Raw genomic sequence first — 288,358 nt, forward strand, 5'->3', positions numbered from 1 at the left:
TATATATATATATATATATATATATATATATATATATATATATATATATATATATATATATATATATATATATATATGTCGTGTAAAAAGAATAATCAAATTAAATATATCAATAAATACAAATTAATTTATTAATATTTAGGACTTTATATATCTAACTTGAATACATGGAATGGAATATCATTTATTGTAAATTAGTTCAACAAATTTTGTACATAAAGTTTACCTTAAATTTAACACAGCCACGTCATATAGCCCAGAGGGATAAAGCAATATAGATCACTAACAATAATCCTGTCACAGACACCCTCAAGAACAACATTAGCTACATGTTATTGATAGGAACACTATTAGAAACTCAACCAACAGCATGTCAAACAATTACAGAATTTGAGAAGTTGTTACCAAATTGATCAAAAGAGCCCAGTATCCTTGTGAGCTTTCTACTATCTCTTAGCAATATAAGAAGTTTCTCTGCAACAACAATTAATGTAAAGTTCACAACCAATTGACAGGAAAAATTAGACACAAATAAAAGTTGAATATTAATTTCTATGACAAATAATACATGACAACTAGTTACTACTACTTACCCTTCAGCGTTTTCCTTCATCTCTGAGCTATGCTATATCTACACTTATTTTCCTACACTTGTATATTACACCGTATATTTTAACACAGATAGATACTTGTGCACAGAAATTAAGATAGAATAAATTAATAAAAAATGAATTGTATACCTTGTATGTAGAAAATTACGGTGTTGGTGTAAGCTAGGGGTGTATGTTTACTCAATCAATAAATGTTGCAATAATGAGAAGGGGTTGTTGGACTAGAAATTTGAAGGTTTTGTTGGACTTAACCTGCATCGCCTCATTTCTATCCAAGTTGTATTGTGTCACAGAATATGAATCAAATAACTGTACCCCGAAGGATCCTGCCACAGAAGACTTCGGGGTACAATTACTTGATTCATATTCTGTGGAACATAATCGGCAGGGGCACATTGTGTTCTATCCTTTACCAGTCCATCCAATGTTTGAAGCTCAACCTACAATAGAAAAACGTGATTATTACTAACTACATATAGAAAATCTTGAATCATGTAAAAGTTGATGAAACAGATATCCCTTGTAGGTCTCATTATCAATAACATCTTCTACTTACTTGATACATGTCTTCAATACTCTAAATCACTGATAAAAACCTAACAAAAGCGCTTTATAAAAGTTTAATAGCTCAGATTGTCATTTAAAATGATTAGTTTGTCATTTATAAAAGTTTAATAGCTCAGTTTATTTTATGATTGTCATCTATGGCTAGTTAAAAGTAGAATGTTAATTTCCAGATACATTATATTGAAAAAAAATTAGAATGTGAAAGCTAAAAGAGTTCAAAAGTTCCCTAGAAATGAATGTTCTCAACACGTTCCACATTGGAACTCGTAATAGTGGCTAATAAAACAAAAAGTCCTATGCTTTATGTCCAGAAAAGATCATGTAAAAAGCGATCAATCCTGGAGGCCCTTTAAATCAATTCATACTAAATTAAAAAGTGTATAAAACTATAGATAATACATCTATAGATGTAAATACTAACTTCACGGATCTAATGAAACTTTTATTCCAAAAACAAATTACTTGAGTTTTTTTTTTCTGCATAAAAACCTAACAAACTTTGTCTTCAATACTCTAAATCACACTAATAAATATAATCCCTTGTAGGTCTCATTATCAATAACATCTTCTACTTACTTGATACATGTCTTCAATACTCTAAATCACTGATAAAAACCTAACAAACTTTGTCTTCAATACTCTAAATCACACTGATAAAACCTAAATCACTGATAAATTAAAAAAGCCCCAATAATATTAACTATAACCCTAAATAAAATTTTGTATTTTTGAAAGCAAACAATGAAAAAAAGGAAAATTTCCGGCACAAAACCCTAACCTGAACAGAGAAGAGACGGTTGAAGGGTGGCGATGGAGTGAGGAAGGCGGCGGCGGAGTCGGTTGAAGGCTGGAGAGGGAGTGAGGACGGCGGAGCAACGAAAGGAAGAAGAAGGTTCGCGTTGGATCTGAAACAAAACGCGTGTGTTTGTAAAATATATAATTTTTTAAATGGGCTACCAGAGCGCTTTTCAAAAGCGCTTTAATAACACCCCCTACCAGAGCGCTTTTATCCCAAAAGCGCTTTCGTAGCACCCACCCTATAAGAGCGCTTTTAAAAGCGCTTTCATAACCCCCCTACCAGAGCGCTTTTTAAAAGCGCTCTCATACCCCCCCCTACCAGAGCGCTTTTTGAAAGCGCTCTCATAACCCCCCCTACCAGAGCGCTTTTTTTGCATCATTTTCCCTTGTTTATTAATTTTGTTTTTAGCGAGCCCTACGAGAGCGCTTTTGCTAAAAGCGCTTTAGTAGCTGCGCTGCTACAGCTTAAATTTGGCGTAGTGGTTTATGCATATTTTCAATAGTGACTTTCTTGTATGTGGGATATACATAACTTATTGTACATCACATGCATATCTTCTTAAAAGCAATATAATATTAAGTAGTACATCGTTAATGATTTTGATAAATCTGTAGATTATAACTAAAATGGCAGCGGCAAATGGAGAAAGACGTATTTGGATTGGTCAAATGCTGATATGAGGCCTCTCTAACTCACTCAACTTATTTATTATTGAATACAGTTTGAGTGGATCAAATTGCTTCAATAATGGGTCACACCAAGTAAAAAATAAGAACTCTATAATAAGTCATGTGATGTTCGGCCTGTATGAGTGCGTTAACAAATTTATGTTGGAGATTGTGTTGCTAGAATTGCATATTACCTGATCTTGAAACTAGATTCTAGTTTTCTCCTTTTAAGAGTCTTTCTCAATACTCAAGGCTATAAGTGGCTGTTTTATATTCAATTTTGACAATATCGTGTTAACTATTTGTGCTAGCAAATATTACTTTGGTTTATCTCTGCAGTATAATGAATGGGATTCTGGAAGGACACCTATATACCATTGCTATGTTGCTGCAAATGGGAGCTTGAGGTTCAAGGTTTGTACGTCTTTCTCCTCCTTTGGATTTGTCTACTGTGAAATTTGTCTTTGTGATTATAACTCTTTTTCTGTTCAATGGATTTGATGCTGTGAAGCTTTCAATTTGTATGAAATTAATAATAATATTAACAATAACAATAATCAAATAAATAATAATAATAATGATTGTATTAAAATTATTGTTCTGAATCAATAAATTTAATTCAGATTTTTATATGATTGATATTTTTCTTTCTTATTCAACTGCCTATTTCAATACCAAATGTGGTTTATTTTATTGCCTCTTTGTTTGAATTATTCAGGGCCCTATTTTGCAACATACACGAACACACCTGCAGACGTCTCTAGGCGATGACAATGTTTTGCTTGTAAAATTCGCTGATCCTCAGACTGCAAAGAAGTCAAAAACCAGTGTTCAAGAAGCTGCCAATCTTCCGGAAGTTTGGAAAAGAAGGGATCCATGTTGGGCTTCGTTTGTATCGATTTTTTTGTAATCCTGTTACTTTCAAGTTTTAAATTGATTTTTTTAGCAATCCCGTTAATTGCTTTTAAATTGATTTTTTTAGCAATCACTTTATTTTTTTCCAGCTAACTCTGTATATCAGTCAATGGTAAAATGTGGAAAAGCCAATTGAAACTTCTTTTTATTTTGAGTGAAGCATTTGTGATTATAAACATGTTTGGCTCTTTGATGCTAATCCATGTTTACACAACTGTACAGGTGCTTCTGCTTCTAAATTATTTTAGATCTTATTTTAATTATTTTAATTATTTTACTTTTATTTTTTCAAATCATGAATGATTGATGGAGATTTTCAGTCATTAGAAGATGAAGTGACTCGAAGATGAAGCGACGTAAATGTAGAGAGATATAGTTGTTTAAGTTAAAATTAATGTTGGTAAAAAAAAAAATTTAAATTAATGTTGATACTCATTTTAAGATGTTATTTTCATTATGATATACTTTGAAGATGTTATTTTTAGTTAATTATGTTTGAAGATGTTATTTTTATATATGAATAAGTTTTTTAATTTAAGATCATAAAAATATTTTTATGTAAAAATGATTATTAAGTCTACTCATAATAATTTTTTTCATCTATTTTATCAAATAAGTTAAACTTATATTTTATTATTAGAGAGCGCTTAAAGTGAAAAGCGCTGTCTGAAGTAGAGAAAAGAGCTGCCTAAAGGGAGGAATAGACAGCGCTTTTAAGAAAGCGCTGTCTAAAGTGATGTCTAAAAGATGACCAAAAGCGCTGTCTAAAGTGATGTCTAAAAGATGACCAAAAGCGCTGTATAATGTAAAAGCGCTGCTAAAGAGGTACTGACAAAAGCGGTGTCTAAAATAGACATATAGCAGCGCTTTTAAAGTCAAAAAGCTGCCTAAAAGGGACATATAGTAGCGCTTTTGATTTAATCCAAAGCGCTGCCTTTACTTATACCAGCACTGGCTTAGGCAGCGCTGCTAAAAGCCAAAAAAAGCGCTGTTTATGTGCTTGTTTGGCATAGTATATATTTTATTAATGTGTTTCCTGATTTCTCTCAGGCTACTATTTCGGAAACTATATATTGTGTGTTGTATGATTTGTGCTAAATTATCTCGGTTTGCAGCTTATGAGAACACCCAGTTGATGTGGAAATTAGGATAACTTGGTTAACCCTAATTTATGTGTGGAAGGCCCATGGCCCAAGTCCTGCTGCCTGCTGACTATAAAACGACTGCAAACCCTACTTTCAGAGATAGAGTTTTTGGGCGTGAAGATCATTATACTCTCTGTGTTTCCACCGTGTGTGGTGTTATTGTTACTTGTGATCCAAACAAGCATCACGTAGATGATTGCTTTGGAGTAGTGTATCTTTGAGATGTTTGTGAATTGTCACTCTAAGCTTTTAAGCACGAGTGTGTGTCTCTTGATTGAAGCTTTTAAGCAGATCAAGGGGTGTTTTTGAAGTGTGTCTTCTCTCTGAATTTGTTTAATGTGTGTTTGTAATCATTGCTATGATTGAGGGGGGAGTGAGTGGAAATACTCAGGTCTAGGAATAGGTTGGAATAACATTGGGTAGGTTTTAAGTGAGGAGTTGTAAACAGGGGAGTTTAACTCTGAATTAATTCTGCTTATATTGGATTCCCTCCCTGGCTTGGTAGCCCCCAGAGTAGGTTGTTTGAATCGAAATGGGTAAACAATTATGTGTGTTCTTTATTGTTTTTATGTGTTTCTGTTTTAACATTTTATGCTGTGTAATTGTGGATGTCATAACATCCAGTACGAATCAAGCGTGAGTTACTAGAATTTTCAATTGGCATCAGAGCAGGCACCCTGCCTGTTTACATCTGGGTGAGATCTAGGGACAACAAAATCCTAGTACTATGAACAAGAATGAAGAAGAAACTGCACAACACATCACAATACTAACGAATGTTTGTGAATCTGATGATGATTCCAGTGAGGATGAACTGACCTTTGATGAGCTTGCAACCTCCTACAAAGAGTTATATGTCAAGAGTACTGAAGTGTGTAAACAAGTGGAGAAGGAAAAGAAGCTCATAAAGGAATTGGAAACTGAAAAGAAATAATATCTTGCAACGATAGACTCACTCAATGGTGAAATTAGCATGTTGAACTCCAAGCTTGATCAAATGTCAAAATCTGTCAGAATGTTGAATTCTGGAACTGACATCCTAGAAGAAATCCTGCAAGTTGGGCAGAGATTAGGAGACATGTCTGGAATAGGACTTGTGGGCAAATCAGAATCCATCTTAGGACTCAAGAGGCCAAAACCTAAAGTCCACATGGCAGTTCGGATGTCAAGACCAATGTCACAACATCATGAAAACAGGAGGATAAACCATACTAGAGGGAAATTTAATAAATGGAGATGTCACTACTATGGAAAATTTGGTCTCATAAAACCTTTTTGCTTTAGACTGTATGGTTATCCTAATCAGACACTTCAAAAAGGACCTAAGCAGAATACCTTAGTCAAGAAACAACAATGGGTGGCTAAAGGTACTGCCTTAATGGCTCACACTCCCCTGCGGGTGTCATCTAAAGAAGACTGGTACTTTGATAGTGGCTTCTCAAAACACATGACTGGTACAAGGAATCTATTGGTAGATGTCACTCCTCATTCCTCTAACTATGTGACGTTTGGTGATAGAGAAAAAGGAGAAATCCAAGGGATTGGAACACTGGAATATCCTGAAGGTCCTAATCTAAACAATGTTCTTCTGGTAAAAGGACTGACTGTAAATCTAATCAGCATCAGTCAACTATGTGATGAAGGATTCTATGTCAGGTTCACTAAAGAATAGTGTATTGTTACTAATAAAGAAAATGAAGAAATCATGAAGGGAGTCAGATCTGAGAATAACTGTTACCTATGGGAGCCTAAAAACTCCAAGTTTCCCTCTACTTGTCCCATGGCCAAAGAAAAAATTGAGGGTAAGCATCAAGAAAGAACTATCAAGTTAGAGTTTCCTGTTCCCACAACAAAGAACCAGATAGAAGAAGTGGATGAGTCTGATGATGAGTCTTATATTGATGAAATCACCAGCGATAAACTTGATGCTGGATACTCTGAGGTGTGTCTACTAAATAAAGAACTGAGCAAAATACTGACAATGTATAAAAATGCTTATGCCCTGTTACAAGAAGAAAGAGTAAGTCTCATGATAAACATTGTTGATCTGGAGAGAAAACTGCGAGACACAAAGAAGAGAAAGAAGTTCGATCAAGAGCCTTAACACCCGGGAAAACACACCCCTGTCTCAGCCAAGAGATGCTATCAATGTGGTAAATTAGGTCACTTGAGGTTCTCATGTCCTGAAACTCATACACCTACCAAAATAAAGATCTCTCAACAGAAAAATCTAGCAAAAGGAAAGTCACCTCAGCGGAAGTTATGTGTAGACGCTAAACACTCAAGCTGTGACAAAAATGAGGAAAAGGCTATAAAGAAAACAGGAAGCTCTAGGGGAAGGAAACCTAGACCAGATGAGAGTCACAAAAAGGACAAGCGCATTCCTGCTACAAGCAATAACACGACAATAATGTGGGATGATGTAGAAGAAGGTGAGACTGCTACCTCAGTAGAATATGAAAATGTCAAAACAAATGTCTTAACATCAAAATATGTTGAGAACTCAATTATGCGCATTAAGACATACAAAGCCTCTAGAATTGATGAATGCTCACCAGTAAATATCCAAAATGCTCTCCACATGGAGATTATTATTCGGAACCAAATTCCAGAAGCCGTCAGAAGTTCAAGGAAATCATTTACAACTTCTTGTTGTCATACCCCAAAATTTTCCCACCACATTTTTATACTCAAGCTCATTTGAATATCAAAGGCTCAAGACTTGACTGAATGCACACCCTCCTAATCGGAGGCTTCTGAACTAGGGTTTTGGATTTCTTGGTGAAAAGGGATGAATCAGGACCCCCAATGGACTTCATATGACTTCTTATGTTTCAAACTATATCTATGACAAAATTCAAGCTTCAATTCACATGATTGCTCAGTCAAAAGCTCAGAAGGACAATAGTCGACTAATTTGACCTAAAAGTCAACTGTGGTCAAAGTACAGTCAAAATTCTTGATTTTTGGTCAGCATCCTTATTTTGAAGTATCATTCATCATTTGATCAAGGGTTGATCATGATTCATCAAGGAAAGTTCAAAAATCAACAAAACTAAAAGTTTCTAAATTAGGGTTTTTGACCTAAAAGTCAACTGAACTTTGACCAGCCATAACTTTCACATGGAACATCAGAAATTCTCCATACAAAGCCTATATTTAAGGAAATTGAATTCTCTACAACTTTGTCTCTCTAATGCCAAGGCCAAAAATGCATCATTTGAAAGATATGAGCCAATACATTACACGTCCTTCTAGAAGCTCGCAAAAAGCTGTTTTTGTCAGGAGCCATATCTTCAAGATAAAATCTCCAAATGCAAAAAAGTTTCCAAAGTGGCTTGTAGAGGACATCTTGGGCTTTCCAAAAAGTCCTAGATCACTTCCATATGAAAAAAATTGAACGAGTTAGGGCTTTCACAAGTTGGGCGATTTTGAGTAAATGCACAAAAGGCAAAGTGGAGAATTTTGAATTTTTAACCAAATGGGCCTAAATCTTTGGCTCCAAACACGATCCATAGCCTACCCACGACCCACATGACTAATCTCTTGTTTTTATCATTATTATTTATTTTATTTTGGATTTTATTCTCTTAAAATTCAATTTAAATCAAGTAAATGATGAGAAAAATAAAAGATTACATTTGGCTTACTTCTAAAACATATCTTGGGGATATATTCAAATAAAATCTCATGCAAAATCATTCAAAGGAGATTGGAGAGAGATTGCCCAAAAATAGAAAGAATATATGATTTTTTCAATCAAATTTCATTCTTCTCAATCGCATGATTTAATTCCTAAACTATTGACCTAATTGATCCCTATATATTCACATTACATTCAGCAAGAGGGGAGGACGAAAAAGAGGTGAAAGACACTAGGGTTTCAAAGTACAAAAATATCAAAGAAAGGTGGGATTTTTGTGCTCTTGATTCAAGGACTTTCAAGGACAAATAATCGTGCCAGGTTCTCCCCAAGGTAGTATAAAGCAAGCACAAGCTATGGATAAGGTCTCGTGATGTGTGGAACATTGGTATCACGTTCATACCATCCCATACATATTTGAATTTCGTTTTTTATGATCTCACATGTTTAACTCGAATCTAATCATATATTTAAGTTTCTTGTGTGATTTAGAACAAATCTGGGTTGTTGGAATGAAACCATAGCGCATAGAGCGAAGTTTGCCATGGTTAGGGCAAACTCAAGACTCTCGTCGGGTTCACCCCTACATGCAGTTTCAGGCCAAACTAACGCCGTATTCGTGATCAGAAGGAGATTTTAAGTTGAGATGGATGGTCTTTATTCATGTTTTGTTCGTATTTTTTGGTGTTTCATGGTTGCAGGTTCGTTACAAGAATTCGTAGCCAAAAGCGCAACAAAATTCGCAACAAAATCCGAAGCTGAATCCGCAGGTAAGAGGGAGAAGACGATGAACAGTAGCATTGAAATCTTTGACCACGCGTGGGATGCTGCTGTTCGCCAGTCAAAAAGTCCAATGCTGCTCTCTGCTCTGATTGGCCAATCAATGTTTCCTGGGGCCCATGTGCAGTTTTGTTTGAAAATTCCAAAACGTAGAGATTATGATACTACATGCCTTTTTCACAACCATAGGATATGGTCCTGAGCTCGAGCCTGGAAAGTGCATGTTTTGCATATTTTCTATTTTTTCTTGTTTTTCAACTCACTAACACCTTTTCTCTTTAACATTAATTAATTTAGGGTAATAATTTTATTTAGGTAAATGGATTAATATATTTAGCTTAATAACTTAGAAAATTAAGGTTAGTAATTTAATTGATTTAGTTTTATTTTTAAATTTTATTTAGTTATCAATTTTTTATGGTAATTAGTTAAATTAGGTTTAATAATAATTAGTAATAATTTTAGTTAATAATTTAATTTAGGAATAATTTAGTTAATTAGGATAATTAGTTTAATTTAATTAAGTAATTTAGGTTTTAATTAATTAATTAACTAGGTCAATTAGTTTATACTTTAGATTTAATTTTAAGTTTAATTATAATTATAATTAGGTTTTTAGGTTTAGCCTTTAATTAGAATCTATGGAAACCATTAGGTAGGTGTTGTCCATTAACTGTAGGTTTTTACCCTTGGGTTTGTCATCAGGTTTTTAACCTTTAATTTTTGCCTTGTCATTCTAATACCTCGATTACTATCAAACATTGAATTTCTCCATTACTGCGAATTTCTCTTCTCACCTCATATTCTGTGATTGTCGTATGCTTATTCTCAGCCTTGGGGTAAAACTTGTTTATTTATTTAAAATTTTGTCTTTATTTAATTTTTTGCCTTTAATTTTAATTATTTATTTTTAAAATTTCGCTTTTATTATTTATTTTTAAATTCTAGAAAATGTGTATAGGTCGTAATAAGTTTTCTTGTAATAGTAATTAGGGTTTACTTTCTTGCCTTTATTTTTCTGCCCTACAGGTGTTTATTGTAATAGCGTAGGACCTTTAATTTCTGTTTATTTTTCTGCTGTGGTTAGTTATCCTAGGGAGTGCAAGCCTTGCTAAAATTAACCTAGTATCACTCTAATTACAAGATAAAATATCTGAATATTGATCACCTGATTGTGCCACACACACCTTTAGGGTAACCTCTTTTGTCGCTTGTTGCCTTTAATTTCTAAAATAGTCAAGTCCCTCGAATACGAGGATACCTAACGCAAATGTTGCCCTCCGCTCATAAATCATCATAAGATCATATGTCCCTTTGAAGTTGCCTTAACAGTAAATGATCTTGTCCCTCGGAGTTGCCTCGGTAAATGGTGATTGTCCCAATTGCTAAGGTATCCTCGCCTGTTGCCTAAAAAAGATTAATGACTATTATATCCTTCCCTAAAGACTACCTACCTCTACATGATAGGGACAGTTTTATGGATAACGATGTTTCTCGATGACCCTTTACATCCAATAAAAGGACTTCCTACCCTTCTATGGTATGGATAGCCCTTTCAAACTGAAAAGCTTAAAGAACATAAATCGTAAAATTAGGGTAGTTGCTACTAATTGCTTGCTCTGATTTAAATTCAAAAATCTTTTATCACACTATCTTTTCAAATACTTTCAAAAACAAGGGTACGCTTATTTACAAGCTAAAGTCCTTAACAAAAGTTTTTACTATTCACACTGTAACACCCGTATAATTTTAATATTAATTTAATTTGGAATATTGAATTAATAATTAGAATTATTAAGGATTTTGTGAAAATAATGGTTTATGGTATTTGGGCCATGTGAGAAATAGTAAAAGAGGGGGTGTGATATAGGAAGGCCCTTTACTAATTTTATTATTATTTTCATAAAATAATTGGAATTGGGAAGAAAGGAAGAACATGAAAGATAGAAGAGTTGGAACACGAAGAACGTGAAAGAAGAACAAAGAGGAAGAGACCAAAGATCAAGAATTTGGCTAAGGTAAGGGGGACTCTTCCAATTATCATCTCTTATTGTGATTATAGATGAATAGTGTGTGAATAGTTGTATTGTTGAGTCAATTCTGTTTGTATATCAGAGTTAGGTTTTGGGTTCTAAGAATTGGTTTAGATTTTAGGATTTTGGTGTGTAGATTGATATGTGATGATAGATTAATCTGTATTGAATGAATCTTGTGAATGAAAACGTAGAATTGGACTGTTTTAGACTCAAAATTGTGAACAGGTATGAGTAGAATCGAGTGAGAATTGGACTGTTACGAAACTGCAGAATTCTGGGTATTTTTCTGGTTTTTCGCGTATGGAACAGTGTCATACGCGTATGGAATGAGGTCATACGCGTTTGAGGGACATTCCCCAAGGGCTATACGCGTATGATACGAAGCTGCCCTGTCCCAAACACCATGCACTGGTGAATTGCGTATGAGGAGCGTATGAGGATGCTCACACGCGTATGCGAATTTTTAAAGAGGAAATTGATTCTGGTGATACGCGTATGGTAAGGCTGATACGCAAATGAGGTTGTTTTTAGGCCATTTTGACTCTGATGAAATGCGTATGGTACGCGTATGAGGGATGGTGATACGCGTATGGACGCGTATGGGCTTGATGATACGCGTATGGCTTCTGTATGTGAAAATTTCTGTTTTGTGATATTTCTAGAAGGTTCTATGATGCGTAACTTTCGGTCTGTAGGCCTAACTTGTGTGCTGTTTGAGACTGTGTAAACCTTGTAATGTGATTTTGTGGTTTACTGATGATTGATTATATTGAATGATGTTAATGTATATATGAACATGCTTAATAATGATGATGATGATGAAATGAGTATAGATGATGCTACTCATAGAGTGGAGATGATGAAAGTATGTTATATATATGTTTGCATGCATTCATAAGCATTGAGGAGGGCTGGATCCTAGATGATGAGAGGATTCAGTGAATGGCAGGATTCCCATTGTGTGGAATTTGTGCTGGCAGGGCCGTATCTGGATGATGATAGATCGGTCGGTGGGTGATTCCCATTGATGATGTTGGTACCACATGCATAGAGTCAGTTGCATTCATTTGCATGGATTTGATAACATGACTATATGTATACTCTTGTATTATTTTGATGGTATGTGTGTGTGTATGCTGATGGACGATCTGGATATAGATGAGTTGGGTGAATAATATAACTGTTGATGTACTGTTATTTATAATGCAATAATATTTGTTAATTGCGAATGAGACTCACCCTTACACTACATTTTTTCAGATTGAGGATAGCGGCTTCGACTCGGTGAGGATTAGCTCATGAGTCAATGTGTCGGTTAGCGTCGGGTCATGCTCTGATAGGTGTAACACTGGGGAACGTTGTTTTTAGTTTATGACATTAACTCTGTTTTGTTTATCTTATTTGAGGATTAAAGCATGGATGATGTAATGCTAGTTTGATGACTTGTTCCGCTGTGTAAACATGAGATAGTTTATTTATGAGTTATGTTAGTATGTTTCTTCAGTGAATGCATGACTTTTGACTGATGTTATTTATTTTTATATTGAATTGTGACGCCCTGGTGCATGTTACTCTGATTTAATTTGATTTAAGTGTCGCGGGGGTTTAGAAGGGTGTTACAATAGTGGTATCAGAGCATAGTCGGTCGTTGTGACCAGAGTCTTAGTGTTAGTCTTTCTGTGTATGCGACTAATACGAGTTATTTGTCGATACTTTTGTTTCTGACTGGATTGTTTGTGATTAAGTAGAGCAATGGCTGGAAGAGGTGGAAGAAATGATGATGCTATTGCTGAAGCTCTGGGCATGATTGCTGGTGTGCTTGGAGGAGGAGCTGTAGGAACAGGGATTGGTGCTGATAGGCAACTGGGGAATTTCCAGAGGAACAATCCTCCATTGTTCAAAGGCACGCACGACCCTGAGGGTGCTCAAAAATGGCTCAAAAATGGCTCAGAAACGCGATTCGACTGAAAAAGTCAACTGTACAAGATCACCATTGACTTTTGGGGAATTTTGGTCAACCATGACTTTTGAAGTTTTGAATCATCAATATATGATATATGAAGTCATTTGATCAAGAAAAATCAAGAAAATCAATCAAGAATCAAAAAGTCAAAAGTTTGACTTTCCATACTTAGAAAAATTCTAAGTGTTTTTCAATGGTTTTTTCCAAACTTTGAAAGGGAATTTCTCAAAATTTCACCTACAAACTGAAAAAAACTTCCAACATGAAAGTTGTAGATTTTGATCCAATAAACAACTTTGACACATATAATTTTTTTCCATAAGATCAACCATTTAAGAGATATGGAGCTTCAAAGTTGGTACTTTTTGAAAACTTCACTTAAAACTTCATTTTTCTCAAAGTTCATGGATCTTTTTCACCCATTTCCTTAAAGGTCTTGAAGAAACTTTCAACTAGGGTTTTGAAGTATGCAACATGAGCTTTCCAAAATGTCCAAGAGCATGAAAAAATATGGAGTGTAGCTATGGTTTTGAATTATGCATTTAGTGATCATTTTCACTTGAATTTTCACCATTTTTCACTAAGTTTCAAGACTACATTGCCTATAATCCAAGTAATGATGCAAAGAGGCAATAATTGAAGATATTTTCTCTGATTTGAGATCAGAATGGAAGAGGATAAGAAGCTTGAGTTTTAACCATGGTTTGGTCACTTTAACCATTTTGCATTAAATGTAAAAGATTCCTTTTTATCTCTTAAGCCAAATCATCAAACTTTGATCAAGTTGCAAAGCTCTGCATTCAGAACTCTTGGCCTATAAATAGAGGTCCAAACTTCATTGCAAATCACACCAAAACCTCACAATTATAGGTTTTCTCTCTTCTTTCTTGAATTACAAGTCATGTGTTTCAAAGTGAGGTAGAAAACTCAACCTCCAAACCTTGCAAGTTCTGAACAAAGTGATGCTTCCCACAACTTCTAAATGTCATATATGATGTGTCTGAATCACTCATACACCCCAAAACACCTGAAAACTCAAAATCATCATCTCACCTCCAAATATGCATAACATGAGACTTATCATGCCAATTTTTGTTCAGGCTCAATTCTGTCCAAACTACCACTTCTAACATCATCCATATATCACATATGAACTATCCAATCCATCACATATAGCCAATAACCTCAGAATCATCAAATTCGATTCACTCTTGAAGCTTATGCAGATCGGGTACCATGGCCATGCCCAGATGAATTCAGATGGTTCCAAGCATCCAGACACCTTCCATAAGGTTCATTGAAGCTATCCAGATCATCAAACAACTTCTGTAACACCTCCAAGCAAGAATTCGATTCTCAGTTGTGCCGTTTTTAAGGTAAGTGCTCATGAACTTCAAATTCATACTTCCTCGCATCATAAATGAAATGTGAGCATACCATCTTGTTTCTGCACCTATGAGGATCATTAACCCTCAATCAATTGCATCATAACTTGCACATACACGATTTCACATTGAATTTCAGTTCTAGGGTTCTTCATGTTCATGCGAAAATTGACCCCTTTAGAGCAAAAATAAATGAATTCTGAGATCACCATCATGTTCCTTGTGAAAAACCGAGTGAGATAGACCCTTTGCTTGATCAAAACAACACAGTTTTAGAGATTTTCAAATTTCAGTTGGAGGGTTGTTCTTGGCGCGTTTTTGGTTCAAAGGATTTCTGGAAATTGATTTAAAATATAATTAATTCAACGCGTGTATATTACAAGCCACAAGCGTGGCTCAGTTGGCTTTTGTTTTGAGTAGTGACCTTAGGGTCACGAGTTCAAGTCCCTATGGGACCAAACCCTTCTTTTTTATCACTATTTCTCTTCATTTTCTTCACAACTTCAACCATTAATTTAACCAATCAAATTAACTCATTTTTTATTCATTTTTTACACACTTATTATTTTATATATGTATTTTATGAATATCAAAAAAAAATCACAAAAATATATTTGTTTAATACATTTTTAATTAAGTTTAAAATAACATATTTTAAGTGTTTTTTAATACTTTTAAATATTGTTTTTCACTTGATTTCTCAAACTTAATCACTTGTAAATATTTTTTGAGCAAACCCTAATCATCTAAGTGTCAATTGAAGACAATCTTTTTGTTTATCTTGATTAAATTAACTTCTTTCAAAATTCAAATCGTTTTAAATAAGCGATCGCGATTCTTTTCAAAAACGATAAACCATTTTCTTTTGATTTTCAAAGAAAACTATTGATTAAATCTTTTTAATTGATCAATTGATTTTCAAAACGATGTGGGGCCTCTCGAATATTAGAGAGTATAAGACCCACTCCTTTTTCCTTTTATACAGTTTTTCTTTGTATAGAAAACTCTTTCAAAACAATACTTTTCAAACTGTTTTCAAAACAACAAACGACGCGTCTGTAAATAAAACGATCAACCATGTTTTGTAAATATACCATGGGCCTCCACGTAGGTATAAGCCCCAAGCCCTTTTGTACATACCCACTCCAGTACATGAAATTAGGTATTTCATTGTAAGCCTTTTGTACATATCTCGATCAGTTTGATTTTTTTTAACTTTGAAATACAAACCAAAAAATGAAGGTTTCTTTAAATCTTCCCAAAAAATACCATGGGCCTCCATGTAGGTATAAGTCCCAAGCCCCTTTGTAAATACCTGTTTACATAGCTTTGAATAAACTCAAGTGGACTTCTCCCCGAGTGTGAGTCCCGAGCCCTGTGTATACAAATGGATCATGCTTACAGGTATATTTCCTTCATAAACTCCATTATATACACACACTGTATAACTGTTCATATTTGTTCATGTACTTGTGCATATTTGTTCGTACTTGTTCATACTTGTGATTGTGTTATATATGCTTGTTCAACTTAGTACAACACTAGGTTCCCCATAGCCTCCTATTGGGCTTCGTGCAAAGAATCTCCACTAGTTTAGGTTAGGACATAGAGTATGGTTTCCCGGTGAAATCGCTCTAAGAGCTCAGACCAACTATACCATGCCTCCCCTTGGGCTTTGTACAAACGAGTGACCCTCCCATAGCCTCCTCTTGGGCTTACAATGCAAGGACCCTCGATAGTCCCTCCCATAGCCTCCTCTTGGGCTTACAATGCAAGGACCCTCGGATAGCCTCCTCTTGGGCTTCGTACAAGGACCCACGGGCTTCTTATAAGCATCCCCCAATATCCAAATCAAATACCCTAGGAGATTAGACATTTTTCATCTCTATGCTAGGAGTATCTCTTATATATCATCACAAACAATCAATCAATCAAACTTTTTGCCACAAGGCTGGCTAATCAATCAAACTGTTTTACCACCGTACTGGATGATTAATCAAAGTTTTTGTCACAAGGCTGACTTCATTGAAACTTTTGCCACAAGGCTGGCTGATTAATCAAAGTTTTTGTCACAAGGCTGACTTCATTGAAACTTTTGCCACAAGGCTGGTTAAACAAAAACATCTTTATCATTCTAAGCACCCTAAGTGGCATGGCCCCGGGCTTATAATGAAAAGATTTTCAAACAAAAAACAAACAGATGTATGTGATGATATAGATTAGATACATCTAGCATTTAGACGACATTTGTCTATTTTCCTTTGCTTCCACTAGCATAAGTGGGAACTACGATTGCTCTGACTTTCTCAACATCCCTTTGAGAATACGTAGGCACAAGGTCGATCCTTGGCGAGCAAAACAAAACAAAAAAAACCATTCAAACCTTAGCACCCGTAGACCCCGAGCTACAGATGCTCTGATTCCCTCTAAGGGATATGTATGCAGAGGATCGCGATGATCTTTGCGAGCATAATCAAACAAACACCTTAGGTCCCACCTATTTCACAAAAACCTCTCAACAACATGGAATGAAAAACAAAGCGAAGAAACCTATAGAGTACTATAGATACGTTGGGTGCTAATACCTTCCCTTCGTATAACCAACCCTCTTACCCAAAGATCTCTCCCCCCACTTTTTAGGTTATTGCAGCTTTTTTCCTTTTCCTCCTTTGGAAACAATAAAAAGTTTGGTCGATACAAAAGAAAAATCATTTTTTTGAGCACTCGAGCCCAAAGAAGGCATCAGGTGTCTCATCCCACAAAAAAGAGGAACAAAACGATTTTTTGCCCGCGACAGAAAAATGGCGACTTCACTGGGGACCATCTTTTTATTGTTTCCAAAGAAAGGGTTATTTCTATTTGTTTTGTTTTTATTTTATTCTTGTTACATGTGTGGTTCTTTGGTTCTGTTACTTATGTGGTTCTGTTACAAATGATACATTATGGACAAATCCTAACCCGGATTAAGTACACATAAGAAATTAGGTGGAGGGTATAGTCATGTGCAGGCGCACGTGAGAATCCTTCCGCTCAGTGGAGGTTCCTTGTTTGTAATATATGTTTAGCGAGTTAATTGCGAAGACATTGTTGCTTTCATTGAACTGTAGAAGCTGAGAGACTGTAGAACCCCAACCCATCCTGGCCTTATTAGGTTGTGGTGCAGAAACTATTCAGGTGAAGACTTGGATTAGTTGTCATGCGGAGAACCACACTCAGACGAGTTTTTCTTGAGAATATTGCTGGCTCATGAGTTTAATTGTGGAAAGCCGGTAATATCCGAAAGAAAAATGTAGACTCTGACGTATCAGTAGAACATGTTTTGCAGGTGATTAACTAGAACTATCCCATATTTGGTTCTCTGACCTCATGCTCGTGACGCTGGACCTTTGAACCTGTGTGTACCATGTTTGTGTTACCATGTTTGTGTTGCCATGTTTACAGTACCATGTTTGCGTTACCATGTTCGCTTTACCATGTTTGAATATGTGGCATCCATGCATCCATGCATTCATACATCCATAAAAAATAAAAAAAATCTTTTTCCATAAAAACATGATTTTTTCCAAACAATTAGAGAATTTTCTTTGCAAACATTATAGGATTAGGTTATGGAGTGGGTAAAAAGGCATACCAAGAGGTACGGTTTCAAAGAGCCTAATGTGGAAAGACTGAAAGAGTTAGCGTCTTTTGTACAAGATCCTTCTGATTTTAGGAAAAGCCATGGAAAGCTTTTGCCTATCTTGAACACTCATGTTGATGAAGGACTTCTCAAAACTCTGGTTCAGTTTTATGATCCCGTCTACCGGTGTTTTACCTTTCCAGACTATCAGTTGGTACCAACCTTGGAAGAATATGCCAATCTTTTGGGTATTCCTGTGTCTGACAAAATACCTTTCAATGGTTTGGAAGCCATTCCTAAGTCACCAGTCATTGCAACAGGTATCCACTTGAAGAAATCTGAAATAGAGAGTAATTGGACTACCAAAGGAAACCTTCCAGGTTTGCCTTCACAGTTTCTAATAAAGAGAGCCTTTGATTTCATCGAGACTGGTAGCATGATAGCTTTTGAAGCTGTACTAGCCTTGCTCATTTATGGGTTGGTTCTGTTTCCCAATATCGACGACTTTGTTGATATCAATGCCATAAAGGTCTTTTTGAATGGAAATCCCGTTCCGACTCTGCTTGGTGACATGTATTTCTCTGTCCATCATAGGAATCACCAAGGTGGTGGAATTATTGTATGTTGTGCACCTCTGTTGTTTAAATGGATTGTTTCACACTTACCTAAGTCTCCCATTTTCACGGAAAACCGGGAAGGTTTACGTTGGTCTCAAAGACTTATGTCTCTTACTAATAATGATATTCAGTGGTATACCTTGGCTCGCTGCGGTACAGAAACCATTGAAAGTTGTGGAGAATTCGCCAACGTACCCCTCATTGGTACACGAGGAGGAATTAACTACAATCCGATCCTAGCCCGACGACAACTCGGGTATGAAAATTCAACAAAACCCATTGGCCCTACAGTGGAAAGCTACTTCTATCAGGAAGGAAATGATCCTCAAGGGTTGAAGACAAAAATGGTGAAAGCCTGGTACGACATCCGATGGAAAGAAAAAGGTGAGATAAAGAACTGTATTGCTACGAACGCCTATACCTGTTGGGTGAAGAAAAGAGCAAGGGAGTTTCAAATGCCTTATGATTATGAAAAACCCCTGTTCCCTGTGGTACCTCAACGACCCAACATTCCTGCTATGGAGGAATACCAAGACACTCTGACCAAGATGAGGATAGAAAAAGACGCTTGGGAAGAAAAGTTTCGAAAAACTGATGTGGAAAACAGAAAGTTGAAGAAACAAGTGAAAGAACATGAAGAAACTCTCTATTATCAGGATGGATGGCTCATGAACAAAGATGAGAAGATCCGTCGGAAAGATGCCGCAATCAGAAGATACATCAAAGAAAGCAAGAAAAAGCTTGAAGGCTCAACAAGCAACGCTCCGATACCTGACAATTGGAAGAATGTGGTTGACAAGCTGAGAGCTGAAAAGGCCGAATTGAAAGCTCACTATGGGAAAGAAATCATGAAGCTCAAGCTGCACAATGCATTTGGTTCTTCGTCTGATGAAGATGTTTAGGATTTGTTTAGATTTTCATGTATCATTTGATTCTGTAAGGAGCTACGCTCCGATGTTGTAACATTTCCCATTATTTCAATAAAAGAATTGTTTGTGTTCAAATATTTGCAAGGAAATAATCTTTAAAATGTTTGGAAAAATCATAAAATTTCTTTTTGCATACATCATTCTGCATATCGAGTCTGTTGTATAGAGTCTCATCTTTTGGATCTTTCTCCAATAGATCGTCAAGCTGTCGCGTCTCAAAGTTTCTCGACCGCGCTCGCAATCAGATCACAGATACAATACTCGTTCAAATAGAAGAAGAGTAATGGAACACTCTGAACAAGAGAATATTGAGCTCCGTGGTACAGTGACCACCCTTCAGGAAAAGTTGGAAAATCTCACTACTCTTGTTGACTCTTTGATGGCCGCACAGAATCAGCCGCCGCCACCCAACAGCCAAGCAACAGTGACATCTGAGGTCATTACTCCAGTTTCTACGGTTGCATTCAGCATTCCATCTTTCTCCATGCCAGAAGGTTGGGGCACGCCTTTTAGCTTTGGTACAGGTTTCCGCCATAATTTCTCTGGGGTTCAAACAACTACAACTGAAGCGCCTGCTGCACAAGGTTCAGCATTTATTCCACATTCAGGGGTAACTTTTTCCCAAATCACTATGGCACTTTCTCAACCCACTATGACAGTTCCGACCCCTACGGTTCACACTGTTCCTTATGATGGCAATGAGATTTATCATGATCAAGGTGATAGCACAAATCAGCGTAATCTTGTGGGAGATCTCCAAGAGCAGTTTAACAAGATGCAGTTGGAAGTCAAAGCTATCCGTGGGAAAGATTTGTTTGGAAAGAATGCCCAGGAACTATGTTTGGTTCCCAGTGTACAGATACCTGCTAAGTTCAAGGTCCCTGACTTTGAGAAGTACAAAGGAAGTTCTTGTCCACAAAGCCATCTTGTGATGTATGCCAGAAAGATGTCTACTTATGCAGATAATCATCAGTTGCTTATCCATTACTTTCAAGACAGTTTGACTGGTGCCGCACTGAAGTGGTACACAGGCTTGGATAACACTAATATTCGGACTTTCAATGACCTAGGCGAGGCCTTTGTCCGACAATACAAGTATAACTCGGATATGGCTCCAGACAGAGATCAGCTTCGATCCATGGCTCAGAAAGATCATGAAGCTTTCAAAGAGTATGCCCAACGATGGAGAGAAACTGCTGCTCAGATTAATCCACCGTTAAAAGAGAAAGAGATGACAAAGATCTTCTTGAATACTCTCAGTCCGTTTTATTATGAACGCATGATTGCTAGTGCTCCAAGTGATTTCACCGAAATGGTAAACATGGGGATGCGTCTAGAAGAAGGAGTCCGAACCGGACGTCTGACTAAAGAAGGTGGATCTTCAAGCGGAACCAAAAAGTTCGGAAGTGGTTTCCAAAAGAAGAAAGAACAAAGTGTTGACATGGTGTCCCAAGGGAAGCCAAGAGGAAACGTCAGTCGTCAACGACAGGTTGCTGCTATCACACCAGTCGTTAATTCAGCACCAAATCCGGGATTTACCCCGCAGTTTCAACAACAACAGCCTCGACAACAGGCTCAACAACTTAACAACAATCAGAATCGTGTGCAAAGAGCTCCACAGTTTGATCCGATTCCAATGACCTATACAGAATTGTACCCTGCTTTGATTGAAAAAGGTCTCGTTCAAACTAGAGCACCACCACCAGTACCTGAGAGACTCCCATGGTGGTACAAAGCTGAGGTCTCATGCCCTTATCATCAAGGAGCACCTGGCCATGATCTTGAGCATTGCATAGCTTTGAAATATGAAGTTCAGAGGTTGGTTAAATCTAATCTTCTCTCTTTCAGAAATTTGAATCCTAATGTGCAAGCAAATCCGCTGCCCAATCATGGAGGGCATGTTGTAAACATGGTATATGGATGTCCTGGCCAATACCGAGTCTATAATATCAACTTCTCAAGAGCAGATTTGGTACAAATGCACGCTACTCTTTGTCGGGGGCCGAATTTTCGCCAGCATCAATACGGTTCCTGTAGAATATGTTGTGTGGATCCTCACGGGTGTTCGATTGTGAGAAGAGATCTCCAAGTTTTGCTAGATAATGGTACTATTGAGATCTACAGAAATAGGGATGAAAATGAAGTTAACATGATAGGATGTTATCCGCATGAGCTTTTAGTCTCAGATATCAACTCGGAAATGCCTACAGTTAACGTCATCGTTCCTCATTTCAACATGCCTGAGCGCATGGAAGTTACCTACAACAAGCCGAAGGTTCCTGTTGCTCCTTTGATCATTTGTCTACCTGGACCTGTTCCTTATGACTCTGACAAGGAAGTTCCATACAACTACAATGCAACAATGATAAAGGATGGACAAGAAGTTCCTTTACCAACTCTTTCATCTGTCGTGAACATTGCTGATGTAAGTCGTGTAACAAGAAGTGGACGTGTGTATACTCCACTACCTCCGAAGCAGCCTGTTGCTCCTACAACCGGACAAAATCCTGTCAATATTCCAGTGGGAAATCCTGTGGAAACTCCTGTCAGTAATACAAACACTGATATTGGTCAATCCAGTGGAACCAATATGAATCCTGACTTTGATGAAATTTTGAAGCTTATCAAAAGAAGTGAATACAAGATTGTGGATCAGCTTATGCAGACTCCTTCAAAAATCTCAATACTTTCATTGCTGTTGAATTCAGAAGCCCACAGGGAAGCCCTGATGAAGGTTTTAGATCAAGCTTTTGTAGACCATGATGTGACTGTTGATCACTTTGATGGGATAATAGCCAACATAACTGCTTGCAACAATTTAAGCTTCTGTGATGAAGAACTCCCCGAGGAGGGCAGAAATCACAATCTTGCTTTGCACATTTCTATGAACTGTCAGTCAGACTCTTTGTCCAATGTGTTGGTAGACACCGGATCTTCCTTGAATGTGATGCCAAAGACGACTCTTGCTCGCTTGTCATACCAAGGAATGCCTATGAAGTTCAGTGGTGTAGTTGTCAAAGCATTTGATGGATCGCGAAAATCTGTTATCGGTGAAGTCAACCTTCCCATGACAATTGGTCCACATACATTCCAAATCATCTTCCAGGTCATGGACATTCAAGCTGCTTATAGCTGTCTGTTAGGACGACCATGGATCCATGAAGCAGGGGCAGTAACTTCTACGCTCCATCAAAAGTTAAAATTTGTAACAAATGGAAAATTGGTAACAATAAGTGGAGAACAAGCCTTGATGGTGAGCCATTTATCCAATTTCTCTTTCATCAGTGCTGATGATGTGGAAGGAACTCCGTTCCAAGGTCTCTCTTTAGAAGACGAATCTTCCAAGAAGAAAGCATCGATCTCTTCTTACAAAGAGGCAGTAAAAGTAGTGAAAGATGGAACTACCACTGGCTGGGGGCAAGTTGTGATCCCGACCAAGAATGAAACCAGAGCAGGACTCGGATGTTCACCAACATTCTCAAACTGCACCAAGAAGGATGAAACCCTTCGTCCGATCAAAGAAACATTCATTAGTGGAGGATTCCTTAACCCAATTCCTCAAGAGGTTAATGTCCTTATTGAAGAATGCATAGAAGAAGGTCTCTCCGATACTGAAGAAGAATGGAAATGTTATCTCAATGACTCGGGATACATATCTCAGGAAGAACCATATCCTCCGTCACAGAAATCCAAAGGCAAAGAAACTGAGCCTGTTCCTGCAGAAATATGGGACACTTTGGGACAACCAAGTGGAAAATTTGATTACATGGTGAAATATACTGCACCTGAAAGTTACAAGATTGCGATTGAGGATATCCAACCAACTGGATGGGGAGATTCCTTCGAATATAACAGTCAACCAGAAAAGGCTTATCAGCCCTGTCAATTTTCTCAGCAGCCTGAAATTACTGAAGATTTCAGCTTCAATGCATCTGCCAAGATTAACAATCCTGAAGATGGTTATTATCACATAAATGCCATTTTTGAAGATGAAGGGGAAGATGATCCCGCAGCTGACTCAGAAAGTGTCGCTGACAATGAGTCTCTTCATCCTGAAGACTGGGAAATACATCCTGAAAATTCTGAAGATTGTGACTCATCATATGCTCTTCAAGAAATAGAAGAAGACCGTTTCAACTCTACAAAGAACAAGGTTGACAAACCAGGACCTTCAAATCCTGCTCGACCAGCGGTCAATGTCAAAACTGAAGATAATTCTGGGGAGAATTTTCCTGAATACATAATACACAGAGGAGTTCGTTGCTACTGGAAGGCTGTCGACGTTCCGAATGTTGTTCGCCGCTCAAAGTAATCACCTCGTTGTTATTTTGACCTCCTGCCTTGCCCAAAGCAGAGAGATGTTTTATAGGGCTTTGCTTTTAAATGTTCCGCCCAAATAACTTTGTGTATAGGGCTTTGTTTTAAAAGTTTCCCTCTTTGTCCTGCCCAAGACAAATGAGTTTGTGTTTAGGGCTTTGTTTCAAAGATGAATCATAAATAAAGTGTCATTTTGAATTCCCTACATTATATGTTTTATTTTTGCTTTTTCTGGAAATGGTAATCCTAAAAAACCAAAATAAAAATAAAAAAAAAAACTTTTCAAAAAAAATCTGCATACACTCCTGCATTCATAAATTTTCTGAAATAGATATAAATCACATGTGCAGATTTACTATTGATAAACCCATTGAATGCAATAACCCTATGCCCTCTCCCAACTTTGAGCTTCCTGTGTTCGAAGCCGAAGAAGAGGAAGAAGAGGAGATTCCGGACGAGATCTCTCGATTACTTAAGCACGAGGAAAGAGCCATTCTGCCTCACAAAGAGCCTTTAGAAAAGATCAACTTGGGTTCTGAAGAAGACAAAAAAGAAGTGACCATTGGATCGCTGCTTGATGCTGATATCAAGAGTAAGTTGACAGACCTTCTCAAAGAATATGTTGACGTGTTTGCCTGGTCCTACCAAGACATGCCTGGGTTGGATACCAATATTGTTCAGCATTACTTACCATTGAAGCCAGAATGTCCGCCAGTCAAGCAGAAATTGCGAAGGACTCACCCTGATATGGCTAACAAGATCAAAGTGGAAGTTCAAAAGCAGCTCGACGCAGGTTTTCTTGTCACCTCTGAGTATCCTCAATGGTTGGCTAACATAGTGCCAGTTCCGAAGAAAGATGGTAAAGTTAGAATGTGTGTTGACTACCGTGATTTGAACAAGGATAGTCCAAAAGATGACTTTCCATTACCGCATATCGACATGCTGGTTGATAACACTGCTAAGTTCAACGTCTTTTCCTTCATGGACGGGTTCTCCGGTTATAATCAGATCAAGATGGCTCCTGAAGACATGGAGAAGACATCTTTCATCACCCCATGGGGTACCGTTTGCTACAAAGTGATGCCGTTTGGATTAAAGAATGCAGGCGCAACTTACCAAAGGGCAATGACTACTCTCTTTCATGACATGATGCATAAAGAAATTGAAGTTTATGTGGACGACATGATAGCCAAGTCCAGCACAGAAGAAGAACATATTGAATACCTTTTGAAGTTGTTTCAACGACTAAGGAAATATCAGCTTCGCTTGAATCCTAACAAATGTACTTTTGGGGTTAGATCTGGAAAACTCTTGGGGTTCATTGTCAGCCAAAGAGGAATTGAAGTAGATCCCGACAAAGTCAGAGCTATTCAAGAGATGCCTGCACCAAAAACTGAAAAGCAAGTTAGAGGATTTCTCGGACGATTGAACTATATCTCCAGATTTATCTCTCAAATGACTGCTACATGTGGGCCAATTTTCAAGCTTCTCCGCAAAGATCAAGGGGTTGTATGGACTGAAGATTGCCAGAAAGCGTTTGACAGTATCAAGGAATACCTGTTAGAACCACCGATATTGATTCCTCCAGTTGAAGGAAGACCGTTAATCATGTACCTTACTGTGTTGGAAGAATCCATGGGTTGTATGCTTGGACAACAAGATGAAACCGGTAAGAAGGAGCATGCCATCTATTACCTGAGTAAGAAATTCACAGACTGTGAGTCTCGTTACTCCATGCTCGAAAAAACATGTTGTGCTTTGGCTTGGGCTTCAAAACGTCTTCGCCAGTACATGATCAACAATACTACTTGGTTAATCTCCAAAATGGATCCGATCAAGTACGTCTTTGAAAAGCCTGCCTTAACAGGAAGGATTGCCCGATGGCAAATGCTGTTATCCGAATATGACATTGAATACCGTGCTCAAAAAGCCGTCAAAGGAAGCATTCTCGCCGATCATTTGGCGCATCAACCAATTAATGAATATCAATCCATCAAGTTGGACTTTCCCGACGAAGATGTCTTGTACTTGAAGATGAAAGATTGTGACGAACCGTTACCTGAAGAAGGTCCTGATCCTGGATCAAGATGGGGCCTAATTTTTGATGGAGCAGTAAACGCTTTTGGCAATGGAATTGGGGCAATCATCATCACTCCCAAGGGTACTCATATCCCGTTCTCCGCCAGATTGCTATTTGATTGCACCAACAACATCGCAGAATATGAAGCTTGTATCATGGGTCTCGAAGAAGCCATTGACTTAAGGATCGAGATCCTCGACATATATGGAGATTCAGCCCTCGTGATCAACCAAATCAAAGACAAGTGGGAAACTTACCACCCTGGCTTGATTCCTTACAGAGATTATGCAAGACGTCTTTTGACTTTCTTCAACAAGGTTGAATTGCATCATATACCTCGAGATCAGAATCGAATGGCAGATGCCTTGGCTACTCTATCTTCCATGTTCAAAGTCAGTCACTGGAATGATGTGCCTAAAGTCAGAATTACGCGCCTTGAAAGGCCCGCCTATGTGTTTGCAACTGAAGCAGTCATCGATGATAAACCGTGGTTCCACGACATCAAACGCTTCCTTCAAACTCAAGAGTACCCACTTGGGGCATCAAACAAAGATAAGAAAACTCTAAGGAGGCTTTCTGGCAGTTTCTTCCTGAACGGAGATGTGCTATACAAAAGAAATTTCGACATGGTTTTGCTCAGATGCGTGGACAGACACGAAGCAGACATGTTAATGCATGAAGTGCATGAAGGGTCCTTTGGAACTCATTCAAATGGGCATGCAATGTCCAAGAAGATCTTAAGAGCTGGATACTATTGGTTGACAATGGAATCTGACTGTTACAAACACGTGAAGAGATGTCACAAGTGCCAGATCTATGCAGATAAGATCCATGTGCCACCGACTCTACTCAACGTTCTCTCATCTCCATGGCCTTTTTCCATGTGGGGTATCGACATGATTGGAATGATCGAACCGAAAGCTTCAAACGGTCATTGTTTCATCTTAGTAGCAATTGATTACTTCACCAAATGGGTCGAAGCAGCATCTTACGCCAATGTTACAAGACAAGTGGTTGTGAGGTTTATCAAGAATAACACCATTTGCCGATATGGTGTTCCTAGCAAGATCATTACTGACAATGGTTCAAACTTGAACAACAAGATGATGAAAGAATTGTGTGAGGAATTCAAGATTGAGCATCATAACTCTTCTCCTTACAGACCAAAAATGAATGGCGCCGTCGAAGCCGCCAACAAGAACATTAAGAAGATCGTCCAGAAAATGGTCGTCACTTACAAAGACTGGCATGAAATGCTGCCATTTGCTTTACATGGGTACCGTACTTCAGTGCGTACTTCAACAGGGGCAACTCCCTTTTCTCTAGTGTACGGCATGGAAGCTGTGCTCCCCGTAGAAGTTGAAATCCCATCAATGAGAGTCCTCATGGAAACTAAGTTATCAGAGGCTGAATGGTGTCAAAACAGATACGATCAGTTGAACTTAATCGAAGAAAAACGTATGACTGCTCTATGCCATGGACAGTTATACCAAGCAAGGATGAAACAGGCTTTCAACAAAAAGGTTCGACCTCGTGAATTTCGAGAAGGCGACCTCGTGCTTAAAAAGATCTTGTCTTTTCAACCAGATTCTAGGGGCAAATGGTCTCCTAATTATGAAGGCCCGTATGTTGTCAAAAGAACATTTTCTGGCGGCGCCATGACTCTTGCAACCATGGATGGTGATGAACTCCCACATCCTGTGAATGCTGATGCAGTCAAGAAATACTTTGTCTAAAAAATACAAAAGAACAACTCGGTAAGTCGAAAACCCGCAAAGGGCGACTTAGGCAAAAATGAGCGTCTCGGTGGACTGAAAACCCGAAAGGGCGGTCCAGGCAAAAATTAGAGACAATAAACAGAAAAAAAATTCATCCTGGTAGATTGAAAACCTGAAAGGGCAATCTAGGCAAAAATTAAGGATTAATGACAAAGTAACTGCATCAGTCCATACTTCGTCACCTGAAAAGTCTGTACTTCATCGAAGAATCTACGAACAAACCATCGCCAATCTGAAGCGACAAACACAGTTGGAACTCAAAGTTGTTGGGGGGAATAGTGGTTATTGCTTTCAATGTAGCCTTTTCCGCATAATTACCATTTCCAACTTTTGTAAATACTCTATGGAATCACGCCTTTAGCTGATTACCATCCTATTAAATAAATTTGAGCCCTGTGCCCATTTGTTTGCAATCTCTAATTTCTTTTAGCTTGCAAAATGACGCTTTAATTGTGTTATTCACTTTTGAAAAAAAGAGAAAAAAAGTTTTAAATGAATTTACTTCACTTTTTCAAAATAAAAGCGAAATTTTCCTTTGAGTTGTGAACAACGGAAGGAACATCAGCAGTCGTCTCCATAGGATGAACAAAAGGGTTCTCCCTGAAAATTGTTGAAACAACGGTATTCTGGTCCCAGTAAAGAATTCTTGAAGCAATTACCCCTCGAGGTAAAAAAAAAGCTCTTCTATCCCCAGTGAAGAAGGTCTTTTATCCCCAGTGACGAAGATTTTCCATATCCAGTGAAGAAGTTCTTCCATCTCAATAAGAAAAAATGCTCATCTTCCCCAGAGAAGTTGAAAGCATGCAGCATATTCATCACATGTGTTATCTACACCGTGTTGAAAAATATTTGCCAAGTATCTGGTTGTATTGCGGCGTTGGTCCATCTCCAGTATATACTTCTCTGTCTGTCAGTATTGTTAGTATGCATGCGACATTCATGACATTCATCATTCATACATATTTGCATCATTTATGCATTCTTGCATTTTTCAAATGTTTGTTTTGAAAACACTTGTTTAGGATATATCTATCCTCAAAAAAGAAAAGAAAGAAGAAAGAAGAAAAAAGAAGAAAGAAAAGAAAGCAGATATGGGCGTGTCATCTCTCCAATTAGGTTGTCACCCATAAGCAGAAAAAAAAACATTTTCTTTCTCCAGTTCCCCACTGAGATCATTCCTCGTGGAAGAAGGTTGCTTTAGTTTCTCCTCTCAAAACAAAGGAGAAAATACCCAGTTGAGTTCATTCCTCATGGGTACAAAGTCTTGTTTGACTGTCTCTTTCCAATTCATTCTTGGTTAGAACTTTGTCTTTACCAGAGATTCAAATTCCGATAGAGTCGTAAAAAACAGACAATAAGCAATAGCCTCATCATCCGAGCAGCTTATGTCTCTTCCAAAAGACTTTTCCTCTTAATCAATCATGAAGACCATTTGACAATCAGGGCCTTATTACTATTCACAAGGCTGAATAACCAGTAATTTCCCTAGCAAAGTCTCCAAAATCATTTTATCACTCGGCTGATAATTAATCATGCCTTCGAAACCACTATCACGAGGCTGGTAGTCGGTAACCTTTTGTTCTGGTTATATTATTAAACATGTCTATCACCATGCTGATAGTCGGTAATATTAACCAAACCTTTGAAACTCTTTTTTTTACCTTGTCAAGTCTATCACAACGCTGGTAGTCGGTAATACAGTTTCATATCTTTCACCTTCGCATTATTAAACAGGTCTATCCCCATGCTGATAGTCGATAATGTCGATAGGTAAGCTTTTCTTACAAAGCTATCATTCTCCGGTGAAGCATACACTTGCTTTCCCGAAAAGACAAAACGGATTCTCTTCCTAAAACGGATTGAGACATCCTTCCCAATCTCTTGTCCCCAGTGGAGTCAGTTCTTGATATCCCCTCGGTAAAGATATCCTTACATCATTCGCAATTTTGGTATCTTAGGTCCAAAATTTGCGTCTTCTGATATTTAAGTCTCTTCCACCCTATCAAAACGAAGATTTTCAATCTTCATGTCTCAGGTTGAAGAAACTTAAATAGGGGCATCTGTCATACCCCAATTTTTGACCTAAGATACCACCTCATATCATTTGCATATGCATCATTTGCATCTCTAACAAATTGCATAGCTTGTGTTTGTTACTTGTGTTCAGCAGGGTTTAATCAAGAAATCACTCATCAGTACAAGTACCAATCAATTAGGGTTTTGTTCTCCCTTCATCTCAAATGAATCATCTTCATCAATAATCAACATTTGGTCCTCAGAGATTCATTTCAACAAGCTCAACAGCTTTGAGTCGACTGAATTAGGGTTTTGACTGAAGACAACACACTCCTGACTTTTGCTCAGAATTTGACATAATGACTTGGGACATGATATCAAGACCTCAAGAGCATCATTTTGACCTAATCCATTGGCTCATAACATCTCCTACACAAAGATTGATCAGACAAATCCTCAGATCAGGGTTTTGAATTATCAGGGACCAAAATCAGGGATCACATTTGGGAAACCCTAAAAACCCCCAGGGAGTCAATCAAAGGTTTCAATCATCTTCAAATAATCCCTATGACAACATCCAATGGAAATTACATCTCAATTCAAGATCCACAGTCATCAATTTCATCTGGTCGACAATTAGGGTTTTTGACCTGATTCACTGAATAACTGACTTTTTAATCAGGACATGGTGTCACAACTCAAACCATGGCTCAATATCCTCTAATGCTTCAATATGATTCATTCATACCATTCATTTGGTGAGGGTAGCCTGTTTCATTTGAAATCTCCAAAAACGCGATTCGACTGAAAAAGTCAACTGTACAAGATCACCATTGACTTTTGGGGAATTTTGGTCAACCATGACTTTTGAAGTTTTGAATCATCAATATATGATATATGAAGTCATTTGATCAAGAAAAATCAAGAAAATCAATCAAGAATCAAAAAGTCAAAAGTTTGACTTTCCATACTTAGAAAAATTCTAAGTGTTTTTCAATGGTTTTTTCCAAACTTTGAAAGGGAATTTCTCAAAATTTCACCTACAAACTGAAAAAAACTTCCAACATGAAAGTTGTAGATTTTGATCCAATAAACAACTTTGACACATATAATTTTTTTCCATAAGATCAACCATTTAAGAGATATGGAGCTTCAAAGTTGGTACTTTTTGAAAACTTCACTTAAAACTTCATTTTTCTCAAAGTTCATGGATCTTTTTCACCCATTTCCTTAAAGGTCTTGAAGAAACTTTCAACTAGGGTTTTGAAGTATGCAACATGAGCTTTCCAAAATGTCCAAGAGCATGAAAAAATATGGAGTGTAGCTATGGTTTTGAATTATGCATTTAGTGATCATTTTCACTTGAATTTTCACCATTTTTCACTAAGTTTCAAGACTACATTGCCTATAATCCAAGTAATGATGCAAAGAGGCAATAATTGAAGATATTTTCTCTGATTTGAGATCAGAATGGAAGAGGATAAGAAGCTTGAGTTTTAACCATGGTTTGGTCACTTTAACCATTTTGCATTAAATGTAAAAGATTCCTTTTTATCTCTTAAGCCAAATCATCAAACTTTGATCAAGTTGCAAAGCTCTGCATTCAGAACTCTTGGCCTATAAATAGAGGTCCAAACTTCATTGCAAATCACACTAAAACCTCACAATTATAGGTTTTCTCTCTTCTTTCTTGAATTACAAGTCATGTGTTTCAAAGTGAGGTAGAAAACTCAACCTCCAAACCTTGCAAGTTCTGAACAAAGTGATGCTTCCCACAACTTCTAAATGTCATATATGATGTGTCTGAATCACTCATACACCCCAAAACACCTGAAAACTCAAAATCATCATCTCACCTCCAAATATGCATAACATGAGACTTATCATGCCAATTTTTGTTCAGGCTCAATTCTGTCCAAACTACCACTTCTAACATCATCCATATATCACATATGAACTATCCAATCCATCACATATAGCCAATAACCTCAGAATCATCAAATTCGATTCACTCTTGAAGCTTATGCAGATCGGGTACCATGGCCATGCCCAGATGAATTCAGATGGTTCCAAGCATCCAGACACCTTCCATAAGGTTCATTGAAGCTATCCAGATCATCAAACAACTTCTGTAACACCTCCAAGCAAGAATTCGATTCTCAGTTGTGCCGTTTTTAAGGTAAGTGCTCATGAACTTCAAATTCATACTTCCTCGCATCATAAATGAAATGTGAGCATACCATCTTGTTTCTGCACCTATGAGGATCATTAACCCTCAATCAATTGCATCATAACTTGCACATACACGATTTCACATTGAATTTCAGTTCTAGGGTTCTTCATGTTCATGCGAAAATTGACCCCTTTAGAGCAAAAATAAATGAATTCTGAGATCACCATCATGTTCCTTGTGAAAAACCGAGTGAGATAGACCCTTTGCTTGATCAAAACAACACAGTTTTAGAGATTTTCAAATTTCAGTTGGAGGGTTGTTCTTGGCGCGTTTTTGGTTCAAAGGATTTCTGGAAATTGATTTAAAATATAATTAATTCAACGCGTGTATATTACAAGCCACAAGCGTGGCTCAGTTGGCTTTTGTTTTGAGTAGTGACCTTAGGGTCACGAGTTCAAGTCCCTATGGGACCAAACCCTTCTTTTTTATCACTATTTCTCTTCATTTTCTTCACAACTTCAACCATTAATTTAACCAATCAAATTAACTCATTTTTTATTCATTTTTTACACACTTATTATTTTATATATGTATTTTATGAATATCAAAAAAAAATCACAAAAATATATTTGTTTAATACATTTTTAATTAAGTTTAAAATAACATATTTTAAGTGTTTTTTAATACTTTTAAATATTGTTTTTCACTTGATTTCTCAAACTTAATCACTTGTAAATATTTTTTGAGCAAACCCTAATCATCTAAGTGTCAATTGAAGACAATCTTTTTGTTTATCTTGATTAAATTAACTTCTTTCAAAATTCAAATCGTTTTAAATAAGCGATCGCGATTCTTTTCAAAAACGATAAACCATTTTCTTTTGATTTTCAAAGAAAACTATTGATTAAATCTTTTTAATTGATCAATTGATTTTCAAAACGATGTGGGGCCTCTCGAATATTAGAGAGTATAAGACCCACTCCTTTTTCCTTTTATACAGTTTTTCTTTGTATAGAAAACTCTTTCAAAACAATACTTTTCAAACTGTTTTCAAAACAACAAACGACGCGTCTGTAAATAAAACGATCAACCATGTTTTGTAAATATACCATGGGCCTCCACGTAGGTATAAGCCCCAAGCCCTTTTGTACATACCCACTCCAGTACATGAAATTAGGTATTTCATTGTACGCCTTTTGTACATATCTCGATCAGTTTGATTTTTTTTAACTTTGAAATACAAACCAAAAAATGAAGGTTTCTTTAAATCTTCCCAAAAAATACCATGGGCCTCCATGTAGGTATAAGTCCCAAGCCCCTTTGTAAATACCTGTTTACATAGCTTTGAATAAACTCAAGTGGACTTCTCCCCGAGTGTGAGTCCCGAGCCCTGTGTATACAAATGGATCATGCTTACAGGTATATTTCCTTCATAAACTCCATTATATACACACACTGTATAACTGTTCATATTTGTTCATGTACTTGTGCATATTTGTTCGTACTTGTTCATACTTGTGATTGTGTTATATATGCTTGTTCAACTTAGTACAACACTAGGTTCCCCATAGCCTCCTATTGGGCTTCGTGCAAAGAATCTCCACTAGTTTAGGTTAGGACATAGAGTATGGTTTCCCGGTGAAATCGCTCTAAGAGCTCAGACCAACTATACCATGCCTCCCCTTGGGCTTTGTACAAACGAGTGACCCTCCCATAGCCTCCTCTTGGGCTTACAATGCAAGGACCCTCGATAGTCCCTCCCATAGCCTCCTCTTGGGCTTACAATGCAAGGACCCTCGGATAGCCTCCTCTTGGGCTTCGTACAAGGACCCACGGGCTTCTTATAAGCATCCCCCAATATCCAAATCAAATACCCTAGGAGATTAGACATTTTTCATCTCTATGCTAGGAGTATCTCTTATATATCATCACAAACAATCAATCAATCAAACTTTTTGCCACAAGGCTGGCTAATCAATCAAACTGTTTTACCACCGTACTGGATGATTAATCAAAGTTTTTGTCACAAGGCTGACTTCATTGAAACTTTTGCCACAAGGCTGGCTGATTAATCAAAGTTTTTGTCACAAGGCTGACTTCATTGAAACTTTTGCCACAAGGCTGGTTAAAAAAAAACATCTTTATCATTCTAAGCACCCTAAGTGGCATGGCCCCGGGCTTATAATGAAAAGATTTTCAAACAAAAAACAAACAGATGTATGTGATGATATAGATTAGATACATCTAGCATTTAGACGACATTTGTCTATTTTCCTTTGCTTCCACTAGCATAAGTGGGAACTACGATTGCTCTGACTTTCTCAACATCCCTTTGAGAATACGTAGGCACAAGGTCGATCCTTGGCGAGCAAAACAAAACAAAAAAAACCATTCAAACCTTAGCACCCGTAGACCCCGAGCTACAGATGCTCTGATTCCCTCTAAGGGATATGTATGCAGAGGATCGCGATGATCTTTGCGAGCATAATCAAACAAACACCTTAGGTCCCACCTATTTCACAAAAACCTCTCAACAACATGGAATGAAAAACAAAGCGAAGAAACCTATAGAGTACTATAGATACGTTGGGTGCTAATACCTTCCCTTCGTATAACCAACCCTCTTACCCAAAGATCTCTCCCCCCACTTTTTAGGTTATTGCAGCTTTTTTCCTTTTCCTCCTTTGGAAACAATAAAAAGTTTGGTCGATACAAAAGAAAAATCATTTTTTTGAGCACTCGAGCCCAAAGAAGGCATCAGGTGTCTCATCCCACAAAAAAGAGGAACAAAACGATTTTTCGCCCGCGACATTTACCTACAACAACAGTTATCATTCGAGTATCGGTATGGCTCCGTTTGAGGCTTTATATGGTAGGAGATGTAGGACGCCGTTATGTTGGTACGAATCATGGTAGGAGATGTAGGACGCCGTTATGTTGGTATAATTTTAATATTAATTTAATTTGGAATATTGAATTAATAATTAGAATTATTAAGGATTTTGTGAAAATAATGGTTTATGGTATTTGGGCCATGTGAGAAATAGTAAAAGAGGGGGTGTGATATAGGAAGGCCCTTTACTAATTTTATTATTATTTTCATAAAATAATTGGAATTGGGAAGAAAGGAAGAACGTGAAAGATAGAAGAGTTGGAACACGAAGAACGTGAAAGAAGAACAAAGAGGAAGAGACCAAAGATCAAGAATTTGGCTAAGGTAAGGGGGGACTCTTCCAATTATCATCTCTTATTGTGATTATAGATGAATAGTGTGTGAATAGTTGTATTGTTGAGTCAATTCTGTTTGTATATCAGAGTTAGGTTTTGGGTTCTAAGAATTGGTTTAGATTTTAGGATTTTGGTGTGTAGATTGATATGTGATGATAGATTAATCTGTATTGAATGAATCTTGTGAATGAAAACGTAGAATTGGACTGTTTTAGACTCAAAATCGTGAACTGGTATGAGTAGAATCGAGTGAGAATTGGACTGTTACGAAACTGCAGAATTCTGGGTATTTTTCTGGTTTTTCGCGTATGGAACAGTGTCATACGCGTATGGAATGAGGTCATACGCGTATGAGGGACATTCCCCAAGGGCTATACGCGTATGATACGAAGCTGCCCTGTCCCAAACACCATGCACTTGTGAATTGCGTATGAGGAGCGTATGAGGATGCTCACACGCGTATGCGAATTTTTAAAGAGGAAATTGATTCTGGTGATACGCGTATGGTAAGGCTGATACGCAAATGAGGTTGTTTTTAGGCCATTTTGACTCTGATGAAATGCGTATGGTACGCGTATGAGGGATGGTGATACGCGTATGGACGCGTATGGGCTTGATGATACGCGTATGGCTTTTGTATGTGAAAATTTCGGTTTTGTGATATTTCTAGAAGGTTCTATGATGCGTAACTTTCGGTCTGTAGGCCTGTCTTGTGTGCTGTTTGAGACTGTGTAAACCTTGTAATGTGATTTTGTGGTTTACTGATGATTGATTATATTGAATGATGTTAATGTATATATGAACATGCTTAATAATGATGATGATGATGATGAAATGAGTATAGATGATGCTACTCATAGAGTGGAGATGATGAAAGTATGTTATATATATGTTTGCATGCATTCATAAGCATTGAGGAGGGCTGGATCCAAGATGATGAGAGGATTCAGTGAATGGCAGGAATCCCATTGTGTGGAATATGTGCTGGCAGGGCCGTATCTGGATGATGATAGATCGGTCGGTGGGTGATTCCCATTGATGATGTTGGTACCACATGCATAGAGTCAGTTGCATTCATTTGCATGGATTTGATAACATGACTATATGTATACTCTTGTATTATTTTGATGGTATGTGTGTGTGTATGCTGATGGACGATCTGGATATAGATGAGTTGGGTGAATAATATAACTGTTGATGTACTGTTATTTATAATGCAATAATATTTGTTAATTGCGAATGAGACTCACCCTTACACTACATTTTTTCAGATTGAGGATAGCGGCTTCGACTCGGTGAGGATTAGCTCATGAGTCAATGTGTCGGTTAGCGTCGGGTCATGCTCTGATAGGTGTAACACTGGGGAACGCTGTTTTTAGTTTATGACATTAACTCTGTTTTGTTTATCTTATTTGAGGATTAAAGCATGGATGATGTAATGCTAGTTTGATGACTTGTTCCGCTGTGTAAACATGAGATAGTTTATTTATGAGTTATGTTAGTATGTTTCTTTAGTGAATGCATGACTTTTGACTGATGTTATTTATTTTTATATTGAATTGTGACGCCCTGGTGCATGTTACTCTGATTTAATTTGATTTAAGTGCCGCGGGGGTTTAGAAGGGTGTTACAATAGTGGTATCAGAGCATAGTCAGTCGTTGTGACCAGAGTCTTAGTGTTAGTCTTTCTGTGTATGCGACTAATACGAGTTATTTGTCGATACTTTTGTTTCTGACTGGATTGTTTGTGATTAAGCAGAGCAATGGCTGGAAGAGGTGGAAGAAATGATGATGCTATTGCTGAAGCTCTGGGCATGATTGCTGGTGTGCTTGGAGGAGGAGCTGTAGGAATAGGGATTGGTGCTGATAGGCAACTGGGGAATTTCCAGAGGAACAATCCTCCATTGTTCAAAGGCACGCACGACCCTAAGGTGCTCAAAAATGGCTCAAAGAGATCGAGAGAATTTTCAGAGTTATCGATTATGCTGAGAATCTCAAGGTGAGGTATGGCACACACATGTTGTCTGAAGAGGCTGATGAGTGGTGGATGTCGACTAGAACTGAACTAGATGCAGATGGTGTAGAGATCACTTGGGCTATATTCAAGAGGGAATTTCTGAGAAGGTATTTCCCTGAAGATGTTAGGGGCAGAAAGGAAGTGGAATTCCTGGAACTGGTCCAAGGTAATATGACGGTACCAGAATATGCTGCAAAGTTTGTGGAACTGGCGAAGTACTATGTGCACTACAACAATGATGAAGCCAGTGAGTTCTCAAAATGTTTCAAGTTTGAGAATGGCCTTCGTGATGAGATCAAGCAGGGCATTAGGTACCAGAGGATTCAGAGGTTTGTTGACCTGGTGGATTGTAGCAGGATTTTCGAAGAAGATAACATCAAGCTGAAGTCATCTCACTCTCGCGAGTTGGTTGACAGGAAGGGTAAGAAACATATAGATAGAGGTAAGCCATATGGTCGAGTTAAACTTGTTGATTGGAAGAAACCCAGTGGGGGAGAATCCAGTGCTCGTATCAGATGTTATAATTGTGGTGAAATGGGACATCGTAGGAATGAGTGCAAGCTTGATCAAGTGGGTCATATTGTTGCTGACTGCAAGAAGAGGGTTGTGACTTGTTACAACTGTGGTGAAGAAGGTCACATCAGTCCGAATTGTACCAAGCCAAAGAAGAACCAATTGGGAAGAAAGGTTTTTGCTTTGACCGGGTCAGAGACTACTCTAGAAGACAGATTGATTAAAGGTACGTGTTTCATTCATGGCACACCTTTAGTTGCGATTATTGATACTGGAGCAACTCACTCTTTTATTTCTTTGGATTGTGCTAAGAGGTTAAATCTTGAGATATCTGACATAAATGGAAGTATGGTTATTGACACTCCTGCGTCGGGTTCAGTAACTACTTCGTCTGCATGCTTGAATTGTTCGGTTGACATTTTTGGTAGAGAATTCGGGATGGACTTAGTGTGCCTTCCGTTGAAACAACTCGATGTAATCCTGGGAATGAACTGGTTGGAATTCAACCGTGTTCATATCAACTATTTTGCAAAGACGGTAATTTTTCCTGGAAATGACAGCTAGGCAGGTGAATGAAGCTGTTGGAGATGGTGCAACGGTGTTTATGATGTTCGCATTGATGAAAATGAAAGAAAAAGTGGCGAGTGGCGAGTTACCTGTGGTATGTGAATTTCCAGAAGTTTTTCCAGAAGATGTGAATAAATTGCCACCAAAAAGAGAAGTAGAGTTTTCTATTGATTTGGTTCCGGGAACTAGTCCAGTGTCGATGGCACCGTATCGTATGTCACCGTCTGAGTTGGCTGAACTGAAGAAGCAGTTAGAAGAATTGCTTGAGAAGAAATTCATTCGTCCTAGTGTTTCACCGTGGGGTGCGCCTGTGTTGCTGGTAAAGAAGAAAGAGGGTTCAATGAGGCTGTGTGTGGATTACAGACAATTGAACAAGGTTACTATCAAGAATCGGTATCCATTGCCGAGGATTGATGATTTGATGGATCAGTTGGTTGGAGCGCGTGTGTTTAGCAAAATTGATCTGAGGTCTGGGTATCATCAGATACGTGTGAAAGATGACGATATTCAGAAGATTGCTTTTAGAACAAGGTATGGACATTACGAGTATTCTATAATGCCGTTTGGAGTTACTAATGCACCTGGTGTTTTTATGGAGTATATGAACAGGATCTTTCATCCTTATCTCGATAAGTTCGTGGTGGTGTTTATAGATGATATCCTAATATACTCTAAGGATGAGGAAGAACATGCTGAACATCTCAGGACGGTATTGGAACTGTTAAAAGAGAAGCAACTTTTTGCCACACTGTCGAAGTGTGAATTCTGGTTAGAGGAAGTCAGTTTTCTTGGGCATGTGATTTCTAAGAATGGTATTGCTGTTGATCCTACAAAGATAGAAGCTGTGTCTCAGTGGGAAGCTCCGAAGTCAGTGTCAGAGATTCGTAGTTTTCTTGGTCTTGCAGGTTACTACAGAAAGTTCATTGAAGGATTTTCAAAGTTAGCGTTGCCGTTAACTAAACTAACCAGGAAGGGACAAGCTTTTATTTGGGATGCAATGTGTGAAGAAGGATTCCAAGAGCTGAAGAGCAGGTTGACTAGTGCTCCTAATCTTGATTTTACCGAATCCGACGGAATCATTTGTGGTTTATTGTGATGCATCATTGATGGGTTTAGGTGGTGTATTGATGCAGAATCAACAAGTAGTCGCTTATGCGTCGAGACAACTCAAAGTGCATGAAAGGAATTATCCGATTCATGATTTAGAGTTAGCAGCTGTAGTTTTTGTTTTGAAGTTGTGGCGACACTATTTGTATGGTTCGAGATTTGAGGTGTTCAGTGATCATAAGAGTCTGAAGTACCTCTTTGATCAGAAAGAGCTGAATATGAGGCAGAGGAGGTGGTTAGAATTCCTGAAAGATTATGATTTTGGTTTGAACTACCATCCGGGTAAGGCAAACGTGGTTGCTGATGCATTGAGTAGGAAGACTTTGCATATGTCTATGCTAATGGTGATGGAATTGGATTTGATTGAACAATTCAGAGACTTGAGTTTAGTGTGTGAAGGTACTCCTACTAGTGTCAAATTGGGTATGTTAATGCTGACAAGTGGTATTCTTGAAGAGATCAGAGAAGGTCAGAAAGTTGATGTTGAATTGATTGATAAGTTGACTTTGATTAATCAAGGCAAGAGTGGTGAATTCAGAATTGACGAGAATGGTATACTGAGGTTTGGTGACCGAGTTTGTGTTCTTGATATTGCTGAACTCCGAAAACGTATTTTGGAGGAAGGACACTGTAGTGGGTTGAGTATTCATCCTGGTGCTACTAAGATGTATCATGATTTGAAAAAGCTGTTTTGGTGGCCTGGAATGAAGAAAGAAATTGCTGAGTTTGTGTATTCTTGTTTGACGTGCCAGAAGTCAAAAATTGAGCATCAGAAGCCATCTGGGTTTATTCAACCGATGTTTATTCCTGAGTGGAAGTGGGATAGCATATCAATGGATTTTGTGTCGGGTTTGCCGAGAACTGTCAGGAATTGTGAAGCTATCTGGGTCGTGGTAGATAGGTTGACGAAGTCTGCACATTTTATACCGGTGAGAATAGATTATCCAATGGAAAAGGTGGCTCAATTGTATATTGAGAAGATAGTTTGCCTACATGGTATTCCTTCAAGTATCGTGTTAGACAGAGATCCGAGGTTTACGTCTAAGTTCTGGGAAGGTTTGCAGAAAGCTTTGGGTACTAAGTTGAAACTGAGTTCTGCTTATCATCCGCAGACTGATGGACAGACTGAGCGGACGATTCAGTCGTTAGAGGATTTGTTGAGGGCTTGTGCGTTGGAAAAAGGAGGTGCTTGGGATAGTTATCTACCTTTGATTGAGTTTACCTACAACAACAGTTATCATTCGAGTATCGGTATGGCTCCGTTTGAGGCTTTATATGGTAGGAGATGTAGGACGCCGTTATGTTGGTACGAATCATGGTAGGAGATGTAGGACGCCGTTATGTTGGTACGAATCATGGTAGGAGATGTAGGACGCCGTTATGTTGGTATAATTTTAATATTAATTTAATTTGGAATATTGAATTAATAATTAGAATTATTAAGGATTTTGTGAAAATAATGGTTTATGGTATTTGGGCCATGTGAGAAATAGTAAAAGAGGGGGTGTGATATAGGAAGGCCCTTTACTAATTTTATTATTATTTTCATAAAATAATTGGAATTGGGAAGAAAGGAAGAACGTGAAAGATAGAAGAGTTGGAACACGAAGAACGTGAAAGAAGAACAAAGAGGAAGAGACCAAAGATCAAGAATTTGGCTAAGGTAAGGGGGGACTCTTCCAATTATCATCTCTTATTGTGATTATAGATGAATAGTGTGTGAATAGTTGTATTGTCGAGTCAATTCTGTTTGTATATCAGAGTTAGGTTTTGGGTTCTAAGAATTGGTTTAGATTTTAGGATTTTGGTGTGTAGATTGATATGTGATGATAGATTAATCTGTATTGAATGAATCTTGTGAATGAAAACGTAGAATTGGACTGTTTTAGACTCAAAATCGTGAACTGGTATGAGTAGAATCGAGTGAGAATTGGACTGTTACGAAACTGCAGAATTCTGGGTATTTTTCTGGTTTTTCGCGTATGGAACAGTGTCATACGCGTATGGAATGAGGTCATACGCGTATGAGGGACATTCCCCAAGGGCTATACGCGTATGATACGCAGCTGCCCTGTCCCAAACACCATGCACTGGTGAATTGCGTATGAGGAGCGTATGAGGATGCTCATACGCGTCTGGGAATTTTTAAAGAGGAAATTGATTCTGGTGATACGCGTATGGTAAGGCTGATACGCGTATGAGGTTGTTATTAGGCCATTTTGACTCTGATGAAATGCGTATGGTACGCGTATGAGGGATGGTGATATGCGTATGGATGCGTATGGGCTTGATGATACGCGTATGGCTTCTGTATGTGAAAATTTCTGTTTTGTGATTTTTCTGGAAGGTTCTATGATGCGTAACTTTCGGTCTGTAGGCCTGTCTTGTGTGCTATTTGAGACTGCGTAAACCTTGTAATGTGATTTTGTGGTTTACTGATGAATGATTATATTGAATGATGTTAATGTATATATGAACATGCTTAATAATGATGATTATGATGATGAAATGAGTATAGATGATGCTACTCATAGAGTGGAGATGATGAAAGTATGTTATATATATGTTTGCATGCATTCATAAGCATTGAGGAGGGCTGGATCCTAGATGATGAGAGGATTTAGTGAATGGCTGAATTCCCATTGTGTGGAATTTGTGCTGCAGGGCCGTATCTGGATGATGATAGATCGGTCGGTGGGTGATTCCCATTGATGATGTTGGTACCACATGCATAGAGTCAGTTGCATTCATTTGCATGGATTTGATAACATGACTATATGTATACTCTTGTATTGTTTTGATGGTATGTGTGTGTATGCTGATGGACGATCTGGATATAGATGAGTTGGGTGAATAATATAACTGTTGATGTACTGTTATTTATAATGCAATAATATTTGTTAATTGCGAATGAGACTCACCCTTACACTACATTTTTTCTGATTGAGGATAGCGGCTTCGACTCGGTGAGGATTAGCTCATGAGTCAATGTGTCGGTTAGCGTCGGGTCATGCTCTGATAGGTGTAACACTGGGGAACGCTGTTTTTAGTTTATGACATTAACTCTGTTTTGTTTATCTTATTTGAGGATTAAAGCATGGATGATGTAATGCTAGTTTGATGACTTGTTCCGCTGTGTAAACATGAGATAGTTTATTTATGAGTTATGTTAGTATGTTTCTTCAGTGAATGCATGACTTTTGACTGATGTTATTTATTTTTATATTGAATTGTGATGCCCTGGTGCATGTTACTCTGATTTAATTTGATTTAAGTGCCGCGGGGGTTTAGAAGGGTGTTACACACACTACATTTCAAACATTTTGAAAACAAAGTGAGCTAAGAAATTAAGAGCTCATGGATAAACATGGATACAGAGGGTGCTTACACCTTCCCTTTGTATAACCTACCCCCGGAACTCAAAATCTTCTTAAAAGGTCTTTTCATGTTCCTTTAGCCTTTCCTAAATGGATAAAATAAAAGTCGGTGGACACTCTTGCTATCCACAACATTTCAAAAAGTCAGTTCTCCCACCGAGTTACAGAATAGGCGACTCTGCTGGGGATTTTTATAAAAAGAGGGGTTACCTTGAAGTTTAGGATCACTTAAATCTTTTCAATTGTTTGTTTGTTTGCTTTATTTTAAAGGTTGATTTGGAATTAAATGAAGGATGAATCCTATACCCGGATTCAAGTACACTTGAGATAGGAGCGGCATAGTCATGGAGACCTCCCTTGTGCATGCTTGGGATTGGTCAATATGAGAGTTCGCGCTTGAGTTAGGCCTCCACTGGTTATTATGTACCTCTTTTTCATGAGAGAGGTTTACGTATGTACCTTTGGGTGCGTCGGAGCTCAAGGACCTTTAGTCACCTTTAACCCATCTTGATTTTTAGGAACGTAGTGGGAGGGTTATTCTTGATGCATGTCAAGTTATGGTCACGACCCGATACTACAGCTCAAATAGGTTTCTTCTTAAAGTATCATTGCGTGGTATGCATGTACCATGTTGGAGGGTGCTTTAGAGGGGCTGACAATTCTGAGTAACTGGTAGAACCCTGTTGCTGAAATCTCTTTATCCATAGAAGTACCTTTGGGGAAGGGTAGTTACCTGGTCAGACTCCATGCAAGCTTTTAAATCTAAGGACAGTTGTGTGACTTGCTTGTGTGTGCTACTAACCCTTTGATTTCCTTGCAGGATTTGTTTGTAGGACTTACTCGTCCTTGTTACTTTATGCTTTACCTAATGCATTACATATGCATGACGTCATGACATTTTAACTAACCCTTTCAAGGATCTTAGGAAGTTAGGACGCACAATTGCAGGTGCCATTATCAAGGACTTAATCCATATCAAGGGGCAAAAGGATTTACCTTCCTCTGGGCATTTGTCTTCCAAATCAGAGACACTGTACCTATCAAGGGGCAAGAGGATTTATTTTCCTCTAGCCACATACCATCAAACTCAGGAACAGGTATCCCGAATTAGAGGCGATGACCCACTGGATATGGTGAGCTTGATTCTCGAAGAAGGACGTTCAAAAATGAAAGTTCTTCAGCAAAGCTACAATCTAATGTCGCAAACTAAATTTCCTAAAGATCCTTGAAAACATTGCATCTTCATTCAAAACATCGCATAACAGGTTTCATATGACGGGTTTCTCATCCTTCCTCGCTGTTTATTTCAGCATCATGAATCTCGAGCAATCAGTCAAAGACCTTCAGGCTCAGAATACCCAAGTCCAAGCCTTGATTCGGAATTTGTCCAAGGGGCAAGACGAGATGAAAACTCTTCTGACCAAGAAGGAGAAAAAGCCTAGAAGATCTGTGGGTGTCCTTAACATGGGAAGAAGATTCCGAGGACCACTCAAGAAAGCTGAAGAAGTCAAGGTTTCCGAAGAGGACGACAATGAACAAGACGATGATACTGAGGCGAAAAGCAACCACGATTCTGTCAAGCCCTCTGAGGAAGAGGAGGACTACTACTATGAGGACGAACATCCTGATGATAAATACCAGCTGCTGGAAGAACGTATGAAAGCCATGGAAATTCAGAAGGTACCTGGGCTGGATTTTGAAGAACTAGGACTCATCTCAGGGGTTGTCATTCCCCCAAAATTCAAGACTCCGACCTTTGCTAAGTATGATGGAGTCTCGTGCCCTAAAATGCACTTGAAGTCCTATGTGAGGAAGATTCAGCCTCACACTGCTGACAAGAAGCTCTGGATCCACTTCTTTTAGGAAAATCTGACTGGAACACAACTGGAATGGTACTATCAACTGGAGGGTGCCAATATTCATACTTGGGAAGATTTGGCAACTGCTTTCTACAAGCAATACCAATACAATACTGACCTCGCGCCAACCCACATGCAACTTCAAAGTATGTCTATGGGCCCTAAAGAAAGCTTCAAAGAGTACGCTCAGAAATGGAGGGACCTGGCTGGCAGAGTGCAACCTCTTTTAGCTGACAGAGAGTTGGTCGACATGTTTATGAGTACACTGACTGGTCCTTTCTATATTCATTTGTTGGGGAGTTCATCATCTGGTTTCATTGATCTGATACTAACTGGAGAACGCGTAGAAAGCGGAATCCGAAGTGGTAAGATTCAAGTGGCTACTTCATTTAGTGCTACAAAAAAGCCGTATAATGGGAAGAATAAAGTCAATGCGGTGTACAACCAGAAAAGTCGTAATGAACACAACCTATCTGTTGGGGCAGTTCCACAACAACGACACAAGCCAGATGCACCTAAGCGACAATTCACCAAAATTAATATGTCATTAGATCAGGCGCTGCAATATCTGTTGAAGGCAGGAATGATTAATGTGAGGGATCCTCCTCAACACATCAACACTTCCTCTACTAAGCACAATCCAAACGTTTGATGTGCCTACCATTCCAATAGTCCTGGGCACGACACTAATAGATGATGGGCACTGAAGATTAAGATCCAAGACAGGATCGATGCTGGTGAAATTGAGTTCGACCCTCCTGCAACTCCTAACGTGATCACTGCTCCCATGCCTAATCACAACAAGATTACTTATGTTGTGGATGGCTAGAAGGATGGACTTTCAGATCATTAGTTTTACTTTCATGTGCAATTTCTATTTTGTTTGTTTAAATATTCGACTTATGATAGACATTATCTGTTTTAATAATCATCATTAGTGCATTGCATATGTTTGTCTTCGATAATTTATTTTTCTATCACTCATTTAAATTGTGACTTTACTCTGTTTATGTTTTGTGATATTCAACTCCTGCTAAGCTGTTAGCCTTTTAAGGGAGGATGACGAAAATGATACCGCAACCTCATATAGTATGCTTTTGAACAGACTATGCTGACGATGTACATGTATTGTTTCAATTCCTAAACAGTGGTGATATAAGGATGTTAATCCCTCGTCAACCCCTTTGAGCCTAAGAAGTGGAAGTTTTCTTTCTCGTACAGATTAAAACCTTGATCATAACCAAGGGCAGGGTAGTACTCAGTTAACTCGATTATACTAGCTGTTGTTTGCACAAGAAATGATGGGTACCTGTAACCATTAAGTAAGGCAGTCAACATCTATCAAAAAGATAAAAATGTTAAGTCAAAACCTATGAAGGAGACTCACCATAAACTGAAACATCCCGCTGACTGTAATCTCAAAATAAACAGTTCAGGCAAAAGTTAGGGATAACAAAGTCAAAAAAGAGGTCACTACAAATCCTCGACAAAAGAAAAAATTACAAAAGGATGATTGTCTGCCCAAATAAACTGCCAGTGCTTTAACAATCATCAAATGTCAATGTTACGACTTCAAAGCTTTGCTAGAACTTAAACGTAAAGTTAACTGAGCATAGGATCGAAGAACATCACGGAGATTGGGATGGGTATAAATAAACTTCAAGCCATTATCCTTTGTTTCTTAAACCGTGAACTAAGCCACGTTACAACCCTTGAAAGTCCTAACTGAAGCATGGTTAGCTCGAAAGCATATTGGCACCCAAAGGGTATCCTGACTCCTTAAGGTTTACCATAAATACTGAGTTGATATCACATTCTTATAAATATCACGCTTTTACACCTTTTGTTTTAATGTTTTTCAAAAAAAAAATTTAAGACAGACTTATGCATTGCATCTCATGAATTCATTATTAAACATATTCTGCTACATAATTTCAAGTGTTAGCATTAGGAAGAATCTGCACAGGGTACGACTAATGACTGAACATCATCTCGACAGACGAAATCACTTCAGCAACATTTACTACGCCTGAATCAATGAATACAAGGGGCAGGACATGCTTCGTCCAATCAATCTGGGGCAATCAGATCAAGATTCAAAGAATCTCTCAAGAACGCCGAACAATCAGGGGCATGCACCCAAGTGGATCTGAAGCTACCTCTCGATCAGTCAGGGGCATCATCCTCAGTTTATGATTACTAGGGGCAGGTCACCCATAGTATATATTTCAGAAGGTCCTCACAAGGCGAATCTCTCCAGAGTCCCTACTGGCAGGGGCAAAGCTATGCAAGGCCTATTTAACACGTCGACCAATAATAATTGAGGAGTCCCAATCAATACAAGTCCAGGAATGACAGTTACTATAACCACTGGGGCAATGGTCAAGGCATCCACGTCCTCCCAAAGAGCCAGTGTCACAAGATCATATCCCCACAAAGTAATCTTCAAGTCTATTCATCTCTCTTATCCCCAATCTGAGTATCCTCGAGCATGGAGCAGGAGTTCCTACTAAAACGGAAGACTTGTACTCAATATTCTCCACAACAGTCAGGGATTTATTTTCCCCACCAGACAATTCTATGATTTACTCTCATCATTGACAACATGTTGCATACATACATCATTCATAATCAATCATTACATAAATACATACCATACATCATGACATTGCATGCTACTAACTTTGTTTTTCAGGTGAGTTCCTAAACGGACAAATATCATCAAACAACTTATCAACTATAACAAGCAAATTTTCTTCCCCAAAAGCAATGCAGACGAATATTTGTTCTTATAATCATTCCTAGCAAACTCCCATAACACTAGTCCCCTGGCAGTGAAACATCACATTAGTCCCCTGGCAGTGAAACATAAAATTAGTCCCCTGGCAGTGAAATATCGTATTAGTCCCCTGGAAATGATATCCACATCAGTCCCCTGGCAGTAATCAAAATCCTTCATCATGTTAGTCCCCTGGCGGTGATCAGTTGGCCCTCATCATATTAGTCCCCTAACAATGAGATGTTACATCAGTCCCCTGGCAGTAACTAAAATCTACTCCCATCATGTTAGTCCTCTGGCGATGATATACAACTACAACTTATTACATTGGTCTCCGAGCAGTATTAAGTTATGTCCCTATCATGTTAGTCCCCCGGCAATGATATCTACATCAGTCCCCTGGCAGTAATCGAAATCCTCCTCATCATGTTAGTCCCTTCGTGGTGATCAGTTGGTCCTTATAATATCAGTCCCTTGGCAATGATATCTACATCAGTCCCCTAGCAGTAATCAAAATCTTTCCAAGATCTAATTCAGTTACTACGAACGGTGCTGACACGATCAACATTCAAAGATCTAATTCTATCATCACGAACGGTGCTGACACGATCAATCTCCAAAAATAGATGGCATCTACAAGCCCATCTCCAGCAAACACCTCTAAATACATCAAACACAGTCTAATGTACGACTTATTCTTACTTTCATATTCTCAAATCTAGATGGCATCTTTAAGCCCATCCCTAATAACTTCCAGTCAAAATCCGGATGGCATCTTTAAGCCTATCTCCAAGAAAACCAGCCTCAGCAAGGGCAAACTTCTGGGTATTCTAGTGTTTAATCCTCTTCTACCTTCAGATTCCGACAGGCACACAAGCCAATCTTCATCCTCATGTTTAAGAAGATTGAACAGGGGCAGTTGTCGTACCCCAAAATTTTCCCACCACATTTTTATACTCAAGCTTATTATAATATCAAAGGCTCAAGACTTGACTGAATGCACACCCTCCTAATCGGAGGCTTCTGAACTAGGGTTTTGGATTTCTTGGTGAAAATGGATGAATCAGGACCTCCAATGGACTTCATATGACTTCTTATGTTTCAAACTATCTCTATGACAAAATTCAAGCTTCAATTCACAAGATTGCTCAGTCAAAAGCTCAGAAGGTTAACAATCGACTAATTTGACCTAAAAGTCAACTGTGGTCAAAGTACAGTCAAAATTCCTGATTTTTGGTCAACATCCTTATTTTTAAGTATCATTCATCATTTGATCAAGGGTTGATCATGATTCATCATGGAAAGTTCAGAAATCAACAAAACTCAAAGTTTCTAAATTAGGGTTTTTGACCTAAAAGTCAACTGAACTTTGACCAGCCATAACTTTCACATGGAACATCAGAAATTCTCCATCCAAAGCCTTTATTGAAGGAAATTGAATTCTCTACAACTTTGTCGCTCTAATGCCACGGCCAAAAATGCATCATTTGAAAGATATGAGCCAATACATTACAGGTCCTTCTAGAAGCTCACAAAAAGCTGTTTTTGTCAGGAGCCATATCTTTAAGAAAAAATCTCCAAATGCATAAAAGGTTCCAAAGTGGCTTGTAGAGGACATCTTGGGCTTTCCAAAAAGTCCTAGATCACTTCCATATGATAAAAATTGAACGAGTTATGGCTTGCACAAGTTTGGCGATTTTGAGAAAATGCACAAAAGGCAAAGTGGAGAATTTTGAGTTTTTAACCAAATGGGCCAAAATCTTTTGCTCCAAACATGATCCACAGCCTACCCACGACCCACGTGACTAATATCTTGTTTTTATCATTATTATTTATTTTATTTTGGATTTTATTCTCTTAAAATTCAATTTAAATCAAGTAAATGATGATAAAAATAAAAGATTACATTTGGCTTACTTCTAAAACATATCTTGGGGATATATTCAAATAAAATCTCATGCAAAATCATTCAAAGGAGATTGGAGAGAGATTGCCCAAAAGTAGAAAGAATATATGATTTTTTCAATGAAATTTCATTCTTCTCAATCACATGATTTAATTCCTAAACTATTGACCTAATTGATTCCTATATATTCACATTACATTCAGCAAGAGGGGAGGACGAAAAAGAGGTGAAAGACACCATGGTTTCAAGGTACAAAAACATCAAAGAAAGGTGAGATTTTCGTGCTCTTGATTCAAGGACTTTCAGGGACAAATAATCGTACCAGGTTCTCCCCAAGGTAGTATAAAGCAAGCACAAGCTATGGATAAGGTCTCATGATGTGTGGAACATGGGTATCACGTTCATACCATCCCATACATGTTTGAATTTTGTTTTTTATGATCTCACATGTTTAACTTGAATCTAATCATATATTTAAGTTTCTTGTGTGATTTAGAACAGATCTGGGTTGTTGGAACGAAACCATAGCGCATAGAGCGAAGTTTGCCATGGTTGGGGCAAACTCAAGACTCTCTTCGCCTACGTGCAGTTTCAGGCCAAACTAACGTCGTATTCGTGATCAGAAGGAGATTTTCAGTCGATATGGATTGTCTTTATTCCTGCTTTGTTCGTATTTTTTGGTGTTTCATGGTTGCAGGTTCGTTACAAGAATTCGTAGCCAAAAGCGCAACAAAATTCGCAACAAAATCCGAAGCTATATCCGCAGGTAAGAGGGAGAAGACGATGAACAGTAGCGTTGAAATCTTTGACCACGCGTGGGATGCTGCTGTTCGCCAGTCAAAAAGTCCAATGCTGCTCTCTGCTCTGATTGGCCAGTCAATGTTTCCTGGGACCCATGTGCAGTTTTGTTTGAAAATTCCAAAACGTAGAGATTATGATACTACATGCAACGAACGTGAATGGATGACAACAAAGTTATCTGACACAGATGGTGACGCGCCTCTTTCACAACCATAGGGTCCTGAGCTCGAGCCTGGAAAGTGCATGTTTTGCATATTTTCTATTTTTTTTGTTGTTTTTCAACTCACTAACACCTTTTCTCTTTAACATTAATTAATTTGGGGTAATAATTATATTTAGGTTAATGGACTAATATATTTAGCTTAATAACTTAGAAAATTAAGGTTAGTAATTTAATTGATTTAGTTTTATTTTTAAATTTTATTTAGTTATCAATTTTTTATGGTAATTAGTTAAATTAGGTTTAATAATAATTAGTAATAATTTTAGTTAATAATTTAATTTAGGAATAATTTAGTTAATTAGGATAATGAGTTTAATTTAATTAAGTAATTTAGGTTTTAATTAATTAATTAACTAGGTCAATTAGTTTATACTTTAGATTTAATTTTAAGTTTAATTTTAATTATAATTAGGTTTTTAGGTTTAGCCTTTAATCAGAATCTATGGAAACCATTAGGTAGGTGTTGTCCATTAATTGTAGGTTTTTACCCTTGGGTTTGTCATCAGGTTTTTAACCTTTAATTTTTGCCTTGTCATCCTAATACCTCGATTACTATCAAACATTGAATTTCTTCATTACTGCGAATTTCTCTTCTCACCTCATATTCTGTGATTGTCGTATGCTTATTCTCAGCCTTGGGGTAAAACTTGTTTATTTATTTAAAATTTTGTATTTATTTATTTTTTTCCTTTAATTTTATTTATTTATTTTTAAAATTTCGCTTTTATTATTTATTTTTAAATTCTAGAAAATGTGTATAGGTCGCAATAAGTTTTCTTGTAATAGTAATTAGGGTTTACTTTCCTGCCTTTATTTTTCTGCCCTACAGGTGTTTATTGTAATAGCGTAGGACCTTTAATTTCTGTTTATTTTTCTACTGTGGTTAGTAATCCTAGGGAGTGCAAGCCTTGCTAAAATTAACCTAGTATCACTCTAATTACAAGATAAAATATCTGAATATTGATCACCTGATTGAGCCACACACACACCTTTAGGGTAACCTCTTCTGTCGCTTGTTGCCTTTAAATTCTAAAATAGTCAAGTCCCTCGAATACGAGGATACCTAAAGCAAATGTTGCCCTTAGTTCATAAATCATCATAAGATCATATGTCCCTTCGAAGTTGCCTTAACAGTAAATGATCTTGTCCCTCGGACTTGCCTCGATAAATGGTGATTGTCCCAATTACTAAGGTATCCTCGCCTGTTGCCTAAAAAAGATTAATGACAATTATATCCTTCCCTAAAGACTACCTACCTCTACATGGTAGGGACAGTTTTATGGCGAACGATGTTTCTCAATGACCCTTTACATCCAATGAAAGGACTTCCTACCCTCCTATGGTATGGATAGCCCTTTCAAACTGAAAAGCTTAAAGAACAGAAATCTGAAAATTAGGATAGTTGCTACTAATTGCTTGCTCTGATTTAAATTCAAAAATCTTTTTTCACACTATCTTTTCAAATACTTTCAAAAACAAGGCTACGCTTATTTACAAGCTAAAGTCCTTATCAAAAGTTTTTACTATTCACACACTACATTTCAAACATTTTGAAAACAAAGTCAGCTAAGCAATTAAGAGCCCATGGATAACCATGGATATAAAGGGTGCTTACACCTTCCCTTTGTATAACCTACCCCCCGAACTCAAAATCTTTTTAAAAGGTCTTTTCCTGTTCTTTTAGCCTTTCCGAATTGGATAAAATAAAAGTCGGTGGTGACTCTTGCTGTCCTCAACATTTCAAAAAGTCAGTTCTCCCACCGAGTTACACCTGTGATACTCACAACTTTAACCTAACAAAAACTATGATAAACGCTCTTAGTGACATCCGGACTAGAGATATGAAAAGAGAAGTTTATTTGTTCAAAATGAGTACTGTAGTGAACTTGGTTTCAAGGAAGCTATCCATTGACAGTCAGTTTCATCTAAGAGAGGAGACACTAGAAATAGACCAAGCTTCAAGAATATGGATGGAAAGAGCAAAGGACTGGCAATTCAACCTGAGAACTCAAGAAAGCAAGGAGAGCATGTTCCTTCCTATCACAACTGAAGATGTGAATCTGATGACAGGTATGAGTCCTACAAATCTTTTGGGATGGTCTAAATCAAGATGGATACACCAAAGTGTATCTAATCAGAATGTCAAGCGGAATGTCATAACTATGCCATGCTACATCAAAAATTGTGTGGAGGATAAATAGATTTCTATAAAAAGGTCAACCACTGATCTAGATGTTGTTAATAAGCTGGATGTGAAGATCTTCCTGGTTCACAAAAAGATCATTTAGTTGCCATTCCTGTACAACAACTCTAGTGTGATCTCAAATTGCACTTTTCCCACAGAAACATGTTTAAAACTCACTCACTTCATTGAGATGCCTCAACAACCTCTGTTTCTCTTGTTCAAAGCAATGCCTTTTCTAAACATGCATACAGAGGTAACTAGTTCTGATAGGATCGTGAATGATGCACAGTTGAGAATGGTGCATATATTGTAAACCGAGGATCTAACCAAGAAGTCTGAAGATGATTCTAAAGATTGTGACAAGAATGTTCCTAACAATATCAATGACATTTTCACAAAAGCCCTTGAAGCAACACAGTTTGAAAACTTGCGGAGCAAGTTAGGAATCTCCATCTTTGAGGAACCATAATTCCAAAAAAAAAAATAGAGGAGAAGACAGTTGTTTGCTTTGGAAACTTTTGTGGCCAAACAGGGGGAGAAATTATGTCACCCTAGAACAACAAGTCTGTGTTTGTGTGATCAACATTTCTGATGTACTTATTTTGTGTTAATCTGTTTGTGCTGCTCTTGTGGTGTGGTTGGTTTAGCTATGTGGGCACTGTGTGCATACTGGTGGTATATGTTGTTTGAATTGTATGAGCTCTGATTATGTTTGGTTGTTTAGTTTCTGCTGCAAGTGTTTCTCTGATATGGTGTGACAGGTTGTTTTAGCCAAAAATTTGCCAAAGCGGGGATTGTAGATGTTTTTCATGTTGGCTGCATTTGTGGTAAAACATACATGGGTGTTTATTGTGGTATGCAGGCTGCATATGTGTTTAGCTAATACAGGTTCTGTTAGTGAATGTCATGACCGATGTCATGACATCCTTGTCTGACATCAGGAGCTGTTATATTTTATTAATGTGTTTCCTGATTTCTCTGAGGCTACTATTTAGGAAACTATATATTGTATGCTGTATGATTTGTGCTAAATTATCTCAGTTTGCAGCTTATGAGAACACCCGGTTGATGTGGAAATTAGGTTAACTTGGTTAACCCTAATTTATGTGTGGAAGGCCCATGGCCCAAGTCCTGCTGCCTGCTGACTATAAAATGACTGCAAACCCTACTTTCAGAGATAGAGTTTTTAGGCGTGAAGATCATTATCCTCTCTATGTTTCCACCGTTTGTGGTGTTATTGTTACTTGTGATCCAAACAATTATCACGTAGATGATTGCTTTGGAGTAGTGTATCTTTGAGGTGTTTGTTAATTGTCACTCTAAGCTTTTAAGCACGAGTGTGTGTCTCTTGATTGAAGCTTTTAAGTAGATCAAGGTGTGTTTTTGACGCGTGTCTTCTCTCTGAATTTTTTTAATGTTTGTTTGTAATCACTACTGCGATTGAGGGGGAGTGAGTGGAGATACTCAGGTCTAGGAATAGGTTGGAATTACATTGTGTAGGTTTTAAGTGAGGAGTTGTAAACGGGGGAGTTTAACTGCGAATTAATTCTGCTTATATTGGATTCTCTCCCTGGCTTGGTAGCTCCTAGAGTAGGTTGTTTGAACCGAACTGGGTAAACAATTCTGTGTGTTTTTTATTGTTTTTATATGTTTCTGTTTTAATGTTTTGTGCTGTGTAATTGTGGATGTCATAACATGCAGTACGACATCAAGCGTGAGTTACTAGAATTTTAAGAATTTATTTTCAATCTAAAATTTAACTATATATAAATTCTCATATGTTCAGTTATTAAATATTAAGAAAAAAAAGAGAATACAAAAAGTATAAGCAAAAAAGAAATTTCAAATGCACTTTTTAAAAATAAAATAATACTAACGTGAAAAAGAAACCGGACGATTATGAGAAAGGCTTACATGACTTTAGGGCGGAAAAGGCACCATGCTTCTCCCTTAATCTTTGTGAGATATTGGATCAAACTCTTGTATGGTCGAAGAGTAGCTTCTAGGTTCGACAGGATTAAGCATGAAGTCGAAGGTTGTTCACATGCTTGTGTCGAAGATGCTAGGGTTGTTAGCATGTTAAATTAGGCTTTAGTGTTCAAACCCTAATTTGTTAAGTTAGCTTGCTTATTAAGTTGGCTTGTGTAATGGGCCTTGTGGAAAAAATCACATTAGTTAGTATGTTAGGTTTTATTATAAATAGCATACTAGTCTCTCATCATTGCTAAGCTGCAAATCCTAATTTAGGGTGAGAGAGGTTATTTGTTATTCTTGTAAACTTGTAATCTTGTTTTCTAAGAGAAAGCAAAAGAATAGCAGTTATAACCAATTCTTGTGTTCTTCTTCTTATTTGTTCTTTATTCTTCCCTTGCATTATACATTGTTCTTAGCATTGAATTCACAACAAATTGGTGGGGTTAGCGTGGAGAAGATGCCTTCAACGAAGTATGAGATTGAAAAGTTCACCGGAGTGAATGATTTCGGTTTGTGGCGCTTGAAGATGAAAGCCCTACTGGTTCAGCAGGGTTGCTTGGAAGCGTTGAAGGGAGAGGCATCCATGAATGCGGAATTAACGGCAACGGAGAAGACGACTATGATCAAGAAAGCACACCATGCAATTTTGTTGAGCCTTGGTGATAAGGTTCTTCGGCAGGTATCAAAGGAGATGACGGCATCAGGGTTATGGGTAAAACTTGAAAGTTTGTACATGACCAAATCGCTGGTAAATCGACTCTACGTGAAGCAAGCTTTGTATTCATTCAAGATGATTGAAGACAAAGTGTTGGCTAAGCAGTTGGATATGTTCAACAAGCTGATTCTTGATCTTGAAAATATTGATGTGAAGATCGATGATGAAGATCAAGCGCTATTACTATTGTGCCCTTTGCCTCGATCACATGCTCACTTCAAAGAAACTCTCCTGTATGGAAGGGAGTCCCTGACGTTTGAAGAAGTTCAATCAGCCTTGTATTCTAAGGACTTGAATGAACGAAAAGAGCATTAACCTTCGTCTGTTGGTGAAGGTTTGGCCGTTAAAGGAAAATTCTTGCAAAAGGATGGTAAGTTCAACAAGTAGAAGGGCAAAAGCCAGTCGAAGTCTTATAGTGGCGAAGCATCTGGTATTCGATGCTATCATTGTAAGAAGGAGGGTCACACAAGAAAGGTGTGCCCTAAACGCTTGAAAGATCATGGAGGTAAGGATAATGGCAATGCAGCCATTGTTCAAGATAATTTTGAATCATCTGATGTTTTTGTGGTTTCAAGTAGTGACTCGAGAAGAGAGTGGATTATGGATTCAGGTTGCACTTGGAACATGACTCCAAACTAAGACTTGTTCGAGGAATTATGTGATCAAGATGGTGGATCAGTATTGATGGGAAACAAAAAGGCTTGCAAAATTGCAGGTGTTGGATCTGTGAGATTCAAGCTCCATGATGAGTCAATAAGGTTGTTGACTGAAGTCAGGTATGTTCCTGATTTAAAGAGAAATCTACTTTCTCTTGGTGAATTTGACAAGAAAGGATATGTTTTCCAAGGATAGAAAAGTATCCTAAGAGTCATGAAGGGGTCGAAGGAAATCTTGAGAGGCGTGGAGAAACAAGGCTTGTATACCCTTGAGGCTGAAGTTGTAAGTGGTTCGAAAAATGTTGCATCCACGAAACCTTTGTCGAAAAGAGAAATCTGGCACACTAGATTGGGCCATGTCAGTGAAAAAGGTCTGGTCGAATTAGGGAAACAAAATCTGCTTGGTGGAGACAAAGTCGAAAATCTAAAGATTTGTGAACCCTGTGTACTTGGAAAATCTTGCAGATTGAAGTTCAACAAAGGCAAACAAAGAACACATGGATCCCTTGATTACATCCATGCTGATCTTTGGGGGCCTGCAAGGTGTCCATCATATTCAGGAGCAAGGTATTTTCTATCCATAGTTGATGACTATTCCAGAAATTTATGGGTATTCATCCAGAAGACTAAGGATGAAACTTTTGAGAATTTCAAAAGTTGGAAGACTCTGGTCGAAAATCAGACTAGCAGGAAGGTCAAGAGGTTGAGAACCGATAATGGCCTTGAATTTTGCAATAAAGCGTTCGACAATTTTTGTGCTGATTCTGGTATTGCAAGGCACAAAACTACTGCAGGAACTCCACAGCAAAATGGTTTGGCTAAAAGGTTTAATCGAACTATTTTGGAGAGAGTCAGATGCATGTTGACTAGTGCGGGGTTAAATAAAGTGTTCTGGGCTGAGGCTGTTTCGACAGCATAATATCTGATAAATAGATGTCCTTCGACAGCGTTAGTGTCATACCCCAATTTTTGACCCTAAGATCTTACATCAATTGCATTCAATCATCAATCAAAAGCACCACTGTGAGGCTTTGTCTTTGATACTGTGATTATCTCTGAGGGGAATCATCAAGCAATTTTAGATTTTTATTTGTTTAGTGCTAACCAAAAATCAAAAAAATATGTGTTTTGTCTCTTTTGTTTATATTTTACAGGTGAAAGATCGGGCAAAAGTCAAAACAGTGCAAGAAAACAATTTTTGAAAATTTGAAGGTGGAAATCGATTTACCCCTGTGGGAAATCGATTTCCTGTGCGCAAAATTCAAAAAAATATAAGGAGGGAAGCTTGACATCATTTTGGCACCTTTTATTTGATCATTTTACCAACTTTCCACCTCATCAAAATTAACTCCTTCATTAAACCCACTTAAATATCATTTTACCATTTAAATCCCACTTTAATTACCAATTAACCACAAATTAATTACCAAACACAAAAAAACCAATTTGCCACTACTCTTGCTCCAATTCTATAATTAGAGACCTCTACTCTCTCATTTCTCAAGCTTTGAGAGCCAAAAAACCCCTTGCAATTTCTCTCCTCATCCCTACCAAATTCACCAAAGCTCTTTATTCTTTCATAAAGTTTGTGAGTCACACCTTGAACCTCACAAACTTTGAGCTAAACCACCATCCATTTCACTCTTTTTTCTTCAATTGTTGAGAGATCAAGATTTGTGTTGGTGATTGTTGAAGTGGATCTAAGTTTTGTTCAAGAATTGGTAATTTTCATCATCCTTTTCCATCTACCATAATGTGATTCTTTGTTGTTTGTGTTCAATGCATCTTTGATGCTATATTGGTCCTATTTGATGGTGATTTGATGGAAAATTCGTGCTCCAATGGATATGTGATCATAAGGTGTTTGTATGTTTGCCTAAATCAAGTTTCAAAGTTCATAATGCTGTTTTTTTGAAAACTGTGCGCAGGAAATCGATTTCCACTATGTTTTTTGCGCCAGATCTGAATTCTGCAGGCAGGAAATCGATTTCCTACAGTGGTAAATCGATTTCCAGTGAGGCAGAATGATTGTTTTTGTTATTTTTGACTTGTTTTTGGTTCTAACTCTTCTTCTACTCCATTCTTTTGATATTTTCTTTGAATCACAAACTAGAGGCCTAATTTCTCTCTAATTTCAATGGACTTAGGGCGTCGATAGGATGAGAATCCAAATCCGCAAAATTATGTGATTGAAATTATGGATGAAAGGAGCTTTTAATGTGGTTCCATCTTTTGTTTCTCTTTATTTTGATCGATGAAAGTCTTAATACTTTGAGAATTCTCATGGATTCTTAGTAAAGACTAGATCACTCACCATTTTTCTTTTCGTGCGGTATTGCTTTCGGAGAATGATCTACATATCATTCCTCTCGCATGCATTAGCACATAAAGTTTTGACCGGCCTCATTGTAGGGTGATTTCTACATAAATCACTTGGCGATCTGCTTAACATAGCGCAATATTTCGTGTCCCGAATAAAAAAGATCAAATGTGGAAGAGAATTGTATGCGGTTGATTTAAGACTTATGAAGGTTTATCGTGTAGTCGCTATGATTTTATCAAGCTTCTGATAAATGTTCATTGAATTTAAATCCGAGTACATCCTTCACTCACCATCGATCTTTATTACTAACTTTGATAACATACTTGACAAGTTTCAAGATGGTTATCTTTAACATCTAACAACTGACTTTAATTTTCGCACTTTAGTATACCGCTCTTTATATCTTTTGCCTTCAATGGCCTTTTGGACTATTGGACTATTGGTTTGCAATCTTTTGGCTCTCTTTTGGACTATTGGTTACTATCCCGAGCATTTTGGAGATTCGGACTTATGGACTTAGTAACTCTGGACCCTCATGATATTGTTACTCTGCTGTTATTCTGTCTGTCTGGCATTGGATTGTTGTCTGTTAATTCCAAGGCATTGATATAAGGATTTTACCCGAAAACAGCCGTTACTCTGCCCGATTTTCGCCAGAATTTTAATGTGCTTAATGCAAAGTGGTGCTAAGATAATAAATTCATCTGGATCCCCAAGTGATAATGTTGGTTTAGTATTTGATATTCCAAAGGAAGGGAAATCTACCTTGACTCACAATGTCAAGTGTTGGCTTCTTATTTCGGTTAGACCGTTCTTTTCCTTAGCTTTTATTTTACGCAATAGGATAGCCTCTTCATCTCCTCCCATTCTTAAATTTTCAAAATCTTCTCCCTTTTTCAAAAACTTTCTTATGTTTGCAATCTTTTCAAAACCTTTTTCTTAAAAAAATATCTTTTGCCTTCAATGGCCTTTTCCTTCAAAAGTTTAGACACTATTAATTGTCGAAACGAGTGGTTATACCCCACGATTTTGAAATTGATTGATATAATGAGATCTTTTCCGCGTGAGAGAGCTAGTGGCATACTCGTCGATTTTATCCGAGTTGGAGCCCTTCTTTCATTTGCGATGCAAAGAACTCGTTTGTTCTCATGCTCAAGATCAATGGCTGAGTATTTCTCTCCAACGACGATAAAGTGTTTATTCGTTTTAAAAATGTTTTCCCTTTAAGCGGAACTACATTAGCTCTGACTTCTCCATTGCACCGAGGAGGTATGTAGGCCCAAAGCTTAACGCTTTGCCGAGCTTATTTTAAAAATAAAACAAACCCTTTTTTAGCACACACACAACACAGATTTTCAAAACGGTTCCTGTGGAATACCACAGATATGAGGGGTGCTTAAAACCTTCCCCTCATATAATCAACACCCGAACCTGAGTTCTCTTTCTTGTTTTAAAAGCAAAACTTTGGGTTTTTCGTTCTTTTCCCTTTTCCTTTGAAAAAATAAAGCGCGGTGGCGATTTCAAATGAAATATTGATTCGAGTCAATCTTATGGCTTCGATATCAGATTTTCCCCGCTACAGAAAAATGGCGACTTCACTGGGGAACCAGTTTTTATGTGTGTTAAGCCTATTTTTGTTTATCTGTGTGCTTTATCTGTATATATTGTTGTGTGCTTTGTTTGTTTATTTTCTTTTTTTTTCTTTTTGGTGCTCGATGGTTCCTCTGTGATGAGATAAAGTTCTAACCCGGACTTTGGTGAGTAACTTGAGATAGGAGGTGGTAAGACCAATAGTTGCATGTCAGGAGCAATCCTTAACATGAGCATCATATGGTGGAACCCCAATCAGTGGAGGCCTCATGGAAGGTAGTAGAGGTTGTTACGAACCATCGTGATAACGCTATTACTTTCAATAGTGAGTGTCCGTAGAAGCTGAATGGCCTAGAACCTTTTAACCAATCTAAGCCTTTTTAGGATGTAGTGCAGAAACAAGATCAAGTACCAATTTGAGCTTGTTGTCATGCGATACTACGCTCAGACGAGGTCTTTTTAGGCATATTATTGGCGCCCATGAGCAATTGTGCGTGCCGGTAATATCCGATAGAAGATTGAAAACTCTGGGAACCTTTGTAGAACCCGATTGGCAGGTACAAAATTCCTTAGAACACACCTTGTGGGATGGGTAGACCCATGGCTCCATGCTCGTGACGTCGAACCTAAGAACCTGGACTGTGTGATTTTGTGCGATTTGCTGTGATTTTGTGTGCTCCTGATTGTGGTTGATGCATAAACCATGCATTCATGCATTCATAAAAATGACATTCACAAATGGTTTTCAAGGAACTTAGAGACTTTCTTTGTAAACATAACAGGTACCATGGATCAAAAGCGAAGCATCAAGAAGTACACTTTCAGAAATTCAAGCGCAAAGGAATTGAAAGAGCTAGCAACTTTGGTTCCTAATCTTGACAACTTCAAAAACCGTTATGGGAAATTGATCACTATCTTGAAGACCTAAGTGGAAAAAGGGATTCTTGAGACTCTTGTGCAGTTTTATGACCCAGTTTATCATTGTTTCACCTTTCCGGATTATCAACTTATGCCCACTTTGGAGGAGTATTCTTATTGGATTGGTTTGCCGGTTACGAATGATATACCGTTTAGTGGTCTTGAGAAAAAGCCTCAGGTTGATGAGATAGCAGAGCTTCTTCAGTTGAAAATATCAGATGTGAAAGCAAACATGACCAAAAAAGGAGGAATTTGGGGGTTGACTTCTAAGTTCTTGATTGGAAAGGCTTCTATGTTGGCTAGTAAAGGAAGTATGATTGCTTTTGAGACCTTTTTGGCCTTGCTCATCTATGGTTTGATACTCTTTCCCAACATTGACAATTTTGTCGATGTTAATGCTATTCGGATCTTCATGATTGGGAATCCTGTGCCTACTTTGCTTGGGGATACTTATCACCATAGGAATGATAAGAAAGGTGGACTTATCAACTGTTGCACTCCTTTGCTCTACAAGTGGTTTATTTCGCACTTACCCCAAGCTAAGAGTTTCTTGAACAATCCTGATGGTCTCTCATGGTCTCAGAAGATCATGCCTCTTACTAATGGGAATATCCATTGGTACAATCCTGCGTATGACATTGGTGAGATTATTGATCGTTGTGGAGAATTCCCTAATGTACCTCTTCTTGGTATACAAGGAGGAATTACCTACAACCCCATTCTTGCAAGGCGTCAATTTTGCTATCCCATGAAGGAGCGACCCGCTAGTATTCTCGTGTCAGGAATCTTCTATCTTAATCAAGATGGAAATTCGGATATGAGAAATCGGTTTGTGCGTGCTTGGCACCATGTTGATAGGAAGAGACATTTGGGAACGAAACAATGTGTTGCTCTCAAAGACTACACTGATTGGGTTCAAGCTAGAGCTCACACTTTCCAGATGCCTTATTTGCTCGAGGAGCCTTCTCTACTCATTACTCCACCTTTGTCTTTCACTACTCCTATTGAAAGTAATGAAGAGCATCTTGAGCTCGTGGCTAAGATGAGATTGGAAAGAGATGCTTGGGAGAAGAAGTTTCATGCTTCGGAAATTGAAAATAAAGAGTTGAAGATACATTTGAAAGAAAAAGATGAAATGCTTGATATCCAAGATGGTTGGTTGATGGAAAAGGATGATCAAATTCGTCATCAAGAAGAGTTGCTTCAACAGCATGGAGAAAAGCGAAAGAGACAGCATGAAGATTCAGTTGCATGGAAGGAAGTTGCTGATAAGCTGATGGTCGAGAATGCTCATTTGAAGGCCTTTTATGAAGATGAGTTGGAGAAGCTCCGTAGGAAGCTGCAGAGAGGAGTTGGATCTTCATCAGAAGTGTTCCCTTCTAGTTTTTAGATTTTTCATTGTTTTGTAATTTTGGATCTTTGAATCCTTTTGTAAGCTTTTCTATTATTAATGAAGAATGTTGTTATGTTTTATGTTGTTTTTGCTAAATGTTTACAATCAATGTCTTAAAGTTCCTTGAAAACCAATAAAAATAAAAATCATTTGCATTGCATTTCATGCATCATTCTGCATTTTTGGTCTTGCTTCTGAGAGTATTCCCGAGGTCTTATTCAGTGTTCTTCATACAGAATTGAATCAAGCTGTCTCACCGGTATAATACTCGAGCTAACTGCAAGAAGAAGATGGAAGGTCTTGAACAAGAGAATCGTGAGCTACCTGAAGAGGTTATTACTTTGAGATCTGGTGTGGATCGTCTCACTGCTCTGGTTGAGACATTGATGGCTGCTCAGAATCAGAATCAGAATCAGAATCAGGTTCCTCCTCCCAATGCCCAAACTCAGGGTCAGACCACTGTGATTTCTAAAATTGCTGCTACAATTGTTCCTGTTGTTCCTGTTGGTGCTACTCAGCAACGTATGCCTAATGGATATCCCTGGGGCATGCCTGAAGGTTATTTGTCTGCTCCTGAGATGACTCATCTGTTGACTCCTGTTATGGTCAACACATCTCCTATTGTTCATATTGTTCCTTTTGTCCCAGAGCCCATTTATGATGCTGCTCCAAGTGAAATTCATGACAGAATGGATGGCTTCCAAGATCAGTTTGAAGAACTGCAGAAAGAAATGAAAGCCTTGCGTGGGAAAGAACTGTTTGGAAAGAATGTGCATGATCTTTGCCTTGTTCCCAATGTGAAAGTACCTGCTAAGTTCAAATTACCTGAATTTGAGAAGTATAAAGGAAATTCCTGCCCTCAGGCACATCTGGTGATGTATGTAAGGAAGATGTCCACTCACACTGATGACCAACGTCTTTTGATCCATTATTTCCAAGACAGTTTGACTGGAGCTGCTTCTAAGTGGTATATGGGCATTGATAGCACCCATATTCGCACTTTTAATGACTTAGCTGAGGCGTTTGTGAAGCAATACAAATATAATGTGGACATGGCTCCCGATAGAGATCAATTGCGAGCTATGATGTAGAAAGAGAAAGAATCCTTCAAGGAATATGCTCAGAGATGGCGTGAGGTTGCCGCCCAAGTAATTCCTCCGATGGAAGAAAAAGAGATGACTAAGATTTTTCTGAAGACTCTTGGTCCGTTTTACTATGAGAAAATGATTGCAAGTGCTCTTGTAGACTTCACCGAAATGGTGGGTATGGGTGTCCGATTGGAAGAAGCTGTGCTAGAAGGTCGTTTGGTTCGGAATGACAATTCGTCTGGTGGTGCGAAGAAGTTTGGTTCTTCATTCCAAAAGAAGAAAGAATCAGATGCCAATGCTGTTTCTCATGGGAGGAATAGTCGATTTAGGAATCAATCTCAACAAGTGGCGTCAGTAACTCCTGTTGTGAATTCAGTGCCTTTAGCTCCTGTTAATCAACAACCAACAAGGCGGAATCCGTATCCTCGAGTTAATGTTGATCCTATTCCCATGACGTACACTGAACTGTATCCTGCTCTAATTCATAAGAAGTTGGTTCAACCAAGGTCACCACCTCCTGTTCCAAAGAAACTCCCTTGGTGGTACAAAGCTGATGCCACTTGTGCTTTTCATCAGAATGCTCCTGGACATGATTTGGAAAATTTTTGGTCCCTGAAGAATGAAGTTCAGAGATCGGTTCGTTCTGGAATGCTTTCTTTCCGTGATATTGGCCCAAATGTGCAGAACAATCCATTGCCGACTCATGAAGCGTCTGCTGTGAACATGGTGTATGGATATCTTGGGAAGACTCCTCCAGAAGTGAACGTTATTGTTGAAGATGAATCAGAGCCAGAAGTGCCAAAATTTGTGACCCATGGAAAGATGATTAAGAACTGGATCACCATTGACATTCCTGAGTGTACTCATGCTTCAAAGTAATTTGCTTTTATGTTTTTCAAGAATCCTTTCATTCTGCCCAAGATGAAAGTGAAGTTGTTGGGCTCTTTTTTCTGTTTGTTTTAAACATTAAAATCATCAATAAAAGTCATTTTGTTTCTGCATATACATGCTTTTTATCTTTTTGCTTTTTTTGGAAAGTGGTAACACAAAAAAACCTTAAAAAATTGTTTTCATTTGCCATAATCTGCACGATTACATGTTTGCATATATCTTTCCTTTTTTCTGAAATAATAATCACTTGTGCAGATTAATCAATAAAACCGTTGAAAGTAATGACCCTGCACCCTCTCCTAACTTCGAGTGTCCTGTGTATGAGACGGAAGAAGAGAGTGATGAATGTATTCCTGATGAGATTTCCCGACTGCTTGAGCACGAGGAAGACACCATTCAGCCATATAAAGAGCCGTTAGAAGTCATCAACTTGGGTTCTGAAGAAGATAAAAAGGAAGTCAAAATTGGGGCACTTCTTGGTCAAGATGTTAAGAAGAGGATGGTAGAGCTTCTTAAAGAGTATGTTGACATTTTTGCGTGGTCCTACCAAGATATGCCTGGGTTGGACACAGATATTGTAGAGCATCGTTTGCCGTTGAAACCTGAATGCCCTCCTGTCAAGCAAAAGCTGAGAAGAAGTCATCCTGATATGGCGGAAAAGATTAAGAATGAGGTCTTGAAGCAGATTGACGCAGGTTTCCATGTCACTGCTGTATATCCTCAATGGATTGACAATATTGTGCCTGTTCCGAAGAAAGACGGAAACGTTCGCATGTGCGTTGATTATAGAGATTTGAACAAAGCCAGTCCGAAAGATGATTTTCCTTTACCTCACATTGACATGTTGGTAGATAGTACGGCAAAGTTTGAGGTTTTCTCCTTCATGGATGGTTTTTCAGGATACAATCAGATTAAGATGGCACCTGAAGACATGGAAAAGACAACCTTTATTACGCCATGGGGGACATTTTGTTACAAAGTGATGCCTTTTGGGTTGAAGAATGCTGGCGCGACATATCAAAGGGCCATGAACACTCTTTTCCATGATATGATGCACAAAGAAATTGAGGTTTATGTGGATGACATGATTTCCAAATCCCAGTCAGAGGAAGGGCACATGGAGGATCTGTTAAAGTTGTTTCAACGGTTGAGAAAGTATTGTCTCCGCTTAAATCCAAACAAATGCACTTTTGGTGTCCGTTCCGGAAAATTATTGGGTTTCATTGTCAGTCAGAGAGGAATTGAAGTAGATCCTAATAAAGTCAAAGCAATTCAGGAAATGCCAGCACCAAAGACTGAGAGACAAGTGAGAGGTTTCCTCGGACGTTTGAATTATATCTCCAGGTTCATTTCCAATATGACTGCTACCTGTGAGCCAATCTTCAAGTTGTTAAAGAAAAATCAGGGATGTGTGTGGAATGAAGATTGTCAGAAAGCTTTTGACAACATCAAAGAATATCTGCTTGAACCTCCCATTCTGCTCCCTCCAGCTGAGGGAAGGCCTTTGATTATGTACCTCACAGTGCTTGAAAATTCAATGGGATGTGTGTTGGGTCAGCATGACGAGTCTGGTCGAAAAGAGTATGCAATATACTACCTTAGCAAAAAGTTTACCGAGTGCGAAACAAGATACTCGATGCTTGAGAAAACTTGCTGTGCTTTGGTGTGGGCTGCTCGCCGACTAAGACAGTATATGTTGAACCACACCACTCTATTGATTTCCAAGATGGATCCAATTAAGTATGTATTTGAGAAACCTGCATTAACTGGAAGGATCGCTCGCTGGCAAATGTTGTTATCAGAATATGATATTGAATATCGAGCTCAGAAAGCTGTGAAAGGAAGTGTGTTGGCGAAGTACCTCGCTGACCAACCAATTGATGATCGTCAATCTATCAGAATGGACTTCCCAGATGAAGATATAATGTATTTGAGAGCTCAGGATTGGGATGAACCATTGCCAGAAGAAGGACCAGATCCTGAATCCAAGTGGGGTTTAATTTTTGATGGAGCTTCTAACATTCATGGCCATGGAATTGGCGCCATTATTGTCACTCCACATGGGTCACATGTACCTTTCACTACAAGGATATGTTTTGATTGCACAAATAATATTGCTGAGTATGAAGCTTGCATCATGGGGCTTGAAGAGGCCATTAATCTGAGAATTAAGATTCTTGATGTGTATGGAGATTCTGCGCTTGTGATTAATCAGATTAAAGGAGAATGGGAAACTCGTCATCCGGGCATGATCCCTTACAAAGATTACGCCAGAAGGCTGTTGACGTTCTTTAACAAAGTTGAATTCCACCACATCCCTCGAGATGAGAATCAGATGGCTGATGCTTTAGCCACATTGTCCTCCATGTACAAAGTGAATTTTCATAATGAGGACCCTCATATTACAATCAGGCGTCTTGATAGACCTGCTCATGTATTTGCAGTTGAGGAATCAACAGATGAAAAGCCTTGGTATTTCGATATTAAACACTTCCTTCAGACTCAAGAGTACCCACTTGGGGCATCAAATAAGGATAAGAAAACTTTGAGGAGATTGGCTGGCAGTTTCTTCATCAATGCTGATGTTTTGTATAAAAGGACTTATGACATGGTTTTGCTCAGATGCGTGGATAGACACGAAGCAGACATGTTGATGCATGAAATCCATGAAGGTTCTTTTGGTACTCATGCCAATGGACATTCGATGGCTAAAAAGATGCTTAGAGCAGGTTACTATTGGCTGACAATGGAATCTGATTGCTACAAGTTTGTAAAGAAGTGTCACAAGTGTCAAGTGTATGCTGACAAGATTCATGTGCCTCCGACACTTCTCAAAGTCATCTCCTCTCCATGGCCTTTCTCCATGTGGGGTATCGATATGATTGGCATGATTGAACCCAAGGCTTCAAACGGACATCGATTCATCCTGGTAGCAATTGATTATTTTACCAAGTGGGTAGAAGCTGCTTCATATGCTAATGTGACAAAGCAAGTTGTGGTCAGATTTATCAAGAATAATATCATCTGCAGATATTGTGTACCGAGCAAGATCATTACTGATAATGGCTCGAATCTGAATAACAGCATGATGAGAGAATTGTGTGAAAGTTTCAAAATTGAACACCACAACTCTTCGCCTTATAGGCAAAAGATGAATGGAGCTGTTGAAGCAGCAAATAAGAATATTAAGAAGATTGTACAAAAGATGGTTGTTACGTACAAGGACTGGCAGGAGATGCTCCCATTTGCTTTGCATGGGTACCGTACATCTGTTTGTACTTCAACCGGGGCAACTCCCTTTTCTTTGGTTTACGGTATGGAAGCAGTGCTCCCCATTGAGGTTGAGATTCCATCACTGAGAGTTTTAATGGAAACCAAGTTATCTGAGGCTGAATGGTGTCAGAGCAGGTTTGATCAGTTGAATTTGATAGAAGAAAAGAGAATGACGGCTTTATGCCATGGTCAGTTGTACCAGAAAAGAATGAAGAAAGCTTTTGATAAGAAGGTTCGACCTCGTGTATTCAGAGAAGGCGACCTCGTGCTCAAAAGGATTTTGTCTTTCACCTCCGATTCAAGGGGCAAGTGGACTCCTAATTTTGAAGGACCATATGTTGTTAAGAAAGCCTTCTCTGGCGGTGCATTAATTCTTGCAACTATGGATGGAGAAGAGCTCCCACGTCCCGTGAATGCTGATGTAGTCAAGAAATACTTCGCCTAAAAATAATAAAAGAACAGCTCGCTAAGTTGAAAACCCGAAAGGGCGGCTTAGGCAAAAAAGAGCGTCTCGGTGGATTGAAAACCCAAAAGGGTGGTCCAGGCAAAAATTAGAGACATAAACAGAATAAAATACCCGGTGGACTGAAAACCCGAAAGGGCGGTCCAGGCAAAAGTTAGGGATTCATGGCAAGTAACTACATCAGACAAGACTTGATCATCAGCAGTCATCTGTTTATCATGAGAAGTTCAACACATTTCAACGGAAGCCTTTGCTCAGGAATTCCAAGTTGAGAGAGAGGATAGGGTCATTACATTTCAATGTACCTTTTCCACAAAATTACCACTTTCCAAACTTTGTAATAATCCATGGGGTCTTGCCATTTGCAAGCTACCATTCTATTAAAAAAGTTTGAGCCTTTACCTTTTATTGGCAATCTTATTTCTTTCATATCTCTCAAAATGTCATTTATTGTTGATAGTAATTTTTGAAACAAAAAGAAAATTGATCTCAACAAAATCTTTTTTGAAAAAATATAAAAGAAGTTTTGTTTTGATTCATGAGTGCATTACAAGGAATGGATATGTTGATATATTCATATGCAAAAGAAGAAGAATGTGTTCCATTCAATGCACCTTTGGCCTGGTTCGAATATGATGTAGAACTCAGTTATTTTTGTTCTCTCAGCTCCAATGATCCCTCAGTGTTGGGTAGCATTTATTCTAAAGCCATCAAAAGATTGTTATAGCAGTTCTTGCTCTGGTGTTCAGCTTGAGACACGCTTGATTATGCTATTCTCGTACTCCATCTCTTGAGTTAATTCTTGTGCTAAGTTTTGGCAGCATATGCATCATTAACATGCATCAAAAACAGTCATGCATTCACATTTGCTATCATGAAGTTTACTGTCAAACAGATTTCTCTTTCATTTAGAGTGTCTTAAGCAGAAAAAGCTCACTTTCCTTGAAAATCCCCACTGAATTTGTTTCTCTGTGGATAATATGTTTCAGTTGTTCTGTTCAGATGTCTACGAACAGAAGCCCAGTGAGTTTCTCCCTCACTTGGTCCAGTCTTTTGGGCAGTTTCTTTCCATTTGGTCATGGATTGAATTTTGGCTGCTGGACGATGAATATCGAGATCATGCATTTGTGTTTGCATCCTCAAATCATTAAAAAAAAAGTATTATTGATTGCTCTTCACCGTCATTGGTACAAAGGGGCATTTCTTCATATCATCAGTGGAACGATGGTATATTTTATCGTCAGTGGTACGTCGATGTATATCTCTTTTCTACCTCCAGTGGAATGTTGGTAGCTCACCTTCAGTGGAACGTTGGTGTATCTTGTATATTGTTTCATCGTCAGTGGTACGTCGATGTATTTCTCTTTTCTACCTCCAGTGGAACGTTGGTAGCTCACCTTCAGTGGAACGATGGTGTATCTTGTATATTGTTATCGTCAGTGGCACGGCGATATATCTCTTTGCTACCTCCAGTGGAACGTTGGTAGCTCACCTTCAGTGGAACGATGGTGTATCTTGTTATCTTGTTTCATCGTCAGTGGTACGTCGATGTATATTTTCTCATGTCATCAGTGGAACAATGGTATACTTTATCGTCAATGGCACGGCGATATATCTCTTTTCACCTTCAGTAGAACGTTGGTGTATCTTGGTATACTTTATCGTCAATGGCACGGCGATATATCTCTTTTCACCTTCAGTGGAACGTTGGTGTATGTTATTTTATCTTCATCGTCAGTGGTACGTCGATGTATATTTTCTCATATCATCAGTGGAACGATGGTATATTTTATCGTCAATGGCACGGCGATATATCTCTTTTCTACCTCCAGTGGAACGTTGGTAGTTCACCTTTAGTGGAACGTTGGTGTATATTATTATATCTTCATCGTCAGTGGTACGTCGATGCATTTTTATCATCAGTGGAACGATGGTGTGTTCTCTGTTAATGAGAGATGGGTATTCTGATTCTCTAATGAAAGGTGATATACTTTCTCATCCCCAGTGAAAGAGGATGCATATTTCTCATCCCCAATGAAAGAGGATGCATATCTTATGATTCCCCAGTGAAAGAGGATGCATATTTCTCATCCCCAATGAAAGAGGATGCATATCTTATGATTCCCCAGTGAAAGAGGATGCATATTTCTCACCCCCAATGAAAGAGGATGCATATCTTATGATTCCCCAGTGAAAGAGGATGCATATTTTCTCATCCCCAGTGAAAGAGGATGCCCCCTTTTCTCACCCTAGTGAAAGGTGATGCTTTAACCTCTCTGGTGCGAAATGTTTTCCCCAGTGAAGTTTCTTTTCCCAGCAAAGTTTCGTTTCTCCAACAAAGTCTTGTTTTCCCATTGGAGTTCTTCCCACAAGACATGTGCTTTCCCCAGTGGAGTTCTTTTTCTCCCTAGTGTTGTTTCATCATCATATACATTCATTAAAAATTGCATTGCATCTTAGGTTCAAAATTGCGTGTTTTATATATTTAAGTCTCTTCAATCTCCTCAAAACGAAGATTTTCAATCATCGTATTTCCGGATCAAAGAAACTTAAATAGGGGCATCTGTCATACCCCAATTTTTGACCCTAAGATCATACATCAATTGCATTCAATCATCAATCAAAAGCACCATTGTGAGGCTTTGTCTTTGATACTGTGATTATCTCTGAGGGGAATCATCAAGCACTTTTAGATTTTTATTTGTTTAGTGCTAAGCAAAAATCAAAAAAATATGTGTTTTGTCTCTTTTGTTTATATTTTACAGGTGAAAGATCGGGCAAAAGTCAAAACAGTGCAAGAAAACAATTTTTGAAAATTTGAAGGTGGAAATCGATTTACCCCTGTGGGAAATCGATTTCCTGTGCGCAAAATTCAAAAAAATATAAGGAGGGAAGCTTGACATCATTTTTGGCACCTTTTATTTGATCATTTTACCAACTTTCAACCTCATCAAAATTAACTCCTTCATTAAACCCACTTAAATATCATTTTACCATTTAAGTCCCACTTTAATTACCAATTAACCACAAATTAATTACCAAACACAAAAAGACCAATTTGCCACTACTCTTGCTCCAATTCTATAAATAGAGACCTCTACTCTCTCATTTCTCAAGCTTTGAGAGCCAAAAAACGCCTTGCAATTTCTCTCCTCATCCCTACCAAATTCACCAAAGCTCTTTATTCTTTCATAAAGTTTGTGAGTCACACCTTGAACCTCACAAACTTTGAGCTAAACCACCATCCATTTCACTCTTTTTTCTTCAATTGTTGAGAGATCAAGATTTGTGTTGGTGATTGTTGAAGTGGATCTAAGTTTTGTTCAAGAATTGGTAATTTTCATCATCCTTTTCCATCTACCATAATGTGATTCTTTGTTGTTTGTGTTCAATGCATCTTTGATACTATATTGGTCCTATTTGATGGTGATTTGATGGAAAATTCGTGCTCCAATGGATATGTGATCATAAGGTGTTTGTATGTTTGCCTAAATCAAGTTTCAAAGTTCATAATGCTGTTTTTTTGAAAACTGTGCGCAGGAAATCGATTTCCACTCTGTTTTTTGCGCCAGATCTGAATTCTGCAGGCAGGAAATCAATTTCCTACAGTGGTAAATCGATTTCCAGTGAGGCAGAATGATTGTTTTTGTTATTTTTAACTTGTTTTTGGTTCTAACTCTTCTTCTACTCCATTCTTTTGATATTTTCTTTGAATCACAAACTAGAGGCCTAATTTCTCTCTAATTTCAATGGACTTAGGGCGTCGATAGGATGAGAATCCAAATCCGCAAAATTATGTGATTGAAATTATGGATGAAAGGAGCTTTTAATGTGGTTCCATCTTTTGTTTCTCTTTATTTTGATCGATGAAAGTCTTAATACTTTGAGAATTCTCATGGATTCTTAGTAAAGACTAGATCACTCACCATTTTTCTTTTCGTGCGGTATTGCTTTCGGAGAATGATCTACATATCATTCCTCTCGCATGCATTAGCACATAAAGTTTTGACCGGCCTCGTTGTAGGGTGATTTCTACATAAATCACTTGGCGATCTACTTAACATAGTGCAATATTTCGTGTCCCGAATAAAAAAGATCAAATGTGGAAGAGAATTGTATGCGGTTGATTTAAGACTTATGAAGGTTTATCGTGTAGTCGCTATGATTTTATCAAGCTTCTGATAAATGTTCATTGAATTTAAATCCGAGTACATCCTTCACTCTTCATCGATCTTTATTACTAACTTTGATAACATACTTGACAAGTTTCAAGATGGTTATCTTTAACATCTAACAACTGACTTTAATTTTCGCACTTTAGTATACCGCTCTTTATATTTCTCGCTTTATCGCTTTATTTTATCATTTCATCATATTTACATTCCGCTATTTTCTCTTTGTCCATTTGGACATATGTTTATGTTTCCGCCATTTTCTCTTTGTCCACTTGGACCATACTTTACTTTTATGCTAAAACACTAATAAATAACAAAAATCTAAAAAACACTTAAGGCTCTATTTTGGACTATTGGTTACTATCCCGAGCATTTTGGAGATTCGGACTTATGGACTTAGTACCTCTGGACCCTCATGATATTGTTACTCTGCTGTTATTCTGTCTGTCTGGCATTGGATTGTTGTCTGTTTATGTGTGCAGGTATTTCCTTGAAAGCCCTTGATGGTTAATTCCAAGGCATTGATATAAGGATTTTACCCGAAAACAGCCGTTACTCTGCCCGATTTTCGCCAGAATTTTAATGTGCTTAATGCAAAGTGGTGCTAAGATAATAAATTCATCTGGATCCCCAAGTGATAATGTTGGTTTAGTATTTGATATTCCAAAGGAAGGGAAATCTACCTTGACTCACAATGTCAAGTGTTGGCTTCTTATTTCGGTTAGACCGTTCTTTTCCTTAGCTTTTATTTTACGCAATAGGATAGCCTCTTCATCTCCTCCCATTCTTAAATTTTCAAAATCTTCTCCCTTTTTCAAAAACTTTCTTATGTTTGCAATCTTTTCAAAACCTTTTTCTTAAAAAAATATCTTTTTCCTTCAATGGCCTTTTCCTTCAAAAGTTTAGACACTATTAATTGTCGAAACGAGTGGTTATACCCCACGATTTTGAAATTGATTGATATAATGAGATCTTTTCCGCGTGAGAGAGCTAGTGGCATACTCGTCGATTTTATCCGAGTTGGAGCCCTTCTTTCATTTGCGATGCAAAGAACTCGTTTGTTCTCATGCTCAAGATCAATGGCTGAGTATTTCTCTCCAACGACGATAAAGTGTTTATTCGTTTTAAAAATGTTTTCCCTTTAAGCGGAACTACATTAGCTCTGACTTCTCCATTGCACCAAGGAGGTATGTAGGCCCAAAGCTTAACGCTTTGCCGAGCTTATTTTAAAAATAAAACAAACCCTTTTTTAGCACACACACAACACAGATTTTCAAAAAGGTTCCTGTGGAATACCACAGATATGAGGGGTGCTTAAAACCTTCCCCTCATATAATCAACACCCGAACCTGAGTTCTCTTTCTTGTTTTAAAAACAAAACTTTGGGTTTTTCGTTCTTTTCCCTTTTCCTTTGAAAAAATAAAGCGCGGTGGCGATTTCAAATGAAATATTGATTCGAGTCAATCTTATGGCTTCGATATCAGATTTTCCCCGCTACAGTTAGATATGAAGACACCTGAAGAAGTTTGATCGGGACATCCACCAAATCTCGACAAACTAAGAGTATTTGGCTGCATAGCCTATGCTCACATTAGGCAAGACAAGGTCGAACCTAGAGCTCTGAAATGCATGTTCATGGGATACCCTGAAGGAGTCAAAGCTTATAGGCTATGGTTCCTAGAGCCAGGTCACAGGAGGTGTATCACCAGTCGAGATGTAGTTTTCAATGAAGCTAAAATGGCTTTTAACAAAACGGATGATGTTGGTCGAAGTACAAAAACATCTAACGAAGAGCTGGAACAGGTAGAGATTCCTGTTGAGGTGGAGCATGTTGATGCTGAATTGCATACCCCTGATGAAGTCAAAGAAGAAGCAGAAGATACTGAGGAAATTGAGGAAACTGTCGATGACTACCTATTATCAAGAGATAGGTCGAGAAGAGCCATCAAGCCACCTCAGAGACTTGGATATGCAGATCTTATAGCTTATGCCTTAATCTCTGCAAGTGAGGTTCTAGACGAAGAACCTGGAAACTACAAGGAAGTTATGAGGAGTCCAAATAAGACTGAATGGTTGAAGGCGATGGATGATGAGATGAAATCTCTTCTTGATAATCACACTTGGGAACTGATTAAGAAACCTGTTGGGGCAAGGTTAGTCAGTTGTAAATGGATTTTCAAAGTTAAGGAAGGAATCGAAGGAGTGACGTCGAAAAGATACAAGGCAAGGTTAGTTGCAAGGGATTTCACTCAGAAAGAAGGTGTCGACTTCAGTGATGTGTTTTCTCCTGTTGTGAAGCATAGGTCCATTCAAATGTTGCTTGCCATGGTGGCAGAGTTCGACCTTGAACTGGAACAGATGGATGTGAAGACTGCATTCTTGTATGGTGATCTAGATGAAACAATCCTGATGAGGCAACTTGAACGGTATGTCGAAAAGGGAAAGAAAGATTATGTGTGCAAGCTAAAGAGATCTTTATATGGACTGAAACAATCTCCTCGACAGTGGAATAGGAGATTCGACAAGTTCATGACATGCATAAGTTTCATTAGAATTCAGTTTGACCATTGCGTTTACTTCAGATTTCAACCTGGTAATTCATTTGTTATTTTGTTGCTTTATGTAGATGATATTCTCATAGCAAGCAACAATGTTGAAGATGTGATGAGGGTGAAGGCTAAACTCAATAAGGAGTTCGATATGAAGGATCTGGGAGCTTCTTCCAGGATTCTTGGAACTGACATTCGAAGAGATAAGAGAAGTCGAAGTTATGCTTATCTGAAGAGGCATATCTACGAAAGATTCTCGAAAAGTTTGGTATGTCGAATTCGAAGCCAGTTGTGACTCCAACAAACCCTTAATTCAAGCTGAGTATTAATCAGTATCCCAGTACTGATGTCAAAAGAGCCTATATGAATAGCATCCCATATGCTAATATAGTTGGTTCTTTGATGTATGCTATGGTCTGTACTAGACCCGGCATAGCATATGCAGTAAGTCTTGTAAGTAGGTACATGGCGAATCCTGGAAAGGCTCACTGGCAAGCATTGAAGTGGATTTTAAGGTACATAAATGGGTCTCTAAACAGAGTCCTAATTTATGGTGGAGCCTTGGGTGAAGATAGTAAAGCAGCAATTGAAGGATATGTCGACTCTGATTATGCAGGTTATATGGATTCCAGAAAATCTATTTCTGGATATGTTTTCACTATGTTTGGCACTGCAATTAGTTGGAAAGCAACACTTCAGAAGTTTGTTGCTCTATCAACCACTGAAGTGGAGTATATTGCCCTAACTGAAGCTGTGAAAGAAGCATTATGGCTTGAAGGTTTTGCGAAGGAGCTAAAATTTCAAGGTCGAGGTATCACTGGTAAATGTGATAGTCAAAGTGCAATACACCTGTCGAAGAATTCAGCCTGTCATGAGCGAACTAAGCACATTGATGTGAGGCTGCAATTCGTCAGAGGAGTAATCGAGCGTGGAGAAGTTCAAGTGCTGAAGGTTTCGACTGAGGACAATGTTGCTGATATGATCACAAAGACATTGCCAAGTTGCAAGTTTTTCCACTGTATGCAGTTGATAAAGCTGCATGAAGAAATCTAGTTTGTTCACTTGACGTTGTAGAGTTAGGTCCAAGTTGGATATTTGTGAGATATTGGATCAAACTCTAGTATGGTCGAAGGGTAGCTTCTAGGTTCGATAGGATTAAGCATGAAGTCGAAGGTTGTTCACATGCTTGTGTCGAAGATGCTAGGGTTGTTAGCATGTTAAATTAGGTTTTAGTGTTTAAACCCTAATTTGTTAAGTAAGCTTGCTTATTAAGTTGGCTTGTGTAATGGGTCTTGTGGAAAAAAACCCCATTAGTTAGTATGTTAGGTTTTATTATAAATAGCATACTAGTATCTCATCATTGCTAAGCTGCAAATTCTAATTTAGGGTGAGAGAGGTTATTTGTTATTCTTGTAAACTTGTAATCTTGTTTTCTAAGAGAAAGTAAAAGAATAGGAGTTATAACCAATTCTTATGTTCTTCTTCTTATTTGTTCTTTATTCTTCCCTTGCAATATACATTGTTCTTGGCATTGAATTCACAACAATCTTGACCATTAAATCAATTCAAGGGTATGTATTCTATTATGTATTTAAATATTATTTCACAATTTAAAGTCTTCACAATGCATCAGTGGAAGAACTTTTCACATTTTGAAGCAAAAATAGAGTAATGATGTCTTCACTTATTTACTCCCTCCGTTGTCGAAGTTGTATCGTTCGACACCGTCGACTTTCCACCTATCTTAAATCTTTTGTTTGTTGGATTCTTATTCTTATGTATGTATAAATCTACTTCTTTTACGAATAATTTAATTTATATTTTTTATTTGAACTACGTTTAATTGAAAAGTTATATTATGGGTTTGAGAAATTTTCTTAGGAAAAAATAGTTTGATGTTGCCTCTGATATTGAGATTTTTAGGTTATAAATATTTGAGCTCAATTTTAAAATTTTAAAGAAATAATATTTTCCTCTATTATGTTTTCTTATTTAATGAAGTTTATGAATTTGTATTGTTTGGTGTTGTTAAATCTTTTGACAATAATAATATTATGGGACAAAAATGAGCAATCAATGCTGGAAAATGTATAATTGGTAAATAGGTGTTTTCGTTATGTTTTCTAGAAATGTGTTGATAAATATGTGTATGAATTGCAAAAACTAGTACAAATAAATCAATTAAAATATGTTAATAACATTTTTTATTATGTTTTTGTTAGGTTCTTTCATTTCATTTGGATTGTTTGATCAAAGATGGCATCTTCAAATATTGATTGGAAGCTAATAGTTGGAATGGAATTTAACAACATAGGCGAAGCATATATCGATTTTGGCTTACTTATAGTGCACATGTTGGCTTCGGAGCTAGAAAATGTTATGCAAACAAAACAAAAAAGATTACACTATATCATCATGCAGGTTTGTTTGTTCTAAGGAAGGGCTAAGAAATATAAACAAAACAAATGTATTTGTTAGCTTTCAAAGAGCCGATACCAAAACAGATTACAAAGCAAGAATTTCAGTTAGATGTCATAATAAAAATATTGTCATTAATGAATTTGTAGAGGAGCACAACCATCCTCCTCAACCTCCAGAGACAACACACATGCTTGAATCACATAGAAAGTTTAATTGAAGTAAAGCTTATGAGATTTATATGTCGATGATTCCGAATTAAGGTAGAAGTCTACGTTTCAACTTATGAATACACATGCAGGGCATAAAGCTAATGTTGGATTTACACGAGTATATTAGAATGAATCTGAACCTTTAGATTTAAAAATAAATGGTGGAGATTATGCGTCAATCTTTTTTTCAGATTCATAATCTCCACCATTTATTTTAACATATAATGGTTCAGATTCATTCTCATGTTCTCATAAGACATGTCCTCTCTCTCTCTCCCCCTCCCTCTCTCTCTCTCTCTCTCTCTCTCTCTCTCTCTCTCTCTCTCTCTCTCTCTCTCTCTCTCTCTCTCTCTCTCTCTCTCTCTCTCTCTCTCTCTCTCTATATATATATATATATATATATATATATATATATATATATATATATATATATATATATATATATATATATATATATATATATATATATATATATATATATATATATATATATATATATATATATATAAGTGAAGGATTTTTAAAATAAGAGATAGGAGAATTAAATGCAAACTATTAAATTTAATATAGTCTTGATAAATATTTATTGTCTATACTTGCATGTGACTTCATTAATACTATTTATCAAATTTAATAATTACTATTTAGTCGTCCTATCTCTTTTTTTTTTACTATAAAGATATTCATTAATTCACCAATCGTTAGTTGGTCTAGTGGTGATTGGTGTTAGACTTGGTAGGGAGAACCACGGTTCGATCCCCTGCAACTGCGATCGGGAGGGGGCTGAAACCACTTTATGCCAGAACTGACCCCCAAACCGGACTAAACCGGCGGTGATAAACCAAAAAAAAGATATTCATTAATTCAACTTGAAAAATACATCGATCTTTACAAATTCAAGATTGCTAAAAACTGAAAAAGGGAAATCTACAAACAATCTTGCAGCTCCTAGGTTAATAGCATACAACGGCAACATGAAAGTGCCTACAAATATGACAAAATAAAAGTCACTAAAATATTCATACTTCTGGATCTGCAACATTGACGCCCAAGTCTTCCTCAAGTCTGCTATGATTTGAAGTGAATGTGTCAATCTGAACCAACAAACACTGTACTAAGACGGAAAAACAAACAAACACCGTACTAAAAAGGATCTGCAACATTGACGCCCAAGTCTTCCTCAGGTCTGCTATGATTTGAAGTGAATGTGTCAATCTGAACCAACAAACATTGTACTAAGAAGGAAAAACAAACAAACACCGTACTAAAAAGGGAAAACCAACAAACACCGTACAAGACGATGAAAACTTAAAAACACACAAAATAAGAATCAAATCTATATGGATAACCACTTATTTAAAAGGGTGATTTCTAGTCAAAATGGCCAAAAACCACCCCTAAAATGGAAGAAAATTAGTTGTTAAAACTTAGTGAAATGAAAGAGGGAGATAGTCGTCATATCTCTTATGTTAAAAGATTTGCTACTTAGTGTATATATATATATATATATATATATATATATATATATATATATATATATATATATATATATATATATATATATATATATATATATATATATATATATATATATAGGACGTATCAAATGAGAACTTTGGTTATTATAAGAATGAGAATTTTTAAATAATAACCGTACGATTTAAAATCAATGGTCAGATATGCATTTATGTGATATGTATTTAAATCAGAATCTATATATTAATTATTGTCTTTTAAAATTTGAGTGAAATCTGAGGCATTGATTTTAAATCGTACGGTTATTATTAAAAGTTCACAGTTCTCATAATAACCAAAGTTCTCATTTGATACGTCCCCTATATATATATATATATATATATATATATATATATATATATATATATATATATATATATTGTGTTGCAGCGAAAAATTGACATCTTGAGGATACATTTCATATATAAAAATTAACATCTTGAAATGCAGCTTCAGGGAACAATATCTACCAAATTGGTGTTGCATATAGTCTCCCGGATAGTGTTGTAAATAAATTATTAATTATGTTTTCACCTCAGAGATGTCTTTATATATCTAACTAATTATTTTTGTCATTCATAATTTTTTTTAAGCAAATAAGGAAGATATCATAAATCAAAAAAGAGATTACAAAGGAACACAAGAGGGGGACCAAGCCTAAACCCCAAAGTGACAAAGCCTAATTCTAGGTGTATCCGACTTGTCTAACAAGTAATCTATAGAGATATCTTCATGAACAAATGTAAATAATCTTAAAGACTTGCATTTTAAGCCAACATAAGCCAAGGAATCAGCACAAAAATTGGCTTCTCTATATATGTGTGTTACCAAGAAATCAATGTTGATCGAATAATTCCAACACACTAGCCAACGAGAACAAAGTTTCCAAGGCACCAAAGCACGATTTCTAAAAGCATTAACCACATACAAGAAATCTGTTTCCAACCAAAGTTTGTTAATGTTTCTTCTTTTAGCTTCCTCAAGAGCCAATATAGGTGCAAAAAGCTCCGCAAATTCAGGAGACTCATTGCCTAAAAAATCACAAAAACTAACAACATGATTAGCATTATGGTCACGAAACAGTCCTCCACACGCAGCCAGTCTAGGATTGCCCAACACCACTCCATCAATATTGCATTTCATCCATCCTACAATAGGAGGAGACCAAAGAACTTCCAAAGTAGCAGTTTGAGCCTTAGGTTTAATTTGGATTCCAAACTTCTTGAGCAGAGAAAAACTTGTCATGGAAGAGTTAGAGACCCGGTTTGAATTGTTGCCAACCAGCTTTGCATGAGCAGCAACAATGGTCACTGAAGATTTCCAGCAGGGAACTATGTTTTCAAACCTGTGTTTATTTCTGACAGACCAAATTTAATGGACAATGCAAGCTATGCAAGCATGAATCACAACCCGAGATTAAGGAGACCAATGCTGGTCTAAAACTCTCCAGCAGTCTTCTATACTATTAATCACCAAATTCATTTGAAGATGATTTGCAAACCACCTCCAAATATGGCCTACAAAAATGCATTCAAAGAATAGATGCAGAGTTGATTCACTACAAGAATTGCATAGACTGCATAAAGATGGGAAAGAGAAACCTCTAGCTCTAAGATTTTCATCAGTTTGTAATTTGTTATGAATCAATCTCCACACAATCATAGAATGAGCAGGTGGAGTATCTAGGTCCCAAACACATGAATTCCAGAAAGCAATGGGCCTAGGCTTGGCAATGGTGATGTAGACTTCTCTTAAGGTGAGGAGACCATCCTTAGTACTTTTCCAAATGTAAAGATCTTCTATGTCTTCATCAGGGAGAGACACTCCTTCAATCAACTTCAATAGATTGGGAAAAGAAAGCTGAATGTTTTTCTTTAAAGACCAAGAATTATTGCTCCACCAATCACTAACCTTTGTCATACATAATTAACGTGTACTCTTTTGAGATTTCCCTTTATATACTACGAAAGGCTAAAAGACAAATAAACAAAATATATAAAATATATAAAATATAAGATGAATTTTAAAAAAATATATAATGAACCTTTGATGAACTTCAATATTTTAATATGAGACCATTACTAAAAATGCATGATCCATTGAGTTAGTTAAAAACGTAAATACAATACAACATCTTAATTATAAATTAGGCAAGTAGTCGTGCTTGTGTACAGGTTTCTTGTCAATGTCAACATTCTTGTTATTTTAAGAGTGTGACAATACACAATTAAGGATAAAATATGTTTGTCCTCTCATAAATATATAAAATTTATTTTTAGTTTGAAGTTTATTTCAAATATTTGAGATTCCAATGTTTTCTATTCACACTTTTGCTTTTTTCAATTAATAGAAGCTGACGAGACATGCCACAAAGGATCTTTTTTATGACAAGGCATATTCGCATAAATGCCAATGTGGCAAGAATGTCAAAATGCCATGTCATGTGAGTAAGATCGACATCATATATGAACCTTGAAATAATAACAAATTTGTCGCTAATGCCGCAGCTAATCCGTAGCAAATTCAATCTCCAAAAAGTCAACCACAAAATTCATCAATTTTTTCATTCTTTTATAATTTTTTTCACAAACGTTTGTCACTTTATAAGAAAATCTATCATAAAAATTGGAGTATTTTTTATTTGGCATGAATTAAATATAAATTTTTATACGTCAATTTTTCATGAAACACAAACAGAGCAAACTTTGTCCTATGATTGAATTTTCAATTAACATTTTGCTGAGACTTTCCTCATAATACATAGAAAGAATTTGAAAAGCTTAATCATTTTGGAAAAGTATTAATTTACTTTGATTTTTAAAGTGAAATTACATAAATGTGTTTTTTTTTTTAAGATACAGAAATAACATTTACATGGACCTATACATCACCTTTTTATCTATATTGTTGCAAGGATTTCTATGACAAAAAATACAAAGGAATCACAAAAAATACAAAGGAATCACAAAGTTTCATAACACTCTGGAGTTACCTCAATCTATTATGATTTTTCAAGTATCAAGTGTTTAAGAGGCGAAAACAACATAAACGTAGACTTACACATCACATTTTTATCTAAAGTTATGTAGTATTCTCTAAATATCTTAATTTATTTTAATAATTTCCTATTGAAAAAAAATACACCTATATGTATTTCGGTTTAAGAAATAAATTAAATTAAGACTTGTGTGAAATTGTACGGAACTTTGCAAATCATTTTTATGCGTTATGTGAGAAGTCTCTGCAAAATATTACCTTAAAATTCATTCATAAGCAAGGGTTTGTAATGTTTCCATTTAATGGAAAACCGGCTTTTAAAAATCTCATATTTAATTCATTTTAAATAAAAAAAATTCTAACTATTATGATAGATATGGTTAGAAAGTGAAAAACATGCATGTAAAAAACATGAAAGGATGAATAAAAATGGAAGAATTGTGTTTGAATTTTTGGAGATTAAATTTGTTACGGATTAGCTACAAGTAAATTTGATACCATTTATTTATTTTTATAGTAAACAAACTCTTTCATTAGATGAAAAAAAAAAAGTCCAAATATAGACATAGATATTGTGTTTAGGACATTCCTCATTCACAATTTAACATCAACAATAATAATTAAGCCAAATGAGCTATGGACATCAAAAACCTTAGAGAAATTTAAAACCAATAAGAAGGTATCAATCCAAATCCTTAAACCAAGCAACCAAACAACATTCTTCCACAAGAGCCAGGAGAGTTTTAGAACCACAATCTTTAAGTCTATCCAGTTACGGATCATTTATTTAATTTTATATTCGATTATACAGATTCAATTAAACTCACATTTTGTAGAGGAATCCAATGATACCATTTATGATTTCAAATAAGAGGTTGATCATAGCCGCATGTCATGTCAATATCATTGCAACACTAACATTACAACATATGTGTCCAGTTAACAAAAATCTTCACTGTACGTGCCACTTTAACTTCTCTTAAGAGGAGGCGGGATCAAGAATAAGAATAACAAATATTAGGAGGACGAAATTTTGAAGGATTAAAAATAAACTTTAATAATCTTAAAATTAATAAAATACTTAATTATAAACAAATAGTATTAAGTTTAATTAACACAGTTGAAAAGAAATAACAAAAAATAGTTGAAGATGTATTTTTCGTTGAATAGCTTAACATTTATATAATACTTAAATAAAATAATCACAATCATCATGATTTAATTTTAAATATGTATACTAAATTATGTCGATTGGACTTTTTCAAATTTGAAGCGAAATTGATTTAATAGGGACCAGTTTGTAATTTTTAAAAATTTAAAGGATCAAATTGTAAATTTTAAAAATTATTAAGTACTAATTTGTAAAAAAAAAATAATTTTTGGGGTCAATTTTAAAATTTTAGAAAATATGAGGACTAATTTGCAAAATTTTAAGAAATAATAATAACAAATACATTCTATAGAGTATGAGAGGAATTTCAAATTTTTTGATTTTTGATGTCATTTTAAAATGATTAAATTTAACTTAGGTGATTTACTCCATAAATTTTCATCATTTTAACAATTCTTCATTATTTTATTCAAACAATAAATTTTGTGCAAATCATTTTAAATTTCCTCAAAACATTATATTACTTCATTAAAATATTTCATCCATACATGCTATAAAATTATTATGGGACATATTGTCTTTTAAGTCTATATTGAAAACTTAACATTAATGAAAATCTAATAAATGACTTCTTGTTATTACTAAAAGCTAAAAACTATCGCATTCAAGTTAAACAAGTCATGATACTTTTACTTATAAAACTATCTCAAAAAATTATATTTATTACATTCAAGTGAAGAAAAATATGTTGTAAATTTTAATTATATTTCAAAAGTTTTAAATAAGTTTATTTTTAGTTTTTAAAGTGATAAATATTTTAAAGAAAATTATTATTATTATTTAATTTATTTATAATTTATGACAATATTTAATTTGGTTCATAAATATTTTGACTTGACTTAGTCAAAGTCATTAAACATATTTCTCTCTCTTTCTTACATAAAGGACTCTCTTACTTTTGGATTATATATAAAAATATGAACAAATAACATGGATTGGATATATTTTTCTTTTCTTCTGGTCACATCTTCCTGCTATCTTTAAGATTACTTCTTGTTGTTCTGATGCCTCATATTCATATTAAGAATATGAGAAGAACCTGTTGAATCCTGGGGGATTTGCGCTTATGAGGCGGATAAATCCTTAAGGACAGTGTGCTTACACGCCTCAGGTTTATTTAACTGTTTATTATTTTGTAGGTTTAATACAAGAAAAGAGGATTGGAATATGTAGGTGACCAAATTCAACAACAATCTTAAGGATTTATTCTCAAGGTTGATGCTGTTAAATCTTCAGGTTCTATACTTTCAAACTCATGTTATATATTTTTTTAATGATGGCTAAAAGAGGCTTATGATTTTAAATATTTTAATGTTATTTATCAGTAATAATATTATGTGAAAATAATTTTGTTCATGTTCCAAAATTATACATTTTTATATTTTGTTCTTGCATACTTTTCTAAACATATTATAGGCATAATATTTTGTTCAGCGTAATCAAATTTTATTTTTTAGAAATAAAATAAAAATGAAATATGACTACCCTTAAATTTGGTTTGTTTGATAAATCTATTATATGATTTTTTTTTTTTGTAAAGTATTATATGATACTTTTGTTATTGAGAAAATACAATACGGAAATATTGTTAAGAGTTGATCAAAAGGAAAAGTGGTATTATTATGAATTACTTGTTTAATTTTATTTGGATGGTACCATTACCAAATATCAACATAATTATTTTTTAAAATATTGATTATATATCATAATTATATAGTCTTAATTATTAAATTAGTATTATGTTATTAAAATAAACGTTTCTTTTTACATGGTATAAAAGTAACTTAAAAACGGACCTTATAAATGTTATTATACGGTCATTAAATATATTAATACAAATTGATTATGTTTTTAAATTAAATGCCTTTCACAATTGCTGATTAATTGTAATTTTTGTGCTTAATTGAAATTGAAATTTGTTATCAAATAAAATAAATATTTATAATGATAAATATTTATTAGATTATTATGTGACCTTGAAAGTTAATATATTGTTGAATTTTTTATTTTGTCACAATTATTTAGTTGAATATAAATATGCAGTATATTCTACTAATAATTAGATAAAAAAATTTTAATTGTTATGCATTTAATTTACTTTTATAAGAATATTAATATTGAGAATATTTTTATAAAAATATGTTGTGAATATATATACCATTTTTATTAAAATTGTGTTGTAGTTGGACATTTTGGTTATTGTTTCAAAAGTTGCATCTATAAAATTTTGGACACGTTTCTATTTTGATTGAGTGGATATGAAGTACCTATTTATATGAAGTTTTTGTGCTAGGCTTATTTATGAAGAATTATTTGTGATATTGAAAATAATTTAGATGCTAATGACGATACATTTACTCAATTGATGTATTTTAGTGGTTTTGAATTTAGTATTTAATTCTTATTGATATTAGTTAAATATTTAATTAATATTATTTAATTTAAATACTTAATTGAGTTAAAAGTGTAGAATTGAGATATATTTTATTATGGCTCAAGTTTTTATGAGTATAAAATATATGTACTTTTGATTTTGTCAAAATATATTTTATTGTGGGGTATATAATATTAGGAGACTTTTTATTTGACATCTGGATGCATGTATGAATAAAGCAATGAATAAAAAAATTGAGATATTTTATTTTATTATCAAATATTATTTGATTATTTTATTGATTTATTAAATCATTTTTGAATATATGATATGAATGAGAAAAATAAATGAAACAGAAACCTGATTATTATTATTGATATATTTTTTTAAGTTTATAAGATATAATAACTAGAGAAACTTGAAATAATATTGTTCTTAATATGGGGAAAAATCCGTATTATTGAAAAATTATTTATTATTTATTGAGTAGTGTGAAAAATAATGGTATGGTGACTTTTAATCATATGATATATGGTATATTTTTTGAGTGATAATTTTAATATTTCTTATAGTGTGGATGATCCAATGTGTTACAATAATACATTGATGTAAATATATGATTCAAATGAGAATAAAATCAATGTGAAACAATTTTTCATTGTGGGGGTGTTGTTACTTGAAAAAAAAAATTCAAGCACACCTTTATAATAATATCTTAAATGTGTTTATATTTATTTTATTGAGAAATAATGATGTCGCTTATAAGTCATATAAGCAGACCTGTATACATTTAATTATGGAGATCAAGTTTAATATTAAAACTTGAGTAATATTTGAGATTTATTGACTTAGAGACGTCTTAGTCAATATTTTTAGGAAGAAAAAGTGTGGCTTCCTCATTTGAATATAAAGTAGCTACTAAACGATGAGATAATATCGTCAATTTATTTGAAGTTAGATCAAAATGATTTCAGTTGATCCTCTAACAAAATCCCTAGGAAGAAATTAATTTGTGACACATCGAGGGGAATTGGACTTAGCCAATTGAAATTAATAAGTGATGGAAACCCAACCTTTGTGATTGGAGATCCCATGAAAAAGGTTCATATGGGTAAGAACAAGTCACTTGTTAGTTCTGCTAGCACCAAAAATTATTTGATTAATTTTTGCTTGTGTCCTTTTCCTATGGTGTAGATGAGAAAGTGCTAGACACTGCATTACTGAGAGGATAAGCTTGCGTAGCTTTTAATGAATTTCATATCCTAATCGGAGGTGTATGATTTGCAGCATACACTTGATGAAATCACCTATATGAGTGTCGAGTGGGGCCGCTTGTATGAGATCTTGGCAAAATTTCTAGAGCACTCATGAAATAACCAGGCACGCGCACGGCCTATTAGCGCACCACAGCGACAACAACAAGAATTGTGGGGGTGTGATGTGAGTGATAGACCTCTAACATACGTTAAGTGATGTTGGTTCATATAGCTTGCTACACCAATCTCACTGTATGTTAAGTACTATCATTCTAGGACTAGTTCATATAGCTTGCTACACTAGTTTGATGCATGACATTCATGATGTGAATCCAGAAAAATTTATTTATTCTACTTTTAAACTTTTGAAATATGTGGGGGATTGTTGTAAATTTTAATTATATTTCAAAAGTTTTAAATAAGTTTATTTTTAGTTTTTAAAGTGATAAATATTTTAAAGAAAATTATTATTATTATTTAATTTATTTATAATTTATGACAATATTTAATTTGGTTAATAAATATTTTGACTTGACTTAGTCAAAGTCATTAAACATATTTCTCTCTCTTTCTTACATAAAGGACTCTCTTACTTTTGGATTATATATAAAAATATGAACAAATAACATGGATTGGATATATTTTTCTTTTCTTCTGGTCACATCTTCCTGCTATCTTTAAGATTACTTCTTGTTGTTCTGATGCCTCATATTCATATTAAGAATATGAGAAGAACCTGTTGAATCCTGGGGGATTTGCGCTTATGAGGCGGATAAATCCTTAAGGACAGTGTGCTTACACGCCTCAGGTTTATTTAACTGTTTATTATTTTGTAGGTTTAATACAAGAAAAGAGGATTGGAATATGTAGGTGACCAAATTCAACAACAAAATATGACTAAAAATCACATGCTTGTTTATGCTTTGATCATCTTTCTTTCTCTATTTCTTGTTCTAATCAATGCTGGTAAGAATATTTTTACACTAGATTAAAGTTTATCTTATACAAAATATTATATCACACTTTAGTAACATTCTTTTCGTCTTATTTGACAATATGAAGCTATTCCATGTGTTACGCATGATGATTGTCCAAAGGAACTTCTCTCTCAATATTATAAGTGCATAAATAAAATTTGTGTGCTCATTAGATGATGTAACAGAGCTCACATGATGTCTGCTAATAAATAATGTTTCCTTTGTCACTGTTTAAAAGTTAGTAAATAATGTTTATCGAGAATTACCATATTAGTTAGTTAAGATTCTCCACAATTATTTAAAGAAGTGGAGATATATGTTATTATTTTATTAGTGTATAAAGATTATGCATGTATACATTTTATAAATGGGGATATTACTTGGAAACTTTTGTTGTAGAAACTTGGTCACAAACCAAAGCAACTTGATGAAATATTACTGTAAGAGCAGTGCCCTTAAAGATTTATTGGCCTTATATGCATAAATTTCTTAGCATTCAACACGCTCTTTTTTATATGAATTCGAGGTAACAAAAGAATAGTAAATAATCTTTACAATATTCCAAAGATGTTAACAAAAATATATCTAACAGAAAAAGAAAAAAAAAACAAGTGAAATTCATATTAGGTTGTTTTCGTTTATGGATGGTAATTTGACCCATTTCTAATGAGTATTTGTTAAAATTACTCCAAAAAAATCCACAAAATAAATATGTGTATGAGTACAAGTAATTATCCACAAAAATAAATTGGTATGAACGAGGATACACGTATCTTAGTATTCACTTCATTCCATATCCGCAATTCATATATATATATATATATATATATATATATATATATATATATATATATATATATATATATATATATATATATATATATATATATATATATATATATATATATATATATATATATATATATATACTTTTTATTATTATATGCACTTGTATGTTTAACAATTATATTAAATACATTATCATTAAATTTATATGCATTTTAATATAAGTGTTTGTTTATTTCTTAACCAAATTAAATTTATATGAATTTTAATATAATTTTTGTTAAAAATGTAAAATGATGGTAATGTTATGAATAAATATTATTGTGGATGTCCATATGTATTCTAATCTTTCATCTTCATATTCCCTATTAAGTGGTATAATAAGGTTATGATTTTTCACCTTCCTAATGTCCTATAAATAAGGTCCACTTTGCAATGAAGATAATACTTCTTGAAGAAGATAATAGAATACCACTTTCTCTCTTACTTTCTCTAGTTCATCTCTATATTGTTTTTGTTAATTTCATAACACGTTATCTGCACGAAGCTCTACCAAACTTGAAAAAAAAAATTGAAGTCCTAACTGTTAGAGGTAATATTAGTTAATTATTTTATTGTTTTACTTTCTCATTATCCGTGTTGAATTTTGATATTATATCTTATTAAATTATCAATAATATCCGGAGGATTACAAAACAACGTGTTTGTTATATAGTTCCTGAAGAACTTAACAAATATCCATTAAAGATAGTATTAAGTTTGTTATATAGTTATTGAAAAACTTATCAAGCATCCCTGAAGGATTATAAATATTATTATTTTTATTAGTAAAAAAATTTGTGATTGAGTTCCTGAAGAACTACAAAATGTGATTGAGTTCCTGAAGAACTATAAAAAAAATTGTGATTGTAATCGAGGTCCTGAAGAACTACAAAAAAAAAAACTCTCTTAAATTAATGTTAAGATATCTCAGGAGGATTGCTTAAGGAATTATTTTTCTTAATCGATGTGAATATTTGTGACATGACTTTGAAGATTTTTTTTTAGCTTCCTAGAAGGATTATGCAAACAAGGGTTTCTTTTTATCACTACGAAGATCATTTGTGATATATAATTCTCGAAGAGTTAAAGTTTTAAAATAAGGATTTCTCACACCTTAAAATATTGTATCTATAATATTAGAAGAATTTCATCATGATATTAATGAATTCCAGAAGGATTGCATTTATACTAATAACATATCCCAGAAGGATTGCATCTGTTATGTTAAAAATTTGAAAAATGATTGCATCATCTATATTATTGAATTCTAGATGGACTGGATCAATAATAGTGAAGTATTCTAGAACGATTTCACAAAGAAATTTGTGTGTTTCGATATAAAAAAACTTGTAATATACTCATAAAATGTTTGTCATTCCAGAAGAATGACATGAGTGACTCTAACACATCCCAGAAGGATAACTATATTTTTGGATTATTGTAATTTTCTAGCATTTGACTATGTTAAAAACTTATTAAATTGGTTTGAGTATAAATTATTTCATAATTAGAATTAAAATTTTATATATTTCATCTATATATATGATGATATAATTTTAGTGATATGATTTTGATAATTATATGATAATATGTTCATATGCATGTGTATGATTAAAGTGTTAAATCATGAGATATTATTAGGATGATCAATGTTTGCGGATACATTTTTTTTCATATTATTTCTAAATATTGATATTTTAACAAGAGAATTAAAACATTGCAATCTATTAAAGAATATATCAATAGTCTAAAGTTGCTACATATTTTAAATTTGTTATAATAGTGCTTAGATTTCTCATATAAATCTTAATTATACTATTTTTTTTCTTTTTACAAGTATAGTGTATGGATGACATTTGTTAGTGTTAGACGCTGGCCTAAGGATCTAGAGGGGGGGTGAATAGATCTCACAGAGTTTTTCGGAATTATTTCGAACTAAGGCGAAAGCGGTTCTGAATCGACTTGCGTCTATTCCGGACCGTTATTGCAAGGGTCGTATATGTGACAAAACCACAAGATAATTGAGATTAACGATGAAATGATATGTTATCGAATCAATATGTTTCACTATAGAAAATCGATTAACTTCTGATTTGATAAACTTTGATTTGCAATGCAGTAATAATGAAAGAAGCAAAAACACAAACACTTGGTGATAATGATCAAATTGATGGTGATTCAATGTGTGATGAATTGTGATGTTTATACAAGTTCTTAACTCACAATTTTAACACTCGAATCGTTGATCAATTTGCAATTATAACCAAATATGAACAGAACGTAAATGAAAAGATAAAAGCGACAAGAACACGATATTTGTTTAGGCAGTTCGTCGATCATCCTCGCTACGACTACATCTGCCCCCAACTCCAAACTGAAATTGGGAAATCTTCCATTAATGTTGAAAGCAGTTTATACAAAGAAGATAACAAAGCGATAAACAATAAACCAAATTTGTCGACCCTTTGAATCTTCTTCCCCCTTAATCTTGAGCCAGATTAAGGTCTTCCAAGAGCTTCACTTTGATCCCTTTCTGCAGTGTCTTGAATTGCTCAAACACTTGTTCTTCAATCTTCACACTCAGCTGGATCCTTGATGAAGCTTCTTGATAAAAACCCCCAAAATTCACCTATCTTGGAGGACAAAACCCTCAGATTTTATTCACCAAAAACCCCACAAATCTTCACCCACTAGGAATCTTCAATTCCGTTCCATGGACGTTATCGAACTCGATCACTAACCCTCCACACAAGAATGATTATGTGTAATTGTGTTGGAGATGCTGAAGAACGAAGATGAGAAGCCTTTGTGTATCTTTCAGTTGTTGGTGTTGAGAAGCAATAATTAACCTTGGACAATATATATGAGAGCTTATCAGTTGGAGCAAAGAAAACCAGAAATTTTGGCATTTTTGATCAAATAGGTCGACCTCTTGTAGTGCTTAGGTCGACCTAACAGAGCTGCATATCCTTTGAATAACATTTGTTCCCAGTTAGGTCGACCTGTTAAAGAAGTAGGTCGACCAGAATCCACTTCAGATACGTTTTGGGGACCTTTCTTCAGTTTAGGTCGACCTAGTTGTTGTGTAGGTCGACCTAGCAGAATGATATGTAAATTTCTTCATTTTAGGTCGACCTGGGTTGGGAGTAGGTCGACCTGACTGCTATTTTTCTGAGTTCCTCTTATTTTACTTGTGTTGAGTCGACCTATATGCATAGTAGGTCGACCTGCTCTGTCATGAGTGACCAATGCTTGCTTTTCTTGAGTTCTTCTGCTTGTGCCTTGTTGCTTGTATGCTTGTTGAGTTTGCCATGAATCAAAAACATCTTTGTGAGTGTGATCTTGTATTCACATACTCCCCCTTTTTGATGATGGCAAACCGGTAGTAGAAGCTTTGGCAGTAAGTGGTAAAAGCTCCCCCGAACTTGTATACGTAAGCTTAAGTGGCTGCATACTAAGCTCCCCCGTACACTCAGCTGAGCTCCCCCGTACACTCAGCATCTATCTCCCCCTTTGACAACATCAAAAGAGATACAACGAAACAGAAGAGGAGAGTAACGAGAGAAACATAGATAAAACGCTAGCATTCATAGTATAATAGATAAAAAGTAGATAGTTATGACATGAGAACCAAACATGTTTAAAGGTACACTTTAACATACATAGTAATCCAAGAGATTAACAAAAAAAAAGGCAAAGTACGACAACATATAGCAATTGAACATAATGATAATGAAATGAAATGCAATGATATGATGATATGATGGAGAATGCATCCTAACGCCTGCCCCTTCTTCCCCTTCCTCTTTGAAATGTATGAGGACGATCTTCTTCAACTTGTTCCAACAGATCAAGCACAGAAAGATTGAGGGTATTGAAGCTTTGACTCAGATTGGCATGACGGTTCAATGCCGTTTCCTCATATTGATTCTGTCTTAAAGTGGAGTTGGATGCAAATGTCTCAAAGTCAGCTTTGTGGTCCTGAACCAAGCCATATAACGATTGATATTGGCGTTGTTGTTCGTCATAGCGGTCTTGTTGAAGCTGTTGCATTTGTTGGAATTGGAGCTGCTGTGTGTCGAAGTGCTGTTGTTGTAGGAGCTGCATATTCTCGAGCATGGATATGATGTTGGTTTGATCCGGCGGAGGTGGAGCTGTATATCCCCAAGGGATATCCTCTTGTTGTGGAGGAACATATCTCCAATTTGCATCCGTATCTTGTGCAACATCTTCCATATGGTGATCATCATCATTTGCATTGTCTTGATCAAATCCTTCTTCTTCATTACCTGCAATGTTTCTAAACTCCGTGGGATCATCATAATTGTAAATAACCTTCCCGGTTCCCTTTTGAATGAGATAGTAGGTTTTCCTAACTGGATTCCAATGGTATCCCATAAGGGTCAAGGTTGTTTGTGAGAATTCTTGAGATTGTTGCATGCTGATGTGGTGTAAGTGATCAAGCCTCATGCCGAAATGGTTAACAATTGTTTGAATTATTGATCCATAACACAGGGCGGTAGTTTTCTGTTGGACTTCATGAAACTTAGCAGCTAGAAAGTAAGGCCAATGTATACGCGTTCTGTTTTGCAGCAGATACATGAGCACAACTTCGTTCCGTTCAATTCTTGAGTACCCTCCTGCTCTTGGTCGAATGATTCTTGAGATGACCCAATTTAGGAGCCTAGGATCTCGCTTCAGGTGACCGGCTGTTATTGTTTCATTTGGTTTGTCAAAGACGGAAGGGTCTTTGAGGATAGATTTCATGTAGGCCACATGGTCATAGTTTCCCGGTACATCCCCGTCTTCCATACAGAATTCATCACCTACAATTTGGAGACCAAATATGCTAATCCAAGCCCGTTTGTCAACAACATGCGACCTAGAGCCCATTTTGAATCGGAAATTACAACCATCCCCTTTTGTAAATCCTGCATAGAAAGCCCTGACAGTATTTTCACAGTACGGAGTATCACATTGCACTAAGGGATGAATATTTTGATGTTCAATCAAATCAGCGACATCGGGGATATGCATGTTTTTGACAAGATTTGGATCATAGGTATATTGCTTAACAATTTTTCGTTTCATCTACCACTTCTCAAAATTCTCCCTACAGTCAGGATGAACAAGAGCACTTACCGGTTGAGATGATGAACTAGCAGCAACTTCCTTTCCCTTTCTTGATTTTGGAGGCATGTTTGTTGAGTAGGAGAGTGAGAAGGAAGATTTGTGACAGATTTTGTGCTTGAGGAATTAGGGTTGGCCGTACAAATGGAATGCAAATGAGCAAAAGAGGTAAAAGAGATGATTATGTATGAGGGGGTATGGGTCGGGTCGACCAACAGACCCAATTTGGGAAAATTTTATAGCAGTAGGTCGACCTAATTTAGGGCTGGGTCGACCTAACAGACAAGCCTTTAAAAAAATGCAGATTAGGTCGACCTAAAAGAAGGGTAGGTCGACGTAACTGGGCATTTTAGTTGGTATGCTGAAAAATGACTTGTGTAGGTCGACTCAGAGGCAGATTAGGTCGACCTAAATTCCCAAAAATTGTGAAAATGCTCAATATGAGATGTGTTTATGTCTAGTTACTTGCTTGTATGTTTAGAATATGATATGCTATGATTAAAATGAAACACATACATGAGCAAGAGAGATATATGTATGAAGTCACTATAAGCATGTTAATTGATAGCATATTATAGCACCAATGATATTTTTGGAAGTGAACAACAATCACATTACCGCCTTCTCAATATGTAGGTGTCACCGTTTAGTGGAAGCCTTTAGTCAATGTGGAATGATGCCTGGCTTGATAATGAACTACCTTTACAATAAGAGAAATGTTAGCTTGAGAATAACCAATATATAGATATAAAGTAAAGGAATAACTTTAAGAGAAAACAAACGTAATTAGCCCAAATTAGAGATATCGAGTATCCCTAATTCCCTACGAATGTTGAAGTATTGCTCCGTTGCTAGAGGTTTGGTGAAGATGTCAGCTAGTTGCTTCTTGCTTTCTACATGTTCAAATATAACGTCTCCTTTCTCTACATGATCTCTTAGGAAGTGATGCCTTATTTCAATATGCTTGGTTCGTGAGTGTAAGACAGGATTCTTACTCAAGTTTATGGCACTTGTGTTGTCGCACATGATAGGTATACGATCAAGCTTAATACCAAAGTCAAGAAGTTGTTGCTTGAGCCATAATATCTGCGCACAGCAGCTTCCAGCAGCTACATATTCTGCCTCAGCAGTAGATAATGCAACCGATACTTGTTTCTTGCTATGCCAACTTATCAATGAATTTGAGAATAGATGACATGTTCCACTGGTGCTCTTTCTATCGGATTTGCAGCCAGCAAAATCAGAGTCGGAGAATCCTACCAAATAACACTCATTTCCCTTCGGATACCATAGGCCATATGTAGTAGTTCCACGTAGATATCGCAGAATTCTTTTGACAGCTTTTAAGTGAGATTCCTTTGGACAAGATTGATATCTTGCACACATACACACACTAAACATGATATCTGGTCTTGAGGCAGTAAGATACAATAGTGAACCTATCATACCTCGGTAAAATTTCACATCAACCTCTTTACCTTTCTCATCTTTGTCTAGGTTAGTATTTGTTGCCATAGGTGTGTCAATCTCCTTCGCTTCACTCATTCCAAATCTTTTGAGCAGCTCTGTACAGTATTTAGTTTGACTTACAAACGTTCCATGACTGAGTTGCTTGATTTGTAGGCCAAGGAAGAAATTTAGCTCACCCATGAGACTCATCTCAAATTCACTCTGCATAAGCTTAGAAAAGTCTTTGACAAGTTTTGCATTGGTCGACCCAAATATAATATCATCTACATAAACTTGGACTAAGAGTACATCTTTATCTTTTCTTTTAATAAAGAGAGTAGTGTCAACTTTACCCCTAGAGTACCCTTGGCTAAGAAGAAATTTGCTCAAACGTTCGTACCAAGCCCGAGGGGCTTGTTTAAGACCGTATAGAGCACGTTTCAGCTTATAAACATGAGTTGGATACATGTAATTCTCAAAGCCGGGTGGCTGAGCAACATAGACTTCTTCATTTATATAGCCATTTAGAAAGGCACTTTCAACATCCATTTGGAATAGTTTGAAGTCTTTTGAACAAGCATAGGCAAGTAAGAGGCGAATAGCTTCGAGACGTGCTACAGGAGCGTATGTCTCTTCATAATCAATACCTTCCTCTTGATTGTAACCTTGGGCAACTAATCTAGCTTTGTTTCTAGTAATAACGCCGTTTTCATCAAGTTTGTTACGAAAAACCCATCTAGTGCCGATTACTTGATGATCTCCCGGATGAGGGACTAAGTTCCAAACATCATTCCGTTTAAATTGGTTTAATTCTTCTTGCATGGCCATTAGCCAGTGCTCATCAAGTAATGCGTCCTTAGCATTTTTCGGCTCAACTTGTGAAACGAAAGCAAAATGATGACAGAAGTTACTTATCTTTGAGCGTGTTGTAACGCCCTTTGATATGTCCCCTATTATGTTGTCAATTGGATGGTCTTTCACATTTGTCCAGGCCTTAGGAAGTTCTTCATTGTTTGAGATGCTCTCTTTTTCATTTACATCATGAGACTCATCTTTCTCTTTCTCAGCATCTTTCTTTACAATATTTTCATTCTCGTCTTCCTTATCTTTGACAATATCTTCAGTGGATGGACCTGCACCATTAAACGAAAGACCTACACTTCCTTTACCAAGTATGGCTCCCCGATTGTTATCTCCATAGGTGACATACCCCTTTTTCTTTGCGTGAAACTCAACGAAAAGAGTGATATGTCTCCCGTCATGTGTCTTGAACATCCGCTATCAAGGAACCACAACCTTTCGAGAATGTCAAGACACTTTTCCTGCAAAATTAATTTAGAGTGGAAGGTCCCCAATCTTCATTGGGTCCTAGGTGGTGAGTACATAAATTGTTGCACTTAGGCAACCATTGAAATACTCCTTTAGGAACTAAAATCCTCCTAAATTTGCATTTTTCAATGGTATGTCCCTCTTTGCAACAATAGTGACAAGTAATATGATGAGAGTATGCTGTTTTGCTAGTTGATACTTTTGGTACAAAAGTGTATTTACTATATAAAGGAGTATACGATCTTTTGAACTTATTTGGATCAACCGCAAAAGTCACTTTTGGTTGTAGAGCCTTATCTAACTTGGCCTTTAGATCTCTTACTTCTTTTTGCCAAATATGACATGTCTCACAACCAAACCATGATGTAGGATCTATCTCAACTTTGTCCAATATCTAGCATAGATTGTTTTAAAGCTTCCATGTCCTTTTCGGTCTTCTCAACTTTTGATTCAAGATATGAAAAAATTTTCTTATTTGAGGCCAAAAGTTTGAAAGCTTCAATTGCATCTCTATGTAGTTCTTCAAAAGCTAATTTTAATTGAGCATGAGATACCTTATCTACAAGTTCAGGTTTAAGATGACTTACACGTTTCTTTTTCTTGTGTTGATGAGCCGTAAGACATAAGTTTGCCGATTCTTCTTCATCGCTTGATGTGTCTTCACTTGAAGAATCACTTTCCCATGCTATATAAGCTTTTCTAGACTTGTTGTGACTTTTTCTTTGATTCTTGTCTTTCTCCTTCTTGAGATATGGACAATGCGGTTTGTAATGACCATCTTTGCCGCAATTGAAGCAAGTACCTTTGTATTTTCTTTTATTGTTATCATCTTGTTTGGACTTGTCGAATTGCTTCCTATGATTAATCAAGCTTTTGCCGGAGTGTTTTGCTCTATTTTTCTTTATGTACTTGTTGTATCTTCGCACGAACAGTCTCATTTCCTCATCATCCGAATCTTCCTCATCACTAGTATCACTATCCACTTGCTCTTGCTTTGAGGTCTTGGAGCTTGAAGCCTTTAGAGCTATTGACTTCTTCTCTACCTCTTTCTCCATGTTCTTATCTTTCTTTTCCCTTTTCTCATGCATGTCAAGGCATTTAAGATGTTGTTCATGTTCTTCCAGTTTACCGAAGAGAGTGGTGATATCTAAGGTATTTAGATCATTTGCTTCCTTTATTGCCGTAACCTTGGGTTGCCATTCCCTATTCAAGCATCTCAAGATTTTGTTAGTAGCAACTGCATTGGAAACAGGTCTATCAAGAGAGTTTAAACGATTTTTCAAATGAACGAATCTCTTTTGCATGTTTTCGATAGTGAGCCCCTTTAGGTCCGGACCCATCTTTCCAATAAGTGTTTCACGTAGCACGGAATTAACCAGAGCTCTTGATGCCACTTGTTAGACGCTGGCCTAAGGATCTAGAGGGGGGTGAATAGATCTCACAGAGTTTTTCGGAATTATTTCGAACTAAGGCGAAAGCGGTTCTGAATCGATCGACTTGCGTCTATTCCGGACCATTATTGCAAGGGTCGTATATGTGACAAAACCACAAGATAATTAAGATTAACGATGAAATGATATGTTATCGAATCAATATGTTTCACTATAGAAAATCGATTAACTTCTGATTTGATAAACTTTGATTTGCAATGCAGTAATAATGAAAGAAGCAAAAACACAAACACTTGGTGATAATGATCAAATTGATGGTGATTCAATGTGTGATGAATTGTGATGTTTATACAAGTTCTTAATTCACAGCTTTAACACTCGAATCGTTGATCAATTTGCAATTATAACCAAATATGAACAGAACGTAAATGAAAAGATAAAAGCGACAAGAACACGATATTTGTTTAGGCAGTTCGTCGATCGTCCTCGCTACGACTACATATGCCCCCAACTCCAAACTGAAATTGGGAAATCTTCCATTAATGTTGAAAGCAGTTTATACAAAGAAGATAACAAAGCGATAAACAATAAACCAAATTTGTCGATCCTTTGAATCTTCTTCCCCCTTAATCTTGAGCCAGATTAAGGTCTTCCAAGAGCTTCGCTTTTATCCCTTTCTGCAGCGTCTTGAATTGCTCGAACACTTGTTCTTCAATCTTCACACTCAGCTGGATCCTTGATGAAGCTTCTTGATAAAAACCCCCAAAATTCACCTATCTTGGAGGACAAAACCCTCAGATTTTATTCACCAAAAACCCCACAAATCTTCACCCACTAGGAATCTTCAATTCCGTTCGATGGACTTTATCGAACTCGATCACTAACCCTCAACACAAGAATGATTATGTGTAATTGTGTTGGAGATGATGAAGAACGAAGATGAGAAGCCTTTGTGTATCTTTCAGTTGTTGGTGTTGAGAAGCAATAATTAACCTTGGACAATATATATGAGAGCTTATCAGTTGGAGCAAAGAAAACCAGAAATTTTGGCATTTTTGATCAAATAGGTCGACCTCTTGTAGTGCTTAGGTCGACCTAACAGAGCTGCATATCCTTTGAATAACATTTGTTCCCAGTTAGGTCGACCTGTTAAAGAAGTAGGTCGACCAGAATCCACTTCAGATACGTTTTGGGGACCTTTCTTCAGTTTAGGTCGACCTAGTTGTTGTGTAGGTCGACCTAGCAGAATGATATGTAAATTTCTTCATTTTAGGTCGACCTGGGTTGGGAGTAGGTCGACCTGACTGCTACTTTTCTGAGTTCCTCTTATTTTACTTGTGTTGAGTCGACCTATATGCATAGTAGGTCGACCTGCTCTGTCATGAGTGACCAATGCTTGCTTTTCTTGAGTTCTTCTGCTTGTGCCTTGTTGCTTGTATGCTTGTTGAGTTTGCCATGAATCAAAAACATCTTTGTAAGTGTGATCTTGTATTCACAGTTAGTCCATCTTAAAGGCACACAAAAGTAAGCTCATATTTTGATAGAGTCAAGATTCGAATGAACTTTAATCCTTTATATTTCCTTTTTGTGTGTTCTCTTTATGTCTTGCCAAATATTTTTGTCATAGATAATTCACATGAATTATACTAGAGGTATTGAATATCTTTGTATTACACAAATGAATTTGGACATAAAATATATAATAGAAAAGCTACCGGCTTTTCCCTCAAGCTTGTACTACACTTATATTTGTACAATTTAAGCACATGTCATTGTAAATCAGTAGTTTACAAATTACACTTAAATGTGTTGTTGGTAAAACTGGTTGGGTCATCTCGGATATAATATGATGCGAATAATTTGTATTGAAGAACCAGAAGTTACTTCAATCCAGTAAATTTTTGTGTGTTTCTAAAGGAAAATAAAAATTTGATAAATTGTGTTTTTATGACATTAACTGTTGCATCGACTAAAATATCATGCATATGTCTCTCTACTCACAACCAGAATTTTGTGAAATTATTTTCTCAACTAATTAGACTAAGATCTTGTTTTATGGATTTTTTAGAAATTCATGTATAAGTATCACATATATTATTAAAATTGATATTGAATATCATGTAATATATGTTCATAAAAGAAAATGGACCCGAAGATCGATTCTTTAGACGTCTAAAGTTAATTATATGCTTGATACTTATGAGATCATCAATTCTAAATTATGTATTTGAAACACCCAAAGTATGATATTAATATATTTAATCGCATTGAGCCAACAGGATACTATATCTTAGTCCTCCCTAATTTATTCTAATACTTCTCATCTTAGTGAAACATTTAGGTGTGTTGTGTATATTCCAATTGCTCCAATATAATACATTAAGATGAGTCATGAAAAGAATATTGGAAAAATATAATTAATATGAATCTCAATTTTGAGGATATAATTTGAGAAAATAATTAAATACTTGATTGCAGCCCAGTAGGCTGATTATCACTTGATAAATTAATTTTTCCAATATTAGGGGGGGGGAATAAGTAGCTGAAATCATGAACAAGAAGTTCAAATGAACAGCTGAAATCATGAACAAGAAGTTCAAATGAACAATTTAAAATAAATTGTTGTCTTGATCCTCGTACAAATCAATATGAACCAAAAGTTCAAAATATTATTCATTTGCAAAGTTTATGAAATAAATTATGAGTTGATAATACTACACTCAAAATGGATTCTCCTATTGGATAATATAGTATTGCAAATGAGTTGTTGTTGCACCTGAAGCGTGGTACGAAAGTCGGTTCCAATGTTAAAAGTCCTATACTAAGAAAAAAACTAAAGATGACCCAAGTGAGGATATCAAACTGCTAAGAGCACTTTGACCTAATTTAATTTTTCAGTTCCAGAAGAACAAATCAAGTACTTGAAATATGAAATAAAGAGATCTCGATAAATTATGTCATGGATGAAATGGAATGAAACCGAAATTGATATAACCAAATAAAGTTAATATTGACAATATCATTGTATACAATATAGCACTAAAAGTGATCAATAATAAAAAGGATCATGAGTCAAAGTCTATTAAAAATTTTAGACTAAGTGACAATTGGCCAAAATAAATATATTCAATTGAAGAAGAATTAAACTCACTTTACAAGTGACTCACTTTTGGTCCTGTAGTTTGAACACCTCAAGGTGTGAAACTAATTGGATATAAACGAGTTTTTGTGAAAAAGAAAAATAAGAATGATATAAAGTTTGATTTATTGCTCAATGATTTTCACAAAGACCTATGACTGATTTTGATAAAACATATTCACCTGTAGTACATTCAATCGATTTTTGATAATTAATTAGCCTTGTAACTCATGAAGGGCTTAATTCGAACATGATGGATGTTATGACATATTATTTATATGGTTCACTTAATAGTGACATTTACATAAAACTTCCTGAAAGGTTCAATATACTGGAGGCATATAATTTTGGATCTCGAGAAAACTACTCCCTCAAATTGAACAAGTTTCTCTATGGGTTGAAACAATCTGGACGCATGTGGTATAATCACCACAGTGAATATTTACTAAAGGATGGATATACAAATAACTCAATTTGACCTTGTATATTCATAAAATGGTGTGGAAAAGTATTTGAAATAATAGTTGTCTATGTGGATGACATAATTATTATTGGAACTCCAGAAGAGCTTCCAAAAGCTATAAATTTCTTAAATAAAGAGTTTGAGATGAAGGACCTAGAAAAGACAAAATATGTCTAGGTTTGCAAATTGAGCATGTAGACAAAAGAATATTTGTACATCAATAAGGTTATATAGAAAAGTGTTGAAATGATTCTATATGAACAAATGTCACATGTTGCCTACTCCAATATGGTTGTTAGATCATTAGATGTGGAGAAGGATCTTTTTAGGCCTCGAGAAAAGGATGAAAATTGCTTGGTCCTGAAGTACCATATCTCAGTGCAATTGGAGTACTAATGCACCTTACTAACTAAACACATCATGATATATCATTTGCGGTCAATCTATAAGTAAAATATAATTATTCACCTACACAAAGAAATTGGAAAGCGGTCAAACATATACTTCGTTATCTTAGAGATGCGGGTTACTTGTCAGATTCTCACAATGGTAGATCAGAAAGAGGTTATTTGTTTACATGTGATGGTACAACCATTTCGTGGAGATCTATAAAACAAATCATGGCACCAAATTCATAATATCCTGCATAACTATTAACACTATATAAAGTCACTTCGAAGAAGACATTTTAAGCAACAACTATAAAGAATATCGTCTCACATATAAATGTATGCATGAGGGGGAGAAATACATATATTTTGCACTCTTTTTCCCTTCATCATGGTTTTGTCCCACTGGGTTTTCCTGGTAAGGTTTTTAACGAGGAAATTCATATTCAAAGAATGTTGTACTCTTTTTCCTTCACTAGAATTTGTCCCACTGAGTTTTTTTTAGTAAGGTTTTAACGAGGCATATCCTCAATGGACATCCAAGAGGGAGTGTTATGAATAAATATTATTTTGGATGTCCATATTGAAGGATAGAAAAACACTTAGAAAGGGGGGGGGGGGGGTTGAATAAGTGTGACTTCAAAAACTTGTAAGATAAAATCAATGAACACAATTATTTTTATCCTGGTTCGTTGTTAACGAAACTACTCCAGTCCACCCCCTTACAGTGATTTACCTCAAATGAGGATTTAATCCACTAATCCAACTGATTACAATTGTTATCCACTTAGAAAACTTCTAAGTTTTCTAGAGTATACAGATCACAACTTGATCACTCTAGGAAATCTTCACATAGAAACCTTCTAAGTCTTCTAGAGTCTACATATCACAACTTGATCACTCTAGGAACCTTTTATAAACAATGTAAAATAATGTTTACAAGAGTAAGATTGCTTCTAATAAAGCTGTGATCACAACAGTGATATTTCTCTTAAGTTCTAAGCTTAAAACTCACTAAATATTATAAGAGTTTGTGAGGTTGAAGATGAAGTTTGTGAGTTTTGATTTTGACAGTGTTTTAGTATTATGCACAAGTGTTCTTTTTGTTTGCTTCTGATCAGAACTTCTATTTATAGGCGCTGAGATGAAATGACCGTTGGGAGCATTTAATGCTTTGCGTGAATAGTACAGCTTTGCATTTAATGTTTCACACTTTTGTCATCTACCTCGAGCCTTGCTTTTCCTGCTTTTACTGACTTTGCCTTTTGTAGCTTCTTACGTTCCTTTTGTCAGTCAGAGATTAGACTTAATAGCCTGTCATCTTGTACTATCTTCTGGACTCAGATTTGTAGAATAACAACGTTTGAATATCAGAGTAAACAGCTTGGTGCAGAGCATCTTCTTGTCTTCTGACTTTGAAGAGCTCGAGCGTGATACCATTCAGAACTTCAAAACTTCTGCTTCTGACTTCGTTCTTCTGATGCTTTCAGTTCATGTTCTGATTCTGCTTGACCATCTTCTGATGTCTTGTCAGAGCATGTTCTGATGAAGCCATCCATAACCTTCTGAGTCAGTGCTTCTGAGCGCTGATTTGTGCATACTCTTTATGTATTTCCTGAAATGGAAAATGCAAAGGATTAGAGTACCACATTATCTTATACAAAATTCATATATAATGTTATCATCAAAACACAGAATATTGATCAGAACAAATCTTGTTCTAACACATATGTATTCTAATCTTTCATCTTCATATTCCCTATTAAGTGGTATAATAAGGTTATGATTTTTGACATTCCTAATGTCCTATAAATAAGGTCCACTTTGCAATGAAGATAATACTTCTTGAAGAAGATAATAGAATACCACGTTCTCTCTTACTTTCTCTAGTTCATCTCTATATTGTTTTTGTTAATTTCATAACAGGTAAATTATAATTGTGTGATAGTTTCTTATTAAAAATACGGATAAACGATTATGGGCGATTATGCATATGGATATTTAGCTATCCATAAGATATTAGTACAAGTATAAATATTGGTACCCACGCGAGCATAGACTCGGGTACAAAATTTTTTAAAAAAACGAATATGAAAATGGATACTATAGTACACTGCATATATCTTACCCATTGTCATCTTTATTTTCGTCTCTACTTAATCATAACAAGAGGAGAGTAATTATACTAAAAAGAGAATTATTTGTTTTACTAAGTCATGCCAATATGATAATAAAATAAATGTTATACTAAGTCAAATTGTGATTTAAATCATAAATAATAATAATAATGAAATAAATTTTTAAAAAATATTTTCTCACATTTATTACTTCAAATTAAGAGAAATGTTTAATTTAAAACTTTTGATCTGTCCCTAACATATTTCAAAAGTTCAAAAGAGTATGAAGAAAAAGATTACAAACCTTAGATGCAGGGAATGTCACAAATCTCAGCAAATTTTTTCAGAGTTGAAGAAATTTGTTGCCTTCGTAGGTCAAAATGATTATTCCATCTCCGTAGTTGAGGTTGGGATAAATCATTTTCACCAAAGTGAAAAACATCTCTTGTGGGGTGTTGCAGATGAAGTTATTTAACTTTGCTTAGACAAAGACATTTGTAGTTTTATATTTGTGAGTTTCCTCAATGTGTGCGCCCTCGTCCAAGTATGGTGTCACCTAGGCAATAACCTCGTTAGAATTAAGGGCTCAATCATGACACCAATGACATTTGTAAATCTGTTACTTCCTAAAGATTATGTGGTTAACCTCTTTTGATCATGAAGGAGCAGTTGTTGCCCTTAGAGTTACCCATACCCTAGGCCTAAGAGGTATATATATATATATATATATATATATATATATATATATATATATATATATATATATATATATCCCCAAAGGGATGGAGAGACAAATCTTTAACCATATAGATCTTACCCCCACTTAAACCCTAAGCACATCACCAAATAGCAACGTCTCTCACGTCACATGAGCAAGACCTCTAAATCTCCATAAAACACCACCGAACAGGGCCTCTAAATCTCCATAAAACATCACCGAACAGGGCCTATCATTATTGGGGGAAAGCCCTAACCAACAAATATAGTAATATATCTACTAAGGCCTATGTGTCTCCTTTCCCTTGTAGGGAGAACACACACACATGTACTTTTTTACTAGTACATTCGCGTCCACCGTGGGACTCAGGTAAAATTAACATGTGCCACACCTTTCTTATTATAATGACCATATTCACAGATACCCTCATGCATCTAGCCACCCCTAACCATGATTAACCAGAGAGGTTCATCCCTTACACCAGATGATACTAGTGGTAGTAGTGACCCAAACGCCTTGGCGGAGATTTGTGCCACCATGGACGAGTTATACCGTCAGCAAGAATCTGATTCTCTGGAGGATATGGAAGTGTTGGATCCCTAACCCCTCTTTGACGAGATATGGGAGGCGCATGTCCCAGAGAGATTCAAACCTCCTTATTTGGCCAAGTTTGATAGGTGTAGTGATCCATGCGAGCACGTCGCCTCCATCAACACACATATGGCCATCATAGGAGCGTCCAACTCCCTGAAGTTCAAGCTGGTATCTAATACTTTCAGGGTCTCCGCCTTGCGATGGTATATGGTTCTGCCCCGTGCTTCAATCGCCAACTATCAAGAGTCGGTGAAGAAGCTGGTGCATTAGTTCGCCGCCAGCCGCCACATGAAGGTGTCCAGTTTTAGCTTGCTCAACATACCACAAGGCCCATTAGAGACGTTGGCGGACTACCTTGTCCCCTTTAACGAAGCCACAATTAGGGTCGTCCCACCGAACAAGGAAATTTTTGTAGGGGCATTCCAAAATGGGCTCCGAGAGGGACACCTTAACGAGCCTCTCTCCCATAAGCTAATGCTCTTGTTAGCGAAAATGGTCATCGGAGTTGAAGGCTACATTAAAGGTGAGGAAAGTTACACCGAAAAAAAGGCGCAGGATTCTAACGAGTGTGCCCCCAATACCGACGGATTGCACCCCCTAGAGGAATGGACATTACATTTCCCCTATCAAAGACAATACTTCATTCAAAGGAGTGGCCAAGATGTCAGAGAGCTTCACACCTCTGTACACTCACCGAGGGCAATTCTAGTGTAAAGCTCTACAGTTGCACAACATCCCAACTCCCTCGGTGGTGACGATGGAAGTAATGAGCTCGGATCCTGGTAGATGATTAAAGTTTCACATAGTTAAAGGCCATAATATTAAGGACTAGTTCCAGCTGAAGAAAGAGATCGTGAAGCTTATTCAAGAAGGACACCTCAAAATCTATGTGAAGGGAGACACCTTTAGAGGATTTTAGACAAGTCTATTAATTGCATATACTCTCTTGTGATCCAAGAAAAGAGTCTCTACAAGAACCTTACACTTGTTGAAGACAATCCTATTTAGGTGAATGTTGCATAATTCAAAACTCAAGCATAAAGGTGGTTTCAATAACACCAAGAATGCTCATAGAGTATGCACATTTTCAATAGAACTAGGCACACAAAATATTTCTACTATCAGAAGCATGGCCACCTCAACATTAACAAAAATAAGTATTCATCTAAACTAGTTGATGAACCTCAAGATACTTCTCATACAAGTAACTAGATACCTATATCTCAAGTTAAGTATGAATAACTTCTCAACTTACTTCATCACATATATGTATCATCATCAGGTTTTTTCTAGTTCTACTCATGCTGATCAAGTTTCAGGTATTATATGCAATACCACTTCTCAGACCAATATATCTTTTCACACATGGATCTTTGACTCAAGAGCTAATGATCATGTTTGTTCTACCCTAGACCTATTTAAATCTTACTATAAAATCAAACCAATTAAAATAACATTTCCTAATGGTAATTGTACTATGGTTCATCATGTTGGTTACATAACTTTTTTCCCCATATTCTATCTTAACTATGTTTGTTTCACTAGCCCCTCTTTGAATATATAACCTATTAAATTGATTTTGAAATTAATAACATGAAAATTATTTTTCATTTGAAAAACATTTTACACGAATTAATGCTTTCGAGCATTTTGAAACTCACCATTCATTTCACATTCTTTAATGGTTTAAATATCTCTAAATGCTTCCAGTTGTCGTTCAACTTTCTTCTATAATTGTTCATTATGTAAAGCATCAAATTTTATGCTTTGGAGAAGGAATTAGTATAGAAGGATCTGTTTAATGAAGAACTTGTAACATTGAACGAGATTCTAACCATTAAAGAAAGAGAGATGAATAATGAGTTACATGATGCTCGAAAATCATTGATTAATGTAAGTTTTTCTTCAAATATAACATAATTGTTCATGCAATAATTTTGTAAACCAATTTGAAACGTTGTGTGTTCAATTAGGGGTTAGTGAAATAAGCAATCCATATTAGATATAATAAACTCAATTGTGTTTTACCTATCGACTAAATGACAAAATGGAGAGGATGTTGTTTTCGCCATTTAAAAATTCCAAAAAGTTAGTGTTGGGGATCAAACCCATGACAAATACACCTTTTCCATCATTGGAATTCAAACTGAGAGGTAAAGTGACAAACTTTTAATGAAACTCTTCGTTACCTTGCATATGAACCCGATGTAACCCTTCATATCTCATGTATAACGCCATTAACATAAGCTGATGTGGCACGTCACGTGGCAATGTCAGGATGGAAAGATGCTGACGTGTCATGCCACGTGGCCAAGGTCAACATCACACTTGAATCCATAAAATTTTGTAGCTAAAATGGTAGCTAATCTATAGCAAATTTATTTTAAAAATTTTGATTTTAAAAGAATACAGTATATTTATGTTGATAAACCCTAATATCTCTGTTAACAAAATGACAAATTAATTCCATTTGCATCTCTCTCAAATGTTTAAGTCGACTACTCTAAATCCCTAACCTTAAAAAAAATCACCATTACAATATTATGTATGTTATACTCCTTTGAAAAATTCATCCTACATGCCCCAACTATAATTATATAATGAGGACTTCCCCTCAAGAACAATTCCTTATACAACAAGGACAAAAACAAAAAGAACAGAGTTCATAAATCTGAACATGCGAAAAATTTCGTTGCTTCCATATGATAACCTCTTCACTAGCTGACAAATGACGATATAGGTTCTGAAAATTTAAGAAGGAAGAATTGTACAAAATAAACTTGCTACTTTGTTAGGCATGTATCATTTCACATCATCCTTAATCTTGTATAAGCAGTCTGATTTATCAAATTCCTATTATAACACACGACAAAGTGTGGTCACTAATGACTATTATGAATTAACAAATATAAAACAAATTCTAGTGAAATAGAAAAACATTGGAGGTTTACTGCTATCACTAACATTAAAGAATGAATGTAGTACTTAACTTGAAGATGTATCTGTAGAATTACACTGTGCAGAGTTTCAAAGCAATAGAGATCCTAACAAAAAATACTTGGTCAAGTACATATGAGAAACAGCTACATATGCATGAGATTATTTTGATACAACTTCTTTTGACCAATTAATTTGATAGAATTTAAATTATAATATGATGAACAGGAGGAAGAAGATGATGAAGACGAGAATGGGAAGTAATGGATGTGGTGGTGATGGTTTCATAGCTTAATGGAAGGTAACACGTGCACAAACAGAACTGAGAAGCTGAAGGGTTGAAGAGAGATAGAGAGAATGTGGGAGAAAGAGAAAGAAGTATGGAAGCAAGAGTTGGAAAAGTGAGATGTTAGAGTGAGTATAAAGATTGGTATGGAAAAGTAATACTAAATTAGAGATGGGGCACATATTTAGAAGAGAGACAGAGTGAGAATGAGAGAAGCTTTTGCAAATCTGGGACTTGGGATTATGGATTACTTCATTGCTTAGTCTGTTGCTTTTGATCCAAGACAATTCCAAACATGGTTAACAATCAATACTAGAATTTGTTTTAAGATTTATTTTTCTAAAGTTATTCTTCTAGAGTATATAGGAAGGTAAGTTAATATAATGGTTCATCCGCTTGCAAGGCATTTATATCTAAGTATACTTAATACAATTGGAGATTTCTAGTCCTAAAAATCAATATGTGCATTCAGAGTTTGTGTAATATTGTGTCAACATTTTTTACTTTTTAAATACTTTTTCTTTCTCATATGTAATGTAAAAGAGCTTGGTCTATCAAGTTTGATTAGTTCAATTGATTTTTCAATCCGTTAACTCATTTTACATTTTTAGGTTTGAAATGCTACTTGAAATCTTTTATGCAACAAAACTTTTAAATATTATAAAATGTTATTAACATGTTATTAACAAATTAAAACCATTAGTTCATATTTTTGAATACATTATTTATTTTTGAATGAATATTAGTTCATATTTTTCACTTTATAACATGTTATTAACAAATTAAATACCATTATTTAGATGAAATCCTCTATTTTATGGACATTGTTCAGAAAAATCATATTTTCTTTTATTTTTAACTAAAATAATTAAACTTTAGTTTTAATTAAAATAATTAATGCTACAAGATTTGTTTTAATATTAAAACACAGATTTGTCAAAAAATAAATTAATTAAAACACAGTTTTTTTTATAATTTGCAAATGAATATAAATTTAGGCAGTTTCTATTCTTTTATGGTAACTAATTATTTTTATATTTATTATAATTTTATATTTATATACATAAATTATAATTACCATTGATAAATAAAAATTAAGAAATAATTCTAAATTATAGTTATCATTGATAAAAGAACCTCCTATAAATATATTTTGAATAATTGTATTTTATAACTTATTTCATCTTTTACTTGAAAAAAATTAAACATGAAAAAAATATATTTTCACAAATTAATTAACTAAATGATAGTTTTTCACATCCTAATAAATTATAAAAACAATATAAACAATATGTGTTATTGGACAAAAACATGGAAAACATTTAGACATTCGAACATAAAATAATGAATTCAAATGTTTATCATATGTTTATGCTCCAAATATAAATAAATAATATGTTTTTCTTTTAAAATGATAAACCTTCTTCGTTAAATAATTGTCTTCATTTTTTTCATTCTTATTATATTTTAGAAACAAATTCCCATAACAAACCAGTATCCGTACGAACAACGCACGAGTATCCAGACTAGAATTCGTGCGAACCCACGAGTTATTACATTTTTTGTACAGTAAAAAAAAATTAAAAGTAAATATATTTTAAATAATATATGAATCCGAAAACGGATAAAACATATTTATTTATGTTACTAATATTTATTTATATAATTAAAATAATATTTTCAAATATTATGTTATTAGTTGATATTTATAAGACTTAATGATTGCATAAATATTTTTATAAATAATATCAAAAGAAATTTAATATTTACTATTAAAGAAAATAAAAAAATATATATTTAAAATAATATATGAATCCAAATACGAAAAAAATGTGTTGTTTTTTAAATATTTATGTTACTAATATTTTTAATTTAAGATATAAAATTTGAATTTTTATTTAAGATATAATGCATTAATATTTCTAATATAATCATTATTATAATTTTCTAAATATTTGCTTCCTATAAATTTTATATCAGTTCAGATTTTTTTTAATGAATAATATATTTAAATTATAAATATTTTTCAAATATTATAAAATATTTTACCCGTGCGAGGCACGGGTCTAAGTACTAGTTTATATCTAAGTATACTTAATACAATTGGATATTTCAAGTCCTAAAAATCAATATTTCTAGTCCTAAAAATCAATATGTGCATTCAGAGTTTGTGTTATATTGTGTCAACATTTTTTATTTTTAAATACCTTTTCTATCTCATATGTAATGTATAGAACTTGGTCTATCAAGTTTGATTAGTTCAATTGATTTTTCAATCCGTTAACTCATTTTACATTTTGAGGTTTGAAATGCTACTTGAAATCTTTTATGCAACAAAACTTTTAAATATTATAAAAAAACAACTTGACAGACTCAAGGAATCATGCTTCAATTTTTACATAGGTCAAGGAGTACAGATACATGATTAATAGTTCAAGCTATTGAGCATCAAGTGACTCAACAATCTATGGTAACACAAGTTTCTGCAATGGTCTCACTGTCAACTTTGTTCACAAATGGATCTATCTTGACCCAAATAATAGAGAAGACAGAGGCTAACAAAACGGACCATAGAATAACTTATAATTAATATGACACAGGCATGTAGGATGAACTTCTCAAAGGAGTATAGTATGCATAATATTGTAATGGTGGTTTGTTTTAAGGTTAGAGATTTAGAGTACTAGTCAATTTAAGAATTTGAGAGAGATGCAAATGGAATTAATTTGTCATTTTGTCAATAAAAAATATTAGGGTTTATCAACATAAATATTATGCATTCTTTTAAAACTAAAATTCTTCAAATAAATTGGCTACAGATTAGCTATCGATTAGCTACGAAATTTCATGGGTTCAAATGTGATGTTAACATTGGCCACGTGGCATGACACATCAGCATCTTATCATCCTGGCATTGCCATGTGGCGTGCCACATCAGCTTCTGGTAACGGTGTTAGACATGAGCGACAAAAGTGTGGATGAAAATTTTTATGAGGACAATTATTTGAAAGAAATTTTATTGAGGGACTAAAAACGAAGTTTGAAATATTTAGAGGGACCATAAACTTATTTAACCCTAATAATAATATTTTATGCAATTCCTCTAATTTTTTAAAATTAGTTTTAGTTACCATTTTTTTAGCTTTAATTTTTAACGTGTTTTTCTCTTACACATCTACTATTTTCATTAACTATTCAAAAATATATAATCAATTACTATTACTATTAATAATAGTTAATAACCAAAATAATTTATATTTAATTTGCCTTTTAATATATGAGACAAATAAATATATATTAACTATTATTTTTTTGAAAAAAACTCTAAAGATTTAAATTTTTAAAAATAGACATTAAAAAATCTAAAACTTTAAACTAATTATTATAATATTAAAAATTTATTGTATGAGAGGGTTTGAACCCTCAAATGTTTCGGAAGAGATAAGTTAGCTAACCATGTAAGTTAAATGGGCATTTACAAGTTAAAAATCTCCAATACAAAATTCATATTATCAGATTTTTGACAATTAGAAATTCAAAAATATCACTAATATATTTTTAAAAATATATTCTCAATTTTTTTTGAAACATTAATTAACTTTTTAATTATTATAATTTAAAAAACAATTTGACATTAGAAATTTAAAAAATTAAACTAATTATATAATAAAAAAATTGGCATTAGAAACTTCAATAGTATCACTAAATATATTTTAAAAAGTATATTCTAAAAGTGTTAATATTTTATTTGTTAGTTTAATATTTTAATAAATTTATAAATATATGATATTATTTTAATATAATTACTTTAATAAATAATATTTTATTTATAAGTTGAAGCAACTGGAAAACTCATCAAATAAACAATGAAGTCACCACCGAACATATATTTATCCTACGCAAAGGAATGAAAAATATCGAAGAAAACCAAATAAAAAAAGCAATGGTCACAGAGAAAGGGTAAGGGTGTCTGTTATGCAAGGGGAAGGTATTATCACCCCTCATGTATGTGGTACTCTAAAGGATCCATTCTTGCTAGTTTATAATCTAAAGGTGTATGTGTGTGTATCATGTAATGTGATAAGGGAAACATGCAATGAAAAAACAAGAAAGATAGCAAGAAAGTCGGACAAAAATAAGATAAGAAAAGTCTGCTCGCCAAGGTGTCTGTACCCTGTGCCTACGTACCTCCCATGTGCAATGGAGAAGTCAGAGTGCCGTAGTTCGGCTCAAAAGTTTTTGTTTCTATCTCGATTCGTGTCTCCTAGAGAAACGGAACCGAGAACCCTAAGGGAGCATGCAATGAACAAGCAACGTCACAAAGATCCTAGCAAACATCAGGCATGGAATACGAACAAGCATCGCAATCACATCATGTCATTCAAGTCAAACATGTGCGTAGTATGTCAACAGGAATCACAAGTAAGAACAGGCGAACAGGAATCGCACATACAACATACTACTCAGGTCAAACATGTGCGAAGATAAAACAATGCATACAAGTTATTCAGGTCAAACATGCGGGCACAGGTAAAGCAAAGCTAACATACATGTTATTCAGGTCAAACATGCATAGGTATCAAGCAAACAAGTAATGCATACATGTTATTCAGGTCAAACATGTGATACCAAAGAAAGCAATGCGAACATACATGTTATTCGTGTCAAACATGTAAAACCTAAGCATGTTTGACCTGAATAACATGTATGTTCGCATTGCTTTCTTTGGTATCACATGTTTGACCTGAATAGCATGTCATGTTCAGGTGACGACTTGAATAACATGTATATTCAGCTGGCGACTTCACTGAGGACTGATTGACCTGGATAACATGTATATTCAGCTGACGACTTCACTAAGGACTGATTGACATATTACTGGTCCATCTCGAGTGTCGTTCCTAGTTTTTGTTTGCTTTCTTTTCTGTGGGTATTTGAGTGTTTATTGATATCATCCTGTATATATTGTTTGCATTCATTTACATCTATGTGTTTACCGCTTTCCATATTCTGGATATCTGATGTGCTGTGCTGGCTAGTTTTCTGTTTGGCGGACGGGTGTTCTGTGAGGTAAAAGGTCCACTACTTAGACCAAGTATACACTTAGATTAGCGTGGATAGTTATTTTGGCTCTCGTGGCGCTTGGTACGTAGGGTTTGCCTAGCATACCACAACCAGGAGAGAACTCCGTGAGGCGATCGCTGTCCTGCATGGTTATTGCATTAGGCACGAGCTCTCATTGTTTATTCGAAATTCTTGGCGACCATTAGGGACATCCTGTTTGTGTCTAGGATTCATACCTGTGAGGTTTGGGATGGGATAGGAAATCTCGGCTCCTACCTACCCGAAATGCTTGGTCTAATCAGTGCCGAACCTTTAAACTTGTGCCATTATAATGACAAATTTTTAAGAATGTTCAGTTTGGTCTCGGAATCAGTTTGATTTTAGAATTAGCACAACATTGTTCAGATTCAGGGGAACCTTGATCCCATATTTGTGTATACCATAGCATCATAGCATAATCGTATCATAATACACATGTTCAATATTTTTCAAAGGAATCCCACTGGTGTTTCATCATTTCTATCTTTACTTACGTAAAACAACAATCAAAACTTGAAGATTCCTTGGAAATTATCGAACATAACATCGCATCTATTCATGCATATATGCATTCATGACAGGTAATCAGAGATGGAATTCTTGTTCTGACTTGGTTTTCTTTTCACGTGGTTTTCTCTTCATAAGTACGATTCTGACTTCCTGACTCGGTCAACAATTAAGAGTTAGCCATGGAACAACTTTGTGAGGACTTGACGGAGACGAGGAATGAAACAGAAACTAACATGGGTCAGTGTATGGAGGTTATTCAAGCCCTTTCTCTTAGACAAAAAGAGTTTAGACAGGTTCTTCAAAGGCCAGCTACAAATGCTAATCTCACCCCAAAAGAAGGTCTTATTAATCAGAATGTCTGAAATACTGTTGAGGTTCCAATTAATGTCAAGGAGACTGCACATCATGAGAACCATTCGAGAACATGAAGCCTTCAGGTTCCCGATTAATGAAACTGACAAAAGGTTCCACCTACCGGAGGAAAGGTTTAAATCCATAGAAGTTCGTGACTCCGTTGATTTAAACGTTGTTGGTTAGTGCCTGATGTCAAGATCTGCAAGGGCATTTATGCTCACTCTGTTTGGATTGGACATGCGAGTCAGAGTGGTGATTACCTCTCGTACATATTTGGAATGTTTAGAGCTCCCGGCCGAGGGATAAGCAAGACATATTCTATCTTGAGCTTGAACTATTTACTTTGCTCAAATCCCGAAAACACTTACAAGCTCTTGTGTGACTTCGCCAGAACCTTCTGCCAAGCAAAAATCAAAAGTATTATGCAAAGACACCTCTCATTCTCAAGGTTCTGCTACATATCCTGGGTCACATCCTCCCGGAGTTTCATTTTCAGTAGCCTTTGCTTTTCAACAGAGACATAAAGAATATGAGAAACAAGCTGATGTGATCCCAGTGCCCTTATGTTCAGTTGCTTCCCTGTTTGTTGGAATTTCAGTTGGTTAAGATTTGTACTTTGGGTTTTTCTCACCGCAGAAAAATCTCCTGAGTTCGATGATAATACAAGGTTCCTCCATTCATGATGGTGATTACTGCTCCAGCAGCTATATTTAGGGCTCCTGACTGAGGGATAAGCAATACGCCTTCTATCTTGAGCTTGCACCACTTGCACGGCTCGAATGCCTAAATCTGAACACTTACAACTCTTGTAAGACTTCGCTGGAGTCTTCTTATAGGATGTAATCTAAAGTGTTCTACAGGAACAGATGATAATACTAGGTGTTTTCATGATAGGGCACCTGGTCATTCGATTAAAGACTTTCAACCATACAGAGACAAGGTTCAAGACCTGATTGATGCAAAGGCTATCACATTTGCACTTGAAGGCCGGAATTGAAATTCTCCTTTGACTTAGCGGATCTTCTGAAGTAATTAGTCCATATGGAGAAAGCCTCCTCAATGTTGGCACTCTTTAGATCATCATGCATGTTCATGTTTAATCTTTCTTGCGTGTTCAAATATTGTTGTATGCAAAACTTGTTTATATTTGAACAATAATAATAATGCAATGGATATGTTTGTCTTGAAAAAATCCATTCGCTTTCGCTCTTAAATGTGTTTTTCTTTGCTTGTGATACTTAACTCTTGTTAACAAAGCACGATAACTCCGAAGGGAGAATGATGAACATAATACTCATAGTCTCAAATGGTATGCTTTTGAATAAGATCCTGTTGATGATGTACATGCATTGTTTCAAATCCCCAATCACTGGAGATATAATGGAGATAGACCTCATTAACCCCTTTGAGACATCAAAGTAGGAGTTTCTTTTCTGTTCAGAAAAAACCCTTATTTTATAACCCAGGGGCGGGGTAGTGTTCAGTTAATTCAAAACTCATCAGGAGTACGTCTCTAAGGATACAACAATGATTATCCTTCAAAAGGTTGGGGAAAGTCAAAACCACAATGGTTAACCTTCACCTATCAAAATATGATGATATCATAATGGTTATCTCACCTATCAGGAGGTCAAAAGATGACAATACCACAATGGTAATTCTTCATCAACCAAGGACTCATGCAATTACAATCACTTACAACAAATTAAAGATAATGCAAGATCACACGACTTGTTAAAAAAAACAAGAAAATACAAAAGAAAACAAAAAAAATAAATAAATAAAAGATGACAATGAAATTTCCAAGTAAGGACAACGTCGTGTGGGGGTAAATTAGAGGATTAAGAAAGTGAGCTACTGTCGTATCCAAAGAAGGCCTCAGTTGGCTCCTCGACCGTTCCCACTTCCTGTTGAGAGATGAATGCTCGTGTCAAGTTAACTGAACTTAGGATTGGAGAACATCATGAAGGGGGTGGGAACCAATAAAATTTTGAGCCTAAAAATCCCTTTTTCTAAAACCGTGAACCTGATCACGTTACAACCTTGGAAAGTTCTAACTAAAGCATGGGTTAATTCGAAAGTATACTGTAAATGAGAATATGGTAAACTGACTCCTAGGACATTTTCTAAGAACTTGAGTTGGTATCACGCCACCTTTCATAAAAAAAATTGATGTTACAACATCTTTTCAAAAGGTTTCTTTAAAATTCAAGACAAACTTGAACTTTGCATTAGAATTATATTTCTTATAATAAACATTCTTTGCATATGAACAAGTTCTTGACATCAAGAAAGTTTCCATCACGAACTTCAGATGAAAAGTTATTCCTCCTGAAGGAAAATTTGCCTTCAGAACTCCGTTGAGTTGGGAAGCAATATCTCAAAGTATGATCACCCTAAGGGGCACAAAAGCTTTTGAATACTCTGTCGAGTAAGATTTCTAGTCAATCTGGGGCAATCAGGTCGATATCCGGAGAATCTCTCAAAAGCGACAAGTAATCAGGGGTATTCACCCAAGCGTAGTCGAAACTTCTTCCAACACTAGCTAGGAAGGGGCATTGTTCCAAAGTTTATGATACTAGAGAAAGTTGGCTATGATAGCGAAAATCTCACAAGGTCGTCATGAGGCAAATCTCTTCAAAGTCCTTACAGGCTGAGGCAAAACAGTATGCAGTGGCACTTTCTCTTTTGATCAGATTAAGTTTAGGTGCGAGCTAAGCTACTTAAGAATTCGAAGACCGTCGGGAAGTCAGGATCGTTATCCTCAACTAGTCAGAAGCCTAAAGTCCAACTCTCATTGGCATCTCTCTTCAGATTTTAGAAGATTTGTAATTCTCCATCAGAGATTGCAACCAAGGGTGACTAATCAATCAGATGGTTATCCCCGGCGTTGAAGTCCAATACTTGTTGGCATCCTTAAACTCAGTGCATGTCTGAAAGTAACTTTGTACCCATTACATGTTTGGATATCCGTAAGTCCGTCACCTGTCTGGTCACTTGGAAAGCCAATGCTCGTTTGGTCCTTTTGAAGTCAATACTTGTTTGACTCCTTAAGCCCACGTCTTGGTGGCATCTCTCGAAAAGCCTATGCCTGTTGGATACTCCGGTCAATACTTATTTAGCGTTTCAATTACCAATTTGATCAAGTAAGCGCAAAAAGCTTGTTTCCCGTGGCAGGACTCGGATCTTTGTTCCCCTGTTTCTTTTGTTGTTGATTCCCTAGCACGAGGACGGATAACAACGGGTGTTACTCGAATCCCCAGTAAGTCAAGAAGTTTTTACACTGTAGTGGAGTTTAGGTGCCCCTAGCGGTGCGAGTGCATGTATTCCCCATGAAGCATGCATAATCTCCAGTGAAGTATACTTTCCCTGGTGAAATGTGCATGTGTGTCCCCGGAAGCACACAAATTTCCCCGGTGAAGTAGATGTTCCCCAGTTGGAGCGTTCCCCAGCAGAAGGCAGAGTCCTATCTTAAGGATAACGTGGTGGCTCCTAACGTGCATTTGGCACCTGTCATATAGTAATCATTTGCATTTGCATTACATCCTCCAAAACGCGTAGCATTTCCGTTCATGCGGAGCATGGCGCTAAAAAAAATCTCTCCCAAACATGCATCGAAGCATAAGCTAGTTAAGCTTGGTTCAATAGCCTGAATCATGGACGTATCCTAACAATGCATCTCTTCAGTGATGTATTATTCCTCAAAGTCAATACCTATTTTACCCCGCAAGCCCACGACTTGGTGGCATCCCTTCGGAAGATCCAATTCCTGTTTAGTATTCCGGCCAATTCCTATTTGGCATTTTCAATCTAATACTTGTTTGGAAGTTCCATCCACTCTCATCACGGAGCGCAAATTTTCTGGTTCTTTTTATTAAATCCTCTTCCATCATGAACGCTCAAATGGCTCGCGCCAATCTTGCTATCAGGTTTAAGATGATTGAATAGGGGCAGCTATTGCACCCCAAAATTTTCCCTCCTATTTCTATTAAATGGCTTACGCTTCGCATTAGGACATATGCATGTCATTCATATATCATTCATGTCATCGGCTCTGTGATCGCGGGATCAAGGTTCAACTCCTCAAGCTCTCATTGAGAACCAATCAAATCCTTGTCATGACAAAGTTCTAGCACTCCGGTGTGCTTCGCATCAAGAGTTTCCGTTGTTTCGAGACAGTTCAAAGGAAAAGTTGTTTTTATGATATATTTTCAAAATTCGTAACTCTCAACCGGAAGATGGTATGAGCTCGGATCTCACATATCCAACACTATTTCAGCATTTTCTACAACTTTTGTGTTCGGCTCGAAAGCCAATTCTTTGAGGAAGATCTTCAAAGTTGTGATTTACTTGCAGTTGGTAGTGCTGAATCGTTATTTTAAGACGATCAAAAATTTATAATTCTTGAACCATTTATTTGATTGAGCTGAAATTTTACTGGCAACTCCGTCTCAATGTTCCCGACATTTCGTATGTTTAGCCCGAAAGCTGATTTTGCACCGAAAATTACAAAAAAATTCAAGAGCGTCGAAGTTCGTTTGCGAAAAGGCGTTTAGAGAGGGCAATTTGGGAATTGCGCGTATTTGGCCGCTCTATATCATATTTCACTCTCATTTCATAAAAGGAAGCTCAGAATTTTCATTCACCACAAACAAAAATCAAAACACTCTTTCTTTTCTCTCAAGGATCCACAAACAACGGAAACTCTTGATGCGAAGCACACCGGAGTGCTAGACCTTTGTCATGACAAGGATTTGATTGGTTCTCAATGAGAGCTTGAGGAGTTGAACATTGATCCCACGATCACAGAGCCGATATGAATGATATATGAATGATATGCATATGTCCTAATGCGAAGCGTAAGCCAGTTAATAGAAATAGGAGCGCAAAAAAAATTCTCCGTTTCGTCTGAAATTTTAGTATGTAATTTTAATCAATTAACTAGTTAAATTTCGATAGTCATTTAATTTTTCATCTTTCCTTACCTCATTTAAAATATCGTTCTCTTGGTTCGATTAACAATATTGTTTTGTTCTTATCTTCATTAGCGTAACTTTAATTTGCACGAAACCAACGCCAAAATGACATGATGAACATGACCAATATATTCATCTAGTTTAATTATGATTTTGGGTAATTTTATTTTATGTAATTTTGAAATTTACATTTTTTGTGTATTTAATAATATATTTTGAATTTATTCATAAATTATCTTCAAAGAATCAACTGGAGGACGACGAGTCAAGGGAGTGAAAATTATGTGCGTGAACGCGAGTTAATTTGTGAATACATTAAAAGATATGATCTTGCTCATGAAAATTTAGAAAAATAAATGGTATATTCATATTTTTTACGATTTTTAATTTCTTGTTTTACAACCCACATTTAGGTGCAAATACATAGTTTCAAGCTTGATTGATGTTTTACTTGTTGTACAATCGCGGGAAATAAGGGTTTTTTAAGAAATAAAAAGAGAACGGGAATATTTTTGTTGTAATAAATAAATCGCAATTTCTTTTAAGTTTTTTTATTTATTATCTTTCGACTACTTTAGAAACGCGAGTGTTTTTTGCTTAGGAATTTGAGATGTCACTGGGTTTCAATAATTAAAAAATTTTATTTATGTTTAAACAAGTTTATCTTTGTTTTTTTAGTAGTGTCTTGGTTTAAAGATCACTTGAATGTTTTATGTGCAGGGTACATAAAAATGAAAGATTTGAAAGAATACATCCAATATTAAAGTAATTTTGAAAAGATATAGGTTATCAGTGCTTTGTATTTATGTACTTTTGAATTTGTATAAGAAGAATCTTTTTTAAAGCAATTGAAATTTGAAATTTCAATTGCTTTAAAAAAGATTCTTATTATATTTATGTGTAATATAGTTTTTATTGTTCATAATATATTATTAATCTATGATTATAAAAATTTTAAACATAAATTTGACGTTGAAAAAATAATTATGAGTATTCATTATCCAATCTCTTTATATTGTTTTATAAATACACAAGAATTTGCGTTGCTTAAAATATATATAAAACACGATTACTACACAAGCACTTTTGTCTTTTTAGTTTTCCTTTTTTAAATAAGTATATATTAAAGTAAATTTTTAATTTGTAAAATTTTTTTGTAAGCAAGGATTTGATTAATCAAGAGTATTAAGGGTACTCAATCTCAATTACAAAACGAGGGAAAACCTCGATCAAAAAGTAAATTACTCACCAAATGCATCTTACCGAATGAAAAACATCGGATCCTTTCTAAATTCATAAAAATTACATTTTACATAAATAATTTCACCATGGAAAGACCACTTCCACACTTGAGCCTTAAATACTCCAAACCAAATCAGAAACACTACATAGATCATTTCTAAAAATCACCGAATTCCTCTTAATCCAAAGACTCCAACACACAGCAATCCATATGTTCCTTTCTAGACCCCTCTTTACTCTCTTCAACTTGAAACCTAACCTGCCCTTGCATGAAGGAAGCTCTGCCACACTGCCGTCTCTTTGCCCAACTCGACGCGAACTCAATTTGTAAATAAAATGAAAAAGACTACTTATAACTTATCATATTAATAAATGCAAAATTATATGGTTCCAATCTTGTAATCACAAGAAATATAATGATTATACAAAATTATTTTAATAGTTTTACAAATAAAAACAACGTTCCTTAATTCTTAACTTTTGCAATATCCCTCAACTAAATCTATTAATACATACTAATTATCAAACGTAATTATGAAAAGAATTATATGCATTCAATACAATATATAAACACAACCCAAAAACAAATGAAAAAGAAATATGAGAAGTGTAGATACTAGTAGTAGTAGTGCATAAAACTTAATTTTTAAGCATATAGGCCAATTGCTTTGGAGTTTAATTAACAGCACCAACTCCTCCTCCTCCAGCACCACAATCTCCAGTTCCACCACCACCGCCCCCAGATGCTCCACCACCACCACAATCTCCAGCTCCACCTCCACCGCCCCCAGATGCTCCACCACCACCTGCACCTTCCATATCTCCACGCGCTGTTCCGCTATCAAATGCTCCAGCCCCACCTCCACGACCCATAGCTTCATCCATCATTCCTCCGTAAGATGCCACACCAACACCTGCTCCGCCCATAACTCCACCCATAACTCCAGCCATTATTCCATGGTGCAATTGATGTTGGTTATGGAGGAGGTAATAATGGGCAAAACCTCCACTTCCACCTCCACCGTCATTTCCATTTGCTGGCCGGTATCCCATTAATCGGCGCCACAAACACGGTAAGACTAAAACGGAGACAAATAGTACGATAGTTATCACGAACATCAAGAATGGTTCCATCTCTCAAATATTATGGCATATGCAAACTAATAATTCCATCATCTTAAAGCATTGCATAGTTGCTGACTTTTCGTCATATACATCTTTCTATTAATTGCCATCACATGGTGGGGTTATGTTTTACTTGTCAACACGCGGAGTAGTTTGTGTTGTAAGCCAAATAACTGAACTGAAATGAGTACACCTTCCACCCCAAAAAAACTTACGTGAGTACACATTGCCTACTGGTTTTGAAGTTTGCATATATGATCAAAATTGTCCAAGACTGTGTCTTATGTGGTTAGAATTTGATAAATTAATAGAAGGTTTCAATTCATAGGATGAGGTGAATATATTGAAAATTTAATTATGATATCATATTTTATTTTAATAGTGCTATTAGATATTGGATATTTTTATATCATACATAGGTTTTTAAGCTTAGAAATATACTCATTCAATTATACTTTCACTAATGTTCTTTTTATCATATTTTAAGTTTATCAAATATAGTTTAAATATCACTCTCGAGACTATTGTAGGTAAATAATTTTTTGTGAATTTTTAATGGTCTCTATTCAAATGCATCATCAACTAACCTGGGAATTAGTTAAAAAATTTAATCTTGATATAATTTAGAAGTTACAAATTTACAAAATATTAATATTTTAATCACTCAAGTATACCAAAAAAATCAATCATAAATAAAAAATTGAGCGAAACTTCAAGGTTAAGTTTTTTTTTATATATTAGTTGAATGTTTATTTTAAAATAAGATAAATTTTTCATTTAAGTTTATTTCAGTTACTATCATTTTATTTATGCTCAATAAAAAATAAAAAACTATCCAACTTATTTTATTTGTTAATAGATAATATGATTTAGTAATATTTAAATATTATAATTCATTTTTAAATATTCTAATTTTTCAAATCACTTGTAAGATGTAATTAAAATGATGAATAAAATGAAAGACAATAAATTAAATTTTTAAAATTTCATACCTTTTTCATTTTTTCTGTCAATTATAGTAAAGAGAAAGTAAACAAAAATAATATAGTAATTGTTCAAATCACATATATGATATAATAAGAATGGAGAATGAAAAAGATAGGAAAGGGAAAAATCTTCAAAATTACATTCTTTTCTTGTTCTTTTGAAATAAATTCAAACAATATATTAGCAGTTTCCAAATATATTTCTTTTATTAAAAAAAATTATATATGATTTTTTAATAAAATGAATGAATATATTAAAGATATTGAAAATAAAATGATAAAAATAAAAATATTAAAAATATATAATTATTATCAACATATTAGTATAATTTAACTTTACAATTAAAAATTAAATTTATTTAATTCTCTATAGTATCATCTTCTATATTTAAAAATTCTTACGTAAAATTTTATAATTTCAAATTTAGTTGATGCAATTAAAATGGTTAGAGACTAACCTACCTCTCAGAGGTCATTTGTCATCGATTTCTTGAACATTAAAGATGCAATTGAAATCTACAATATAAGAAAGTTAATTGCTCTGGAAAAACCATTTTTGCCCTTCTTTTCTCACAACTTGCCACGTGGATGCTCTTACAAAGTTTCGTTTCTATTACTTTTGTTATCTTTCTCTCTCTCTTTCACATAATCCACTTCATTCTTTTTCTCTTTTTCTCTCTCTTCCTTTTGACGATCTCTCTTTCTCTGAGTTCTCATATTTTTCTCAAATCCCTAACCCTAAATCTTCTTATTTCTTCTCCTTCTACACGTTTGCTGATTATATAGTGATGTTGATTCTGAACCGTTAATGGTTGTTGCTGAGGGTTACGGCCGTGAAAATTGATGATGATGTTGGTGACGCTGAAAGTCGCGATATAATCAGTGAGATCTTTCTTTGTTTTTTGTATTTTGAGTTCTATAATCTCTCTTCTTATCTCAATATTTTTTGAAGGGTTTGTGTAAAAAATGAGGAAGATGATAATGAAATAGGGTTTCATGAACGTTGGTGTTGTATCAGGTTTACTGAATATGAACTGCATTCTTTTTCTTTCTTCTTATTGTTTTTGGAAAATTTGTATAGATGAGGATGATGGAATGTTAGGGTTTTGGTTCTGTATTCTGCGGCTCGGTTTTATAGATGGTGAACAGTAGTCTCGTCTTTGCAAGAAGTAATTTTCAACGCCGCAACAAATGCTTCTAATGTGGTTCTGTTTTCGACGCTGTAACAAATGCTTTTCATCCGTCCGGCTACTTCGCCGCTATACTTTGAAGTGTAGTCATTATCTGCCTGTTTTCGTGCATCAACATGAACAACCAATTGTATTTGAAATGTTAGCAAGTGAATATCAAATAAATTCTGTGTGAATGTTTAGAATTTGTGCATCTATCGTGACTTATAAGTTTTGTGATTTTGGTTTTTCTGTTTTGCAGATTGAAGAATGAATGGTGTTCTTGAAGATTGTTGAGAATTGAGATGGAGATCAAGTTTGAGGAGACGGAGAAGGTGATAATTATTCTTTTCTGATTCTCTTGGTGAACCCGTTAGGAAATTATGTTAGTCATTTTCTCTATCTGCAAGTTTCTGTTGAACCGTTACTTATGGATTATCTGTGCCCCAGAAGAGCATAATTCGTGACTTTTTAATTATTACTGAAGTGTTTCAATGTATATCAGGTATGTCACATATTATCTTTGCAAGGAATCAAAATGATAATAATCGACGGCGTTGTTTCGCCTTCTCTCACTGAAACGACTTTCCTGCTGCTGCGCCTTTGCCAGATCTGTCCGCAAATGATATTCTGACCTACGAGAGGCAGATAGCAATGAGCAACAATGTTTGGTCATATTTTATCTACTTCTCGAAAATTTCATTTCCAGTTTAAAAAGTATAGATAAATAAATAAACAATCCTTTTATTACTTTTTTGGTTTTTGTTGAATTAAATATGTGAAATAAATGTTGATGATTTTGTTTTGTGTTTTGCAAGAGAGGTTGATGAACTGAGGCTGATGCAGAGAATAGTGGATGAAAAGAGGAGACAAGCATTGAGTAAGATATTGGATATCAAAGGTTGTGTTAATTGGGGATTCTATTATATGTTGATAATGATATATTACTTTCATTCAAGGATAGAGGAAATTTTTCAAGACCAATTTAGAACCAGACCACCTTTCAGCTTGGGTGAAGGAATACAAGGTAGAGTTTAGTTGTAGTTGCTGCTTTAATTCGCGGCCTTTTATAATCTCTTTCTTTTAAGTTAATGTTTATAGCTGTGTTGTCTTGGAGAATTTAATTCCTATGACATTTCATTTTCAGGATGGAAAAGTTGCTCCATTTATCAAGTCTGAACCTATCCCTGCCACTAACAACGAACCTGTTAAAGTAGTACTTGGGGAAACTCTTCAGAAAATAGTTTTCAACTATGGGAAGAATGGTATATACATTTCCATTTCTTTTTGGATTCATTCTATAAATTATGAGATAAATTGTGGTATTCATTTCAACTTTGACACTGTTACTATTACAAACTGTTGATTTTGATTTTTTTCTATACATTTAATTATTATTTTTTTACGGATACCAGATAATTTCTATTAAAAAAATATAGATTTAAAACAAATGCGTGTCCCATACCAGAACCCGTGCGAACGCACGGGTTTGTTACTAGTAACAGTATGAACATAAGATCAAGTTACTTGAGTTAGTATCATACAACATTAACTAATGAATAGTCAAGATAATAGAAAGATTAAGAAAGATAAAAAAAATTATAATACAAAATTAAAATTATACTACAAAATTATTGCTAAAAAGTGATTACAAATCAAAATCAAACATTAACCGGTAAAAAGTGATTTCAAATCAAAATTAAACATTCACTAACGAATAGTCAAGATAATATAAAGATTAATAAAGATAAAAAAAATAACAGTACAAAATTAAAAAGCTTCTAAAAAATTGCAGCTTTTATAAAGTGATTACAAATCAAAATCAAAACCAACTTCTATATTCAACATTTAGTATATATACATGATTGAATGTATATTTCTTGAAAGAGACAATCAAGAGAACAAATTTAAAAAGAGAAATGAAAAGAAAAGTTGAAATTGAAGGCTATTTTTTGAGGTATTTATAATGAATGCATAGAATTCAAAGAGAGGGTAATTGAAAAGTAAAATATTGTAACGTATCAACAATGGTGAAGGTGTGCAACTGAAATAACAGAATCCTCATAGAGGAGAATGAGAGCATTGGAGAAGAGATGAAGAATAGTATATTCAGTTACATTGAATGTAATACAAGTGTGATCAACAGTATATATACAAGTACATTATGGCCCAATGGGAGGCTGCCACCTAGATATCTATCTTATCCTAATAACCATTAAAGGAAAAGATAAATAAATATACATATATTCTAATATGCCCCCTCAAGTTGGATTGTGTAATGAGTAAAGTCCCAACTTGGTCATAAGAGAAGAGAAAACTGGTGAATGCAAGGGCTTGGTAAAAGCATCTGCTAGTTGATCAGAAGTGGATATAGGAAGCAAGTGAATGAGTTTCGAAGCAATCTTCTCTCTAACAACATGGCAATCCAACTCAATGTGCTTGCTTCTTTCATGGAAAGCAGGGTTGTGGGCAAGGTAGATGGCAGATTTGCTATCGCAATATACAGAGGCAGGTTGAGAGAAATTGATCCTGAAATCATGGAACAGAAACTGCAGCCATTGTAGCTCACATGTAAGGGATGCCAAAGCTCTATACTCTGCTTCTGTAGAAGACCTGGAGACATTGTTTTGCTTTTTGGATTTCCAGCAAAGAAGAGAAGATCCAAGGATAACGCAATAACCAGTAACAGATCTTCTAGTAAAGGAACATCTGGCCCAATCAGAATCAGCAAAAGCATAAAGTTTTAAACAACTGGAAGCTGAAAACAAAATGCCTTTAGCTAGAGAAGCCTTAAGGAATCGCAAGACTCGAGTAGCAGCTTGATAATGAGGATCAAGAGGTTTTGAGACAAACTGACTTAAATGTTGCACTGCAAAAGAGATGTCAGGTCTAGTGTTGGTTAAGTAGATTAAGCGACCAATTAACCTGCGAAACATAGTAGGATCAGAGAGAGGATCACCCTCAGTGGGGGATAGCTTGAGGTTAGGATCAAATGGAGTAGAAGAAGGTTTGGCTGCAAGAAACCCTGTGTCCTCCAAGAGTTCTAATGTATACTTCCTCTGATTCATGAAAATCCCTTTAGTGGATCTAGCAATTTCAAAACCTAAGAAAAAACGAAGCTTGCCCAGATCCTTAATTTTGAATTGCTGATCAAGTACTTGTTTGACATGTTGGATTTCAGACATAGAGTTCCCAGCAAGGACTATGTCATCAACATACACTAAGATAGCAGTAAAGAATGTCTTGTGAGTTTTCACATACAAAGAATGATCAGCATGAGATTGAGAATATCCAAGGGAAATTAAGAAAGTAGACAGTTTAGAATACCATTGGCGACTAGCTTGCTTAAGGCCATATAGGGACTTTTGTAGCTTGCATACCTTAGAAGCATCAACATTGGAAAGACCACGAGGAAGAGTCATATATACCTCTTCATGCAAATCCCCATGAAGGAAAGCATTATTGACATCTAATTGTTCAAGATGCCATCCTTTGATAGCTGCAAGAGAGAGAAGTACTCTAACTGTTGTAATCTTGGCCACTGGAGAGAATGTATCAAAGTAGTCAATGCCCTCCATTTGTGTGTAGCCTTTAGCAACCAACCTGGCCTTATATCGCTCAATGGAACCATCTGCCTTGTATTTGATTTTGTAAACCCATCTGCAACCAATTGGAACCTTTCATGCAGGAAGATCAACCACAGACCAAGTATGATTTTCTTCAAGAGCAAGAAGCTCAGCATTCATAGCCTTTTTCCAACAATCCCATTTTATGGCCTGATTAAAAGTTTTAGGTTCACTATTTGAGGATACAGAGCAACAAAAATGTTTGTAAGAAGGGGAGCAATTGCTATAGCTTAGAACAGATGATAGTGGATATAACACATTAGAAGAATGAGTGGAGGAAGTAGAATAACAATGATAATCCTTAAGGTATTGTGGAGGATTAGAGGACCTAGTAGAATGTCTAGTTGGTACAGAAGTAGAAGGAGCATCTGCAGATGTAAGGTCAGGAGAAATAAGGTCAAGAGAAGAACCATGAGAGGACTGGCCAGGAGCAGAAGAAGTATCTACAGAATGAGGAAAAGATAAAGGAGTAGGAGGAGTTGAATTATCCAGGAGATTATGAGGAGTTGAATTATCCAGAAGATTATGATTAGGCTCAGTTATAATAGATGCATTATGAGCTGGAAATGGGACAGAAGGGGTCCCATTAGGAAGAGTAGAGGAAAGAGCAGGCTGAGATGAGACAGCAATATAAGTGTCATAAGCATTGATGGACAGGTCATTTGAAGGTGACATAGTATTGGAACTAGGCTAGTGACTAGGAAAGAGAGAATTAAATTCAGTAGAAGGCTTATGAGTAGAAACATCAGAAGAAGTACAAGAAGAAGTAAAGGGAAATGTACTTTCATAGAAAACAACATTTCTTGAAATAAAAATTTCATGAGTATTGAGATCATAAAAGACATAACCTTTAGTAGCATCTTTAAAACCAATGAACACAGCTTTTCTAGCTCTAGAATCAAATTTGGTTCTATGAGCCTTAAGGGAGGTAGCATAGGCTAAGCAACCAAAGGCTTTGAGATGAATCATGGATGGTGGCTGTTGAAACAGAAGTTCATAAGGGCATTTAGATTTGAGAAGAGGGCTAGGGAGCCTATTGATGATATGGACAGCATGTTGTATGCAGAATGTCCATAAGTTCAAGGGAAGATTAGAATGAAAAGCAATTGACCTAGCAACATTGAGGATGTGTTGATGTTTTCTCTCAACCACCCCATTTTGTTGAGGGGTTTCAACACATGTCCTCTGATGAATAATGCCTTTAGAGAGTAAAAATTCAGAAAGAGCAATGAACTCAGTGCCATTGTCAGATCTCAGGCATTTGAGAGTGGTGTGAAACTGGTTTTCTATGTAAGCTATGAATTGAATAAGACTATTTTTAGTTTGGTCCTTAGTTTTCAGGAAGATAATCAAGTATGTCTAGTATAGTCATCAACAAGAGTTAGAAAGTATTTATGACCTAAAGTGGAAATAGTAGAGAAAGGACCCCATAGGTCAGCATGTAGAATGTTAAAAGGAACAGTAGAGTGAGTAGAACTACTAGGAAAAGGAAGTTTTCTCTGCTTTGCAAAGTGACAAGAGTCACAAGGTACATCAGTATTATTACAAGTAATAAAAGGAAAAGATTTTGCTATAGTTTGTAAACCTATTTTTGATATATGACCTAGTCTCAAATGCCACAAGTTGGAGGCATTTTGAGAAATAGAATTACAAGATTTATTAGCAGAAGAATTGCAAGGAGTTGAATCAAGAATGTAAAGCCCTTTGTGCAAGTTAGCTATACCAATCATTGTCTTGGATTGACTCTGCACAATATTGCAAGTATCAGTGTTAAATTGAATGGAACAATGATTGGAAACTACAAGCTTAGAAACAGAGATAAGATTGACATGAAAACTAGGAACATAAAGCACATTGTAAAGAGTAAGAGAAGGATTAAGAACAACTGTGCCAGATATGGAAGCTATAACCTGTGATCCATCAGGGAGGCTAACATGGATAGGAACTATGTTTTGGTGTGTAATGAATGAAGAGAAATCAAAAGAAAAATGGTCAGTAGCACCAGTATCTAGAATCCAAAGGTGAGGGTTCTTACCATTCAAATTAGCAGCTTGAGAAGACATGACATATGGTGAAGTGGAAACAGAGTTGACAACAGGCTTAGATTGAGATTGTTGAAGCAAGGCAAGAATGCTGTCATATTGCTCCCTAGTGAAACCAAACGAGGAAGAAGCTGAGTTCTGAGGCGAGGTACCAGATGCAACATTAGCAGTAGTAGGTGCAGATGAGGATGAGGGATTTGCTTGGGTCTTGGCTTTGTATCTATAACCTAGGGGATATCCATGCTTAGTAAAGCAAGTTTCAATGGTATGATTGGTACGACCACAGTGTGTACACATTCGATTGGTGCCTCTAGGAGCATTAGAACCCTGACTCTTCGCACGAGAACCATTAGAGCCTTGCTTAGCAGCATAGTTGTCATTAGAAGTTTGCACTTGCATAGCAGAGACTTCATCAGTAGCACCTGCAGATGAAATCACACCAGAAGCCAAGCTATCCATTTCCCGTTCTTGTTGAATTACCAAAGAAAAAGCCTTATTGATATCCGGTAAAGGATTCATCATCATAATCTGTGACTTTGAATGAGTGAACTTCTCATTCAATCCTTTGAGGAAGCGGATAACGTAATCTTGTTCCCTATACATTTTAACAGAAGAAATCGCACCGCAGGAACATGGTATAGCACAAGAACAAAATGGAATCGGACGGTAATTCTCTAATTCATCCCATAGAACTTTCAGTTGAGTAAAATAGTTCGAAACATCTAGAGTACCTTGACGGAATTTGTAAAGATCCTCTTGAATATCAGAAATGCGGAAGACGTCGCCATGTGAGAACCGAATCTGCAAATTTCGCCACACACCAGCAGCATTGTCAATCCATAGAACCGATTTTGCAATCGATTCCAAAATCGATCGTTGAATCCACGCAAGAACCATGGTGTTGCATCTAATCCATGGTGCATACATCACATCAGAAACCGGTGGCTTCGGCAGGGTTCCATCAATGAATTTCTCCTTGTTCTTGGAGATGAGAGCGATTTGCATCGATCGAGCCCATGTGTGGTAGTTTTTATCAGTGAGTGGTGGCGTAACAAGAACGAGAGCTGGATTCTCGTTCGGATGAAGATAGAAAGGATTTGCAGAGTTGGTTGTGAAATCGGCGTAGCTTTGGTTAGCCATGAAAAGGTCAAAAAAACAAGAAAGCGATCTGAGAAAAAAGAGAACGGAGAAGATCGATCAAGAAAACGAATCGGAAGAGAAGATCGAAGGAAAATAGAGGAACGATGAGAAAAGCAAAAAACAAGATCGCGTAGAAACAATGGCTACCAAAGCTCTATGAGCTCTGATACCATATCAACAATGGTGAAGGTGTGCAACTGAAATAACAGAATCCTCATAGAGGAGAATGAGAGCATTGGAGAAGAGATGGAGAATAGTATATTCAGTTACATTGAATGTAATACAAGTGTGATCAACAGTATATATACAAGTATATTATGGCCCAATGGGAGGCTGCCACCTAGATATCTATCTTATCCTAATAACCATTAAAGGAAAAGATAAATAAATATACATATATTCTAATATAACGTATATTCAATAAAAAAGATAATATTTTTTTTTGGATTAAGTTAAAATGTAGAAGGTGGAAATTTTTTATTCTCTCTTTAGAATTCTTTAATTCATTATTATTGCACTTAATAAAATTAAAAAAAGTAAAAAAATATGTTTAAAAGTCACATTTAAATTCATTATTATTAAACGTTTTTGTACAATTCATTTTTATTAAACTTTTATGAGTGTTAAATGATATATATTCTAACTGTTAAATGCTAAATTTATTCTTAAAAAAGACATGTAACTGTTGCATTAATTTTTTTACATTCTACAAAGAAATTCTCCACTTTTATAATCTTTATTGCAATCAATTAAAAGGAAGTTTAATAAAATATATAGAAATAAAAATTACATTTTTATAATCTTTATAATCTTCTAAGTGCAATAAGAATGAATTATAAAAATGGATAGTTGTTTTTAGAATATAGAACATATAGAAATAAAAGTTTAATAAATACTATTTTTAATTCAACTTTATTAGATGTAAATATTGTAACTTAATAATTCTTAATAGCAAATGTGTAACAACTTTGTTAATAATAACATGTCTGATTATTATTGTTTTTATTTATTTTTAATTAAATTTATTACATAAATCTTTAAAATACTATTTTTTATGTTATTATTTGTATGTATAATAATCCTAATTTTTCGCTAAAACTCACTCCCTAATAAGTTGACCATATTAGTTTAATAATCAGTATAAAATAATATCCCATCAATAATTTATTTATAAAATTATAATTATTTATCTATTGCAAATAGATAAGTAATTATAACTTTTATAAATAATAAAAATTTTAATCATAGTAGCTGAATGTTATATTATATTTATTTTTATTATTATAATTATAATTATTTTATTATTTATTGTTAGATGAATATTATATATTAATTTATTCTTAATATTATTATTACTTTGTTTATTATTATTATTGTTATTATTATTATTATTTTAATTATTTTACTTTTAATTATTAAGTTTATTATTATTAATATCATTATCCTTATTATTACTATTATTTTGTTTATTATTATTGTTATTATTATTGTTTATTTTATTTCTTCTTGATTATAAATTATTTAAACAAAATATTTATTAATTATAATTGATTATTAGTTGATTATATATATTTTTAGAAATAAAAGATTTTTTAATATAGAGATATCCCAATTAATAATGAATATTAAAAAATCGCTCATTTTTAAAAATAATCAATATTATTAATATTATACTATTATTATTAACTACATATTAAATTATTATTATTAATTATTAATAGTGATGTTTTAATATATATTATTATTATTATTATTATTTATTTTAATATAGGGTACCATATTAGTTTAATAATCATTATAAAATAATATCCAATCAATAATTTATTTATAAAATTATAATTATTTATATATATATATATATATATATATATATATATATATATATATATATATATATATATATATTAAAATTGTATTCAGATTTTTTTATATTTTCAGCTATTGCAAATAGATAAGTAATTATAACTTTTATAAATAATAAAAATTTTAATCATAGTAGCTGAATATTATATTATAGTATATTTATTTTTATAATTATAATTATTTTATTATTTATTATTAGATGAATATTATATCATAATTTATTATTAATATCATTAACATTATCCTTATTATTATTTTGTTTATTATTATTGTTATTATTATTGTTTATTTTATTTCATCTTGATTATAAATTATTTAAACAAAATATTTATTAATTATAATTGATTATTAGTTGACTATATATATTTTTAGAAATAAGAGATTTTCTAATATTGAGATATCCCAATTAATAATGAATATTAAAAAATTGCTCATTTTTAAAAATAATCAATATTATTATTATTATTATTATTATTATTATTATTATTATACTATTATTATTAGCTAGATATTAAATTATTATTAATAATTATTAATAGTGATGGTTTAATATATATTATTATTATTATTTATTTTAATATAGGGTTTGTACTTAGAATTGTTACAACATGATTGGTCTATATTATGTTAGAACTTCAAAATATTATTCTAAGAATGTTTATAAATAATGACAATTTTAATTAATATTAAAAATTCTATGAGGTTGACACATGCCTTTTGTTGTTATTAATTTTTTGAAACAGAAAAGAACTTTATTAAGAATAAAAACAAAAGGCATGAGCCATGCCAATCACAACTGTTATAATAGAATGCTAGCAGGATGGCATTTTAATATATCCTGTCCAGCTACATTCAGGAACAACCTCACCCAAAAATAAATACCCCACAATTAACCAACCAATACCAGTCATGACAATAAAGCATTCACACCTAAACTAGAACTCCAAATAGCCTAGAACCTGGACATCTATCAAACAGAAAAAGTTTGATGCTTATCAATACATCAATTCACTACCCGAAAAAATTTTTTGTTGTTATTATTAATAAATTTTCTTTGCTACTTAAAAAAAAAAGTTCCTTTCCACATGTCATGTATCTAGCGGAGGGTCAAACATTTTGAGAAAAAAAAATTTAAATAACTAGGTTTAATAAAAAATATACGAAAAAAACCATGTTTTCGGGGTATTTACCAAATTGTCTAGGTTTGGGACCCCAGACAAGTGGATGCGCCAAATGAAATGGCGCATTCATGTGTTGCAAGCCAAACCATTTGGCGCAAACACACAAAAATTAGGGCAAAAATTTTCTAGCCATTTCAGATGGCGCATGAGTTAGGCATCCCACACATAGGCGCCATTTCATTTGGCTCCTATGTGTTGGGTTATTTTTTTTTAAAAAAAAACCCCTTTGGGTATTTTCGCGCACCGTTTTTTATTCCGGTATTTTATTTTCGTAAAAACGTGTGAGAAATCGAGTTCGTAAAATTTTTACTAACCCTATATAATGTTTGCGTTACCGATATCGGTTTTTCACTAAAGCTCAGTTTATTGATGAAAGACCGATGAACGGTTACAAGAGGTGGTAAGCGAAACTGATACATTGGCTTAAAAAAAATACAGATTATACTAAACTTGCGACGAGGTCGAGCCACGATTAGGGCATCTTTTTCTATTGTGCCCCACCTGACGACAAATGCTGCATTTTCGTTCCATTTTGTCGTGGACGTCCATTTCGGTTCTAATCCGTGTACTATTGGGACGCCCTTTTTTCTTTCGCCGCATTGCGTCGTTGTGCCAAACTACCTCTCCATCATACTCAGGCCAGTAATCCTCCTTGGCCACCACAGGAAACGCAACACTGTAAACTCTGAGCAATGTCTGAGTCTTGTAAATCGGAGACAGTAGTGATATAGCGTCGCGGTGGGCATACGCACATGCAGCTATGACGTGCGAGCAAGGCATACGAAAAGCTTGAAACCTTCCACAGTCGCACCAATCTTCGTCAAGAAGAACCCTATATTGTTGTCTTGGCAATCCCTCATTGTGGTCAATTGTCTCGCGTACACTGAACGTGCGATTGAATCGGTCGAAAGAAGTTACTTGGTGAGTGTTTGCTTTTGCCGATTGTTGTTGCATAAATTTCATGCAACTATCACTTAATAGTTGACCAGCTTGCCTAACATCACCCCATCTCCTGCCTCTTGTTGAGAAGAGTGAAGCCATCCTAAAGTATGTGGCCTCCACCAGTGCTGTGATTGGAAGGTTACGAATGCCTTTGAAAACGCCATTCATGGATTCCACGAGATTGGTTGGTCGTCATATGGCCCCATCGCACGCCTTTGTCGTAAGCCCTTGTCCATTTCTCCCTGGAAAGATTATCTACCCAACTACCTGCCTCTGGATTTGTCATTACAATCTCACTCCGATAATGCTGGAATGTGGATTGGGTCAATGCATAACCAGCATTGACCAGGGCCTTTCTTAGATGTCTGTCCTTGATCTCCCGCATGAAGTTCTGGGCGATGTGGCGAATACAATAGACGTGTTTTGAAGGGGGGTCATGCCATCCGTTTGCTGGATTATTATAAGCACTCTCTATGGAAGCGTGCCTATCAGAGATTAAACAGATGTCAGGCTGAGGCGCAACATGTTCTCGGAGGTTCCTTAGAAAGAAACTCCAAGTCGCCGCAGTTTCACCTTCGACGATTGCAAACGCCACTGGAAATATGTTGCTGTTCCCGTCTTGTGCAACCGCCATGAGCATGGTTCCTTTGTATTTGCCGTATAACCATGTCCCATCAATTTGAAGTATGGGTTTACAGTGTGCAAACCCAAAAAAGCCGATGGAATATTCCGTTTCCTTGGACAGGGTTTCCATCCGGGGCATGCGCGGGCAGTGTCTCTAGAATAGTAACAGTGCCAGGTGCGTAACTATGTAGTGCATTTAGGTATCGGGGAAGAATTTTGTATGACTCCTCCCAGTTGCCGTAGACTGTCTCAATTGCCTTTGTTTTTGCAACCCACGCCTTTCTGTAAGATGGAGTGTAGTTGAAGGTTGTAACGATGTGTGATATTATGTTTTTAACCTTCAGAGACGGATCAGAGCTTATGAGAGGCAAGATCTCCTGACATATGAGATCGGCACTGAGTTTTGTATGATCCTGGGAATTGTTAGGGTTGACACACGTGTGTTTCTGCGTAATCGACCCTATTTTCCATGCATTACTTCTCTTCCTATAAGAAGCCAAAAGTCTGAACCCACACTCTGGATTTTTACAAGTGATTACATACCGTTCCAGGTTTGAACGATCTACGTCAAAATCAACGTTGTTCGCCATGTGCCATTTTTTTATTCTTCTCAGACAAGCCTCCTTAGAAGGAAACTTGTCTCCTTCCTTTAATTCTTCGTCAGTTTGGATGTAGGGTGTGAAGAAGATGTCAGATGATGGTTCGTCACCTTGCAGGTTCAAGTTACTCATATGTGCTGGAGGTGCGTACGCATGAGCTGGAGGCACCAACGTTTGTTGCTCGTCGTCGGATTCCTCGTTGACCATGTCGTCAAATTCAGATTCCAGATCATCTTCTTCCTCGTCTATGACGTCAACCTCGTCTTGTTCGTTGACTGTTGGGTCAATAACTTGTGACTGGACAACATTAGTTTCTTGTGTCTCAACCTGTAGAGTAACGTACAACTCGATGGAATCCAACCCAGAGTATTCGTGGGTGGTAAACATATCTTGGAGGTCTTCGTCAGTGGCAATCTCCATCTCATAAAACTTGACGGTGTTGTCTTCATTGAAATGGGGACATTAGTAAAAAACACTTGCAATAGGACCCATTGCAATCTTAGAGTATAGTCGCTGAATGAAGTACGAAAATGTTGCTCTTTTGCTTAACAACAATGGTACAACCCGAGTGTTTCTCATCACAAAACCGGCTATTTCATGAGAGTAAGTCTCACCGTTTAGATGGGCATGCACAAGGTACTGGGTAGATGAAGTCATTATGACGGGGAAAGTGTTTGGGTGTTGTAAGCTCAAGTCAGATTAGGTAAAATTGTTGGTGTGAGTTGTAATGTTTAGAAAATATTGGATGTCTTATAAATTGTGCTTCTTACATCCTTGCATTATCTCAACACATAGACACGCTGATCTATGTCCTGTACCCCAAAACGCGTCTGAAACGATTCCTGATAAGATTCCTGCAACGATTCCCCTAGGCAGAGCATGCATGCAACCCTATCTGGCAGCTAGTTCTGATAAGATTCCTGAAACGATTTACTTATATATATGTTTATTTATTTATATATATATATATATATATATATATATATATATATATATATATGTATATATATATATATATATATAAATATATATTTATGTTAATATATTTATTTATATATATATATATATATATTTATATATATATATATATATAAATATATATTTATGTTAATATATTTATTTATATATATATATCTATATATATATATATATTTATTTATTTATATATAAATATTTATATATATATATATATATATATATATATATATATATATATATTTATGTTAATATATTTATTTATATTTATTTATGTGTATATATATATATATATATATATATATATATATATATATATATATATATATATATATATATATATATATATATATATATATATATATATATCTAAATAAATTTATATATGTCTTGTACCCTAGCATGCGTCTGCAAAGACTCCTGAAACGATTCCTGAAACGATTCCTGATAAGATTCCTGCAACGATTCCCCTAGACAGAGCATGCATGCAACCCTATCTGGCAGCTAGTTCTGATAAGATTCCTGAAACGATTTACTTATATATATGTTTATTATTTATATTTTTATATAAATAAATATATATATATATTTTTATATATAAATATTTATATATATATATATATATATATATTAATGTTAATATATTTATTTATATATATATATATAATTAGTTATTTATATATAAATATTTATTTATATATATATATATATATTTATTTATTTATATATAAATATTTATTTATATATAAATATTTATTTTTATATATATATATATATATATATATATATTTATGTTAATATATTTATTTATATGTATTTATGTATATATATATATATATATATATATATATATATATATATATATATATATATATATATATATATATATATATATCTAAATAAATTTATATATGTCTTGTACCCTAGCATGCGTCTGCAAAGACTCCTGATAAGATTCCTGCAACGATTCCCCTAGACAGAGCATGCATGCAACCCTATCTGGCAGCTAGTTCTGATAAGATTCCTGAAACGATTTACTTATATATATGTTTATATATATATATATATATATATATATATATATATATATATATATAAATATATATATATATATATATATATTTATATATAAATATTTATATATATATATATATATTTTTATATATAAATATTTATATATATATATATATATATATAAATATATATTTATGTTAATATATTTATTTATATATATATATATATATATTTAGTTATTTATATATAAATATTTATTTATTTATAGTTTATTTATAGTTATTTATAGTTATTTATTTATAGTTTATTTATAGTTATTTATTTATTTATTTATTTATATAGCGTAATTGATATTCAGAAAACTACAATTAACACAACGACCACATTTATTTTAATTGAACGATCCGGTTTAGGCAACACAAAACAACCGGTATATCACAGTATTACATTGCAAGAACACTTAATCTAAACAACACTTAATCTAAACTACTACTCAAGTATCACTGCAAGAACAAGTGGATCTTCAACGCCCCGGTTAACCTCTCCACTGTGTGTCCAAAACATTAGATCCACGTCCACATCGTCTTTCACACGGTCCCAATAATACATGTAGGTGCCTTCTGGATTATTATCCGTCAACGTAATGTATGGACAACGGTAATCTATCTGCTTAACTTTTCTGGTCGGACCTTCTAGTTGACGAAACCCAGTGTTGATGGCTCTAACAATTCTCTGGAAATTCCAATGGGGGTTAAGGCAGACACGCATGTGACTACCTTCCTCAAAAAAGACGACAGCCCAAACTGAGTTCATTTTTTAGTGTTTGCAGTAAGAATGAAGAAAGAGTTGGTACTTCAACTCCACACACACACACACCTTTATTTATAGTGGGTGAAATATAGAGGAAAATAATTTTGTTAATTATTAATAACTTAAATACTAATTGGAAACTTTGTAATGTTAAAAAAACATTTCATTAATATATGCTCAGAGCATTTAATTGGACGGTACAGAAGAAACTAAAATGATAAAGAAACTGCAACATCTAGGATATTACAACGGTTAGGACAATGTCTTCTCTGTCCTCCATCATTCGAGTGCATTGAATGTCGTCCTCCATTGTCTCCCACCAACGTTGTCTTTCAAGAAAAACACCTCCCCTTGTTCTAAGTCTCTTGATAGATCTGATTTGTTTGCCTGGACTCCACTCTCCCTCCAAAAACCTAAGGAGGGTTCTCTTAAGCTGGTCCATGGATTGAATGTTCCAAAACATTACCTGCATGGGAGGTTTGACGGCAGAGAAAATAACGTATCCGTTCCTTCGACGATAGTCCGGTTGATAGTCGAAACGCCTCACAGGTGGTGGAGGCTCAGTAGTCCGGTGCGTGCTATCTGGCCTTATTCGAGATCTCATTTTGGCGATTGGGGCTTTCCGTATGCACTGAGGTAAGTTTTTAGTATACCATAATTTTTAATACACAGTTGGTGGATTATGATCTACTCCAGTCTAACTAATTCGCTATATTTACGTTGTAGATTTTGCGTGAAGAAAATGGACTTCACGCTAAACCCACGGTCAAATATCACAATGTACCGCTCGCTGATTGATCACCTAGAACCCCAACAAGTATTAACTCTAATCTTTTCATGTTTTATAAGTGTATTTTTTATAAATAATTTCCCGAGATAATGTATAACTCTTATGCATGCAGTTTATATGGAGACCGTATCTCGAATGTGAGCATGTGCCTAGAGCTCAGGATGCAGAAATTTGGACCACAAAGTGTTGCATAATCCGGTACAACATCATTGAAATGCATCATAGTGACCGGGTTATGCTACAGTTCGGAATGCGCCAACGTATACCAGACCCTCCAATTGACGTGGGACAGTGGCACCTCAAACGAGTCAATCATCAATGGACACACCAAAACTGGAAGGACTTTGCACCCGAACACCGCCAGATGTGGAAGGACCGTCGCCAATATGTCCTCAACTTCCCCGTCAGTGACCATGAGATGAAACCGACCGCCGAGTACATGAGTTGGTATCGTACAATTACATCCCCTAACCTGTTTATTGCAGCTCCGTTCTATTTAATTGATCCCCGTGCGCACAATTACATCTTACCACAACAACAACCCGAGGAGGAAGAACAACAACAACAACAACAAAAACAACAACTACGACAACAACTACGGCAACAACAACGCCTACAACAACGCCAACAACTACAGCAACAACAACAACAACAACAACAACAACAACAACTGCAGCAGCAACAACAAAATATTTTCAACACTCCGTCCCGTTCCGCACACAACTACCGACAACCAAATATGTTCCAATCACAGTCCCAGCCTTTTCAACAATCTGAAGACCACCATCATTCCGCGGGCCAATATGAGACCCATTCACAACCATTAGGATTTACAGCATTTGCAGGGTCCTCAAGGCCTTTCGGCCAAAACCTTACGCCCGGTTCTTCTAGCCTACATCTAAGTCCCGACGATGGTCCTTATGGTGAATCCTCTCACCGAGGCACCCCCTCCGGATATGCAACACCATCGAACCAATTCGGGTTTATTCAGGGTAGTTCTAGTGCTGCTGGGTGCTACGAACCTGAAGTCTTTTCCCAACCCACTCCACCACCATGACTTAACACTTTTGAGGGGATGGGTAACCGACTTTACAACAGCCTTTTTTCGGAAAATTATGGGGGAGTCGACGAATTCATAGACATCGACCCACGAGACATCCCACTTCTAGGCCCAGTGACACAGACCCTGCAAGAAGCACAAAGGGTCAGGGGTAGGAGTAGAGCTAGGGAAAGGAGTGGTGCCAATCTTTGTGGCGGGATCGTCGATCGCGGTAAACGCGTCATAACTGAAGGATAGAAAAACACTTAGAAAGGGGGGGTTTGAATAAGTGTAGCTTCAAAAACTTGACAGATAAAAATAAATTGCACAGTTATTTTTATCCTGGTTCGTTGTTAACTAAACTACTCCAGTCCACCCCCGCAGAGATGATTTACCTCAACTGAGGATTTAATCCACTAATCGCACGGATTACAATGGTTTTCCACTTAGTCAGCAACTAAGTCTTCCAGAGTCTACTGATCACACACTGATCACTCCAGGAACAACTGCTTAGATACCCTCTAAGACTTTTCTAGAGTATACTGATCCACACGATCACTCTAGTTACAATCTGCTTAGTTCACTCCTAAGACTTCCTAGAGTATTCTGATCCACACGATCACTCTAGTTCCTTACAACTTAATGTAATCAATTCTAAGAGTATTACAAATGCTTCTTGAAAGCGTTAATCACAAACTGTGATATTTCTCTTAACGTTTAAGCTTAATCTCACTAATATATTACAACAGCAATGTAGTGAGCTTTGATGAAGATGAAGATTCTGAGTTTAGATTTGAACAGCGTTTCAGCAAGTTTGATATGAGTTGTTTTGGTGCAGAATCGTTAACCTTGCTTCTCATCAGAACTTCATATTTATAGGCGTTGGAGAAGATGACCGTTGAATGCATTTAATGCTTTGCGTGTTCCGTACAGCATCGCATTTAATGTTATACGCTTTTGTCAACTACCTCGAGCCTTGTTCACGCTGTGTCTACTGACGTAGCCTTTAGTAGCTTTTAACGTTCCTTTTGTCAGTCAGCGTAGCCTGCCACTTGTACTTTCTTCTGATCTGATGTTTGTGAATACAACGTTTGAATATCATCAGAGTCAAACAGCTTGGTGCATAGCATCTTCTGATCTTCTGACCTTGAAGTGCTTCTGAGCGTGATACCATCAGAACTTCAGTGCTTCTGTTCTCTTGTTCTTCTGATGCTTCCATAGACCCATGTTCTGATTCTGCTTCGACCATCTTCTGATGTCTTGCCAGACCATGTTCTGATGTTGCATGCTGAACCCTTTGAGACAAAGCTTCTGAGCGCTGAATTATGCGTACTCTTTATATATTTCCTGAAAAGGAAATTGCATTGGATTAGAGTACCATATTATCTTAAGCAAAATTCATATTATTGTTATCATCAAAACTAAGATAATTGATCAGAACAAATCTTGTTCTAACAATCTCCCCCTTTTTGATGATGACAAAAACATATATAAATGATATGAATTTGCGATCAGAAAGAATAGACGGCAAAAGACAAATTACACAGCTATAGCATAAGCATATGAATATGTCTCCCCCTGAGATTAACAATCTCCCCCTGAGATAAATAATCTCCCCCTGAAATAAATACTCGAAGAACTTTAATAAAAGACTTCCCTGATTATTTCGGTAGAGACGATCATATAAGCTTCTGACTTTAGAGAATTCATAGCTTCTGACTTCTGCTTCCATTGGACAGCTTCAGAACTAGAATTTCCTTAGATCCCTAGAACACTCACAGCTTCTGATTCCTGCTTCCATCTAGGACAGCTTCAGAACTTGAATTTCTTTGATCTTCTGAACATTCACCGCTTCTGATTTCTGCTTCCATTCAGGACAGCTTCAGAACTTGAATTTCTTTGATCTTCAGAACATTCGCAGCTTCTGATTTCTGCTTCCATTTAGGACAGCTTCAGAACTTGAGTTTTCTGGATCTTTTAGAACATTCGCAGCTTCTGATTTCTGCTTCCCTCGGATAGCTTCAGAGCTTTGAATTTCTACCAACATCACTTCATGCTAGATTTGTATCAGAACATTGTTGAATGTACCAGAGCATCATCAGAGCATCTCTACATCCTGAAATGTTACAGAACAAAAACTAAACGACAAAAGTCAGCATGAACGAGTTAGAACATAGAATGTATATTCGAACACATTATATGTATCAGAGCCATAACATTATATGTATCAGAGCAAATAGAATTTTGTCAGAACAAATAGACAAATATGGATCAAATTCTATTATCAGTGCTTCTGATTCATTCTTCTTTCTTGCTTCTGATTTCTGAAGCTTGACAGCACTCAGCTTGCTTCAGTTTCCATGGTTTTGCTTCTTGTGTTTGCTTTGAAGATTTTCTTCACTTCTTTATACCTGCAAAACACTTAAACCATATAGAACTTGCAGTTCTTGTTAGTGAATGTGTGGGAGCTTTACCCAGCAACTGATAGATTAATCAAATCATTTATCATTTATCTTCTCCCCCTTTTTGTCATAACATCAAAAAGCAATATTTCAAAAGATTCAGATGCATAAAACGACAAATAGAATCATTGGAATGTAAAAACAAGGAAACTTTTCATTGATAATAAAAAAAAAAGGTTACAAGAAAGGGATGCAGGAAAACAGATGCAACAAGGAGAGGAAACTACAAAGTCCAAAAGACTAAGATCCTAGCCTACGCAAAATCCGCGCCAGAACATCATGAATCCCGTCAGTGCTTGTAGCTTGCCTTGTCATGAAGGAACGAAACTCAGCATTGGCTGCTTCTTGCGCGTCCAAACGAGAAGCCAGCATAGCTTGATTCTGATGAAGAGTATCCAAGGTCTCCATCAGAGCTGAGGTTTCACCAGAAGAAGCACCAGTATTTTTGCCAAGAGGGACAGCAATCTCAGCAGGGTGATCTACTGGGAGATCTTCAGCTTGTGCATCTTCCATTTCCTCATCTGAGTCTGACTCAGAAGTAGCCTTAGCATATTCTGGTTCAGGCAGCTCAGAAGTTCCATCTTCCAATGCTTGAAGAATAGCTGCTAGGTTTGTTGGAGGAGTAGGACCAGCAACTTCAGCACGATAAACCACTACTGGAAAGACCATGTGAGGTGCTTTTTCAGAAGGGTTCATTCTGAACCAGTTGAACAGCCACTGAAAATCTCCAGTTAGCACAGGAAACCATGGTCTCCACACCACGATGTCTCTGCAGAGATTTTCTTCCAACTCATCTGTTGGTATCTTCCTTTCAAGAACACTTCTGTTCCTGATGAGATGGTGATGGCTGCTTTCACCAACTTCCAACCGAAGACCACGAGCACCAGGAGCTTCAGACATAATCCTTCTCTGAGTGTCTGTAGCCTTAGCCAGAAAATCCTGAAGAAAGGTATTCCAAAGGTTGTTTGTAGCATACTCATCCAGATGATTAAGGTGAGCAGCACCCAGAATCTCCAACCAGCCATTTACATCAGCGTGTAAAAGCTCCAGATATGTTTGAGTGGTAGGGGTTGGAGGGTTGACAGTGAACCTGGAGTCGGGAAGCACAACACTGTAGGGATTAGGTGTTCTGGTGGGAAAAGGGTGTGAGAGAGATGAAAAAATATCTGATGGAAGGGTTGAAGGAGAAGAGATATCAGATGGTGAGGAAGATGGTTCCGAGAGGATGAATGAGGAGGAAGAGGTGGTGGAGGTCTTTGAATAGGGAGGTGATTGAGGGGAACCGTCAAGGGGTTGATACACTTTGAGAGGGTCATAAGAGATCCTTACTCTTTTTGGTTTGGTTTCTGGTTCAGCAGTTGCCTTTCTCTTTTGTTTCCGATCATTATCTTGATTTCCAGAGCTTGACGATGGATTCATGATGAATTTGCAGATATTGGAAACTGCTAGGGTTTATGATATGAATGTAAAGAGAGACGAAAAAGAAACTGAATGCAGAGAGAGAGAAATATGAGAGGGAAAAGAAACGTTTGAAGAATATAAAAAGAAAACTGAAAGAGAGTAAATGATGAAGAGCATTTAATGTTACGTGACATGAGGAGAGATAATAATGACAAAAGACGTGATTTGCACAGTTACCTAAGTAGACGTCCCCTCAACTGCACGCACGCTTGTCCAGGAGTAGTGACCACGTGTTTACCATCTGGATAGCCAGTTACAGCTGTTTTGCTTTTAAAGAGATTCTGAATCTACTTAGACAATGAAACGTTAGTAATAACTGAATCACAATTTCTAATTGATTTCAATCAGAACTTCTTAAGAAAAAGATTTCATTTCAGAAGATACCCATATATAAGAATTTCTCATCTTCTCATTCTGAGCTTGTTTCTGAAGACCCATTTTGTACCAATTATATTGAATCCATCTGGTCTAGGAACAAGATCCCAAACATCATTCCTTGTAAACTGATTCAGTTCTTCTTGCATAGCAATTATCCAGTCTGGATCTTCTAGAGCATGATCAACAGAAGTTGGCTCGATCAAAGATACAAGACCTAATTGACAGTCTGCATTGTTCTTAAGGAATACTCTTGTTCTGATTGGATCATCCTTCTTTCCAAGAATGACATCTTCTGAATGACCAGAGATGAGTCTGGATGATCTTCTGACAGATGGTTCTTCAGAAATGCTTAGATCTTCCAGAGAAGCTGATACTTGATCTTCAGATTCTTTTCTTCTGAGAAGCTCTGCTTCTGATGCGTTGCTTCTTGGCTCAACAACTTCTGATATATCAATATCACAATCTGCAAAATTATCAAACTGCTTTGGTTTTTCAGAACCAAGCTTATCATCAAACCTGATATTGATTGATTCTTCTACAATCAATGTTTCAGTATTGTATACTCTGTAGCCTTTTGAGCGTTCAGAATATCCAAGAAGGAAACATTTTTGTGCTTTCGAATCAAACTTACCAAGATGATCTTTAGTGTTCAGAATAAAGCATACACATCCAAAAGGATGGAAATATGAAATGTTGGGCTTTCTATTCTTCCACAATTCATAGGGAGTCTTATTTAGAATAGGTCTGATAGAGATTCTATTCTGAATATAGCATGCAGTGTTTATTGCTTCTGCCCAGAAATGCTTAGCCATATTGGTTTCATTGATCATGGTTCTGGCCATTTCTTGCAGAGTCCTATTCTTTCGTTCTACAACCCCATTTTGCTGTGGAGTTCTAGGACAAGAGAAATCATGGGCAATACCATTTTCTTTGAAGAATTCTTCAAAGGATCTGTTCTCAAATTCACCACCATGATCACTTCTGACCTTTATGATTTTAAACTCTTTTTCAGATTGAATCTGAATGCAGAAATCAAAGAACACTGAATGAGTCTCATCCTTGTGTTTCAAGAATTTTACCCATGTCCAGCGGCTATAATCATCTACGATGACTAATCCATATTTCTTTCCTCTGACAGATGCTGTTTTGACTGGGCCAAACAGATCAATGTGCAAGAGTTCTAATGGCCTTGAGGTAGACACAACATTCTTGGACTTGAATGCAGGTTTGGAGAACTTGCCCTTCTGACATGCTTCACAAAGAGCATCTAATTTGAATTTCAGATTAGGGAGTCCTCTGACCAGATTCAGTTTGTTAATCTGAGAAATCTTTCTCAAACTAGCATGACCTAATCTTCTATGCCAGACCCACTGCTCTTCAGAAACAGACATAAGACAAGTCACCTTCTGACTCATAAGATCTTGCAGATCTGTCTTATAAATGTTGTTCTTCCTCTTGCCTGTAAATAGGATTGAGCCATCCTTCTGATTTACAGCCTTGCAAGACTCTTGATTAAAGATTATATCATAACCATTGTCACTCAATTGACTGATAGATAAGAGGTTATGTGTTAATCCTTCTACAAGAAGTACATTAGAAATGGAAGGAGAGTTACCAGACTTTATCGTTCCAGAGCCAATTATCTTGCCCTTCTGATCTCCTCCAAACTTGACTTCTCCTCCAGACTTAAGCACCAGGTCTTGGAACATAGACCTTCTTCCTGTCATGTGTCGTGAGCATCCAGAGTCCAGGTACCATGACATGTTGTGCTTTGTCCTTTTTGCAGTCAAGGATATCTGCAATAGGAATAATCTTATCCTTAGGTACCCACATTTTCTTGGGTCCTTTCTTGTTATATTTTCTCAAGTTCTGATTGAACTTGGGTTTAACATTGTAAGCAATAGGAGGAACAGCATGATAATTCTTAATGTGAGTTTCATGATATTTCCTAGGTTGTGTCACATGCTTTTTGGTGTGTGTTATGTGAAAGCTTTGAGCATGTGAAGTGTGCCTAATATCATGGGAGTGGCCATACTTGAACTGATCATACAATGGCTTGTATGTGAATTTCATTTCATCAACAGGTTCAAGTTTGTATGGGGTTTCTGTCATACCCCAAAATTTACCTCCCACACTTTTCTCATAACAAAAGCAAGGTTCAAATCTCAAGGCATGGCTCATTCACATAATCCAGATAATTCACAGTCAACTGATCCAAATTGAAAGGTCAATCATAATCAAGGCATGATCCAAAATTTAACCATTGGGCAAATATCAAGTATGGGGCGCATAACCATCGTTTGATCAAGAACTGATCATGATTCCAATAATAGAAACTCAGAGATGAGCAAATATGGAAAGGCTCAAATTAGGGTTTCTTAGGAGAAAGTCAACCCAACTTTGACTGAGCATAACTTTCACATGGAACATCAGAAATTCCCCACTCAAAGTCTATTTTGAAGGAAATTGAATCCTCTACAACTTTGTGTCTCACAAGCCAGGGCTAAAAATGCTTCATTTAAGAGATACAAAGCAAAAGATTACAGGTCATTTTCAGGCATCCTTCAAAAGTAGTTTTTTCCCAAAAGAGGTATGATCAAGATAAAAGCTTCGAATGAGAAAAATGTTCCAAAGTGGCTTATAGAGGACCTCTTGAGGTTTCTAAAAAGTATTAGAACTCCCGCATAGCTTAAAATTGAGTGAGATATGCTTGATCAAAGTTAGGTGATTTTGAGGGACCAAATGTGAAAAAGGAGGGTTCAAAAGGAGAAATTTTGCAAATGGGCCTATGATTTTATGGTACAAACTTGATCCACAAGCCATTATCTTGTCCAAAACAAAAGGGCACGAAATTTATCAAATTAATTGATTTAATATATTTTTTATTTCATTTTTATGATTTAATTAAGTATAAAATCAAATATTATGATACAATATTCATAGAGGCCAATTTCAATTAGTATTAATGGCAAAATATATTGTTAATTTCGTGCATAATCAATATGGAAAGACCAAATGCAAATCATGACCAAAATAGAAAGATTTTTATTCAAGAAAAAAAATCAAATTTCTCAATCATGGCAAGGTTGGATTCAAGAGATGTTTGGGCTTTTTTTTCTAAACCTAAATCACTCCCTATAAGTAAAGGAGGTCGTGCACATGAATAAGGATTGAAAATTGGCTGCAGAGGTGAACATTGCAAGAACTCAAAATTCTTCAAAAAGAGTGAATTTGGTTTTGAAGATTCAAGCAGTTTCAACGAGATTTAAGAATTGCAAAAGGTTCCTTGAAGAATTTGGAACGAGTCTGGATAGGTGCACTACATCAACAACCCCAGAAAATCCTCCGATCTGTCAAAGTAAGTGGTTCTGAAACTTGGATCGATTGGAACAATTCATGCATCCTCACATGTTTTTAATGATATATTATGATTAGTTATGATGCTGTGATCGTTTCTGGGTCATTCGTTTGAAGTTTATGCGTTTAGAACGAGTTCCACCATTAGAGTCCGTTTTGAGTTCTAGGGTTCCAATTTGGGGTTTTGCTATAGAGGTGAAATTAAGCCAAATCGAGGGTATAGCTATGTTCGCAGGGTTGATACGAACATGATAGGAGGGTCGCGAAATATTTATATGTTGTGAGGTCCTAATCGCTATTTTTTCAAGTCTGATTGCTACAAGCAGTTTTCGTAGCAGATCCATAGCTAATGTTACAGGTTTTTTTGCTGTTTGGTTGGGGAAGACGATGAGCTGGCATCGTCTGGTTCGCTAGTTTGAATTTCGCGCGCGTGATTTTTTCCGTTTAGTGTCTTTTATTTTATTTATTTTACTGAACGCATATAATAAACAAGCGCTTCGCTTGGTTGAATTGGTTATGGAACGCGTTTGGGAGTGGAGGGTCGCAGGTTCGAGCCCTCCCTCCAACACTATATTTTTATGAGATCCTTGTTTCAGATCCAGTGCACGCGTGACTGGATAGAGCACCATGCGCCTTCAGATCCTCACCACTGAACCATCACTAATTGTAGATCTGACGCCCCAGATCTAGTCCCCATGCTATAAACCTCAAACCAACCACATTGAATCTAAGCCTAATTAACTAATTCCATTTAATTAATATATGTTTTTTTTTATTAATTCTTTTATATAATTAATTATGTATAACAATTATTTTTGTAAATTAAAAATATTATTTGATATTATTATTAAAAATTATAATTTGTTATTCGTGCCGATTAAATCGATTAATCGCTATGGTTAACAATATTTTTTATTAAAATGTTATTTAATTAAATATAATCAATTTCTATTATTTTGGTTAAATGGTTGCAATTATTTTATTGATTGTGATGATTAATCGACTTCCCTTCGATCTAATTTGTTACTCTTTTTAATCGAATCAATCGATTGCGAGGGGTAACAATGCATTTAAAATTCTATGAAATTATAAAAATATACCTTAATTCATTATTAGTGATAATCGAATCAATCGATTAAAATTGGTAGTGATGCAAATTTCAAATCTTTTAACTATGGTAATTGAATCAATCGATTATCGCGGTTAATAGTGCCAAATCAGGGTTGTACGCCCCAAATCCTAATAATTCTAAATTCCATTCAAACTACAATTACAAACCCAAACTGCGATAGGCCGACCAAAAAGCCTCTAAAAAACCATATCAAATCAAATTCCAACTCTAAATGGCGTACAACTCTTCCCGAACTACGTTGACTCTGATCCTCCCTAAGGAGGTACGTAGGCACTTGGCAACAAGGCGAGTCCCCCTCTTCAAAATCTCAATCATGTCCTTAAATTCTATTTGCCACATTTCTCCCTAATTCCTGCCATGCAACCCTAATCTTTGACTGTTAGCCTTTAGGAAAGGGCTGAGGGTGCCTCATACCTTCCCTCAGCCTGATTATAATAACTTACCCTCAATCTCTTATTTGCGTAGGGTTTCCTATTCGCCCTTCAGAATAGGTGGCGACTCAAAAGCTGAAATTTTTAGGCAGGTTGCTACAGCTGGCGACTCTGCTGGGGACAACACTTTTAGTGAATTATTATGCTCCTAAGGCTTGAGTGGGTTTAGGTTTATGGCTCGTGGTTTATGGTTTAGGGTTTGTGGCGCATTTTAGGGTTTGGCAAACTTGCCATTTTTAGGGTTTGGGGAGAGGTTCATCTTTTAATAAATATTAATGTTTTTATTATTTATTTGTTTTTGTTTTTTGTTTATTTGTTCTGCCTTGAAATGTTTAATTATTATATGCATTGCTGTTTTATAATATGTTAAACCCTAAGTGTGGGAGTTAATTTTGAGATCAATAGGGGAGTACGAATCTCCTACGAATCTCACTGATAACTCCACTCGGAGTGGGTTGAGTGTTCGGAAAGGTCCAAAACGAGGCTTGACTTTGTTGAGGGCTAGACTGGACCCTTGGCTGATCTCTCCGAGAACCTACCCCAAAAATTCGAACCTCATGGATAAAATGAGTCGTTTTAAAATCCGAAGAGACAAAGAGTCTCGGAGGCTACGAATGACCCCATGAGACCTTCTAGAACCCCCCATAAAAGGTTGGCTCCCTAGAGCCCCCTACGTCGAACCTATGAACTTGGGTTTCTTGAAATATTGTGTTATATATGTTTGATTTGTCTTATATATATATTTTTTTTTTGTTGCTATGATTTTCTTTTCGTTGCTGTGTGTTTGCATGCATCATCTCTCATTTGCATTCTCATCATGTTTTATCCACAAAAAATAGTAAATAAAAAAATATATGTAATATAAATGTAAAAATATATTCTATTTGGTGAATGTGTAGGAAGGATGAGTACCAAGAAGACCATTGTTCACTTTTCTGTTTCCACTCCGGATATCAAGAAGCTGAAAATAATCAAGGAAAAATTACCATCAAGTGCTTTGGATAGATTTGTAATCCGCTATGGGAACATTTTGGACTTGCTAAGGGTGAGAGTACAAGAAGAAGCAATTACTGCTTTGGTTCAATTTTATGACCCTCCGCTTAGGTGCTTCACTTTTCAAGACTTTCAGTTGGCTCCAACTTTGGAAGAGATGGATGCTACGTTGGGGTTCTCAAAAATTAAAAAAGAATTCTATACTGGTGTGGGTAAAGAAGTTGACTTTTCAGATTTGGCAAAAGCTTTGGGGTTATCTGCTACGGAATTGAAGACTAATTACAAAACTGATGGGGATGTGCATGGGATCAAAAGATCTTACTTAGAAAATCAAGCTTTAATATATGCTCAAAAGAAACAATGGGACATTTGTGGACATTTGCTAGCTCTTTTGATTTTTGGAGTTGTTTTATTGCCAAAAAATATTGATTATGTAGATCCCGCCGCTATTCATGCTTTCACTTCCTTTAAGGTTCACGGAAAAGATCCTACTCCGACTATCCTCGCTAATATTTACTATGCTATCCATACAAAGTACGAAAAGAAGAGAGGAATGCTATTTTGTTGTGTCCACTTGCTATATTCTTGGTTGACTTCGCATCTCTATAAAGCTAGTGGTCTTATCAAAGAATTGACTAGAAACGATTGGGCTCAAAAGCTAAGGGCTCTTAAAGCAGATTCTATCCTATGGTATGCAAAGAAATTAAATTCTGATAGGATCATTTACAAATGCGGAGATTTCGACAATGTGCCATTAATGGGGACTCTTGGTTGTATTAATTATAACCCCGTTTTAGCATTACGTCAATTAGGACATTCTATGGATAGTGAACCTTCCAAACAACAAATAGAAGAATTGATCTTGCACGATAATGGGAAAGGTGAACCAAGAACATTGAAGAAAGTAATTCAAGCTTGGAGTCAGGTCCAAAGAAAATATTTTGGGCCAAAGAATGCAATTGCAAAAGCACCTTACACCGCATGGGTTCAAGAAAGAGTTGGGAAGATTTTGCTTCCTTTTGTTGTGGATCCCGCATACAAGCCTGATTCTCCTGATCTTGTTCCTCTATCCATCGAAGAGATAGAAGGGATCAAGGCTGCCCTAGAGGCGTCCCGAAAAGAAAAAGAGAAGTTAGAACTTGATTTGCATCAACTTACCAACGAAAGGAGCCAACTACGCTTCGACCTTAAGGATAAGAACCAAGAACTTCAAGCAATGAAGGAAGAGAATGATAGACAAAGGAGTAAAAGGAAGCGTGCAACTGAAGGGTATTTAAGTGCTAATTTTAATTTAGAGGCTCATGGTGAGAGGTTGGAGCAAGCTAATGCGGAAATTGCAAGGTGGAGAAGACGTTATGAGAAGGCTTCCCATGACAAAGCGGAATCCGAGAAAAATCTAGAAGCTGTAGTCTTTGAATTAACTGATAGAACTAAGGATCAAGAAGAGGAAATAAGGAACCTCAAATATGATCTTCAAGAAGCTCGCAATGCTGGACAACAAGAGCACGCAAGAAGACTAACCACGGAAGAAGAGCTTTTACAGCGCACTGGTGAGTACGAAAGAGCATTTCAAGCTATGGTATCACTTCGGGAAGTGTTCATGAGAGAAAAAGAGATACACGAGGCAGCCTTGAACGAAAGAGACTATTGGAAAAGACAATACACAATCGTTTCTACAGCTTACGAGCATGTGAGCATGGTGCCTAAGATGCTTGAAGACTATGAGAAATGTCGCGATGATTATGATAAGCTAGTCTTCTTGTGTAATGATCTAATCCTGGATATTCCAAAAAGTTTGGAAAGAGCAGAATCCTCTCCCATCATCCTTCCTAAAGTCGTCAAAGAGTTTATGGAGCTTTGTAGGAGCATGGTGGACAAGTTCAAAGAAGACATCCAAAGGCGTTCTTAGCTTTATGATATTTCCTTGTTGCTTTTATTTCAAGTACTTTTAATTTGATTTACTTTGAGTATTTTTTAATTTCAGTTTCCTTTCCTTTTGTAAACCAACAATGAAGTGGTATTTTCTTTCAATTAATAAAGTGTGGTTATTTTCGCATTTACTTATTGTTCCTATAATATTCACCAAATAAATATATGCAAGGAAAAAAAAAAGAAAAAAGAATAAAAAAAAAAAGAATGTATATTTACTATAATAATGTGGATAAGACATGAACATAGCATAAGCATAACATTCATATCATGCATGTCATATTTAATTACCAAGCATTAAAGAAAAACTATCTTCATCTCCAGTCACACCATTGCAACTCAACCGCTAATTCAGACAAGATCTCAAAAGAAAAGGGCAATGGAACAATTGGAACAGAACCAGGCCGCCCTTCGTGAGGAAATGACCCAACTAAAGGGTACTGTTGAAGACCTCCAAGGAGGAATGGCCCAAGTGCTGAGCTTCATGAAAGACCTCAAAGATAAGCAAGACAAAGCTAAGGAAGTTCATGATCAGTATGAAGAGATACCTAAGGATGGCAACCCATTGTTAGGATATGTTAAGGGTCATGACCCTCACAAGGCAAAAGCTCACTCCTCAAAAAGGGTTATTACAACTCATGAAGAGGGGGAGGCCTCTCAAGAAGGATTTATCCCTACTACTCAGAAAGAAGGGACGTCTCGCACAGTTCGCATTCCAATCAACAATCCGCTTAGGGATGAGGACTACTTGGATCTACAGTATGGGGACACTAATGACACAGATCAAGTCCCTCAACCAAAGATGACCTCTGCTGATTCTGGGGAGAATTCCAAGGAGAGTGAACAGATCAAGGCGCTGGAAGAAAGGATGAAAGCAATGGAAGGATATGATGTCTTTGATGTGGATACCTATGAAATGAGCTTGGTGCCGGATTTGACTATTCCTCATAAATTCAAGATACCCGATTTTGAAAAGTACAAGGGACTCTCTTGTCCGAAGAGTCACTTGCGCATGTATGTGCGAAAAATGGCTGCTTATGCTCATGATCAAAAGTTGATGATGCATTTTTTCCAAGATAGCTTGAGTGGAGCATCGGTTGACTGGTATATGCAATTAGAGAAGTCTCACATCCGAAGCTGGACCGACCTTGCTAATACGTTCCTAAAACAATATAAATACAATTTGGACATGGCACCCGATCGGATGCAACTCCAAAATTTGTCACAAAAGAAAGAGGAATCGTTCAAGGAGTATGCACAGAGATGGAGGGAAATGGCCTCCCGAGTCCAACCTCCCCTGTTGGAAAAAGAACTCGTAAAAATGTTTATGGCTACATTACAAGGGCCATACTACGATAAAATGGTAGGGAGCGTGTCCTCAGGTTTTTCAGATTTAGTGGTTATTGGTGAAAGAATAGAAGACGGAATTAAGAGCGGGAAAATACAAGGAGCATCATCTAACTCCTATCAGGCAAAGAGGCCTACCCCCAACTTCACAAAGAAGAAGGAAGGAGAGACTAATGCTGTAGGGCATCAGGAGAACAGACCCCCCATATCATATCCACCACAACAAAACCGGTTTCCGGGAGGACAAAGGAGATTCGATCCGCTACCTACTTCCAAGAAAGAAATTCTGAAATATTTAATAAATGAATCCTTGGTAGAAGTTAGGCCACTGCCACCTCTTCCTCCAGGCAAGGTTACACCCAACTACAAGCCGAATGAAAGGTGTGAATTTCACGCCAATTCTCCTGGACATACCCTGGAGAAATGTTGGGCCTTTAGACACATAGTCCAAGATCTGATTGAGTCAGGGGCAATCGCCTTTGACAAACCCAATGTGAAAACAAATCCGATGCCACACCATGAAGGCGCAGTCAATGCAATAGAAATTGTCAATGAGCAAGAGTTGGTTCAACAACGGAACTCCCCCATAGATGCCCTTAAGAGGTATCTTCTTATAAAGGGGTTTGTCCTAGAACACAACGAAGCTTTCAAAGACACTTTGCAGAGACTCACGGATCAAGGATTGATCCAATTGGAGGAACACCCTGAAGAGGAATATGTGGCGATGGTGGAAAGAAACGAGCCTTTAATAATACCCGCACAAGGGGCAAGAAAGCCATTAATCATCCCGTGCTCAAGGTCACCAGTGATGATACCTACGCAAGAGCATACCAAGATCATCCCAATCAGAGGACCATATCCTTTGGACAAGATGAAAGCGGTACCATGGGAATATGAGACCGATACTAATACTGCAGTATCAAGCATCGTTGGACCTGGAGGCATGACCCGTAGTGGGCGCATATTCAAAACTACGCAGGCACCACAAACGTCTAGTGAGAACTTGACACAACCTGGAGGACAAGCGGTGGTAAGACCAAGTGACGAGGCTGAACCTAAGGATAAAGAAACTTCTAATAAGGATGCTGAGGAGTTTCTTGCTCTGATTAAGAAGAGTGATTATAGAGTGGTGGATCAACTGCAACAGACACCATCTAAGATATCTCTCTTATCACTATTGATACATTCTGAGAAACATCGAGATGCTCTGATGAAGATCCTAAACGCTGCCCATGTAACCAAGGACATCACAGTCAATCAATTTGACGGAATGGTGGCCAATCTAACTGCTGGGGCATGCCTAGGTTTCAGTGACAATGAGCTACCCCTACAAGGAAAGTCACACAACAAAGCCTTGCATATCTCCATGCAGTGTGGGAAGGCTCATCTGGCTAGAGTTTTGATCGACACGGGGTCATCCTTAAACGTGATGCCAAAAGCAACACTTGACAAGATAGCCTTAGAAGGACTTGTGGTTAAACCTAGTCGTCTGGTGGTTAAGGCTTTCGATGGGTCACAGAGTCCGGTGTTTGGAGAAGTAGACCTCCCTGTCATAATTGGTCCCCACACTTTCTGCATCAATTTCCAAGTGATGGAAATTGAGCCAGCTTATACCTGCCTGCTAGGGCATCCTTGGATTCACGCAGCTGGGGCAGTCACCTCCACCCTCCATCAGAAATTAAAGTTTGTGAATGGGAACTCCATAGTGACTATCAATGGAGAAGAGGATATATTTGTCAGCAATCTAAACTCATACAGATATATTGAGGCTGGAGACGAAGCATTGGGTACCGCATTTCAAGCTCTAGAAATTGCAACTGCTATCACACTACCAGTGGAGAAGATAAGAAGGGCGGTAACCTCATGGAAAGACCTACAAGACGCAGATACTAAAGGCTGGGGCAAGCTGCCAGAAGTTCTGGAGAAGAAGGATCGCCTGGGGTTAGGATACCAACCCACCAAGGTCACAAGCATTAAGAAAGAAGAACAACCATTTCCCCCAATAATGCAAACTTTTGTGACTGGCGGTTATGAGCATGTGGCTATGGTGTCCAATCAGGACTCTCGAGAAGGGACGTCCAATTTCATTCGAGAGATCAGGCCAGGAGAACAGCTTCAGAATTGGACAAGCCTGGAGATACCGGAGATAGTTTTCATTTCGAAGTAATTTGCTTTTGTGTGTTTTATTTCCCTTTTTTAAATAAAGAAAAACAATAACGCTCATGCCTCGCCCGAAGCATAGAGCTAGTTTGTAAGGGCCCCATTTACTTTCAAGTTCGAAGTTTATTAATAAAATTGTCTTTGCATTTTGGTATTGAAAATATTGTCTTTTCTCGCATTTATTCCTTTTCCATTTCTGAAAATGACAAATAAATTTCTTGCACAAACAAAGCACGTTCACATCTGCATACTAAAAGAAAACAAACATAAAACATGTGCAAATCACTTTCTGACACCACCGATAATAATACTGCTGAGACTCTATACAAACTCGAGGCTCTCGCTAATCAGGCTGAAGAAGGGGATGAGGAAGACGATGAACCTCCGGAAGAGTTGTCAAGGTTAGTGGATAAGGAATCCAAAAGCATGCTCCCTCCACAAGAGGCCATTGAAATCATAAACTTGGGAACGGATAAAGAACCCAAGAACATTAAGATTGGGGCAACGCTAGGTAAGGACGTAAAAGCAACGCTAATCAAGCTCCTCCACGAGTACGCAGAAATTTTTGCTTGGTCATACCGTGACATGCCGGGTTTGGATACAGACATCGTGGTACACAGGTTACCTCTCAAAGAAAGATGTGCGCCGGTCAGGCAAAAACGCAGAAGGGTTCGACCAGATATGGATAGTAAGATTAGGGAAGAGGTGCTCAAATAGTTCGATGCCGGGTTTCTTGCTGTGGTAGACTACCCACCATGGATTGCAAACATAGTGTCGGTTCCTAAGAAAGACGGGAAAGTGCGCATGTGTGTAGATTACAGGGATCTAAATAAAGCAAGTCCAAAAGATGATTTCCCACTTCCACATATAGATATCTTGGTGGATAATACAGCACAAGCTTCAGTGTTCTCTTTTATGGACGGTTTCTCCGGGTATAATCAGATCAAGATGGCTCCCGAGGATATGGAAAAGACCACCTTCATGACATCTTGGGGCACTTTTTGCTACAAAGTAATGCCATTCGGGTTGAGAAATGCAGGGGCAACATATCAAAGAGCCATGGTCACATTATTCCATGATATGATCCATAAAGAGGTCGAAGTATATGTAGATGATATGATTGCCAAGTCTCGCACTGAAGAGGAGCATATTACAAATCTACATAAGTTGTTCGAGCGCTTAAAGAAGTACAAGCTAAGGTTAAATCCGAACAAGTGTACGTTTGGTGTAAGGTCGGGAAAGTTGTTGGGATTCATTGTAAGCCAACGAGGCATAGAGGTTGATCCTGACAAAGTAAAAGCCATACAAGCAATGCCCGTCCCGAAGACAGAAAAAGAGGTACGAGGTTTCCTGGGTCGATTGAATTACATCTCAAGGTTCATTTCACATTTAACAGCTACATGCGAGCCTATATTCAAACTACTCAGAAAGGATCAACCTATCAAGTGGAATGATGATTGTCAAGTAGCCTTCGAAACCATAAAGAACTACTTGCAAGAACCACCCATACTTTTACCTCCTGTGCCCGGAAGGCCACTAATCATGTATCTCACAGTACTCGAAAGGTCTATGGGGTGTGTACTGGGGCAACAAGATGAAACAGGTAGGAAAGAACACGCTATATACTACCTCAGTAAGAAATTCACGGATTGCGAATCTCGGTATTCACCATTGGAAAAGACATGTTGTGCCCTAGCATGGGCCTCCAAACGTCTAAGGCAATATATGCTGAACCACTCCACATGGCTGATATCGAGAATGGATCCTTTAAAATACGTGTTCGAAAAACAGGCTCTCACGGGTAGAATTGCAAGATGGCAAATGTTGTTGTCCGAATACGACATACAGTACGTAACTCAAAAAGCAATAAAAGGGAGTGTCTTGGCAGAACATCTTGCCCACCAACCACTCGAGGAATACCAATCTATGAGGTTCGACTTCCCCGACGAGGATATTATGCTAGTAAGAGACTATGAAATACCAGGACCCGATGAGGGACCCGAACCGGGTTTGGTATGGAAACTCATGTTCGACGGTGCCTCAAATGCACTAGGACATGGCATAGGGGAAGTATTGACATCTCCCGATGACCGACACTTACCCTTCACTGCTAGACTATGTTTCGACTGTACCAACAACATTGCAGAATACGAAGCATGCATATTGGGGTTAGAAGCTGCGGTCGACCTAAGAATCAAACTCCTTGATGTATACGGAGACTCAGCATTGGTAATCCATCAGGTCAACAAAGAATGGGACACTCGAGATGCAAAGCTAATCCCATACCGAGACCTTATACTGGAGTTGACGGCTGAATTTGATACTATCACTTTTACTCATATCCCGAGGGAAGAAAATCAAATAGCCGATGCACTAGCAACGCTTTCCTCTATGTTCAAGGTGACCTGGCCAAACCATGAACCACGGATAACTGTTAGACACTTCGACGAACCTGCCTATTGCCTTGCGATTGAGGAACAGTCTGACAACAAACCATGGTACCACGACATTAAAAAATACCTGGAAAAACAAGAATACCCGGAGAATGCCTCAACAATTGATAAAAAGACACTGAGGAGACTTGCATCCAAGTTCTTCTTAAGCGGAAGCATCCTATACAAAAGGAATTATGATTCAGTGCTGTTGAGATGTGTAGATAAAAACGAGGCCAAGGAGATTATCAGGGAGGTACATGAAGGAACCTTCGGAACCCATGCAAACGGACATTCAATGGCTAGAAAAATACTGCGAGCAGGGTACTACTGGTTAACAATGGAGGCTGATTGTTTCCAATACGCAAGGACATGTCACAAGTGCCAGATCTACGCTGACAAGGTGCACGTACCACCAAACCCGTTGAATGTTCTGAGTTCACCATGGCCATTTGCAATGTGGGGAATTGACATGATAGGGATGATAGAACCTAAAGCTTCGAATGGACACAAATTTATATTAGTTGCCATAGACTACTTCACCAAATGGGTCGAAGCCGCCTCTTACACCAACGTAACAAGACAAGTAGTCACTCGGTTCATCAAGCATAATATCATATGTCGGTATGGGGTTCCAAGCAGGATTATCACCGATAATGGGTCGAATCTGAACAATAACATGATGAGGGAGCTGTGCGAGGAGTTCAAGATTGAACACCACAATTCTTCACCATACAGGCCTAAAATGAACGGCGCTGTCGAAGCTGCAAACAAAAATATCAAAAAGATAATACAAAAGATGGTGAAAACATACAAGGATTGGCACGAGATGCTTCCCTTCGCCTTACACGGTTACAGAACCTCAGTGCGCACGTCTACAGGGGCAACCCCCTTCTCTCTAGTCTACGGTATGGAAGCCGTCCTCCCAATCGAAGTGGAGATCCCGTCACTAAGGGTCATAACTGACACAAAGTTAGAAGAATCGGAATGGGTAAAAACTCGTTTTGATCAGCTTAATCTCATTGAAGAAAAGCGACTGACAGCTTTGTGTCATGGACAACTCTATCAGAAGAGGATGAAAAAAGCGTTTGACAAGAAAGTCCGACCTCGAACCTACAAAGAAGGTGACATTGTCCTCAAGAAGATACTGTTACCTCGACTCGACGCCCGTGGAAAATGGACACCTAACTACGAAGGGCCATACATTGTAAAAACAGTGTTCTCGGGAGGGGCATTAGTCCTCACTACAATGGATGGGGATGAGCTACCGCACCCGATCAACTCAGACGCGGTCAAGAAGTACTATGCCTAGCAAAAGCAGGATTACCGGACATAAGCCGAAGGCAAACTACGAAGGATAAGGGGTCGTGCAATCATCTGCTTATGAAGTCGAAGGATTATTGGGGCCCTCGATAACAAAAAGATCAGCGGCAGTATTAATATCATTTCTATTTGTCATTTTCTTTCTTCGCATTTCTGTACACTCGCCAATTCAAGGCAATATCAATAAAAATTTCCTTTTTTCGCATACTGTGCTTCATTTCTAATTTCAAAATCATTTGCAAAGGGTAATTTATTTTTATAAACTTTAACATGGATTTAACATGAGAAACTTGCAAACTTGCAACACAAAAGCAAAAGACAAAATCTCCGGAACGCTACACACACCTTGCACTGGTGTTACCCCAGGTTGATCCTTTCACAAAAAAGGGGGGTCGGCAAGTCATCCGAATACGAACTGAGCCAGAGTTCACAAACAATTCAAAAGAGGTTAAACAAAGGCAATGGGTGATAAGGAGATGAGTGATAAGGAGATAAGGAGTCGGGGTTATCATACATACATCATTACATACATTCATCAGTATACATACAACATATGCATGTGTAAACATTCACACATACGCATTATACAATCGACAGGGGCATGTGCATAACACATAAGCATGATGCATGCGCATTTACAAAACAAAATTCTATATAGGTAAATTTCGCGACAACACTCGTGAATAACCCTATTGGTGGTACAGGTAAATTCTGCGATAGCATTCGTAGATAACCCTGATAATATAGGTAAATTTCGCGACAACACTCGTGAATAACCCTATTGGTGGTACAGGTAAATTCTGCGATAGCATTCGTAGATAACCCTGATAATATAGGTAAATTTCGCGACGACACTCGTAAATAACCCTATTGGTGGTACAGGTAAATTCTGCGATAGCATTCGTAGATAACCCTGATAATATAGGTAAATTTCGCAATAACACTCGTGAATAACCCTATTGGTGGTACAGGTAAATTCTGCGATAGCATTCGTAGATAACCCTGATAATATAGGTAAATTTCGCGATAACACTCGTGAATAACCCTATTGGTGGTACAGGTAAATTCTGCGATGACATTCGCAGATAACCCTGATAATATAGGTAAATTTCACGATAACACTCGTGAATAACCCTATTGGTGGTACAGGTAAATTCTGCGATAGCATTCGTAGATAACCCTGATAATATAGGTAAATTTCACGATAACACTCGTGAATAACCCTATTGGTGGTACAGGTAAATTCTGCGATGACATTCGCAGATAACCCTGATAATATAGGTAAATTTCACGATAACACTCGTGAATAACCCTATTGGTGGTACAGGTAAATTCTGCGATGACATTCGCAGATAACCCTGTCAGTACAGGTGAAATTGCTAGAACTATAGCAAACAATCCTATTGGGGTCCACAAATTACGGAAACTTACTAGAACTATAGTAAGTGGGAGTTCACAAACTACGGAGGCTTGCTGGCCATAGCAAGCCAATTACACAACCAACAAAAGATCCTCGCTATGTAAGACTCAGGCTTTAGCAGGAGACTTCTCTTCATCCATACCCAAACTCAAGGTAAATTTAAGGGTCTTCCAGTATTTAATAACTCTTCGATCGGAACGACGCGAGGTCTACACCCCTCTTGTCACCCAATCCAAGGTAATTAAATAGGGGCAGCTGTCATACCCCAAAATTTACCTCCCACACTTTTCTCATAACAAAAGCAAGGTTCAAATCTCAAGGCATGGCTCATTCACATAATCCAGATAATTCACAGTCAACTGATCCAAATTGAAAGGTCAATCATAATCAAGGCATGATCCAAAATTTAACCATTGGGCAAATATCAAGTATGGGGCGCATAACCATCGTTTGATCAAGAACTGATCATGATTCCAATAATAGAAACTCAGAGATGAGCAAATATGGAAAGGCTCAAATTAGGGTTTCTTAGGAGAAAGTCAACCCAACTTTGACTGAGCATAACTTTCACATGGAACATCAGAAATTCCCCACTCAAAGTCTATTTTGAAGGAAATTGAATCCTCTACAACTTTGTGTATCACAAGCCAGGGCTAAAAATGCTTCATTTAAGAGATACAAAGCAAAAGATTACAGGTCATTTTCAGGCATCCTTCAAAAGTAGTTTTTTCCCAAAAGAGGTATGATCAAGATAAAAGCTTCGAATGAGAAAAATGTTCCAAAGTGGCTTATAGAGGACCTCTTGAGGTTTCTAAAAAGTATTAGAACTCCCGCATAGCTTAAAATTGAGTGAGATATGCTTGATCAAAGTTAGGTGATTTTGAGGGACCAAATGTGAAAAAGGAGGGTTCAAAAGGAGAAATTTTGCAAATGGGCCTATGATTTTATGGTACAAACTTGATCCACAAGCCATTATCTTGTCCAAAACAAAAGGGCACGAAATTTATCAAATTAATTGATTTAATATATTTTTTATTTCATTTTTATGATTTAATTAAGTATAAAATCAAATATTATGATACAATATTCATAGAGGCCAATTTCAATTAGTATTAATGGCAAAATATATTGTTAATTTCGTGCATAATCAATATGGAAAGACCAAATGCAAATCATGACCAAAATAGAAAGATTTTTATTCAAGAAAAAAAATCAAATTTCTCAATCATGGCAAGGTTGGATTCAAGAGATGTTTGGGCTTTTTTTTCTAAACCTAAATCACTCCCTATAAGTAAAGGAGGTCGTGCACATGAATAAGGATTGAAAATTGGCTGCAGAGGTGAACATTGCAAGAACTCAAAATTCTTCAAAAAGAGTGAATTCGGTTTTGAAGATTCAAGCAGTTTCAACGAGATTTAAGAATTGCAAAAGGTTCCTTGAAGAATTTGGAACGAGTCTGGATAGGTGCACTACATCAACAACCCCAGAAAATCCTCCGATCTGTCAAAGTAAGTGGTTCTGAAACTTGGATCGATTGGAACAATTCATGCATCCTCACATGTTTTTAATGATATATTATGATTAGTTATGATGCTGTGATCGTTTCTGGGTCATTCGTTTGAAGTTTATGCGTTTAGAACGAGTTCCACCATTAGAGTCCGTTTTGAGTTCTAGGGTTCCAATTTGGGGTTTTGCTATAGAGGTGAAATTAAGCCAAATCGAGGGTATAGCTATGTTCGCAGGGTTGATACGAACATGATAGGAGGGTCGCGAAATATTTATATGTTGTGAGGTCCTAATCGCTATTTTTTCAAGTCTGATTGCTACAAGCAGTTTTCGTAGCAGATCCATAGCTAATGTTACAGGTTTTTTTGCTGTTTGGTTGGGGAAGACGATGAGCTGGCATCGTCTGGTTCGCTAGTTTGAATTTCGCGCGCGTGATTTTTTCCGTTTAGTGTCTTTTATTTTATTTATTTTACTGAACGCATATAATAAACAAGCGCTTCGCTTGGTTGAATTGGTTATGGAACGCGTTTGGGAGTGGAGGGTCGCAGGTTCGAGCCCTCCCTCCAACACTATATTTTTATGAGATCCTTGTTTCAGATCCAGTGCACGCGTGACTGGATAGAGCACCATGCGCCTTCAGATCCTCACCACTGAACCATCACTAATTGTAGATCTGACGCCCCAGATCTAGTCCCCATGCTATAAACCTCAAACCAACCACATTGAATCTAAGCCTAATTAACTAATTCCATTTAATTAATATATTTGTTTTTTTTATTAATTCTTTTATATAATTAATTATGTATAACAATTATTTTTGTAAATTAAAAATATTATTTGATATTATTATTAAAAATTATAATTTGTTATTCGTGCCGATTAAATCGATTAATCGCTATGGTTAACAATATTTTTTATTAAAATGTTATTTAATTAAATATAATCAATTTCTATTATTTTGGTTAAATGGTTGCAATTATTTTATTGATTGTGATGATTAATCGACTTCCCTTCGATCTAATTTGTTACTCTTTTTAATCGAATCAATCGATTGCGAGGGGTAACAATGCATTTAAAATTCTATGAAATTATAAAAATATACCTTAATTCATTATTAGTGATAATCGAATCAATCGATTAAAATTGGTAGTGATGCAAATTTCAAATCTTTTAACTATGGTAATTGAATTAATCGATTATCGCGGTTAATAGTGCCAAATCAGGGTTGTACGCCCCAAATCCTAATAATTCTAAATTCCATTCAAACTACAATTACAAACCCAAACTGCGATAGGCCGACCAAAAAGCCTCTAAAAAACCATATCAAATCAAATTCCAACTCTAAATGGCGTACAACTCTTCCCGAACTACGTTGACTCTGATCCTCCCTAAGGAGGTACGTAGGCACTTGGCAACAAGGCGAGTCCCCCTCTTCAAAATCTCAATCATGTCCTTAAATTCTATTTGCCACATTTCTCCCTAATTCCTGCCATGCAACCCTAATCTTTGACTGTTAGCCTTTAGGAAAGGGCTGAGGGTGCCTCATACCTTCCCTCAGCCTGATTATAATAACTTACCCTCAATCTCTTATTTGCGTAGGGTTTCCTATTCGCCCTTCAGAATAGGTGGCGACTCAAAAGCTGAAATTTTTAGGCAGGTTGCTACAGTTTCACCCTCAAAACCAATGCCAACTCTTTTGTTTCCAGACACAGCATATATCATAGAAGCTAGCTGACTTCTGCCAATACTTCTAGATAAGAACTTCCTGAAACTTAAATCATATTCTTTCAGAATATGGTTTAGACTAGGAGTGGATTTTTCTGAATCAGAAGGAGATCCAACATTATTGGATAATTTTAAAAGTTTTTCTTTTAATTCAGAATTTTCCAACTCAAGCTTCTTTGTTTCAAATTCAAATAGCTTTTTCAGCTTTTTGTATTTGAGACTAATCTGAGACTTGAGTTCCAGAAGTTCAGTTAGACCGGAAACTAACTCATCTCTAGTAAGTTCAGAAAATACCTCTTCAGAATCTGATTCTGATGTAGATTCTGATTCGTCATCTTCTGTCGCCATCAGCGCACAGTTAGCCTGTTCATCTTCAGAGTCTGAATCATCTTCTGACTCATCCCAGGTTGCCATAAGACCTTTCTTCTTATGAAACTTCTTCTTGGGATTTTCCTTCTGAAGATTTGGACATTCATTCTTGAAGTGTCCAGGCTCATTGCATTCATAGCACATGACCTTCTTCTTGTCAAATCTTCTGTCATCAGAAGATTCTCCACGTTCAAATTTCTTTGAACTTCTGAAGCCTCTGAACTTCCTTTGCTTGGTCTTCCAGAGTTGATTTAGCCTTCTGGAAATCAGGGACAGTTCATCTTCTTCTTCAGATTCTGATTCTTCAGGATCTTCTTCTCTAGCCTGAAAAGCGTTAGTGCATTTCTTGATATTGGATTTTAATGCAATAGACTTACCTTTCTTTTGAGGCTCATTTGCGTCCAGCTCTATTTCATGACTCCTCAAGGCACTGATAAGCTCTTCCAGAGAAACTTCATTCAGATTCTTTGCAATCTTGAATGCAGTCACCATAGGACCCCATCTTCTGGGTAAGCTTCTGATGATCTTCTTTACGTGATCAGCCTTGGTGTATCCCTTGTCAAGAACTCTCAATCCAGCAGTAAGAGTTTGAAATCTTGAAAACATTTTTTCAATGTCTTCATCATCCTCCATCTTGAAGGCTTCATACTTCTGGATTAAAGCTAGAGCTTTAGTCTCCTTGACTTGAGCATTTCCTTCATGAGTCATTTTCAAGGACTCATATATGTCATAGGCCGTTTCCCTGTTAGATATCTTCTCATACTCAGCATGAGAGATAGCATTCAGCAAAACAGTTCTGCATTTATGATGATTCCTGAAAAGCTTTTTCTGATCATCATTCATTTCTTGCCTTGTCAGCTTTACGCCTCTGGCATTTACTGGATGTTTGTAACCATCCATCAGAAGATCCCATAGATCACCATCTAGACCAAGAAAGTAACTTTCCAGTTTATCTTTCCAGTATTCAAAGTTTTCACCATCAAATACCGGCGGTCTAGTATAACCATTGTTACCGTTGTATTGCTCAGCAGAGCCAGATGTAGATGCAGGTGTAGACTTTTCACTTTCATCAACCATCTTTTACTGAAGCGTTTTTCTCTTCCTGAATCTTTTCTAAACACGGTTAAGTGCTTGCACCTTAGAACCGGCGCTCTGATGCCAATTGAAGGATAGAAAAACACTTAGAAAGGGGGGGTTTGAATAAGTGTAGCTTCAAAAACTTGACAGATAAAAATAAATTGCACAGTTATTTTTATCCTGGTTCGTTGTTAACTAAACTACTCCAGTCCACCCCCGCAGAGATGATTTACCTCAACTGAGGATTTAATCCACTAATCGCACGGATTACAATGGTTTTCCACTTAGTCAGCAACTAAGTCTTCCAGAGTCTACTGATCACACACTGATCACTCCAGGAACAACTGCTTAGATACCCTCTAAGACTTTTCTAGAGTATACTGATCCACACGATCACTCTAGTTACAATCTGCTTAGTTCACTCCTAAGACTTCCTAGAGTATTCTGATCCACACGATCACTCTAGTTCCTTACAACTTAATGTAATCAATTCTAAGAGTATTACAAATGCTTCTTGAAAGCGTTAATCACAAACTGTGATATTTCTCTTAACGTTTAAGCTTAATCTCACTAATATATTACAACAGCAATGTAGTGAGCTTTGATGAAGATGAAGATTCTGAGTTTAGATTTGAACAGCGTTTCAGCAAGTTTGATATGAGTTGTTTTGGTGCAGAATCGTTAACCTTGCTTCTTGGTATTGAGGTAAAACATCTAACTAATGGCTCTTTGTTGCTAACTCAGTGTAAATATATTAAAGATCTATTGAGCAAAGCAAAGATGTTAAATGCTAATGGTGTGCCAACACCTATGCTTAGTAACTGTAAACTCAGTAAACATGGTGATGCTGTATTCTCTGACCCGCAACTCTACAGGTCTATAGTGGGTGCTCTGCAGTATGTTACCTTGACTCGTCCTGATATTGCATTCAGTGTAAATAAAGCCTGCCAATTCATGTCTTGTCCTCTAGATACGCATTGGGCTGTTGTTCGACGTTTACTACGGTATTTAAGTGGCACAGCTAGTCATGGCCTCCTATTATCTCCTTCTGTTGCAGCACCAAAATTCTCTCTCCGTGCCTACAGTGATTCCGATTGGGCTAGTGATCCGGATGATAGACGATCTACCTCCGGCTCCTGCATTTTCTTTGGCCCCAACCTGGTTTCTTGGAGCTCCAAAAAGCAATCTCTTGTTGCTCGATCAAGTACTGAGGCTGAATATCGTGCTTTAGCTCACTCAACCTCTGAGCTACTTTGGCTTGAATCTCTGCTAGCTGAAATTCACATTCCCTTCCATACTCCAACATTATTGTGTGATAATCTCAGTGCGGTTTTACTCTCCCACAATCCTGTGTTACATGCCCGTACCAAACACATTGAATTGGACATTCATTTTGTGCGTGAAAGAGTTGTTGCACAACGAATGTTGATCAAACACGTGCCTGCCGCTGCTCAAATTGCAGACACTCTTACAAAACCGTTGGGCACGACTGCGTTTCAGGATCTTCGCACCAAACTTAAGGTTGTTCCATGTCCTTCAGTTTGAGGGGGGGTATTGGAGTATAGTTTTTCACTAAGTTTTATCCATTGTATATAGTGATATATTTTTGGTTGGTAGTTATAGTTCAGTTAGCCTACGTGTCTTTTGCTGAGTGGCTAGCTATATTACAGTTACTAAGCATAGGTGTTGGCACACCATTAGCATTTAACATCTTTGCTTTGCTCAATAGATCTTTAATATATTTACACTGAGTTAGCAACAAAGAGCCATTAGTTAGATGTTTTACCTCAATACCAAGAAAGTAACTTGGTTTCCCCAACCTTTTCAAGGCAAATTTGGCATGAAGCTTGTTGATGATATCCTGAACCAAGGTAGGACTGGAGCCAGTGATGAGGATGTCATCAACATATACAAGGATATATAAGGAGATGCCTTGTTTGCAGTATGTGAAGAGAGAACTATCACACTTTGAGGAGGTGAAGCCAAACTGTATCAGAGCCTGAGTGAGTTTCTCATACCAGGCCCTTGGTGCCTGTTTTAGACCATAAAGGGCTTTGTGAAGTTTGCAGACTAAGGTCTTATCAGCTGAGATGAATCCAGGGGGTTGGCTCATGTATACCTCATCATGAAGGGTGCCATTGAGAAATGCATTATTAACATCTACTTGTTGAATTTCCCACTTGTAAGTGATAGCAAGAGTAAGGATAACTCTAATAGTAGTAGGTTTTACTACAGGGGCAAACGTTTCAGTAAAATCAAATCCCTGTTCTTGATGAAAACCTTTTGCAACCAACCTAGCTTTATGTTTATGAACAGAACCATCAGCATTTTGTTTAAGTTTGAAGACCCACCTACATCCTACAAGAGTTTTATCAGGGGGTAGAGGTGCTAAACTCCAGGTTTTATTTGCAAGTAATGCATTGAATTCATCTTGCATAGCTTTAGCCCATGGAGGACTAAGTAAGGCCTGTTTGTAGCTAGTAGGTTCAGAATCTGTTTGAGCTAAGAAGGCTTTTGGTTTAGAATTTCCAGTCTTAGCACGAGTAAGCATAGGATGGTCATTCTGAACACAATGAATAACAGGTTTACTATTGCCAATAGAGGGAGATTGAGAGGACTCAGAAATAGGAATGCAAGATGACAGAGTAAGTTCATTGGAAGAAAGGGGAAGACTAGGAGGAGATATATTGTTATAAGCATTCTGTAGATTAGAAGAAATAGGAGACTGACTAGTGGGAGCATCATTGATATTGGCAATATTATTGTCCTCTGGACAATTGTGAACATTAGTATTACTGTCCTCTGGACTATTAGGCAGACTAGGAGCAGGGTATCCTGCATAACCCTCAGGGTTAAAGGGACTCAGGCTGCCATCATTAGAATTAATATTGTGCTGTGTAGGAGTAGCAGACTGAACAGCTGTGTTATTGGGAGAAGTGTGACCTTGAGCTTGACTGGTCACAGATTTGGCAGACAAGGACAGAGCTGTATTAGAAACTGAGGGCACAGACTGATTGGACTGCTGAGGATTTATATGAAAAGTGGGAGAGATGTGAGTAAAGGACACACCATTAGGATTTGTGAGAGGTTTAGGACTCACATGTTCAGACTGTGCAACAAGGTTAGGACTGTCAGGGGTAGCATTATGCTGGTTGCTGTTTGAAATTGTAGGGGAAGCTATGGGCTGAAAAACACAGGGTGAAGGAGAGCTCTTGCTCAAATGAGCACCAGGATCATTATTAGGAAGAGGTTGAGTCTGGCACTCAGATGGAAACATGGTAGAGAATGGAAACCTATGTTCATTGAAAGTGACATCCTTGGATATATAGATTTTACCATCAGGGCTAAGACACTTGAAACCTCTATGCTGGGGAGACACTCCTAAGTAGACACATTCAGCACTCCTATGTTGAAGTTTATTCTTATTAAAAGGCCTAAGCAGAGGAAAACAAGAACAACCAAACACTCTTAAGGACCTATAATCAGCATGTTTCCCATAGAGAGCATAATAGGGTGATAAACCATTAGTGAGAGGAGTGGTAGGGAGTCTATTAATTAGGTAAGCAGTTGTAGCAAAACTGTGGTCCCAATAAGAGAGAGGTATGGATGAGTGAGATAACATAGTTAGGCCCATTTCAACTAGGTGTCTGTGTTTTCTTTCCACAGTCCCATTTTGATGTGAGGTATGTGGACATGTCAACCTATGTGTGATACCTAGTTCAGTAAGGAATTTAGTGAAGGGTCTATATTCTCCACCAAAGTCAGATTGGACTGATTTGATAGTGACATTAAATTGATTCTGAACAAAGGCATGGAACAATTTGAAGGCTTGTAATGCCTCAGATTTCTGCTTTAGAAAATACAACCAGGTATACCTAGTATGACCATCTACAAAGGCAATATAGTATTTAAAACCAGTACTAGAAGGTAAGTGTGCAGGCCCCCACAAATCAGTGAACACAATATCAAAGGGTTTCTTGTAAACAGTATTAGTTAGAGGAGCATGAATTTTGTGAGCTTTGCCTATATTACAAGAAGTACAGAAGTGTGAACTTTGTTTATTAGAAGTATGAATATTACACAATTTGAGTATTTGAGAAACAGTATTGAAATTAGCATGACCTAGCCTATGGTGCCAAAGTATGCTAGGATTACATTTAACACTTTCATATGAAACAGAATTAGAAACAATATAGCTTTGAATGGAAGCTGGCAGGGACAAACTCTTATGTGTACTTGAGTGACTGATGAGATCCAACGATTGTTGAGAGAAAGAGTACAATCCATTAGCATCACGGGCTCCTTCAACAAGAAGTTGCTTAGAAGCCTGAGATTTAATGAAACATTTATCAGAGAAGAATTCAAAGATAACATTATTATCACTCGAGAACTTAGAAACTGACAAAAGATTCCTAGTGATGGATGGAACATGAAGCACATCAAATAAATTCAGTTTATAATTGGGCAAGAGTTTGGAATGAAAGTGTATGGATCCTATAGAATGTATGGTGAGGGTTTGGCCATTTCCTACAAAGACTCTATTAGATCCTACATACGGTTTCTTATTCTGCAAAAATAAATCATAGGGAGTAAGATGGTGAGTAGCACCTGAGTCAGCAAACCATGACTGAGACTCCAAGTCAGCAGGGAGAGAGTACTCCTGAGTATAACCAGAATGCTTGGTAGTAGCCATCATAGCTATGGCCTGATTGGGTTGAGTACCATCTCATTGTTATCTTGCTGCACTGTAGCATTGTTAGTAGAGTTTGCTTGAGTGTTGGAGTTGTCTGGTGGAGCATAATTCTCATCAAAGCGATGCCAACAAGATACCACAGCATGACCATATTTACCACACAGTTGACACGTAGGGCGCGTGCCAGTTGACTGTCTTCCTCTTCCACCACGGCCTCTGCCGCGAGGGTATCTGTTGCCTCTTCCTCGGTTACCGGAGTAAGCTCCTCTGGAGCCATGACTCTCTTGTCCTGAATGAGCAAGATTCGCTGCTATTGTTGCAGCTGCCAATTCTTGGCGAAACTTGTCCAACTGTGCCTCTTGCACATATAAAAGTGCCTCAATATCACACAGATTCAGAGTGGTGGGGCTGCCATACATTTGCATCACGAATGGGTTATACTCTTCTGGTAAACCTTCAAGGATGGAATCAATTTGGTCTTGCTCTGTAATTGAATCACCAACTGCAAGGAGCGAATTAGCAATAGCCTTAATGCGAAGCACATACTCAGTGACTGTGCGATTGCCTTTCTTTGTAGATTTCAGCTCCACACGCAGTTGACGTACCCTAGCCTTCATCTGGGCATTGAAGTACTGATGAATTTTATCCCAAACTTCAAAAGCGTGTTTACACGCAAGAACCCTAGGTAGAACAGATTCAGAGATCGTGGATAGGAGCCAGATAAACACAGCTTGATCTTGAACAATCCAGGCCTCATACTCATCAGAAACCGTACCTGAGAGACGATCTTGAGCTGTCTTGAATTTCAACGGAACTTGCGGACTTGCAACAATCTTGTGCATCTTCTGAGTGAGGATAACGCCTTCAACCTGCTGATTCCAGAGGAGATAGTTATTCTCCTGAAGCTTGATCGAAAGCTTTGGTCCGAAGGAATGAGAACCCTTGGAAGACGCAAAAATGGCCGCCAAATCTTGATTTTGCGTTGTGCCTTTGATCACAGAACCTTGTTGATCATCAGAATCCATGAGTGAACTTTGAAGGCGAAGGAGAAAGAGCAACGAGTGATTGGGTTTTAGGGGGAAGCGTGGTTGATCGTCACCAAACCTAGACAGTTTGGTAAATACCCCGAAAACATGGTTTTTTTGGTATTTTTTTTAATAAACCTGGTTATTTAAATTTTTTTTTCACATTTTGAAAAGGATTAAAAGTTGGAGAAGAGGGAGTAGATCTTGTTACGTGTTGTTCTCTGTACCATTTATTTCATTTAGTTATATTCTTGTTTTCATTTTCCTTTTTCTAATAATAAAATTGCTAGATGTCAAGTTATGAGTGGGTGGTGGTTTTAAAACTAAAGGAAGAGAGAGCAAAGAAAGGGGAGACGCTGATGCTCTCCCTATTTCTCTATTTTTTTGTCACATTTTCTATTTTTTTTCTTTGTTTTGTTTGTTTTTGTTTTAATATTTAGGTTTAAACTATTTTAGACTTTGGACATAGATTATGGGTCTGTTTGATAAAAATAGTGGTTAACTGATAAGTTAGCTGATAGCTTATAGCTTATAGTTTATAGCTTATGACTGATGGCTGATGACTAATAGTTTATAGCTTACAGCAGATGGTTGAGACTGATAGCTTATAAGTTAATTGAAATGTTTGGTAAAATTGGCGGTTCAATTAACTTATGAATGTAAATAACATAAAAGATATTTAATATACAATTATTTTATTTTAAATTAAAATAAATTATAAGGGTTAAAATGGATATTAATTAAAATATTAAGGATAAAAAAGGAAGAAAATATAAGAAGCTATAAGACATAAGCTAAAATGCTATTTAAAATAGCGTCTGGAAAATAAGCTATAAGCTAGTAAAATAAGCTATAAGTTCGTGATGAAAAGATCGTTACCAAATGGGTCTAAATTATCATATGAGCTTATAAGACATAAGACATAAGTTATAAGTTCGAAAATATGTCTTACCAAACAGAGTCTATATATATATATATATATATATATATATATATATATATATATATATATATATATATATATATATATATATATATATATATATATATATATATATATATATATATTGCTTTTATAATTGCTGGGATGAAAAATAATTTATAAAACCTAAGTATGGGAATTGTCATTAGACCAAAGGAGACTTTAATCGCCTACGAGTCATAATGATAATTCCACTTAGAGTGGGTTAAATTCCGAGAAATGTCTTAGATGAGGCTAGACTTTGTCGAGGGTAGGACTTTGAATTTGACTGATCTCCCTGGGAACCTACCCCTAAAATTCAAACCTCATGGACAAAAGAGACCTTCTAAAATCCAAAGAAACAAAAAAGTTTCGAAGGATATGAAGGGCCCCATGAGACCCTTAGAATTAAACCCCCTTTGGGAAAGGTAGAAGATACGTAGGACGAACTTATGAACCTACGTACTAAGGTAATTTTATCATCCCACCCTTCATGAGAAGCCATCCCGAGAGGGACATTACCTGGTAAACCTAAGTCTACGTAAGGTTACCTCCTACGAGTATCATCCCATAGACTCATAAGGTATTATTTCGCTTAACCTGGATCCCTAGCCTGTAGGGATTCCCTTTTAATCTAACATTGTCTATAAGACCTCTCAGATTTTGGTTTAAGTGGACGTCCTTCCGTCTCCGAATGCGCAACACGCGGCCTCATGATGACCACATGATAAGGAGTCTCTTGATGGATCCCCAAGCGCTCGCATACCGTATATCCTTAGGCAGTATGCAATCCAAGCCGTCCGTTCATTAGACTTTGAATCTACGCCCTCGGATATCTATTTTGAGGGCCATTAGATTTGAAGCGAACGGTCCATGGGATCTGTTGACGTTAATATACAATCCAAGCCATCCGTTCATTAGACTTTGAATCTACGCCCTCGGATATCTATTCTGAGGGCCATTATATTTGAAGCGAACGACTCATGAGATCTGGTGACCATCTTGAACGGTCACCATGTGTTCATTTCCACGCATTCCCTAGCCTGTAGGGATTTTCTTTGTTTATTGCAATCTCTAGCCTATAGGGATTCCTTTTTGAATATCTTATTCTTCCCACGAAGGACATCTTCTTTAATGCACGTCACATCGTCTCTAGATGGCCATGAGATCTGGTGACTGTCTTGAACGGTCACCATGTGCTCTCTCCCGCATGTACCCTAACTTGTAGGATTTGAAATTCCGTTTATACATCGTCATCCCTAGCCTATAGGGATTCCCTTTCATCCGTCATTTAGATAAGTTATGTTCTTCATATGGAACCTTTCCACAAATGACGTCCTCGCTTATGCACGTCGCATGGCCTCCCGACGACCATGGGATTTGGTGACTGTTGAATGGTCACCATGTGCTTTCTTCTACGCATTCCCTAGCCTGTAGGGATTTCCATCTATCTATCATAATCCGTAGCCTATATTGGTTTCTTTCCTCGTACCCACGCATTTTCATACATTTGCATTTGCATTTACACCTTCGCCCTTATCCAACCAACAACTACGCTAGCTGATTTCCTTAGACTCACAAATGAACTCAAGAAGAGTCCTAAATTGTGGAGAGAGGAGAATCAACCATTGGAGATTCAAAGGAGCTTGGTCCTAAAAATGAGAGAAGGCAACACTTCACTATACAAATTACGTACCTACGCCTACGCCTCAAATTCAATTATCCTTAGAGATTCCCCTACATCAAGATCAACTGACTTCTCAACAAGATTAGTATGGCCAAGAAGAGTCAAGGATCACACCATACTTCTACAAGTCCAAGAACTAAGAAGTATGCCTCAAATTCATTTGGATCAGCAAAAAAGCTTATCCCTAGGATGATTAGGCTTTTATTTCCAATTTGTAATTTTCGCGATTGCTAAGTTGTATTTGGTGTAAACTTTGTACCTTTCTATTAGTAATTCAATAAAATAATCATGCATGTTTTGGAATTAATTCATTCGCTTCTTCATTACTACGACTTTCCATTTTTACTCTTTGATTCCATTTCAACTTGCCACTTTCAATTATTAACAAACTTAAGGGAGAATAACGAAATATAAATGACTGAATTTTTCTAAACATATGCTTTCAATGTAAGACCGAGCTGATGAGGTAAGGCATTATTTCAATCCTTAAACAATGGAGAAAAAAAGGAGATAATCCGTAGTCAACCACCTCGAGCCAGAAGTTGGAGTTGTTTCTATTTTTCAAATAAACCTTAATCTTAACCAGGGGTAGAGTGGATTTCGATTAATTCAATGGTGTATTCTATTCCCAAGAGAATCAGTAAATCTAAGCAAAGGTTCAAGCACATCATCTTCATCACATTCATCATTCAAGATCGAGGAAGCAACAAAGATGAAGTTTACAAATCAAGATCAAACATGGCAGTCACAAGGTTCAAGATCAAAAAAGAAAATTTTCAAGATCAATTTCAAAAAGAAGCCCGTTAAGTCAAACAAAGGAAATCAAAATTTGAAAAAAAATGTATACTTAAGCAAAAGTTAGGGCATCCTGATGGACCGAAAATTCAAAAGAATTGATGCATACAAAAAATAAGAGATTAAAAATCCTAGAAATTGCAAAACAAGCTTGTGACTGTCACCTCAAGGATCAATGCTTCTCGACAAATGCTTGGATCTTATCAACGCTTATCATCATCACTACAACTACAAATAGAATACACCCTTTGGACTAATCGACTTTAGGATTGGAGAAAATCAAGAAGAATGGGTTGGGTTTAAATCAAATTTTGAGCCTTATATATATCCTTTGTTTCTTAAACCACGAACCATGGACACGATACAACCTTTAAAAGTCCTAATTGAAGCCAGGTCAACTATGAAAGCACACTAAGAATAATTGTGTTATACTAACTCCTATGTTTGTTAAATTATTGCTAACCACTTCGTTTCTTCAAACATCCATCTCTAATCATCCATTTCTATTTCATAACGAACTTCAATTTCAAAACTGGCATGTGCATAACTAAGAATTACTTTTCAAAGGGTACAAATTTACTTTCAAATAAATACTTGGCATCGAGGAGATCTCAAAATTGGTTTGATCGAAGATAATTCATTTCAATAAACTCCTATATAGAAGAACCATATCTAGGAGGTTCTCCTAATCATTGGAAAATTCCAATGATCATAGGGGCATATCACATGAAGATCCTACTGACTTAGGGCGACCATTTTAAAACTTGTCAACCTGGGCATATATTTCTAGTCAATCAGGGGCATATCCTTCGAAATTCAAATATTGGGGCAGTTCATATCTTAATGGTGGACCCAAGTTCAATTTTGAAGCAACTTCGAGTACAAATTTTCAAGAATCCTAGGGCAGTCCATATTGAATTAATATCACACCATGGTTAGCCCTCCATATCCTAGAGATCGAGGGAAGACCCTTCGACTATATAATGTTGAAGCGGTGCGTATCAAATTCGTATAGAAAGACTCAGGTTCCTTCTAAGGGTACTTCCTCCAGATCCTGAAGATTGGGTGGCATTTCAAAACAACTTCATCTTACGGTGTGTAGGATCCAAGTCTTTTTCGAAGCGACTTCAAGTATAAAGACTCGAAGACTTGAGGCAATCCGTATCAAATTAATATCGCACCATGGTTAGCCCTCCATATCCTGGAGATCGAGGGCGGACCTTTCAACTATCAAATGTTGGGACAATGCATATCAAATTCGTACGATAAGTAATTCTAAGTCAAGGGCGTGGAGTGTTTCAAAAATCAAAATAATGGGCTAGACATCTCAAGTGCATACTACGATAAAACTACGTCCAAGCTCATATTAGGACAAATCTCTGTGAATAACCAACAAATTGGGGCAAGAAATACCACAAAGGGGAAAACTGTCCTCGTATCTTCACAATCCTCAATGAATCTCTCCTACGCCTGCGATCTTCGATTTCAAAACGAGTATCAGGAAATCATGCTGGCATAACACCCTACCATCGTGTTACAAACAACCCTGTTACATTAGCAATCTCTCTACACCTTCGTCATCCACGACCCATCATTGGGGCATCATTCAAACATACTTAAAACATGCATTCATCAAAGCACTTCTCCCTTTCATCGAGTCATACATATCATTTTATTCATCTGACATAGCATAAACCTAACTTCGTAAAGCCCAAATTTGCATCAGCACTTCGACATCCACGTACCTCAAAACACAAATACAATTCGATATCAACAAAAAGAGGGTATCAGGGTATTGGTTAAGGACCCAATGGGTTACAAGGAGATAAAATTTTTGGAATTTCATTTAGCATATACACATAAACACTAGCAAACATCCTAAACGCAATCATTACACACGTACAACATTCATTTGTCTCATAAACATTCCGCGCATAAACATTATTCATACACGCAAACATACATACATAAGCATTAAACTTATTCATACACACCCGCACAATAAGATTCACCTACGAACCTACGACATAACTTTGAACATATAGTATGTGCAGCACCAAGTTATTTGTTCATGTATCTATCCCCGAAGTTAGCAATAGATTCAGAACCTATATAGTTTATCCGATAGACTGTGATAAACCTACGACGTAACTTTGTACATATAGTATATGCAGCACCAAGTTATTTGTTCATGTATCTATCCCCGAAGGTAGCGATAGATTCAGAACCTATATAGTTTATCCGATAGACTGTGATAAACCTACGACATAAATTTGTACATATAGTATGTGCAACACCAAGTTATTTGTTCATATATCTTACCCCGAAGGTAGCGATAGATTCAGAACCTATATAGTTTATCCAATAGAAAGTGATAAACCTACGACATAGATTTGTACATATAGTATGTGCCGCACCAAGTTATTTGTTCATATATCTATCCCTGAAGGTAGCGATAGATTCAGAACCTATATAGTTTATCCGATAGACTGTGATAAACCTACGACATAACTTTGTACATATAGTATGTGCAGTACCAAGTTATTTGTCATGTATCTATCCCCGAAGGTAGCGATAGATTCAGAACCTATATAGTTTATCCAAATGATTATGATAAACCTACGACATAACTTTGTACATATAGTATGTGCAGCACCAAGTTATTTGTTCATGTATCAATTCCCGAAGGTAGTGATAGATTCAGAACCTATATAGTTTATCCGATTGACTGTGATAAACCTACGACATAACTTTGTACATATAGTATGTGCAGCACCAAGTTATTGGTTCATGTATCTATCCCCGAAGGTAGCGATAGATTCAGAACCTATATAGTTTATCCGATAGACTGTGATAAATCTACGATATAACTTTGTACATATAGTATGTGCAGCAGCAAGTTATTTGTTCATATACCCATCCCTGAAGGTAGTGATAGATTCAGAACCTATATAGTTTATCCGATAGACTGTGATAAACCTACGACCTAACTTTGTACATATAGTATGTGCAGCACCAAGTTATTTGTCATGTATCTATCCCCGAAGGTAGCGATAGATTCAGAACCTATATGGTTTATCCGAATGACTGTGATAAACCTACGACATAACTTTATACATATAGTATTGTTGCACCCCAAAATTTGCCCATCTTAATTTATTTATAATTGACGTATAATTCTCAACCATCCGCATACCATCCATTAGATCATCTAACTCATGCATCATTAATCAATAGCTTAGCACAGAGATCAAGGATATCATTGATTAGGGTTTCTCCATTCAAGTGCTATTCAAAGCGTTCCATCATTTGGGCTATTTAAACCAAGAGGTTTTTCTTTTGACTAAAGTGAGGATCATCAAGACATTAGGTGTCTAAAGGTTCAATTTGAAGTTAAGGTTTCTTTAAGACGCAAATATAATTTATCCATTAGTTTGGAAGCATTCTCCTATGAAGATCGGAGAATTGTCAAGAGATATTTCAAAAGGGTATTTATCAAGATTTTATGACCTTACTCAAGTGTTATGAATGTTTGTCCACAAGGAAGATATTCCCAGTAAGAGTTCATTACAAAGGTCAACATTCTCCAAAGAAACCCAACATACATTACAATTGAAGATTACAAAAATACACATTATTTACAAATTCAAGAGTTCATCTCAAGTTCAAGAGTTTATCACATTACATCATTCCCAAAATCCATCCATTTACAAATTATCCTATCATTTACATCATTACTATACACATTACACATTCTCTTTGCACTCTAATCTATCATGAAGAATTCACTTGAATAAGTCTTCAATTAACCTTCTATTCAAAGAAAACCAAATCTTCTTCAATTCTCTTTCTCCTTTTGTGACCAAACGACCTTGCACTTCACCATCCAACATACAGCAGCATCTACAAAACCACACCAAAACCAGTTCAGTTAGCACCTGCAGCATACAACAAAAAAAGCTCAGCCAATATAAACAAAACCACATCATATATTCTTCACATTAGCAGCCTGTACCTACATAACTTAACCTCAACAGAAAAGGATTACTAACCTAACTCCCAACCTTGTTGTTAACAGTCCCTAACACAATAAACCAATTCTTGATAGTTCAATTGACAATTTCTAGCCTTTTACTAAACTATTTTGATTGGCCTAACTAACATTTAACTTCCTCTAACAGTTAATTTAGCACTAACAGTTTTAGCCATAAAACAGAATTGTAACCATATTTCAAGCATTTCCTTAAGAGTCTTATCCTAACCAATCTCTAACCGATTCCATAACTGTCATAACAACCTAACAACTAACTTATAACCAACCACATAACAGAACCACTAACAGAATTAGTTAACAGAAATAACAGAAAAGAGAAGGGAATTACCTGGCACTGCTATAAAGTCAGAACTACCATAATTCAGAAGCCTTTTCAATCACCATCTTCACTTCTCAATTTTTCTTCATCTCTCAGCTCTTTCACCATGTTGATCAGATTCATTCTCCACACCATTTCCGTCTTCATCCTTCATCACCAATTCTTCAATCTTTCCTCCCTCAACTCTTCACCACCAGTTCTTCAGTAACAAGAATCTCCAACCACTTCAATCATCGTCGGCATCGGATTGATATCTTTCAACATGTTCTTTCAGCAACCTCTTCAACCTCACTTCAACAATCGTCATCTCCATCATCAATCCTTTACTGCTCCGCAAAATCATCATCGCACAACCTCACGAACCTTCAAGTTTCCCTTCATGAAGTATCATCGAGCAACAACAACAATATCGTGCTTAAATCATCAAGAACGCAGAAAGGAAAATTGGAACCTCAAGAACGACGACGCTTCATCATCATCTTCGCTTCAATCTGTGGCAACAAAAACTCAACCTTAACAGTGTAACGTCATCATCACCACGCTGCGTAACAATGACCTCAACAGAAGCACAGAAACGAGACGAGAGACGACATGTTGTTGTTTCGTTTTCTTGATTCACGGTAGCCGGAGAGTTGATCGCCGAGAGTGGAGAAGGTGGCTCCGTTATCGTTCATGAAGAAAGAGAGGAGATAAGAGGGAACGATGAACAATCGTCCATAGCATGGTCGGAATGGCGATCGGAAGAGATGAGAGGGAACGCCTCCGCCGCCGCTGTTTCATTCGCGGGAAGAAGAGAAGAGAGCTGAGAGGTCACAATATCTAACCCTAATTCCCTTTTTTTATTTCAATTATCTTTGTTAATTTAATCTGATTGTTAATTAGCCTAAGGTCCATATTAATTGAATGTTATAAGCTTTAATTAATCATTATTGAAAATGGATAATTGGATTAATCTGGATTAATTGAATCATTTTGGCATAATAATCAATAATAATGAGAAATGAATCTGGGTCAATTCCAATCATGGGCCACACGAATGTTGAATGCACCCCCCCTTAAGCTCATGTTCTTTTCTTGACAAATAAAATTCTGTAAACAAACATAACAATTGGGCCGCGAATTGCTAGCTACACCCCTGAGCCCATTGCCATTTTGGCAACACATTGCTGCAACAACAAAAATCTTTTGGGCCAGACCTGGGCCCTGCGCCCTTGCTATTCAGACCTCTAATTTCAACTTTGCACCCTCTGTTCCTTTATTTTTAATTTTAGTTTTAATTACTTTTTTGCCATTTCTTTTAGGTGATTAATTGCTAATTTTTCCACTAATTCTTAGACTTCAATACATGATTTTTGACATAAAAAATAATCACAAAAAATATTAGTTTTAGGCTAACTCTTTTAATTCCTTTTTTGGTTAATTAGAATTCAATTTCCTTCATAAAAAAACCATACAAAAATAATAGTATTTTACTTCATTTTGTACTATATTTTGACTTGTTACTTTATGCTTTTGTGCAATTTTGTATCATTGTTTACTTGTAATTTTTACTTGTAATTTTGATCTTTGCTTGTGCGTGTAATCTCATTCCTTTAGATTCAGGACCTATAATCTCCATAACTATTAGGTTTAGTCTTTTTTCCTTAAATTCCTAACTTTAGGTAGATACCATGATAACATTAGGATCTAGAAACTCCCTTTTAAACACTTAGGCTAGTTATTCATCTTAAGCTAGTTTTCTTCTTCTTTTCCTTTTCAACTTTAAAGTACTTAACAAAGGAAGAGGCGAATCACATTAAAAGTGGGAGAGAAACGAGTGGGATTTATTCCCTAATCTGTTTCTCGAACACTTAGTGAAAGAGAAATGAGTGGGATCAATTCCCTAATCTGTTTCTCGATCACTACTTAGAGAAATGAGTGGGATTCATTCCCTAATCTGTTTCTTAATCAATAGAGAAATGAGTGGGATTCATTCCCTAATCTGTTTCTCGGTTATGCAGAGAAATGAGTGGGATTCATTCCCTAATCTGTTTCTCTGACATCATACATTCTATGTGATTCAACTCGCAGATTAAAATCCCTTAAAAAACACTCAATCAAAAACATCTAAAATACTTAATAAAGGCTCAGACCTAAACAAAGTAAGGAAGTGATGCGAAGCCTTGTATTGGGTTTTGTTCATCATGGAATTACATCTAAAAGACACAAACCAAGTTTCTCTCTTCTCTCTCTTGCCTCCGAGGCATTCTTTCTCTTGCCTTCAGGGCATTCTTTCTCCTAATTGGACATGTTATTTCCGCTCCATTCCCAGCTTAAGACTCCAGAGGTCGAGCAGCGGAGTGCGAATGTAACTGTTCAACTAAAAAACACAAAAACAAACAAAAACTAAAGAGCCGAACTACGGCGCTCTGATTCCTGAAAAGGATACGTAGGCATTGGGTCGCGGGGCCTAAGCGAGCACAACTATTTATAAACCTTATTTTCCCCGTGTTTCTTTTCTTTCATTTGCATGCATTCCCTTAGTAATTAAGCTTTAGATTTATACACCCTTAGAATAGAACAAACATAGGTGGATACCATCGAGTACGATGGGCGTGAGGGGTGCTAGTACCTTCCCCTCGCGTAACCGACTCCCGTACCCTATCTCTGGTCGAAAGACCTCGTCCTTTCTTTATTCTAGGTTTTCTGATATTCCTTTCCCTCTTTGGGATAAATATATTGGTGGCGACTCTGTTCACATTTCGCGAGCGTGCGACAGCTGGCGACTCTGCTGGGGACGTGATAGACCTGTGCTGGTCCGTTCTTAGCGAGTCGATCCTAGCTTGTGTTTGTTTTCTTTTCTTTGGGTGTTTATTTATTGCTTTATTGCTTTATTACTTTATTGCTTTATTGCTTTATTTCTTTATGCATCGCATTTTATTTTCATATACTATGATTATTATTCTGCTGTCTGTTGGGATGGGATGTTTCTGATTTGAGGTAAAAGGCCCAATACCCAGGCCAGAGTGTTACTTAGGCTACCTAGGACAGAGTGGATAGTCATGACGCCAACAGAATGTCAGGTTCTGTTGATTGCGATCATGAGACCCACGACCAGTTGAGGTTCAAATGGGATACCATTGTTGGCATGTATTTGCAACAATGATGGTGTCTCAGGAGAACTGTTAACGCTGGAGACCTTTTGACCTACCTTGTACTAGACCATACCTGTGAGAGGGGTTGGGAAATTTTGTTTTGCAGGAAAACATGCCTCCATCCTACCCTATGCCATTCAGACTATCTATCATAATCAACGTCGAACCTCCGAATCTGGAAGGTTCGACCTTATTTGACTTATGCAAAGGTTATCTATCCTGAATCAACGTCGAACCTATGAATCTGGAGGATTCGACCATCTTTGACTTATACAGAAGTTCTACATCAGTTATCTATCAGAATCAATCAACGTCGAACCTCTGAATCTGGAGGGTTCGACCATCTTTGACTTATGCACAAGCTATTTATCCAGAAAGCAACGTCGAACCTCTGAATCTGGAGGGTTCGACCATATCTTATTGGCCATGAGAAGTTGTTGTCCAAGAGGCCTTGATCCTTGATCCTGATTTCTGCTGCACTTGCATCATCATTAACATTTTGCATTCATGCCTATGCATCCACGGTTACCAAGACTCTTACACTCTTCCTCTCCATCAGATTAGTCAAGACGATTCCTCTATACCGATATCTGACGAAATACAACCGACAAAGAATCATGGGGAATTACAAAAGAAATCAAGCTACTATCTAAAGACCCCACGCCTCCTCGTGAGGGTACCTTCCACCAAAGGAGCCTAAAAAACTTTGTGTTTGTCAGAGAACATTACACTTGCATCATAATAAGGCCAAGCTTGCCATTGTATAGATTTCTTTAGTATTTTCAATTGTATTACTTTTGTTGGTATCAAGTACTTCTCATTGTAAGAAACTCATTCTGTTTGAATAAATAAAAATAATGCAATATACATGTTTTTCTCAAATCATTCCATTCTTGTCATTATGTTCATTGATATTCAACTCACTTGTCTTAAGCAACTAAAAAAGGAGAATGATGAAAAATCAAAAACACATGAATCACTAATTGTATGCTTTTGGAACACAGATCCTGCTGACGATGTACAGGCATTGTTTCAATTCCTAAACACCGGAGTTATAAGGGAGTGAAACCCTCGTCAACCCCTTTGAGCCTAAGGAATAGTAGTTTCTTTTCAAAAATGAACCCTCAATCTTAACCAGGGGCAGGGTAGTCTTCAGTTAGTGCGACCGAGCGCTCAACTTTCAGGTATTCCATCAGAGGACCAATCATATCTCTCACAACAAAAAAAAGAAGAGCATAATCCACAATGGATGTCTCCCATTCACTAAGAAGAAGGCAGTCACAACCTTTTCATCAAGTCAATCACCAAAGTCATACAACTTGTTCCCGAACGAGACAAAAAAAAAGAGAATGAAAAGAAAGTTACGAATCATGAAAAAAAAAAGAGAAAGAAACAATAGCCCGCTAAGTCAAAAGAAAAAAGAAAAGCTTTGAAGCAATTGACTTAGGCAAAAATTAGGGCATATCCCGCTGGACAACGAAAACCAAATTCAAAAGAAACTTTTTGTCCAGGCAAAAGTTAGGGAAAGCAAAGGCAAAAGCAAAAGAAAAATCCTCCGAGGGACAAGTTGCTATGACCATCAACAAGAGCACCAAAGGGTGGCTGCCACCTCCATCAAAGCCATAAAGGATCCTCATCCATCATAATCCTTCCTGAAAGGTGAACACTTGTGTCAAACTAGCTGAACGTAGGACTGGAGAACATCACGAAGAATGGGTGGGTTAAGTAGAACTTGAGCCTTTATCCTTTGTTTCTTAAACCGTGAACCCGACCACGTTACAACCCTCAAAAGTCCTAATTGAAGTAGGGTTCGTTCCGAAAGCATACAAACTGTAAAATCATGTCAAAACTGACTCCTAATGTTGCTGTGTCACTTGTGTTAGTATCAGTACAACATTTCGACAAATAAAACTTTCCCTTTGAGATTAACATGTGCATTGCATTCTCATTATCTTTCCAAAACAGAATTGTCTCTAAACTTGAAAGTAAGTACTTGATACCAAGGAAAGTTCAACATTGAAATTCCATCGAGTAATCTTACAAAGGCAAAGGTTGGTCATCAACTAGCAAATATCTGAAGAATCCATTGGGTGGAAGAGTTCCTTTCAATCTGGGGCATTCACTCCATGATCAACACTGGGGCAGACCATTGCAAATCTCCATGATTCAAACATTATCAAAATTCTACATCAAAAGATCATACAAGCTAGTGGCAATTCATTTCTTCATCTTCAATCAAGAGTCAGATATCGAGACAAGTGGCGAGGAGTCAAGCCAAATACCTTCATAAGTTCTATCCTTCAAGCAATAACCTTTCCACATGGACATCCTCCATCCACTCCTTGTATCTTGGAAACAAAACATTCCATCCATAGTCATACATGCATCATGCATATCATTGCATTCTCATTGGCATTTATCCCTTAATAATCCAATCATCAATAAAGCAGGGGCATCCACCTCGCCTTGAATCTCAAGTAGAGTTTCAGGATTCCGCCTAATCTATTCTACACAAAGCAGAAACCCTGAACAATCCATCAGTACACCGCATATAGAAATCATTGCATCGCATCTTCAAAAGCGCATAAAATTAATCAAACATTTGCATATGAAGCATAAGCCAAGTTACTCATCAAATGAGGTCCCTATAAAACATTCAATTGATATTCCACTGGATCACTCAGAGCTACCATTGTGGTGTCATCTCCCAAAGTCAATCATGTTCATCTTTCTTCAACCCAGAGTTGATGTTTTTGTGTTCAACCCAGAGTTGACTTTCCTTTCATCTTTTAACCCCGAGTTAATTATCTCTTCCCACTCAACCCAGAGTTGACGGTTATCCCTTTTTCAACCCAGAGTTGATGTTTTGGTGTTCAACCCAGAGTTGACGGTTAACCCTTTCTTTCCCACTCAACCCAGAGTTGACGGTTATCTTTTATTCAACCCAGAGTTGACGGTTATCTTTTATCTTTTCCTACTCAACCCAGAGTTGACGACCATCCTTTATTCAATCCAAAATTGACTTCTCTTCCTTTTCCCTCTCAACCCAGAGTTGACGGTTATTTCTAGTTTCTTTCCTTTCCCGCTCAACCCAGAGTTGACGGTTACCTTTTCTCCTCTCCCACTCAACCCAGAGTTGACGGTTATTTCTAATTGTTCATCTTTCCCCTCTCAACCCAGAGTTGATGGTTATCCTCTTTCTTTCCCACTCAACCCAGAGTTGAAGGTTGTCCTTTATTCAATCCAGAATTGATTATTCCCTTTTCCCACTCAACCCAGAGTTGACGGCTATCTTTTGAATTTCCCACTCAACCCAGAGTTGACGGTTATTTTTTCTTCTTTTCCCACTCAACCCAGAGTTGACGGTTATTCCTTGTTAATTTCTATTCCCACTCAACCCAGAGTTGACGATTATCTTTTCTCTTATTCCACTCAAACCAGAGTTGACGATTATCTTTTATTCGACCCAGAGTTGATCTTTTGTCCTTTCCCACTCAACCCAGAGTTGACGGTTATCCCTTGTTCAATTCAGAATTGATTATCTCTCTTTCCCGTCCAACCCAGAGTTGACGGTTATCCTTTGTCCAACCCAGAATTGATTATTTCTCTTTCCATTCAACCCAGAGTTGACGAGTATCTCTTCTTATTTCTCATTCAACCCAGAGTTGACGGGTATTTCTATTTGTTCATCTTTCCTCTTTCAACCCACAGTTATTACCCAATTTCTTGTTCAACCCAGAGTTGATCTCCCTACTTTTCTTCTTCAACCCAGAGTTGAGTTCTATTTCATTTCTAACCCAGAGTTAATTCGTTCAATCCAGAGTCGATACATTATTCCTCAGTGGAGATGACACCATCTTTTCCCCAATCGATCCTATCTCTCATCAGGAAAATTTTCAGGTTCACTTGGTATTTAATCTTCTTCTACCTTGATTGCTCGAAAGGCTAACGCCAATCTCACCTTCAGGTTTAAGATGATTAAATAGGGGCAGCTGTTGCACCCCAAAATTTGCCCATCTTAATTTATTTATAATTGACGTATAATTCTCAACCATCCGCATACCATCCATTAGATCATCTAACTCATGCATCATTAATCAATAGCTTAGCACAGAGATCAAGGATATCATTGATTAGGGTTTCTCCATTCAAGTGCTATTCAAAGCGTTCCATCATTTGGGCTATTTAAACCAAGAGGTTTTTCTTTTGACTAAAGTGAGGATCATCAAGACATTAGGTGTCTAAAGGTTCAATTTGAAGTTAAGGTTTCTTTAAGACGCAAATATAATTTATCCATTAGTTTGGAAGCATTCTCCTATGAAGATCGGAGAATTGTCAAGAGATATTTCAAAAGGGTATTTATCAAGATTTTATGACCTTACTCAAGTGTTATGAATGTTTGTCCACAAGGAAGATATTCCCATTAAGAGTTCATTACAAAGGTCAACATTCTCCAAAGAAACCCAACATACATTACAATTGAAGATTACAAAAATACACATTATTTACAAATTCAAGAGTTCATCTCAAGTTCAAGAGTTTATCACATTACATCATTCCCAAAATCCATCCATTTACAAATTATCCTATCATTTACATCATTACTATACACATTACACATTCTCTTTGCACTCTAATCTATCATGAAGAATTCACTTGAATAAGTCTTCAATTAACCTTCTATTCAAAGAAAACCAAATCTTCTTCAATTCTCTTTCTCCTTTTGTGACCAAACGACCTTGCAGTTCACCATCCAACATACAGCAGCATCTACAAAACCACACCAAAACCAGTTCAGTTAGCACCTGCAGCATACAACAAAAAAAGCTCAGCCAATATAAACAAAACCACATCATATATTCTTCACATTAGCAGCCTGTACCTACATAACTTAACCTCAACAGAAAAGGATTACTAACCTAACTCCCAACCTTGTTGTTAACAGTCCCTAACACAATAAACCAATTCTTGATAGTTCAATTGACAATTTCTAGCCTTTTACTAAACTATTTTGATTGGCCTAACTAACATTTAACTTCCTCTAACAGTTAATTTAGCACTAACAGTTTTAGCCATAAAACAGAATTGTAACCATATTTCAAGCATTTCCTTAAGAGTCTTATCCTAACCAATCTCTAACCGATTCCATAACTGTCATAACAACCTAACAACTAACTTATAACCAACCACATAACAGAACCACTAACAGAATTAGTTAACAGAAATAACAGAAAAGAGAAGGGAATTACCTGGCACTGCTATAAAGTCAGAACTACCATAATTCAGAAGCCTTTTCAATCACCATCTTCACTTCTCAATTTTTCTTCATCTCTCAGCTCTTTCACCATGTTGATCAGATTCATTCTCCACACCATTTCCGTCTTCATCCTTCATCACCAATTCTTCAATCTTTCCTCCCTCAACTCTTCACCACCAGTTCTTCAGTAACAAGAATCTCCAACCACTTCAATCATCGTCGGCATCGGATTGATATCTTTCAACATGTTCTTTCAGCAACCTCTTCAACCTCACTTCAACAATCGTCATCTCCATCATCAATCCTTTACTGCTCCGCAAAATCATCATCGCACAACCTCACGAACCTTCAAGTTTCCCTTCATGAAGTATCATCGAGCAACAACAACAATATCGTGCTTAAATCATCAAGAACGCAGAAAGGAAAATTGGAACCTCAAGAACGACGACGCTTCATCATCATCTTCGCTTCAATCTGTGGCAACAAAAACTCAACCTTAACAGTGTAACGTCATCATCACCACGCTGCGTAACAATGACCTCAACAGAAGCACAGAAACGAGACGAGAGACGACATGTTGTTGTTTCGTTTTCTTGATTCACGGTAGCCGGAGAGTTGATCGCCGAGAGTGGAGAAGGTGGCTCCGTTATCGTTCATGAAGAAAGAGAGGAGATAAGAGGGAACGATGAACAATCGTCCATAGCATGGTCGGAATGGCGATCGGAAGAGATGAGAGGGAACGCCTCCGCCGCCGCTGTTTCATTCGCGGGAAGAAGAGAAGAGAGCTGAGAGGTCACAATATCTAACCCTAATTCCCTTTTTTTATTTCAATTATCTTTGTTAATTTAATCTGATTGTTAATTAGCCTAAGGTCCATATTAATTGAATGTTATAAGCTTTAATTAATCATTATTGAAAATGGATAATTGGATTAATCTGGATTAATTGAATCATTTTGGCATAATAATCAATAATAATGAGAAATGAATCTGGGTCAGTTCCAATCATGGGCCACACGAATGTTGAATGCACCCCCCCTTAAGCTCATGTTCTTTTCTTGACAAATAAAATTCTGTAAACAAACATAACAATTGGGCCGCGAATTGCTAGCTACACCCCTGAGCCCATTGCCATTTTGGCAACACATTGCTGCAACAACAAAAATCTTTTGGGCCAGACCTGGGCCCTACGCCCTTGCTATTCAGACCTCTAATTTCAACTTTGCACCCTCTGTTCCTTTATTTTTAATTTTAGTTTTAATTACTTTTTTGCCATTTCTTTTAGGTGATTAATTGCTAATTTTTCCACTAATTCTTAGACTTCAATACATGATTTTTGACATAAAAAATAATCACAAAAAATATTAGTTTTAGGCTAACTCTTTTAATTCCTTTTTTGGTTAATTAGAATTCAATTTCCTTCATAAAAAAACCATACAAAAATAATAGTATTTTACTTCATTTTGTACTATATTTTGACTTGTTACTTTATGCTTTTGTGCAATTTTGTATCATTGTTTACTTGTAATTTTGATCTTTGCTTGTGCGTGTAATCTCATTCCTTTAGATTCAGGACCTATAATCTCCATAACTATTAGGTTTAGTCTTTTTTCCTTAAATTCCTAACTTTAGGTAGATACCATGATAACATTAGGATCTAGAAACTCCCTTTTAAACACTTAGGCTAGTTATTCATCTTAAGCTAGTTTTCTTCTTCTTTTCCTTTTCAACTTTAAAGTACTTAACAAAGGAAGAGGCGAATCACATTAAAAGTGGGAGAGAAACGAGTGGGATTTATTCCCTAATCTGTTTCTCGAACACTTAGTGAAAGAGAAATGAGTGGGATCAATTCCCTAATCTGTTTCTCGATCACTACTTAGAGAAATGAGTGGGATTCATTCCCTAATCTGTTTCTTAATCAATAGAGAAATGAGTGGGATTCATTCCCTAATCTGTTTCTCGGTTATGCAGAGAAATGAGTGGGATTCATTCCCTAATCTGTTTCTCTGACATCATACATTCTATGTGATTCAACTCGCAGATTAAAATCCCTTAAAAAACACTCAATCAAAAACATCTAAAATACTTAATAAAGGCTCAGACCTAAACAAAGTAAGGAAGTGATGCGAAGCCTTGTATTGGGTTTTGTTCATCATGGAATTACATCTAAAAGACACAAACCAAGTTTCTCTCTTCTCTCTCTTGCCTCCGAGGCATTCTTTCTCTTGCCTTCAGGGCATTCTTTCTCCTAATTGGACATGTTATTTCCGCTCCATTCCCAGCTTAAGACTCCAGAGGTCGAGCAGCGGAGTGCGAATGTAACTGTTCAACTAAAAAACACAAAAACAAACAAAAACTAAAGAGCCGAACTACGGCGCTCTGATTCCTGAAAAGGATACGTAGGCATTGGGTCGCGGGGCCTAAGCGAGCACAACTATTTATAAACCTTATTTTCCCCGTGTTTCTTTTCTTTCATTTGCATGCATTCCCTTAGTAATTAAGCTTTAGATTTATACACCCTTAGAATAGAACAAACATAGGTGGATACCATCGAGTACGATGGGCGTGAGGGGTGCTAGTACCTTCCCCTCGCGTAACCGACTCACGTACCCTATCTCTGGTCGAAAGACCTCGTCCTTTCTTTATTCTAGGTTTTCTGATATTCCTTTCCCTCTTTGGGATAAATATATTGGTGGCGACTCTGTTCACATTTCACGAGCGTGCGACAAGTATGTGTAGCACCAAGTTATTTGTTCATGTATCTATCCCCGAAGGTAGCGATTGATTCATAATCTATATAGTTTATCCGACAGACTGTGATAAACCTACGACATAACTTTGTATATATAGTATGTGCGGCACCAAGTTATTTATTCATATATCTATCCCCGACGGTAGCGATAGATTCAGAACCTATCTAGTTTATCTGATAGACTGTGATAAACCTACGACATAACTTTTTACATATAGTATGTGCAGCACCAAGTTACTTGTTCGTGTATCTATCCCCGAAGGTAGTGATAGATTCGGAACATAAACAATTTATCCGGTAGATTGTGATAAATTTGAGACATTTATATAATCCATTGTGTCAGCCTTAGACAGTGTCATTGAGATATTAAAAACATGGTACAAGAATCTGTGAATGCTTGCTTCGTCAGTCTCTAAATTTTAGCAATTTAATTCTTCATGTTTCCCCAACTCTATTGGATTAATCCTAGGTTAGAGAGTTTGGACTCGCATCACGTACCCCCCTAAGTCGCGGTAAGAATGCATAATCATCGTTGAACATTCTCGGGTTTATTATAAATATAGAGTCGACATTCGTATTCCTTACCCTATAAGTCGGGATAGAGAAGCGAAACATGTGACAAATGTATCTCGTGGCTATGAGTGTCAATCTTATAGCGAAACAGATATGTCAATTCACAAACCTTGGTATGGATGAACTAATTATCCATGCCTATTTGTCGGACAAATTTAGAGGTCTTCCATTATTTAATAATTCTTTGATTCGAAAAGCGTGAGACCTGCGTATTCTCACGCCATTCAATCTAAGAATAATTAAATAGGGGCAGCTGTCATACCTTAAATTTGACCCACTAAGACTTGTCCCTTCTTAGTGCCACATCATTTAAAATACGTATGTATTAAAATATATATGTATATAAGTGTGATCAAGACTATAAAATGCATGTATACTTCAATTCAATCTCTTAGGCTTACATCCATAAGACGTGAGGTCATTAGATTTTATTGATTAAATGAGAGTATGCATTAAGTAAAAGTATATTTAATTGGGCTTATTATTCATAAAATATGAGGCCCAATTTCAAAATTCATAATTATTTTTAAACTTGGGTTTTATAAACTTCATTGGTTTAATTACAATATTTTGGATTTTTGTAATTATTTGTTTAAAAATATAATAATTTACTTGTAAATTATCTATATATTTTTAAATAACAAATATTAGCTCGTCTTTCATACGCTTTCAATTGATTTTTAATTTCAAATAAATAACATAGCACAATTGGCAAGAAATAAGGCTTTCAAGTAAGAAGTCACGGGTTTGAATCCCACAAGTGGCATTTTCACATTTTTTCTCCTATTTTTACTAATGGCAAATTTTGGGCTTTTGGATATGGGTTATTTCCTTTTATGGATTTCTAACCTAATTTCCATCTCTATAAAAAGGGTTCTTGGCAACCCTAAAAGGGACCTCTTTTCACTTTCACGTACAAAATTCACACACACACACACACACACATCTTTTTTCAAATATTTTTTATCTACGTTTTTTTATTACGCTTCTCTTCTCCCTCTGAGGGTTTATTTTAGGGTTGTCTTGAACAACCCTAACTTGCCGTTGTCGATTAACTGTCCGGTCGACAAACCCTTTCCCTTTTTCAAACTCAAATCCCTCAACTCAAACTTTTGGCCGATGATAACCTATGAGGCCTCCCTTTTTTGAAACTTTTTTTTTAAACTTTTGGCCAATGATTTCTATGAGACCTGCTTTTTTTTCAAATATTTTTTTGGCCAATGATTTAACATGAGGCCATCCTTTTTTTTAAAAAACCTTGTTTTGGCCAATGATGATACATTGAGACCATTTTTATTTTCACTATATATTTTCACTATACATGGTTTTTGGCCTTTGGTCATTGTCGTCTCGATCTGACAATGACCCTATCAAAACCCTTGAGTTTACCAAGGGTACCTTTTATTGTCAATACATTTTTTTACAAACCCTTAGATTTCCCTTTTTTTTTGGCCGATGACTGAAAATCATATTATATGAGGCCAACTCCCTTGATTTTAAATTTTTTTTATATATATTATAATTTTTTATTTGTCAACAATTGTCAAAATCTTTTTTTTATAAAACCTAAACCTAAAGATTAAATGGGTCCCCTTGAGTACAAAGGAGGCAAAGGGTGTCTAACACCTTCCCTTTGCCTAATTAACCTACTTACCCAAATATCTTATTTCCTAAGGGTTTCTCACTTGCCCATAAAACAAATAGTGGGTGGCGATTCTTTTGAACCTAAATTTTAAGGAAGGTTGTCACAAAAATCAAACAGGTAATTTTGGTACCCAACTAGTGGGTCCTTGAGGGTTAGTTAAAGAACATTTATGTATGGATTCATGGTACCATTAGGAACTTTGACATTCCTATCATGACAATAAGCCCTAATGTGACCTTTATCACCATAATAATGACAAGTAGCTTTAGATGAAATACTGTTTCTATTTCTTTTAGCCGATAGAGGGTGTTTTATCAAAACCAATCCCTTTTTCACTTGAAGACATAGAATTAGTAATAGATAGAGAAATATCTTGTGCTAATTGTCCTTTTATATTTTCATTTTTAAGTTTTAAAACTGGACAAGTAACGGAATCTATCTTTACTATCTTTTCAATAGAAGTATTAAAAGTACTAACATACTCATCTACAAGAGATTCATGATCTTCCTTTGAGGAATCCAAGGCACTATTAAGATCATTAATCTACTTTTCAATTTTTTAAATAAGTTTTCTTGGGAGAGAAGTTTTCATAAAAGCATTTAGAGCATTTGCATGCATTTCACTAAAAGCTTTAGAAAATTATTTATAAGATGGTTTAACTTCATGGTCAAAAATGTATATCTTGGAGTCTTCACTTTTCTCTCGTACCATCAAGCAAAGGTTAACACAATCATCATCAGAACTTGAACCGGGAGATGAAAAGGAGTTTTCATCTTCTTCTCCCCAAGCGGTATAGGTTTTGTGACCTTTAGCGTGTTTTCTCTCTGTCTTATAAAACTTCTTATCCTTTTTCATATGATGTTTGTTGAGACTCGAATATTTGATTCTATAGTGACCCAATTTTTTGCATTCAAAGCATGTGACATCTTTTTATTTTCTCTTATGTTTCTTCTTATGAGGATGAGACTTTATGAATTTAATCATATTTTTATCGGAATGCTTGATCTTATGCTTCGTCATATATTGATTGTAGTGCTTGAAGAACAACCCCATATCTCCTTTGATTAACATTCCCTACACATAGATCTCATAATTTTGTTAGCACAATCTTTGCTAGAAAATATTTTTCCCAAATTGTCTACCTTGTTGATTATATGGATAAAACGAGTCTGCATGGATTCCATAGATTCTTTGGGTTCCATGCACAAAAGTTCATATTCCTCTATCAACATATTTAATTTAGAATCTTTAATGTCTTCAGTTCCTTTTTAAAGGACTTGATGAGTATTCCATGTAGTTTTCACGCTTTTACGATGTGAGATAGAGAAATATACCTTAGTGCTTAACACATAGATAAGTACGTTTCTCGCCTTCAAATCATATGAAACACTACTACAAATAATACATTTCATGACAAAGCTTTCACCTCATCCAAAAAAAACGGAGGTATAATGCTAAGGCGCCCTATGTTTAATTTATTTTTTATATAAAAAAACCATATATTCCCTCGATTTTTAATATAACCGAGGGGATAAACAATTTAGGACATGCTTCAAATCTCATCGATTGTATTTTTACGTTTTTTTATTTATAAGTGTATACTAAATGATCCATCCCTTCAGTTTCCATAATAATAGAGGAATAGAAAACTCATTTAACAAATTTTACCCTAATCTTAACTTATATGTAGCCACCCCAAACTCGTACGTATCATTCTCTGGGATGGATTGCATGACAAAAAAATATTTGACATTCTTCTACCCTTGGACAAAATATTTTTCTACCCTTGCAATCTATCTCACATAATTGTGTTGTTGTATTTTTAGAACAACCTTAGTTAAAGAAGATTGAAAAAGTTTTCTATGATAGATTGCAAGTGCAAAAAATCACTCTTTCTTCAATAAACAAAGAAGGGAGTTCAACCTTTGAAAATATTAGAAGTTGGATGCATACAAGATATGCAACAAAATCTTACGATGATGAATCTGGATTTGTTTAATATTTTGTGTAAATAATGTAATGTTTAAAAAAAAATTTACCTCGATTTTTTTTTAAAATCAAGGGATAAACATATTTTACCTCGGTTTTTATCAAAATCGAGGGAATAATTTGGGCTTGATTATTGAGGATATTTATCATTGTCCTTATACAAATCCTTTCTGTCCATTTCATAAGTATCAACGCTCAAGACATTACCATTAGTCATTCACGAGAAACATAAAAAACTTTCATTATAAAATTATTATGAATATAAAAAAGATAATGAAACAACATGAAGTGATTGAAACTAGCTACATCCACCACTTTAAAATGTAGATGCTAGGGTTCGAACCCATGTGCATGTCGCTACGCGAAAAACATAGAGTCCAAGAAACCCTAGCAAGCCCACTTATTTAAAACCTATTTTCCCCTTAATTATATATTCCAACCATTAATAGAAATTAAACCCTAAACAACATCCCTACACATAGAATAAACGAAACGGTTCCCATCGAGTACGATAGATGTGAGGGGTGCTAATATGTTCCCCTTGCATAACCGACTCCCGAACCCTGACCTTGGTTGCGATATCATATTATCCATCCTTTTGGGTTTTATCAATGTTTCACCTTCCCTTTGGGATAAATAAAGGTTGATGGGGACTATGTGTTTTTTGCGTAGCGACAGTTATACCCTTAGGCCACTAGCCAGGCCTTGTTCCTAGTTATCACTTCGTGTTTGTCTAGTTTATTCCTAAAACCCATTTGGTACCAATGCCTTGATGATCACGTGGACGAGAAACAAGGTCCTATACGTCATTTCTTGTAAGTTGGTTTAATTCGTCTTGCATGGCCATAAGTTAATGCTCATCAAGTAAGATATCATTTGAATTCTTAGGCTCAACTTGAGACACGAAAGTAGAGTGATGAAAAAAGTTACTTACCATGGATCGAGTGGTTATTTATTTTGTGATGTCCCCGAGAATGTTGTTGATTGGATGATTTGTGGACGTTCTCCATTCCAAGGGAAAACCATCCTTCTTTTCTTGACTTTCATCTTTCTCTTCTTGAGCCTAGACATCTTCCTCCTCCTCCTCAAACTTCACCGACTTAGGTTAATCATCTCCTTTATTGGTGTCCTTGAGTATGTCTTCGTAGATGCACCTGTATCATGAAAAGAAATGTCTTTCCCAGTATTTTTCAGGTAAGACTCATCAAAAGAAAAGTGTACCGACTCTTAGAAAACAAGTAATCCTTAGTTAAACACCCTATATGGTTTAATTATTTGAGAGTATCCAAGAAAGATATCTTCATCGGCTTTTGGGTCAAACTTCCCAAGGTTATCCTTACCATTGTTAAAGACAAAACATTTGCGTTCGAAAATATGGAGATGTGAAAAATTAGATTTTCTACCCTTTAAAAGTTCATAGGGTGTTTTGTCTAGTATAGGACAAATAAGTATCCTATTCAAGACATAACACGCCGTGCCAATTGCATCAGTCCAAAAATATTTAGGTAGAGAACTATCATTGAGCATTGTTCTTACCAACTCCCGATTTTTATGCTCCACAACACCATTTTGTCGTGGAGTCCTAGGAGCTGAAAATTTATGCTCAATCCCATATTTATCCCAATAATCCTCAAAGAGGTGGTTTTCAAATTTACCTCCATGATCGCTTTGGATAGTAATGATTTTTGAATTCAATTTTTTTTGGGATAACTTTGCGAAACGTGTCAAAGACGCAAATGTCTCGTCTTTGCTACGTAAGAAGATGGTCCAACAAAGTCTTGAGTAATCGTCTATAATAATAAAACCATAATAATTTCCACCTAGGCTTTTGGTCTGTGAGGGGCTAAAGAGATCCATGTGGAGAAGCTCAAGTGGTCTTGAGGTTGAAACAATGTTTTTTTAATTTAAATGAGACCCTTGTTTTCTTCCCCTTTTGACATGCATCACATAGGTAATCTTTAAAAAAACTATATTTTAGGCAGACCGATTACTAAATCTTTTGACACCAACTTATTTAATTGCTCAAAATTGACATGCTCTAAGCGCCTATTGTAACACCCCGAAAATTATTTTTAATTATTTAATTTAAATAGGATAATTATTTAATTGGAATAATTGATGTTATGAGAATTATTGAGAAATATTGGAAATATAGCTATTGGGCTCGTGTGGTGGTTAATGAAAAGGGAGGTGTTAACTTATTAAGCCCATTAACCAAAGTTACTCTATTTTTAATAAAATAGAAGGAAGTTGTGGAATAGAGAAGGTTACAGCATTTGGAAAAAGAGAAAACACGTGCAAGACTTGAAGAGCTTTGGAAAGGGGAAGACGAAGATCAAACCTAAGGTAAGGGGGGATTCTTCTCGGTTAATGATTATTATGTAATCGATAGTGATGGAATGGTTAAGATTATTAGTTATGTCAATTAGGAGTATGATGAATGAATAGAGATGTTAGGTTTTGGTGAATTTGATGAATTTGATGAAATTGACGAATGTTTTGATGTTAGATGACCTCTAAAATGTGTTAAAATTGTAGTATATTATGCTACTTGATGATGTTTTGATGTGAGAATGATTATGGTGTGAATGGATTGGAATTGGGAGAGGAAGGATGTCACAATCGCAGCAAAATTCTGCACAAGACACAGAATGCGTCGACCTAAGTGTTAGTTACGTCGACACATTTAGAAAATTTGCGTCGAACTGTAGTATCGATGAGCGCTTACCCGAGAGTGGTGGAAATTCTTTGCATCGACCTGAAGGGGTCCATGCGTCGACGCACAGCATGCAATTTTTGAAAAATATTCTGAAGGTCATAACTTTTGATCCGTTTGTCCGATTTATGTGCCGTTTTGGGCGTTGCAAAGCTAATTATATGTTTTGCATGATAAAGTGATAAAATGGGCAGTGGCCGACTTTATTTCAAAACTCGATTAAATTACTTTGATGATAATTAAACATTGTGTGCATACAATGTGATGTGTAACAACGTGATTGATGTGGTGAAGGATTTGATTGTGATTATTATTATTATTGTTATAGTGATGGATGCATGATTATTTGAATGATGTTGAAAACATGTACATACTTATTCGGTGATGTGGTGATGAGATGAATTGTTCATCGTTATTGGTGATGTTTTAAGCATGATATGTGTGTATATTCATTCATATGCATTCGGTGATGGATTCTAGTGATGTTTGGATCAATTGGCGGACATAATTCCCATTGTGCGGAATTGGTGTCGATGGACCATATCTCAACGAGGAGTAGGTCAATTGGTGAATGGGTTCAGCCCATGGTTTGGTACCACATGCATTAGTGTCAGTTCATTCATATACATTTCAATATGTTATGACTTGCAATGAATTGTATTGTGAATGATGATGTATTTTGAGTATGTTGATGGATTTGAATTGTGGAATGTTTATATACATGTAGGATTGAGTGATTGATAATTCCTTAACGATTTATTGCTTACGACTATATATTACTCGTAAGTTGTGAATGAAACTCACCCTTACATGTTTTTTTCCAGATTGAGGAGTAGAGGCTTAGCTGATTCGGTGAGGATAGCTCTTAGAGTTCATCCATGAGTCGTGTCGGTCATGCTCTGATTGTAACACTGGGGAACGCTAGTTTAGAGATGAATTACTCAAATTGGTTTTGTTGTTTTATAATTGTATTGGATTAACTTTCATGGATGATGAATATGCAATGTTACGAATTATAATCCGATGTGTTGAACATGAATTGTGTTTTATGTTAAATTGTTCCTCGTGTGGCGTGACAATTGATTATGGTATTTTATGTTAAAATAATTGTGATACCCTTGTATTTCATGTTTACTCTGAATTATTTGATTATTTTCGCGGGGTTTAGAAGGGTGTTACACCTATGCCATATCCATGAGTCCTCACTCAAGGGGACAAGACACTTAGCATTGTTTAAAGACACATCACTCAAATCAAGCATATAGACGTTGTTTACCCTCTCACCTTCACACACACAATCCTTATTATCATTGTGCACTATCATACAACAAGTTTTGGTAAAAGATACTTTGTAACCATTGTCTCATAATTGGCTAATTCTAAGAAGGTTATCTTCAACTAACATAACATTAAAGATAGTAGTAGATGAGGGGTTACCTACACTACCTTTTCCAAGTATTGCACCTTTGTTGTTATCACCATAGGACACAAGTCCTTTCTTCTTTTCCATGAAGTCAAAATAGAGGGAGATGTCTCCGGTCATATGCCTTTAGCACCCACGATCGAGAATCTATTTTCCCTCCATGGAGCCAAGAAATTTATCCTGCAAAATTAAACAAAGGTAATAGGTACCCAATTCTCATTGGGTCCTTTGAAATGAGTGAAAATTTAGTTGCACTTATGCAACCATTGAGAGGAACCTCTAGGAACTAAGATGCTCAAAAACTTGCACTTCTCAATATTGTGTTCTCTTTTGTAACAATAGTGACATATAACATGATAATGAGACTTAATTTTGTCATTAGCACCCTTTCTAGCTAATCTATACCTTTTGAGAGGTTTGTTCAAAGGTTTTTCATATTTTGGGTGATCAATGGCAAGAGTAGTATTTGGTTGTATTGCTTTGTCAACTTTTGCTCTAAGAGTTTTAGATTCATGTTTCCAAGTTTGACAATTTTTACAACCGAACAAAAACTATACATCATTCTCTTTGAATCATTATGACTATCCATAATAGATTTCTTTAGGGCTTCCATTTTCTTTTCATTTTCTGAAATTTTAGCTTCTTATTTTGAAAACATTATTTCACTCAAGGAAAGTTTATTGCAAGCCACTAATTCTTATTTTTGTAGATTTTCAAATGCTCCCAACAATTGAGAATAAGACAATTTTTCAGCATTTTCAAACTTAGAGTGACTTACATTCTTTTTCTTCTTATGACATTGACGGGTCGAAAGACAAATGAAATTTTGGTGTAAGAGACCCATATGTCTTGAGAGATGTCGAGACATATGATTTGTCAAGAAACATTAGCAAGGTATATACACAAATTTATGCCAAACTGAAAGATAAATGACACCAGTAATTATTGACTCAGTTTGGTGACAAACACACCTACTCTGGGGGCATACCAAGCCAGTAATGAAGTCCACTATCAGCAGTATTAATTCAGAGCTAAACTCCCCCGTTTACAACCCTTCACTTAATCCCTACTGAATGACCCTTCTACCTAGATCCTCTCTAGATATGGATTATCCCCATCCCACTTCCTATCACCGCGGTGATGTTGTACAGTTCTCCAGTCCCAAGAGCTGTAACAATGACATAATCACCAACGTTCTAATTACACAAATAAATGGTTTGGAAGACACACTTCCATGACAATCCCTAGCCAAGATTCTTGACTATGAACACTAACTTGGAGTTACTTCAAAGCTTCCTCCAAAAACAATACGTGCTCCTCTTGCCTTCAGGCTTCGAGGATTACGGTGACCTTCCCACAATCCGTGAGGTTCACTTAACTTAGCCCTAACGATTACATCTTTTCTATTCTCGGCTGACTTATTTTCTAGGTTACAAACCCTTCTATTTATAACCTATATCCAACTGGATTTGGGCCTTTAATCACGGCATATTTGTTGTTACAAATCGCTGTAACTTCTGCAACAAATAAGGTCTTCAATATCATAGTTTCCGAATAAATATCCATATTTAGAAACTATATAATCTTCAAATATTCTTATTGATTCTTCAGACCTTTTAAACATATAACGCCTTATATGATTTGCATAATATTTAGAGAATGTTCTGCATCTGTTAAATTAAAACTGAATCTCATTAATCCAGCTCAGCATGTGCGATGTCAACAGCTATTCCATAGGACATGTTATTCCATAATATGTTCCAACATCTCATAGGGCATCTTCTTGTTGTACCTGTTGTGTTTTGTACTTGTGTTATATTAGCAAGTTTTACATCCTATGATACATATTGTTGTTGTTATTTGTTTTTACAAAAATTAAGTCAACTCTAAAAACAGAGAACTTACAATCTACCCCTTTGGCAAATTTTTGGCTAAAACAAATAAACTACAGATTACAAGCAGTCATCAACAAAAACCAAGAATACATCTGCTAATAACAGTACAGTAGATCTCAACAACTCTGTAGTAGACTTCAGCAATTGAGCAGTAGACTTCAGCAACTGTGGATGGATTCAGTCTTTAGCTACGATGTCAGGACATCATGTTCATCATCTTTATGCAGCACAGACCTTAACACCAACGATTTAGTGTACATGAGGAAGAAGATGGGTTACACTCCCCCTCAACCCAGGAACCAATTTTTCTCACAGAAGACCAATGGTGGCATAAGAGAACCTTCACCCGTAGTTGAATTAAGATCCAAGGGTCCATCAGGGACAAACCCGGAAACCTGATGCCAAATCAACCACCACCTCTGGTAACTCAAAACACAGGTCACAACTGTGTTCATAACTCAAATCACAAGTCACAAAGCCAATCCAAACCTCCTTATGCCAAATCTTTCTCCCCATTTTTGGCCAAAAATTGACAAAGGAGGCCTTCACGAAACCAGACCCAGGCACAGCTTACCCAGATCCGAAAGAACCCCATACGGAACCAGCATAAATACACACTCACAGTATGTGAAAGAGAACCGATAACTCCTATAAATAGTTGGTCCTTTGCTTGTGAAATACCGATTCCTTGGATGTGACACCTTATGGTCAAGGATGGCGGTATTTGAGGAGAGGATACCACCTAAAATCTATGTGCACTATCCAACAGGGCTTTGAACGCCTTTATTATGCTTGGACTGTTTCTTCTGGAAACTTCAGTCCCAACGCATGTGCATGCGTGGTCAATAACACTTTCTAGACTTTCTTTTTACACGAGGCTGACTGCACAGTCTAGAATATTCCTTTGTTGGACTCAGGTGAGCATGTCATGAGCAATGTTTTGGTAACCTACCACACTGTCTTTGACTTCAAACACATCTTCATAAATATTAGTCAAGGACGTTTCCTAGACTACTTCATATGCCCAGAGGCATGACCATGATGTCTTCAGACGAATTCTCCAAATGCATTCTTTTCACTTGGAAATAGTATCCCACACCTACACACAAACAAGTGTGACAGCTCTTGACAACCAGCAGGATAATCTGCTTTATTTAGTCACTATAGAGAAACATAGGTTCTCAAGCTGATACAACACACCTTTTTGGAGTAGGATGGTAAATTCTAGCTACTTCTAGCTTGAACTACTAAGTCTGATAAGGACAAGTCTGACTACACCTTGTAGCAACATGTCTCAGCATGTTATTTCGCACTATCCTCATAAGAGAGTAACAACTCCATAAGCTATTGCAAGTTCTAACCACCTCAATTAATCCATTGACTCCCCCTGTCATGGACAATCAAAGCTCTAGCTAACCACAAGCACTCAAACAGATAGCTTCACTGTGGAGACTACTCAAAACTAAACATGCACTAGCTTAATGAGAATAACTCCAAGTACCCTGAACTAGTCATAAAACAAGGACACATCTGGTTCGTACCCTTGCAAGTCCACATATTGTCATGACTCTTTTGGATGGCTAAGATATCATGCAACCATAGTCTGAAACTATCCTCCAATCTTTTCTTAGTGTGCTTACAAGCTTTACTAAGATTCAGACTCTCTGACAGCAACAGAAGGAATGCCTCAACCTGATCTGCTGATCCAATCAACCTTCTACTCTTTACATTCACTAGTAGTTGCTGATACTAATGAAGTCTCCTACACATCATAGTAGATATGCGTTGCCTGAACATACTACTAAAATAAGAATCTTCTTATTTTAACACATATAAAGAAATGCCACTTCTAAACGTGGTGTTTGAATATTAAGATTAATGGTCCCAAGTCTTTTCCACAGACTATTATCAACAATGATGTTAAAACACCATTTGGGACATCAGTTTCAAAACCCAATTCTTGTTCTTGAATAATTATTCCAAGGACTTATTATGCATCAAAGTCCTCCAGGAAGCTCAAATAGAACTCTCACTACTACAACATGCGAGAGAAATAAACTCTCAATCATATCCTGACATTATTAGGTCAAAAAGCGGACTTTCACACCCTTCAGATTTGTACCCTGACCTTGTCATGGTTGTTCATTAATTACGTGCTCATCTTCATGCAATCAGCAAAGGATATGTTTTACTTCCTTTAGAGATACAATCAGCTGATAAGACTGCCTCTAATATACAAAAACAACAAATGACATTGTTATGCGCCACGTGAGTGAATTCTTCAATAAGACACATAGTTATGTTAGCCATTCCTGATTGGTCAGTTACTTGACCCTTAATCCCATCCTGAGTTAAATAAAATTCCTTACCTAGGGAATCAGAGAACTGATGTGATGTTCAACTATCCGTTTCGACATTATCCTAACTTTCAGAATGTTACTACGGTTTTGGAGATGACTTCCATAGCAACCTACCATAGGGATGCAAGAGAATCAACCATTGATAGTTGATCAACCCTCCAATGACCATATCTGATATGCACAAAGTACAGACCTCTTGTCTTACTACGAGATGTTTGGATGCCATTTTTCTGCACCTATAAAAGAGATTCCCTCTAATAGGTATCTGAAGCAGATTTCAATGAACATGGAATTAACTAGCCGTTACTCGTTATGATTAGACTGTTCAGACTAAGTCTACTTCTTTACTACACACGGAGCCATGCCATTCCTTGCACTACAATTGACTATGTGAGGACACCATATAAAAGAGTCCAAGCAATACAGAGAAGCTTCACGAAAATACCAGGAAACCTTAATCCTTTGATTTTTGAAATGTATTTCCTCATTACTTCAGCTGAAATATCCATCCTAGGCAATTTGGATGACATTCCGAAGTTCAGACACACATACTATCGGTTAATGTGTCTCTAATGCTCACCACCCTTTGGAAGACTTTACTAATAAAACAGGAGTTCCATGCTCTCATAGACTTGATCATTGAACCGCATTTGAGTAAGCAACCTCCATTATATTCTTGAAAAGATCTACCAGGCACATTTGATAAAATTAATTCTCAGAAAGCAGGTGTCAGGATATTATGTCTGACACTTCCTTCAAGTTCTTCTAGCTTCAGATTGAGGACTCTTCCTTAATAATTGCTAAGAAATACTTGAGAATTGTACAACAATCTCAGATCCCGGGTACTGTAAGAACAAGATAAATAGAATCTGTTTCACGACCATAACCAAGATTCCATCAAACATGTTCTTTTGATCAAAGGGATCCTCCAGACATGAGCTCATCTTTCATTAGGGCTCTGGTGGAGATGCCTTTATAAGTTATTCTCAAGAGCTTGACAATTGTACTTCCATATACCTTGGCCAGAAATAAACTAACACAGAGGTAGACATACTATTGATCGTGTCCTGATCAACCTGCATAAATCAAATGTCTCCTCTTCTAGATCAGGAAGGTTCCAAACAAAACTATTTATAGCATTTTGTTTAGCACCCACAACATTCTCTCTTCAACTGGTAGCTGCATACCTGCTGAAATAATGTTCTAACATCCCATAGAACATCAGTTCCTTCTTCTTGGGACATACATATGGGCTTAGTGCTAAGGATATTATTGTATCAACAACATCTCTTGATCATAACCAATACAGACGACCCAACTTCACCAAGAGTAGCCAGATTTAGGGTTACTTCCTAAAGGGGATCAAGAGTTATGAAAACTATATTCGAGACCAATATAACTAGGTTTAAACTTTATTCATGTTCCTTGAAGAGGCAACCATCATCCATACTAAAGTGCCTTTATGAGTGGACTTGAGATTTAGAACTCAAGTATCATTGGTCACTTTAATCAGTTGTCTGAACCAGCTTTGTTCATACCCTATCATGGGTGCAATTCCCGAGGAGATCAAACCCTAATGCTAAGAGAATCAGGTTTGAAAGAGATACCATACAAATTTTCTAAAAACAACTACAACATGTGTCGGCACATGTAAGTCATGTGTCGACCTGTATTAATGCATGTGTTAACATGTATCAGGTTATGTGTTGGCACATTCCAACAGAAGCTGCAGGCTTTAAAACTGTAGCACATGTGACGACCTGAAAATCGTTTGTGTCGATGCATAGAAGTAATTTCTTCGGTATGTGTCGACCTAAAATGATGTATGCGTTGACTCATGTAAACAGAAACTACAGGCTTTAATGCTACCATACATGTGTCAACCTATACCCTGTATGTGTCGACATGTACACTTGATTTTCGAGCAAAAATTGATTTTTCAAGCATGAAACCTGTTTTTGATGCTATGTAATCCATTTTTTATTCATGATATCTTTTTCAAACATGTTTTGGATGCATTCTAAGATCCGTAATGCATAGGCACACATAATGACTTGTAGGCAGCGTTCAATGTACATAAATGTTAAGGTTTTCCTAAGTTTTAACATCATGTAAAACATCTAATGGGCAAGTGCACTGACCCTCTTGACACAACACCAAACCCTTTTCAACAATTAGGACTGATTTGATTTTTTGGCTTTAATTGCATTTATGCCTGGCCCATTAATGAGACAGCCCAAATCAGCGTCCATCATGTTTACTCCATCATCTTCCTTATACTCCTTCCCTTTTAGCTGAACACATTTTCTGCTCCCCCTTTTCCACCCACATATCTCTCTTGATTAAACTTTTTCTTTTCTACATGCTCCCCTTTTGCTATTTTTGATTTCATTCATATTTTCGAAAAACTACATTTTCATTTTCCTTACCTGTAACCTCATAGACCACCGATGCCTTCGTTGACGTTTCATTATCCCTTTATTCTTGATTTTCATTATGAACTTCGATACAATCATCATTATTTTCTTCCTCATTATCCATACCAGCTTCTTCTCTAAACTAGTCGCTAAATATATCATTTGATTCTGATGAAGTGGAGGTAGTTTTTGCTTCTGTTGGTAAGCATATCCTCAATGGACCTTGTGGATCCTCCATAATTATTATCCTGAAGACTTCATTTTTAGATTTAGACATTAAAAGTTTTAGTTAAAACAACTGTGTATTTTGTTTTAACTTGAATGCGAGCAACATTCATCTTGCTTTCTTTTTTGATTTCATCATTTGTACACATATACATACCCAACGGTGACCTGATGAACTCGAAAAAATTTGGGTTCCATACATGACAGGGAACACACAACATCTCACCCATGACACCCTTTCATTATCTACGTCCTCTGATTTCCATGCATGTATCTTCTTAGACCATTGTCCCAGCCATGCATTACCACGTGCGACAAATGCTTCCAATTCACCTTCTTCACATTCCTCCATTAAACATAAGTTAGCCCCTTACAATGTAATTTAGGTTTTGAAATAGTATTTAGCGTTATAAATGTTCCACATCTTGTAAGTCATTTAGGACTCTTCCACAATCTTCGTGAAATCTTTTTTAAATATGTTGATATCATCTTTCTCTTTTAGTTTATATTTTTTTTCCTGAAAAACACTTTTGGATAACCTCCCCGAAGTTAATCAGGTGAGGCCTCCACATTTTGGTGCTATCGAAGCTATGTGCTGCTTGTATTTTTGGTGTGATGTTGTTGTATTGGTTGTCCCCTCCCTCCTTGGGAGGTTCTCCTTTTATACTCAACCTTCTCCCTCCTATTTCATGAAGTAGTGATCCTTCTAGTACAACATTAAAGAAGACGCCCTAACATTCGTCGTCACAATTATGAGGGTGTAACACTTCCCTCATTATTTTTTGTAACCTTCATGCAGCCTTTGGACTACCGTAATCATCTTACCGATTTGGTACTTCGGCCATCCGACTAGGCATGTCTCTCATTCCACCCGACTTCGTTCATCGGTCCTGGATTGGTGTATCCTTCCTTGCGTTCGACTTCATGTCCTGGCTCCAAGAAGGTGTATCATTCTTCGCATCCAGCTTTATATCCCGACTCCGACCCCTTCACACATAGCGCTTATTTGCCTGTGACTCTGATTTATTCAGAGTATATCTCCATCCGAATTACAAACCGCCTTTAAGAATTTTAGGGTGTACATATTTCAAATGTGCAAAGAGAGCATAGGCTTTTAATCCTTTATTCAATTTCTCTTTGGTTTCCACATTTGGACCTATTTAGATTTTTTTTTTTTGGCTTTATACCACCGGTTTAGTCCGGTTCGGGGGCGAGTTCTGGCATCAAGTGGTTCCATCCCCCTCCTGATCGCAGTTGCGGGGGATCGAACCGTGGTTCTCCCTACCAAGTCCAGCACCAATCACCATTGAGCATTATTGTCGTCAAAACATGAGCATTATTATTATTCACGAAAGAGCACATTATGGATAACAACCAGTGCCGACTTGCATAACCGCACATCAAGATAAATAAAAGAGGAAAATTTAAACAACCCTATCCATCATTTCAACGAACCGTCAAATATTTCATATTTTTTTCTTTTCCTTTATAAAATGAGTATATTATTCGTAAACAAATTTTGATTCCAACCTTGATAAACAAGAAATATAATTTGGACAATATCAATTTGAGCTAGATTTTACTGATTATGCAAAATTATTTTCTTAGTATTATAAAAAATAAAAAAAACACCCCTTAATTATTACTAATTTTTACAATATCCCTTAACTAAATCTATTAATACATAACTAACTGAAATATGAACAAAGTAATAATTATGTACATACAATATATAAGTACAACCCAAAAAGAAACGAAAAGAATATGAGAAGCTTAAATACTCAAGACTAATGCATAAAACTATGGAGTTTAATTAACACGCACTAGCTCCTCCTCCCCCAGCACCACCTCCAGCTCCAACACCGCCGCCGTCAAATGCTCCCCCTGCACCTGCACCACCCATAATTCCACCCATTGTTCCATCATGCATTTGATGATGGTGGTTATGGAGGTTGTTATGATGGGCAAAACGTCCACCTCCACCGCCACTTCCATAGGCTGGCCGGTATCCCATTAATCGGCACAACAAACTCAGTATTGCAATTAAGACAAAAACAGAGACAGCTACTATGATAATGATCACAATTGTTTCCATCTCTCAAATATTATGGTATATGCAAAATAATAAATCCATCACCTTAAACATTTTTATAGTATTTGCATAGTTGCTGACTTTTCATCGTATATAAATCTTTGTTTAACTTGTCAACACGCGGAGGTTTTGGCATGTTACACTTAGTTCATTGTGTAAGACAAGTAACTTAAATGAGCACACGTTGCGTAATGGTTTTGGAGTGTGTGTATATATACTATCAAACTTGACCATGTCACCGTGACTTGATCTTATGTGGTCAAACTTTGATACGAACAAGTCCATGTTATCGTCTTTTAATTCTTGTACTGGTGTAGTAGTTATTGATTTAATAAAAGAGTGGTGCTATGTGTACACCATATTATGTTACAATGTATTTACACCGTAAAATTTTCTAATCATTTTAAGTTTGGCACAAAATTCAAAGCATGTAAAGAATTATAAAAAAAAACAAAAGTATACATAACCGTATTTATATACGGTGTTGATGTAAACTCAGGTGTATGCTTAACATTTCTCTTAATAAAATTGATATAAATATTTGAAACAAAAGTTTAATACTTATCATATATATCTATGTTAAACAAATATTGAGGTACTTTTCAAGTTTTGGCCCAGTTTCCAATTTAGTTAACTGGTTCAAATAAAACTCATTATTTAAATTGAGAGTTCACGTGAAGTGTCACACTTTGCTGCAAATTGGATATGAATGAAAAAATAGTTATTATTACTTCTTCGCAATATTCAAATATAGAAGATTTGAAGCTCCGCTCTAAGGGTTTTTTCTGATTATTGACCCATTGCAATGCATAGATTTAACATCTTTCAATAGGTCACTCGTGAACATTACACAATTTTTTTGCACAGACAATTATTTGTGCATATCTAACAGAAATTTAATGAGATACAAATGAATCAACTCTCGATAATTAAAAGAGACGCGTTGTGCATAAAATTAACACATGCCGAATATGAATATAGAGAAATTTGCATGATAGATTGATAATGAATTTAGGTGACACACCTTTAACAGTTAGAGATATGCGTGCAAAGCTCTTATTACCAGGGAAAATGCTGGCGCAATATGATTTCATTGGATAGAGGGTTCTAAGAATTTCAATTTTATAACTAGGATGATATGTGTAAGGTGGTCCATGGGATCCAATAACACTATGAGTGCTAAGAGTATTAAAATGAAAAGAAAAAAATTTAATTCATATACATGCCAACAAACGCACACTCAAATTTGGATTTAACTTATTTATTTATCCCAAGAATATTGGAGACATCAAACATTCTTCAAAATTGCAAGTATAACGGAACGCGCTTTCGTATGATAACTCAAAATTCATATACTTCCTCCGTCTCAAAATATAAGAGAAAAAATATGCATTTTTTTGTCCTAAAATATAAGAGAAAAAATACATTTTTCTTGTCCCAAAATATAAGAGAAAAAAATTATCTTTTATATTTTCAAGATAAAATTAAATGTAAATTGCATTTGATTTACATTCTCTCTCATCTTTTCTATAACCAACAACCAATCACATTTGTTTTTACATCTTTTTAAGCATTTTGTTTCATTAAACCCACAAATTAAATGATCATGTTTATATTCTTCTTAACAAGTGTGTTTTTTGTTTTTCCTCTTATAGTACATACTATTTTACTCTCTTTTTATAAAATTTTTATTTATAAAATAATAAGAAAATATTAATTTAAAAAAGGCAAAACTTTGTGCTCAATATGTTTCGGAACAGAAAAATCCATTCTTCACATGTACTTAAAATATTCTATAGTCGAGAGTGTTTGGGAGGATATTTATGCCTGACTTGATCGGTAAAGGATTGTGGAGGAGGATTCGGCGATGATTGACATTAGAAACTTTTGGGCTTCATTGCAAGCCAAGGTAAAGTCAAAATTGCCCGTGTTGATTTGATTGTCTATTTGTTGGTTAATTTGGCTCAGTAGAAATGAGATTCTTTTTCGAGGAAGTCATAAGGGAGTTGTGGACATTGTCATGTTTGTGAAGTTTTAGACTTGGGATTGATTTCCTGCTAGATCCAAGGGAACTGTTGCACTTAGTTTGAAGGATTGGGCCACTAAGTTGTACTATTTATCTAAATTGTTTTTGTTTTTAGTTGTTTTTTTTAAGAGATTTTGCTCTGCCGTTTAGACGGTTTAGGCGAGTTCAGTACCCTTGTACTCATTTTAATTTATTTCTCTTTGCTTATGTAAAAATTTCATGGTATATATACTACTCTATATCATTCATGCGATAAGCAATAAAAACAATGAATTATAATAATAACATTGTAAGCATTTACTCTAACCAATACATTGTAATCTATAAAATAATGAATAGAAAAGAATTACACTAGCCAACCTAATTCCTTGCAACATAATCATATCCTTGAGCTATAAGCACTCTATGTTCATCTTGAACTTCTTCAAATGGTACATGCACGGGCAACCTATGTTTTTCTAAAATGAACATATCTAAATTATGGATTCAACGCGGGAAATCATAAAATAAATAGTAGTAAATTAGGGTTTCTACGAGGAAGTATGATGGTTTAAAAGAATTTAGGATTTTAGGAGACCAACCATCAAAATTGACATGTCTCAACGAAGTCGTGTTTAAAATGCCTTATTGTCATATGCCAACAAGGATGCCTTAGCCAAATCTTGTTGAAGACTTCGAAAATGCCAAATGATTTTGAACAAATCACATTGAAGACAAAGATACCTCAAATCGTGTAACATAAATATAGTATTGAAGAAGTATTTAAAGGAACTCATGTTTTCAAAGAAATAAAAGTTGTAAGTCTGATTCCAAACCTTCAGGGCCCGTTTGGTGCGCAGGATAAAGATAGGATAGAATATCTATATCATATCCTATCTCAATCACTACAAAAAACGTGCCCGAATAGCGGGGGTTATTTTACCAATTTGCGGGGGATTTTGACCTCCGCAAAATGTTTTGCGGGAGTTTGAAAAACCGCCATTTATACGATTCCCACAATTTATCTGCAGGAATTTTTAGTGACTGCTGGTATCATGAAAAATAAACCGAGGAGGTTGCTTTATGGAGGTTCTAAACCCCCGCAAAATGTTTAAAAAATGCAAAAAAAAAAAAAATCATGGCAGTAAAACTTTTAAAAAGATAGAATAATTATATTAATAACAAAATAAGTAAAAAAAGATAAAATACAAAATTTTTCTTATACAAAATACTTCATAACTTTGACAAAACTAGCCAATTACACTAAAATAATAAAGATAAAAATTGTCTAACTTCTAATTCAACATCTAACTAGCTAATCAACTATTGAAGAGACCGCGACAAGTAGCTAAGAGATCTCCCTATCCTCTCTAAGAACAGACTCCAATTTTTCAAATATTACTTCAATGAAAATCAGGAGTATTGATTTGCAAAAAAAACATACAAATCCTCACCAACCAAGTACAATGTGAGTCTTGTAGCACTTGGATTTATTTTGAGATGCTTTATATTCCTGAGTAAAAAGTTACCAAAACCTTAATCTTCACCACTATCCATGAGTCACAAAATGGAGGAAAAAAACTAATTCATTAATGTGGTCAAACAATCCAAAGAACAGAGCAACATACAGGGAATGAATTCTTAATGAAGTTACCTCTTTAATGTTCAAATGACTTGTCGAAAAGCTTCATCCACCACCAACAGCAACAATAATTATATATCTCTAGTCTCTAGTAATCCTACAAGTACGAAATGACAACAAATTTAACTTAATTATATAAACTATGCAAACCAAAAACAACCAAATATAGTAACCGCATAATATAAAACATGGTTCAAATTATACCATACATATGTAGTTACATGGTTCAAAGTATACCATACATATGTAGTTACTTCATGCCATGAGAAAATCTTTAATGTAGGGAAAAGGATTCATGCTAGACAAATACCATATTAATTACTATGAGCTACATATGCAGCAATTAATGTAAATGGCATGTTGTATAAATTGTATCAGTGTGTTATAGACTTAGACTCCTCTTAGTGTAGAATTTCTCACTCCAATTCTCAAAGAAGACAACTGCAACATATAGAAAATCAACCATATAAAAAAGTCACAACTATCATTTCATTATAAAGTAGAATTGAAATATTATCCAAACACAAAAACCGCAAATCTAGGCAAACTGCAACTCAGTTAGAATTTACATAATGCAAACAAAATTATATTCTGTGTTCCTGACCAAAATTCTTCACAACCATGAAGGATCAATCATAAAGTTATCTTCCTAGATTTTCCTTCTGTATTAATTTTGCAAAATACAGCTCACTGTAAAAAGGTCTTTGTATTTGGGACAATCAACAAGGTAACTTTATTCTCATCATTAAGAGCTTTCACCAATTCGACATAATCAGGTTGTTCACAATCTTTAGATAGAATGCATAGCTGTGTGGAATGCTTCTAAAGCGCTTTAGTACTTTTATGAAAACTTGTGCAAGGACACAATAAGCCTTTAACTTTCATTGGCTCCCTGATATTCTAAGTTCAACAACAATTGACTCAGCTGGAAAAATGACTTCTTCATATACATTCTATTAATTTGGTAACCACTAGGTATTATGTAAATGTAGATAAGATAGTAGTTTATGAGAAACAAAGAAACTTTATATAATGATGTCAAAATGCAGCTCCATGAAAATTTCAAACATGTAGATATCATCAATCTTGAAATAAGTAATTATATTTCATATTAAATCATATAATTCGCAACTAAATACTTTATCACCTAAGCTAACTTATTTGACAGAATCCTCCCATTAAAAAATCTAACATGTGTAAATAATATCAATTGAAGCCTTTCTATGTTAGAGTAATACACTTACTCAATATTCTCTTAGAATTAATTAGATTAGACAAAATACATCAATCTGATAATATTTTTCATGATTCTAAAATTCCTATACATGTAGAAATGAATGAAACACATTTTTCAAACTACCCTTAATGTAGAGGGATATCATATTTCACTTATCTTGAACCCTAATTCAAATCTCGAATATTTTTCTCAGTGAAATTGAATCTTATTACCATTTTATATTATTACGATTGAGAGAGGGGAATCTCACATATAACCTGTCTCAAACTCTAAGTCAAATCTCGAATCTTTTTCTCAATAAAATTGAATCTTATTACAATTTCATATTATTTGCGATTGAGAGAGGGGAGACAGGGTCTGATTTAAGCATTATGAGAGTTTTGAAATCAAGGGTTCAAGATCTGAGATAAACCCTAAATTTCTATCAGCAAAGAGATAAAGATGGAAAGACTAACCTTAACACGGACTACAGCCGGTAACAAGCGAATATCAGCCGGTGAGAAGTTGACGCAACCGAAGGAAAAGCAAAGCGGCAAGATGCGATTGCAAGTGAGAAGAAAGGGTTTGTTTGTTCTGACAGACCGATACACTAGTACTAACATGCTAATATTAAATATATTTTATTGATTTTCCAGTAATTTAATGGTTTTGGAGGTGGAGATGAGAGAAAAAGAAGAGAGAAAGTGAAACGTTGTTTTTGTTCTTAATCAATTAAAAATAATTTTTACTTTTATTTATAAAAATATAAACAAAACACACTCAATAAACCTATAAAATACCCGGAGAAATGTGAGAAAATTGCATCAAGTTACGGGGGTTTAAAACCGCCCATATATTTCGCCAAAAAACATAGTTTGTCAACTTTTGTTCTAAATTTTGGGAGTTATTGGAAACCCCCTTAAAATAACCGCCGTAATTAGGCGTATTTTTTGTAGTGAATCCAGTGTTTGCTGACACAACAGGATAGGATAAGTTAATTTTAAAACTTATCATATCCTACCTCACTAGTTCAAATTGTTATCCTGAATATGAGCTGGGTTAGAATCCGACAGGATGGATAAAAAATGATTTATTAATTTACCTCTATAAAATATAATTTAAAATAAAAAATTAAATATGACAAAATATAAATAAAAATTAATTTGATATTAAATTAAAAATATTAATAATTAATTTAATAAAATAAAAAAACTAGAATATTTAAAAATAAAATAATTGTTAAAATTTTAAAAATATAAATATAAATTTTATTTTTTATCAAATTAAATATATGTTCTTGCAAGGGTAATTTTGTCATATATATATATGGGGATGACTCAAGTGAGAACACTTGGTTATTATGAGAAATGAGAACAATGAATCATGACCATTAAATTTTGATTTTGTTGATTTTAATGAACTGGATTGGTTTCTATTTCTATGATCCTTAATATTTATTTTAAATCAATATAGAAAGAGAAACCAATCAAATCCATTAAAATCAACAAAATCAAAATTTAATGGTCGTGATTCATTGTTCTCATTTCTCATAATAACCAAGTGTTTTCACTTGAGTCGTCCCCTATATATATATATATATATATATATATATATATATATATATATATATATATATATATATATATATATATATATATATATATATATATATATATATATATATATATATATATATATATATATATATATATATATATATATATATATATATATATCACGAGAATTCATGATCTTTTTCAAGAAAAATTGAAACTATTTACTCAATAGTGTCAATGAATTTTTTTAATTATAATTTTTTTTACCAATTTATAAATTTTAAAATATTTTACAAAATAATTTTTTAAAAATATAATTGTTTTACAAGGATATATATATATATATATATATATATATATATATATATATATATATATATATATATATATATATATATATATATATATATATATATATATATATATATATATATATATATATACACTATGTCAACCAAACACATAATAGGATAAGTCTTATCATGTCTGTATCATATCCTATCCTTATCCTGCTTGATATCCTATCATGTACCTATCATATGTTGCGCACCAAACGGGCCCTCAAAATCAAAGATGACAACCTTGAAAGTCAAAGATGTCAAACTGAACAAATCGAAATGTTTTCACATGGTGGGGGTTTGAAAAATATCATGCCCTTAATTTGGAAAACTAAAACTTGTTAAAAATAAATACTTGCATCGAAACAAACATAAATCCATATTCTTATAAACAACTAATAAGGAAAGAGAAAATTTGAAATTTATTTAAAATTTAATTTTTATTTTAATTGAATTCATAGGGTAGTTGTGATATTGAAGATGAGAGAAAATTATATTTCTATTATTTAATTATTTATAAAATTGTGATTGATAGTAGATATTTTCCCTTGATGGAAAACTAAAAGTATTCACATGGGAGAGGTTAGTTTAGGACCCATTACAACCCAAAATTGATAGTGCAAGCCAGTATTCCACATGGTCCAAAGAAGAATGGTTGTTAAATGTGTTTATATATATATATATATATATATATATATATATATATATATATATATATATATATATATATATATATATATATATATATATATATATATATATATATATATATATATATATATATATAAAATGGTGTTGACATGATTATTTGTTTTTGTCATTTTTCTTTAAAACAGATTTACAAAGCTTGTTTTAAAAAGCGTTTGTTCTTTTTAAAAGCATTTTTATGAAAATTGTTTTAAAACTAAGAAATTATTTTGTAATTATCTTTTAATGAATTTACCATATTTATTTAATGAAAGCTGTGTAATTCTTTTTCCTCTGTATTTTTTGACATCTTATACTCAAAAAGCATTCTTGAAGAAATGTTGTTAAACTTTAAATAAACGCAGTAAAAATTATTGTATATTTAATATCTAAATTCAACTTTAATCCAATAAAACTGGATAACAACAAATTTCATTCAAAATTACTTTAAAACATTCTTACACTACCGAATTATTATGAAATTTTAGGCTATGTTTGAGAGTTTGGAGGAAAGGGAAGGGGAAGACTTTCAAAATTGAAATTTTAAAAAATATAGAAAAATATTTGACATTTTTTAAAAAAATGATTTTGTTTAAAATGATAAAAGAGTCATTATGATTACTAAATTTTTAATTTTTCAGAATACTATAACAACCTAAAAAATATTTGAAAAATTTATGTAAGCCCTTTAAAACCCCTCAAAACCCTCATTCAATACAATTTTTGAGTTTCCCATTTTATGGGTTTTTGGTGTTATAAATAAACTCAAACCCTCCTACCTAAAATCTTTTTATATTTTTCACGTAATTCTTCCTATTTTCCAAAGTCCTCCCCTTCCTTCCCCTCCAAACTCCCAAACAGAGACTAAGAAAACTATAATATTACATCGACTTGAATACAAGTACAAGTACAACACAATTTATGCCACCTAAGGAAAAGGATAAAACTAGGAAGATTACAAACTATTTACAAAACATTACTACACCATTAAGGTTGCATGTCATTAACTTACTCCAACATTAATCTCAGCAGCCACCCCCGCCACCTCCACACCCTCCGCCACCGCCTCCACACCCTCCGCCACCGCCTCCATGTCCACCATGTCCGCCTCCATCATGATGACCACCATGATGATTTCCAGCTGAAGTTGTGTAAACCGGAGTCATAAAAACCATGTTACCATCTCTAGCACCACCTTTAAACTTTTTCGTCTTTTCTGGTCCAGAGCAAAGATTTCCCATATCTATATATGTTGTTGGCTTTTAATTTTAAGTTTTTGTTTCCTATACAGTTTTATCCTTCTTAATTTATAGGCAATGTTTTGGTGATAATATTTCTTTATAGTCAACGTCTTTATCTCCACGAAAAGTATGGAAAGAATCTTGTATGCCATATGACTTTGTCATGCGCTATTTAATATGGGAAGAATCTTGTATGCCATATGAATTTGTAAGTCAATAATAGAGAAAATGCTACCAACTAATTTCTTCATGACAATGATGATTCCAACTCATAGGAATTTTTTTTTTTTTTAAGTTTGAGAATTAATTAACAGTGCGTTTCTATCAAATTTTTAGCTTCAAATTAAAGTATTAATAATTGACTAGTACTTTAGACACGAATTCTCAATTATTAGAACTCCTTTCTTTAAAATTATAGTGGAAAAAAAAATCAATTTTTAGGGCTATGAAAGTGATAGTGAAATTAGTCATTTAAATTAATCTATTTAAATTAATCTTTTTATGATTGAATATCGAATTTTCAAAAAAGAAATATGATAATTCCAATTAATTTATAAATAATACAATAAAAGTTTGTATTTAATATCTTAATTATTTAAATTTCACAAAACAAGGTCTTAGGAAATGTAAAAGGATTTAGTAACAACAAATATGTAAAAGGATTTGTATATGTTATCGACAAAACTTAAGAGCTAAGATACAAGAAAAGATGACGTTCTAAGCTTATGCGTGTATGTTTCCGAAAAGTTTGAATTTTGTAATGCTTACTTTAAACATATGTATAGAATTTTGATTGGTATTTTGGGAGGATTATGTAGTTGGCCCACCGACTTAATGATAGGACTAAGTTGAATAGTCTTTTTTTTCAACTATAAACACTAATTTATTTATTTTTTTTACAAAAACAAAGTTAACTTTTTTCATTAATTAAATAAGAGAAAATATAAGGAGGAATCTCATAAAACAACATGCGCCGAGTCTAAAAATTGGTCGCCTTAGCTAAAGTATGAGCAACCAAGTTTGCTTGACGTTTTATAAACTTTATTTCAAAGTGGGGAAAATCCAGTAACAACAAATTAATAGAAGAAATGATAAAGTTAAACTCTGAAAAATGTTTGTTTGTTTGTATTTTTTTATGGACAATGTAAACATTCACATTCTAGCATTAGGTGTTACGGCTTATGCATTACCAGTTGATCGTACCTGATCAGGAGAATCGTCAAGGCGCAATATCTGGCTTGAAGAGCAAGATGGGGGGGTACCTGCAAGGTTTTCCGATGCTTAAGTCAGTAGCTATCAGAGAATGAGGTTTAGAGTTAAGAATAGAATACCTGACCCTCTAGTGAAAGAGGGTATTTATAGCCCCCAGCGCTGGGCCAAGGTTCCCTAATTGGGCCAAATCCAACTGGAGACCCACGTGCTAGGGAACTGCCAGAACGTCCCATGCTAGGGCTGAGTCAGCAGGAGACTCACGTTCCGGATGATCATAGCGTAGGGTTCGGAGGTGGTTGACCGAATCCCTCGCTGCGTGACGCGTGGTCTTCGTGCGTGGATAACTCCTTGACGGTTATCCAGTAAGTGGGCCCAAAGGTTTGGGCCTGCTCGGCCAGAGTCTTCGCGAAGGGCAGCCCTTATCTGTTGTCCAGTAATTGGGCCCAAGGGAATTGGGCCTGCTCGGCTGGTAACAAGGGTTGGGCCTGCTCGGCCCAGACCAGAACAGGAGCCCCCCAAGTCATTAGCCTTATAAGGGTGATGACTTTAACGAGGAGGTTTAGCCGAGCACGGGCAACGATTCCAAGTCCTGGGTTCCTCAAGGGCTTTGTCGGCTGTTGTCCTCGGTTTTTAACCTTATTGGTTGTCGCTTGTCAGCGTGATTGACAGGTGTCAGCTGTACAGGCTGTAATCATTACTGCGCCGTTTCTAGGGGTGAAAGTAGACGGCGTCTTTTGGAGTTCTCAAGATCTTTGGGACGCGTGGCAGCTTTTCGTGGAGGGAGCCGTCTTTGGGGTGTAGGCAATGATGGCGTCTCCTAGGCTGCCTAGGCCATCATGACACCCTTTGGCCTTCTTTCCCTATATAAGGAGTGAGGAGGTCACTCATTTGGCACTTAACATTTTCCAAGCCTTCAAGATCCGCTCACTGCTCTCCTCCTCGTCTCGTTCATATCTTCTTCGCTTTCTCCAAGTAAGTTCCTCGTCTCCTTCATGTTTTTATTTAAGTTTTATGTGTTAGTTTTGAGTGAGGTGGGGACGATTCATGAGTATGACGAGCAACGTTTATGAATTAACCGAGTAATCCTAGAAGATAAGCGTTTCTCCCATGCGTTTGCCGAGCGAGTTTTGAGTGAACGGAGCTAGAACGTTTGAATGAGACGTCCAGCCTTTAGGATTACTAGGGAGTAGGATGAATGCCACGAGCAGTGGAGGTTGCATGTCTCGGTGATGACATGGATTTGCCGACCTCCGCTGCGTGTGACGACTATGCTCTGAGGGCACTTTAGCTCGTCGGCCCTTTTCCTCGCCCTTTCACTTGACCTGCGGTGGAAGGGTGGATTTGACCAGTCGAATTCACGGTTTCCTCTGCTTTTCAGGTAAATGGCCGACGAGAACAAGGATGATGTTGTCTTCGATATTTCAGATGGGGACGAAGCCGTTGGCTCGCAAGAGGACATTCCCGTTGTCGAGACCTCCCCTCGGGCACTTGAAGAATGGGTGGCTGTTGCCCCGAGGATGATCGCATCGCGCTTCACAACGCGTCCTAAGGAAGCTTTTAATGTGATCGAGGATCTTGACCAGGATGAGGAGCCTTCTTGGGGCGCCTTTGTGCCTAAACCTCACCAGAGGATCTGCTCGAAATTCTCTGGTCCTCGTTTCGCAATGTATGAGTTCGTCTTTAAGGAGGCTGGACTCCGTCTCCCCTTCACTCTCTTGCAACGGAGTGTCTTCAGTTGGCTGCGCTTGTGCCCGTCTCAGTTTCACCCCAACGCTTTAGCGTTCTTAAGAGCTTTTGAAATCGTATGTGGGTACTTGGAGGTGGAAGCGACCCTGCCTCTTTTCTTCAGAGTGTTTCACTTGCAGAGGTTGCGTGATCGGGACGGCAAGTGGAGTTGGGTGTCGTTTAAGCAGCCGAAGAAGCTGTTCGCCATTTACCAGGACTCTATCAAGCATTTCAAGAGTCGATACTTTCTGGTTAAGCCACTTACCCCCGACGCCGAGAACCACTTGTTCGAGGAGCGCGAGTATATCGAGGATGGGGTGAGGAAGGTGGGTCCGTCTGCCCGGTTCCCGTTGGAGTGGCAGTCCGACCACTTCGAGCGGGGGACTGATTATTTCATCTTCCGTGACGAGGACCTCAATGAGCGTGATACTGGGGGGTATCAACGGCTCGCTTCCTACGTGGACGGGTTTAGGCCGGCCATATGTACGTATCCCAACGGGGATCCCCTATTCGAGGAAGATGGAAGTCCCATGCTGGAGCCTCGGCACATCAACACCAAAGCTGTCCTCGAGTGCGGTAGTTACGGGGATGCTATGATTTTGTTAGGTGAGCTAGCTATTATTTGTTTAAACAATATCTTTTTGGTTCTAACTCCTTATTTTGCAGGAAAAATGGCCGACTTGCATGACAAAGTTACGAAGATGCGGGCCAAGAACAAGGGGGCCATCAAAGTGTCCGTGAAACGATCGCGGGTTGAGGAGGTCAAGGCGGCTGCCGCGAATGCCCCCGACAGTGGCTCTCCTTCGTCGGTTGGGACGTCCTCGCGTGGTTCTCCAGCCGGAAAGAAGCAAAAGAATGACGGGACCGCGGAGCTTCGTCCTCTTATCATTGACAACCCCTCCGAGGAGGACATAGTGCTGCCCTCTTGTACTCTGCATAGGGGAATCTTTTCAAGGAAGATTGTGCTCCTCGAGCGCGAGGAGGTGAGGCACATCGTCAGGCGGGACCAGGTGGCTCGAGACAAGGATTTGTCCGAGGACCTCGAAGGGATGATGAGGGTGGCTGCCTTGGCCTTGGCTCTTAATGCTCAGAAAGTCTGTCCTCAGAAGGACTACGATGCTCTCCAGATCAAATACGACGAGCTAGAGCACGATTTCGAACAGTACAAGGACAAGTATGAGGTCCAGAGCGGCATAGTGGAGGATCTCGTTAAAGAGCGTAATAAGGTTGCGGACTTGGAGGCCGAGGGGAAAAGGCTCCGTGAGAGAGTTGCTGAGTTGGAGAGGGCTCATCTCCCTTCGGCCGAGGAGGATGACGATGAGAAGGCCTTGGTGACGCGTTCTCAGCTTTTGGGCAAGGTTCGGGAGCTGGAGATCGACTGTGTTGCTACCTTGGGGGTCGGTTTTAAAGCTGCAGTGGATCAGCTGAAAGTCCTCAACCCGCGCCTGGTGACGAAGGGCATTGGTCCATATCACAAGGTCGTGGACGGGCGGATTGAATCAAATCCGGAGTTCGAGGACTGGGAAGACGAGCAGGAGCCCCAGGGCGAGGACAACGGTGCCGAGGACGAAGATGGCGATGTTTGACCAGTCTTTTATTATTGTGGCCTGCGTGCCGATGTTTTATGGCCTGTGTGCCAATATTTTGTGGCATGCGCGCCAAGGTAGCTAGTTGGGCGATGCCCGGATAATTTTTGTAATATTTGGATATCTCCGGTCAATTTGGTCGGTTTTTAATATTCCGTTTTATGCTCCAATGTATTTGTGCTTATCTGACTTTGCCGTTAATATGCTTTATGTTTATGCTCGAATTATGTTTGTGCTCGACCGAGGTTTATGGCCCGGGCGTGTGGGGAACGGTCCGGGTGCGCAGAGCAGGTGTGCGCTATAAGCGAGCTCGAGGCCGCGGTCGGGGCCAGGTGCTCGCGGCGTGAACGATCCCATCGCGAGCTGGGGTTCTGCCGTGCAGGTACTTCCGCGGAGGGTCTGCGTGTAAGGCCCGCCGCGTAGTCGGCTTTGCCTCCTGGTAGGGTTATCCGACTGAAGTTGTCGTGGAGCATACGCGCTTGTACCATGGCGCGAGTCCTCGCCCAGCTTTCCTCGTGTTCGTCACGAGCGGCCGGGTAGCGTTAGGTTGTTTCTAACTGTAATAGCGTCTGAGTTTTTCAACATTCCAAGGTCGAGCTAGTTTTTCGCCGAGAAGGTTCTCGAAGTAATATGCACCGTTTTCGGTTTTATCATACACTCGGTATGGACCTTCCCAGTTTGGGGCTAGTTTGCCTTCGCGTGAATCTTTCATGTTCCTACGGAGCACTAAGTCTCCGACTTCGAAGGAGCGCTTGATAACTTTGGTGTCATGTCTTAACGCTATTTGTTGTTTCAATTTCGCTTCTCGCAGGGAGGATCCTGTTCGGATCTCCTCGACCATGTCGAGCTCTTCTCTCATAGCTTCGTCGTTGAGTTCTTCCTCGAGAGGTGACTCAGTCCGACGAGACGGTTCTCGGATCTCCACGGGGATCACGGCTTCGGTGCCATAGGTTAGCCTGAATGGTGTTTCGCCCGTGGTTGAATGTGGGGTCGTCCTGTATGCCCAGAGGACGCTGTGCAACTCTTCGACCCAGGCTTTTTTCGCTTCGCCCAGTCTTCTCTTCAACCCCCGAAGAATGACCCGGTTGGTGGCTTCAGCCTGTCCGTTGGTTTGGGGGTGCTCGACCGAAGTGAAGTGTTGCTTTGTCCTGAGTTTGGCCACGAATTCCTGGAATTTTCTGTCCGTGAACTGGGTGCCGTTGTCGGTTATTATCGCCTGTGGTACTCCGAATCGAGCGAGTATGTTCCTCTTGTAAAATCGGAGTACGTTTTGGGATGTGATTTTAGCGAGCGCTTCAGCTTCTATCCATTTTGTGAAGTAATCTACAGCGACCACCAGGTATTTGTTTTGGTAGGATCCGACCGGGAAAGGTCCGAGGAGGTCCATTCCCCACGTAGAGAAAGGCCAAGGTGAGGAGAGAGATTTGAGCTCGTTTGGTGGTGCCAAGTGCATGTCGGCGTGACGCTGGCATTTGTCGCATTTCTTGACGTACTCTTTGGCGTCCTGCTGCATGGTCGGCCAGTAATAGCCGGCTCTGAGGGCTTTCCTAGCTAGTGACCGCCCACCGAGGTGCTGGCCGTTGATTCCATCATGGAGCTCCTGGAGTACCTCTAGTGCGTGCGAGGCATCGATGCATTTAAGGAGGGGGATGGAGAAACCTCGTCGGTACAACTTGTTTTCGAGGATAGTGTATGAGCACGCTCGTCTCTTAATCTTTGAGACTTCTTTCGCGTCGGCGGGGAGCTCGTCTTTTGTGAGGAAGTTGTACACTGGGGTCATCCAGCATTGGTCGTCCCCGATGGCGAATATCTGTAGAGCTCGCGCGTTTTCGCCTACACTTGGTCTGGGCAGAATTTCTTGGATAACTGATTTGTTTCCCCCTTTCTTTCTCGTGCTCGCAAGTTTGGACAGTATGTCGGCGCGCGAGTTGTGTTCTCGGGGGATATGCTCGACTTCTGCTTTGGCGAATTTTTTCATCTTATCTCTGACGAGCGCGAGATATTCGGCAAGTACGTCGTTTTTGGCCTGGTATTCGCCGCTGATATGAGATGCGACGAGTTGGGAATCAGTGTAGATCTTGATCTCTCGTGCCCCTATGTCCTCGGCGAGTCTCAGTCCCGCGAGGAGGGCTTCATACTCGGCCTGGTTGTTCGACGTATTGAAGGAGAGGACTAAAGATACTTCTATGATAAGACCTTCGTTTTCCAAGATAATGCATGCCCCGCTGCCCGAGCTGCTTGACGCGCCATCTACGTAGATGGTCCACTTGTCTTTAACCATGTCGGGCGAGTCGGCGATAGAGGTCATCTCGGCCACGAAGTCCGCCAGTGCCTGTGCTTTCAGTGCCTTCCTGCTCTCATACTGTACGTCGAATTCTGAAAGCTCGAGGGACCACCTTAGCATTCTGCCGGCCATGTCTGGTCGGCTGAGGAGTTGCTTGATGGGTTGGTCCGTCCGAACAAAGATTGTGTGGGCGAGGAAGTAGTATCGTAGCCTTCTGGGCGCTATTACTAGGGCCATGGCGACTTTCTCGATCTATTGGTATCGCACCTCGGGTCCCTGTAGAGCTTTGCTGGTGAAGTACACGGGTTTTTGTCCGTCTACGGTTTCTCGGATCAGCGCCGCGCTGACGGCCTCGTTTGAAACGGCTAGGTAAAGGTACAGAGGCTCGTTGTCGTCTGGTCGAGAAAGGACGGGCGGTTCGGAAAGTACTTGCTTAAGGTGTGCAAGTGCTTGCTCGCATTCTTCGGACCATTCGAAGGCTGCTTCTTTACGTAGCAGTTTGAAGAAAGGGAGGGCGTGCTGGGCGGATTTCGCGACGAAACGTGAAAGTGCAGTGAGCATCCCGTTTAAGATTTGGATGGATTTTTTATTGTTGGGAGTAGGGAGTTCGGAGAATGCTCGGCATTTATCTGGGTTGGCTTCTATTCCTCGTTCGGTCAGATAGAAACCGAGGAATTTTCCTGCCCGGACGCCGAAGGTGCATTTCTCCGGGTTGAAGCGCATCTTGCAGGATCTGGCCTGCTCGAACACGCGCTCGAGATGGGAGGTGTGATCGGTGTCTTCTCGAGATTTGACGATCATATCGTCCATGTATACCTCGAGGGTGTCGCCGATCTCCCCACGAAACACTTTGTTCATCATCCGTTGATATGTGGATCCCGCGTTTTTGAGGCCGAAGGGCATTACGTTGTAGTAATAGTTGCCCGACTCGGTCATAAACGCTGTGTACTGTTTGTCGCTCCTCGCCATGGGGATCTGGTTGTAACCTGAATAAGCATCCATAAAAGACAATAGTTTATAGCCGACCGAGTTGTCGACCAGTCTATCAATGTTTGGTAACGGATAGGCGTCTTTTGGACATGCCCGGTTAACATCAGTATAATCAACACACATTCTCCATTTTCCATTAGATTTCTTAACAAGTACAACGTTTGAGAGCCAAGTTGAATACTTGGCCTCGGAAATAAAATTTGCCTCTAGGAGGTCTTTTACAGCTTTCTCGGCAGCCTCCGCTTTCTCGGGAGACTGCCGACGCCTACGTTGAACAACGGCCTTTGCGGCTGGATTGATGGAGAGGTGGTGGCAGGCGACCTCAGGGTCGAGTCCGGGCATTTCCGCGGCGCTCCAGGCGAACAGATCAGCATTGGCTCGAAGGCAAGCTATGAGCTGCTTCCTCGGAAGGTCTGGGATCCCTTTACCGATTTTCACTGCTTTGTCAGGGTTTTCGCCCAAGGGGACCAGCTCGAAATCTCCGTCCGGAACTGGTCGGAAGGGGTGAGGTGACTTCGACCTCGTCTCTTCCCCAGTCTTTAGTTCTTCCTCTGCAAACCGGGCGTCCAGGTCGACTGAGCTGACGTTGGTTGTCTGATGCTGGTCTCCTCGAGGATGCTTGTCTTCGGCCCTTGGCTTTTTGTTGGAGCTGGTCGGCGGAGCGATCAGTTCTAATCCTTTGACAGAGGCGTCGAAGATTCTTCTGGCTGCTTCAATATCGGCGTTGATGGTGGCCACTCGTCCGGTCCTCGTGTAGAACTTCATCTTCAAGTGGACAGTGGAGGGTACGGCGGTCAGTTCGGCCAGAGTGGGGCGTCCGATGATGCAGTTGTACAGGGTTTTGCAGTCGATCACCAAGAACCTAGTTTTGACTTGCCTAGAAGCCTCCCCTTCTCCGAAGGTGACAATCAGCTCGACGTAACCCCATGGTTTAGTGGTAGCTCCGTTGAAGCCTTGAAGGTCTGAACCCACGTAGGGAGTGAGGTGTGAGTCGTCCAGCTGGAGTGTCCGGAAGAGATGGGAGTACATGATGTCGACCGAGCTGCCTTCATCGACTAGGACCCGTCGAACATCGAAGTTCGCCATTCTTGCTCGGACGAGCAGAGGAATTGTGGCGTTTGGAGCTCCGCCGGGTAGTTCTTCCAGGTAGAAGGTGATTGGTTCAGATTTCCCTCGGAAATTTCTCAGTGTAGGGCCGAGGTCTGCGTTGGCGCTGAGCAGCTCATCGAACTTTCTCTTCACTGAACTGATGGTGAGGGAGCCCGGATCTCCGCCGTTGGAGACGACCATGGCGAATGGGAATCCTTCCCATTTGCTGAGTGCGGCAGGCGCCCCGACCGATGGTATGAAATCTTCAGGTCGGGTCACTGACAGGGCTACTTGTAGGGGCCTGTTGTCCGGCGAATTCCCTTCGTCAGAGTTTCTGTGGTCGTCCCTTCGGGAAGGTTCCCCTTTCTGTGTGTATTTTGAAAGGCGACCTTCCTTGATCAGTGTTTCAATAGCGTCCTTGAGGTGAATGCAATCCTCGGTCATGTGTCCATGGCTCCTGTGGTATTTGCAGTACATGGACTTGTCGGTTCCTGGCCTCGCGGGGTTTGACTTCGGGGGTCTGATGTTCAACTTTTTGAAGTCAGTGTTTTGGCATTCGGCTAGGATCCTTTCCCGTGAGGCGTTCAGCGGGGTATATTCGTTGAAACGACCAAAAGGTCCCCGGCGTTCTTTGATGTCGAGAGACCTGTCGTCTTTCCTTCTCTCGTGCCCGCGCCTCGAAGTTGAGGGCTCATGGTTTGAACTGCGAGCGGCGTCGTTGTCCCGTGACGCTCTCGTGGTAGCAGCCTCTGCTTCCTCATATCTGATGAAGGCTTGAGCCTTGCGAAGGAGGGCATTCATGGATTGGACCTCTTCAATCTTGATGGCCTTTTTGAAGTCGCTTCCGGGGAGGAGCCCTCGTTCGAGTAGGAACCTCTTCATGTAGTCCGCGGTCTGCACTTGGACAACTTCTTTGTTGAACCTGTCGAGGTAGTCTCTCAAAGATTCGTTGGTACCTTGGATTACTGCCTCAAGATTTGCTTCTGATTTCGGTTGCCGACGAGACGCGATGAAGTGGCTTAGGAAAAGATCCTTCAGTTCAGTCCAGGAGTGGATGGAGTTAGGGGGCAGATTCCTGTACCAATTCATCGCGCCTTTCCTTAGCGTGGTCGGAAAGATGCGGCATTTGATGGATCCTCGTACCACATGGTAGTCCATGACAGCTTCGATGCTCCTTATGTGGTCATCGGGGTCGGTGGTCCCGTCATAGTGGTCCAAAGCTGGTGGTTTTTCCATCCCCCGGGGAAGACGAACACGCCGGATTTGCTCGGACAAGGGACTGCGGAAATCCTCTTCGTCGCTAGGTTCAGGGGAGTTTGAATGACTGCGGAAATCCTCTTAGTGCGTGCTTTGCCCGAGATTTTGCGGTTGTCTTTTGGAGAATGCTCGCGGACTTTCTGCACGGCTTTGGAGGGGCCTCGGTGCTCCTGCTCGGGTGAGAGACTCTTGGCTTCAGTGGTTTCAAGTTTCTGATTCTTCCGAGTCTTTCGAGGTGGAGAGCGGGAATAAGACCGCTGGTGCCGGTTTCTTCTCGAGGGGGAGCGAGACCTAGATGGACTGCGCTTGCGACTTCTCCTCGGAGGAGACCGCGAAGAGGAATAGGAACGTGACCGATGGCGTCTCCGTTGGGGGGAGCGATATCGTCGCTTCCTTTCCAGGTCGTGGATGCGGTCGCCCTGTTGGCGGATGAGGCGGTTGGTCTTCTGCAGCTCTTTGAGTAGGAGGATGGCGGTCGGATCAGCGCCCTCGGGAATGTTGATCTGTTCCTCCTCGTCCGGGCTACGGCTTCTTCGCCTGCCAGAGGTGTGGGTGAACGAGGAAGCGGGTTGCCCGTCTCGGGTATCAGTTTCATTCACCACTTGGAGCTGCTCTGGTTCAGTCTGGGGCCGGGTCTGCCCGTCTTCCCCGTTCTGAACTTGTCCTTCAGGATGGGTTTGTTCGACGTTCTAGACTTGTTGAAGGCCGTGCACATGTTGAATGTGCTGAATCTGTTGCCTCTGTCCGGCAAAAGCACGTTCCTGCCGACGGCGATTCGTCAGTTCGCGGCTGGAATCTTCAATCAGTTGTTCCAAGACGAAGGGATCAGGACTAGGTATGTTGTTGTTGGCCATGACGATGGTGAAAGGTTATGCTTTGATCTTTGTTAAAGAAGGGGGAGCAAGGTTCCCACAGACGGCGCCACTGATCGTAACCGATCAGGAGAATCGTCAAGGCGCAATATCTGGCTTGAAGAGCAAGATGGGGGTGGGGTACCTGCAAGGTTCTCCGATGCTTAAGTCAGTAGCTATCAGAGAATGAGGTTTAGAGTTAATAATAGAATACCTGACCCTCTAGTGAAAGAGGGTATTTATAGCCCCCAGCGCTGGGCCAAGGTTCCCTAATTGGGCCAAATCCAACTGGAGGCCCACGTGCTAGGGAACTGCCAGAACGTCCCATGCTAGGGCTGAGTCAGCAGGAGACTCACGTTCCGGATGATCATAGCGTAGGGTTCGGAGGTGGTTGACCGAATCCCTCTCTGCGTGACGCGTGGTCTTCGTGCGTGGATAACTCCTTGACGGTTATCCAGTAAGTGGGCCCAAAGGTTTGGGCCTGCTCGGCCAGAGTCTTCGCGAAGGGCAGCCCTTATCTGTTGTCCAGTAATTGGGCCCAAGGGAATTGGGCCTGCTCGGCTGGTAACAAGGGTTGGGCCTGCTCGGCCCAGACCAGAACACCAGTGTTGTGGTAGAATGGAAACAACACGCCCGTTTATGAATATATTTTGAGTTATGCCCTCAAGGCAGGATGCCACATTTGATTTGTTGTGTTGGTTTTAGGTGGATGTGAATCCAAAAGGTTTTGTGTTGTGGAAGAGTATGACAAGTTTAATTGTATTTCTTAGAGGGAGCAAATAGCAAATACAAGTTATTTTCTCGTGCTCTATCTTCTTCCTCACTCAACAAAGTGAAGAGCAAATACAAGTTATTTTCCCGTGCCAAAGGCATTGAGAATTTGCAGACGGTAAGACACTTGATAGACAAACTTCATTGGGGATTGAGAATACCAGGTATTAGCACCGTGGCTTGAGAAGGGTTGGTGATGTAGTGATGGATATCAGTTAGGGGTTTGTAAGGATAACATTTCCTGTGGGGCTGTATAATTGTCATGATTGAGTATTGATTTAGATTTTTCTCGCTTATGCTTCGTATGCATGTTTAAGTTTTGTATGGCGTAATGATCCATTTCAATGGATATTGTCATACCCCAAAATTTGCCCTCTTATAATTGTCTATGTCATTTTATTTCAAATAATTGACGTAGCGCAATCGGTAAGAATTTGAGGGCAAAAGACGCACGACCGAAAGGTCCCGAGTTCGAATCTCACTTCTAACCTTTATTTTATTTTCTAACTTTTTTCCATTTTTATTATTTTTTTTAACTTCTTTAGTTAATATTTCTTCTTTATTATCAGGAAGTTTAAAACATCTTTTTCTTAATTTTTATACTTCTTTTAGTAAAATATATTCAAAAATTACAATAAAATATATATCATTTTTAGAAGTTACTTTTTTATTTTAAGCATTAAATCAGATAGATGTTTTATTATTATTATTATTATTATAGTTTTAATTCAGTTATTATTAGTTTTATATTTTTATTTCTAATTATATTATAGTTAGTTAGCTATTATTATTATTATTATTTAGTAATATAATTAATAGTTATTAGAATTTTATTTTTATTATTAATTAAATCTTTTTTAGAGTCCAAGCCCATTGTTTTTTAACCTAATATTTTCCTTATAAATACTAATATTTTTTATACATTAGGGACTAACAATTCTAACCCAGACTCTCTCTCTCTTCTCACAAACACAAAAAATATTTTCTCCTACTTTTCCTTTTTCAGGGTTGCAATTCTGGCTGCAGCACAGTAATAAATTTTCCAGCCTATCAGTCGAATTCTGAAACTACTGTTTCGATTTGCTCCGATTTACTCTTTTTTCTATTTTATTTGATTTAATTTCTATTTTCATATTTTCAAAAAAATCTAAAAAAATTTGTAGTTTCGTGTTCTTATTTTATTTGATTTATAATCAGGTTTTTATATTTTTTTGATTTTATTTTAATCACTTTTCTATTTTTTCATTTGTTTTCTTAACCGTAACATTGTGCTGGTTTATGAATAGGTTTTCTATGGATTGACCAAGTGGATGGTACCCCAATTGCTTTTTTGGCCAAAACCTTTTGTATTTGGCCAAATCAAGGTTATTCATATTTGGCCAAAAACCTTTTGGTATTTGGCCAAATCAAGGTTATTCGTAATTTTGTCCATAATTTAATTTTCTAAACCCCAATTCTTTTCTTGTATTATTATTATTACTATTACTAATATTCGTATTCTTATTATTATTTTTGCATGTACTTCCTTTGGCCAAAGGGATCAGGTTTTATTTTCGCGCCCAATTCTTCCTCTATTTTATATTTGCCCCAAGGCCAGATCTGACGCCCATAGGACTGAAGGCATACCATACGCCCTCAGGAGACGTCCACACAGGATCAGAGCTAAGTTCCCTTAATTCTTTTTTATTTTATTTTATTTATTACATAAATCTTTTTTTTTCCTTTTACTTAATTATTTTTATATAAAATATTTTAACTATTTCTTTTGATTTTCAACCTCCTTTTTTATTTTATATATAAAATTAATTTTAATTAATTTAATTTAATAATTTTAATTAATTAGGGTTAGGTTTATAATTAGTTTTTTTTATAAAGTAATTATTTTAATGTTCTAAATCCTTATTTTATTTTTGTCAACTATTTTTTTATCATGATCACTAATCACTGTTATTGGTAGGTGTTGTAAATTAACCTTAGTCTAGGTTTTTTATTTACATATTTTTCTATTAACCATAATGGACTTCTGTCCCCTTTCAGGGTTTGTTTTTGCCTTACCCTTTTGTGCCTCAATTATTACTGTTTTAATTTTTGATCTGCCACGTTATAATTGTTGAGAACTTTAATGCACTAACATTTTTTTTCTTCTTCGTGGCTAATTTTCAGGCTAATTTTCAGGAGTAACCAAAATCCTTCAGCCACGCGCCATCAGATCAAAAAGCTAAGTTCTAACTCCATTTCTTTTGTTTAAATATCATTTTTATTTTTATTTTTGCCTTTTTATTAAAATAGGGTTTTATTCCAAATCGCCAATGAATTTGTAATGCACTCACCCCTATTATTTTTCTTTTAATTTTCAGAGTCAAGGTTCGAGGAGATCAAAGCGTTCAAAGATGTTTAAAACTAATTATTGATCCCTCTTATTTTCTGCCTTTACTTTCCGCCTTTTAATTTCTGCGTTCCCCTACAGGTTTTTATTGTAATTCCCCTTCCCCGCAGGTGTTTATTGTAATAGCGTAGGAATTTATTTTCTGCCTTTAATTTCCGTAATTTTAATTGTTGTGGTTAGTAATCCTAGGGAGTGCAAGCCTGCTAAATAACTTAGATCATTAATTATAAGATAAATATCATCGAAGTTAACCACGTGATTGTGCACCCACACACTTTTAGGGTAATCCCTCTCGTTGCTTGTTGCCTTATTTATCTGTTGCCTCCAATTGTACTAAATAGTCAAGTCCCTCGATTCCGAGGATACCTAAAGCAAGGTTGCCTAAGAGAATAAAAATCATCTAGTCCCTCGATGCTGCCTCGGAAAAATAAGATGATTGTCCCAATTGCTAAGGTATCCTCGCATGATGCCTAAGAAAATCAAATGACTATTATATCCTTCCCTTAGACTACCTGCCCTTTTTATGGTAGGGACAGTCTTGTGGCGAATGATTATTCTCGATGACCCTTCATATCCAATTAAAAGACTTCCTGCCCTCTTATGGTATGGATAGACCCTTTCACTCTGAAAAGCTAAAAGAACAAATTTCTAAACTTAGGGTAGTTGCTATTAATTGCTTGCTCTTTTTCAAATTCAAATTCAAAATATTTTCCCACTTCTTTTCAAAGAATATTTTCAAAAAGGCTACGCTTATTTACAAGCTAAAGTTCTTATTCAAACATTTTCCTATTCACACCCTACTTTTCAAACAATTCAAACATTTTGAAAACAAAGTGAGCTAAGCAATTAAGAGCCCATGGATAACCATGGATGCAAAGGGTGCCTTACACCTTCCCTTTGTATAACTTACCCCCCGAACTCAAAATCTTTAAAAGGTCTTTTTCTGTCCTTTTAGCCTTTCTTATTGGATAAAATAAAAGTCGGTGGCGACTCTTGCTTACCGCGATATTTCAAAAAGTCAGTTCACCGTATTACAGAACTGGCGACTCTGTTGGGGATGCTTTCGAATAAAAGAGGGGTTACCTTAGAGCTAGGATCACTTTAAATTTGTTTGACTTGTTTGCTTTATCTTTAAAGGCTGTTTCGGGTATTCTGCTGTGTGAAAGATCCTACACCCGAATCTAGTGTACCTTAGGTATGTGGCATTAGACCAGGGAGGCTATACGACATGTATCGTTATGGTTGAACTGGTGGGCACCGTTAGTGTGACGCTTTGGTTTGTCCTGATGGCCCTTGAATATGATTGAGGAGACATTTGGCTACCGCGTGGTGTCATAAGCACTAATTCTCCCTTAGAACCCTAGTTGAACTTGACTTTGGCCTATAAGAAGTAGCGAGATAGCTGGCTTTGGATTCCTGACTGAAGCCGGTTGATACTCGATGCTACACTCATTGAGATTGGACTCTAGGGATGCTTTTGGCTGGCCGATCGAGTGCCATGTTGAGACAATGCCCGCGAGAAAGATCAGGGATATGAGCACCATAGAACCCGGTTACTATTCTAGGACAGGTTGAACCAACTTAACTTCAGTGGGGAGGGTACTTACCTACGAACTTCACGCAAGCCTTTAAACCTAAGGACACTTGTGTGACTTGTCTGTGCTTGCTACTAACCCTTTGGTTTTCTTGCAGGTTTTTCTTGTGGGACTCACTCGTCCTTAATATCTTACGCTTTGCCTGATGCATTGCATAACATCATGACATCATGACATCATGACATCATAAGCATAACATGATTTAACTAACCCTTTCAAGGATCTTAGGAATTTAGGGCGCATAATTTCAGGTGCTCTTATCAAGGACTGAATTCCTATCAAGGGGCAAGAGGATTTATTTTCCTTTGGCCACATACCTTCTAATTCAGAGACTCAACACCTATCAAGGGACAAGAGGATTTATTTTCCTCTAGCCGTGTACCTTCAAATTCAGAAGTATCCCGAATCAGAGGCTATGACCCACTGGATATGGTGAGCTTGATTCCCATAGAAGAACATCCAAGAATCAGAGTTCTTCAAACGAAGATGCGACCAAATCATTTTCTAATGTTGCTAACTAAATTCCTTAAAGATCCTTGAAAAGATTGCATTTGCATTCATAAAACTAACTTTGCCTTTCAGGTCGACCAACTGGTCAGACAAATACCATCAACAAATCAATTTCTATCAGATGAACATTCCGGAAGCTCGAACCCCGGACATTCTGAAACATTCCAATCAGATATACATTTCGGAAGCTCGAACCCCGGAAATTCTGAAACATTCCAATCAAATATACATTTCGGAAGCTCAAACCCCGGACGTTCTGAAAGTTCCAATAAGATGAACATTCTGGAAGCTCGACCCCCAGACTTCTGAAACATTCCAATCAGATGAACATTCTGGAAGCTTGACCCCCAGACTTCTGAAACATTCCAATCAGATGTACATTCCGGAAGCTCAAACCCCGGACATTCTGAAAGTTCCAATCAGATGAACATTCTGGAAGCTTGACCCCCAGACTTCTGAAACATTCAAATCAGATATACATTCTGGAAGCTTGACCCCCAGACTTCTGAAACATTCCAATCAGATATACATTCCGGAAGCTTGAACCCTGAACATTCTGAAATATTCTTATCAGATACACATTCCGGAAGCTCGAACCCTGGATGCTCTGAATCTCTACACAAGTTCCACAACAACGACGCAAGCCAAACGTGCCTAATGTAACACCCTTCTAAACCCCGCGGAAATTAACATTAAAATCAGAGTAAAACATGAAGAAGAGTATTACAACGCCAACAAAATAAGCAATATTCATGTCATGCCATAAAGGAACGATAAACCAAAAATTATTCAGGTAGCATGTTAACACAGCGGAATATTCTTAACAACTGAATAATCAAACATCTGGAGTCGAAGACTCATAATTCAACCATAAACCATAAACAAACAGAAGTTTATCAGCCAATTCTAAAATAACGTTCCCGGTGTTACACGACCAGAGCATGACACAGACCCAACCGACTCTAACGAACTACTTGACGAGCTAATCCTCACCAAGTACACGAGCTACTCCTCAATCTGAAAAATAACAACAGTAAGGGTGAGTTTCATTCGCATTAACAAATGTTATAGGTATATAAACAATACAACATTCATCCATACATTATTCACCCAAAATCAATTATATTCAGATAATATAGCAACATTCATACCAAAATACACACAAATTATAACATTGGACAACTTCCATTCATGTTACAATTATACACAACAACCTAATGCAATGCAACTAAATGCATGTGGTACCAAACATGGGATAACCCATCTCACCGATCCACCACCATAAAGATTCGGCTACTTCTCTTACCAATTCCACACAATGGGAATTAGCTACCGCTGTTCCACCACCATAAGGGATACAACCCACAACATGATTATAAAATGCATGCATCACATACCGCATGCTAATCATCAACACCAAACAACTGAACAATCATAATCATCAACCAATGCAATAACAATATAAACCACCACAACCAATTAAATCAAGTGTTTAAATTAAATTCGAGTCACAACTCAAACACTATTTTATTGCATATATCACTGAATTAGCCTCCCTATGTTCGAAACGGCACATCAAACAGACTAACGGTTAAAAAAGTTATACATCGTTAAACTTTAACAAAAATCCCAAACAGCACAGCACGCGGCGCCAACATCCACACGCGGCGCGAAGCGAGGAAAAGTTACGCCTTCGCGGCGCCAACACAGGTACGCGGCGCGACCTGTGCGTATCAAAACATCCTGACATTCAGCCCACCTGTTCGCGGCGCCACCCTGTGCACGCGGCGCGAACCGGAGATTTCAGAAACCCCAACCTGCAGAAAACAACATTCTATCCTTCCCAATTGCTCTCAAATCATACCAGTACGAATTTCAGAAAAATAAATCACACATACGACATAAATTGCATGTTTACACATACTTCTAATCATGTTTAACATCATTATTCATCACCAATCATCATTCACAACCTAAATTGAATTAAGGTTCTATAAACCCCAAAACCCCAAACCCGACATACAATCCAATTCGGAATCCTAACATACGAACTCTATTGAATCATTCATACAACCCATAATAAAGGTTAATGAGAAGAATCCCCCCTTACCTTAGCCAAATTCTTGAATTGGTTCCTCTTCCTCTTTGGCTCTCCTTCACGCTCTTCAGTTCCTCTTCTCACAACTTCTGGTTTCCACGTTCTAATTTTTCCTTCTCTTCTTGTTTTCCTTTATTTTATGAAAAACATAAAATTAGAAATGGGCTCTTACACAATTACACCCCCACTTTACTAATCCCACCACATGGCCCAATGACTTAACATTTCATTATTTTTCCCATAATTCAACAAAATGTTAATTTCTCATAATTAATTTAAAACTTGATTAAATTAATTAAATAAGAATTTTCGGGATGTTGCAACTCTCCCCCACTAAAGAGTTTTCATCCTCGAAAACATACCTCAAGCCAATAGTTCCGGATAGGAATCTTTCATCTGGCTTTCTAACTCCCAGGTGACGTTTCCATCAGCTGGTCCTCCCCAAGCTACTCTGACTAAAGCTATTTCCTTGCCCCGCAATTGCTTCAGTCTTCTATCTTCGATCCTCACATGTAACGTTTCAACCGTTAAGTTGTCTTTAACCTGCACATCATCCACTTGGATCACGTGGGACGGATCCGAAATGTATTTCCTCAATTGAGACACATGAAATACATCATGCAAGTTGGCAAGCATTGGCGGTAACGCAATACGATATGCCACTTCTCCCACTCTTTCCGAAATTTGGAATGGTCCAATAAAACGCAGAGTCAACTTCTTTGACTTCAAAGCTAGACCAATACCCGTCATAGGAGTAACCTTCATAAACACATGATCTCCCTCGTGAAACTCAAGTGTCTTCCTCCTTTTATCATAATAGCTCTTTTGACGACTCTGAGAAGCTTTCATCTTCTCTTGAATCATCTTAATCTTCTCTGTAGTCTGTTGTACAATTTCTGGTCCAATCACAGCACTCTCACCAGCTTCGTACCAACACAATGGAGTTCTACATCTCCTACCATACAATGCCTCAAACGGAGCCATACCTATACTCGAATGAAAACTGTTGTTGTAGGTAAATTCAATCAAAGGCAGATAACTATCCCAAGCACCTCCTTTTTCTAACACACAAGCACGTAACAAGTCTTCTAACGACTGAATTGTCCTTTCAGTCTGTCCATCCGTCTGCGGATGATAAGCAGAACTTAGTCTCAGCTTAGTACCCAAGGCCTTCTGCAAACCCTCCCAGAACTTCGACGTAAATCTTGGATCTCTATCTGACACGATACTCGAAGGAATACCATGTAGACTAACTATCTTCTCAATATACAATTGAGCCAACTTTTCCATCGGATAATCCATTCTTATTGGTATAAAATGTGCAGACTTCGTCAATCTGTCTACCACGACCCAAATAGCTTCACAACTCTTAACAGTTCTCGGCAAACCCGAAACAAAATCCATTGATATGCTATCCCATTTCCACTCAGGAATAAACATCGGTTGCATAAATCCAGATGGCTTCTAATGTTCAACCTTTGACTTCTGACAAGTCAAACAAGAATACACAAACTCGGCAATTTCTTTCTTCATTCCAGGCCACCAAAACAGCTTTTTCAAGTCATGATACATCTTGGTAGCACCAGGATGAATACTTAATCCACTACGGTGTCCTTCTTCGAGAATACTCTTCCTCAATTCGGAAACATTAGGAACACAAACACGGTTACCAAACCTGATAATACCATTCTCGTCGATTCTGAATTCACCTCCCTTGCCTTGGTTAATCAGAGTCAACTTGTCCACCAATTCTACATCAGCTTTCTGACCTTCTCGAACTTCTTCCAGAATACCACTAGTCAGCTTCAGCATTCCCAACTTAACACTGACAGGAGTGTCTTCGCATACTAAACTCAAATCTCGGAATTGTTCAATTAAATCCAATTCTCTTACCATCAGCATAGACATATGCAAGGACTTCCTACTCAAAGCATCGGCAACCACGTTTGCTTTACCCGGATGGTAATTCAGCCCAAAATCATAATCCTTAAGGAACTCTAACCACCTCCTTTGCCTCATATTCAGCTCTTTTTGATCAAAGAGATACTTCAGACTCTTGTGATCACTAAACACTTCAAACCTCGAACCATACAGATAATGTCTCCACAACTTCAACACAAATACCACTGCTGCCAATTCTAAGTCATGAGTCGGATAGTTTCTCTCATGCACTTTGAGTTGTCTCGACGCATAAGCGACTACCTGTTGATTCTGCATTAGTACACCTCCTAGTCCCAACAATGAAGCATCACAATATACCACAAAAGATTCCGCCGGATTCGGAAAAATTAAGATCGGCGCACTAGTCAACCTCTTCTTCAACTCTTGGAATCCTTCTTCACATTTCGAATCCCAGATGAATGCTTGACCCTTCCTAGTCAACTTAGTTAACGGCAACGCTAACTTTGAAAAACCTTCAATGAACTTTCTATAGTAACCCGCAAGACCAAGGAAACTACGGATTTCAGAAACTGACTTCGGAGCTTCCCATTGAGACACTGCTTCTACTTTCGTTGGGTCAACGGCAATACCATCTTTAGAAATTACATGTCCAAGAAAGCTTACTTCACTTAGCCAGAACTCACACTTTGACAGTTTCGCATAAAGTTTCTTTTCCTTCAGTAGTTCTAATACCACTCTTAGATGCTCTGCATGTTCTTCTTCACTCTTAGAATATATTAGAATATCATCGATAAATACCACCACAAACTGATCCAGGTAAGGATGAAAGATCCTATTCATATATTCCATGAAAACTCCCAGTGCATTAGTTACTCCAAATGGCATCACTGTATATTCGTAATGGCCATACCTTGTTCTAAATGCCGTTTTCTGAATATCGTCCGTCTTCACCCGAATCTGATGATATCCCGACCTCAAGTCAATTTTGCTGAACACACTCGCACCAACCAATTGATCCATCAAATCATCAATCCTCGGTAATGGATACCGATTCTTGATAGTAACTTTATTCAGCTGTCTATAATCCACACACAATCTCATAGAACCTTCTTTCTTCTTTACCAACAACACCGGCGCACCCCACGGCGACACACTAGGACGAATGAACTCTTTTTCCAGTAACTCTTCTAGCTGACTCTTCAACTTTGCTAGCTCAGATGCCGACATACGATACGGCGCCATCGACACCGGACTAGTTCCAGGAACTAACTCAATAGCAAATTCTACTTCCCTCTCTGGCGGTAACTCTCTTACATCTTCTGGAAAAACTTCTGGAAATTCACATACTACCGGTAAGTCTCTACTCACCACTTTCTTCTTCACTTCCATGGATGCAATCACCATAAACACGGCGGCCCCGTCCTTCATTGCTTCATCCACTTGTCTAGCAGTCACTGCTACACCCTCAACACCGACATCTTCCGGAAAAATAACCGTCTTCGTGAAACAGTTGATATGAATTCGATTAAATTGCAACCAATTCATACCCAGGATGACATCAAGTTGTTCCAACGGAAGGCACACTAAGTCCATTCCGAACTCTCTACCAAAAATATCAATTGGACAGTTCAAACAGGCAAACAAAGTAGTCACTGAACCCGACGCAGGAGTGTCAATGATCATACTTCCATTAATCTCAGATATTTCCAAATTCAGTCGTTTAGCACAATCCAATGAAATAAACGAGTGAGTCGCTCCAGTATCTATTATTGCAATTAAAGGAGTGCCATGGATAAAATACGTACCTTTAATCAACCGATCCTCTGGAGTAGTCTCTGAACCAGATAAAGCGAAAACTTTACCCCCAGCTTGATTCTTCTTTGGCTTAGGACACTGTGGACTAATGTGACCTTCTTCACCACAGTTATAACAAGTCACCGTCCTTCCCTTGCAGACAACAGCAATGTGGCCTGCTTTACCACACCTGTAGCACTTCTTCTCTTCGCTTTTGCACTCGTGAACACGATGTCCAGGTTCCCCACACTTAAAGCACTTAACAGGAGCACTAGAGTCTCCCCCACTAGGCTTCTTCCAACTTCCAGCTTTATAATTACCTCTACCATATGGTTTACCACGGTCCATAGGCTTCTTCCCTTTCTTGTCAACTAACTCGCGAGAGTGAGATGACTTCAGCTTGAGGTTATCCTCTTCATAGATCCTACTACAGTCCACCAAATCTGTAAACCGACGAATCCTCTGGTACCTGATTCCCTGCTTAATTTCATCACGGAGACCATTCTCGAACTTAACACATTTCGAAAATTCGCTCGCTTCATCATTGTTATAGTGAACATAGTACTTGGCCAGTTCAACAAACTTTGAAGCATACTCCGGCACCGTCATGTTACCTTGTGTCAGCTCTAAAAACTCAACTTCTTTCCTGCCTCGAACATCCTCAGGAAAGTACCTCCTCAGGAATTCTCGCCTGAATACAGCCCAAGTGATCGCTACACCTGCAGATTCAAGTTCATCTCTACTAGCCATCCACCAATCATCAGCTTCTTCAGACAGCATATGAGTCCCATACCTCACCTTCAGATTTTCAGCACAATCGATCACTCTGAAGATCCTTTCGATTTCCTTCAGCCACCTCTGGGCTCCTTCGGGATCGTGCGTGCCCTTGAACAACGGAGGATTGTTCCTCTGAAAGCTATTCAGCTGCCTGTCAGCACCAATACCAGCTCCATTGGCATTCCCTCCTAATACACCAGCAATCATGCCCAGAGCCTCAGCAATCGCATCGTCATTTCTTCCTCCTCTTCCGGCCATTGTTCTGCTAAATATCAGACAATATTCATTAGAAAAGGAAGTATCGACAGTGTCAACTTTACACTAATCGTATACGAAGGATTAACCGACACTAAGACTCTGACTCAAACGACCGACTATGCTCTGATGGTATGGATAGACCCTTTCACTCTGAAAAGCTAAAAGAACAAATTTCTAAACTTAGGGTAGTTGCTATTAATTGCTTGCTCTTTTTCAAATTCAAATTCAAAATATTTTCCCACTTCTTTTCAAAGAATATTTTCAAAAAGACTACGCTTATTTACAAGCTAAAGTTCTTATTCAAACATTTTCCTATTCACACCCTACTTTTCAAACAATTCAAACATTTTGAAAACAAAGTGAGCTAAGCAATTAAGAGCCCATGGATAACCATGGATGCAAAGGGTGCCTTACACCTTCCCTTTGTATAACTTACCCCCCGAACTCAAAATCTTTAAAAGGTCTTTTTCTGTTCTTTTAGCCTTTCTTATTGGATAAAATAAAAGTCGGTGGCGACTCTTGCTTACCGCGATATTTCAAAAAGTCAGTTCACCGTATTACAGAACTGGCGACTCTGTTGGGGATGCTTTCGAATAAAAGAGGGGTTACCTTAGAGCTAGGATCACTTTAAATTTGTTTGACTTGTTTGCTTTATCTTTAAAGGCTGTTTCGGGTATTCTGCTGTGTGAAAGATCCTACACCCGAATCTAGTGTACCTTAGGTATGTGGCATTTGACCAGGGAGGCTATACGACATGTATCGTTATGGTTGAACTGGTGGGCACCGTTAGTGTGACGCTTTGGTTTGTCCTGATGGCCCTTGAATATGATTGAGGAGACATTTGGCTACCGCGTGGTGTCATAAGCACTAATTCGCCCTTAGAACCCTAGTTGAACTTGACTTTGGCCTATAAGAAGTAGCGAGATAGCTGGCTTTGGATTCCTGACTGAAGCCGGTTGATACTCGATGCTACACTCATTGAGATTGGACTCTAGGGATGCTTTTGGCTGGCCGATCGAGTGCCATGTTGAGACAATGCCCGCGAGAAAGATCAGGGATATGAGCACCATAGAACCCGGTTACTATTCTAGGACAGGTTGAACCAACTTAACTTCAGTGGGGAGGGTACTTACCTACGAACTTCACGCAAGCCTTTAAACCTAAGGACACTTGTGTGACTTGTCTGTGCTTGCTACTAACCCTTTGGTTTTCTTGCAGGTTTTTCTTGTGGGACTCACTCGTCCTTAATATCTTACGCTTTGCCTGATGCATTGCATAACATCATGACATCATGACATCATGACATCATAAGCATAACATGATTTAACTAACCCTTTCAAGGATCTTAGGAATTTAGGGCGCATAATTTCAGGTGCTCTTATCAAGGACTGAATTCCTATCAAGGGGCAAGAGGATTTATTTTCCTTTGGCCACATACCTTCTAATTCAGAGACTCAACACCTATCAAGGGACAAGAGGATTTATTTTCCTCTAGCCGTGTACCTTCAAATTCAGAAGTATCCCGAATCAGAGGCTATGACCCACTGGATATGGTGAGCTTGATTCCCATAGAAGAACATCCAAGAATCAGAGTTCTTCAAACGAAGATGCGACCAAATCATTTTCTAATGTTGCTAACTAAATTCCTTAAAGATCCTTGAAAAGATTGCATTTGCATTCATAAAACTAACTTTGCCTTTCAGGTCGACCAACTGGTCAGACAAATACCATCAACAAATCAATTTCTATCAGATGAACATTCCGGAAGCTCGAACCCCGGACATTCTGAAACATTCCAATCAGATATACATTTCGGAAGCTCGAACCCCGGACATTCTGAAACATTCCAATCAAATATACATTTCGGAAGCTCAAACCCCGGACGTTCTGAAAGTTCCAATAAGATGAACATTCTGGAAGCTCGACCCCCAGACTTCTGAAACATTCCAATCAGATGAACATTCTGGAAGCTTGACCCCCAGACTTCTGAAACATTCCAATCAGATGTACATTCCGGAAGCTCAAACCCCGGACATTCTGAAAGTTCCAATCAGATGAACATTCTGGAAGCTTGACCCCCAGACTTCTGAAACATTCAAATCAGATATACATTCTGGAAGCTTGACCCCCAGACTTCTGAAACATTCCAATCAGATATACATTCCGGAAGCTTGAACCCTGAACATTCTGAAATATTCTTATCAGATACACATTCCGGAAGCTCGAACCCTGGATGCTCTGAATCTCTACACAAGTTCCACAACAACGACGCAAGCCAAACGTGCCTAATGTAACACCCTTCTAAACCCCGCGGAAATTAACATTAAAATCAGAGTAAAACATGAAGAAGAGTATTACAACGCCAACAAAATAAGCAATATTCATGTCATGCCATAAAGGAACGATAAACCAAAAATTATTCAGGTAGCATGTTAACACAGCGGAATATTCTTAACAACTGAATAATCAAACATCTGGAGTCGAAGACTCATAATTCAACCATAAACCATAAACAAACAGAAGTTTATCAGCCAATTCTAAAATAACGTTCCCGGTGTTACACGACCAGAGCATGACACAGACCCAACCGACTCTAACGAACTACTTGACGAGCTAATCCTCACCAAGTACACGAGCTACTCCTCAATCTGAAAAATAACAACAGTAAGGGTGAGTTTCATTCGCATTAACAAATGTTATAGGTATATAAACAATACAACATTCATCCATACATTATTCACCCAAAATCAATTATATTCAGATAATATAGCAACATTCATACCAAAATACACACAAATTATAAGATTGGACAACTTCCATTCATGTTACAATTATACACAACAACCTAATGCAATGCAACTAAATGCATGTGGTACCAAACATGGGATAACCCATCTCACCGATCCACCACCATAAAGATTCGGCTACTTCTCTCACCAATTCCACACAATGGGAATTAGCTACCGCTGTCCCACCACCATAAGGGATATAGCCCACAACATGATTATGAAATGCATGCATCACATACCGCATGCTAATCATCAACACCAAACAACTGAACAATCATAATCATCAACCAATGCAATAACAATATAAACCACCACAACCAATTAAATCAAGTGTTTAAATTAAATTCGAGTCACAACTCAAACACTATTTTATTGCATATATCACTGAATTAGCCTCCCTATGTTCGAAACGGCACATCAAACAGACTAACGGTTAAAAAAGTTATACATCGTTAAACTTTAACAAAAATCCCAAACAGCACAGCACGCGGCGCCAACATCCACACGCGGCGCGAAGCGAGGAAAAGTTACGCCTTCGCGGCGCCAACACAGGTACGCGGCGCGACCTGTGCGTATCAAAACATCCTGACATTCAGCCCACCTGTTCGCGGCGCCACCCTGTGCACGCGGCGCGAACCGGAGATTTCAGAAACCCCAACCTGCAGAAAACAGCATTCTATCCTTCCCAATTGCTCTCAAATCATACCAGTACGAATTTCAGAAAAATAAATCACACATACGACATAAATTGCACGTTTACACATACTTCTAATCATGTTTAACATCATTATTCATCACCAATCATCATTCACAACCTAAATTGAATTAAGGTTCTATAAACCCCAAAACCCCAAACCCGACATACAATCCAATTCGGAATCCTAACATACGAACTCTATTGAATCATTCATACAACCCATAATAGAGGTTAATGAGAAGAATCCCCCCTTACCTTAGCCAAATTCTTGAATTGGTTCCTCTTCCTCTTTGGCTCTCCTTCACGCTCTTCAGTTCCTCTTCTCACAGCTTCTGGTTTCCACGTTCTAATTTTTCCTTCTCTTCTTGTTTTCCTTTATTTTATGAAAAACATAAAATTAGAAATGGGCTCTTACACAATTACACCCCCACTTTACTAATCCCACCACATGGCCCAATGACTTAACATTTCATTATTTTTCCCATAATTCAACAAAATGTTAATTTCTCATAATTAATTTAAAACTTGATTAAATTAATTAAATAAGAATTTTCGGGATGTTACACCTAAGCGTCAATTCACCAAAATTAACATGTCATTAGATCAGGCGTTGCAACGTCTGTTGAAGGCAGGAATGATTACTGTGAGGGATCCTCCTCAACACATCAACACTTCCTCTACTAAACACAATCCAAACATGCGATGTGCCTACCATTCCAATAGTCCCAGGCAAGATACCAATAGCTGCTGGGCATTAAAGAATAAGATCCAAGACATGATCGATGATGAGGAAATTAAACATTCCTGAGACCCCCAATGTGATCACTGCTCCCATGCCTAATCATAACGAGAGTGACTAATGTCTAGAAGGATGGACTATTGGATCATTAGCTTTGCTTTCATTTGAAATTTCTTTCCTGTTTGTTTAAACATTCGGCTCATGATAGACATTATATGTTTTAATAATCATCATTAGTGCATTGCATATGTTTGTCTTGATTTAATCATTTCGCTATCACTCATATTTAAACTTTGTTTTTACTTTGCATATGTTTTTGTGATACTCGACTCCTGCTAAAGCTGTGTGCCTTTTGAAGGAGGATGACGAAAACGATACAGAAACCTCATATAGTATGCTTTCGAACAGACTATGCTGACGATGTACAGGCATTGTTTCAATTCCTAAACAATGGAGATATAAGGATGATAATCCCTCGTCAACCCCTTTGAGCATAAGGTGTAGGAGTTTTCTTTCACATGCAAACTAAAAACCCTTTATTCATAACCTGGGGCAGGGTAGTTACTCAATTATACTAGTCGTGGTGTACACAAATAATGATGGGTTCCCGGAACCATTAAGTCAGGCAGTCAATATCCACCAAAAAGAAAAAGATGCTAAGTCAAAACCTATGAAGGAGGCTTATCAAAAATCAAAACATCCCGCTGACTGTAATCTCAAAATAGACAGTTCAGGCAAAAGTTAGGGATAACAAAGCCAAAAAAGAGGTCGCTAAAAATCCTCGACAAAAGAAAACATTTCAAAAGAGGTCACTACAAATCCTCGACAAAAAGAAAGTATTACAACAAAGGATGACTTCCTGTCCAAATTAAACCTCTGATACTTTAACCATCATCAAACATCAATGTTACAACTTCAAGCTTTGCTAAAGGCTTAAACGCAAAATTAACTGAGCATAGGATCGAAGAACGTCACGAAGATTGGGATGGGTATAAATAAATTTTTGAGCCATTATCCTTTGTTTCTTAAACCGTGAACCAAGCCACGTTACAACCCTTGAAAGTCCTAACTGAAGCATGGTTAGTTCGAAAGCATACTGTCACCAAAAAGGTATCCTGACTCCTTAAGGTTTACCACAAATGCTGAGTTGATATTTTGTTTTTTTACAAACATCATGTTTTTATAAACATCACGCTTTTACATCTCCAGTTTTAATGACAAGACATATGCATTGCATCTCATGAATTCATTGTTAAACATATTTTGCTACATAATTTCAAATGTTAGCATCAGAAAGAATCTGCACAGGGTATGACTAATAACTCAAAGTTATCCCGACAGACAAAACCACTTCAGAAGTCATGTCTCCTACGTATACAAGGGGCATGACACGTTTTGCCCAATCAATGTGAGGCAATCAAGTCAAGATTCCAAGAATCTCTCAAATGCCAATCAATATGGGGGAGTCAGGTCAAGATTCCAAGAATCTCTCAAGATTCCAAAAATCTTTCAAGATTCCAAACAATCAGGGGCATGCACCCAAGTGGATCTGAAGACACTTCCCGATCAGTTAGGGGCACCACCCTAAGTTTATGAGTACTAGGGGCATCACCCATAGTATATGTCCGAAGGTCCTCACAAGGCGAATCTCTCAAAACTCCCTACTAGAAGGGGCAAAGTTGTGCAAAGTCTGTTTAACACTTCAACCAACACTCGTTGGTGTGTCCCAATCAATACAAATCCAAGAATGGCAATTAATATAATACTGGGGGCAACATTCAAGACATCCATGTCTTCCCACAAAGCCGGTTTCACAGGATCATATCCCCACAGAGTAATTATTAAGAAGATATCTTCAAATGTTCTCATCCCAACAAGGACTTAGTTCCCCAACGGAGTTTTACATCTTCGACACTGCATATTCCCCGACTCTTTTCTCTTCTTCAAACGGGTTATTTCATCCTTCTTATCCCAAGTCATGGTATATCAAGATCAATCACTCAAATGGCTCTCATCCCCAAGCAGAAATCATACATCCCCAGCTGAGCATCTCCTAGACAAGTTCAAACATCAAAATCACAATAATACATAGATTTATTTTCTCAAAACACTCCAAACAGCATCAGTCATACATCATATATTCATACATTGCATACATTACCTCATAATAAATTCATACATAACATGCAAGTTTCTCATTTATTTTGAGATACTCGTCACATAAATATATGCATCATGACATTGCATAAAGACTAACTTTACCTTTTTCAGGATACAGGAACAAGCAGATGAACAATATCTCTGATCTAATTCAGTTACTACGAACGGTACTGACACGATCAACTCTCAAGGATCTAATTCCATCATCACGAACGGTGTAGACTCGATCATCCTTCAAAGACCTAATTCAGTTACTACGAACGGTGCTGACACGATCAATATTCCAAGATCTAATTCTATTATTACGAACGGTGTAGACAAGATCATCTTTCCAAGATCTAATTCAGTTACTACGAACGGTGCTGACACGATCAATCTCCAACAAATACTTCTCAATACAAAGGATCCAGTCTAACGTACGACTCATCCTAGGATACAACCTGACGTACGGTGTATTCTGACAACTATCAACACAGAGGACTTGGTCTAATGTACGACCCATCCTTCAGCCTAACGTACGGCTTTCCAGACATTCATCAAATGCAAATTGGATCCGGTCTAACGCACGACCCATCCTTCAGCCTAACGCACGGCTTTCCAGACATCTACCGATGCAATTGGATCCGGTCTAACACACGTCCCATCCTTCAGCCTAACACACGACTTTCCAGACATCTGCCGATGCAAGTGGATCCGGTCTAACGCACGACTCATCCTTCAGCCTAACGCACGGCTCTTCCAGACATTTAACAATGCAAACTGGACCCAGTCTAGCGTATAACTCGTCCTAAAAAGTATAGCCCAACGTACGGCTTATTTTGACACTTATCAATACAGTGGATTCAGTCTAACGTACGACTCATACTATGTATATCCTTCAGATTCGATCTAACGTACGACGTATTCTGACTCTCAAGTCTATCAAGCTGGATGGCATCTTTAAGCCCATCTCAATCAAGTCACAACATTCGGATGGCATCTTTAAGCCCATCTCCGACAATACTCTGTCTGGATGGCATCTTTAAGCCCATCTTCGAAAAGTCCCTTCATCATCAGTAAGGGCAAATTTATTGGTATTCTAGTGTTCAATCCCCTTCTACCTTCATATTCCGACAGGCGCACATGCCAATCTACATCTTCAGATATAAGAAGATTGAACAGGGGCAGCTGTCATACCCCAAAATTTGCCCTCTTATAATTGTCTATGTCATTTTATTTCAAATAATTGACGTAGCGCAATCGGTAAGAATTTGAGGGCAAAAGACGCACGACCGAAAGGTCCCGAGTTCGAATCTCACTTCTAACCTTTATTTTATTTTCTAACTTTTTTCCATTTTTTTTTTATTTTTTTTAACTTCTTTAGTTAATATTTCTTCTTTATTATCAGGAAGTTTAAAACATCTTTTTCTTAATTTTTATACTTCTTTTAGTAAAATATATTCAAAAATTACAAAAAATATATATCATTTTTAGAAGTTACTTTTTTATTTTAAGCATTAAATCAGATAGATGTTTTATTATTATTATTATTATTATTATTATTATTATTATTATTATTATTATTATTATTATTATTATTATTATTATTATTATTATTATTATTATTATTATTATTATAGTTTTAATTCAGTTATTATTAGTTTTATATTTTTATTTCTAATTATATTATAGTTAGTTAGCTATTATTATTATTATTATTTAGTAATATATTTAATAGTTATTAGAATTTTATTTTTATTATTAATTAAATCTTTTTTAGAGTCCAAGCCCATTGTTTTTTAACCTAATATTTTCCTTATAAATACTAATATTTTTTATACATTAGGGACTAACAATTCTAACCCAGACTCTCTCTCTCTCTTCTCACAAACACAAAAAATAATTTCTCCTACTTTTCCTTTTTCAGGGTTGCAATTCTGGCTGCAGCACAGTAATAAATTTTCCAGCCTATCAGTCGAATTCTGAAACTACTCTTTCGATTTGCTCCGAATTTTTTCCAGAAGTTCAGAAAAAAATCGTAGAACAATACTCCTTTAGAATAAAATTCTAAAGGATTTCGACCCTCAAAATCGCAAATTACTCTTTTTTCTATTTTATTTGATTTAATTTCTATTTTCATATTTTCAAAAAAATCTAAAAAAATTTGTAGTTTCGTGTTCTTATTTTATTTGATTTATAATCAGGTTTTTATATTTTTTTGATTTTATTTTAATCACTTTTCTATTTTTTCATTTGTTTTCTTAACCGTAACATTGTGCTGGTTTATGAATAGGTTTTCTATGGATTGACCAAGTGGATGGTACCCCAATTGCTTTTTTGGCCAAAACCTTTTGTATTTGGCCAAATCAAGGTTATTCATATTTGGCCAAAAACCTTTTGGTATTTGGCCAAATCAAGGTTATTCGTAATTTTGTCCATAATTTAATTTTCTAAACCCCAATTCTTTTCTTGTATTATTATTATTACTATTACTAATATTCGTATTCTTATTATTATTTTTGCATGTACCTCCTTTGGCCAAAGGGATCAGGTTTTATTTTCGCGCCCAATTTTTCCTCTATTTTGTATTTGCCCCAAGGCCAGATCTGACGCCCACAGGACTGAAGGCATACCATACGCCCTCAGGAGACGTCCACACAGGATCAGAACTAAGTTCCCTTAATTCTTTTTTATTTTATTTTATTTATTACATAAATCTTTTTTTTTTTCCTTTTACTTAATTATTTTTATATAAAATATTTTAACTATTTCTTTTGATTTTCAACCTCCTTTTTTATTTTATATATAAAAATAATTTTAATTAATTTAATTTAATAATTTTAATTAATTAGGGTTAGGTTTATAATTAGTTTTTTTTATAAAGTAATTATTTTAATGTTCTAAATCCTTATTTTATTTTTGTCAACTATTTTTTTATCATGATCACTAATCACTGTTATTGGTAGGTGTTGTAAATTAACCTTAGTCTAGGTTTTTTATTTACATATTTTTCTATTAACCATAATGGACTTCTGTCCCCTTTCAGGGTTTGTTTTTGCCTTACCCTTTTGTGCCTCAATTATTACTGTTTTAATTTTTGATCTGCCACGTTATAATTGTTGAGAACTTTAATGCACTAACATTTTTTTTCTTCTTCGTGGCTAATTTTCAGGAGTAACCAAAATCCTTCAGCCACGCGCCATCAGATCAAAAAGCTAAGTTCTAACTCCATTTCTTTTGTTTAAATATCATTTTTATTTTTATTTTTGCCTTTTTATTAAAATAGGGTTTTATTCCAAATCGCCAATGAATTTGTAATGCACTCACCCCTATTATTTTTCTTTTAATTTTCAGAGTCAAGGTTCGAGGAGATCAAAGCGTTCAAAGATGTTTAAAACTAATTATTGATCCCTCTTATTTTCTGCCTTTACTTTCCGCTTTTAATTTCTGCGTTCCCCTACAGGTTTTTATTGTAATTCCCCTTCCCCGCAGGTGTTTATTGTAATAGCGTAGGAATTTATTTTCTGCCTTTAATTTCCGTAATTTTAATTGCTGTGGTTAGTAATCCTAGGGAGTGCAAGCCTGCTAAATAACTTAGATCATTAATTATAAGATAAATATCATCGAAGTTAACCACGTGATTGTGCACCCACACACTTTTAGGGTAATCCCTCTCGTTGCTTGTTGCCTTATTTATCTGTTGCCTCCAATTGTACTAAATAGTCAAGTCCCTCGATTCCGAGGATACCTAAAGCAAGGTTGCCTAAGAGAATAAAAATCATCTAGTCCCTCGATGCTGCCTCGGAAAAATAAGATGATTGTCCCAATTGCTAAGGTATCCTCGCATGATGCCTAAGAAAATCAAATGACTATTATATCCTTCCCTTAGACTACCTGCCCTTTTTATGGTAGGGACAGTCTTGTGGCGAATGATTATTCTCGATGACCCTTCATATCCAATTAAAAGACTTCCTGCCCTCTTATGGTATGGATAGACCCTTTCACTCTGAAAAGCTAAAAGAACAAATTTCTAAACTTAGGGTAGTTGCTATTAATTGCTTGCTCTTTTTCAAATTCAAATTCAAAATATTTTCCCACTTCTTTTCAAAGAATATTTTCAAAAAGGCTACGCTTATTTACAAGCTAAAGTTCTTATTCAAACATTTTCCTATTCACACCCTACTTTTCAAACAATTCAAACATTTTGAAAACAAAGTGAGCTAAGCAATTAAGAGCCCATGGATAACCATGGATGCAAAGGGTGCCTTACACCTTCCCTTTGTATAACTTACCCCCCGAACTCAAAATCTTTAAAAGGTCTTTTTCTGTCCTTTTAGCCTTTCTTATTGGATAAAATAAAAGTCGGTGGCGACTCTTGCTTACCGCGATATTTCAAAAAGTCAGTTCACCGTATTACAGAACTGGCGACTCTGTTGGGGATGCTTTCGAATAAAAGAGGGGTTACCTTAGAGCTAGGATCACTTTAAATTTGTTTGACTTGTTTGCTTTATCTTTAAAGGCTGTTTCGGGTATTCTGCTGTGTGAAAGATCCTACACCCGAATCTAGTGTACCTTAGGTATGTGGCATTTGACCAGGGAGGCTATACGACATGTATCGTTATGGTTGAACTGGTGGGCACCGTTAGTGTGACGCTTTGGTTTGTCCTGATGGCCCTTGAATATGATTGAGGAGACATTTGACTACCGCGTGGTGTCATAAGCACTAATTCGCCCTTAGAACCCTAGTTGAACTTGACTTTGGCCTATAAGAAGTAGCGAGATAGCTGGCTTTGGATTCCTGACTGAAGCCGGTTGATACTCGATGCTACACTCATTGAGATTGGACTCTAGGGATGCTTTTGGCTGGCCGATCGAGTGCCATGTTGAAACAATGCCCGCGAGAAAGATCAGGGATATGAGCACCATAGAACCCGGTTACTATTCTAGGACAGGTTGAACCAACTTAACTTCAGTGGGGAGGGTACTTACCTACGAACTTCACGCAAGCCTTTAAACCTAAGGACACTTGTGTGACTTGTCTGTGCTTGCTACTAACCCTTTGGTTTTCTTGCAGGTTTTTCTTGTGGGACTCACTCGTCCTTAATATCTTACGCTTTGCCTGATGCATTGCATAACATCATGACATCATGACATCATGACATCATAAGCATAACATGATTTAACTAACCCTTTCAAGGATCTTAGGAATTTAGGGCGCATAATTTCAGGTGCTCTTATCAAGGACTGAATTCCTATCAAGGGGCAAGAGAATTTATTTTCCTTTGGCCACATACCTTCTAATTCAGAGACTCAACACCTATCAAGGGACAAGAGGATTTATTTTCCTCTAGCCGTGTACCTTCAAATTCAGAAGTATCCCGAATCAGAGGCTATGACCCACTTGATATGGTGAGCTTGATTCCCATAGAAGAACATCCAAGAATCAGAGTTCTTCAAACGAAGATGCGACCAAATCATTTTCTAATGTTGCTAACTAAATTCCTTAAAGATCCTTGAAAAGATTGCATTTGCATTCATAAAACTAACTTTGCCTTTCAGGTCGACCAACTGGTCAGACAAATACCATCAACAAATCAATTTCTATCAGATGAACATTCCGGAAGCTCGAACCCCGGACATTCTGAAACATTCCAATCAGATATACATTTCGGAAGCTCGAACCCCGGACATTCTGAAACATTCCAATCAAATATACATTTCGGAAGCTCAAACCCCGGACGTTCTGAAAGTTCCAATAAGATGAACATTCTGGAAGCTCGACCCCCAGACTTCTGAAACATTCCAATCAGATGAACATTCTGGAAGCTTGACCCCCAGACTTCTGAAACATTCCAATCAGATGTACATTCCGGAAGCTCAAACCCCGGACATTCTGAAAGTTCCAATCAGATGAACATTCTGGAAGCTTGACCCCCAGACTTCTGAAACATTCAAATCAGATATACATTCTGGAAGCTTGACCCCCAGACTTCTGAAACATTCCAATCAGATATACATTCCGGAAGCTTGAACCCTGAACATTCTGAAATATTCTTATCAGATACACATTCCGGAAGCTCGAACCCTGGATGCTCTGAATCTCTACACAAGTTCCACAACAACGACGCAAGCCAAACGTGCCTAATGTAACACCCTTCTAAACCCCGCGGAAATTAACATTAAAATCAGAGTAAAACATGAAGAAGAGTATTACAACGCCAACAAAATAAGCAATATTCATGTCATGCCATAAAGGAACGATAAACCAAAAATTATTCAGGTAGCATGTTAACACAGCGGAATATTCTTAACAACTGAATAATCAAACATCTGGAGTCGAAGACTCATAATTCAACCATAAACCATAAACAAACAGAAGTTTATCAGCCAATTCTAAAATAACGTTCCCGGTGTTACACGACCAGAGCATGACACAGACCCAACCGACTCTAACGAACTACTTGACGAGCTAATCCTCACCAAGTACACGAGCTACTCCTCAATCTGAAAAATAACAACAGTAAGGGTGAGTTTCAGTCGCATTAACAAATGTTATAGGTATATAAACAATACAATCTTCATCCATACATTATTCACCCAAAATCAATTATATTCAGATAATATAGCAACATTCATACCAAAATACACACAAATTATAACATTGGACAACTTCCATTCATGTTACAATTATACACAACAACCTAATGCAATGCAACTAAATGCATGTGGTACCAAACATGGGATAACCCATCTCACCGATCCACCACCATAAAGATTCGGCTACTTCTCTCACCAATTCCACACAATGGGAATTAGCTACCGCTGTTCCACCACCATAAGGGATACAGCCCACAACATGATTATGAAATGCATGCATCACATACCGCATGCTAATCATCAACACCAAACAACTGAACAATCATAATCATCAACCAATGCAATAACAATATAAACCACCACAACCAATTAAATCAAGTGTTTAAATTAAATTCGAGTCACAACTCAAACACTATTTTATTGCATATATCACTGAATTAGCCTCCCTATGTTCGAAACGGCACATCAAACAGACTAACGGTTAAAAAAGTTATACATCGTTAAACTTTAACAAAAATCCCAAACAGCACAGCACGCGGCGCCAACATCCACACGCGGCGCGAAGCGAGGAAAAGTTACGCCTTCGCGGCGCCAACACAGGTACGCGGCGCGACCTGTGCGTATCAAAACATCCTGACATTCAGCCCACCTGTTCGCGGCGCCACCCTGTGCACGCGGCGCGAACCGGAGATTTCAGAAACCCCAACCTGCAGAAAACAACATTCTATCCTTCCCAATTGCTCTCAAATCATACCAGTACGAATTTCAGAAAAATAAATCACACATACGACATAAATTGCATGTTTACACATACTTCTAATCATGTTTAACATCATTATTCATCACCAATCATCATTCACAACCTAAATTGAATTAAGGTTCTATAAACCCCAAAACCCCAAACCCGACATACAATCCAATTCGGAATCCTAACATACGAACTCTATTGAATCATTCATACAACCCATAATAAAGGTTAGTGAGAAGAATCCCCCCTTACCTTAGCCAAATTCTTGAATTGGTTCCTCTTCCTCTTTGGCTCTCCTTCACGCTCTTCAGTTCCTCTTCTCACAGCTTCTGGTTTCCACGTTCTAATTTTTCCTTCTCTTCTTGTTTTCCTTTATTTTATGAAAAACATAAAATTAGAAATGGGCTCTTACACAATTACACCCCCACTTTACTAATCCCACCACATGGCCCAATGACTTAACATTTCATTATTTTTCCCATAATTCAACAAAATGTTAATTTCTCATAATTAATTTAAAACTTGATTAAATTAATTAAATAAGAATTTTCGGGATGTTGCAACTCTCCCCCACTAAAGAGTTTTCATCCTCGAAAACATACCTCAAGCCAATAGTTCCGGATAGGAATCTTTCATCTGGCTTTCTAACTCCCAGGTGACGTTTCCATCAGCTGGTCCTCCCCAAGCTACTCTGACTAAAGCTATTTCCTTGCCCTGCAATTGCTTCAGTCTTCTATCTTCGATCCTCACATGTAACGTTTCAACCGTTAAGTTGTCTTTAACCTGCACATCATCCACTTGGATCACGTGGGACGGATCCGAAATGTATTTCCTCAATTGAGACACATGAAATACATCATGCAAGTTGGCAAGCATTGGCGGTAACGCAATACGATATGCCACTTCTCCCACTCTTTCCGAAATTTGGAATGGTCCAATAAAACGCAGAGTCAACTTCTTTGACTTCAAAGCTCGACCAATACCCGTCATAGGAGTAACCTTCATAAACACATGATCTCCCTCGTGAAACTCAAGTGTCTTCCTCCTTTTATCATAATAGCTCTTTTGACGACTCTGAGAAGCTTTCATCTTCTCTTGAATCATCTTAATCTTCTCTGTAGTCTGTTGTACAATTTCTGGTCCAATCACAGCACTCTCACCAGCTTCGTACCAACACAATGGAGTTCTACATCTCCTACCATACAATGCCTCAAACGGAGCCATACCTATACTCGAATGAAAACTGTTGTTGTAGGTAAATTCAATCAAAGGCAGATAACTATCCCAAGCACCTCCTTTTTCTAACACACAAGCACGTAACAAGTCTTCTAACGACTGAATTGTCCTTTCAGTCTGTCCATCCGTCTGCGGATGATAAGCAGAACTTAGTCTCAGCTTAGTACCCAAGGCCTTCTGCAAACCCTCCCAGAACTTCGACGTAAATCTTGGATCTCTATCTGACACGATACTCGAAGGAATACCATGTAGACTAACTATCTTCTCAATATACAATTGAGCCAACTTTTCCATCGGATAATCCATTCTTATTGGTATAAAATGTGCAGACTTCGTCAATCTGTCTACCACGACCCAAATAGCTTCACAACTCTTAACAGTTCTCGGCAAACCCGAAACAAAATCCATTGATATGCTATCCCATTTCCACTCAGGAATAAACATCGGTTGCATAAATCCAGATGGCTTCTAATGTTCAACCTTTGACTTCTGACAAGTCAAACAAGAATACACAAACTCGGCAATTTCTTTCTTCATTCCAGGCCACCAAAACAGCTTTTTCAAGTCATGATACATCTTGGTAGCACCAGGATGAATACTTAATCCACTACGGTGTCCTTCTTCGAGAATACTCTTCCTCAATTCGGAAACATTAGGAACACAAACACGGTTACCAAACCTGATAATACCATTCTCGTCGATTCTGAATTCACCTCCCTTGCCTTGGTTAATCAGAGTCAACTTGTCCACCAATTCTACATCAGCTTTCTGACCTTCTCGAACTTCTTCCAGAATACCACTAGTCAGCTTCAGCATTCCCAACTTAACACTGACAGGAGTGTCTTCGCATACTAAACTCAAATCTCGGAATTGTTCAATTAAATCCAATTCTCTTACCATCAGCATAGACATATGCAAGGACTTCCTACTCAAAGCATCGGCAACCACGTTTGCTTTACCCGGATGGTAATTCAGCCCAAAATCATAATCCTTAAGGAACTCTAACCACCTCCTTTGCCTCATATTCAGCTCTTTTTGATCAAAGAGATACTTCAGACTCTTGTGATCACTAAACACTTCAAACCTCGAACCATACAGATAATGTCTCCACAACTTCAACACAAATACCACTGCTGCCAATTCTAAGTCATGAGTCGGATAGTTTCTCTCATGCACTTTGAGTTGTCTCGACGCATAAGCGACTACCTGTTGATTCTGCATTAGTACACCTCCTAGTCCCAACAATGAAGCATCACAATATACCACAAAAGATTCCGCCGGATTCGGAAAAATTAAGATCGGCGCACTAGTCAACCTCTTCTTCAACTCTTGGAATCCTTCTTCACATTTCGAATCCCAGATGAATGCTTGACCCTTCCTAGTCAACTTAGTTAACGGCAACGCTAACTTTGAAAAACCTTCAATGAACTTTCTATAGTAACCCGCAAGACCAAGGAAACTACGGATTTCAGAAACTGACTTCGGAGCTTCCCATTGAGACACTGCTTCTACTTTCGTTGGGTCAACGGCAATACCATCTTTAGAAATTACATGTCCAAGAAAGCTTACTTCACTTAGCCAGAACTCACACTTTGACAGTTTCGCATAAAGTTTCTTTTCCTTCAGTAGTTCTAATACCACTCTTAGATGCTCTGCATGTTCTTCTTCACTCTTAGAATATATTAGAATATCATCGATAAATACCACCACAAACTGATCCAGGTAAGGATGAAAGATCCTATTCATATATTCCATGAAAACTCCCAGTGCATTAGTTACTCCAAATGGCATCACTGTATATTCGTAATGGCCATACCTTGTTCTAAATGCCGTTTTCTGAATATCGTCCGTCTTCACCCGAATCTGATGATATCCCGACCTCAAGTCAATTTTGCTGAACACACTCGCACCAACCAATTGATCCATCAAATCATCAATCCTCGGTAATGGATACCGATTCTTGATAGTAACTTTATTCAGCTGTCTATAATCCACACACAATCTCATAGAACCTTCTTTCTTCTTTACCAACAACACCGGCGCACCCCACGGCGACACACTAGGACGAATGAACTCTTTTTCCAGTAACTCTTCTAGCTGACTCTTCAACTTTGCTAGCTCAGATGCCGACATACGATACGGCGCCATCGACACCGGACTAGTTCCAGGAACTAACTCAATAGCAAATTCTACTTCCCTCTCTGGCGGTAACTCTCTTACATCTTCTGGAAAAACTTCTGGAAATTCACATACTACCGGTAAGTCTCTACTCACCACTTTCTTCTTCACTTCCATGGATGCAATCACCATAAACACGGCGGCCCCGTCCTTCATTGCTTCATCCACTTGTCTAGCAGTCACTGCTACACCCTCAACACCGACATCTTCCGGAAAAATAACCGTCTTCGTGAAACAGTTGATATGAATTCGATTAAATTGCAACCAATTCATACCCAGGATGACATCAAGTTGTTCCAACGGAAGGCACACTAAGTCCATTCCGAACTCTCTACCAAAAATATCAATTGGACAGTTCAAACAGGCAAACAAAGTAGTCACTGAACCCGACGCAGGAGTGTCAATGATCATACTTCCATTAATCTCAGATATTTCCAAATTCAGTCGTTTAGCACAATCCAATGAAATAAACGAGTGAGTCGCTCCAGTATCTATTATTGCAATTAAAGGAGTGCCATGGATAAAACACGTACCTTTAATCAACCGATCCTCTGGAGTAGTCTCTGAACCAGATAAAGCGAAAACTTTACCCCCAGCTTGATTCTTCTTTGGCTTAGGACACTGTGGACTAATGTGACCTTCTTCACCACAGTTATAACAAGTCACCGTCCTTCCCTTGCAGGCAACAGCAATGTGGCCTGCTTTACCACACCTGTAGCACTTCTTCTCTTCGCTTTTGCACTCGTGAACACGATGTCCAGGTTCCCCACACTTAAAGCACTTAACAGGAGCACTAGAGTCTCCCCCACTAGGCTTCTTCCAACTTCCAGCTTTATAATTACCTCTACCATATGGTTTACCACGGTCCATAGGCTTCTTCCCTTTCTTGTCAACTAACTCGCGAGAGTGAGATGACTTCAGCTTGAGGTTATCCTCTTCATAGATCCTACTACAGTCCACCAAATCTGTAAACCGACGAATCCTCTGGTACCTGATTCCCTGCTTAATTTCATCACGGAGACCATTCTCGAACTTAACACATTTCGAAAATTCGCTCGCTTCATCATTGTTATAGTGAACATAGTACTTGGCCAGTTCAACAAACTTTGAAGCATACTCCGGCACCGTCATGTTACCTTGTGTCAGCTCTAAAAACTCAACTTCTTTCCTGCCTCGAACATCCTCAGGAAAGTACCTCCTCAGGAATTCTCGCCTGAATACAGCCCAAGTGATCGCTACACCTGCAGATTCAAGTTCATCTCTACTAGCCATCCACCAATCATCAGCTTCTTCAGACAGCATATGAGTCCCATACCTCACCTTCAGATTTTCAGCACAATCGATCACTCTGAAGATCCTTTCGATTTCCTTCAGCCACCTCTGGGCTCCTTCGGGATCGTGCGTGCCCTTGAACAACGGAGGATTGTTCCTCTGAAAGCTATTCAGCTGCCTGTCAGCACCAATACCAGCTCCATTGGCATTCCCTCCTAATACACCAGCAATCATGCCCAGAGCCTCAGCAATCGCATCGTCATTTCTTCCTCCTCTTCCGGCCATTGTTCTGCTAAATATCAGACAATATTCATTAGAAAAGGAAGTATCGACAGTGTCAACTTTACACTAATCGTATACGAAGGATTAACCGACACTAAGACTCTGACTCAAACGACCGACTATGCTCTGATGGTATGGATAGACCCTTTCACTCTGAAAAGCTAAAAGAACAAATTTCTAAACTTAGGGTAGTTGCTATTAATTGCTTGCTCTTTTTCAAATTCAAATTCAAAATATTTTCCCACTTCTTTTCAAAGAATATTTTCAAAAAGACTACGCTTATTTACAAGCTAAAGTTCTTATTCAAACATTTTCCTATTCACACCCTACTTTTCAAACAATTCAAACATTTTGAAAACAAAGTGAGCTAAGCAATTAAGAGCCCATGGATAACCATGGATGCAAAGGGTGCCTTACACCTTCCCTTTGTATAACTTACCCCCCGAACTCAAAATCTTTAAAAGGTCTTTTTCTGTTCTTTTAGCCTTTCTTATTGGATAAAATAAAAGTCGGTGGCGACTCTTGCTTACCGCGATATTTCAAAAAGTCAGTTCACCGTATTACAGAACTGGCGACTCTGTTGGGGATGCTTTCGAATAAAAGAGGGGTTACCTTAGAGCTAGGATCACTTTAAATTTGTTTGACTTGTTTGCTTTATCTTTAAAGGCTGTTTCGGGTATTCTGCTGTGTGAAAGATCCTACACCCGAATCTAGTGTACCTTAGGTATGTGGCATTTGACCAGGGAGGCTATACGACATGTATCGTTATGGTTGAACTGGTGGGCACCGTTAGTGTGACGCTTTGGTTTGTCCTGATGGCCCTTGAATATGATTGAGGAGACATTTGGCTACCGCGTGGTGTCATAAGCACTAATTCGCCCTTAGAACCCTAGTTGAACTTGACTTTGGCCTATAAGAAGTAGCGAGATAGCTGGCTTTGGATTCCTGACTGAAGCCGGTTGATACTCGATGCTACACTCATTGAGATTGGACTCTAGGGATGCTTTTGGCTGGCCGATCGAGTGCCATGTTGAGACAATGCCCGCGAGAAAGATCAGGGATATGAGCACCATAGAACCCGGTTACTATTCTAGGACAGGTTGAACCAACTTAACTTCAGTGGGGAGGGTACTTACCTACGAACTTCACGCAAGCCTTTAAACCTAAGGACACTTGTGTGACTTGTCTGTGCTTGCTACTAACCCTTTGGTTTTCTTGCAGGTTTTTCTTGTGGGACTCACTCGTCCTTAATATCTTACGCTTTGCCTGATGCATTGCATAACATCATGACATCATGACATCATAAGCATAACATGATTTAACTAACCCTTTCAAGGATCTTAGGAATTTAGGGCGCATAATTTCAGGTGCTCTTATCAAGGACTGAATTCCTATCAAGGGGCAAGAGGATTTATTTTCCTTTGGCCACATACCTTCTAATTCAGAGACTCAACACCTATCAAGGGACAAGAGGATTTATTTTCCTCTAGCCGTGTACCTTCAAATTCAGAAGTATCCCGAATCAGAGGCTATGACCCACTGGATATGGTGAGCTTGATTCCCATAGAAGAACATCCAAGAATCAGAGTTCTTCAAACGAAGATGCGACCAAATCATTTTCTAATGTTGCTAACTAAATTCCTTAAAGATCCTTGAAAAGATTGCATTTGCATTCATAAAACTAACTTTGCCTTTCAGGTCGACCAACTGGTCAGACAAATACCATCAACAAATCAATTTCTATCAGATGAACATTCCGGAAGCTCGAACCCCGGACATTCTGAAACATTCCAATCAGATATACATTTCGGAAGCTCGAACCCCGGAAATTCTGAAACATTCCAATCAAATATACATTTCGGAAGCTCAAACCCCGGACGTTCTGAAAGTTCCAATAAGATGAACATTCTGGAAGCTCGACCCCCAGACTTCTGAAACATTCCAATCAGATGAACATTCTGGAAGCTTGACCCCCAGACTTCTGAAACATTCCAATCAGATGTACATTCCGGAAGCTCAAACCCCGGACATTCTGAAAGTTCCAATCAGATGAACATTCTGGAAGCTTGACCCCCAGACTTCTGAAACATTCAAATCAGATATACATTCTGGAAGCTTGACCCCCAGACTTCTGAAACATTCCAATCAGATATACATTCCGGAAGCTTGAACCCTGAACATTCTGAAATATTCTTATCAGATACACATTCCGGAAGCTCGAACCCTGGATGCTCTGAATCTCTACACAAGTTCCACAACAACGACGCAAGCCAAACGTGCCTAATGTAACACCCTTCTAAACCCCGCGGAAATTAACATTAAAATCAGAGTAAAACATGAAGAAGAGTATTACAACGCCAACAAAATAAGCAATATTCATGTCATGCCATAAAGGAACGATAAACCAAAAATTATTCAGGTAGCATGTTAACACAGCGGAATATTCTTAACAACTGAATAATCAAACATCTGGAGTCGAAGACTCATAATTCAACCATAAACCATAAACAAACAGAAGTTTATCAGCCAATTCTAAAATAACGTTCCCGGTGTTACACGACCAGAGCATGACACAGACCCAACCGACTCTAACGAACTACTTGACGAGCTAATCCTCACCAAGTACACGAGCTACTCCTCAATCTGAAAAATAACAACAGTAAGGGTGAGTTTCATTCGCATTAACAAATGTTATAGGTATATAAACAATACAACATTCATCCATACATTATTCACCCAAAATCAATTATATTCAGATAATATAGCAACATTCATACCAAAATACACACAAATTATAACATTGGACAACTTCCATTCATGTTACAATTATACACAACAACCTAATGCAATGCAACTAAATGCATGTGGTACCAAACATGGGATAACCCATCTCACCGATCCACCACCATAAAGATTCGGCTACTTCTCTCACCAATTCCACACAATGGGAATTAGCTACCGCTGTCCCACCACCATAAGGGATATAGCCCACAACATGATTATGAAATGCATGCATCACATACCGCATGCTAATCATCAACACCAAACAACTGAACAATCATAATCATCAACCAATGCAATAACAATATAAACCACCACAACCAATTAAATCAAGTGTTTAAATTAAATTCGAGTCACAACTCAAACACTATTTTATTGCATATATCACTGAATTAGCCTCCCTATGTTCGAAACGGCACATCAAACAGACTAACGGTTAAAAAAGTTATACATCGTTAAACTTTAACAAAAATCCCAAACAGCACAGCACGCGGCGCCAACATCCACACGCGGCGCGAAGCGAGGAAAAGTTATGCCTTCGCGGCGCCAACACAGGTACGCGGCGCGACCTGTGCGTATCAAAACATCCTGACATTCAGCCCACCTGTTCGCGGCGCCACCCTGTGCACGCGGCGCGAACCGGAGATTTCAGAAACCCCAACCTGCAGAAAACAGCATTCTATCCTTCCCAATTGCTCTCAAATCATACCAGTACGAATTTCAGAAAAATAAATCACACATACGACATAAATTGCACGTTTACACATACTTCTAATCATGTTTAACATCATTATTCATCACCAATCATCATTCACAACCTAAATTGAATTAAGGTTCTATAAACCCCAAAACCCCAAACCCGACATACAATCCAATTCGGAATCCTAACATACGAACTCTATTGAATCATTCATACAACCCATAATAGAGGTTAATGAGAAGAATCCCCCCTTACCTTAGCCAAATTCTTGAATTGGTTCCTCTTCCTCTTTGGCTCTCCTTCACGCTCTTCAGTTCCTCTTCTCACAGCTTCTGGTTTCCACGTTCTAATTTTTCCTTCTCTTCTTGTTTTCCTTTATTTTATGAAAAACATAAAATTAGAAATGGGCTCTTACACAATTACACCCCCACTTTACTAATCCCACCACATGGCCCAATGACTTAACATTTCATTATTTTTCCCATAATTCAACAAAATGTTAATTTCTCATAATTAATTTAAAACTTGATTAAATTAATTAAATAAGAATTTTCGGGATGTTACACCTAAGCGTCAATTCACCAAAATTAACATGTCATTAGATCAGGCGTTGCAACGTCTGTTGAAGGCAGGAATGATTACTGTGAGGGATCCTCCTCAACACATCAACACTTCCTCTACTAAACACAATCCAAACATGCGATGTGCCTACCATTCCAATAGTCCCAGGCAAGATACCAATAGCTGCTGGGCATTAAAGAATAAGATCCAAGACATGATCGATGATGAGGAAATTAAACATTCCTGAGACCCCCAATGTGATCACTGCTCCCATGCCTAATCATAACGAGAGTGACTAATGTCTAGAAGGATGGACTATTGGATCATTAGCTTTGCTTTCATTTGCAATTTCTTTCCTGTTTGTTTAAACATTCGGCTCATGATAGACATTATATGTTTTAATAATCATCATTAGTGCATTGCATATGTTTGTCTTGATTTAATCATTTCGCTATCACTCATATTTAAACTTTGTTTTTACTTTGCATATGTTTTTGTGATACTCGACTCCTGCTAAAGCTGTATGCCTTTTGAAGGAGGATGACGAAAACGATACAGAAACCTCATATAGTATGCTTTCGAACAGACTATGCTGACGATGTACAGGCATTGTTTCAATTCCTAAACAATGGAGATATAAGGATGATAATCCCTCGTCAACCCCTTTGAGCATAAGGTGTAGGAGTTTTCTTTCACGTGCAAACTAAAAACCCTTTATTCATAACCTGGGGCAGGGTAGTTACTCAATTATACTAGTCGTGGTGTACACAAATAATGATGGGTTCCCGGAACCATTAAGTCAGGCAGTCAATATCCACCAAAAAGAAAAAGATGCTAAGTCAAAACCTATGAAGGAGGCTTATCAAAAATCAAAACATCCCGCTGACTGTAATCTCAAAATAGACAGTTCAGGCAAAAGTTAGGGATAACAAAGCCAAAAAAGAGGTCGCTAAAAATCCTCGACAAAAGAAAACATTTCAAAAGAGGTCACTACAAATCCTCGACAAAAAGAAAGTATTACAACAAAGGATGACTTCCTGTCCAAATTAAACCTCTGATACTTTAACCATCATCAAACATCAATGTTACAACTTCAAGCTTTGCTAAAGGCTTAAACGCAAAATTAACTGAGCATAGGATCGAAGAACGTCACGAAGATTGGGATGGGTATAAATAAATTTTTGAGCCATTATCCTTTGTTTCTTAAACCGTGAACCAAGCCACGTTACAACCCTTGAAAGTCCTAACTGAAGCATGGTTAGTTCGAAAGCATACTGTCACCAAAAAGGTATCCTGACTCCTTATGGTTTACCACAAATGCTGAGTTGATATTTCGTTTTTTTACAAACATCATGTTTTTATAAACATCACGCTTTTACATCTCCAGTTTTAATGACAAGACATATGCATTGCATCTCATGAATTCATTGTTAAACATATTTTGCTACATAATTTCAAATGTTAGCATCAGAAAGAATCTGCACAGGGTATGACTAATAACTCAAAGTTATCCCGACAGACAAAACCACTTCAGAAGTCATGTCTCCTACGTATACAAGGGGCATGACACGTTTTGCCCAATCAATGTGAGGCAATCAAGTCAAGATTCCAAGAATCTCTCAAATGCCAATCAATATGGGGGAGTCAGGTCAAGATTCCAAGAATCTCTCAAGATTCCAAGAATCTTTCAAGATTCCAAACAATCAGGGGCATGCACCCAAGTGGATCTGAAGACACTTCCCGATCAGTTAGGGGCACCACCCTAAGTTTATGAGTACTAGGGGCATCACCCATAGTATATGTCCGAAGGTCCTCACAAGGCGAATCTCTCAAAACTCCCTACTAGAAGGGGCAAAGTTGTGCAAAGTCTGTTTAACACTTCAACCAACACTCGTTGGTGTGTCCCAATCAATACAAATCCAAGAATGGCAGTTAATATAATACTGGGGGCAACATTCAAGACATCCATGTCTTCCCACAAAGCCGGTTTCACAGGATCATATCCCCACAGAGTAATTATTAAGAAGATATCTTCAAATGTTCTCATCCCAACAAGGACTTAGTTCCCCAACGGAGTTTTACATCTTCGACACTGCATATTCCCCGACTCTTTTCTCTTCTTCAAACGGGTTATTTCATCCTTCTTATCCCAAGTCATGGTATATCAAGATCAATCACTCAAATGGCTCTCATCCCCAAGCAGAAATCATACATCCCCAGCTGAGCATCTCCTAGACAAGTTCAAACATCAAAATCACAATAATACATAGATTTATTTTCTCAAAACACTCCAAACAGCATCAGTCATACATCATATATTCATACATTGCATACATTACCTCATAATAAATTCATACATAACATGCAAGTTTCTCATTTATTTTGAGATACTCGTCACATAAATACATGCATCATGACATTGCATAAAGACTAACTTTACCTTTTTCAGGATACAGGAACAAGCAGATGAACAATATCTCTGATCTAATTCAGTTACTACGAACGGTACTGACACGATCAACTCTCAAGGATCTAATTCCATCATCACGAACGGTGTAGACACGATCATCCTTCAAAGACCTAATTCAGTTACTACGAACGGTGCTGACACGATCAATATTCCAAGATCTAATTCTATTATTACGAACGGTGTAGACAAGATCATCTTTCCAAGATCTAATTCAGTTACTACGAACGGTGCTGACACGATCAATCTCCAACAAATACTTCTCAATACAAAGGATCCAGTCTAACGTACGACTCATCCTAGGATACAACCTGACGTACGGTGTATTCTGACAACTATCAACACAGAGGACTTGGTCTAATGTACGACCCATCCTTCAGCCTAACGTACGGCTTTCCAGACATTCATCAAATGCAAATTGGATCCGATCTAACGCAAGACCCATCCTTCAGCCTAACGCACGGCTTTCCAGACATCTACCGATGCAATTGGATCCGGTCTAACACACGTCCCATCCTTCAGCCTAACACACGACTTTCCAGACATCTGCCGATGCAAGTGGATCCGGTCTAACGCACGACTCATCCTTCAGCCTAACGCACGGCTCTTCCAGACATTTAACAATGCAAACTGGACCCAGTCTAGCGTATAACTCGTCCTAAAAAGTATAGCCCAACGTACGGCTTATTTTGACACTTATCAATACAGTGGATTCAGTCTAACGTACGACTCATACTATGTATATCCTTCAGATTCGATCTAACGTACGACGTATTCTGACTCTCAAGTCTATCAAGCTGGATGGCATCTTTAAGCCCATCTCAATCAAGTCACAACATTCGGATGGCATCTTTAAGCCTATCTCCGACAATACTCTGTCTGGATGGCATCTTTAAGCCCATCTTCGAAAAGTCCCTTCATCATCAGTAAGGGCAAATTTATTGGTATTCTAGTGTTCAATCCCCTTCTACCTTCATATTCCGACAGGCGCACATGCCAATCTACATCTTCAGATATAAGAAGATTGAACAGGGGCAGCTGTCATACCCCAAAATTTGCCCTCTTATAATTGTCTATGTCATTTTATTTCAAATAATTGACGTAGCGCAATCGGTAAGAATTTGAGGGCAAAAGACGCACGACCGAAAGGTCCCGAGTTCGAATCTCACTTCTAACCTTTATTTTATTTTCTAACTTTTTTCCATTTTTTTTTAATTTTTTTTAACTTCTTTAGTTAATATTTTTTCTTTATTATCAGGAAGTTTAAAACATCTTTTTCTTAATTTTTATACTTCTTTTAGTAAAATATATTCAAAAATTACAAAAAATATATATCATTTTTAGAAGTTACTTTTTTATTTTAAGCATTAAATTAGATAGATGTTTTATTATTATTATTATTATTATTATTATTATTATTATTATTATTATTATTATTATTATAGTTTTAATTCAGTTATTATTAGTTTTATATTTTTATTTCTAATTATATTATAGTTAGTTAGCTATTATTATTATTATTATTTAGTAATATAATTAATAGTTATTAGAATTTTATTTTTATTATTAATTAAATCTTTTTTAGAGTCCAAGCCCATTGTTTTTTAACCTAATATTTTCCTTATAAATACTAATATTTTTTATACATTAAGGACTAACAATTCTAACCCAGACTCTCTCTCTCTCTTCTCACAAACACAAAAAATAATTTCTCCTACTTTTCCTTTTTCAGGGTTGCAATTCTGGCTGCAGCACAGTAATAAATTTTCCAGCCTATCAGTCGAATTCTGAAACTACTCTTTCGATTTGCTCCGAATTTTTTCCAGAAGTTCAGAAAAAAATCGTAGAACAATACTCCTTTAGAATAAAATTCTAAAGGATTTCGACCCTCAAAATCGCAAATTACTCTTTTTTCTATTTTATTTGATTTAATTTCTATTTTCATATTTTCAAAAAAATCTAAAAAAATTTGTAGTTTCGTGTTCTTATTTTATTTGATTTATAATCAGGTTTTTATATTTTTTTGATTTTATTTTAATCACTTTTCTATTTTTTCATTTGTTTTCTTAACCGTAACATTGTGCTGGTTTATGAATAGGTTTTCTATGGATTGACCAAGTGGATGGTACCCCAATTGCTTTTTTGGCCAAAACCTTTTGTATTTGGCCAAATCAAGGTTATTCATATTTGGCCAAAAACCTTTTGGTATTTGGCCAAATCAAGGTTATTCGTAATTTTGTCCATAATTTAATTTTCTAAACCCCAATTCTTTTCTTGTATTATTATTATTACTATTACTAATATTCGTATTCTTATTATTATTTTTGCATGTACCTCCTTTGGCCAAAGGGATCAGGTTTTATTTTCGCGCCCAATTCTTCCTCTATTTTGTATTTGCCCCAAGGCCAGATCTGACGCCCACAGGACTGAAGGCATACCATACGCCCTCAGGAGACGTCCACACAGGATCAGAACTAAGTTCCCTTAATTCTTTTTTATTTTATTTTATTTATTACATAAATCTTTTTTTTTTCCTTTTACTTAATTATTTTTATATAAAATATTTTAACTATTTCTTTTGATTTTCAACCTCCTTTTTTATTTTATATATAAAAATAATTTTAATTAATTTAATTTAATAATTTTAATTAATTAGGGTTAGGTTTATAATTAGTTTTTTTTATAAAGTAATTATTTTAATGTTCTAAATCCTTATTTTATTTTTGTCAACTATTTTTTTATCATGATCACTAATCACTGTTATTGGTAGGTGTTGTAAATTAACCTTAGTCTAGGTTTTTTATTTACATATTTTTCTATTAACCATAATGGACTTCTGTCCCCTTTCAGGGTTTGTTTTTGCCTTACCCTTTTGTGCCTCAATTATTACTGTTTTAATTTTTGATCTGCCACGTTATAATTGTTGAGAACTTTAATGCACTAACATTTTTTTTCTTCTTCGTGGCTAATTTTCAGGAGTAACCAAAATCCTTCAGCCACGCGCCATCAGATCAAAAAGCTAAGTTCTAACTCCATTTCTTTTGTTTAAATATCATTTTTATTTTTATTTTTGCCTTTTTATTAAAATAGGGTTTTATTCCAAATCGCCAATGAATTTGTAATGCACTCACCCCTATTATTTTTCTTTTAATTTTCAGAGTCAAGGTTCGAGGAGATCAAAGCGTTCAAAGATGTTTAAAACTAATTATTGATCCCTCTTATTTTCTGCCTTTACTTTCCGCCTTTTAATTTCTGCGTTCCCCTACAGGTTTTTATTGTAATTCCCCTTCCCCGCAGGTGTTTATTGTAATAGCGTAGGAATTTATTTTCTGCCTTTAATTTCCGTAATTTTAATTGCTGTGGTTAGTAATCCTAGGGAGTGCAAGCCTGCTAAATAACTTAGATCATTAATTATAAGATAAATATCGATAAATATCATCGAAGTTAACCACGTGATTGTGCACCCACACACCTTTAGGGTAATCCCTCTCGTCGCTTGTTGCCTTATTTATCAGTTGCCTCCAATTGTACTAAATAGTCAAGTCCCTCGATTCCGAGGATACCTAAAGCAAGGTTGCCTAAGAGAATAAAAATCATCTAGTCCCTCGATGCTGCCTCGGTAAAATAAGATGATTGTCCCAATTGCTAAGGTATCCTCGCATGATGCCTAAGAAAATCAAATGACTATTATATCCTTCCCTTAGACTACCTGCCCTCTTTATGGTAGGGACAGTCTTGTGGAGAATGATTATTCTCGATGACCCTTCATATCCAATTAAAAGACTTCCTGCCCTCTTATGGTATGGATAGACCCTTTCACTCTGAAAAGCTAAAAGAACAAATTTCTAAACTTAGGGTAGTTGCTATTAATTGCTTGCTCTTTTTCAAATTCAAATTCAAAATATTTTCCCACTTCTTTTCAAAGAATATTTTCAAAAAGACTACGCTTATTTACAAGCTAAAGTTCTTATTCAAACATTTTCCTATTCACACCCTACTTTTCAAACAATTCAAACATTTTGAAAACAAAGTGAGCTAAGCAATTAAGAGCCCATGGATAACCATGGATGCAAAGGGTGCCTTACACCTTCCCTTTGTATAACTTACCCCCCGAACTCAAAATCTTTAAAAGGTCTTTTTCTGTTCTTTTAGCCTTTCTTATTGGATAAAATAAAAGTCGGTGGCGACTCTTGCTTACCGCGACATTTCAAAAAGTTAGTTCACCGTATTACAGATATGCTACACTTTTTGTGATGCAATGGTATGTAATGATTACTATATGCAAGATGTGTGCCAAATGAATGGGCTTTCTATAGTGAATACGTTTGGACGGTCATGGTGCTTTTTTGTCAAAATGATCAAAGCAAAGCAAGGATTTATATATTGTGAAAGTGGAATGTCAATGATGATTGGGTTTACATGATGCCAATAAAAATTGGGCTGTGGTCTTTTTGAGGGCGTCAAGAAGTATTGGGTTTTGGTCTTGGAGGCGCCAATGAAGGTTTGGGCTTTTGATTTTGTACGCTTGTTTTTCTAGGCTCCACGCTTTGCTAGATGAATGTTATGGTATGCATGAGCAAAGTGACCTGATTGATGCATGATAATGACTGATGATTGTTTCAAATGCCCCTGGGGGTGAGTCATGTACGGTTGAAACTGGGAAGTATTTTTGCTTTGTCATAAGGCTTTAGTTGAAAGGTTATGGGCGTGCTTAGCATGACTTCGTGACACTCGCTATAAACTTTATGGTTGCTTCCGAATGATGGATCTCGCTCGAGTAACTTTGAAGGTAGGAAGACGAGTTGCCCCTACATAGTGTACCTTACCCCCAGCCTGTAGGGCCTTTGAAGGAATTTTTCCTTGAAGGGAAATATGGAATACATATTGTAACACCCCATAAATTTCTTTATTTAATTTAATTAATTTTTTTAATTAAATATTAGAATTAATTGAATTATTTGAGAAATATGGATTGATGAAGCTAATGGGTCAGTGTCGCAAGTAGCAATTAGGGGGTGTGTTAGTTGCAAAGCCTTTTACTAAAATAAGGTTATATTTTCATAAAATAGAAAAGAGGAGGATTTTGTGAAAAGAGAACCAAAAGGGAGAAGAAAAGAGCTGAACGTGAAATTGGGAGAAGAGCAAGAGTAAAGAGCAAGGGCATCCAAGAATTCGACATCGAGGTAAGGGGGATTCTTCTCATTAACCTCTATTATGGGTTGTATGAATGATTCAATAGAGTTTGTATGTTAGGATTCTGAATTGGATTGTATGTCGGGTTTGGGGTTTTGGGGTTTATAGAACTTTGGTTCAATTTATGTTGTGAATGATGACTGGTGTTGAATAATGATGTTAAGCTTGAATAGAAGTATGTGTAAATGTGCAAATTATGTTGTATGTGTGGTTTATTTTCTGGAATTCGTACTGGTATGACTTTGAGGGCATTTGGGATGTATAGAATGCTATTTTCTGCAGGTTGGGGTTTCTGAAATCGCCGGTTGGCGCCGCGTGAACAGGGTTGGCGCCGCGAACAGGTGGGCAGAATGTCAGGATGTTGTGATACGCACAGGTCGCGCCGCGTGCACAGTGTTGGCGCCGCGAAGGCGTAACTTTTTCTCGTTTCGCGTCGCGTACAGGTGTTTGCGCTGCGAATAGCTTGGCAGAGAGCCAAGGATTTTTGGAACGCTCAGTTCGCGCCGCAAACCAAGTTGGCGCCGCGTGCTGTTGATGTTTGGGACTTTTTTTAAAAGTTTAACGATGCATAACTTTTAACTGTTAGTCCGTTTGATGTGCCGTTTCGAGCACAGTGAAGCTAATTAAGCGATTTATGCAATAAAATAGTGTTTGAGTTGTGACTCGATTTTATTTTAAAACACTTGATTTAATTGGTTGTGGTGGTTTATGCGTACAAATGCACTGGTGAATGTTTTGACTATTAACTCGTCTTGATTGTGATTGATGATTAATATACATGTGTTGCTAATGTAAAATGTATATTTGAGATGGTTGGAAAAAAAATAGCATAACTATTGTGTGGCTATTGTTATTGCATCGGTTGATGATTATGATTGTTCAGTTGTTTGGTATTGATGATTAGCATGCGGTATGTGATGCATGCATTTCATAATCATGTTGTGGGTTGTATCCCTTATGGTGGTGGGACAGCGGTAGCTAATTCCCATTGTGTGTAATTGGTGAGAGAAGTAGCCGAATCTTTATGGTGGTGGATCGGTGAGGTGGGTTATCACATGTTTGGTACCACATGCATTTATTTGCATTGCATTAGGTTGTTGTGTATAATTGTAACATGAATGGAAGTAGTCAAATGTTATAATTTGTGTGTATTTGGTATGGATGATTGTATCTAATGAATGTTTCTATACTATCTGAATATAATTGAATTTGGATGAATAATGTATGAATGAAGTTGTATTGTTTATATTCCTATAACATTTGTTAATCCGAATGAAACTCACCCTTACTGTTGTTATTTTTTTCAGATTGAGGAGTAGCTTGTGTACTTGGTGAGGATTAGCTCGTCAAGTAATTCGTTAGAGTCAGTTGGGTCTGTGTCATGCTCTGGTCGTGTAACACTGGGAACGTTATTTTAGGATTGGTTGATAAATCCTTGTTTTGTTTATGGTTTATGGTTGGATCATGAGTCTCCGACTCTGGATGTTTAATTATTGAGTTGTTAAGAATATTCCGCTGTGTTAACATGATATCTGAATAATTTTTGGTTTATCGTTCCTTTATGGCATGACTTGAATCTTTGTTTATTTTGTTGGAGTTGTAATACCCTTCTTCATGTTTTACTCTGATTTTTGTTAAATTTTCCGCGGGGTTTAGAAGGGTGTTACACATGTACCATAGTGACTTGAGATATCCTGTCCCAAATGTCTTTGAGTTTTTAGACTAGTTCCCCTAATTAACGGATTTCTAGAGAGATTTATCGAATCTCGACGTAATTTTCCCAGATTGATTGAACTTTGAAGAGATTTCTCGACGTGATTGCCCCAGATTGATGAGATACTGGGAGTGGTATATCTTTTCCTCAAGAGAGTCTTCAGGTGCTCTTCTCCTTAGCCTGGTTATCTTCTAAAGTGATATGCCTCTTACATGATCTGCCCTTTAGGGTCACTTGAAAGTGGCTGGCCATTGCTTAAAGGAATCTCTGGGAAACTTGTTTCTTGGGATAATTATGCTGAAATTGGTAGGCCCTTTACTCAAAATATAATCTCTAGGAGACCTGCCCTAGATCGTGATCATACTCTGAAGTGGTTTGTTTATGCTCAATGAGCCTTAAGGCGTTAGTCTCTGAAATGATTTTTGAGGTGTTAGTCTTTGAAATGATCTGCCTGAGGCATTTTGTCCCACTGATACTCATTATGTAAGCCTTATTGATGTCAAGTTCTTGTTATTAAGCAAAGAATGTTTATTTTGAGAATGATAGATGCTTATGTCAAGATTCTCAAGAAGACATTGACTGTAAGTTTTTGTGCTTATAATCAAATTATTATTAGTGGATTAAGTTCTTATTGAAAAGACAAAATCACCTTGGCGGATGGACTCGACTAGCCTAGTTAAAGGGGAACTAGGATAAAGATACTTGTGTTCTTTTATCATTGTTGCATCTTTATTGCTTGTATCTTTGGGAGAACAGAAAAGTTTTATTATAGAAACCTAATTCAAACACCCCATTTCTTGTGTTTCTTCACACCTTCAGTTGTTGTTGAGAATGTTATTGAATGTTTTATTTTAGTTAATTTGTTGAGATAAGTGATAATTTTATTTTTGTTGTTGTTGTTAGTATTGAGGTATTAAAGGTTTATTTGTTATTGAGTTACTGAGTTATTGAGTCATTGAGATATTGAAGGTTTTGTTGTTCTTGAGTTATTGAGATATTGAATGTTTATATTTAGTGTTGTTGTTGGTTTGAATGTTTGAGGATATGTAAGTATAATTCAATTCAAGTAAGATATATGATATGATCCTAACACTAATGTTATTGGGTTTTTTGAGATATGTTAGGTATAATGTTGTTGTTGTTAAGAGTCTAAACTCTAAAGTTTTAATGTGTTGTTGTTGTTATTAATATATTGAAGGTTTTGTTGTTATTGAGTTATTACAATATTGAAGGCTTTGTTTTTATAGAGTTATTGAGACATTGAATATTTATGTTTACTTATTGTTGTTGCATTAAATGTTTTAGGATATGTAAGTATATTTGAGTTCAAGTATGATATTTGATATGATATTGACACTAATGTTATTCAGTTTTTTGAGATATGTTAGGTATAATGTTGTTGTTGTTTTGGTTGTTAAGAGCTTAAAGTCTAAAGGTTTAATGTGGTTTTGTTGTTATTGAGATATTAAAGGTTTTGTAGTTATTGAGTTATTGAAGGTGTATTGTTGTTGTTGATGATGTTTAGTTTCTAAACTCTAAAGTTTTGATGTGTTCTTGTTGTTTTTATTTTGAACATAGATGGACCATTATTGTAACGCCATTCATACAATGAGTGTTCTACTAATGAGAATAAAAGAAAAAGAAAAACTAGAGGCGCTACAATAATGACTAAATTAACAAAAGTCAGCAACTCAGGTGTTAAGTTTCCGATTGAGTTTGATCATAAACTTGGACTTCTTATGATAAGAATTCTTACCTTTTTAGGAGTTATTCGAAATTCCTTTGACTAACAAAGTGAGTATTTTGATAGATGATTGAGGCCAGTTATTAGCAAATTTGAAAACAAAAAGTACATAGATAGAGCTTCAGATATTAATTTTAATTTACACGATTTGGTATTATGTGTTTTTTTTCTAAATTACTAATACCTTCTAATTGATGTAATTGATGTCAGTTTTTTAGTTTGAAGTAATTGAAAATAAGTTGATGAATAAGTGGGTATTTTATGCTGGTGAGCTTTGGAGGGGCTTTAAGTCACAACTCACACGATATTATATTAGAAAGCTCAAGCCTAACTTTGAGCATCCATATGTAAAATATAATTTTTTTGATAAGGAAATTTAGAATAAGTTTATCGAGTCTCATAGTTCTACTGAATTCTTGGTTAGTAATAATCTTATTTTATGAAGAATAATCTTATTGTGTTTTTCTGATGATTTTAGGATACAACCATATAAATTCATATGTTCAATATGTCTATAACAGGTTAAGAGTCAATTAGGAAAGGAAAACAAGAATCAAAATAAATATCCTCATAGATTGTATCATGGGGGTTATATAAAGCTTGAGGAATAAATGACTAATAATAAAAGATAACAACTGGAATATGACTCACTAAGTCATGATCGCACCCATCGCCACCATCACAACATGAGAAGTGGAAGAGGGATCGGCAAAGATCAGGTAGAGAGTTTACTTGAGATGCCTCGCGTGTAGTCGCTGAGAAGATTGTAGGTAGATTCTTTTGTTAATTTGAATATTACATGTAATTTAAATCGCTTTAATAATGAAATCTTATTCATGTTGTGATTAATTTATTGGTTGATATGGCTAGTCAAGGTTCCTTTGTTCCATATGTACAACATGATATATTAGTATAAGCGATTAAAACAAAGGAGAATAATGGGTGTGTCTGTGGTGTTGCATAAGGCATAAGTTTGAGATTATACTTCAGAACATCAAGAAAGAGTAAATATTTGCAAAAGAGAGAGATGAACGAGCTCGTTGATAAAAAGTTATAAGAAAATATTGTGGAACCTTGTTTTGTAGGTTATTAATCAAGAAATTTACATTAGAGATGAACATGCTTTTGTTGATGAAAACTATTAAAGATGAACAAGCCTTTGGTAATGAAAGCGAGTCTTTGATAGCCAAAAAGCGGTTAAAGATGAAACTAAATTAATAAGGATTGATAAATTTGATTATCTGATGATGGAATCTAAATGGAATATAAATCAAGGCTCATCTTAAGCTCAAGCAAGTGTCTAAAAAAATGAAGCATCTGACAAGATTTGAAGTATATGAAAGCCAACCTCGATAAGTTTGAGTGAATTTATTGTAAAAGTATAAGTGATTTATCATAAAGTGAGTGGCTAATCACACTCACATAAATAAGATTTTAAACCTATTTTTCCCAAGTAAATATTTCTAAAAATTCATTGAAGTCGCATCAGAAGATTTAAGAATTGTCATGATAGCTATGGTCACGTTTTTGTTCTTGCCAATCGATTGACATCTTATGGAAATCGATTGGACCAGTTCAAAAATGCACCCGAATCGATTAGGACAGTTCCTTAATGAATGGTAACGACTGAATATCTTTTCTTACCTTTTTGAAATTATTAATCAATTAATTTTAGGCCTACTAATCGATTGGTGCATGATGCGAATCGATTAGTGCATGATGCCAATCGATTGGCTTATCATTATTAGCCATACAACTTTTCCTTTTTTATGTCAATCTCTAGCATATAAATAGAGGTCCTATACCATATATTTTCACATCCAAAAACGTGAGCTCTCATTCCTCACTTATCTGTCTCTCTCTCTCTAAAAATATTTTTGTTTACTTTGTCTCACTAAAGTTGAGTCGTAGCGCTTTCGAGAAAGTCGTTAGCGAGTGAGGAAGTTGTAAATTTAGAAAGGTAAATTTGTAAGTTCACCAAGGAAGTTTTGTTTTTACCTTGGTTGAAAAACTTATTCATCCATGGATTATTTCACTATAACAAAAAAAGCTTTTTATGATGAAGCTTACAACTCAAGCAATGAAAAAATGGGGGTATAGGTCCTAGGAGCGCCTTGTTTTTTTTTAAATAAAAAACACTAGCCCTCAGTTTTCTTAAAAACATAGGGAACATAGCTATAAGGGAATTGGCTTCGACACTGAGTTGCTGCATTTTATGTTTTTTTCAATTGTTTAATTAGTATTTCTCACTTGTCACATTTCTAAATTCTATTTTTTTTTATTAGTATTTACTTTGGCTACATGGTTCAACTAAGAAGTAATATATTTTTCATTAAAAAATTGAAAATACTATTTTCAAAATATTATTTTTAATATTTTATTTGATATATTTAAACCCTTCGGTTTTTAACAAAAACCGACGTGATATGTCTTTTAAATCAATTCCCAGAATATGGCCCTATTGTGTTTTTTTATATTTTATATTTTTAATTAATAATATCACATTTGTTTTTATGTAAAATCGACTTGGGACTTTTTTTGCATGAAATACTTCAGATTACTATCTAGTTTGTAACTTTTCATTTACCTATCAACGCTCAAATGTCAATTCATCACTCTCATTTCGGAAAAAAACCCTAGGCAATATTCATCAAAACTCTTCCAACAAATATTCATCAAACTTGTTTTTTGCACTAGGTTTGTTCTTCACTGAAGCGGTATATATATATATATATATATATATATATATCAATTTGTTTTTCAATGAAATAATCTCTTGATCATTATGTTTATGATTTCTATGTCAGTTTGTGTATTGATCATTTTGTTTCAATTATTTTCCATTTGTTTTCACTGAAACATTACTGTTTGTTTCAGGTTATTCTCTTGATAGTCATGGCCGATTCGATAAGAACCTTCCATATAACATCTGCTACATCCTCTATTAATACAAAATGTAAGAGAAAAACTAGAAATGCCACGATGTATACAAAGGTGAATAAAGCTAACAAAATTGGTGTTCGCTACCCGGTTAGAGTTTATTCAGAAACCGGGAGGGCTTATGGAGAACATGCTAAGGATTTTTTGGGTTACCTTGTGTTACAAGTAGAAGTAAAGTGAGTATTTTGATTGATAGTTGGCACAACATTGACGATGAATTGAAAGACGACATATGAACCGATATTACGATATTTATTTTGAATTATATGATTTTTTTACATGTATATTTTTTGTCTAATACTAATAACGTCTCTATTGTGTAAAAATGGGATATGTTCATTGTCAGTCCAAATGATAAGTACGTGAAAAAGAAAATGTTTTTTATACTGGTGAGCGTTGGAGCGGCATTAAGACACAGCTCACCCATAATTATATTGAACATGGAAAAGAAAAAGAACAGACTCCATACGAGGTGTATTCATTTATTGATCAAGATGTGTGGGAGAAATTTATTGAGTCTCACACCACTCATCCTTCTTGGCAAAGAGCCAAAAAGGAAAAGAAAATCAAGCTAGGAATATCTATCCACATAAGTTGTTTCGTGGAGGATATCAAAGACTTGAAAAAAAATGGTTTAAGAAAAAAGAAAACAAAGGGAGGAAGATCTGGGACTTGAAAAAAATTTGATTTAAGAAAAAAGAAAACAAAGGGAGGAAGATCTGGGAGAATCTATAAATCTTGATCGCATTCTATTTCCACCATCGCCACGAGAAATGGAAGGGGGCACATCAAATAAAAGACGACGAGTTCACATCAGACGCTACGCGCGGAGTGGCTCAAAGGATTGTAAGTATATACTTTTTCAACAATAACTATTTTAGTTAAATCAATTTGGTAAAAATGAAATTTCATATGTGTTGTAGGATGATCTTGTTGAACAAACCAATCCAACCTCTTCACTTCACAAGATCGTCATGAAATCTTGGTAGAAGCGATTGGAATCGAGGAGCATCCTGGGCGTGTCAGTGGTCTTGGAAGAGGAGTTGGCTTCAAGGTATTTTTTGGATGCTTAAATCATCTAGAGAGTAAATCAGTAAGAGAGAGGTTGAAGAGATTGTTGCTTTTAAGTTGGGGAAGGAAATGGAGAAGTGGAAGGAGGAGCAGGATAATATCTTGGAGGAGGAGAGGGAGATCTAGTTGGGGACTGTGCGAGAGAAGTTCTTGGAGAAGTGGAAGGGGGAGCAGGATAGGATCTTGAAGGAGGAGAGGGAGATTTAGTTGTAGACGGTGCAAGAGAAGTTCTTGGAGAAGGAGAGGGACAAGTTATTGCAGACGGTGCGGGAGAAGTTCTTGGAGGAGGAGAGGAAAAGGTTGATGCAGATGGTGCTGGAGAGTATCCAGAAGGAGCAAGAGGAGCGAGAGAGGATGAATAAGGAGAAGGTGTTTGAAAAGTGTACTCGCGGTGTTCTTGAGGTATAAGTTATATGTTATTATTATTGCTTGCGTATTTTAATTTTGGGTTGTATTTATGTTGTTTTTATGATCCAGAAATTGAGTTTGTTGGGTACAGTCACACAAATTCAAATAAGTTAGAAAATTCAAGAGAATATAGTTGAGAAAGTTACGAGTGGTACCAGCGCGTCACATAGTTTTTCTTCCAACCAGGCAGTATTGAACCCTCACCACCAAAACAAGATATTCTTAAGAGACTAGAGATGATGATGACGAGTATTGAAGGCACATGCTTGGGTATTACATTAAGTCATGATTCAGGGTAGTTATTTGTACTTCCTAAGCTTTCTATATATGAATTTTTTAGAGGAGATGAGGACCTAGACAATTCAATATTACAAATTTGAAGCTCGTAAGTATAGTTTTATGTTGGTTTCTATTTATATCCATAAATTCGTGTACTTTAACATAAATATTTGACCTTGTAGGTACATCCATGAGGTATTTACTGAAAGGAAGCTTCTAAACAAGTATTGTATTTTAGATGTTGCGAGGATTGCTCTTACTCGCGATTCGCTGGGACACCAAATCAAAAATTACTTACAAGAGAAGTTGATAGAGAAAAGGAACATCAAAGATTGTTATGTGACCCTGTTTTACCGCGGGTAAATATATATTAAATTTTGCTTTCATTTATAAATTAATTTTATCTATATTATTAATGATTCTGAATGTTTATGCAGCCGGCATTGGCAACTACTTATTATATGTTTCAAGAAAAATACTATAGTTGTGTTTTGCTCGGTGTACTCGACACTACCCGACGTTGTGGTTACCGCTTTGAATAGGTAAGAAGTATTATTTTTAATACTCAAATTTAACTTTATAATTGAATATTTTTTATTCATGTTTAGTTTAAACCGACATGTATAGAGCGACGGAGGAATTTAAAGCGAGCAGAAGAAATCTTATAGGTAAAAAACCAATCTATGTGTATCCAAAAGTAAGTATATTACTTGTGCTACTTGACATTATATTATTTGTGTGTATTAGTGTGACCTAAATAAATGAAAATGATTTGTAGTGGCCAAAATAACCCGACGACCATTCTTGTGGATATTATGTTATGAGTTATATGCTCCATATTGTCTCTGGAGACATTACACAAGGATGGATTAAGAATAAGATATTAGCTTAATCGATATATATATATATATATATATATATATATATATATATATATATATATATATATATATATATATATATATATATATATATATATATATATATATATATATATATATATATATATATATATATATATATATATATATACTTCTTAAGTTAATGTTGTGGTTTTTAGCTCATCATAATTTAAATTTTGTTCAAATTATAGGAGCTTAGCAACCAAACAATTGATGATATCCAATCATGTTAGGCCATTGTCTTATCTCATTATGGATCTTTAACAAGAACAATAGTTTTTGTCATTTTAACGTGTAAATATGATCATATTAAATAGGTGTATTCTGTCTTGATGATAGGGTTTATGATTTTCTAGTTGGCCTCTCTTACCCAACTTAAGACAATTTAATTGCAAGACAAAATTAGAGTATAATGGGCTAGCCTATTCTGCCACCCTTATTTGCAAATTATAACTACAATGAACGATAATATTCTCTTAAATTTTTTTAAACTTTATTACATATTCTTAAAAGTGAATTCAAATCAATGAATCATCACATTTAAGCATTATTGAATATAATTACAACACAATATATGCCTCATAAATAAAAGAGGTATTATTTGAGATAACCATAGAGCTAGGAAGGTCAACTAGCTTCTACAAACCATTAATATACATGCAACCAAACTCAAAAGCCACCGCCTCCACCGCCACATCCTCCGCCACCGCCTCCACCATGATCACCTACATGTCCTCCATGATGACCACCACCAGTTCCATGTCCTCCATGATGACCACCATGATGACCACTATGATGACCATGATGATTTCCAGCTGAAGTAGTATCAACAGGAGTCATAAAAATCATGTTACCATCTCTACCACCACTATAACCACCACCTCCGATTTTTTTCCTCTTTTCATGTCCAGAGCACAAATTTCCCATATCTATTTTGTTCACTTTTACGTCTTTGTTCTTCTACGGCTTTATTCTTTTTGTTCATATTGAAGTATAATTTATAGGCAAAGTTTGGTTAAAAAAATATAGCATAGTCAGCATCCTTGTTTTCCACAGAAAGTTGTAGGAAGTTTCAGCGCAATTTAATATACATCATAGTCAAAGCATTATGTGCCATATGACGCTGTAATAATCAATTATAGAGGAGATGTTATCAAAAAGAATTATCTAAAACAATCATTATGATTCCATTTACTTTGTTGAAATTATTAAGGTCGGTTCGAAATTATCTTTTGATAAGATCATACCAATTCCCTTCGTCAAATATGAAATATATAGCATAGTCAGCATCCTTGTTTTCCACGGAAAGTTGTATGAAGTTTCAGCGCAATTTAATATAGGTTTAATTGTAATTTTGGTCTCTATATTATTTATTTTTTTGGATTTTGATTCCTCTATTTTAAAATTTTGAATTTTAGTCTCTATATTTTAGTTGTTTGAGGATTTTGGTTCCTGCAAATTTGAAGTCAATTTTAAATGAAATGATACTCTTATTGATGATGTGTCGGTACCAGTTCAGCAATAATTTGTTCAAAAAAACTATTTTTATTTAAAATTTATGTTGAACATGTCATTAATCTGAGTTTCATTTCATTAAAAATTACCTTCGGATTTATATGAGACCAAAATCCTCAAAAAAAACTAAAACAAAGAGACTAAAATTTTAGATTTAAAATAGAGGGACCAAAATAAAAAAAATAAATAATAGGAGGATAAAATTGTAATTAAGCCTTTAATTATACATCATAGCCAAAGAAATTTGTGCCATATGACGCTGTAATAATCAATGTTAGAGGAGATGTTATCAAAAATAATTATCTAAAACAATCATTATGATTCCATTTACTTTGTTGAAATTATTATGGTCGGTTCTAAATTATCTTTTCATAAGATCATACCAAAACTACAAGAAAATTGACTTTCTGTGACACTCAAAAAGTGTCACTAAAAGTCAATAATCCGTAGGTAAAACTCTTGCAGACATTGAGTGACGCCCACCCCTAGCGTCAAGTATAAGTGGGTATGATGTTACGGTATAATAAGTGTCACGATAGCTTCTAGCTACGGACAAATGTCACTATATCATAAGTTAGTGTTACAAATATTTCTATTTTTACCTACAATTTTTGTTTTAATAGGTGTCACTAGAACTCTTTTAAATAATATTTTTTATTTTACCAAAATATAATAAAATTATAAATTAATTTTTTTTATAATTGAATATAATATTAAAATTTTTTACAATACATTTTCTATTATTTCAATTTAAATATGACAAATTAACTTAATATTAAAATTAAACTATTATATCAATTTCAATTAAATTCAAATATTTCAATATAGAAACAAAGAATTTCAACTACATTTTCTTATTTTCTATTTGAATAAGTATAACTAGAAAGACCACTATTTTATATGAATCTAATCAATGACCAAGTAAAATATTCAAGAGGATTCATAAACAGGATGTCTGAGCAAGCGCAAGAGCTTGATCTCTCTAAGGATCCGTGTAGCATCTGATACATGCTCGAAAACATCATGAATTTTCTTGATTGCAACTTTTTCACCGGTATGAATGTCAATCGTAGAACACACAACACCATAACTTCCTTTTCCAATAATTTCTTGGACCTGGTATTGACTTGCCTCACCATACTCAGTAAAAAACTCTGTCTCCGGCGCACCCTGTTTGAAACAAGAAAGCATTAAGTTATATTATCTGAAACCCAATCATAAACAGAACTTGAAGACTATAAACTAAAGTGGTCCCTTCATTTATCTCACCATAATTTCCAAAGTATTAATGTATAGTAATATGAAGAAAGTAGCAGGAAAAAAAACACTAGGAAATGAGACAATCAATTAAACAAGTGTTTGGATCTGCGTTTGAACACCAAACATCACATCCCAATGCAAGTTTAATGTGAAAATGCAGAAGCTCCAAAACCAAGTTTTTGCCCAGATGTAAAATTCCAACGCGATTCCATGAAAGCTAACGCCGGACCAAACACGCACTAAATCAAATGAACATGTAGCATCGATATAATGAAAATTGGTACTTATTCACACAATTTTGATTGAACAAGAATCCTCTTTATAAGGGGTCTCTCGTCTCCGGTCCCCTGCAGCATCTCTCTTTAAATTCCTTATTTTCGATCTATCAATCAAGTTTCCATTTTCTCAGCCTAACTTCCACAATAAGTTGTCCAGAAAAATCTGAATAATTGAATGAATCCAACTAATGCTATTTATATTGAATTGCTAAAAAAACACAAAACATAGGAATAAAAATGCAAACATAAGGGGGGCTAACTGAGTGTGTTGTCATTTCCTAATTGATGCAATATGTTAGTTACTTTACTTAACTACCATCATGTCCACAACAGCAAGGTAATCGCAATTTCTGTTAACAATTAGCACTAGTCAAGCGTCAATTAACAAATTAATTAGTTGGTTTTACCTCTATCTGTAGTGTATTTTCCATTTTCAGATAGTTACAAGTTACAAGAGACAAAAGTTGACCCAGATTTTACGGAAAAAAAAAAATATGATCCAATAAACAATAAATAAAAATAAAATAAAAAAAGAGGAAAAAACAAAAAGATGAAAAACTTTTTGTTTGGATCCATGGAAGGAGGGAAAAGAGGTTGAACAGGAACTTTGATGTTGAAGAGAGACGACTTAGTAGTAGTAGTTGGAGGAAGAGGAGTGTGATGGTGACGATCGTCGTTAGTGGTTGGAATGGTTGCCAACTGTGAGCGTAAATCTTTCACGGAGACGCGATTGTCATGATCAGCATCAGCATCATCATCATTGCGGCGTTTAGTAGTAGTAGTTGTAGATCGTCGTTGAAACAAACGACGAAGTCCATTGGCGATCGTTCCTCCGCCAACCATCTAGTTTTACATTTACCATTCAATCAATCAACTTCAAGCACTACATAACAAAAATATCAACAAAGAATAAGATATACTTTTTATCAACATGATATAATAGCATCATTAAATTTACCCATAGAAAATCAATCAAAGCCTTGATTGACAAAATGGTTATCTAACTTGGTATTATAAATTACAAATCAATTAAGCCCTGATAGATAGAAAGGCATGAATCTCCTATACTCCCTTGTTCCATAGGTAGAACCTAGTTTTAATCATGTATATGTTTATTTTTAGTAATCAGGTAGAAATAGGTATAAACAAAATGCAAGTAAATTAACATACTAGAAAGGTGACCATTGATGAAAGCATGAACAATATGATTTGTGGACTGAACTATGAGAGTTGGAAGCTCTCCTCCATGTAGAAAGGATTCAAATGAACCCGTATCAACACTGAAGAAATTAGCAGACATGAAATGATTTTTAAAATCCTGTATTGAGTTGTAAGGTTAAATAACTCCATGGGTAAAGATATTCAGACTTACCTAGATGTATACCAAAGATAACAGCTTGCATCTCGTGTTACATTTATTTGTTCCAAAAGACAAAGAGAAGTGAGTGAGGAGCTATCGTCCACAGAAGAAACATCTTCATCAAAACTCTCCCATTTTCATTTGATATATTTTCACCCCAACCTAAAATAAGGAGTTTAAATCATTAATTTGAGAGAAAATCAGAACAATCTCTAGATTCCGTAGAGTATACATGAGCCTCAAAAAGTTACACATGGTATAATAGGATGGTAAATAAGCTAAACACAAGCAGATAGCAAAATAACTTTGAATTAAGTTAAAACCAGTTGGGAGCTCCTTAATGAAGTAACGATTGGGTCATTTGAAACCAAAGCTAGCTCGCACATATTGATAGCTCTATGAAGCTCCTTTATATAACCATATTCTGGCTGCCTAATCAAACCTGCATTGTTTAAGAACAGAATACAAAACTATTCAGTTAATCATCAATAAAATGCTTATACATAACACTATAACAGAGTCTCTCAGAACTTAAAAGTAAAATCAATCATAGTCAAATCTAATGTTTATCAAAATGATATAAAGTCAAATTTGATCTGAGATTGTGAAACCATCATAAATAAACACTAAAAGGAACACTGATATTAATCACTATAAGCTCCCACCAACACAAATCTCATAAACCTAATTATAAAAAAACTATTGATTTACTACTGTTTTTTCGCTATTTTGATTTAAATATCTAGGTCATAATTTCAAAATACCAGATAAAGATATGAAACTTTAAATCTATTTTATCATTCACATACTGAATCTTGTACAAAATATAAAATTACCTGAACTTGAAGATATGAAACTCAGATCAATCTTTGGTTCCACATCCACAATGTATTCTAGATCTGAATATGAAAATGAAAGATAAAATACATGAGTTTCAGAATTGGAAAACAAACAAAGTGATCAAATGATTCAATGGAATAGTGATTGAACGATTTTCAATTTGAGGGTGAAGAACGATTTTCAATTTCAGCGTGAAGAACAATTTTCGATTTCATAGTGAAAAATGATTTTCGGTTTCAGGGTGAAGAACGATTTTCGATTTTAGGGTGAAGAACGATTTTCGATTTCGGTGGGAAGAACGATTTTCGATTTCGGTTGAAGAACGATTTTCGATTTCAGGTGAAGAACAATTTTGGATTTCGGTGTTAATTTTTGTTTTTCAAATAAAGTTATATAAATAAAAAGAAAAAGAGTACAAATATATAATTAAAAGAAAAAAGGTTATTAAATAGAAAGATATTTTAGTAATAAGTAAAAATTATTATGTGAGAATAAATTAAAATAATATTTTAGTAATAAATAAAAAGATATATTTAAAACAAGGTTATATAAATAAAATGGAAAAGAGTACAAATATAAATAAAAGGAAAAAGTATTAAATAGAAATATATTTTAGTAATAAATAAAAAAATTTATGGTGAAAAAAATTAAAATAATTTTTTATCTATAATAATTGTTTTACAGTCTATAATTTATTTTTGTTAAAAATCATTTTGTGAGCAAAATTAATTTTTGTTTAAAATTAAAATTATTTTAATTTTTGTTATCATAAATAATTATATTATTTTTAATGAAAATAGTAATATTTTTTTAAAATATAAAGTTAATTTTGTTTGGTTAAGAGTAAAAATCAATTCTTTGTTTTTTTGTCTAATAAAACAATAGTGATAGTGCAAAACCGTAGGTAAAAATTGTATTTAGTGACAAATATTAGTAATAGAGTAAAACTGTAGGTAAATGTTATATTTAGTGACAAATATTGAACTATCACTATAAATGAGTGTCACAGTAGGTCTTTTTCTTGTAGTGCAATTCTAGAAGCAGAATTATTTATTGAGATTTTACTTCATTGTTAGGTATTGTTTATATTTTTTTCAAAATAACTTTTCTTCAGTTCTAAGTTGTGTCTTGCGAAACAGTTTGTTCAGGTGTGCTAACTTTAATCATGACTTAAATAGAATTTGTATAGTTTGGGCATTTATTGTGGTAAACATTTTAAAGAATATTTTATAAATACTTGAATATATTCATTTTCTGATTTTTTTTTTTTTGTTTCCAATAGAAACCCCACTCTCTTGGAAGCAAAACTGACTTATGCCCATGACTTTATTTCCTCACTTCCTAATGGCTACGACACCCTTGTTGATGGAAATGCACTTAGTATATCATTGAGAGTACCGTCATTACAAACTTTCTACTATAAAAGTTGTTGACCAAATCATTGTTATGGATGATGGTCGCATTATAGAGGTGATTTCCGTTTGAACTTAACTATTTTATCATAATACTTAAGCCCTAAAAATGTGTTTCTTCTGGTTTAGACATTGTGCAATTATATATATGTTTTTTGCAAATTTTTGCTTACAACTTTGAATTAAGTAATAAGCTATATATTGTCTATTTGATATGTCATTGTCAGGGAAAAACCTTTCTAAATAGTTTTGTCGCTTTGGTTGTACAGTGCATCTGCATTTATAGTTTAGGGTTTCTCTCATACAAGATGCGATATTAACTTAGTTTTTTAACATACTATTTTACACTCCCTCCGTCCCACAATGAGTAATCATGTCCACCATTTCACGTAGATTAAGAAAGTAAATAAAAGTAAAAGAGAGAAAAGTATTTTTACTATAGTACCCTTACTATGTATTGGGAATGATAAAATTTTTATTTATTAGAGGGTAAAGTTGGAAAAAGTGTATTGAAAATTGAGATGAGTCATTCATTTTGGGACATGTTTTTATTTCAAATGGATCACTCATTATGGGACGGAGGGAGTAATACACTCATTCTCATTGGTTCGACTATATAATACCTCAAGTTATGTGTCTTATTATAAAATTATGCGACATACAACTCCTTGATTCAATTACTGACGATTCAGTTCGTTTTCCGAATAACAAATAGTTCACCAAACTATGGTGTCGATTTGGCCTAATTTTAAATAAATTGTAAAGATTCAATAATAGCAAAGTATTATTAGGGTCAAGAGTAGGGATGAATAACCTTGATAAACAGTTGTCTTTGATATATGTCTATAACACCAAAAATTAAGATACGTAAGTAATATTACAACGAGAGAAATCTGAAAACAAAGTGAAATATGTGAGAAAATAGTAAACAATTAATATTTATGACAATGAAGATTTAAGCTTGTTTTCCAATCGATAAAATCATTCTATCTTCTTTTATTTATTCACATCGAGTATGTATGTTTTAGCCTTCAATTTAGGCCACGGAATCCTGTGAAACATATCACATAAAGAGCTTTTGTATATATGTAAAGAATGGGAAAAAATCTAATTTTAAATTTAGTGTCTGTCATAACTCATAACTAAGTTCACTATTAGAACACTATGAAGCACTGACACTCTTAAAATGACCCCGACACTGACACGGCGACACCGTTAATAATTTGAAAAAATGAATAAATTAAATGTAATTACAAGTGTCAGTGCAGGTGTCCGTCATTGACACGGACACGCCTGATTTCAGAGGTGTCGGTGCTTCATAGCAAGAACATAATTCAATGTCTTCTTAGAAATAATTAGGTATTTACGGATTTTTAAGATTCACATAATTTTGGGAACTTCAGATTCACTGATTCTTGGTTGATTTTTGGATTCACAACTTAGGGGGAGGAGAGAAGGAGATTAGGGTTTCTGAAACATTTTATGAAAGAGTGAAATTATGAAAGAGTGAAGTGAGGGTAGATGAAAAAAATAGAGAGAAAGTACTGGGTTTGAAATTGCGGACCGCAACACATGTTGCGGCCGCAATATTGCGGTTGCGGGCAGCAACACATCGACAATAGACCGCAATTGCGGTGTGAACGGAAATTACACGCAAGAGCCGCATCACCACCGCAATAGAATGGTAAATAACGCATTATAACGGTGTTTCAACCGCAATAAACCGCAACGGACCGCAACATACACTTGATTCAGTTTAAAATTATTCTTAATAAAACCAAAGCAAGAGAATAAGAATCTTAGGTACAAACTGAAAAGTATCTAACCTTACAGAAGAATCTTAGACATAAAATAGAATAAGAATCTTATACATACCTTTATGTTATTTTTCTGCTTTTCTATGATTCCAAATGAATGAAGCATTTGTATTTAACTTCATTTGCTCAATAATTTTCATTCACGACTTCATAACTTCAATCAATATTATATCAGTTCAGAATTTCATCATTTTCTCTTTGTTTCATTGGGTTTTTTAATTCAACTTGAAGCAAGTTTCTCCCTTTTCTCTCCAACTTCATCGTAGGTTTCTCTCTTATTTCACATATATATTGTAATAGTTTCTCTTTTCTTCACTATATGCTTAATTTTTTATTTTCAATTTAAGAAAAAATTTGGTCATTGTTGTTGTTGTTGTTTACTGGAAAGATTAGAGAAATAATAAAGAAAATGTGGGTGTGTTGTTGTTGTTTAACGTAGGAAGGAGAAGAAAGAAGATGATAGAAAATATAATTTTAATTTCTTTATGTTGTGTGGGCCCCTTATTATCATTTATTTTCAATTTGAAAATGTGAAGAGCATGATAAGCCACGTACCAATATATGAAAAAGTGCCATAAGTGACTGATCGGTCACCAATTTGTATGGTGTTTTCATCAATCTCTTTGCATAAATCTCGTCAATTCGGTAACACAATTGTCCGTCTTTTATAGTTTTCGTTCTTATTTTAAAAGTTTCGTTTAAGTTGTGTGTTTTGTTTTGATGCTAAGAACTCATGCTTTTTAA

The 288,358-nt window shown here is 36.6% G+C and overlaps 2 protein-coding genes and 3 long non-coding RNA genes across 9 annotated transcripts; 1 reads left to right on the top strand and 4 right to left on the bottom strand.

The window, feature by feature from the left end:
* Positions 1-79,413: 79,413 nt before the first annotated feature.
* On the bottom strand, positions 79,414-80,676 carry LOC131614101 (uncharacterized). Its single transcript, XM_058885730.1, has 3 exons — positions 80,358-80,676; positions 80,183-80,273; positions 79,414-80,101 (listed from the first exon to the last, which is right to left on the bottom strand). Exons 1-3 carry the CDS (start codon positions 80,674-80,676, stop codon positions 79,414-79,416), a joined length of 1,098 nt encoding a protein of 365 aa, XP_058741713.1.
* A 6,652-nt stretch (positions 80,677-87,328) lies between these two features.
* LOC131611852 (uncharacterized) lies at positions 87,329-87,758 on the top strand. Its single transcript, XR_009287201.1, has 2 exons — positions 87,329-87,520; positions 87,617-87,758. It is a non-coding gene; the product is annotated as an uncharacterized LOC131611852 (long non-coding RNA).
* Positions 87,759-120,871: 33,113 nt separating this feature from the next.
* On the bottom strand, positions 120,872-208,134 carry LOC131611853 (glycine-rich protein DOT1-like). The gene is made up of 2 exons (XM_058883699.1): positions 207,811-208,134; positions 120,872-121,490 (listed from the first exon to the last, which is right to left on the bottom strand). Exons 1-2 carry the CDS (start codon positions 207,926-207,928, stop codon positions 121,162-121,164), a joined length of 447 nt encoding a protein of 148 aa, XP_058739682.1. The 5' UTR covers positions 207,929-208,134; the 3' UTR covers positions 120,872-121,161.
* Positions 208,135-211,170: 3,036 nt separating this feature from the next.
* On the bottom strand, positions 211,171-213,466 carry LOC131611854 (uncharacterized). Its single transcript, XR_009287202.1, has 3 exons — positions 213,265-213,466; positions 211,585-211,669; positions 211,171-211,479 (listed from the first exon to the last, which is right to left on the bottom strand). It is a non-coding gene; the product is annotated as an uncharacterized LOC131611854 (long non-coding RNA).
* Positions 213,467-281,507: 68,041 nt separating this feature from the next.
* Positions 281,508-284,754, bottom strand: LOC131611855 (uncharacterized). Of its 5 annotated transcripts, none has more exons than XR_009287207.1 (5): positions 284,382-284,754; positions 283,869-283,987; positions 283,558-283,707; positions 283,356-283,465; positions 281,508-283,068 (listed from the first exon to the last, which is right to left on the bottom strand). It is a non-coding gene; the product is annotated as an uncharacterized LOC131611855 (long non-coding RNA). The 5 variants fall into 5 exon arrangements; XR_009287205.1 differs by having other exon boundaries at positions 283,851-283,987; XR_009287206.1 differs by having other exon boundaries at positions 281,508-281,817; positions 281,917-283,068; positions 283,558-283,987.
* Between the last annotated feature and the right edge of the window lie 3,604 nt (positions 284,755-288,358).

Source organism: Vicia villosa, linkage group LG6, assembly GCF_029867415.1.
Source record: "Vicia villosa cultivar HV-30 ecotype Madison, WI linkage group LG6, Vvil1.0, whole genome shotgun sequence".
NCBI classification, from domain to species: Eukaryota; Viridiplantae; Streptophyta; class Magnoliopsida; order Fabales; family Fabaceae; genus Vicia; species Vicia villosa.

Bases quoted from the DNA above. Each gene is read 5' to 3' on its own strand.
- LOC131614101 (XM_058885730.1), bottom strand. From the start codon at position 80,676: ATGACAAAGGTTAGTGATTGGTGGAGCAATAATTCTTGGTCTTTAAAG. The intron at 80,274-80,357 runs GTTTCTCTTTCC...GCATTTTTGTAG, and splicing joins TGAAAATCTTAGAGCTAGAG to GCCATATTTGGAGGTGGTTT. The intron at 80,102-80,182 runs GTCTCCTTAATC...AAATAAACACAG, and splicing joins AGAGTTTTAGACCAGCATTG to GTTTGAAAACATAGTTCCCT.
- LOC131611853 (XM_058883699.1), bottom strand. From the start codon at position 207,928: ATGGAAACAATTGTGATCATTATCATAGTAGCTGTCTCTGTTTTTGTC. The intron at 121,491-207,810 runs GTGGACGTTTTG...GTGGAAGTGGAG, and splicing joins CTATGGAAGTGGCGGTGGAG to GTTTTGCCCATTATTACCTC.